Consider the following 249,119-nt stretch of genomic DNA (forward strand, 5'->3'; position numbering starts at 1 on the left):
GCCTCGTTTTCGTTTTCGCTAGAAGCAGAGATGGAGAACCCTGATGCATAGTAAGGAGAAAGCAACACCCCCTTTTCCCTTTTCAAAGGAGACAACAAGCAGCCAGTACTGTGCTGTCCTGGGAATGGGCAGCAGTGTGGTCCCACACCAGTGCTATGCCAAGAAATCAGGCTCTAGGGCATTAGGAACAGCTACCATGGTCACCCTAGATTCCCACAAGAAGCTTTGGTGTAAGCTAAATGTGGGTTCAGGTTAGCTGTCACAAGGCAATGAGGCTTGGGTACTTGTACCGATTCTCCTTGATAGCATTCCCGGGGGCTGAGGAGCACAGGTATCTCTCCTTGTAGCACAGAAGATCTTTCCAAATAGTGGCTAGACTAAGATTTATTTATGTACTTAATATTAACATTTTAAAAGATTTCATTTACTTCAGCAACATGGAAGACAACTGAGTGCACTATTAAAACACCTAAAATCCAGAGATGGTCAGGGCAGGAAATCTTCCAAATAGCGCCTCCATGCCTGATGTGGGATGAAGGATCGGTGCCAAACCTCCAACCTTGGCCAGGCTCTGCCATTAAGCTGAGACAACCCAGAGGTAAGACGGCTTTGGCCTCATCCCCATCAGTGGGGAGGCCTTATCTGCTCACAAATAAGAAAGGGCTAGATTGGTACTGAGGATTTGATTCCCAGTGAGTCATCAAGAATGTTAGTTGGTTCTCTCTTCAGCAGGTGGCTTAGCACCTTTCTGGAGAAGAGAGAGCAGTAGTCTGGGGCCAGGGGGCTGGAGAGTGAGGGCCAACATCCAACAAAGACTTCCTCCCTTTTGGTAACAGGCTGTCCCTTTTTTTTTCAACAGCAAGAGCCTTGAAATCCAGAGGAGTCATTAAAAAAACTTCTGGCTGCAACCTGAAAGTATCTCCCAAGCCAGACTGGGGAAGAGATGGCAAGTCCAACTTCAGTGGGCTTCTTCTTCAATAGGGGAGCAGCCAGAGAAGAAGCTGGTATTGCTGGCCAGAGCTCGTTTCTTTTTCTTCCCTGGAGCTTTATTTTCTTGGGATTCTGCTACATGTTTCGATTCTGGGAGGCCAAGGGAAGAGGCAGCTGGAGTCGTCTTCTTTAATAGCATCTGCTCCACATCACACATCTCTTTGAGGAGCTAGAAAGGACAGAGACAGGTATGACTAGATCCTGGGTAGGGGCAGAGGCTCAGCTCAGCCTCGCCACTACAAATGCTCAGCACACTGTAGTATGAGGTGTCCCCCAAGATCGGTCTGTCAAAAAGAAAAAGAAAGACTGGCCTATGCACAAGTCCCACTTCCCAGCAAGCTGATCGTACCTCTGCCCCCTTTTCTCCCACTGCACCCTGTCTTAGCTAATGCAGGGAGGAATGCTAATAGAGTTGAAAATGCCTGCCTTTAGCCCACCTACCTTGCTGTTGGGAGTGGCACAGACAGGGTTAAAGAAGCTCAATCCTGAGGTAACCTCTGTGGGGTCCTCCAGTTTGAAAGAGCCTTCGGAATCCTGGGTGGGCTCAACAGTGCCCAAACCATCCTGAGAATCAGACAGGCCTATTAGAAATGTGGCTACCAGGGTTACAAAATCAGTCTGCTCCCCTTTAACCAGTGAGGTACCAGCTCTGAGTGCCTCATCTGCCAATCTAAGCAAGTCTCAGGGAGACCCCTGCTTGGGGTTTCTTGCTAGCAGCCTCTGAAGGCAAAGGACTGGGTAGGATATCACAAAGCAAGGTTGAAAACAAGGCCAAGCCTTAGTCATTTCTTTGATTAATCTTCCACCCTCTATAATATGCAGTACCCTTGTTAGCATGTCTATAGGGTGTTGCCTGTATTGGGTCTTCCTTTCAGAGAAGCAACTAAGGCCAAGAGTGAAAAGTTACTTAGGTAACAAGGAGACTCTGTGGTAGAGCTCAGATTAGAATTATAGCCTGTTGTCATGGAAACAGAATTGGATTGAGAGTCAGGAAGCCTGAGGTCTAATTTTAGCTGTCATGACCAGCTGTGCAATATCAGGTGAGTCACTTAAGCTTATCTCTCTCTGGGTCTTAGTTTCCCTCTCTGTATAATGGGAGCATTGGACTAGATCAGTGGTTTTACAACCAAAATTCTTAAGAGGAAGCCCAATACATAAACAAGTAAAGAGCAAGTTGCTTTGATTGACATGAGGTCAAACCGAGCCAGGCCATGGTCCTCGGTTCAAGAAGTACTTCCATGGAGCCACTAGGGTAGACTCCAGAACCCAAATTGAAAAAGCCATGGGAACAGAGATCCCTGCTACTTCTACAATTCTTAGCCTGAACCCCAGCTTGTCACGTTAGTCCTCTAATGACTATCTTCCTTAGAAGTCATTTTTTTTTTAAATTTTTTTTTCAACGTTTTTATTTATTTTTGGGACAGACAGAGACAGAGCATGAGCGGGGGAGGGGCAGAGAGAGAGGGAGACACAGAATCGGAAACAGGCTCCAGGCTCTGAGCCATCAGCCCAGAGCCTGACGCGGGGCTTGAACTCACGGACCGCGAGATCGTGACCTGGCTGAAGTCGGATGCTTAACCGACTGCGCCACCCAGGCGCCCCCCTTAGAAGTCATTTTAACAGAAGAGCCGGCAGAACCGTTCACATGCAGATGTTCAAGAAATGTATGATGAACGAACGATCATTATACCAAGCTTGCTAGAGTTGTTGTACATCACATAGAGAGCTGTAGGAACAGGCTTTTGCCATGAGCACAGGTAGGTGTAAGGCAATATTTGTTTCCCTGAGTTTGCTATTCCTGGGAATATAAGGAGGACAGGTACAATTAACTTGGCCCACAACAGTGACTATTTGAAAGACCAAGTTCCTGTGGGTCTTTCCTAGAGCCATGGAATAACTGGTTCCCATGGAGAGGGTCTAAGCAACTAATTTCTCAAGATGTCAGAAGGATTAATTTCCTTCCTGGAAGCTGCCACGTGGCCCTTATAGTTTCAGCTAAGCCTCTGGGCTAGTTTGGTCCTGCATGTCTATGTGCCTGTAGTTGCCTGCTTTCCTATTCACTGTTTCTGCCTCAGAAACGGCACCACAACTTTACAGCCAAGGCTTGGGGTGGGGAGCTGCATATCTGGAAATCTCCTGGGACAGGCTGTGGTTTCTGAAAGGGGTATGTGAACAGGCTGGCAGCAAGGAAGAAGGACCGAGAAGTGAAATGTCTCTGGTTGCAGAGGGCCAGAGAAGGGGCAGGAGACTCCAGGTTTCACGATGGTGGGAACTGGCGGGATGTCTGAAGGGACGGCCGATCCTACCTTGTCTTGCTGACGGTTCCTACACTTTGTGGGGTCACAGCTGCAGTCCGTGCCGCAGTCCGACTTTTGTCTCCTGCACCCACACTGCTTGTTCCCACACCAGCCCTTGCAGGAACACTGCAAAAATGGGTGTGTAGAAAGAAAGACACATTACCAAAAGAGTTAGAAGACTAATTTAACATGCCTTCCCTTCCTTTGCAAGCCTTTTCAGAAAAAAAAATGGAAAGTACCATTGACTTTACCATGCTTCTATCTCCTCAGTCCCCTCTTCTTTAGTGAAACAATGATCATAAGAACCACGAGAGGTTGTCTAAGAACAAGTCATGGTAGACAGATCCATTTTCTTGTTTTGATACCAGAGGGATACCATGATAACACAGGCTAACTGGCAAAGACGCTCATGACAATTTTATGGTCAAAGTGAAGAACTGCAAGTTGGATGGTAGGAGTGTTAGGTATATTTAAGGACTGAGTATAGTTGCTCAATATCTTTCGATCTACCCAGCTGTACTTGCATCCAACTCACAGTTCTACAGCTTGTTCAGTGTCAGCCTGGGCTACGTCTGCAGCCGTTGAATCAGTCAACGTTTTAATAAATCACCGATGATATGAAATAAAGTCATTTACATTTTATATGGCACTTTACAGTTTTCAGAGTACTTTCATATATATAAATACAGAATCTCATAGCCTGTTGACAAGGTAGGCATGTTTATCGGCTGTAATGACGACACAAAACTAGAAGGGTGATTAATAAGTAAGATATCAGAATCACAATTCAAAAATATTTTGACAGGCTGGAATTATGGGCTGCAAGTAGAAAGAAAAGTTATAACAAGGATAAACATAAGTCTGGCATCTAGGTTCTCTCCACATCAGCCATATAAATATAGATCTGGCTTAAAAGCAGTTGGTGCAAAAAGGGCCTAAGGATGTGAGGTGTCAGGAAGCTCCATGAGTCAACAGTGTGAAATGCCTGTCAAAAAGCAAATGAGTCAGGGGTGCCTGGGTGGTTCAGTTGGTTGACTCTTGATTTTGGCTCAGGCCATGATCCCAGGGTCCTGGTATCGAGCACCTGCATTGGGCTTTGTGCTGACTGTGGAGACAGCTTGATATTCTTTCTCTCTCTCTCTCTCAAATAAAAAAAAAAAGCAAATCAGTCACGTAGAAATTTGGAGTTTGGAAATCATGGGGAACAATTGCTTCACTAGACTCAGTATCAGTCAGATCCCATTTGAAATGATGCATCATCTTATATTGGGCATGATAATTTTTTTCAGGTATATCAAAGCACAGACAATAAAAAAATTCACTCATGTTCTTATTCTTCCCTTAATAACTAATATACAGATATAACTGAAGCCTCCTACCTACCCTTTCTTGATCCCATTCACCTCCCACTCTCCCAGGGGCAAAGTCTCTTGAATTAGGTGTTTATCACTCCCCTACAGGTCTTTGTACCACGTATGAGTTTCCATAAAAAAACAAGGAATTATCTTACGTCTTTTAAACTTCATATAAGTGGAATATTACTAAATGTTGGCATGCATTGCTCCGGTTCCACTCATTTTATTTCTTTTTTTTAATGTTTATTTATTTTTGAGAGACAAAGCATGAGTAAGGGAGAGGCAGAGAGAGAGGGAGACACAGAATCTGAAGTAGGGTTCAGGCTCTGAGCTGTCAGCACAGAGCCCTACGTGGGGGTTGAATTCATGAGCCGTGAGATCACGACCTAAGCCGAAGTTGGACGCTCAACTGACTGAGTTACCAGGCGTCCCCAGTTCCATTCATTTTCATTCTACGAACATACCATGATGTAGTCACACTCTTCATCGTGCCATGAGCACACTTACCAACCAGGCTGCAATAGTAATAGCTGGCATTAATGTATGCCAAGCACTGTAATAAGTGCTTTCTGTGTATTAAACCCATTTAATCAGTAAGTATGTTTCCTTGTGGACATATTCAGGAGTTCCGTGTGGGTATGTGTTTAATAAAGAGGACATTAAGCAAAAAAAGAGGCAGGTGACTAGCATTATAGGAAGCTATGTTATAAGAAATGGTGGAAGGAAGGAAGGAAGGATAGTTTGGCTTGGAAGAGACATAGGTGGCAGAGCTCACAGAATGACAGACTGGAGTCAGAAGAGGCCTCAGCAACCATCTAGAGCCTGATTTGAAGCCCTTCTCTCATGTCCCTGGTCTAATTATCTGAAACTCTATTTATCCTGAGATGAGGATAGTTTCTATGTAACTTCTGACCAGAGGATCCAATTCTGCCATGTGGAATGATAAGGGATCAGTTTAACTCCACTTTCACAGCATTCTTGTTCTTATCCTGAACATAATTTCCACTCCCCAGTCCCCCTCTGTTCAGATCCTCTCAAAGCTAAATGGACCTAGTTTCCTCAATGATTCACCACATGACATTGTTTCCAAGAATCCTCACCACTGTGGCTATATGCCAATTTGTCCAAGTTCATCCTTAATTGTGACATCCAGACATGAGCATAACTTTCTTTTTTTTTTAATTTTCTAATGTTTATTTTATTTTTGGGAGACAGAGCATGAGTGGGGGAGGGGCAGAAAGAGAGGGAGACACAGAATCTGAAGCAGGCTCCAGGCTGTCAGCACAGAGCCCGACGCAGGACTCGAATTCATGAACTGTGAGATCATGACCTGAGCTGAAGTCTGACGCCTAAGTGACTGAGCCACCCCAGTGCCCTGAGCATAACTTTCTAAATGTGGTGTGGCCGTTGTGAGGTAGATTGACACAAACAACTCCCTTAATACGGATCCAACAGTCTTGTTAATGAGGTCTAAAAAAAAAAAATCACAGTAGCTTTCTTTCTTTTGTCAGATCTTTGTGAATCCATACTGAGTTTACAGTTAAATTCAAGTCCTTATGTCTCTTTCATATGACAACCATCACCACTGTTCTGTAGTTGTGAAGGTAAAAGAAACCATTATAATATCTTTTTTCCTGATGATCTTACTATATATCTCTTTATAAAATGTGAAAATCAAAAGCGTGATTTTTGATATTTAATAGCTGTATATAGTATTTTGTCATGTGAAAATGTTGACTTATTTAACCAGCCCCCAATGGTAGACATTAAGATTGTTTTCAAAGAAAGTATTTCCTATTACAAAATCATGTTACCACATATATCCTGCTACATAAACACAATCTAAATCTTCCCACCATTGACAAGGCCCTCCATGATCTGGCCCCTAACTACTCTGGCCTGACCTTGTATTACGCTCTCCCACTTCTCAATACTCTCCAGCTACCCTGGCTTTTTCAGCTGTTCCTTGGTAAACCAAACTCATTCCTGTCTGAGGCTTTTTCCTGCATTTGCTGTTCCCTTTTTTTGAAATGTTTTCCCTCTGATTCTTTTCCCTGACTTATTCCTTCACTTTGTTCAGATCTCTGCTTAAGCATCTTCCTCCTTGGAGAGGTCTCTCCCAAGCACTCTTTTCCTACCCCAGAATTCTCTATGGCTTCACTATATTTCTGTTTCTCTCTTATCATCATCTAAAATTATTTTATTTATTTGTCATGGTGTGTATCTCTTCACACGAATGTCTTTAGTTTTGTAAGGCCAAGGATCTTACCTGTCTTGTTTGTTGTATCCTTAGCACCTAGAAACAGTGTTTGATATATATCTAGGTGCTCACAAAAGATTTGTTGAATGAATAAATCTTTTTATGTACCAGTGACTATTTCCTTAGTATAAATTCCTATGTGTATAATTACTGGGCCAGAGGACAGGAACATTGTTAAGATTAAAAAAAGTTTTTAATGTTTATTTTTGACAGAGAGAGCGAGAGAGAGAAAGAGCATGAGTGGGGGAGGGGCAGAGAGAGAGGGAGACACAGAATCCAAAGCAGGCTCCAGGCTCTGAGCTGTCAGCAGAGCCAGACGTGGGGCTTGAACTCACAGACTGCAAGATCATGACCTGAGCCGAATTCGGACGCTCAACCAACTGAGCCACCCAGGCACCCCTCATTGTTAAGATTTTTGATAAGTATTTTTTAAAAAGATTTTTATTTTTAAGTAATCTCTACACCCAACGTGGGGCTTGAACTTATCAACCCTGAGATCAAGAGTCACATGCTCTACTGACTGAGCCGGCCAGGTGTATTTTTGTATTTTTGATACATATTTTCAAATTGCCTCTCAGACGCACACCAATTTTCATACCTAGTAGCAATAGAGAGGAATGCCCAAATTAGTCGCCCTTGCCAATACCGGACATTATGACGAAAAAATCTTGTTTCTTTGAGTAAGACAGGACAAAAGAGAGTTCTATGACATGTCCTAGAGACAACTCACTAGATGACAGTGATCCACTGATTACTATAGCCTGGGTATGGTCCTCTGACCATTCACAAATTCATCTAAATGCCTCACACTCTATTATCCTGTCAATGTGTCTCTATTTTATCCAAAGGGATAATACAATGAGAGTGGTATCTGAAGGGCTGTCGTGAGGAAGAACAACTAGACGTTTACACAGCCATCTCCTATTGGGATGATTTACAGGTCAGTATATTTTATCTCAACAAGGAACAACTTCCTAACGGTTAGTGGACTATGATGCGCTGCCCTATGAGGCTGTGAGCTTCCCAGTACTAGAAGTTTTCAAGCAGGCGGAGGCTAAACACCTGATAGTGGTATTATGGGAACAGTTATGATACACACATGACAGATGCATTCGCATGAATGCCATTTCACAAGCTATAACTTCACGTTATTCTCTTTCCCACCAGGACCCAGATCAGAACGTACGAGAGGGAACATGACCTTGCCACAGCCATGACTTCAAATATATATGTTTGTGGTACATGGCATGTGTGTGTGTGTATACATGTGTGTGTACTGCAACAGCCAGCAAGCCACCAGCATGTCCCAACACCCCAGGTGAGAACCACTATAATAGAGGGATTCTTTATATAGAGTGGGAAGTAGAGCTGAAAGACCTCTGGGGTTCCTTTAAGCCAGTGATTTGCAACCCTGGCTACATACAAATCTCTGGGGAGCTTTTCAAAAAGACCAGGTCCCACCTCAGACCAATTAAATCAGAATATTTGGGGGTGGGTCCCAGGCTCTTTATGTTGGAAAGCTCCCTTGGGGATTCTAATGTGCAGCCAGGGTTGAGAACTATTGCTTTAGAGTCTCTAATTCTTCTAGCACTGATTTCAGTATTATACTGTATCTCAAAATAAGATCTCGTAAAAACATTAACATAAAGAATACCAGGCTATGACAGGAGACTCAGGCTCTAGTCCTATATTTAATACTTGGTATGACCTTGGACAAGTCACTTCATTCAAGTTTATCTCCATTTTTTCATCACTAAGGTAGAGATTAAGAATACCTGCCCCTTCTTTTCTGCCAAAGGGGACAAATGACTATTTGTAAAAATGCTTATGGTGCTTTAATTTTTTTTAATGTTTATGTATTTTTGAGAGAGAGAGAGGGAGAGAGACAGACCACGAGTGGGGAGGGGCAGAGAGAGAGGAAGACACGGAATCTGAAGGAGGCTCCAGGCTCTGAGCTGTCAGCACAGATCCTGATGCTGGGCTCAAACCCACGAACTGTGAGATCATGACCTGAGCTGAAGTCGGATGCTTAACCAACTGAGCCACCCAGGTGCCCCGCTTATGGTGCTTTACTAATAATACCTGCATGATATTTGATTCTTCACAAGGTGTTTTTGCATATATTCCTTCTTTTAACTTCTCAGATACCATAAAACACCATATAAAGGTAGTATTTCTAAAACTCATTAATTAATTAATTAATTAAAAAAACCATATTTATACAACTTTGTTACTTTGACTCAGGATATTAGTGCTGGAAGGGACCTTATACATCATCTACTGTAGTCTAATCCCTTCATTGCATAGATAAGGAATCTGAAGCCTAGGGAGATTAAGTGACCTGTTTTAGGTCATCCAATTAGCCAGTGGCAAACTAAAGACTAGAACACATGTCTACCTGGCTTTGAACCTATTATTTTTACTATAGCACATGGCCTATCCCTCAGCATCTCCTTAGTACATATAGGAAACATGGCTGAGTGAGGAAGCCTACTTTTTCAGCATTAGCTCTAGATGAGTCCTTAGTTTGGTACCTGCTGCAGTCTCCTTTGAAGCAATCTAGTGCAATAACACCAGGCCATTTCAGCTGGGTAGGAACAATAAATATGACGGCCTTCATGCAAAGCGTCAAGGTCTGTAACTAATGTGTCTACACATCTGATCAGAGAGCAGTCATAGCATCCACGTACTTTGAGGTTGCCAAAAGGGAGAAACTAGATTGTATGCCAACTCCTTCCCCTTAATGCCCAGTTATATTTTCTCAAGTTACAAAATCAGGAGAAAAGCCTAGAAAAGAATAGTCTCTCACTGTTTTAGACATAGAATTTATCACTGATAGCAAACACTGACTTGCAATTTTTACCAGACTTCTATATTTCCCTTTTACGCTTGGAGCCACAGTGCCATAATACATAAACTTGTCTACAGCACAAATATACACACATTTGCTTAACATCTGGAAATGCCTTCCCAGGGGTTTTAGGTCCTCTACCATTTGTTTCTGTGTATACTTCTCAACTCTGCTTCCTATTACTTAGCTGACCCTTGTGTCTACATTCAGCTCATGCTCTCCGCTTCAGTCATAGTAGAGTCCAAAAACGTTTGTTGAATAAGTGAGTGAAAAGTCAGACATATTCTGCCCCGTTTTCTGTAAGTGTCCCAACCCCGTGTCCCTCTATAACTGAGTCTTTCCAATATGCTATTCATTGTGTCAGAAATAGGCTCTCAATTTGCTTCCAAGACTGTGTTTCCCTTTCTGTCTTTTTTTTTTAATTTTTAATGTTTTTATTTATTTTTGAGACAGAGAGAGACAGAGCATGAGTAGGGGAGAGGCAGAGAAAGAGAGGGAGACACAGAATCTGAAGCAGGCTCCAGGCTCTGAGCTGTCAGCACAGAGCCTGACGCGGGGCTTGAACTCATGGAGTGTGAGATCATGACCTGAGCCGAAGTTGGACGCTCAACTGACTGAGCCACCCAGGCGCCCCTCCCTTTCTGTCTTATAATGCAACAATAGTCATCTCTTTCATGGTATCTTCCTAAGTGGTATCTACTTGATTTGGCTTTATAGTCACTCTTAGGGGGTGCCTGGGTGACTTAGTCGGTTAAGCATAGGACTCTTGATATTGGCTCAGGTCATGGTCTCATGGTTCGTGTCAGCTGTCCTGCTAAAAGCATGGAGTCTGCTTGGGATTGGGTTTCCCTCTCTCTCCCTTTCTCTCTTCCCCTCCCCTGCTCACACATGTGCTCTCTCTCAAAATAAATACATAAGCTTTATTTTAAAAAATCCCTCAGTCCATCTCCCTGAGATGAATAGGCTCAGGTTCTATGGTATGCTTCTATTTCTTTGCCTTGTTTTCCCATTAGATTATGAGCTCTCTGAGGCTAAGGATGAGCTCTTAGTCCCACTAAGAGCACATGACATGTTGCATTCTTGATGACTCTTCCCAAATGACTTAATAGATAGTCTATTCCTCATGACTTGCTTCTCTCTGGTGTTGTGGCTTTCTAAGGCTCAGTTCCCTTTGTGGGACTCAATCAGCTGATGAAATCAAGTAACCTTCTAGGAAGCTGGCTAGGGTTAATTTGTGAACTGTTCTCTTTAAGTGGAATGTGGCTACAGGGCACATCTGGGGTAGTGGTGAACTACAGTGCCTGGGAAGTTAATATTTCACAACATGAAACATGTAGGTTTGATAATTATGTAGGACTATCATCGTGGAAGTAAATAAGCATGCCTCAAAGTCAAATTGTTTCTAACTGACCTTAACTTGGTGTGTTTGAGCTTAATTATTAGCCCTTTCTGTAATTCCTATTGGCCCTCAGCCTAGGGAACACAATCACTCTAGTAGGCAAGGAAGATGAAGTTCCTACTTAGCTTCTGGTCTGCAACTGTTACTGGTATGACCATGATATGGTAGAAACCGACTGGATTTGGAGTCGGAATATTTGGTTTCAAATCCTGTCATTTGGTTTTATGACCTTAGGCAAGGTCATTTCACTCCTGTGGGTCTCAAATCTATCTGTAAGATGCAAATAATAAATACCTCACTGGATTTTATTTGTGATGATGAAAAGGGAGAACATATATGAGAATGGCTTCTAAACTGTAAAGTGTTATAAAAATATGAAGGATTATTATGATCCCTCAATCAGCCTCAATGAAATGGTATGGAACACTACTACCCATTCAGACTTAGTGAGAACCTGAAAATACGAAAACAGCCATCTTGTGCACTCAGGCAACCTTCTCTGCCAGCCCCAGGTTCCATATAGAGCTGGCCTGACAAGGACTCCTCACGGAGCCAAATGCCTTCGAACGGGATTCAGGGGCTCAGGGGCAGGGTATGGGGCCAGCACCTTCCCACTGGCAGTAGATACTAATGACTAGGACCCCTGACAGATATGAGAGCTGCCTCCTACCCCTTGGATGTTCTTCTTGGACACCTTAACTAGTTTTGTTGGCTTCCATTCCTCATCATCTCCATCATCATCGTCACCAGCACTGTCCTCAGGCTCATTCATGGAATGCTCTGAATAATATTTTAGATCCTCGATATCCATGCTTTGCTCCAGGAATTTTTCTTTAAAACGAGGTTTGGGCTAAGAAAAAAGGTTTGGAATAATTATTTAATAAAATTTAAAAAGTACATGTAGATCATATCTTCCCAGTAGCCACTGCCAGCTATATTCTCAGAGCTGAGCTTTCAGACTCCCTCAAATATACGCCCTTGGCTTTACCAATCAGAAGAAATTCTGCTTTAGCCTTTGGCCTTGCAGAGTCTTTGAAGGGATAGAAACTGAAGGGATAGAGGCTGAGCAGTCTGAGGGAAGAAAGAGGGACTCATGATGTGATGAGATAAGTATCTCTGGATGGACAGCTGAACACTGCTCTTTTCTCCTGTTTCTCCTCAGTTGTGTTACATAATGCCTGTAAATGGCCCAAAGTCAGCCTTCTGGGGAGGGAGAATGCCTATTTTCCTCGAGATTGTACTGTAGTTTTGTTTGGGACTCCAAGGAAAATTGAGATGCTGGAATTTGGGCTTTTTAACTCTCAACCTCTTCTAAAAGATGAACTTAATTAGCACACTCACCCCCAACCGTGGCCATGTGCAGGTATTACCGGCACTGAGCAGTTTACCTTAGGTGGGATATATTCAAAAGAAGAGTCTGGAGATAGAAGGGTATCTTTAGGAAGATGAGGTTTCTGCCTGCTGGCTACTTGGAGGAGGGTCAGTTTCTGTTGGGAAAGAAAACACATAGTGTATGCTGCAGGGCAGCCACTGGGAATGTTAATGGCTAAAACATAAAGACTCCTAAGATAGCTTAATTTAAACCATAGTAAAGTGAGGCAAGTTAATAGTAAAGTAGGTTGAAGGACTCACTTTAGAAGATCGGCATTAGATTCAGAAAAGAGCAGATTAAAAAATGTGTGTTTATGCCATTTTGAAATGCACATGACTGTATTACATGGAAACTTGACACAGACCTCAAAAATAGAGCCAACTCATCATACTCGGGGCTGCTCCCAAGAGCTGACCTCAATTACAACAGGGTCTCCCAGGGCTTATTAAAGTGGGTGGGAAGCTGTGTTACCTGCTTGATGATTTCATTCTCTCGGAGAAGCTGCTGATTTTGCTCACACACTTCTCGCATCTTCTCAAGTTCTTCATCCTATTTCCAGATAGTGCAGTGATAGGTGGGGTTATTTTGGGCACTACATGTGGGTTACCAAACAACTCACATAGATGAAAACATACTGCTGCCAAGTCGCTGGCAGCAGATGGTTTTTGCACAGCAGGCATTGGCACCCAGAAAAATGCCTGATTCCCACCAGTTCCTAGGTGTCCTGAATGCCACTTCTATTCCAACACTCCCAAGTTGTCCTGACCACACTCACAGGAACCATGTGCTCTGCCCTAAATGCTTTCCTTATTCTTTTCTGTTTTCTAGCCTTGCATCCCTTATTCATTCACATCAGGATGCTGATTAAGAGACCAAAATGGACAGTTAGCTTTGTTTCTTTCAAGTCGACAGATGCTTTTGTTCACCGTTCTAAACACAGGCTAGGCATTTTATTTGCTACTCTCATAAGCCTACTTAAACTTCCTGGCACTTAAGACAACTAGATTCATGATTCATGCATACGACCTTAACTAGTTTGGTTAAGTCTTCGATGGGAGGTGCCAAGGAAACTCTCGAGACTGGTGGTTCAGGGGAAAAAAAAAAAAGATTCTAAGTTGGATAAAATAGTGCTCCAACATGCTACTAAAGGGTGTGGTGTTCCCAGCCTCTGGAAGAGATTCAGACCTCAGGCACTTTACAAACATGTCAGGTCTCAGCTCAAAACAAGCTCAGGAAGAGACAGCTGAATGCCCCTAGGATTCTGTGGGATGATTGAACTTTCTCAACTCTTTTAGGGCTCAGGGCTGAGGCAAGGAACCAGGAGGCCTCAAAGTCTGGTATGGAGTATGTACTGTCATTTCTGTACCGCGAAGGAGGTTATTCTATGTGTGGTTACATTCTAAATACCTCTAAATTGATCAAATAGGGCCAAAAGGCCGCAGAGGTTACTAGTATAAATCTCTTTTCAGTGGTTACTCTCTGCTGAAAGTACAATGGTGTAAATCAGACAGGATTCTCAGCCAGGCTTGTGGATCCTACCTCTGGAGACCTTTGCCTCGTTATCATACCTGACACTTCAGTGTGCTCAGCAGCTGTTGTTCCTTTTCACTGACCGACTCCTCTAGCTGCTTCTCTGCCATTTGGCTTTGCTGCAGTTGGCTGAGCAGGTATAGCACCTAGGGACAAAGGAGTAAGAAAGAGGAAAAAGGAATTCCGGCTTAGTTCAAGCAGGGACCCAGATGACTCCTCTGATTTAGAAGTACGGGTTGCATTTTGTTCTCATGGCCTGAAGTAGTAAGCACAGCCACAATGTTACTCTCAGTCTTAATGCTGGAGGCTAAGAGCCACTGTATGTGTACACTTCGACAAGTAATTTCTCTCAAGTTCCTCGCTTGCAAAACTTGGAAAAGACTACGGGGTCTTTTGAAGGGAACTTCATATCCCCCCTACTATCTTTTTATTAAAAAAATTTTTCTCCCCACTATCTTTTTAAAACTAATAACAAAAAGCAATGACCCTTTGTTTCTCAGTATAGCTTCTTGGCTTGCCAGAGTCTACCTTCTCTTGGTGCTGTTGCTCCACTCTGACCAGCTCTGCCTGTAACTCTGTCTCTATTTCAGCAAAATGATTTCGTTCCTCAAACAGCATCTTCTGCATGTCAGCACAGCTGGCCTTGTTCTGTTTCAGGCTGCTTTCAAGCTTGCTGACCTGTATTTTGGAGGAGACCAGCTGGAAGGGATAAAAGAAGATCAGTTTATTTGGAGAATGGCCACCTTTCCCCATTCATTAGGCAGGAAAATGTCAGCTTTCCTGAAATGGACTGAGAAGAGTTCCTCCATGTCCAAGTCCATTCTTCTTTTTCTATGTCATATGGAATCTCCCACCGAATAGTAACAACGCTACCCAGGCCAAGAGCCCATATTTCTGTTGAGATAGATCTCTTAGAGTTAGAAGCCACTGCTGAGGTCATTTAATCTCTTGCTCTGTCTCCAGGCGAGAATAAACTGAACACAAACAGTATCTGACAACTCCAAGTTCTGATATTTAAGATTTTCTTCCTTTGTCTTAAAGAGTAACCCATAGGACACACCCTTATTGCCAATTATGGCCCATCTCAGAATGTCTGTGTTCACATGTTGGAACTAGTAGACACATTAGCTGGGACTGTTGACCTGGCTCTTCAGGCTAGAGTGATATCCTTTGCTGGCCTAGTTTTATAGTCTCTGCTGGCCCACACTGTGAACATCATAAATACCACTGTTCATAAGACTAAACAGGATTGCCTTTGGTAGGGCAAATATGGTCACCCAATAAAAAAATGTATAAAGGATAACATTGCTCAAACTTCCAGAGTTGGAGTTTGTATGCTTGTCTCAAAGTGAAAATGCCTCAGTCACCAGAGTTGATCAACTTCAGTCCCTCTTGTGGCAATGTAAGATGATACATTATTTTAGGGTCAGTGAGGATGGATTTTCCTTAAGATGGATTCATCTTTACATGTGAAAAGATGATTAGGTTTCCTCTTTTCTAGATTGTATCTTAAACTTTTTGAATATACATGTCATAGGTGTTTCAAAAAGCAGTAAGTATAAGAGCTTATGTTTAATGAGTGGCCTACTATGGCATCCTGATATTTTCCCAATAATAATAGCAGATGTTTAATGAGTACTTTCTACGTGTCAGGCATGACAGGTATCAGTTTGCAAGTCCTATATTTTTCTAAGTGAATGGCTTGTACTTGTCCACACCAGCCTTTACCCATAAAACGATTTCTCTAATGCTAGTGTCATTGCAGTTTCCAGCATGAAAAGTGGCAATAGCACTATGACAGTATTCCAAGATAACATCTTATTTCAACCTACCAAGACAGACCCCTAATTCTTGGTAGGGAAGAGTGATGCTTACCTCTCCAATTAAATATTTCAGGGCACACTTGGCTTCCAGAATGGTAGTGATACTCTCCCAGCGGTGTTTTGGCCTGTCTTCACTTTCTGCATCCAGCAACTTCTGCTGTAGGTCAGCAATCTGAGCACTCCTTCAGGGAAAGAAACAGTGAGACTCATTGCTAGTATCCCTAACACCAAGGAGAGGGGAAGAGCTCTATGGAGAAGCTTCAAATAGTTTTATGGATGGAGGTACCAGTTAAATATCTTTTTTTTCTAATTTTTTAAAATGTTTATTTTTGAGAGAGAGAGAGAGAGAGAGAGAGAGCACAAGTGGGGCAGAGGCAAAGAGAGACAGGGACATAGAATCTGAAGCAGGCTCCAGGCTCTGAGCTGTCAGCACAGAGCCCAATGCGAGGCACGAACCTCAGCTAAAGTCGAGATCATGCATGACCTGAGCTAAAGTCGGACGTTTAGCTGACTGAGCCACCGAGGAGCCCCTCAGTTAAATATCTTTTAAATAATGATTGAGTCATCTGGTTAGGATTTTATACAGTATCTCCATTCTTGATGCAAAGGGAATCCAAGAGACTATCTTGGTTTTATTTCATTAACTACAGGTCGAAATAAATGGGTCATATAGTGGGATTTGGAAATATTTGTATCAGTAGGGCTTTTGTTGTAGTGCACTGACTGTAATGTGACTTTGTCTTGAGGCCATTTAAGTTCAGACTGGGATATAGTGGCTCAACCATGCAAGAGTAAGAGTCATGTTGGAGACCTCAAGGAAAAACAAAATCTCAAAAGAACAAGCAGGTAAATGTTCTTTGCTGGGACCGAATACCAAATTGATACATATGGCTAATGTTGCGAGAGGTTACCTTGAAGTGCCTGGCACAGGACTGAGAAGTTTCTAAGAAGATTGGATACCATTGACCCTGATTATAACTTACAGATACTTTCAGATCAGGTATGGCCTGAGACCAAGATTTACACAATAATGCAGTTTTGTTAATAGCTTCCTTCTCAAATTTGCTATGTGTCTGGTGAGAGGTAGTATACCAGCATATGTGTGACGTGCTGCTCTGTAAGGTACTATAAAAGATGGGTACCAAAATAATCTAAGGTGGCAGTTCTCAAATCTTGGAGTTTCAGGACCCCTCTACACTCTTTTTTTTTTAAGTATTTATTTTTGAGAGAGAGAGAGAGAGAGACAGAGCACGAGCAGGAAAGGGGCACAGAGAGATGGGGACAGAGTCCAAAGCAGGCTCCAGGCTCTGAGCTGTCAGTACACAGCCCGATGTGGAGCTCGAACCCATGAGCTGTGAGATCATGACCTGAGTTGAAGTCAAATGCCCAACTGACTGAACCACCCAGGTGCCCCAGGACCCCTCTACACTCTTAAGAATGACTGAGGACCTCTGAGAAACTCTGTTTATATACATTATACCTATAGGTATTTACAGTATTGAAAGTAAAACTGAGAAAAAATTAAGTATTTATTAATTCACTTAAGATAACAAAAAGCCATTGTAATATGTTTTATGAAAAATACATTTTCTAAAACAAAAAATAATTTGGTGAGAAGAGTGGGATTGTTTTACATTTTTACAAATCTCTGTAATATCTGGCTTCATAGAAGACAGATGGATTCTCACATCTCCCTCTGCAACCAGTCTTTTGTGATGTGTTCTGGTTGAAATTAACATCTTTATTAATTGTCTTTAATCTGGCCTCTCATAGATATGTAGTTGGACAAAGGAGGAGCATTTTAATAGCCTATTCAGGTAATTGTGGATAGATACTCTTCTTTGTGATTATACTAAAACCCTGCAAATGGTAGTTCCCTAAAGTTGAAATGTGGAATTGGAAACCATTACTAGTAAATTTTTCTTACTCCCTTATGTTAAAATCCATCGGTCTATCTTGCAATCTCAATGGTTCTTTTACCCTTACAGGCTTCTGTAACATCATATGGAGAATGTTGAGTGATGCAAAGTCTCCAAATGCGAACACATTTCATGATGTAATATAAAAAAATAAAAAATTGTTAACATCACTACTGGTCTCATCAGAAAAGTTATGAAAAACTGTCAAGCTCAATAGTGGCAGACAAAAATTTTCCGAAGTTCTAAGTTTTGCTTGAAAGCTCAAATTCTAACTTTGGTGATAAACACTGCCAGTTGTTTTCCTTGAAGTGATGGGCTCACTCTGTTCACTTTTCAGCAAAGTGTCTGCCAAGTACTGAAGTCTGAATAACCATAGTTTGTCAGTCATTCTTTCAAAGACAACTAATGTTCCATGGAAAAACAATCGTACAAGTGCTTTTCCTCCAGACAACTCTCAGACTTTAGCACAGAGCACAAGTAGTCTGTGTTCTTCCCGTTCTGTCATGCAGAATACTAAATAGATTTGAACTCAAGGGTTGAGATTTAATGAAATTAACAATTTTTACTGCTTTAACAAAGCCACTCTTTTTTTTTTTTTTTTTACTACTTAAAAAAAATGTGGGGCTTGAACTCATGATCCCGAGATCAAGAGTATCATATTCTACCGATTGAGCCAGCCAGGTGCCCTTATCAAAGCCAGTCTTAAGTAAAACTGACTTAAAAATAAAAGCTGAGAGTGTGTGGTGGTGACCGCTAGTACAGATTGGTGCCACTGCTCTAATTCAAGTTAAGGTCTGAGCAGTTTTGTCCACTGTTGCTTTGCACGGTCATGGCAAATGTCAATATGGTAAAAATGGCAAATGTCATAATATTATTATGAAAATAGTTCTGATTGCTCAGAGACCCCTAGGGGTTTGTGGGCCATGCTTTGAGAACTCTGGTGTAATATATAGTCCTTTCCTTCAACAAGCTTATGATCAATTTATATCAACAAGACTAATAAATGTAAAAAATTAACAAATATAAAGATGACACATCTGTTGTACCATATGATTGGGTACTGTAAGTTCTGAAGGAGTTTAGAGAAGAGGAGGATTAATGGGAGATGAAGAGTCAGGGAAGGCTTCTCGGAAGAGGTGAGCTAGAACACTTCAGAACTGTCAGTTGGTCATATGGCCTTTCCTGTCTCCTCTGATAATTCATGTCCCTTAGGTCTTTTAAAATTTAGTTTATGTCTCATCAACTTTAGGAAAATCCCCTTGGTTAAACTCACCTGTTTCATTACTCTCTACTTGGTACCTGTTTAACATTTAATTTTTTAATTATGCACAGTGGTGTGCAGGTAAATGTTTAACAACCAACACTTAAAAAACCAGACCTGGGGCGCCTGGGTGGCGCAGTCGGTTAAGCGTCCGACTTCAGCCAGGTCACGATCTCGCGCTCCGTGAGTTCGAGCCCCGCGTCGGGCTCTGGGCTGATGGCTCAGAGCCTGGAGCCTGCTTCCGAGTCTGTGTCTCCCTCTCTCTCTGCCCCTCCCCCGTTCATGCTCTGTCTCTCTCTGTCCCAAAAATAAATAAACGTTGAAAAAAAAAAATTTTAAAAAACCAGACCTGATTTGCAGCTTTTGCTAGTTTCTGTAGCATAAATGTGTGGCAAGCTATCAATGGTTTACAACAGTCCTGAAATTTTAACAAATGATTCCAACACACCACTACATCATTATACTATTTCTACTTCAGAGCAAGGAATGCCACCTACTTTCTATATATCCCAACTGCATACATCCAGTGCAACACAAAGCAGACACTCAAATGTTGAGTGATTTATAGATGTATCCAAAGATAAACAGCTAGTGTGTGTTGCTAAAAACAAATTAAATGATCTTTAAGGTCTTCTGGGCAATACAATTCTATTATCGTAAGACATTCTAAAATCTCTGTCAAAGTTTGATTCCTTCTAGATATCATAGATACTTAAAAGATAGTAATAGTGACTAGAGCAGCATAAGTTATGGTATTAGAGCCAGAAAAGGAGAAAAAGAGAACGTTCACTGAGCACTTCTAATATGCCAAGTACTGTGTTATGTACTTTATTTACTAATGTAATTTAATGCTTATGATAACTTTCCTTATATATCTACTTTGCTGATGATCTCTAAACTTCTCTTCGTTCTGTACTGTAGCTCTTTTGGTATCAGTTCTTGACTTCCTCTAAAATTTTGTTTTTAGCCAGTTCTGCATTTCAGAGATACTAAGATGTGGTGCATCATAAAGAGCATGTGTTTTGGAATTAGACCAGGTTTCGAATCCCAACTCTGTATAACCTTTAGCGCATTTCTTAAGATTTCTGAACTTCTGTTTAGATCTTTATTTAAATTTTATTTGAGAGACAGAGAGAGCGCAAGAGAGCACGCAGGTGGGGGCCGTGGGAAAGAGAGAGAATCCCAGGCTCCATTCTCAGCAAGGAGCCCAATGCAGGGCTTGATCCCACAACCCTGGGATCATAACCTGAGCCAAAATCCAGAGTTGGACGTTAACTGACTGAGCCACCCAGGTGCCCCTGTTTAATCTTTAAAGTCAAATGAATAATACCACATAAAATGTAATAATACCTCATAGGGAGGGAATGAGAAAATGTACCCAACATGTCTAGTGAAGTGTGTGGTTCAAAAGAATTGCCATGTTCTCTCATTTGTCTACCATCAGAAAGGCTTTGAAAAACAAGCTTTTGAATCACTGGATTGATAGGTTCTCTTTTGATTCCAGGCATAAATTTTTATAAATTACAATGCCTTAGAGACAGTCCCATTACCTGAGTTCCATTTCAGTCTCTAGGCTTTCAATTTTCTTTGTAATGGAATCCTCGGACTCAGAAACTTGACCACGCAGTTCAGCAAGCGAGAATGTACGCCTCTGTAAAGAACAGTGGGAATGAGGGTGAAGTGCTAAAAGGAAAGTAACCCTCCAAAGCTGTGAGGGTTTCTGGGGAGTGCAGTCTGATTATTGATCATGTATTTCCATAAGGGCACTTACCCGGAGTTTTGGAGGCGGATTCTCCCCAGATTCCTTTTTTTCTTTGAGTTGAGCCACATCCTGAGCCAGGATCTTCCTATCTTCAAGAAGGTCATTTAGATGGCGTTTGGCTTCCTCAGTACTGACCATAACCTCAACTTCATTTCCAAGCCAATTCTAGAAGAGAAATTAGTGATGTTGGGTTAGGAATGAGGAATCACTGGCCCATGGGCTAGATTCAGCTCCAGACTTAAATTTCACTCAGAACAGAGCCCACATAAGTAGAAGTGAGATTTCCATTCATGCCCACACTCACCAAAAATTGTAATAGCTCTCCAAGAGCCTTAAACAGAAATCTCCCAGAAGGTCACAAGAAAGAGGCTTTCTGCAGAAAATCTTTCTCTAGATATCCTAGTATTTTTATACATTGTCTTTGCCTTCTCCATTTTCTCCTTTTGTCCTTAACTAGTCCTGATAAGGAATTGAAGTATATTTTGATCATCTGATAAAGAATTGAAGTATATTTTGATCATCTGTTGATTTTAATAAAGATACCCATTCTTGTTTTAAAATTTTTTTAGTTGACACATAATTTTACATTCGTTTCCTATGTACAACATAGTGATTCAGTATCTTTATATGTTATGCTATGCTCACCACAAGTGTAGCTACCATCTGTCACCATACAACACTATTACAATATCACTGACTATATTGATGCTGTTCCTTTTATTCCCATGACTTCATCCCATAACTGGAAGCCTGTATCTCCCACTCCCCTTCACCCATTCTGCCCATCCCTCCATCCCTCTTCCCTCTGGCAACCTTCAGTTTGTTTTCTGTTTTTATAGATCTGCTTTTTGTTTATTTATTTTGTTTTTTTAGATTCCATATGAGTGAAATCATATGGTAATTGTCATTCTTGATCTGCCTTATTTCACTTAGCATAATACCCTAGAGGTATTAGGTTCATCCATGTTGTTGCAAATGGCAAGATCTCACCCTTTTTATGGCTGTGTAATATTCCTGTGTGTGTGTGTGTGTGTGTGTGTGTGTGTGACATCTTCCTTACCCATTCATCTATCAATGGACACTTGGGTTGCTTCCACATCTTGGCTATTGTAAATAACACTGCCATAAACATGGGGTGCAAATATCTTCAAATCAGTGTTTTCATTTTCTTTGGGTAAATACCCAGTAGCAGAATTACTGGATCATATGGTATTTCTATTTTTAATTTCAGGAACCTCCATACTGTTTTCCACAGTGGCTGTACCAATCTACATTCCCACCAACAATGCATGAGGGTTCCTTTTTCTCCACATCCTCGCAAACACGTGTTATTTTTTGTCTTTCTGGTTTTAGCCATTCTGACAGGTGTAAGGTGATATCTCGTTGTGGCTTTCATACGCATTTCTCTGATGATTAGTGTGATGTTGAGCATCTTTTAGTGTACCTGTTGGCCATCTGTATGTCTTCTTTGGAAAAATGTCTATTCTGGTCTTCTGTCCATTATTTGATCAGATTGTTTGGATTTTTGGTGTTGACTTGTAGAAGTTCTTTATATATTTTTGATATTAATCCCTTATCAGATATATCATTTGCAAATATCTTCTCCCATTCAGTAGGTTGCTCTTTTGTTTTGTTGTGAATTCATTTATCAGTTCTAGCAGTTTTTTGGTGGAGTCTTTAGGGTTCCTATATATAGTATCATGTCATGTGCAAATTGTGACAGTTTTACTTCTTCCTAACTGATTTAGATTCCTTTTATTTCTTTTTGTTGTCTGACTGCTGTGGCTAGGACCTCCAGTACTATTTTGAATAGAAGTGTTGACAGTGAACATCCTTGTCTTGTTCCTGACCTTGGGGAACAGCTCTTGGTTTTTCCCCATTTAGGATGACATTAGCTGTGGGTTTTTCATATATGGCTTTTATCATGTTGAGATATGTACCCTCTAAACCTACTTTGTTGAAGGGTTTTTATAATGAATGGATATTGTACTTGGACAAATGTTTTTCCTACATCTATTGAAATCATCATATGGTTCTTACTCTTTCTCTTATTGATGTGATATATCATGTTGATCGATTTGTTAATATTGAACTACCCTTGCATCCGAGGAATAAATCTCACTTGATCTTGGTGAATGATTCTTAATATATTGTTGGATTCTAGTTGCTGGTATTTTGTTGAGGATCTCTGCATCTATGTTCATCAGAGATACTGGTCTTTAGTTACTCTTTTCTTTGTGATGTCTTTGTCTGGTTTTGTTATCAGGGTAATGTTGGCCTTATAGGATGAATTTGGAAGTTTACCTTTTTCTATTTTTGCAATAGTTTGAGAAGAATAGGTATTAACTCTTCTTTAAATGTTTGGTAGAATTTGCCTCTGAAGCCATCTGGCCCTAGAATTTTGTTTGTTGGGAGTTTTGTTTTTTGTTTTAATATAATTTATTGTCAAGTTGGCTAACATACAGTGTATACAGTGTGCTCTTGGTTTTGGGGGTAGAGTCCTGTGATTTACTGTTTACATACAACACCCAGAGCTCATCTCAACAAGCGCCTGCCTCAATGCCCATCACCCATTTTCCCCTCTCCTCTGCCACCTGCCCCCGCCCCCAGGAGTTTTTGATTGCCAATCCAATTTTTAAAAATTTCTTTAAATGTTTTTATTTTATTTTTGAGAGAGAGAGACACACAGTGAGAGCAGGGGAGGGGAAGAGAGAGATACAGACAGAATCTGAAGCAGGCTCCAGGCTCTGAGATGTCAGCGCAGGGTCTGACATGGAGCTTGAACTCACAGACTGCAAGATCATGACCTAAACCAAAGTCACACATGCCCAACTGACTAAGCCACCAGGCACCCCCCGATCCAATTTCTTTGCTGGTAAGTGGTCTGTTCACATTTTCTATTTCTTCCTGGTACAGTTTTGGCAGTTCATATACTTCTAGGAATTTATCCATTTTTTTTTCTAGGTTGTCCGATTTGTTGCCATGTAGTTTTTCATAATATGCTCTTAGAATGGTTTGTATTTCTGTGTTGCTGGTTATTTCTCCTCACTCATTTGTAATTTCTATTTTAGTCCTTTCTCTCTTTTTCTTGATAAGTCAGTTGAGAGGTTTATCAATTTCATTGATTTTTTTTTTTTTTTGCAAAGAACCAGCTTCTGGTTTCATTGATCTATTCTATTGTTGTTGTTGTTGTTTTACTTTCTATATATCATTCATTTTTGCTCCAATCTTTATTATTCCTTCCTTCTGGTGGTTTTAGGTTTTGTTTGTTGTTCTTTTAGCTCCTTTAGGTATAAGGTTAGGTTGTTTACCTTGGATTTTTCTTGCTTGTTGAGGTAGGCTTATATTGCTATAAGCTTCCCTTTTGGAATCACTTTTGCTGTATTCCAAAGGTTTTGGACATTGTGTTTTCATTTCTATTTGTTTCAATGTACTTTTTAATTTCTTCTTTGATTTCCTGGTTGATGTATTTATTGTTTAGTAGCATGTTATATAACCTCCATGTAGTTGTGGTCTTTCCAGATATTTTCATGTGGTTGACTTCCAGTTTCATAGCATTGTTGGTCAGAAAAGGTTCATGGTATGACTTCCATCTTCTTGAATTTGCTGAGTTGAGGCTTGTTTTGTGGGCTCATATGTAATCTATTCTGGAAAACGTTTCTCTGTGCACTTGAAAAGACTGTATTCTGCTGTTTTAGGATGGAATATTCTGAATATATCTGTTAAATTCACATGTTCCAGTGTGTCATTCAGAGCCATTTTTCCTTGTTTATTTTCTACTTAGATATCTGGCCATTGGTGTTAAGTGGGGTATTAAAGTCCTATACTATTTTTGTGTTATTATTGATTTGTTCCTTCATGTTTACTAACTGTTTTATGCATTTGGGTGCTCCTGTTCTGGGTGCATATTTACACTTGTTATATAGTCTTGTTGGATTGTGCCCTTTATTATTGTATAGTGTCCTTCTTTGTCTCTTGTAACATTCTTTGTTTTTTTAAATTTTTTTTAATGTTTATTTACCTTTTGAGAGAGAGAGCAAGCGAGCACAAGAAGGGGAGGGGGAGAGAGGGAGGGAGACACAGAATCCGTAGCAGGCTCCAGGCTCTGAGCTGTCAGCACAGAACCTGATGTGGGGCTCGAACCCATGAACCATGAGATCATGACCTAAGCCGAAGTTGGACGCTTAACCAACTGAGCCACCCAGGTGCCCCCAACATTCTTTGTTTTAAAGTCTATTTTGTTTTATATTAAGTATTGTTCTTCTGGCTTTTTGCCAGATAGATGTTTCTCCATCCCCTCACTTTCAATCTGTAGGTGTCTTTAGGTCTAAAATAGGTCTCTTTTAAGCAGCATATAGATGGGTCTTTTTAAAAATTATCCATTCAGCCACCCTGTGGCTTTTGATTGGAGCATTTAGTCCATTTACATTGAAAGTCATTATTGATAGATATGAATGCATTACCATTTTATTACTTGTTTTATAGTTGTTACTGAACATTTTCTCTGATCTTTTTTTTGTTCTTCTTGCATGGTTTGCTGGGTTTTTTTTGTGATACATTTGGACTTCTTTCTTTTTATTCCTTGCATATTTATTAGTGGTTTTTGATTTGTGGTTACCATGAGGTTTGTATATAACATCTACTTATAGAATTTTATATTAAGTTGATGGTCCTTTAAGTTTGAACTCATTTTTTACTCCTCTCCCTCCTACATTTTGGATATATGATGTCATATTCTACATCTTTTTGTGAGTTTCTTGACTGATTTTTTACAGAAATATTCACTTTTACTGTGTTTCTGTTTCCTACCTTGATACTGTCATTTTTGATCTTTCCATTTCACACAAAGGGTCCCCTTTAATATTTCTTTCTGGTCTGGTTTAATGGTTATGAACACCTTTAGTTTTTGTTCTTCTGTAAAACTCTTTATCTTTCCTATTCTTAATGATAAGTTTGCTAGATACAGTATTCTTGGCTGCAAATTTCCCCCATTCATCATTTTGAATATATCATGCACTCTTTCAGGCCTGGAAAATTTTTGCTGAAAAATGGGCTGCTAGCCTTATGGGGTTTTCCTTGCATGTTACTGTCTTCTTTGGTCTTGCTGGTTTAAACATTTTTTTCTTTATCACTGTATTTGGCAATTTCATTACAATATGTCTTTGTATGGATATCCTTTTGTTGATTTTGTTGGAGGTTTTCTATACCTCCTGGATCTGGATATCTGTTTCCTTCCCCAGATTAGGGAAGTTTTCAGCTATTTCTTTTTTTTTTTTTAATTTTTTTTTTCAACGTTTATTTATTTTTGGGACAGAGAGAGACAGAGCATGAACGGGGGAGGGGCAGAGAGAGAGGGAGACACAGAATCGGAAACAGGCTCCAGGCTCTGAGCCATCAGCCCAGAGCCCGACGTGGGGCTCGAACTCACGGACCGCGAGATCATGACCTGGCTGAAGTCGGACGCTTAACCGACTGCGCCACCCAGGCGCCCCTCAGCTATTTCTTTAAAAAAATTTTTTTTAATGTTTATTCATTTTTTTTGAAAGAGAGACAGCATGAATGGGGGAAGGGCAGAGAGAGATGGAGACACAGAATCTGAAGCAGGTTCCAGGCTCTGAGTTGTCAGCACAGAGCCTGATGCGGGGCTTGAACTCATCAACAGTGAGATCATGACCTGAGCCGATGTTGGACACTTACCTACTGAGCCACCCAGGCAACTCTCAGCTATTTTTTAAATAAATTTTCTGTCCCCTCTTCTTTGTCTTCTTCTGGGACTCCTATAATATGAAGATTATTGTTTGATGGAGTCATTGAGTTCCCTACTTCTATTCTTGTTTTACATAATTCTTTTTTTCCCTTTTTTGTTCAGCTTGATTACTTTTCATTTCTCTGTCTTCTAGGTCATTAATTCATTTTTCTGCTTCTTCCAGCCTGCTGTTCATTGCATCAGGTGTGTTTCTAATCTTGTTTGTTGCACACTTCATCTCTGATTGGTTCATTTTTATCTCTGTGTTAAGGGTCTCTCTGATAGCTTCCACTCTTTTCCAAAGTCCAGTGAGTATCTCCATGATCATTGCTTTAAATACTCCATCAAGCAAGTTACTTATGTCTGTTTTGCTTAGATCTCCAGCCATGGCCTTGTCCTATTCTGTCATTTGGGACAAATTTATCTGTCTTCTCGTTTTGTCTAAGTCTCTGTGCCTATTTCTCTGTGTTAGAAAAGTCAGCTATATCTCCTGTTCTTGAAGGTAATGGTGTTATGAAGATGTTTTGTTGTCTGTTCCTTGTAGTGTCCCCTTTCTACAGGGCCTGGTGCTTTTGGGAGTGTCTCTAATGTGTACTCTGTGTGCACTGCATCTGTGTCCTGGCTGCTTTATCCTTCAGGCCAGTTGTCTGCAGAGGCTTTCTTTGTTGGGGGCAGTGTTTGGTCTCTGGCCTGAATCTGGCAATTGTTTACTAGGTATGCTCTGGTCTGCTTGTAAAATGGGACCTATTGCCACTGACACCGGAACTGAGGCTCTGCAAAACTCCCAGGTTGGCAGACACAGTGTGAGCTGGGGTTTGGGACAGTCTTCTGGGGGAGGGGGCTTGCCACACTTGGACTGAGGTGAGCAAGACTGAGAAGGGGGGTTTCACCACAGCATGGGTGAGCAGAGCTTCGTGTAAGCAAGTTAGGTAGTAAGTGTCAGTGTTGTGTTCCTGTAGGTGCCTTTGTGTTTATGCTGAGAGATAGCAGAGGGAAATAGTGTCTACCAGTTTCTTTATTCCCAGAGAGGTCTTTCCATGAATGCTGCCTTTCTGGGCAAATGAGCAAATACCGAAATGAGCAAATACCCGCTCCACTGTGTGCTCAGGTGCTCTTCAGATCACCATTTCAATGCTGAATGTCCAGGCATTGTTAGCCTTCCTTCTCTCAAAGAGCAGTACAATGCCTTTCAGGATCTATCTGAGCTAAGCCCATTGACCTTTAAGACCCCAGGCTTTAAGCTCCACTGGTTGTAAGAACTCACAAAATTTGGCCCCTCTCACTTTACAAACCAATTGCTATGGGGATTCATTTCCCCCATGTTGAGCTGCTCTGTGTGCTAGTCTGTCTCTCACCCTTCTCTACACTGCAGCTACCTCCCCACTGCAGTGGCCATGATATTTTTTTCTCCCAAGTCCCATCTTTGCATTTCCTACCTTCTTTGATGTGGCCTCTTCTCTATCTTTAGTTGTGGAGTTTGTTCTGCCAGTCTTCAGGTTGATTTCTGGTCTATTTAGGATGATTTGATAGTTATCTAGTTGTGTTCATGGGATGAGGAGTGTCTAGGATGCTCCTACACTGCCACCATCTTCCCCTTCTCTCCCCTAACTCCATAGCTTTTAACACTTTGATCGTGTGATAGGATCAAGCACAGTCTTCCCTCCTTTTTGTCAGTGTGAACCATGATTTGAGATGTTGTATCATAAATTGGTGAGTGAACCACTGAGTTGCCAGAGGGAAGGGGGTTGGAAGGATAGGCAAAATGGGTGAAGAGCAGTGGGAGATACAGGCTTCCAGTTATGGAATGAATAAGTCATGAGAATAAAAGGCACTAGTGCTGGAATTGGTATTAAGGAAGTGCTTGCTGACTGAAGGAATCATAACTATACAGATCCCTATATCTTATCTAAGAAAATTTTCAACATTCCTATATTCACGCATCTTTAATGAACTTAAACATAATCAAAGGCCTAGTGACTGAAGAGTGTATCAGAGAGAGACCGTAGAATGTATGTAACAAGGTTATATAATGATTATGAGAATATAATTCTAGATCCAGATTACATTGTAGCTCCTTCTATTCTTTTTTTTTCTAAATATAATTTATTGTCAAGTTAGCTAACACACAGTGTATACAGTGTGCTCTTGGTTTCAGGAGTAGATTCCCCCAAGTAGCTCCTTCAATTCTTAGTGATTGGACCTGGAAGCAAGTCCTCTAGTCTCTCTGTGACTCACTTTTCTCATCTGTAAAATGAGGATCATAATCATCCCTATACCTCATAGGGTTGTTTTGAGAATTACATGATTAATATATAAAAAATATTTGACACTTCTTACTACATAATAAGTACTCCATAAATGTTAGCTTTTCTTACCTAAATCAAATAGAGTAATCCAGCATATCTATGGACAAGGCAGTTTGGGAGAAGTCTAGTGATCTCTTTAACTTCAAAATTACTGAAAACAGCTATTTCCTGAGTGCCTGCTAAGAGCTAGGTACTGTGACAGAGTTGGGTAAAATTTAGTATCTGCTGCCTTCAGGAATCTTTCCTTCTTGTTTTGAAAGATTTTCCTGGTGAAAGTCCTTGACATTCTAAGATTTTGGTCACACATGCTAATATGTTAGCATCTGTCATAAGAGTTTCTTGTAAAAGTTTCAGTAGTTCAGCATGTGATTACTCAACAAAGAGTTTTTTCTTCTGCACACAGCTATAGCTACTGGTATATTCCTCAAAGATGTCTGCAGGCTTTCCTAAGGTCTCAATTTCAAGTTCGTTTACCTCAGGCAACCACTGATTTGTTTCTATTCCTAAAATTGTGTCATTTCGAGAATATTCATTAAATGGAATCCTATAGTATGTGAACTTTTGAGATTGGCTTTTTTCACTCAGCATGATGCCCTTATGATCCACCCAAGTGTATCAATAGTTTATTCCTTTTTTTTTTTTTGCTGAGTAGTGTTCCACTGTATGGATATACTAATTTGTTTATACATTCTCCAGTTGAGAGACATTTGGATTGTAGTTTTTAGTGAATACAAATATAGCTGCTTTAAACACTGTCATATAGGTTTTCATGTGAATGCAAGCTTTCATTTCTAGAGGGTAAATGCCCAGGGATGGGATTGTTGGCTCATATATATACATGTCTAATTTTATAAGAAAGTGACTAGCCATTTTCCGGAGTGGCTATACCATTTTATATTCCCACTAACAATGTATGATAATTCTATTTTCCCAATATCCTTGCCAGCACTTGGTATTGTCACTATATTTTATTGTAGCCATGCTAATAGGTGTGTAGTGTATCTTATCTGGGCCTTAATCTGCTTTTCCTTAATGGCTAATGATGTTGAATATATATCTTTTATTATTTTAGAAAGAAAGGGAGAGAAAGAGAGAGCGTGAGCAGGGGAGAAGGTCAGAGGGAGACAGAGAGAGAGAGAGAGAGAGAGAGAGAGAGAGAGAGCGAGCGCATCTTAAGCAGGCTCCATCCTCAGCATGGAGTCTGACACAGGGCTCAATCCCAGGACCCTGGGATCATGACTTGAGCTGAAATCAAGAGTTGGATGCTCAACCAACTGAGCCACCTAGGTGCCCCTGTTGAATATCTTTTCATGTGCTTATTTGCCATCTGCGTATTTTCTTTCATCAAGTATCTGCTCAGGTGTTTTGCCCATTATCTAATTGAGTTATTTGTTTTCTTATTTTTGGGTTTAATAAATCCTTTATGAATTCTGGATATGATTCCCTTGTCAGATATGTAATTTGCAAATATTTTTTTCTAGTCTAAGGTGTATTTACTTATTTATTTATTTAAAGTTTATTTATTTATTTAAAGTTTATTTATTTATTTAAAGTTTATTTATTTATTATGAGAGAGAGAGAGAGCCCACATGAGTGGCAGAGGGACAGAGGGAAACAGAGAGAGACAGAGAGAAAGAGAGAGAGAAAGAGAGAGAGAGGGAGAGAGAGAGAGAGAGAGAGAATCCCAAGTAGGCTCCACACTGCCAATGTGGAGCTCAACACGGGTCACAAACTATGAGATTATGACCTGAGCCGAAGTCAAGAGTTGGAAGCTTAACTGACTGAGCCACTCAGGCATGTCGCTTATTTTTTTGAACATTGTCTCCCTAGGGTCTTTACCAGAGCAGAAGTTCTTAGTTTTGGTGAAGCCTAATATATTCGCTTTTTCTTTATGTATTATGCTTATGATGTCACTGAAATTTTTATCTTATGTTTTCTTGTAGAAGTGTCACAGTTTTAGGTTTTACATGTATGTATGTATGTATGTAGGCTTCATGCCCAGCACAGAGCCCAATGCAGGGCTTGAACTCACGACCCTGAAATCAACACCTGAGCTGAGATTAAGAGTTGGGACACTTAACCAACTGAGCCACTCAGGCACCCTTAGGTTTTACATTTAGATCTATGGTCTACTTTGAGTTCATTTTTGTATAAGGTGCAAGGTTTAGGTTAAAGTGGTTTGTTTGTTTTTGTCTATGGTATCTAATTGCTCCACAACATTTGTTGAAAAATCTCTGCTACTTATTAATTGTGACACCTTGGGAAATCATCTAACCTCTCATGGCCTCACTTTTCTTTCTTCAAAAATGGAGATGATAATAGGACCTAACCTCTAAGGATGAAGTGAGGATTCCAGACTCTATGTGTAAACACCTAGCACACAGTAGATAGTAGTAGCCATTATTATTACTTACGGAGCTTCAAATTTTGGTATCTTACATTATGATTTACAAAATTTGATAACATATAATACACTGTCTCTTTTTAATCCCTTCCATGGATGTTGGAGAACATGGATCAGTGCTAAGATAGATTCTGGCAGATGGGTTCTACTGAGATGATGGCTGAAAGTACTTGTAGTGAGGAAATGACAGCAATTCCCAGTTGGGAGGGGCGCTGAGGCCAAGGCCAGTTCAGTACAAGTCAAAAGTGTGTAGCCAAAAACAGGAAATAAGAAATGAAGTTAGATATTATGGAAATCAGAAAGAATTCAAGAATTTTCTTCTGAATAGGTAAGGGCAAATGCGGTTCTGGACTTTGAGTGTGTATAAAGCAGAATACTGAGATACACTGTTACTGAGTTGTGGCCTCACAGCCTTGTTTAAAGGTCTTGGCCTTGGCTTTTCACTTCAGGATGCTCTTTACTAGCTGTGTGGGGAGTCTTTTGCCTTCTCTTCTCTAAGCGAATTTAGTCCAAGACCGTGTTTTTCTGTGAACTCTCTTACTTTGGTGCCAACAGTGGGGTGATGTGCCGGGTACCCTCTGGGAAGTCTTTCTAAAACATTCTGCTTAGCAGATCTGAAAAGGCTGAAGAACCTTCTCAGGAAGCTGATTGTGCCTGTGGTAGGTCTTGGTCTGGAAACTGTTTAGAAAGCTGGATACCACTGCCACTTTGTTGATTCCCACTATGCTCTCTGGCACTGCATACCTTGTTGGCTCCCCAGGAACTCTCCTTAGTGTCCCTGAGAAAGAGCTGGAAGCTTCAATGTTTTTGTTTGTTTGTTTGTTTGCTTTTTACTTCCTCTTTGATCTGTGTTCTGAGATCCTACATGAATTAATCTTTTGTGATAGGCATGTGTAAGATACCTTGAAAGAAGTATACTGTTATTGGAAAAGTTATAATCACAATCAGTCAGACCAGAGATTCCTACCAGTCTGGTCAAGTGTGAAGGTTTATGGGCTAGGGGTGGTGTCATTGGAAACTGATAGTGTAATTGAAATTACTTCTGAGTTGCAAGATATAGCAAAACAAATATGTTTTATAGCACAGTACTGAGTATCAACTTATTGTGGTGGTTTATGTGTAAGCCTCCAATATAATAATGGCACCTGACTTCAGTCAGTCCTTTGCAAGTTTAGAAATCCTTGTGTTGTTCCCTATTTATTTTTTTTAAAAATTTTTTTTTTCAACATTTATTTATTTTTTGGGACAGAGAGAGACAGAGCATGAATGGGGGAGGGGCAGAGAGAGAGAGACACAGAATCGGAAACAGGCTCCAGGCTCTGAGCCATCAGCCCAGAGCCTGACGCGGGGCTCGAACTCACGGACCGCGAGATTGTGACCTGGCTGAAGTCGGACGCTTAACCGACTGCGCCACCCAGGCGCCCCGAGTTGTTCCCTATTTAAATTGATTCTTACAACAAGGATGAGAGAGGCAGTGCAGGGATTATTATTCATATTTTACAGATATGGAAGCTGTCAGGGACTTGGAGCCGCAGGGGGCTGGGATATCATCCATAGTGATCAAAAGCAGAGGCTCTGAGGCAGATTGCCTACTTCTTTTTTGAATTTCTGTATTCTGGTAAAATATATATAACATCAAATTTGTTATTTTGAACACTTGTAAGTATACAATACAGTGGCATTACATTAAAAATGTATAACCATCACCACTGTTTCTAAATTATTTTCATCACCCCAAACAAAAACTCTGTAGCCATTAAACAACTCCCTATTAGACCTCCCCTCAGCCCCTGGTAACCTCTAATCTACTGTCTGTATGAATTTGCCTATTCTAGATACTTCATATAAGTAGAACAATATAATATTTGTCCTTTTTTGGCTGGGTTATTTCACTTAGCATAATGTTTTCAAGGTTCATTCATTTTGTAGCACGTATCAATCACTATGTCATTTCTTCCTATTGCCAAATACAGAATGTTCGTGGTGTATGTGTGTCTATGTGATATATATATATACCACATATTGTTTATTCATTCATCTGTTGAGAGGCATTTAGGTTGCTTCTACACATTGACTACTATGAATAGTGCTATTATGAACATTTGTGAACGAGTTTTTGTTTGAATACTTGTTTTCATTCTTTTGGTATATACCTAGAGGTAGATTTGCTGGGTCATGTGGTAATTCCATGTTTAGCTTTTTTTAATGTTTATTTTATTTTTTGAGGGGGGGGGAGAGAAAGAAAGAATGAGCACAAGTGAGGGAGGGGCACAGAGAGAGAGGGAGACACAGAATCCGAAGCAGGCTCCAGGCTGTCAGCATAGAACCTCAACTGTGAGAGCTCATAAACTGTGAGATCATGACCTAAGGTGACGTCAGACACTTAACTGAATGAGCCACCCAGGCTCCCCTTATATTTAGCTTTCTGAGGAACTTGCAAACTTTTCTACATCAATGGTACCACTTTACATTCCCACAAGCAATATACAAGGGTTCCAACTTCTCCATATCTTCACCAACACTTGCTACTTATTTTTTTTTTTTTGTTAAAAACCACATCCTAGTAGGTGTGAAGGGGATATATTATTATAGATTTTATTTTCAGTTCTCTAATCACTAAGAATGAGCATCTTTTCATATGTTTATTGGCCATTTCTATATCTTCTTTGGAGAAACGTCTATTCAAGTCTTTTACCCATTTTTAAGTTGAGTTGTTTATCTTTTGTAAAAATGTTTATTTTTGAAAGAGAAAGACAGCATGTGTGTGGAAGCAGTGGAAAGGGCAGAGAGAGAGGGAGAGAGAGAAAACCAAGCAGGCTCCATGCCATCAGTCCAGAGCCTGATGTGGGGCTCGAACCCACAAACCATGAGATCATGACCTAAGCCAAAATCAAGAGTCAGACATTTAACCAAATGAGCCACCCAGTTGCCTCGTTGTTTATCTTTCTGTTGCTGAGCTGTAGGAGTTCTCTATGTTCTGGTTATTCACACTTATCAGATATATGACTTCCAAATATTTTCTCCCATTCTTTTTTTTAAAGTTTATTTATTTATTTTTAGGAAGACAGTGTGAGTAGGGGAGGGGCAGAGAGGGGGAGACAGAGAATCCCAAGCAGGTGCCGTGCTGTCAGCATGGAGCCTGATGCAGGTCTTGAAATCATGAAACTGAGGTAAGACCTGAGCCAAAACCAAGAATCAGACACTTAACTGATCGAGCCACGCAGGGGCCCCCAAATATTTTCTCCCATTCTCTAGGCTATCATTCACTTTCTTGATAATATCCTTTGATGCACAAAAGTTTTTTTCAAAAAAAATTTTTTTAAGTTTATTTATTTTGAGAGACAGAGAGAGCAAAGGAGAGGCAGAGACAGAGAGGGAAAGAGAGAATCCCAGGCAGGCTCCATGCTGTCAGTGCGGAGCTTGATGCGGGGCTTGAACTCCCAAACTGTGAGATCACGACCTGAGCCCAAACCAAGAGACAGACGGTTAACTGACTGAGCCACCCAGGTGCCCCAAAAGTTTTAAATTTTGATGAAATCAAATTTATCTATTTTTCTTTGTTGCTCATGATTTTGCTATATTTAAGAATTCAATGTCAAGTCCAAGGTCATGTTGCTCATGATTTTGTTATAGCTAAGAATTCAATGTCAAGTCCAAGGTCATAAAGATTTACTCCCATGTTTTCCTCTAAGAGTTTTATGCTTTTATCTCTTATTTTAGGTTTTATTCACATAGAGTAAATTTTGGATGAGATGTGATGTAAAGGTCCAAATGCATTATTTTGCCTGTGGAAATACACTTGTCCCAGCCCCATTTGTTGAACAGATTGTTCTTTCTCCATTGAATGGATTTGGCATCTTTGTTAGTTTCTGACTTAAAGTCTATTTTGTGTGTGTGTGTGTGTGTGTGTGTGTGTGTGTGTGTGTGTTTATTCTGTGTGTTAATAGTATATCTACTTCATCTCTCTTTTGGTTACTGTTTGCAAGCAGTCTCTTTTTATGGCTGAATAATATTCCACTGTATTTATACATATACATATACATATACATATACATATACATATACATATACATATACACATACACATACATATACATAGCAATTTACACATTCAACGCAATCCCTATCAAAATAACACCAACACTGGGGCGCCTGGGTGGCTCAGTCGGTTAAGAGTTCAACTCTTGGATTTGGTTCAGGTCATGATCTCATGGTTTGTGGGTTTGAGCCTGGTGTTGGTCTCTGCACTGACAGTGTGGAGCCTGCTTGGGATTCTTTTTCTCTCCCTTTCTCTTTGCCTCTCCCCTACTCGTGCTCTCTCTCTCTCTTTCAAAATAAATAAACTTAAAAAAATTAAAAAAGAATAACACCAGCATTCTTCACAGAGCTAGAACAAACAATCCTAAAATTTGTATGAAACCAGAAAAGACCTCAAGTAGCTAAAGTAGTGCTAAAAAAGAAAATCAAAGCTGGAGGCATCACAATTCCAGACTTTAAGTTGTATTACAAAGCTGTAATCATCAAGACAGTATGGTACTGGCACAAAAAACAGACACATAGATCAATGGAACATAACAGAGAACCCAGAAATGGACCCACAAATGTATGGTCAACTAATCCTTGACAAAGCTGGAAAGAACATCCAGTGGAAAAAAGAGTCTCCTCAGCAAATGGTGCTGGGAAAACTGGACAGTGATATGCAGAAGAATGAAACTGGATCACTTTCTTACACTATACACAAAAAGAAATTCAAAATGGATGAAAGACCTAAATGTGAGACAGGAAACCATCAAAATCCTACAGGAGAACACAGACAGCCACCTCTTTGATCTTGGTCATAGCAAATTCTTATTAGACATGTCTCTGGAGGCAAGGGAAATAAAAGCAAAAATGAACTATTGGGACTTCATTAAGATAAAAAGCTTCTGCACAGTGAAGAAAACAATCAATAAAACTAAAAGAAAACTGATGGAATGGGAGAAGATATTTGCAAATGACATATCGGATAAAGGATTAGTATCAAAAATCTATAAGGAACTTATCAAACTCAACACCCAAAATACAAAGAATCCAGTGAAGAAATGGGCAGAAGACATGAATAGACACTATTCTGAAGAAGACATCCAGATGGCTAACAGACACATGAAAAGATGCTTATCATTACTCATCATCAGGGAAATATAAATCAAATCCATAATGAGATACCACCTCACAGTAGTCAGAATGGCTAAAATTCACAACTCAGGAAACAACAGATGTTGGTGAGGATGCTGAGAAAGGGGAATGCTTTTTCACTGTTGGTTGGAATGCAAACTGGTGCAGCCACTCTGGAAAATAGTATGGAGGTTCCTCACAAAATTAAAAATAGAACTACCCTATGACCCAATAATTACACTACTAGGTATTTATATAAAGGATACAAAAATGCTGATTCAAAGGGGTACATGCACCCCAATGTTTATAGCAGCACTATCAATAATAGCCAAATTATGGAAAGAGCCCGAATATCCATCAACTGATGAATGAATAAAGGAGATATGGTATATATATACAATGGAATACTACTTGGTGATCAAAAGGAATGAACTCTTGCCATTTGCAACAACGTGGATGGAACTAGAGGGTATTATGCTAAGCAAAATAAGTCAGGCAAAAAAAGACAAATATATGATTTTGCTCATATGTGGAATAAAAGAAACACAACAGATGAACATAGGGCAAGGGAAGGAAAAATAAGATAAAAACAGAGAGGGAGGAAAACTATAAGAGACTCTTAAATACAGAGAACAAACTGAGGGTTACTGGAGGGGAGGTGGGTGGTAGGATGGGCTAAATGGTGATGGGCATTAAGGAGGGCACTTGTTGAGATAAGCACTGGGTGTTATATGTAAGTGATGAATCACTGGGTTCTACTCCTGAAACCAATACTATACTGCATGTTAACTAACTTGAATTAAAATAAATTAAAAAAATAACTTGACAAAATTTATATGCTCTGATAATAAAAACTTACAACAAACTAAGAATATATAAGAACTTCCTCAATCTGATAAAGGGTATCTATGAAAAACTTAAGGTAATGTCATGCTTAATGGTGAAAGACTGAATCCTTTCCCCAAGATCAGGAAAAATAGAATGGTTTCTACTATCCACACTCCTATTCAACATCATCCTGAAGGTCCAAGCTGATGTAATAGGGGAAGTAAGAGAAATAAAAGACATACCGATTAGAAAGGAAGAAATAAAACTGTATTTACAGATGGCATGACTGCCCATGTAGAAAATCCCAAAGAACCTACAAAATAGCTACTAAACTAATAAAGTCAGAAGACAGAAGTTAATATACAAAAATTAATTGTATACCAGCAATGAACAACTGGATAAACAACTTGGAAGTTTCTTATAAAGTTAAACACACACTTAACATATGACCTATAGCAATCCTAGGTATTTACCCAAGTGAAATGTTTATCTATGTTTACACAGAAACCTGTATGTAAATGTTTTTATAGTAGCTTTATTCATAATCACCAAAAACTGGAAAAAATTCTGCAAGATATCCTTTAATAGGTGAACAGATAAACTGTGGGTCACCCATACAATGGAATACAAGTTGGCCAAAAAAAGAAAAAAAAAAGGCAGAAACTACTGATATAAGCAATAACATAAATGAGTCTGAAACACGTTATGCTAAGTGAAAGAAGCCATACTGTATGTTTCTATTTATATGACACTGATGCAAAAGGAAAACAATAACAGAATACACATCAGTGTTTGCCAAGTGCTAGGGATGTGGGAGGAGCTGACTACAAAGGGGGTGAGGAATTTGGGAGGATAACAGAATTATTCTATACCTTGACTGTGATGGCGGTTATACAACTGTATGTGTCATCAAAACTCTTGGAACTGTACACTAAAAAAGGTAAATCTTACTGTATGTCAGATATGCCTTAAAAAAGTTGAAAAAAAATCAATGTCACTTGCCATACTAACAAGAATAAAAACAAACAATAAGATCATCTCAATAGGATTCGGAAAAAATTTTTGAATGTATGTTCATGATAAAAACTTTCAGGAAACTTGGGATAGACAGGAACTTCTTCAACCTGATAAAGGACATATACAAAAACCTACAGCTAATATCACACTTACTGGTGAATCTTTCCCTAAGATTGTGAACAAAGCAAGGATATCCCTTTTCACCTACTCTATTCAGTATTTTACTGGGGGTTCTAATTAGTACAATATGACAAGGTCAAGTTAAAAAAAAGAGGCGTACAGAGCAGATAAGTAAATAAAACTGTTCCCATTTGCAGATGACATGATTGTCTATGTAGACTCTATAAGCTATAAAGAATCTAAAAAAGCTATAAGAACCAACAAATATATGCAAACAATTGTAAATTGAAATTAAAAAACACTTCCAATATCATAAAAATATGAAATACTAAGGAATATATTTGACAAAAGATGTACAACACTCGTATACTGAAAATTAAAACACAACGGAGAGAAATTAAAGTTTTAAATAAATGGAGAGATGCACTGAGTTCATAAAACACTTAATATTGGTAAGATGTAAATTCTCCTCAAATTTACGTATAGATTCTGTGCAGTCCTAATCAAACTCCCAGCAGACTTTTTTGTAGAAAATGACAAGCTTATTCTAAAATTTATATGAAAATGCACAGAACCTACTTTTCCCAAAACAATTTTGAAAAAGAATAACAACTTTGGAGAGCTTATACTACCTGATGTCAGAATTTATTATAAAGCTAGTATAATTAAAACATGTTGGTACTGGCATAAAGATAGACATGTACATCAATGGAGTAGAATCTAGAAAATGACTTATGGACAATTGATTTTCACAAAGGTGCCAAGTCAGAATGAATCAATCATAGACTTAAATGTAAAGCTTAAAACTAAATTCTAGAAGATAACTTAGAGGGAAATCTTAGTGACCTTGGGTTTGGCAAAGATTTCTCTCTTTTTTAATTGTTTTTAATATTTATTTATTTTTGAGAGAGAGACCACAAGCAGAGGAGAGAGAGAGAGAGAGAGAGAGAGAGAGAGAGAGAGAGAGGGAGACACAGGATCTGAGGCAGGTTCCAGGCTCTGAGCTGTCAGCACAGAGCCCAATGTGGGGCTTGAACTCACGAACCATGAGATTATGACCTGAGCCAAAGTCAGACGCTTAACTGACTGAGCCACCCAGGTGCCCCTGGTTTGGCAAAGATTTCTTTTTTTTTTTTTTTAATTTTTTTTTTTCAACGTTTATTTATTTTTGGGACAGAGAGAGACAGAGCATGAACGGGGGAGGGGCAGAGAGAGAGGGAGACACAGAATCGGAAACAGGCTCCAGGCTCTGAGCCATCAGCCCAGAGCCCGACGCAGGGCTCGAACCCACGGACCGCGAGATCGTGACCTGGCTGAAGTCGGACGCTTAACCGACTGCGCCACCCAGGCGCCCCGGCAAAGATTTCTTAAACAGGACATGAAACCCATTAAACATAAAAGAAAAAAATGTCAATAAATTGGATGGCATCAAAATTATAAAGGCTTGCTCTTCAAAAGACATTGTTAAAAAAGGGAAAGGCAAAAAAAGGGAAAGGCAAGTCACAGACCAGGAGGAAACTTTTAAAAAACATAAAAGTCCTTTGTTGGATGTATCTAGTATATATAAAGAATTTTAACTGAAAAGTGAGAAAAAAGACAACTCAGTGAAAAAATGGGGATGATCTGAACATATATTTCAGAAAACATACATATGGCAAATAAGCACATAAAAAGATGCTCAACATCATTAGTCATAAGGGAAATGAAAACTAAACCCACAATGAGGTACCACTACCCCTTCACTAGACCACCTAAGGTTTAAAAGACTGACCATACTCAATATTGGTGAGAATGTACAGCAACAAGAACACTCATAAATTGCTAGTAGGAAGTTATACCACTTTGGAAAACAATTTGGCAGTTGCTTAAAAGTTAAAATGTACACCTACCATAGGAGACAACCAGCCAGTCCACTCCTAGGTTATCTCCCCAAAAGAAATAAAACATATATCCACACAAAGACTTGTACACAAATGTTCAGTACACTATTTGTAATAGTGAAAAACTGGAAACAACACAAAATGTCCATCAACAGGTGAATGGATAAACATATTGTGGTATAGCCATACAACAGGAGGCCATTCAGCAATAAAAAAGAAAGAGGTATTGATACACACAGCCACATGGATGAACCTTGAAATACTTACACTGAGTGAAACCCAGAAAAAGAAAATATACTGTATGATTCAATTTTTGTAAAATTCTAGAAAATAAAAAACAAGTCTATAGTGACAGCAGATTAATGATTGCTTGGGGATAGGGAGGTAGAGGGGTGAACTAGGGAGAGGAGAAAGGGTTTACAAAGGGGAACAAAATTAAGTTTTTGTCATGATGGACATTGACATTATCTTGATTGTGGTGAGGATTTCATGAGTGTATATCTGTGTCAAAGCTTACTAAATTGTACATTTTAAATATATACAATTTATTGTGGGCCAATCATACCTCAATGAAAATGTAAAAAAATTAACTGACCTTCAATAGAGGCAGTGATGGAAAGGGTTCTCTACTCTTAATTTTTTTTTACCTTTTATTTTTGAGAGACAGAGAGAGAGCACAAGCAGGGGAGGGACATAGAGAGAAAGGAGACACAGAATCCGAAGCAGGCTCCAGGCTCTGAGTTGTCAGCACAGAGCCTGACACAGGGCTCGAGCTCACAAACTGTGAGATCATGACTTGAGCTGAAGTCCGATACTTAACTGACTGAGCTACCCAGGTGCCCTAGGGTTCTCTACTCTTGGTCTTTCACATTTGTTCAAAGATATTCAAAGGTATCATTAGGAAATCAGGCTTTCAGGTAGAAGAACTTCATATTTTGAAGTGTTTAATTCTAAACAAAAAGGAAGCTATTTTCCATTTTTTCCTATCCCCAATGTAGACAAGAGAAATGACAGTTCAAGCTGTCCATACCTTCACTCGAGCTGCAGTGCCTTCCATTCCACGGCTCTGAGTCTCTTTCCGCTTATCTGCAACCTCCTGTTGTTTTTGGAGAGCATCCTTGAGACGCTTGTTGGCAGCAGCTGCCTAAATAAAAACAGCTCATAGTAATGTTGAATTGAGGGTTAAAAAAAACCATTTTAATTTCCAGCATATTAGTAAAGAAAAATGAAAAAAATCTTTTAAAAATTATTTATTTATTTTGAGAGAGAGTGAGCAAGCACAACCGGGGGAGGGGGGAGGCAGAGAGAGAAGGAGAGACAGAATCCCAAGCAGACAGCGCAGAGCCCAATGCAGGGCTTGAACTAACAAACTGTGAGATCATGACCTGAGTCCTAATGTGTGACCCAAGGTACACATTTCAAAGTACCACAGACTGAAAGTGTCTGGAAATGTCACAAATTACTCTGTATTTCGTTTGGAAAGAAGCAAGCCCAATTGGGGGAAAAATCCTCATCCGAATGGTACCATTTTCTTCAGATTTTTATCTGCACACAGTTTGTGACATATAAACAGGGATTAAGACTTAGGAATTGCTGGTCAAGATTGATATCCCTGGTTTCTCAGGACACTGGCTCATTTAAGGGATATTACTATGTCAGCATTTAAGCCTGAAGGTGACAGTACACCTGACCTAGCAGATTGGGTTTTCTTACCTCCTCAGTTTTACGTCTGAGCACATTAGACTGTTTCTGGAAGTTTCTTTCAAGTTTGAGCAGTTCATATTGCCTCTTACGGTCCTGAGAAGAAAAAAGTCAGACTTTTAATTGCTATTCAGCTAGCTGACATAAAACCTTATAATGTAACTAAAGAGTCTTTCAGTATAACAGTCAGTATGGAAAACAGGGTTTAATTTTCCTCAAAAAATTAAAAATAGAACTACCATACGATCCAGCACAATCTCACTACTGGGTGAGATTTCAAAGGAAATGAAATCAGTATCTTGAAGATATATTTGTATGCTCATATTCATTGCAGCATTATTCATAGTAACCAAGATATGGAAATAACCTAAGTGTTGACAGATGAATGGATAAAGAAAATGTGGTATATGTATACAATGGAATATTATTCAGTCACAAACAAAAAGGAAATCTCACTATTTGCAACAACATGGATGAACCTAAAGGTCATTATGTAATTGAAATAAACCAGACATGAGAAAGATGAATACTGTATGATCTCACTTATATGTGGAATCTAAAAAAAGTCAGACTCATAGAACTAGAGAGTAATGGTGGTTACCAGGAACTGGGGGTGGGGAAAACATGGAAAGGTTGGTCAAAGAGTACAAACTTTTGGTTATAAAATGAGTAAGTTCTGGGGATCTACATATAATAGTGACTATAGTTAATAATACTGTATTGTATAATTGAAATCTGCTAAGGAATGGATCTTAAGTGTTCTCTTTACACTGAAAAAAACAGGTAACTATGTGAGGTGATGGATGTGTTGCCAATGGGAAATGTGACATCTCCAAATTTATTCTTCTGAGATTGTTACAACTATGCTGGGTCACCTCCATTTCAATATGAATTTTAGGATCAGCATGTGAATATTTGCAAATAAGCCAGTTGGAATTTTGATTGAGATTATACTGAATCTGAGATCAATCTGGGGAGCATTCCATCTTAAGTATATTAAATCTTCCCATTCATGAACATGGGTTATATTTCCATTTATTTTGATATTTAATTAATTCAAAGATGTTTTATAGTTTTTAGTGTATAAGTTTTACACTTGTTAAGTTTATTCCTAAGCATTTTATTCTTATTGATGTTACTATAAATGGAATTATTCTCTTCATTTTCAAATTGGTTTCTAGTGTAAAGAAATACAACCGGCTTTTGTACATTGACGAAATGTACAAATGCCTCGAACCTTGCTGAACTCAGTTTTACCAGTTTTTGTAGTAGATCTTCTAGTATTTTATACATACAATATAAGATCATGTCATCTGCTAACAGGTAGATTTTTGCTTCTTCCTTTCCAATCTGGATGCCTTTTATATATTTTTCTTGCTTAAGTGCCCTGGCCAGAACCTCCAGGACAATATGGAATAAAAGCAATGAGAGTGGATATTCTTGTCTTGTTCCTGATCTTAGGGGGAAAGTATCCTGTCTTTCCCCATTAAGTATGATGTTAACTGTGGGATTTTTGTAAATGCCCTTCATCAGGTTGAGAAGTTTCCTTTTACTCCTAGTTTCTTGAGGGTTTTTATTATGAAAGGGTGATGGATTTTGTCAAATATGTTTTCTATGTCTATTGAGATAATCATGTGGTTCTTATTCTTTATTGTACTGATATGGTGTAATACATTAATTGATTTTCAGATCTTAAGGAAGGCTTGCATTTTTTCAGATGAATCTTACTTGGTCATGGTGTATCATTCTTTTTATATGTTGCTGGATTCAGTTTGTTGATTTTGGAGATTTTCACATCTATATTCTACAGTTTTCTTGGGATGTCTTGTTTTGGTGTCAAGGAAATACTCATAGAATGAGCTGGGAAATGTTTCCTTTGCTTCTGTTTTTCGGAATAGTTTCCAAAAATTTGGTATTATTTCTTCTTTAATTTTTTTAATTACAAATTTTTTAATGTTTATTTCTTTTTGAGAGAGAGAGCGAACGAGCAGGGGAGGGACATAGAGAGAGAGAGAGACACAGAATCTGAAGCAGGCTCCAGTCTCTGAGCTGTCAGTAAAGAGCCTAATGCTGAACATTTCTGTTCATCTGCTAGCTTTGGGTTTAGTTTGCTTTTTTTCCCCAGTGTCTTAAAGTGGAAGTCTAGGTTATTGATTTGAGATATTTCTTCATTTTTTAAAAATGTTTACTTATTTTGAGAGTGATAGTGCAAGCAGGGGAGGGGCAGAGGGAGAAGGGGAGAGAGAATCCCAAGCAGGCTCCGCACTGTCAGCACAGGGGCTTGATCTCACAAACCATGAGATCATGACCTGAGCCGAAATTAAGAGACAGACGCTTAACGGACTGAGCCTCCCAGATGCCCCTCACCTTCCCCTTTAGATAAGACATTCTTCTAGGTGAGAGCTCATATAATACTCATCTATTTTCCATGGTATCTAGCAGATAGTACCTTGCATGTAGTAGATGTTTAAGAAATAGCTGCTAAATTCATGAATGTGTCACATTTTTGGAAATAACTAGTTGTTTGAAGAGAGGCTTTAATGCTAGTCAGCCCCGAGAAGGCTTTGTTAGGTAAGCCTTTGAGAAGCTGTAGTTACTTACTCGTTCTTTTAACTGGATTACTTCTTTGTCTTTTTGTTGTTTCCATTGTCTAAACTTCTCAGCATCCTCTTTCATCTGACGCATCAACTGTACCCGCTGGTTTTTCATCACCTGTAAAAACAAAAACCAATACAATTATTAGTCATCTGCACTTATTCTAGGCTGATGTGCGGATGGATAGACTAACTATTAAGAAGAGAGAAAACCCAGAGCTAAGCTGAGAAGGCTGCCAACAGATTTTCTGATTAGGCTTGCAATACCCCTTGCTATGCTTGGGTTTCCAAGTATAGACTACACAGATGAACATGTTGAAGAAATTTTTTAAAAATGTACCGACAGCTAAATTCAGCCCTAAATTCATTGTACATAAATGAAATTTCAGGGAAATATCTACTAAGCCCCAAGGACAAATCTACCTAGCAATCACTGTATTCTAAAGGTTTCCGTATAAGTGGCCTGTTCACTCCACTTTGCAGATGTCAGAAGTTGAACATTCAATATCTGAAAATATTCTCCAGGTGTCTGTCAGTTTGCAACTAGTTTATGAAATCCTTCTACATAATCATGGAAGGTGGTTAGGATATCACCACAAAATACTAAGGTATCTTTCTCCTTTGGTTTCAGGGAATCTAACATTAAACTCTGAATGTTAAAGCAGGGTTTCACTGTTCAGACTCTAGAGGACTACGAGCACAATGTCCTGTAAAAGGGGCATTTGTGGAGATTCACACACTTGCAGATGATGGCCCTGCCTGCTACTTTCTCACCTGACAATGCCTCCGTAGTATAATTCTAAATGGAACACCTATGTTTGTAAGTTTTAATGAAACAAACCCAAGGATGAGCATTTATTACCCGTATCTCCTGGTTCAGTTTGGAAACGGTATGCTCTGTGGATTCTTTCAGCTTCAGAAGTTTGGACTGTTCATTGAGTTTCTTCTTCAGATCAGCTATTTGACCCTCTAGCTCCTGGAGACGTTTACGGCGGCGCTCACTCAACCTAAAAACAGACACTATAGGAATGAAGACTAGCAGCAGCAAAGCCTGACTTCAAAAGACATAGACTCCCAGGTTCACAATCCTGATATATATAAAATAGGTGACCAGTTGCATAGTCATCTTCACATAATGAATACCACCCAAACAACCAAAACTGTCTCAATAATGGGAACTCAATACCAAGAGTAAAACAATAAATTTTTTGAGGATATAACAATGAAATTGCCTCAATACTTCATTCCCTACTACTAGGTTAAAAGGATGGTTCTTTGAAGATATTTCACTTTAGTTTAGCTGTAAAGGAATAATTTTGGTGATTATTACACTAGTCTGAGATAGAAAGTAAACATTCAGCATAATATTTAAGAAGATGAACTTTAGAGGAGCCTGGGTGGCTCAGTCTGTGAAATGTCCGACTTTGGCTGAGGTCATGCTCTCATGGCTCGTGAGTTTGAGCCCCACATAGGGCTCTCTGCTGACAGAGTGGAGCCTGCTTCAGATTCTGTGTCTCCGTCTCTCTTTGCCCCTCCCCTGCTCATGCTCTGTCTCTCCCAATCTCTCTCAAAAATAAACATTAAAATTTTTTTTAAAGAACATGAACTTTAGACTCAAAGGAGATATAATAGAGTCACAGACTAAAACATAAGGTAGAATAGCCAATAAGGCAGAGGTCTAAGGAAAAGCAGAATATTCTGGTTATCTGCCTTAGTTTTATTCTTAACTGAGGGATGGCTAGATTGGTTTTTCATTTACTAGCCTGGACATTAATTCTATTCACAAGCTAATTTACAATCTGTACAGGGACAAAGAAACTGTAGCTGTCTGGTAGTCTGATAATCTTTCAAAATCCAGCTCAAATGCTAACTTCTTATAAGGTCTTCCTTGATCATGCCAGTCTAAACTGATATCCCCTACCTCGGAACTCTTAAAGCAATTACTGCCTAAGAAATTCATTTAGCTACTAATCTACTAATCATATGCTGTTACGGCATTCTTTCACTATCATCATGGGGTATTGTTGAAAATCTCAATTACTTTTCTTTTGTTTAGATCTTTCCACAATTAGGTATAAATCCTGTGGGGGCAGGAAATGGCTCTTTTACTTCTCTATTTCATTTATAACTTCCTCACACACAGTAGGGACTTGAAATAATATTTATTGGATTTATTCTTACTTGGCTTGGTTGACATCCTTCTTTGTTGTCTGAAGTTCAAGAACCAATTCTTCTTTTTCCTTCTGCAGATTGATGACTTCCAACTCTAGATTTTTTATGTTATCCTAGAAATGTTATGGGTCAGAGAGAAAAAAAGCATTAAAAGGCACGAAAGAAAATTTACTTTAAAAAAAAAAAAGAAGGGCCACCTGGGTGGTTCAGTTGGTTAAGTGTCCAACTTCGGCTCAGGTCATGATCTCGTGGTTTGTGAGTTTGAGCCCCACGTGGGGCTCTCTGCTGTCAGTGCAGAGCCAGCTTTGGATCCTCTGTCTCCCTCTCTCTCTGCCCCTCCCCCACTTTCTCTCTCAAAAATAAGCAATTAAAAAAATAATAAATGAAAAAAGAAAATCAACATTCCACATCTTAAGGAACTATGTGTTCAATTTTACCACTTCAATTACAAACTAAAAACATCAGTCTGTACTTGATTTAAGGAGATGAAAGTTACACCTAGTGGAAAAAGTATAAACTTGGAATCCAAAAGTTTGAACATTGAGTCCAGCACTTAATATCTAAATGTCTTAACAAAAGTCATTTCCTCTCTTTTTAGCCTTAGTTTCAACGCATAGGAGAGTTCATATAGCAGGCCTGAGATTGCTGTTCTTAAAAAGTATTGCTTGCAAGATTGGCCCTTGGCTCAGGTGTGTGAACTTGGTAGGGTTCTCACCCTTTTGATAAGAATGGCTCATTATGCCAAGAAACAGACTCCTTTTTTAAAGTTTATTTAATTATTTTGAGAGAGGGAGAGAGAATATCCCAAGCAGGCTCCGTACTGTCAGTGTGGAGCCCAACACAGGGCTTGAACCAACAAACTGTGAGATCATGACCTGAGCTGAAATCAAGAGTCCAACACTTAACCGACTGAGCCACCCAGGTAACCCAACAGACTCTTAACTATAGAGCACAAACTGATGGTTACCAGAGGGGAGGTGGCTGGGGTGAAATGGGTGATGGGGATTAAGGAGTGCCCTTGTGATGAACACTGGGTGATGTACGGAATTGTTGAATCACTATATTGTACACCTGAAACTAATATGACACTGTATGTTAACTAACTGGAATTAAAATAAAAACTTAAAAAAAACACCTGGACTCCTAGACTCCAGGGAGGTTCCCTGATAGACAACATTTCACACATGTCACAAACCATTGCTGGAGGAATTAAATAATAACTTACTCCACTAGGAGAAGACTCTTGGAAGCTTACATCTGGTTCCCTTCAGACTTTGCCCCATGTGCTTTTTCCTTTTGATGATTTTGTTTTGTATCCTTCTACTGTAATAACTCTTAGCTGTATGACTATATGCCAAGTCCTCTGAATCATCCTGGTGAATCATCAAACCTTGGGGTGGTCTTGGGGACCCTCGAGAGTTTCCCTATCTATGTGAACAACTAACAACACCACTTACCTCACAGGGTTGTTGGGAAGATGAAATAAGATAAAGAAGGGAAGACATTCTATAAATAGTAAAGAGCTACACAAACATTCTTATATTCAGAACTTTCAAACATATATATTCAATACCTTTTGCAGTTCTGCATACATTTAGGAAATGAATTCTAGAAACTGAAGTTTAGTAGTTTCCAAGATTGGGAAAACCCAATAGATTCCTTCCTGTTCTCATAACCAAAAAATTAAAGGACACCGGCTGAATGAGCAGTTGGTAGCCAAGAAGATTATGTGGTGGTCTTAGACCAGTATTGAAATGACACAAAGAGGCAGGTTAGGTGGGGCTGTATCAGAGAAGCTTTCTAAACAGGCAAGAGCTGTTTTCCACAAAATATAATGAACCACGCTAATACCCAACGAAAATCAGTCTCATTGCTTTATAGCTACCCTGCATATTTAAACTGGCAATAATGTGTGTATGTGTGTGTACACTTAGAGAAGTAACACATGAAAACATTCTGGTTAAAATATAATCCAGATAGTACATATAAAGGGTGAGTCCCCTCTACTGCTCTACTCTTCCAAAATGCCAGTCCCCTATCCAGAAGTAACCACTGTTAACAGACTGGTCCAGATTTCCAGACATTCTTCCTAGACATTTGCATATTACATATGTGGACATTTACATATTCTAGACATTTAAACATATATGTAAATGCCTTAAAATGCATAACTGATAAATATATAAATATATTGTGGCAAATGTCTAGAGTATTTATTTAAATATATACAAAAATAATATGTGCATATTTGTATGTGTGTCTATTGGAATGTGTTAAAGGTAAGCAGAATTATACTAAAAGTGTGTATTATTCTGTAACTTTTTTTTTAGTCTTTGAGATTTATTTATATCATTGCATAGAGATCTACCTCATTGTTTTGCCATAATGGAATATTCTTGTGCATGCCTTCTGTACACACATGCAAGGTTTTTCTAGGGTAGGAACAAGTGGAATTACAGAGTCATGGGGGTACACACTTTTAATTTAGTTTTTTAAAATTTATTTATTTATTTAGAGAGAGAGAACCAGCGGGGGAGGGGGAGAAAGAGAGGGGAAAAGAGGATCCGAAGTGGGTTCCACACTGACAGCAGAGAGCCTGATGTGGCGGCTCAAACTCACGAACTGCAAGATCATGACCACAGCTGAAGTTGGATGCTTAACCGACTGAGCCATCTAGGCGCCCCCACACTTGTAATTTTAATAGACACTAAGTTGTCCTCTAAAGTGGCAATTCCAATTTCTACTCTTGCTAGCTAGGTAGGAGAGTACTTATTTCCCTGCACCCTTGTCAACATTTGATATTACTACACTTCAAAATTTTTACCAGTTGGATGGGTGAGAAATAGTATCTTTTCATTATATATGCCACATTTAGTCAAAACTGTCTCACTGACTCCACAAAGGGAGTTAATTGAGTCTTGGGTTACTATAACTCATGGCAATCTTCATTAATCAGATGTATACCTCCTCAAATTTTTCTATAGCAATTCTTCAGTGATAGAAAAACTATTTAGAACAAAAAACTACCTTTATTTCTTAGAAAGAGACAGTGATTTACAGGTGATGGAAAGGTACTGTTTACAATAAAAATTTGTTTCCTCTTAACTTTAAGGTTTGGGAGCTCAAGCATATTGGGTTCCAAGGGAAAAAGGGACAAGATATGTTACTACAGCTCTAGCTCATTCCTAGCACCTCCTCATAGAGTTAGAAGTACACTGGGGGATCATATGTTCCCATGTTTCCAGGAGTAAAAGAGTAAGAGAGTAAAAGAGTAAAAGAGAGGAATAATTTCTCAACCTGACCATTAATCCTTTGTTTACCCTGGAAAAGTCAAAATACATTCAACTTTAAAAAGGTGGGGCACCTGGGTAGCTCAGTGGATTAAGTGTCTGATGCTTGGTTTCAGCTCAGGTCATGATCCCACGGTTCGTGAGATTGAGCCTGGCATCGGGCTCCGGGCTGAACAGCATGGAGCCTGCTTGGAATTCTTTCTCCCTCTCTCTCTGCTCCTTCCCTACTCTCTTTCTCTCAAAATAAATAAATAAACTTAAAAAAAAAAAGTAGGAAAGCAACCTAAAAAAGGTTGCATTTTATGTCCTGCTAACCTGGAAGCTTGAGCTGCATATTTAATTTTCTCCCCGTTGAAATCCCACTAAAATGACCCCCCAAAAGGGTATAAGTTAACAAGGATGAAGGAGCAGTCAAGAAATATAAACAAATATTTAGAAGAGGAAAATAGTTGAGTAGTGGTAACTGACTTAGTAGAGTGGAAAAAGCTAAAATATGACTCCTATAGGACAAATGCCAAGAAGAAACAAGCCAATTTGTACCATAAAACCACAGAGAGGAGCACAGGTTTCCTCTCTGGAGAGGCCAAATCTGAGAGGCTGGATTCACAGACAGCACATACAGCAGAAGGCAGGGATAAGGTATCATACTGCTGAGGGAATTAAATAAAAGTCTGTACATGACTGGACGGACTCCTTCAACTCCCTTATTTTCTCTAGGTTGCCAGAAATAAGGCATACCACTACTCTGTCTACACCACTGCAGAGAGACTGACAAATTTCTTTATTGGAAACTGACCACCCAAGATAAACCCATGCATACACAACTTCCTACCAGCTTTTAGTGTCCCACTGTTAAATATGAATGGGTAGCCAAAGATCACTGGAAATTTGAGGAAAGCTTCTTATATGAAAGAAAAGACCAAACACACTAAAGACAGGAATTTGGAGGACCCAGAGGCAAGGCAGGAAGAAAAAGAAAACCTCAAAAAAATGTAATTTCTATTAGAGATGAGCATTGCATCCAAGAAAAAAGAATAGAAGGATATAAAAACTTAGAGGATTAAAAACATCTTAGAAATTAATAGGCAAATAGGTGTGGAGGGAAATCACCCATAGAGTGGAATAAAGAGATAAAAAATAGAAAATAGGAGGGAAGAGATAAGAAAAGCAGAGACTATATCTAGGAGATCTAACATCTGACTATGAGGAGTGCAAGAAAAGAGAAATGGGAAAAACAGAAAGGGGGCATTATTAAAGAAATAATATAAGAAACCTTCCCATTAAAAGAGAATACAAATTTCTAGTTTGAAAGGACCCACCAAGTACAATAAACAAGAAAAGTCCCATACAAAGGCACATCATTGTGAAATTCATTCACACTTGGCAACAAAGAAAAGGTTCCTAAAGTTTCTAGAGCAGGAGTGGTGGTGGCAGTGGAATACAGATCAAATAAAAAGAATCAGGCATTATAATGAACTTCTCAACAGCAATACTGAAAACAGAAGATAGTGAAGAAAAGCCTTTCTGAAGAAAAATGATTTCCATTGTAGAATCTAAACCCAACCAACTAACTAACAACAGCAACAACAACAACAACAACAACAACAACAACAACAACAAAAAGCTATTTTCAGGTATGCAATGGTTTAAAACATTTCTCTTTCATGAACACTGTCTCAGAAAGTTATTGGGGTTGTATTTAACCAACACAAAGGGGTATCCCAAGAATGAGGAAGATACAGAATCTGTTTCAACACAGAGATGAGAAGTGAAGCAGATTCCCAGGATGACAGTCCCAGGTTGCCAGCTGGGCAGCAGGCCTACAGAAAGAAAATCAGGACAGAAGATTCCAGGAGAGTTGTCTTCAAGAAAGAAATGGATTGATAAATTATCTGGTATGTTTGATCATATTAGGAGTTTTATAAGTCTGTAAAGAAGTTTGGAGATAAATTATTGACAGGTACATAGAAGACTAAGTAAATGAAAAAATGAGATTATTAACTCTGGGAAATAGAAAAAGCCAAACAAGAAAGGAAGTGGAATCATATGCTATGTGGCTCAGCTGTAAAACATATTTACATAATCATAAAAATTTAAACACTAAATATTCCTTTAATCAAAACTTGTGAGATTACCATTATGAGAGATAAGAGGTGAGGCGGTATACATGGGTGGTTGTATAAGAGAGCTTTTTCCTATCTTCCATAGTGGGAAATCAATTGATAACATCTAAAATTTTTTTCACAACTGTACTGAACTTATTATTTTTTTATACATAAAGATTAACATTTTAATCATATTAAGTGGACAGTTCAGTGACATTGTGCAACCATCACCACTCTCCATCTCTAGAACTGCCTCATCCTTTTGAGAGGTACTGCCTACCCATTTAATCAGAATTTCTTGAGACCATTTAATCAGAATTTCTGGAAGCACAGGAAGCTATCCACAAAAGATGTTACATTACAAAATTATTGTGGTTTTAATCAAACCCTGAGTTATTCTAAAATGTAATAGTAACCAGCTATTATTTTCTTTTGTACTCTTGATCCCCTTCACCTATTTCACCCATCTGCCCACCCACTTCCCCTCTGGTAACCATGAGTTTGTTCATTATATTTGAGAGTCTGTGTTTTTGTTTGTCTCTTTTTTGCTTTGATTCCTAAATTGTACATATGAGTGAAATCATATGGTATTTGTCTTTCTCTGACTGACTTATTTCACTTAGCATTACACTTTCTAGATCCATCCATGTTGTTACAAATGGCAAGATTTCATTCTTTTTTATGGCTGAATAATATTCCATTTGTATATATACCACATCTTCTTTATCCATTCATCTATCAATGGACACTTGGGCTGTTTCCATAATTTGGCTATTGTAAATAATGCCGCAATAAACATAGGGGTGTTTCAAAACATATATCTTTTTGAATTAGTGTTTTTGTCTTCTTTGGGTAAGTACCCAGTAGTGGAATTACTGGATTATATGGTAATTCTATTTTTAATCTTTTGAGGAATCTTCACACTGTTTTCCACAGTGGTTGTACCAGTTTGCATTCCCACCAACAGTGCGGAATGCCCTTGACAACACTTGTTTCTTGTGTTTTTAATTTTAGCCATTCTGACAGGTATTGAGGTGATATTTCATTATGGCTTTGATCTGCAATGTCTAAAATTTTTAAATTAATGTGTTATACTGCCAACTCTTACCTACAAAAAAATGAATGTAAGTGTCAGATGAAACAGCTTAAAGAATGTAAAGTATAAACCTAGGGAACTGAGCAGAAGGTAGTAGGGCAGGAATGGATTCATTTTTCTGATTATTGTACTGTTTGGCTTTTTAAAATGATACACATGCATTTGCCATAAATATTTATTTTTTTGCATTTGACATAAATAAAAATTAAGTTTTAAAAAAGTTAAGCATGACTGTAAAAATAAAAAAAGGAAATAAAACCTCTAATGGCAACTCAGTTATTATTTTGGAATACCCTGGGGGAATTCTCTATCCTAAGGAAAAAAAGTGATGAAAATTATTTAGGAGAAACACTTTTCTTGTTTTTACTCTGAAAACTTAGGGGAGCTGGGGGTAGAAGCTGCATGATTTCTATAGGGATTTCTTGATATGAAAATAATGACCCGAGGATGGTAGGATGTAGCTTGATGGGGAAACAATCCACCCTTCCCTCTACCAGCCCTGCTAACATCACTTTGTGGATGGGAAACACTGGGCTACAATGGAAAATAAGGTCTGGTTAACCTTGTGGAATAACCTGAAAGCCAAAGACTTGTCTTTCAGTAAAGATCTGATTATTAATTAGCAAGGGCCAGTTAGAACTACCACTAAGTGCCTGGGTGGCTCAGTCGGTTGAGTGTCCAACTTCAGCTCAGGTCATGATCTCGAGGTTTGTGAGTTCAAGTCGCACATCAGTCCCTCTGCTGTCAGTGTGGAGCCTGCTTTGGAACCTCTGTCTCCCTCTCTCTGCCCCTCCTCCTCTGTACATGTGCATCTGTGCTCTCTCCCTCTCTAAATAAACATTAAGAAAAAATTTAAAAACATAGAACTACCACTAAGAAAAACAGTTTAGTCATTTGCCAAGTCAAGTGATATCCATTATTCCCTCTCTTTAAAAAAAAAATTTTTTTTATAGAGAGAAAGAAAGCACACAAGCAGGGGAGGGGCAGAGAGAGAGAGAGAGAGAGATAGAGAATCCCAAGTAGGCTCTGTGCTGTCAGTGCAGAGCCCAATGTGGGGCTCGAACTCACAAACTGTGAGATCATGACCTGAGCTGAAATCAAGAGTCAGACACTTAACCGACTGAGCCACCCAGGTACCCCATAAGCGTCTTCTTAATTCACACTATAGCCAAGACCATCTACTAAGAGATGTACCTTTCTCAGAATCTCAGTATTGGTATTAGAACAAAATTTTCCACAAGTAGAGACCACATTTATTATAACATCATTAAACTATTTATTAAATACCTATTGCATAAGGTAAGGTGTTAGATTAAATGAAACAAAATTGCAGGTTCCCTATCCTGAATGTATCCTTTTTTTGAAACCAACAATACAATTCCAGTTGTACTATGCTCGTTATATTGTCTCAACGTCATCAAAAACAGTGTGCCTGGGGCACCTGGGTGGCTTAGTCATTTAAGGTCATGATCTGGTGGTCCATGAATTTGAGCCCCATGTCAGGCTCTGTGCTGACAGCTCAGAGCCTGGAGCCTCCTTCGGATTCTGTCTCCCTCTCTCTCTGCCCTCCACCCGCCCCTGCTCCACTCACACACACAAGTGGCAGACACAAACAAATGCTGCTCTGGTAAATATTTTACCTGGTACTGGAACTGAATGGGCTGCAGTTGGTTGTCATTCTGAGTCATCTTTCTGGCTAGGGCCTCTTTCAGTGCAAGAGCTTTATTCAACTCAACCAGCTCCTTAGACATCTGAGCTTGACGTAGAGCATGCTGAGTAGTGAAAGCATCAGAAGACCTGCTGGTTTCTGGACTGGTTTCCACTTGCTGGAAAAGATCAAAATGATGACTTGTAAGAGAAACAAGCAATTAGAGATCCTTAGGCCCTACTTCATCAGGTCGGTCTCATAGCCACTTCTGGTATGAAGTGCCAGCCACTACTGGTACCCCTGTTCTTTTAAAAATATGGCTTCTCATACATTTGCTTTAAACATCTGAAATGAGTCGAGCCTAGCCTCTTTCCCTGTTCTCACAGCACCTTGTTTCTTACATCTTTTAACTGACTCTTAGAGTAAACTGAGTTTCTTGCTCTTTCCTTTATTGATCTAGCTAACATTTCTTACTTTCATCTCATTCTAAGGGGTCTTTACAAGAGAAAGAGTTCTGGAAATGGCACTTTAGGAATGGTGGAAATGGAGAAGAGGCTTCATTATCCCTTTATAATCCCGAAAGATTTGGGAACATAATGGTTGCCTTCATAACTGAAAAGGGGGTGTTCACCCATCACTTAAAATAAAAGTAGTTTTAATCCAGAATGAAGGGCACATGCCAGAGGTCACCTGATTTATCTGCCATCTTTCTTTCAGAATACAAAAAATACCGATACATGTTTGTTTTAAGGGCAAAAAGATGTCTCAAGGAAGCCATTGTCTAGCCTTTCATTTTGACTTGGCTCTCTAACCTTTAGCCAACATCTAATACATTTTATCTATTCTTGCAACTTGAACACTCAAAATATTTCCCTTGGTTCTTTTAGCCCCTAACCATCCCATCCACAAGCAAAGTATGATGAGGAAAAAAAGTCTCTTCCATTTCTTCTCTACTACTTTTTTGACTCTGCCATAATTACCTAATTTGTTTTTTTTCCCTCCCTTAACTTGCTAGACAGCTGTTGCAGAATACTAGCATCTAACAAGAAGTCAGCAAACCAGACTGCAAATAAGGAAAATGACATCCTTGAGAAGCCCTGCCATCCATTAGCAGTCATACTATTAGAGATGGAGTCTATCCAACTTCGGGATTTTACAAAACTGGCATTTATACTCAAGATGTCTGGATTTCCAAGGTACTCTATGGAGGATGGTAGCAATCAGGGATTCTCTTCCTCAGCTGAGTGATAAATTAACAGGAAATGGCACAGTTAAAGCTCCTAGTTCTACACAAAGCCAATTACTTACAGCTTCTGGTTCTACTGCAGTATCAATGGTTGCAGCAACAGTTTCATCCTGCAATGACAAATGATATTTCAGTTTAGGAAAAGACCCTGAAGTGAAGCTTACTAGTGGATTTTATATTGGTTACTTAATTTTTTTTTCAAGTATACATAGAGACCATTTAAGGTGCTGGACCCATTTTGTGGCACATAGCTACACCCAAAACCACACATTTCCATTTTCCACCTCTTAAGAGTCTATCCTCGTTATAAGGTTGATGGTGTAGTCTATCTAAAAAGAAAAATAGGGTCATGTGGCAATTAACATATTTATTGCTCCTCTCCTGCTCTGCCAGAGATTATTGAGCCAATGAAGCATTTAGTCATTCTAACAGGCCAAAGTTTAACCCATTTTATAGACTCTATCCTTTATGTTTTTACCACTAAGTCTACTTCTATAATGTACAGGTCTAGCCAGTTCACATGGACATGCCACCTAAAAAACAGACATATGAAATAAAGGCAACGCAGTAGAAAAGTGAATAGAAGCAAGGGTTATTTTGTATTTTTTTTTTTACAGTCCGTCAAGGTAGCAAGAGCCTACTCTAGAAGGAAATAAATTCCATACAGGCTGATAACCCAGAAAAATGTGCTCATGAAGTCAGACAAATCTCCCTCATATATCTAAGAATGAATCAATCTTATGCAGCTACTGCAGGTAGTGGTTACATCAAGGGAAAGGGCAAGCGCTGATTCCCTTCCAGAGAAGGGCAACTCCTTTTTTGGGCACTGGAATGACAACCATCTAAAAGGGAAACCTAAAACCACTTATTAGGACTAATTTGTTTATAGGCTATCATATGAGCAAGCTCTCTTCTCCCCACTGGAATTTAGGCTTTATTTGGTATTGCAACATATGGATTACCACTTCTGTTTAAGTGATTCCGTGAGCCTGGGAAGAAAGGATTTCCAGGAAGTCACATGATTAAAGAGGTCAAAGGTGAAAGAGCTACTGGCTCAACAGCAAGAAAATAATTTAGGGTTAGCACATGGAGTCTCTGCATCAGCCCAGTGAAACCTTACATAGTTGTTGAAACTTGAATCTCATACCTTCAAGGCAAGGAGTGAAGAGGCCCTTAGTAAGTGCTATTTGTAAAGCACTTCCCCTGCCCAGAAATTCCCAATCAGTGAGACTCAAAGAAAATTCAAAGGAAGCTCCAGTGCTCTCACATCCTTTTTCATCATGACTTAGAATACTGGTGATTCTCCAAGGACCAGGCATATGAAATCCTTCTTGAAAAACAGAGCACTTCGATATATTATAGGTTGATGGTTACCCTTTCTTCCCTTCCATGTTTTAAGTTTCAGTAAATGGACTACTTACAGACCTATCCTAGATGAGTAAAGCCTGTAACGCTGGCTTTTGGAGACATTTTCTACTACCTTCCAGGGGGTCAGGATTGAAGTAGATGGGTTAATCTTTGAATAAGACATATTACTGTGGTTTACCTTTTGGCTTTTGGCCCAATACAATTTTATAATGCCAAAGGTTAAGCTTTGGTGACATGTTCTACATGAACTTGGTAGGATTCTGCCTTCATAATCCTGAATATAAATATATAATGATGGGATTTATTTCAACCTAAAAGCCTCTTTAGCTCTCATTCTCAGGCTACGATGGAGAACCTCTTGTAAGGTAAAAATACGTGATTTGCTGAAGGTGGCGGTCAGGGGGACAAGGCTAGGGTACGTTGAGCTACATTAACCAGCAATGCCCTTCAATAGGAAGTTTGGGCTTGTAGGCTGTAGGCAATCCCATTACCAGGCATGCAAAATGGTTTTTATGGAACTGGTCTTAGAGGAGGGGATAAAAACAACAAAATTTGATTTTGTGGGAACTGAAAGGACTGCATGAATTTCCTCACAGGTGACTGCAGCAAGGAGGTTTGTTTGAATTGTATTTTTAAGGAAGAAATGGTACACTTTAGTGCTTAAAGCCCCAGGAGGAATATTTAGGAACAATGGCTGCCTTCATAACTGAAAAAGGGGTGTTCACCTGTCACTTAAAATAAAAATAATTTTAATCCAGAATGAAGGGCACAAGCACTTACATCTGAAACATTTTGCTTTCACTGTAGTGAGTCTTAATAAAAACCACAGGATACATTGTTGTGTATTTCCAAAAAATACCTAGCTGGGAGGGTCTCGAAACAATAGACATGGAAACCTCTGATTCAAGAGTCCAGCAGGAGCCCTTGGGCAAAAGGGTTTACTCTGCCTAACTGTGACAGTGGAGGGAAGCCAGGGACTTTATCAGCTCATGGCAATCTTTAGTACCTTCTGGCTGCATGTGCCAAGTGACTTTCAGTGGCAGACACAGAGATTCTACAGAGTTCCTCCGAGTCAGCCACCACTAGCAATTTCCTCTACAGGCACAGCAGTCACCAGTCATATCACCAGATCCTCACCGCAGATATGCCTTCTCTAACGTTATTAACTTGTTTCCATGGGTTTCCTTCATCTTTCCCATGTGACCCAAAGCCCCAGAAATGAGATGGTGTGAAATCCTCTAAGATTGCTGTGGTGGCCATGAACAACGGTGTCCTGGATCACTCTTTTGTAATCATATAAGCTTCGGTTCCAGTATGGTTCTGCAGCCTAGATTATCTTAATTCTGAGGCAGCTCACACAAGGTTTTCATACATCAGATGTTTCAGCTACATTTAAGTGCAATTATAGATGGTGAAATTTAACCTTGTGATAGCCATTCTCTGGCATGCACTTTATAATTCAGCCACAGCGAGGTCCTTATCACATACTGAACTTTCAACCATTTTTGCTTTGACATGTACCTTTTTCTCTGTATAGACTGTATTTTCCCCATTGTCTGTGTGGCAAACTTCTATTCCTTTTTTAGGGCCCATTGTCTTCTGTACTGACTTCCTGAATTTTCTGGGCAGTTAATCACCCCTTCTTTTGTGTTGTCAGTGCCTTTTGCTCATATTGGTAATGTAAGAGGATTAAAACATAGAGAGAGGGTTCCTAATTTTCCTTGCCTCCTTCCCCCTTCTTTGCCATCTCTCCCACTTATGAACCTTAACCAGCGAACAAACTACAAGGGTTGCAAGAACGACTCTTGAAAACAACTGGAGAGCTAGTAGGATGGATTGCACCAATGTTCTCAATTTAAGCCACAGGCATGAAAACTGGAACAGCCTCAAACCAAAAGTTTCACAGCAATTAACAACAAAACTCCTACATGAGCCAAACCACAAGGACACACACCCCTCCCTTCTCACCTTATAAAACTCCAATTCTGCTTCCACTCAAGGAGTTACCTGGAGTTCAGGTGTTCCCTGAGTGTATCGGCTTTTAACGTCCTTTTTGAGTCACTTAAATTATTTTCTTTTGATATTAATACAGTACTTAGCAAGGTTATACAGCTACTGAGTGGCAGAATTGGCTTCAAACTAGGGTGTGTCTGGCTCTGGGGCCCAGGTTCTCAACTGCTGTGGCCTGTTTGTTGGATAAATGAACTGTTCTGTTGGACTGCTCGTGGCAGTTTTGTATAGCACTACTTGTTCTAAAACACTGCTCTCAAGTCTTTTGGGAATTTACTCACTTAACTTATTGGAACTCATCCTAACCCTTCCTCCCACAATACTGTAGGATATTTTTAAACGGACTCTTTAAGAGTAAAACATAGGTGTAGATGATTTTGTGATACCCTTTTGAAAACTCTAGAAAACACTGGGCAAGACCTGAGATTTTACCACTGTTGTGGTGAAGTTAAAGCCTCTGCCCAAGAGCTAGAAATTACCACCAGTCATTTACAGACATGTCACAGCTTCAGAATGATGAATAAGAGGGTATAGATGGAACAAAACCTACCATAACCCCTTAATCAACCACGGCCCCTTAACATGACTTCAGTTAAAAAAAGAAACGTATATATGCCTAAGGGCTAAGATAGAGAAGGAACACCAAAAATAAAAGAGGTTTTTAGGGTGGTGGGATTGTAAGAATTTTTCTTCCGGCAAAAACAACAAATACCTGCAGCCCAAGCCCACCCACAACTACTGTAACAGTTCTAAAAATAAATAAAAATGGGGACTTACAGAACGATCATTCAAATGAATTTATTACTGGTTATAAAAAAGAACTATGGTATTCCCTGGTTGCTCTAAGCTATCTGTTAGAACCCAGCTTACTTAAGATCAAGGTAAGAGGTACAAGGCCTCTTATTAAGTTAGCCTGCACTGAAAGGACAGCAAATCAATGCCTGCTGCCTGTTTTACCAGGCAATTTTGCACTGCTGTGCTGCTGTTTCCAGTATTGGATTACAGTACTGAAATACTGATGTGCCATTGCATATGTAACCTAGGAGTGTTTTGACTTAACAAATTCAATATTCAGATCATATGCAATGATCCATGACCTCTTTCCTCAAACAGCTCACAATCTAGTTGTTTTGGCCAAAGGCACAAGTTAGATATGTTTATATGCATCAAGAGAAACAAATGAAAGCAATATGTCTATCTACACTGCCCCTACTTGGCTTACCGATAGCTGGGTAATCACTTGCTGCAGGTTACGAATTGTCTCTACATTTTCTTTTAATTCCCGGTCTTCCAAAGCTTCCACTAGCTTTTGAAGATCCACTTTGCAGCTGAAAGTTCAAACAAAGGAACCCGAAGGTTAATCATACTGCAAAGACCAGAACGTCGGTGATCATATATACTAAGGTGGTATAGGAAACATTTGGTATGAAACTTACGCTGCATGCTGCCTCAGTTCCTCTAGCTTGGCATTCATTTTTTCATTCGCTTGTTCTGTCTGCAACAGAGACCCAGGAGATCATCAGTGGCAACGCCTAACAGCCTCACCTAATTATGCCCTCTCTCCTACTCCAATGGATCAAAACCTAGGTAGAAAGGTTGGCTCCTTTGCTATAATAAGAGGATTTAGTGGGCTTTGGTAATTTAGTGAGAAATGTATTTTTTTTTAACAGAGTCATGGAAATTAGCCCTTCAGTCAACATGAGCTACTAAAAACAGCATCTAAGCAGCTGGGTCTTATGCTTGCCATGAAGCTCAGACTATGGTGTGGAGTGTGAAGCCTTAATTCCATACAGAACTTTGCAATTGGGGGAAAAAGCAATACTTCCTGGCATGTTATTCCCTGTTTGCAAAAAACCCACTTACTTTAAAATGCCTCCTACACTATACTGTTTCCTAGCCCCAGCATAAGGGCATTTAAAACATAAAAGGGTCTCACACTGAATATGAGCTGAGCTTTTTTTCCCAAGTTACACTATCTGATATGGTAGGCTAGTTTTAGTAGGAGAAAGCAAGAAAAAGGGTGAGGCACAAGAACGGTGGCAGAGAAGAAATGGCCGAGGGAGCTACAATTTGGGAAGGGTGATTGATATTTTCCATTTTATTTTAATCACAGTATCTGTAACGTGCTAGGTGCTGTGACAGATTTGGGAAGGGCAGGTTATACAGGACAAAAATGTGCTTGTTATGACATTCCAACAGCACATCAAATAAGAAGCTTTCTTGAAGCCATTATGACAGCCTTATAAAGTTCAAATGGGTATGTGGCTAGAGTAACAGGTACTGTCTGTTATGTCAGCCACATTCACATATGTGTGAGACACAGCCTCTAGAGTTACTCCCAAGGCACAGAATACAGCACTGGTGACAGAAAACTGTATATAAAAATCCTCTAGCTCCCATTTTCACCCTTTCCCTAGTAGTAAACAATGGATATAGGGTTTGGCCCCCTTTAAAGAATCTTTAAGCAGCTTACACTTCCTTGACTAGAGAGCACACTGATGCATGAAGGTGCATAAATTACAGATGTTCAAGTACATTTTGGTGGAAACTCATTTTCGCTTTTGACAATCATTGTGCTATTAAAGATTGAGTTGTACTTAGACTAGCAGAAAAACATTAGCTATAGAGGCAGCATGCACTGATCCAGGTTACTATCAGACAGGTAGTAGCATACAGAATTGGTGTAATCAGTTACATAGCGATCCACTATTTAGAAATGAGTCATATGTAAAAGAATTAACATCGGGCGCCTGGGTGGCGCAGTCGGTTAAGTGTCCGACTTCAGCCAGGTCACGATCTTGCGGTCTGTGAGTTCGAGCCCCGCGTCGGGCTCTGGGCTGATGGCTCAGAGCCTGGAGCCTGTTTCCGATTCTGTGTCTCCCTCTCTCTCTGCCCCTCGCCCGTTCATGCTCTGTCTCTCTCTGTCCCAAAAATAAATAAACGTTGAAAAAAAATTAAAAAAAAAAAGAATTAACATTAATTTCCCAGCTGTTCTATCTCACCACGGCAGCTGTTAGGACAGAGTATGAAATGTGATGACATTAGAGGAAGGGAGATAGAGAAGAACTAAAATCTTACTGAGGGGACAGTTACTTGGTATTACGGATAAAGATTAAGTAGGACTTAAGGTGACAGGAGGTCCTGGTTCTTTCCTCTCTGGCATTTTAGAACAAATGTACTTTAAAATACGATTCATGTGGATTCTTTGTGATGGATATACAGGTGCTCACCATACAATTCTTTTAACTTTTCTGTATGTTTCATCATAAGCCCATGTATGTAGAGGGCTTAAGAGGGGCTCCATGGGGGACATAGTAAAATTAATCCATTTATTTCCAGATAACTTGTCTCTCATAATGAGAAGCATGTTAAACATTTCAGAAACTAAAGCTAGTAAATGTCCAGATTGCTAGTAGCTTAGTCTTGGGTCCTCACCAAAATGATCCTCTCCAACATCTGGGCTGTCTGACCAGCTGCCTCGCTTAGACCACGACTTAATTTTTCATTTTCCTCTGCCAGGGACTGATTCTTCTCCATCAGGGACTGTAGATTTTCTGATGGTTTCACACTAAAACAAAGAAAGTAACATATTAGAAAAATACCTGTTGATAACACCTATATCAAAGGTAGATAAAAATATACCCCACAGGCCTTTTAGGTGTGGGGGACTGGTTTAAAATTAACCCCCAAAAATCTGGGAAAAAAGTGTGTCCATTCCAATCTACCCTTCCAGTCAGGCAGTATATTGAATGAATAAGAAACATATGCCTGAGGGGCGCCTGGGTGGCGCAGTCGGTTAAGCGTCCGACTTCAGCCAGGTCACGATCTCGCGGTCCGTGAGTTCGAGCCCCGCATCAGGCTCTGGGCTGATGGCTCGGAGCCTGGAGCCTGTTTCCGATTCTGTGTCTCCCTCTCTCTCTGCCCCTCCCCCGTTCATGCTCTGTCTCTCTCTGTCCCAAAAATAAATAAACGTTGAAAAAAAAAAAAAAGAAACATATGCCTGAAATATGTTGAATTAATGATTTGTGGGACGGTAATAATTCAGAACCAGACATGGTTGCAACAGAAATGACTAACCTTTACCCTTGGCTCTTGGTTTAAGATCTATTTGTGCCATGTAGTTAAGAAGTAAAGGCTAACTGCAGCTAAGATAGGTGTTCTCTTTCTTCTTCCCACCCTCATTCCCTCATTAAAGGTTAGGGAAGCAGGGAAGGAAGAGGTATGGGGGAGGTAGAAGTGACACAGCTCAGGGTGAAATTTAACCCCAAGAAAAGTCAACTGCTTATTTACTGAAGTTTAGGGAAATAGCATTTAGGAAGTCAGAAAGTTGATATAATGACCAGCAGCCACTGAGAGCACATTTCACAACCCTCCATAAATAAGTGTTCCCTTCTAAATGCCTGCCTTACTCAAAACCTCTTGTTCATTTGTCTATCAATTTTAAATTGCTTAGAGTGGGTAGTGACAATTGTGTCCATATCAAATAGGCGTGGGTGGGAGGGAACAAAATAGTTTGAAGGAATACATATAGATAAGAACCTTTGGGACTTATACAGATTACTTGATATCATTTCCAGACTAATGGAAAAGACCAACGAGAGGTACAGTTTTTGTTTTTGTGTTTTTGGTAATCTACTGGGATTAATTGTTTAAAAGACTGGAAAATAGGACTGGTGAAAAAAGATCAGAAGAAATATGAAGATTTGAATCTGAAGGAGACTGAGGGGAAAAATGAATAGTTGTCAAGGCTATAATAAAGAGGCAAAAAAAAAAAGGACAGGGAACATCTGTTCTCAATCTCAATAAAGGATCGAAAAGGATTTCGGAAATAGATGCCCTCTCACCCAGCTTAAGACCTCAAGGAATTCTCACAGAAAATTTTAGCATGCTTTTCATCAAAAGGTTAATAGCAAGGCCAAACCATAAGGTCTTGTGTTATACTACTGGAGAATTTACTAAGACTCTTATGAAAGAATGTTCAATTAAAATGTTGATTATAAAAATAAACTATCGGGGCGCCTGGGTGGCTCAGTTAAACGTCTGATTCTTTTCTTTTTTTTTTTTTAATGTCTGACTCTTGATCTCAGCTCAGGTCTTAATCTCAGGGTTGTGAGTTCAAGCCCCATTCTGGGCTCCACGCTGAGCATGAAACCTACTTAAAAAAAAATAAAAAATGAAAAAATAAATGGGGGTGCCTGGGTGGCTCAGTTGGTTGAGTGTCTGACTCTTGATTTTGGCTCAGGTCATGATCCCAGGGTCGTGGGATTGAGCCCTACATCGGGTTCTGTGCTGAGCGTGGAGCCTACTTGGGATTCTATCTCTCTGTCCCTCTCCCCCACTCATGTGCTCTCTCTAAAATATAAACAAACAAACAAACAAATAAATAAAAACTGTTGGTAAATTTAGTGTCATTTTAGATTGCTCTGATATTTCCTTATAGTTATTAAGCTGAAAACTTCCATGTTTCATTCATGTAAATTGACAAACTCCAAAGTAATGATACTTTTAACTCCATAGTTTTGCCCTCCTAAAAATTTCCAAGATTTCTTTAAATGGGTGAAAATACAATGGAACACCAATGTTTCCTCTTTCACAGGCTATTTAATTGCCTATGCTAGGAATTCAAGTTAGCCAAGCATGTGCAAATTGACAAACACAGAAAATCAATGCAAAAGCTTCCATGATACACATTCAATAAGAAAAGAATATAATCCTAGGACAAAAAGCAAAAAACATTTCATGTATATGAACTGTACATTTTGTGAGATCTTTTATGAAATGTTTCTTAAAATATACACATACATTTTTGAGAAAAGAAGTAGCATCTTTATTTTTCTGTAGAACACTGAACAGGTGAGTTCACTATTTGATTCATCAACTGTTTCTTAGAATCTATTCTATTACTTGTGTAGCTGAGACTATATCCTGTAATATATTCTAGGTGGTTGGAAGTGTGGAATAGTTTTTATTAGCCTTGTGTTCATTAAACTTGTCTTACATAGAACAGGTCTATGCTAAACCGAAAGGAAAGGAAGATGGGTCAATTGCTTCTAAACTGGTTAAACTAGAATAGGTCTTTAAGAGACCCTTTAAGGGAACCCCACTTTCCTTTGTTTCTTTACTCAACATTCTTAAAATATTATCAGGAAACCAAGATTATATTACCCAAAGATGGAAAATTATAAAGGGTGGTAATCTCTGGGTGATAAAATTATGGCAGTTTTAAGATTTATTCTTTATATTTTTCATTTTAAATGTCCTACAAGAAGCAACATATCAATTTTATAATAAGAAAAAAATGATTAAGAGTTATGGAAAATAAGGATATTAAAAGAAAATAAGCTCACACATACATAAGAATAAACTCCAAATGAAAATACAAAATGCAAAAAATATAATCAACATAGGTACTAGAAGAACACAAATTCCTCTTTAACCCTGCTATAGGGAAAGGCATTCTAATTATGAATCAAAATCCAGAAGCATGAGAATATAAACATCATACCCACTTTGGAAAAGTTTGGCAGTTTCTTAAAAAGTTAAACATATGACCCAGCAATCCTACTTCTAGATAGCTACCCAATAATGTCTGTACAAAAACTTGCAGGTAAATGTTCATAACAGCATAATTCATAATAGCCAAAAAGTTGAGGGGCGCCTGGGTGCCTCAGTCGGATAAGCATCTGACTTAGGCTCAGGTCATGATCTTGCGGTTTGTGGGTTTGAGTCCCACATCAGGCTATCTGTTGTCAGCAAAGAGCTTGCTTCGGATCATCTGTACCCCCCTCCTCTGCCCCTCCCCAACTTGTACCCTCTCTCTGTCTCTCTCAAAATAAATAAACTTTAGGAAAAGTTTTTTTTTTTTTTTATAGTGGAAAATAGCAAGTGTTTGACAAGGATGTGAAGAAACTGGAACACTCGTGCACTGCTGGTAGGAATTCAAAACGGTATAGCCACTATGTAAAATAGTATGGCAGTCTAATTTAAAAAATCAAAGAAAAGAGTTACTATATGATCCAGCTATTTAGCTTCTGGGTCTACACCCAAAAAGAATTGAAATCAGGGTCTTAAAGCATTCATGGCAGCATATTCACAACAGCCAAAAGGTGGAAGCAACCTGTGTACAACGAAGGATAAACGGATACACAGCATGTGGTATACATACACAATAGGACATTTTTCAGCCTTTAAAAGAAAGGAAATTCTGACACATGCTACAACATGGATGAAACTTGAAGATATTATGCTAAGTGAAAAAATACAATCAAAAAAGGACAAATATTGTATGATTTCACTCATTCTAGGTGCTTCAGATAATTAAATGAAAGTAGAATGGTGATTGCCAGGACTGAGGGGAGAGGGGAAATTGGGGTGTTATTGTTTAACAGGTACAGAGTTTCAGTTGTGCAAGATGGTGGTGATGGTTGTATAAGATTGTGAATGCACTGAATTCCACTGAACTGTATACTTAAAAATGGTTAAAGTCGTGAATTTTATTTTATGTATCTTTTACCACATTTTTTCAAAAAGGGCCAAAGGATCAAAAAAATCTGATAGAAAATGAGACATATGAATAGACAATTCACTAGAAAAAGAGATAAAAGTGGGCCTGAAACATGAAAAAAAGCTGAGATCCACTGATAAAGAAATAAAAATTAAAATGAGATACTGAGATAGTATTTCTCACCTATTGGATTGGCAAAAAATTGAGAAGTACGACAACACATTCTGCTGGTGAGGATATGGGGAAACAAGCCTTGTCACACCCTGCCACTGGGAATGCATACTGGCGTAACTCTTTTGGAGGGGAATATGGCAACATCTAACAAAATCACACATGCACTTACCTTTTGTCTCGGCAATCCCACTTCTAGAAATCTACCCTGAAGATAAGTCACTAATAATATGAGAACTGAATAACACAAGGTTATTTGCTGCAGTATGTTTGTAATCACAAGATACTGGAAACAAACCTAAGTGTCCATACATAGGAAAGAGGATGAATTAGTATGTACAATAAGAGAAACATGCAGCTGTATAAAAGAATGAGAAAGGCTTTTATGAACTGATAAGAAATGATTTACAGGCAATACTGAAAAGAGCAAAGCCACAAAGACCATCTATGGCATATTACCATTCATATAAGAGGATATGAAAAAAATAAATAGGTATATGCTCATTTGTAGAGGAGAAATATAGGAAAGCTAGACCAGAAACTAAAGACATTGGTTCAATATGGAGGAGGGAGAATAGTGGTAGAAATAAGGGTGCAATGGGAATAGGGTAGCAGGGATGAAGAGGGAATGACATTTCACAAAATATATTGTGGTAAGAAACACATTAACAAAATTTACCATCATAACCATTTTTTAAGTGTACAGTTCAGTAAAGTATAATCACATTATTGTGCAATGGCTCTCCAGAACTTTCTCATCTTGCAAAACTGAAACTCTATAGTCATTAAACAACTCTCTGTTCCCACCACCCCCTCAGTCTATTCTTTTACAGTTTTTTGGCATTGCTTTTATTTCTACACTGTTTTTCACCTTTATCTATAAAGCGCATAGACCTTTGCCTATGTTTTCTTCTAGTTCTGTTGTGGATTTTTCTTTTTCTTTTTTTTAATTGTGGTAAAAACTTATTGTCTTAACCACTGTTAAGTGTACAGTTGAGTGGTTTAAAGTATATTTACATTGTTGTGAAACAGATCTCCAGAACCTTTTTATCTTGTAAAACTGAAATCCTCTGCCCATTAAACAACTCCCCTTTTGCCCCTCCCCACCCCCAGTCCCGAGTCACTACCATTCTACTTTCTGTTTCTATGAATTTGACTAAGTATCTCATATAAGTGGAATCATACAATATCTGTCTTTTTGTGATTGGCTTATTTCACTTAGTATAATGTCCTCAAGTTTCATTCATGCTGTAACATGTAATAGGATTTCCATCCTTTTTAAGGCTGAATAATATTCCATTATATGTATATGCCACATTTGTTATCCATTCATCCACTGATGGGACATTTGTGTTTCTTCCACTTCCTGGCTATTGGGAATAGTGCTGCTATGAACATGGGTGCGCAAATCTCTAAGACCCTGCTTTCAATTCTTTTGGATATATTACCCAGAAGTGGGGTTGCTGGATCATGTGCTATGCTTATTTTTAACTTTTTGAGGAGCCTCCATACTGTTTTCCATGGCAGTTATACCATTTTACAATCCTTCCAACAGTGTACAAAGATTCTAATTTTTTCCACATGCTTGCCAACGTTTGTTATTCAGTATTTTTACTACTAGCCATCCTAATGGGTGTATGGTGATATTTCACTGTGGTTTTGATTTGCATTGCTCTGCTCTGAGTATTTCTTCTTTATATAACTCTGACTCTTAGAGCATGATAATATTTCATATACCCTTTGCATACCTGAAATATAAACTAACAATTAAAACCAACCAAGACGTAGGGGAAACCCAAAATGGAATACAAACAGTAACTGTGGGAAACAGTATCTTGCCTGGATACTCTAAGCCTAAAGACAAAAAGAACTGTACGGAAATGCTGTAATCCAGTTCATAAAAGTGTTTCTCACAGGGGTATGGGCTAGCAATTTTGAAACTACTGTATGTATATACTGGAATTGAACAAATAAGTAAATAGATTGTAGATAATAAGAGTTGGTGTCTTACTGTTGGAAAAAGGAGTTATAAATAGGAGGAGGAAGAAGGCTAAAATGAACCCTGTAGTGTTGGACTGGAATCAGAGGTATTTGGTATAAAATCTGGCTATTAATATATAGAAAGACAGATATAAAAATGTAGATATGAGTATATGTGTGCATTACTAGACATACAGATATTTCCTCTCTACCAGCTGAGAGGGCCTAGAAACAGTGACACCCCAGTAACAACAAGCACACCCAGCACCCAGATTGGGTTTCTAAACACTATTTTCCAATAAAAAAATCAGGGCTCTTTTGAGATATGGTTGATTCTAGAACTGGGGAGAGGAAAATACAAGATGGGTGTGGAACATTCTGTAGAAATGCTTAAAAACTGGAGGGTGGAAAAAAAAACAAACTAGAGGGTGTATTGAAGAACATAAAATCACCCTGAAGGAGAGCCTATTGGACAAAACAGGAACAATCTGAGCAATAAAACAAATAACGATAGCATTGGATGTTAGCCCATAGAATAAAATAAATACCTATGATTCTATATGGATATAAATAAGTAATCAAATACATAAATGGGGGAGAATAAATAGCCACAGTAAAATTCCAATTAATAAGTTTCTGAGGCTAGAACTCATCACATCAGGCTGCCTCAAAGCTAACTAGAACGTTTGGCAAGATCCCTACCTTGATGCCAAATGCTACCAGAAACTTTAGTCTATCAGGGTAAAACAACCATCAGAAGAAATGGCCTCTGTTAGAATATACATTTAAAATTTATCTACGACTCTTTTAAAAAAATTTAAAAAAAAGCAGGGGGGGGGGGACACCTGGGCGTCTCAGTTGGTTAAGCATCTGACTTTGATTCATGATTTCATGGTCTGTGAGTTCAAGCCCCACGCCAGGCTCTGTGCTGACAGCTCAGAGTCTGGGGCCTGCTTCAGATTCTATGCCTCCTTCTCTATCTGTCCCTCCCCCACTCATGCTCTGTGTCTCTCTGCTCTCAAAAATAAATAAACATTAAAAAAATTTAAAAAAATAAAATTAATCTATGGCTCTTACTTTATAGATCCGGGCAGGGTACCTCCATGGGCTTGTAGCAACAAGACCTGTAGCTGTTGTACCTGGGAAAAGCAAAGAAAAATAGTAAGCTAATCACCAGTCAAAAGCTACTTATCCTTTGTCAGCTAAATTACTACAATTAGCCATAGAGTAATTCTACTCAGTGCCTATGAAATCTAAGGCATGTTTAGGCCTTACAGAAATCATCAAGGTTGACGATTCAGTGACAAAAGTCCAAACAGCACTATATGAATAGCTAGTACTTAGAACTTGAGTTGTTCCTTTTACCTAAGCATCTTAATGACTTTTACCAAATGTCTATTTTTAAAACATTTTTCTAAGTTGGGGCACCTGGGTGACTCAGTTGGTTAAGCATCTGACTTCAGCTAAGGTCATGATCTCACAGTTCGTGGGTTCAAGACCCGTGTGGGGCTCTGTGCTGACAGCACAGCCTACTTTGGATTCTGTGTCTCCCTCTCTCTCTCTGCCCCTCCCCCCGCTCATACTCTGTCTCTCTCAAAAATAATCATTAAAAAAAATTTTAAGTTTATTTATTTTTGAAACACAGAGAGAGAGAAAAAGTGAGGGAGGGATAGAGAGAGAGACAGATAGACACAGAATCCAAAGCAGGCTCCAGGCTCTGAACTGTCAGCACAGAGCCTGATGTGGGGCTTGAACCCACAAACTGCGAGATCATGACCTGAGCCCAAGTCGGACACTTAACCGACTAAGCCACTGAAGTGCCCCTTGAGTATCTATTTTTTTTAAAGTCAAACTCAGCTCTAGGCCAGGTAATATGAGGAGGATACGAGAATAAACTCCTGTGTTTTATTCTCAAGTTTATAATCTAGTTGACAAAGACAAGCCTATGGCCTGAAATAGTAAGAGACAAAGAAGACAGAAGATGTGAATTCATAAAATACAGTTAAGTACTTTAGGGCTCTGAGAAGAAGCAAATTAATAAAATTCCGGAACAGTCAAAAGGAGGCTTCTTGGGGCTGGTTCTTAAACCAGAGTGCATGCACATTCATCCTCTCTCATTCCCTCCTACGATGAAAGAGGAGCTGTGCCACCTCTTACGACCAATCTCCTTGCTTGTGATTTGGATCCCAAACTCTTCTTGCCTCCTGATGAATCACACTGTTATCCCCTCTCTCTTCTGTATCTTCCACGTCTCCCTTTCTACAGGATCCTTTCTATCAAGATTAAAACATGTTCAAGTCTCTCCAATCTTAAAACAAAACAAAAGCACCCTTCTCAATCCCACTTCCTATCTTTTGTCCTATTTCTCTCCTTCACAAAGTTTGAGAGCATCGTCTATACCTGTTGCCTCCATTTCCTTTTGTTCACCTCTCTCACCTGCTCAACCTATTCAAATGTGATTTCTGCCTACAGCATTCCACTCACAAAACTCTTGCCAAGGTCACCAATGATCTGCAGGTCACTATATCCTATGGGCATTTTTCAGTCTTCATTTTACTTGACTGTTTGGTAGCAGTTGGCTTACCAGATACCATACTTTCCTGCTTTTCCTTCTATTCTTCTAACTGATCTTCTAAGGCTCTTTCTTGGCTAATCTTCACACCAAGTGTCCTTTAGATGATAAATCCTCAAAACTCATTATCAGTCTTCTTGCTTTATACTTTCTCCTTAAAGTCTCATCTCTGACTATGGTTTCAATTACCATCTATGAACAGGGGACTCCCAAATTTATCTCAAACACAAGTCTTTTTTAATTTAGAGCTTTATATTCAACTATGTACTTAATTAATATTTCCACTTAGTTGTCTGCTATCCCCAAACCTGGTCCTTTTCTAGCGCACTCAAGGTCAGTGAACATGCAGCTTCACATGCCAGAAATTTGGCTGTCGAACCCTCATGCCCTTATCTAAGCCACTGGTCATTTCTTTCCATCACTGTCACCATAACCCTAAGTCTAAGCCACTATTTAGCTCTCTCTTGGACCACTGTAGTAACTTCTTTTTAAAAAAATTTTTAGAGTTTGTTTATTTTGAGAGAGAGACCACGTGTGCAGGGGAGGGGCAGAGAGAGGAGAGGGAGAGAGAATCTCAAGCAGGCTTTGCGCTGCCAGCACAGAGCCAGACACAGGGCTCGAACTCATGAAACTGTGAGATCATGATCTGAGACGAAACCAAGAGCTGGACGCTTAAAAAACTGAGCCACCCAGGCAACCCACACTGTAGTAACTTCTTAAAGTGGTCTCCATGAATCCACTCTTGCTCCACTATAATCCATTTCCACACAGCAGCCAGCTCATCTTTTAAAAACATAAATTATGAATAGTACCACATGACTTAAGATCATTTTTAACACAGTCCATGAGGTCTTGATGAGGTCTCTGCTTCTTCTTTAGTCTCATACTGGAATACTCTTTCCTGGCTCCCTCCACTTTAGCCACACTGGCAGTCTGTCAGTTCTTCAAGGGCACTATATGACTTCCTAAATCAGGACCCTTTCAGACTTGGTATATGCCTGGCACTGTTCTAAGCACTTTCCATGTATTAATTCATCTAACCCTCACAAAAACCCTATGAAGCAGGTATAATTATTCCCATTTTATAGATAGGAAAACTGAGGCACAGAGAACTTGCCCAAGGTACATAGCCAGTGAGTTATAAAGCTAGAATTTGAATGTGGGCAGTCTGACTCCAGTGTCAATGCTCTTAACCACTACACTTTGTTACATATGGTTTTTCTTCTCCCTGGATGCCTCTTCCTTGTTTTCTTTCCTTCTTTTCCTACTCAATCCCTGAGATCTCAGCTCACACATTGCTACCTCAGGGAAGCCTTCTCAGCTTAGATGTATAACAGAAGACCCTGTTCCATACGGTCATACTACCCTACATAGCACACTATCTCATTTTATAATGATATGTTGGTATGAATACGTGTTTGGTGTTTGTCTCTCCCACCAGGCAGTAAGTTTCATGAAGGCAGAGACTGTGTCTCCTTTGCTCAACAATGTATCCCAACACAATACCTGGCACATAATAGTGTACAATACATATTTATTGTTGGAATGAATGAACAAATGAATGACTAGGAAGAAGAGCATTTTTGGCAATAGAAATACACATGAAAGAAAATGGAGGGACAGAACTGAGTATGGTATTTTATAATTGAGATGATACTGTTAACAGGTAAATTACTTGTATTTTGTACAGTGACCCCTGGGAGGAAAGGAGATAGGGGAAGAGAAGGGAAGGGAAGCTTCAGACTAACTGAATAGTAGCTATTATCACCAAGGAGGAAGGCCAGAGATGGAGTGAACACTACACAGTTGGGAAATACTAGATTCCCAGTATAAAGAGTACCCTGGAAGGTAAGAAAACTTGACCCCTGCAAGCCTGGGTTGATCCAACTACTCACCTTCTCATCTCCTCTACCAGAGCTACTGAGCTGTTACACAACCAGTTATATTGATACCACCACAAATGCATGCTCCTAGTCAGCTACCTCTTCCATTTCCATGATTTCAAGCCTCTGTGATCTCTTCAGTCCCTCTACCCTATTATCTGGTTGCTTGCTCTTAGAAGATGACCTTGCTTCCAACTACACTGAGAAGTTAAAGGTCATCAGGCTGAAAATCCCTCAATTTTCCTTCTTTTCCCTCTAAATTATTATCACTGTATTCTTCCTATTCTGACTTTGTTTCTTCTAGTCTTGGTGGCAGGTATCCCCTCCATGGTCAAAAGCAAATCCCTCTTTATTTGTGCTCAGGATCTCAACTACTTAGAGATGGCCTTTTAGCAACTAGTCCCTATTCTCAGTTTCAGTCTCTCCCAACTGGTTCTTTCACTTGCTCAAGTCTCTTCCATTTTTTAAAAAATGTTTATTTTATTTATTTTGAGAGAGAGAGAGAGAGAGAGAGAGAGAGAGAGAATATATCCCAAGCAGGCTCCAAGTTCAGCACAAAGCCTAATGCAGGGCTCGATCCCACAAACCATGAGATCATGACCTGAGCGGAGAACAAGAGTCAGATGCTCAACTGACTGAGCCACCCACGTGCGTCCTGAGCCTCTTTCATGTTTAAAAACAATTTTTTTAATGTTTATTTTTGAGAGAGAGAGAGAATGAATGAATAGCGGAGGGGAAGAGAGAGAGGGAGACACAGAATCCAAAGCAGGCTCCAGGCTCTGAGCTGTCAGCACAGAGCCTGACACGGGGCTTGAACCCACGAACTGCAAGACCATGACCTGAGCCAAAGTCAGATGCTTAACCGCCTGAGCCACCCAGGTGCCCTGCTTCTTCCATATTTTTAAAAACAAACAGACCTATATCCTTTGACCCTTGACTACCTAGCTATTGCCTTCTTTCATTTTGCCTTCTTGAAAGAAGAGCCTACCAACTTCCTCCACTTCCTTATCTAGCATTCACTGTCGATCCCACAACAATCTGAACCTCTTCTTACTGAAGTCACCAATAATCTCCTTGTTGATTAAAAAAACCAATGGACACTTTTCAGTATTTACTTTGCTCTACACTTCTTTATAAATTTGTACTTTTAAAAAAATAACTTTGTACTTTTGATGGTCCTTGAAACTTTCTTCCCTTGTCTTCCATGATATGACTGTTTTTCTTCCTACTTGTTGGCTCCGTCTTAGTCTCTCTTTTTTGTCTTCCCTCTTTTCCCCATTCCTTAAAAACTGCTGTTCCCCCAGTGTTCTGTCTTTGGCTTTCTTCTCTTTGTGGCCATTTACTCATTCAGCAAATATTTAGTGAGTACCTTGAATGTGCCATTTGGTCTCATCCATTCTATAATAATTTCAGATTCCATCTAAATGCTAATGGCTCTTAAATCTGCATCTTCAGTTCAGACCTCTCTACATTAAACCCAAAGGCCAGCTACGTTTGAAAAACTCTACTTACATGTCCCCCAAGTTCTTCGAATTCAAAATGCCCCAAACTGAATTCCATCATTTCCACTGTGTGTCTGGGTTCTTTCACACAACATTATTTTTATGAGATTCACCCATGTTTTTCACTGTGATTACAAATAGTTAATTTTATTAATTTTTAAAAAAATTTTCTCACTTTACCCTGTGTTTCCTCCTGTATTCCCTGACTCAATGATTGGTACTACCATTTTAATCAGTTGTCCAAGCAAGAAACTTGAGAACAACCTTGATTCTCCCTACTTACTGACCCTTCCACATCAAATTTGTTACCAAGCAAGCTCTAGACATTCTACCTCCTTGGGTTATTTTCTTTCTAATTTGTACCCTTCTCTTTATTTCTATGGCTACTATCTTTAGTTCAGGCCATAGTTCTCACCTGGGTTATTATAATAGCCTACAGTAGATCTGTGGGGGATATGTTCCAAGACCCCTGGTGGATGCCTGAACCTGCAGATAGTACTGAACTCTATATATACTATGCTTTTTCCTATACATACATACCTATGATAAAGTTTCATTTATAAATCATGCAAGTAAGAGACTGACAGTAACTAAAATTAAAATAGACCAATTATAATCATATACTATAATAAAAGTTACATGACTATGATCCCCCCTCTCAAAATATCTTATTGTACTGTCCTTACCCTTTTCCTTGTGATGATATGAGATGATAAAATGTCTACGTGATGAGTGTCTAAGTGAGGTGAATGACATAGGCACTGTGATGTAGTGTTAAGCTACTGTTAACCTTCTGACAATATGTGAGAAGGAGAATCACCTGCTTCCAGTCCATGGGTGACCATGAGTAAACTGAAACTGTGGGAAGTGAAATCATGGATAAGGGGGGTACTATTGTAATTTGTTTTCCTACTTCAAGTTATACCTACTTCTAATCTATTTCTGTATACTTGCTAGCGTGATCTCCCTAAAGCACACATATCACCATGTAGCCCACTTACTTTCAGTAGCTTCCCACAGCTTTCTGGTTGAATTTCAAATTCTCTAAGCGGTCATGTAAGAACTTTCGGGATCTGACTCTTGCCTACCTCTCTTGCCTTGTCTCCCACTGCTCACTTTTTTATCAGTGAAATCTCCAATGCCACCCCCAGATCTTAAAGATGACAACAAACATGTTAACAGGAATTACTTTAGAATTTTCCCAAACCAACAGAATGCTTAGCTAACATCTCTAAACTTCTGGTAGAGGAGAAGCTGAGAAACAGAAGCTCTATCATTCCACGCATACACTTAAATTTTTCCCATCAAATTTTAAGTCCCTTTTACCTGTTGCTTCAGATGATTAAGTTCAGCCGTCTGGGGATCGATATTAACAACAGGTTTATTCTTGATTTTTCTTGCTCTGTCAGCATAGCGAAGGGTATTTAATGTTTCTTCTAGATTGGAGTCAGCAGGACTCACACAGGCTATCATAAGTGTATGGCTATTACCTCCTAGAGAATCTGAAAAATAACAATAGGAGGAAATAAAATCAAACAAGCAAGATGCAAGGAAAGCTGTCCATTTAGGTGGGTGCCTTCAAACTCAGAGCTCTAAGAAAAAAATTTTTAATAATCTGCAAATTTCCTGTTAGTAAAAATACTAAGATTTTTTGTTGCATAAATGATATAGTTTAGAATCCTATTCCATGTGTCCCCATTCATAAGACTGTGATTTTGGCAGTTAGTTGGGTTAAAACAACTCAGGCCTAGCACAAGTAAGTTAGGAGCCACTAGTGGAATTAAATATTCTTAGGATGCCCTCTCTAGGTAGGTTTTAATTATTCAGGGAATTCTGCTTATCAAGTATTAATAAACAGTAATCAAGTTCATTTTCAGTTACAAAGTATAAAGTTCAGTTGGCATTCTGTAGATTTCTTGGCTTTCAAACCCATCTATGAAGACACCTTTCCATTATCTTACAAGCCTGCCTACTAATTGGTCTCTTTCCGATTTATCACTTAGATAGCTCTGTATAGGATAGTCCAAAAATCTGTTCACCGATCCCGTCTTTACCTTCTCAGCACTATTACTCTGAGTTACTCTCTTATTTTTAGAGGCACTCTGGGCTTACCTTGAAGCAGTCGAGTCAACTTGGAATCTCTGTATGGCACAAAGCCACCCTTTTTGTCATCTCCAAGAGCACTGATCACATTTCCCAAGCACAGGAGGCCTCGGTTAATATTAATGCCTAGTAGCAGGAAACACAATTTAAATTGCTTGGTAAAGCATCGAACATACACCTACATAAAATAAAAACCCCACAGAAATATTAAATCATCAGTCTTAAGGAGACTTCTTGATCTTCTTCACTTTTCTGAAAACAAAGGTCTAAATGTTGGATATGCACAACTGAATTTGTTGAGACTTCTTGCCCTTTCCCATGGAAACAAAGTAGAAAGACATAACTATCACCATGACAACAACAATTTGTATATTTACTTTTTATATCCATTACCACTTTTAATTCTCAAATTAGTGCTGAGAAATTAGATGAACAGCTATTTTTTATCATGTCACTAAATTATATTTACTGTCATTCTCACTTTACAGATAAGGAAACTAGATCAGAGTTTCTATGACTTGTCTAAGGTCAAACAGCTGGTGAGTGGTAGGCCTGACATTCCAACTTAGGATTTCGGTTAAGTCCTATGCTTTTTCTTTCACACCACAGAGGAATACATTTTCTCTTGTTGCTTTAAAAAGGGTAAAGATTCTTTTCCACTTCTTGAATTCCAAAGTTTGCTTTTTAAACCCTGTAATAATTTCTGAGGTCCTTCTAAAGCCTCTGACCTTCCCATGATTATGTTTACTGTGAAAAGGCTACATAGTATAGTGGTTAAGTGCACAGGCTTTGGTGTCAGATAGACTTAGGTTCTAATCCTGGCTCTATCACTGACTATCTATATGATTTTGGGTTCTGCTCTAAAATGAGGCACATCTATCTACCTCATTGGGTTGTGGTGGAGAATTAAATGATATACAAAGTGGGGTGCCTGGGTGGCTCAGTCAGGTGAGTGTCCGACTTCGACTCAGGTCATGATCTCATGGTTCGGGGGTTCGAGGCCTGCCTTGGGCTCTCTGCTGTCAGCACAGAGCCTACTTCAGATGCTGTCCCCATCTCTCTGCCTTTATCCCATTCACGCTTTCTCTATCTCAAAAATAAAAAAAAGATAATTATACAAAGGTAAATGATAAATAAATGGTATCATTTTTGTTTAATGCTACTCTACCTTTTTATTTACTCAGCCATACTGTGGACTCCCATACAATCAGAAATAACTATATATCTACAAGATCCTGAGCTCCAAAACTCCTCTCTGACTGCATTCTACTAGCTTTTCATTTCTTTCATGGGTCCTGCTCTTCACCCTTATTATAGCCACCAATTTACTGACACTTTCTAATACTCCCAGTAGATCATCCTCCCCTGGGCCTTAAACTACGTATTCTGGACACTATGATCGATCATTTCAGTTAGGCTTTCTCAAGCACTCACTAGACCCATGACCTTCTGCCTTCCCATGATGTCAATTCCCAGTCACACATTAAACTAACTGTGGGTGTGTGTGTGTGTGTGTGTGTGTGTGTGTGTGTGTGTGTGTGTAAGTTACTGTAGGCTGCAATGCTGGAGAAAGTCGCATAACTAAATGGACTAGATCCATTCATTATAAAACACTGCTCTCTGACTTTTGCTGAACACTTCATCAAGCGGCAATCTTTTCTTCCTCATTCCTACTTCACCACAGCAGCTATTCTAAACACTCATCATTTTCAAGACTGTAAATCTACGTTCACTCTATTAGTGGATGATTTCAACAAATACATTGTGGAGATCAAAGTTATCCGCAAGGGAAGGTTTTCCCTCTCCTCACCTCACGGTCTTTTCTTTGCTGTTACTGATTCCTTCATCCTTCTTGTTTCAGAGGAGTAAATAACCACCTTTATTTCCCCTTTAGTGTGCTGGTGTCTCTAGTCCCCCCCCCCATTTTCTCTGGGACCTTGAAACCTTTGATCTTCTCCCTCTCTCTTAGATCTTCAATTTATTTTCCCTTTACTAATTCCTTCTTTTCAGTCTCTATACATGCTCAAATCTCCCAAATCTAAAACAAAACCAATCCCTTCAAGCAACCATTCCTGTCTTTTCCTTTTATTGCCAGCTGAAAGGGATACCATTTTTCAGGGCCATTTATCCTACCCAGGATGTGAAGGAGAGTCTGCTGAGATTTATCAAAGCTGCTCACCAATACCTGTACTAATCCTTGTATTAGTTCATTCCTTTCTTTTCTTTCCCCTTTGAGCCAAACAGAACACAGTTCCATCTCATTGGCTCATATCCCATCTGGGATGTTAAGGAATAGACTGCTGAGGTTTTTCAAACCTGCTGAGCAAAACTTCCATCTATAGTGTCGTACAAGAACAACAATAAAAAAATCTAGATGAACCCTGAGAAGAATCTATGGCAACTTTGATCTAAGCAAGAATCATTCACTTGGGTATAAAGAGGCTGTTTTTTTTTTCTTTTTCAAATGAGAATTGGGGCTTTGGAATAGAAAGAAGCAAGGGAAATGAATGTCTCTCTAGAAAGAACCCATCACGAAACAGGATCTGATTTTCTGTTAAGAGATTTAAAATGATGAGTTCATGACATGGATGGAGTGTACGTCATAAAGACTGGGAAGAACATGTTTGCAGAGGTTTAAATTTCTGATCAATGATGGCTATGGAGAAAAAATGTCCAGATAAAATTATAAAACCAGAAGTTATTCTAAGATTGAGAATAGATCAAGCAAGGAGAGGATCAAGAATACTACTTGACATTTTTGGGTGTTTATTTACTATGGCAACAAACAAATTTTGCTTTTTAGGGGACATCTGGCAATACCTGGAGACATTTTGGTTGTCACAATTTGTGGGGTGGCAGGCAGTGCTACTGGTATCTGGTGGCAAGGATGCCACTATCCTACCAAGAGACTGGACAGTCCCCCCCAAATGATCTGATCCGAAATGTTAATAGTGCCACAGCTGAGAAACCCTACTCTACAGGTGAAGAAAATATCTGCAAGCCTAAGGCAGATAACCAAGTAAAATGGGGTGAAAAATGGAAGTAATATAGTACTGATATGGTCTGCCTAGTCAGAGAGAAAGGGAATGATCTGTTACTGCAATGGATCACAAAACTTATAGGAGTAAGTACTGAGAAGGGACAGAGTAGAAGGGATTTTGATTAGGAGACAGAATCTTCACTCAGACTCTGCCTCTGCCACTTACCAATATGTGTGAGCTTGGATAAGCCACTAAAACTCTCCTTTATTCATAAAATAGGTGTAATACATACCTTACCTCAGGGGACTATGATAAAGATCAAATGTGATCTACAAAGTGCTACCTACATGTTTTTATTAATAGGGTAGACAAACTTGGATTATTTGGATCTCTACTAAATTACATGAGGCTGAAAGTAGACAGCACCTGACAAATTCCTAATCTATTCTGATAACAGTTTCTTCACTCAGAAGATACTGTGAGTGAATAAAGAAATGGCTGCTTTGGCCTTCAAGCTGATACACACGGAAGAACTGATTATAGAAGTAAAATGATGGGAATCTGTTTGCTGGGGACTGAGGGGCACAGTCATACACCAGTATGGTAGATGTTAAGAAAACAGATCCACAAAATTCAGGAAAAAAGACAGCTAACTTTCTGGGAACAGGACGTCTAAAAGAGAAAAAGGATAGAAGGCTTTCACAACATAAAACTGTAATTATCTAGTCACAAATTATTCCAATAAAAAATTCGATATGGCTTCACAGAGATCAATGTAACAAATAAATTCATATACAAAAAGAACACAGAGCATTACAGGAAGTTTGACCACCAGCATTTCTCTCCTCTCCCTCCTTAAAACACCACTAAAAGGAATTTTAAAAGTACTCACCCACAAGATCACAGAACATAGGAGAGAAATATCAGTAGAGAGGAGGTTTCAACATATTTTTAGAGTACACGTAGACAAGCAATAACGGACTTAGCAAGATGGAAGAAGCCTCAATCTAAAGAGCCTTCGGAGGGACAATAATGACGACAGTGACAATAACAGCTAAGTTTATATAGTGTATACCTATTCTAGGTACTTTATACATATTAACTCATTTAATCCTCACAATAGTCCTATGAAGTATGATCATAGTTGTATTGACAGATATGAGAGTTGAGGCACAAAGAGGTTAGGGAAGTTGCCTAAGGTCATGCAGCTAATAAGTGGCAGAGTCAGGACTCAAATAAAGGCAGTCTGGCTCCAAAGTCCATGGTCTTAATCTCTATGCTCTATGAAAATGAGCTGATTTATTCAGAGGCACCAGGTACATTGGAAAGGGGACAGACTTGAGGCTGATAAGAGGGGATATGTAGAAAAAGCATATAAAGAACTCTGGAACTCTCAAGTCTCTGCCCCAGAATCATGCAACTAATGTGTTCCCCATTCTCCATCACTCCCAGGCTACTTAATGGGATGGTTTTTCTAATACCCACCCATTAAATGTTGATATTCTCTTGAAACTGCCTTAAGCTCTTTGCTTACTATATATATTCTCCCTGGGTTTATACAGCCTAGAGTTCCAATAAATACTGATAAGAATGACTCCCTAATCTGCATCTCCAAACCAGACCTCTTTCCTGTTCTCCAGAGCTGTATTTTAGCTGCTTACTGAATAACCTCCAGTGGGCTGTGCCCATGAGGCATTGCATAAAAATACTGGACAAAACAGAATTCATCTTTCAGTGTAAATCTATTTCACTTCTACCACTGTTCCTTCCCATTTTTTCGCCATCTAACCAGTCATCCAACAAACAGCAAACCTGAGACATCCTGGACTCGTCTCTTTTCTCACCCCACACATCTGAGTCCTTTTCATTGAACACTTAGTGAACAGGCACAATGTTCCAGGCACTGTGCTAGGTATTAGAGATACAAAGATGAATAAATCACAATCTCCACTCTCAAGGAGTTCATAATCTACAGGGAGAGATGGATGCACAAACAAAAATAATTACAAATATAACATTAAAGTATACATATAGTCGAAATGGGTTCTCATAAGAGGGAGTGGTAAACTTTACCTGGGAAGGTAACAGACGGCTTCAGAAAAGAATGAAAAATTTGAGCTGAACTGTGAAGGATGACTAGAACAGTGCCAGTGGAGGAGGGAAGAGTAGGAAAGAACAGTGCAAGGGCATTCCAGGCAGAGGAAGTAGCATATGCCAAGGCACATATTTGTGAAGAACTACGGGTAATTCAGTATGAATACAATGCAAGTTATAAGATGGAGAGTGACAAATAATCAGGTTAGAGGGCAGCTCAGGAGAGATCATAAATGCACGACAGATAGGTCGGTTTCAGGTATTTGTATTTCTCACGTAGGGCAGTGGTTTTCAAACTGTGTCCCTCAGAACCTTAGGGATACTTTAGGGAAACACAGAGATTCTTCAGAGTTTCTGCAACGGTCATTTGGGTTTTGTTTTTTTTAAATTTTTTACTGTGGTAAGATAGGGGCGCCTGGGTAGCTCAGTCAGTTAAGCGTCCGACTTCAGGTCAGGTCATGATCTCACAGTTCGTGGGTTCGAGCCCCACATTGGACTCTGTGCTGACAGCTCAGAGCCTGGAGCTTACTATGGCAAGATATATGTAACATAAAATTTACCATTTTAACCATTTTTAAGTGTACAGTTCAGTAGCACTAAGTACATTCACACTGTTGTGTAATCATCACCACTACTTACAGTCATTTTAACTATTTTAAAAACTGCCTTTACACAGCTCACTCCAGTGTGCTGTATTTCAAATCTTAACATGCTGAAGTCTACCAGCACATCTTTTTGTGCAGCAAGGTTAATTAATTTTTCTACAGTCTTTGAAAATACCTCTAATATGTGTGCATGTCTTAATGTTTCGCAAATGTGTATTTTAAGGCTGTGGCTTTGCATAGACTTTTCCCTGGTCACATGCTCGCTCATGGAAAATCGTGCAAGTTATTATACCACTATAGTACAAGTTTGTACCAAAACACCAGGCAGAGGCAATTCTTCAAATTCATGCACTTATCACTGCATCATCGTCAGTTGTATAGTACCAAATGGATATTCACAATCTACATGCCCACTGATAGATGAATGGATACACAGAATTCGGTGTACACACACACATATACATACAAAGGAATATTATTCAGCCACAAAAAAGACGGAAATCCTGCCTTTTGCAACATGGATGAACCTTGAGAACATTATGCTAAGTGAAATAAGTCTGATGGAGAAAGGCAAATACTGTATGTTCTCAATTATACGTGGAATCTAAACAAGCTGAACTCACAGAAAGAGAGTGGAATGGTGGCTGCCAGAGGCTGAGGAGTGAGAGAAATGGGGAGGTGTTGGTCAAAGAATACAAACTTCCAGCTATTAGATGAATAAGTTCTGGGTATCTCATGTAAAGGATGGTGACTATAATTAACATTACTGTATTGTATACTTGATAGTTGTTAAGAGAGTAAATCCTAAATGCTATCACCAGACACACACACACACACACACACACACACACACACACACACGGTAGTTGTGTAAGGGGATAGAGGTGTTAACTAACCTTATTATGGTAATCATTTCACAATATATACATGTATCCAATAATCACACTGTATACCTTAAACTTACATATAGGTCAATAATATCTCAATAAAAGCTAGAAAAAATGATTAAATGAGAAAGTGCATATGAAACACTTAGCCAATGGCACTAAAAAAAGATAGTTTCAGTGCTTCTTATAAACTTTGCAAGTATCCTGTTAAAAGCATTTAAAGTTATTACATAACATAAACTAGAAAAGATATTGCTAGTGATACAACTTTGGATTTAAATGTCCTATCATGTGAAACTCCCAGATCAGGTAAATAATTGAGGAGAATCCTGAGGTTGTAATTTGGACTGTTACAAAGTGTTTAGGGGCATTGGGGTGGCTCAGTTGGTTGAGTGTCCCACTCCTGATTTTGGTTCAGGTCATGATCCCAGGGTTGTGGGACCGAGCTCCATGTAGAGCTCTGCACTGAGTGTGGAGCCACCTTAAGATGATCTCTCTCCCTCTCCCTCTGCCCCTCTCCTCTGCTCATGCGTACTCTCTCTCTTTTCAAATTAAAAAAAAAAGTGTTTATAATTCACAGCTACATATGATGAATCAGGATATTCTTGGTAATGTGTCACCAGAATAAATTATAGGAAAAGTTAGATGCAAAACCTTAAATAAGGTTCTGTCATCTAGAATCCCCATCATGTCATATACTAAGAATGAAGAATGTTCACTAGAGCTTACTTTGTAATGGTGAAAGTCTAGAACCAATCTAAATGTTCATCAGTAAGGGAATGGTATAATAAATACAATGGTCTATCTATACAATATATAGACATAAAAAAAGAATGTGGTAGAGCTCCACATGGAACAACCTCCAACATAGATCCTTCAGTGAAAAAAATAAAGGGTAGACTAGAACAGAGTACATTATACGCCTCTATTTGTATAGAAAGAGAAAATATCTAGAAATGTGGACTAGGGATTTGGGGAAAGAGAAAAAAATGCTTTTTATTATAGTGCATTTAAAAAAATTTTTCTTTTGGGGCGCCTGGGTGGCGCAGTCGGTTAAGCGTCCGACTTCAGCCAGGTCACGATCTCGCGGTCCGGGAGTTCGAGCCCCGCGTCGGGCTCTGGGCTGATGGCTCAGAGCCTGGAGCCTGTTTCTGATTCTGTGTCTCCCTCTCTCTCTGCCCCTCCCCCGTTCATGCTCTGTCTCTCTCTGTCCCAAAAATAAATAAACGTTGAAAAAAAAAATTAAAAAAAAAAGTTTTTCTTTCAAAATAATTATTTAGATTCACAGGAAGTTGCAAAGAAACGTACAGGAAGGTCTTATACATCATTCACCTAGCCTCCCCAGTGGTAACATATTGCACAGCTATAGCACAGTATCAAAACCTGAAAATTAACATTGGCACAATCCCCAGAGCTTATTCAGATTTCAGCAGTTTTTACATGTACTCTGTGTGTGTATGTGTGTGTGTGTGTGTGTGTGTGTGTGTGTGTGTGTAGTTCTATGCAATTTTATCACATGTATAACTTCAAGTAACCAACACCAAAATCAAGATACAGAACTGTCCCATCACCACACAGCTTTCTCGTGCTACCCTTTATATGCACACCTACTCCTTTACTCTCTCCAATCCCTAGCCCTTGTCAACCATTAATCTGTTCTCCTATTTAATTTTGCTATTTCAAGAATGTTTAAATGGCATCACACAGTATGTAACTTTTTGAGACTGGCCTTTTTTTTCCCCACTCAGCATAACAATAATCCATCCAAGGTGTTGTCTGTATCGATAGTCATTCCTTTTTTTTTAATACTTTTTAAAAATGTTTATTCATTTTTGAGAGAGACAGAGACAGAGCACAATCAGGGGAGGGGCAGAGAGAGAGGGGGAGACCCAGAATCTGAAGCAGGTTCTAGGCTCTGAGCTGTCAGCACAGAGCCCAATGCGGGGCTGGAACTCACGAACCACAAGATTGTGACCTGAGCTGAAGTCGGATGCTTAACCGACTGAGCCACCCAGGTACCCCAGTAATCATTCTTTTTTACTACTGAGTAGTATTACACAGCATGGATGAACTACATTTTTGTTTAACCATTCGCCTGCTGATGGACATTTTGAATCATTTCCAGTTTTTGGTTATTACAAATAGAGCAGCTATGAACATTCACGTACGAATTTTTGTGTGAACATACACTTTCTTTGGGATAAATGTCCAATAGTGCAATTGCTATATTGTTTGATAAGAACATATTATTTCCCTGAGTGTACCTTTCTACATTCCCACCAGCAATGTATGAGAGATTCAATTCTTCCCCATTCTTGGCAGCATTTGGTATTGTCACTATTTTTTCTTTTAGCTATTATGAGAGGTGTGCAGTAATACCTCATTGTGGTTTTCATTTGTATTTCCTTAATGACTAAGGATGCTGAACACCTTTTCGTGCAGTTATTGCCATCTGTATGTCCTCTTTGGTGAAACATCTGTTTGTGTTTTTTGCTTACTTTGTACTTGGATTGTTTTTTTTACTTTTGAGTTTCCAGAGTTCTTCTGAAGTCTGATATATTCTAGATACAAGTCCTTATATATATTCTAGATATAAGTCCTTCATTGTACTTCATTTTTTATTACAGAAATATTCTATATTTCTAGATATTCTAGATACAAGTCCTTCGTTGTACTTCATTTTTTATTACAGAAAACTCTATGATATGCCCGTTAACATAAAGAAAGAAATTGTGATCATAATAACTATAATGTTCTTCTTGTTTGAAGATTGACTTATACAGTGTTATACATTTGAACTTATAAAATAAATTTACATGAATTTAAAATCTGTTCTTTAATTTATTTCAACTGTTAGAATTTGTTGTAAGATTTCACTTAAAGAAGAGTTCCTCTGCTTTAAAAGGAAGGCAGATAAAAATATCTGCTGTAGATGATGGAAACAAATGAAAAGTTTTAAAGAGGGGGTATATGTGATCGAATTTGGATTTGGTAAATATTACTTTGGTCGTCAGTTGGGAGGTCAATTTGGGAGTAAAAAACTGGTGTTTTAAGAAACCATTTAGAGGGTGCCTGGGTGGCTCAGTCGGTTAAGCATCTGACTTCAGCTCAGGTCACGACCTCGCAGTCTGTGGGTTTGAGCCCTGTGTCAGGCTCCGTGCTGACATCTCAGAGCCTGGAGCCTGCTTCGGATTCTGTGTCTCCCTCTCTCTCTGCTCCTCCCCACCTCATGCTCTGTCTCTCGCTCTCTCTCTCAAAAGTAAATAAACATTAAAAACAGGAAACCTTTTAGGAAGTTATTTTAATAGTTCAGGTGAGAGATCTCTAATGACTGGAACACCAGAAAAGGAGCCTGGGTGGCTCAGTTGGTTAAGCGTCCGACTTCAGCTCAGGTCATGATCTTGCGGTTCATGAGTTTGAGCCCTGCGTCAGGCTCTGTGCTGACAGCTGAGAGTCTGGAGCCTGAATCAGATTCTGTGTCTCCCTCTCTCTCTGCCCCTCCCCTACTCATGCTCTCTCCGTCTCAAAAATGAATAAACATTAAAAAAATTTTTTTAAAGAAAGGTATCTGAGACAAAAATGACATGACCAAGTAACCTTTTAAATGTGGGAAATGAGAAAGAAAGAGAATGAATACAACATGTGCTCATATTCCGGGGATAAGGCAGATATGCATTCATCCGGCCAACTAACAGTTACTGAACGCCAAATGTGTGCCAGGCACAGTGCTTGGCACAGTTAGTGGGAAAATAAGAACTGGTCTTTACCTCTAAGGAACTCAAAGTCTAGTGGGGAAAACTGACAAATAATTACAATGAAAAGGGAGAATGCAGTGAGATGTGGCAGGGTGACAACTGACTGAGAAGGGAAGTAATCTATATCATGATAAGGTGTTAGGTTATAGGCTTTTAGGTAAATGGATTTGTCAAAACTCAGTATACACTTAAAATTTATGCTTTTTTTTTCAATATATGAAATTTATTGTCAAATTGGTTTCCATACAACACCCAGTGCTCATCCCAAAAGGTGCCCTCCTCAATACCCATCACCCACCCTCCCCTCCCTCCCACCCCCCATCAACCCTCAGTTTGTTCTCAGTTTTTAAGAGTCTCTTATGCTTTGGCTCTCTCCCACTCTAACCTCTTTTTTTTTTCCTTCCCCTCCCCCATGGGTTTCTGTTAAGTTTTTCAGGATCCACATAAGAGTGAAACCATATGGTATCTGTCTTTCTCTGTATGGCTTATTTCACTTAGCATCACACTCTCCAGTTCCATCCACGTGGCTACAAAGGGCCATATTTCGTTCTTTCTCATTGCCATATAGTACTCCATTGTGTATATAAACCACAATTTCTTTCTCCATTCATCAGTTGATGGACATTTAGGCTCTTTCCATAATTTGGCTATTGTTGAGAGTGCTGCTATAAACATTGGGGTACAAGTGCCCCTATGCATCAGTACTCCTGTATCCCTTGGGTAAATTCCTAGCAGTGCTATTGCTGGGTCATAGGGTAGGTCTATTTTTAATTTTCTGAGGAACCTCCACATTGTTTTCCAGAGTGGCTGCACCAGTTTGCATTCCCACCAAGAGTGCAAGAGGGTTCCTGTTTCTCCACATCCTCTCCAGCATCTATAGTCTCCTAATTTGTTCATTTTGGCCACTCTGACTGGCGTGAGGTGATATCTGAGTGTGGTTTTGAAAAAAGACAGTCTCTTTAACAAATGGTGCTGGGAGAACTGGACAGCAACATGCAGAAGGTTGAAACTAGACCACTTTCTCACACCATTCACAAAAGTAAACTCAAAATGGATAAAGGACCTGAAGGTGAGACAGGAAACCATCAAAACCCTAGAGGAGAAAGCAGGAAAAGACCTCTCTGACCTCAGCCGTAGCAATCTCTTACTCGACACATGCCCAAAGGCAAGGGAATTAAAAGCAAAAATGAATTACTGGGACCTTATGAAGATAAAAGCTTCTGCACAGCAAAGGAAACAACCAACAAAACTAAAAGGCAACCAACGGAATGGGAAAAGATATTTGCAAATGACATATCGGACAAAGGGCTAGTATCCAAAATCTATAAAGAGCTCAACAAACTCCACACCCAAAAAACAAATAACCCAGTGAAGAAATGGGCAGAAAACATGAATAGACACTTCTCTAAAGAAGACATCCGGATGGCCAACAGGCACATGAAAAGATGCTCAACGTCGCTCCTTATGCTTTCCATTCTTTCAAATTTTACATTAAAAAATATAAGCAAATATTAAACTCCAGTTAATAACACGTAAGCTTAAGTATTTAGGAGAAAGTGTACTAATGTGTGTGATTTACTTTAAAATGCATTTGAAAAAGAATACTACTTGGCAATGAGAAAGAATGAAATCTGGCCATTTGCAGCAATGTGGATGAAACTGGAGAGTGTCATGCTAAGTGAATTAAGTCAGTCAGAGAAAGATAGATACCATATGTTTTCACTCATGTGGATCTTGAGAAACTTAACAGAAGAACATGGAGGAGGGGAAGGGGGGAAAAGTTACAGAGAGGGAGGGAGGCAAACCATAAAAGACTCTTAAATACTGAGAGCAAACTGAGGGTTGATGAGGGGCGGGGGAGAGGCCAAAGTGGGTGATGGGCATTCAGGAGGGCACTTGTTGGGATGAGCACTGGGTGTTGTATGGAAGCCAATTTGACAATAAATTATATTTAAAAAATAAAAATAAATTTAAAAAAATGAAAAAGAATATGGCTTAATGAGTGGCTAGATATGTCATAAAGCAAATAGACTAAAATGTTAATGGTGGAATCCAGATGCTAGGTTTAGGGCTGTTCTTGTAAAATCTTTTAACTTTGCTGTATCTTTGAAAAATCTCATAATAAAGTGTTAGGAAAAAACACTATGGAGCACCAGCTGATGCTATGCTTCATATTAGAGATTTCGCATTTGGGTGACATCTAAATTGTGAATTGAAATATTAATAAGAATTGCCAGTCAGATCAAAAGGGAGCAAGAAACTCAGGCACTCAGTCAGGACCAACTACGTGTCAGGCACTATGCCAGGCCCTAAGGATTCAAAGATGAATAAGACACCTTTGCCTGGCTTGCTGTCTACTGGGGGAGTCAGTCATTTTAGGAGACGACCGTATGACAGAGTTGGGTTAGTGTTACTATAGGAAAGAGGTGACCACGAGATGGCGGGGGGACTGAAGGTGGTCAAAGAAAGTTTCTTCAAGGGGATGAAATCAGAGTTGAGCATTGAAGGGCAAAAAAAATTAGCCATGTGAAGACAGAAGGAAGGCATTTCCGGCAGAGGGAGCGTGATGTACAAAGAAGCACAGACAAGAGAGAACTTGGCACACTTAGAATGGCTAAGCAGATTGCAAGGAAGGGGTGAGGACAGGGGAAGCCAGCCAGGCAGGCAGGGCTAGAGAACAAAGGTCATGCCAAGCAGTGTAATACAAAGTAAGGAGCCATGAGGAGAGCTCTAAGCAGGGATATCCAGTTTAGGAAAACATCCTGGCTGCTGATTGGTAGAAGGCTTGCAAGGGTGCCTGAAAAAGATAGGGAAACCAGTTGGAAAGCTTGCTATAAGCTAAGAAATGATGAAGGCTTGAACTAAGGTAGTGGTTGTAGGGTTAGAGAAAAGAAAGTGATTTGAGAGATGAGAAAGTAAGACTGGAAGAACTTGGTGAATGATGGGATTGGGAGAAGGAGCCAGAGTGAAGGAAGAGCATGGCTTGATGCCCTGGTTTCTGGCATGGGTGACTAAGGGCATATTGGTATTATATACTGAAGGTGATGGAAGGGCAGCTTTCACACAAGCAGGGAGGGATGAGGAGTTCAGTTTTAGATATGTGGAATGGGAGGTGTCTGTGGGACATCCGTGAGCTGCCCCACAGGCAACTACATTTAGAGGTTGAAATGTAGATGTAAGATATGGGCTGGAGGTAGAGGTCTGGGATGGGCAGCGTGTAGGTAGGAGTTATAAGCACCTAAGTGGGTGAGACCACCTACAGTTGTGTGAAGGTGGCAAGGTGATGGGCTTGAACAGTGGGAAGAAAAAGAAAAAAAAATCCAGGACAGAACCTGAGCTGGTTCAGGTATGGGTGGGTGGAAGAGGAGCCCGAGAGAGTCCTCAGAAAAGAGGAAGCCCAGGAGAGGGCAGTGTCACACATCCAAGCGAGGAAGGAGACTGTCTAGATAAAGGGGCATTGAGGAGGGCACCTGTTGGGATGAGCACTGGGTGTTGTATGGAAACCAATTTGACAATAAATTTCATATTTAAAAAAAAAGGTGGGGGCAGGGTGTCAGGCACTGTGGAGTCACCAAGTAGGAGGAGGACTGAAAACAGCCTAATGGATCCAGTTTTTCAGGTCACTGGGTGACCTCAGCAGGGACAGTTTCAATGGGATGAGGATGGGGGGGCTGGCAAGCAGAGTGAAAGGTAAAGGGAAGAGAACCGTAGTAGGAGGATGAAGGATTTTGTTTTGTTTTAAAATGGGTAAAACACATCAGTATGCTTCTATGTTGGGGGGAAGCCAATAGAAAGGGAGAGGTTAAAAACATAGGAGGAAATGGGCGCTTGATGGAGCCAGATTTGCGAGGCAGTGGAAAGGGGAAAAAAAAAATCTAGCAGAGAACATACAAGTACAACAGCACAGAGATCTGAAACGAAATTACTGTTTGGAAATGATGAGTAGACTGCTATGGTTGGAACCTTGTCATTTGTAGGCAGGTGGTGGGAGATAAAGCTGGAAAGACATAGGGGCCAGAAACTGACAATGTTGTCCCCTGGTACTAGAGAATCTCAAGGAGACAAAAAATACATTAGAAGATGGAATGGTTACAAGGGCAACATCGAAAAATCTAAGACTTAAACTGGACCTTGAAAACATGGCTATGTTGTAGATAGTTTGATGGGGGAGGAGAGCACGACAGCATTTTGGGAGAGAGGAGGAGATGGCTGTGATGAAAGTACACAGAAGCCAGAATTAGCCGGGTATGTTGTGAAGGCTGTGTAGCTGGGGTGGCGAGTGTGGGCAGGGGAAGCTGTGAAAGACAGTTGAGCAGGTAGGCTGGGACCAGGGTACATGGGGTCTGGAAGGCCTGGCTATGGTGTTTAGAGTTCATCCTGGAAGCAGTGATGTGCCACTTAGTTTCTAATCAGGGAAAGTACCATGTACAAAGTAGTATTTTTTTTTTTTTACAAAGTGGTATTTTAAGGAGGTTAATGTAGGTATGGTATTTAGAATGGAATGCCTCTTTGGAGCCTCCTAGGAGGCTCGTCTCCAGGTGTGTAGGGTGAAGGCAGGGATTTTGCAGAGGCAGAAGGAACTGGGTGCATCTCTACAATATTACTAAGGAAGAGCTAACAGCAGGCAGTGGGTACTCATTCCTAATCGAGGAGATCATGCTGGGTGCAATAATTAGCATGACGGAATGGGAAAAAGCAAAAGCAAAAGAGAATGAAAAAGAATAGTTCGAGTTAGAAAAAGAACCAGGAGAATGAAGATTTACAAACCAAGAGAAGTTTCAAGAAGGGTGTGTTCAAATGTCAAAGCCACTAAGAGGTCAGGTAAGATGAACACTGGAAAGAACCAATTTGTTTGGTAATTAAGATATCACTGATGATCTTTTACATAGTGGTTTTAGCAAGGTGGGTAAAGATAGATGACCAAGAGAGGGAATCAGGTTCCTAGATAGACAAAATCAATATTAAAAATAAGTTTTATTTCCATACCAAAAATAAGGTTAGAATATAAAATTTTTAAATATTCTACCTACGCTAGTTACATGAGTTTGTTCAATTTGTGAAAATTCAGCAAGCTATTTGCTTACATGTAATTTCCTGGTTTTATATTATATTTCAATAAAAAAGATTTTATAATATCACTTCTAAACCCACAACTACATGGTCAATCTTCAACAAACAAGAAAGAATATCCAACGGAAAAAGAACAGTCTCTTCAACAAATGGTGTTGGGAAAACTAGACAGCTACATGCAAAAGAATGAAACTGGACCACTTTCTTACTCCATACACAAAAATAAATTCAGAATGGATTAAATGTGAGGGGCACCTGGATGGCTCAGTTGGTGAAGCGTCCAACTCTTTTTTTTTTTAATTTTAATGTTTATTTTTGAGAGAGAGACAGAGAGAGAGAGAGAGAGAGAGAGAGAGCGAGCAGGAGAAGGGCAGAGAGAAAGAGGGAGACACAGAATCCGAAGCAGGCTCCAGGCTCTGAGCTATCAGAACAGAGCCAGACGCGGGGCTCAAACTCACAAACTGTGAGATCATGACCTGAGCCGAAGTTGGACACTCAACCTACTGAGCCACCCAGGTGCCCCTAGCGTCCAACTCTTAATTTCAGCTCAGGTCATGATCTCATGGTTGGTGAGTAATATTAAGCCCTGCATCGAGCTGTGCACTGACAGCATGGAGCCTGCTTGGGATTCTCTCCTCTATTTTCCTCTCTCTCTCTCTCTCTCTCCCCCCTCCCCCCTTCTCATTCTTCTCTCTCTCTCAAAATAAATAAATAAACTTTAAAAAAAGACTTAAGGGGCGCCTGGGTGGCGCAGTCGGTTAAGCGTCCGACTTCAGCCAGGTCACGATCTCGCGGTCAGTGAGTTCGAGCCCCGCGTCGGGCTCTGGGCTGATGGCTCAGAGCCTGGAGCCTGTTTCCGATTCTGTGTCTCCCTCTCTCTCTGCCCCTCCCCCGTTCATGCTCTGTCTCTCTCTGTCCCAAAAATAAATAAACGTTGAAAAAAAAATTTTTTTAAAAAATAAAAAAAAATAAAAAAAAATAAAAAAAGACTTAAATGTGAGACTTGAAACCATAAAAATCCTAGAAGAGAGAACAGGCAGTAACCTCTTTGACATTGGCCATAGCAACTTCTTTCTAGATATGTCTCTGGAGGCAAGGGAAACAAAAGTAAAAATAGACTATTGGGACTTCATCAAAATAAAACGCTTTTACACAGTGAAGGAAACAATCAATACAACTAAAAGGCAACCTATGGAATGGGGGAAGATATTTGCAAATGTCATACCCGATAAAGGGCTACTATCCAAATATATATATATATATATATATATATATATATATTTAAAGCTTATTTATTTATTTAGAGAGAAAATCGCAATTGGGGGAGGGGACAGAGAGAGAGAGAGAATCCCAAGCAGGGTCCGTGTTGTCAGCGTGGAACCCACCACGGGGCCCAATCCTACAACCTTGGGATCACGACCTGAGCCAAAATCAAGAGTTGGAGGCTCAATTGACTGAGCCATCCAGGCACCTTAATATCCAAAATATAGTAAGAACTTATAAAACTCAACATCCATAAAACAATCCAATTAAAAAATGGGCAGAAGACATAAACAGACATTTCTCCAAAGAAGACATATCGATGGCCAACAGACATATGAAATTATGTTCAACATCACTTACCATCAGGGAAATGCAAACCAAAACTACAATGAGATATCACCACACACTTGTCAGAATGGCTAAAATCAACAACATAAGAATACAGGTGTTGGCGAGGATGTGGAGAAAAAGGATCCCTCCTGCACTGTTGGTGGGAATGCAAACTGGTGCAGCCACTCTGGAAAACAGTATGGAGGTCCCTCAAAAAGTTAAAAATAGAACTACTAAGATCCAGCAATTGTACTACTGGGTACTTACCCAAAGAATACAAAAACACTAATTCCACCCCTATGTTTATAGGAGCATTATCTAAAATAACCAAATTATGGAAGCAGCCCAAGTTTCCACTGATTGATGAACGAATAAAGAAGTGGTGTATATATATAATGGAATATTATTCAGTGGTAAAAAAGAATGAAATCTTGCCATTTGCAATGACATGGTTGGAGCTAGAGTATTATGCTAAGCAAATAACACAGAGAAAGACAAATACCATATGATTTCACTCATATGTGGAATTTAAGAAACAAATGAGCAAAGGGAAAAAAAGATAGAGACACACCAGGAAACAGATAATTATAGAGAACACAATAACAGTTACCAGAAGGGAGGGTGGTTGGGGGTCGGGTTAAATAGGTGATGGGGATTAAGGAGTGCACTCTTGATAAGCAGTGGGTGATGTATGGAATTGTTGAATTGCTATATTGTACAACTTGAACTAATGTTAACTAAATTGAATTAAAATAAAAAACTTAAAAAATATCTTCTAATACTGTCAAAATATAAATTACCTATAAATAGAACAACAGATACATGGGGCGCCTAGGTGGCTCAGTTGGTTAGGCGACCACCTTCAACTCAGGTCATGATCTTGTGGTCTGTGAGTTTGAATCACACGTCAGGCTCTGTGCTGACAGCTCGGAGCCTGGAGCCTGCTTAGGATTCTGTGTCTCCCTCTCTGTCCTTCCCCCAATCATGCTCTGTCTCTCTTTCAAAAATAAACATTAAAAAAATTAAATGTTAAAAAAATAACAAGAGATGTATAAGACATCTACAGGGAAAACTATTGCCCAATATTAAAGAAGTCCTAAGCAAATGGGGAGATATACTATGGACATAGATTTGGAAGATTTAATTAGACTTAATGAAATAGACTGCCCAGAAACAGACCAAGACATATTTGGGCCTTAGTATATGACAGAAGTCACACTGCTCAGCAGTGGGGAAGGACAGACTTTTTAATAAATGGTGCTAGGAAAAATGGGTATTTATGTGGAAAAACAAAATTGGATCCTCACACCATACCATGTACAGGAAACAGTTCTAGGTATATTAAAGACTTAAATGCGAAAGGCAAAACTGTGAAGCTTTTATTAAAGAATGTAAAAGAATATTTTCAAGACTGTGCACTACTGAAGGATTTCTTTTTTTTTTTTATTTTTTTTAAATTTTTTTTTCAACGTTTTTATTTATTTTTGGGACAGAGAGAGACAGAGCATGAACGGGCGAGGGGCAGAGAGAGAGGGAGACACAGAATCGGAAACAGGCTCCAGGCTCCGAGCCATCAGCCCAGAGCCTGACGCGGGGCTCGAACTCACGGACCGCGAGATCGTGACCTGGCTGAAGTCGGACGCTTAACCGACTGCGCCACCCAGGCGCCCCTTGAAGGATTTCTTAAACAAGACACAAAATAAAAGGATCATAAGAGAGTGAAAAGACAAGCTAGAGAAGAGGGAGAAGACATTTGCAAAACATGTGAGAGTGGGGAGGTTTGCAATAAATATAACTAAACAGTGGCTAGAATCTACAGCATATAAAAAACTACTTTTTAAAATCAGTAATAAGACAGACATAATAGAAAAACGAGAAAGACTACAACAGGTATTTTATAGAAAAGAAAATATATGTGGCCAAAAAATATAGAAAAAGGTTATCTGGGGTAGGTGGGTGGCCCAGTCAGTTAATCGTCTGAATCTTGATTTTGGCTCAGGTCATGATCTCTCAGTTTGTGAGTTCGAGCCCTGCATCAGGCTCCATGCTGATGGCGCAGAGCCTGCTCGGGATTCTCTCTTTTCCTATGCCCTTCCCTCTCTCTGTCTCCCTCGCAAAAATAAATAAATAAACATTTAAAGAAAAAGGTGGTTAATCCTTTTAATCATTGAGGTAATGAACATTAAAACCACATGCAGAGTGCCTGGGTGGCTCAGTCGGTTGAGTGTCCGACTTCAGCTCAGGTCATGATCTTGCAGTCTGTGGGTTTGAGCCCCACGTAGGGCTCTGTGCTGACAGCTCAGAGCTTGGGGCCTGCTTCTGATTCTGCCTCCCTATCTCTCTGCTCCTCCCCTGTTCACTCTCTGTCTCTCCCTCTCTCTCAAAAATAAATAAACATTAAAAAAAAATAAAAAATAAATAAACCACATGAGATTTCTCACTCCACACTCACTAGATGGGCAAAAATTTTAAACTCTGCCCAAACAGTGTTGGGGAATGTGGAAATACAGGGACGTTCATACACTGAAACACTTTGGAAGACAGTTGAGTATGTACCCTATGATCCAATAATTCTCTTTCTCAGTATATACCCCAGAAAATTCTTATACATCTGCATCAAGGTATATAAACAAGAATGTTCATAAGGGTGTTGTTAATAATACCCCCAAACTGGGAACAAATTTACTATCCATCAACAGTAGAAAGAATAAATAGTGGTACAATCAAACAATGGGGTTCTCTACCAAAATGAAAATAAAGGAACCACAGCTATATGCAACATAGATGAATCTCTCACTCACAATGTTGAATGGAAGATGTAAGACACAAAAGATTACATACAGTATGATTCCAGTTATATAAAGTTAAAAAATAGACAAATCTAAACTCTGCTACTTAAGAGATTTATACACAGGTGGCACTACCATCAAGGAAAGCAAGGGAATCACCGTCATAAAAGTCAGGAGTGGTGACCTCTACATTTTTTTTAATGTTTATTTATTTTTGAGAAGAGAGAGAGAAGGAGAGAGAGACAGACAGAGCATGAGCAGGGGACGGGCAGAGACAGAGAGGGAGACACAGAATTCGAAACAGGCTCCAGGCTCTGAGCTGTTAGCACAGAGCCCAACACGGGGCTCGAGCTCGGGAACAGTGAGATCATGACCTGAGCCGAAGTCGGATGCCCAACCGACTAAGCCACCCAGGCACCCCTGGAGTGGTGACCTCTAGAGGGAAGGGAGGAGGTCATGACCTGAGAGGGGTATACACAGGCACTGGAAATGTTTGGTTTTTCATCCTATGTGATAGTTACATGATTGTTCACTTAATAATTATTAAACTATATACATTATATATGCAATTTTCTTTATGTGTTATATCTCATCAAAAAATGTAACTAAGAGTGAATCACATGTGTTGCTAAGCAGTGTTAACTTTTTTGAGGACTTGGCTCTAAAGGGAAGGAGATAGGGTAGCAGTTACAGGAGGAATCAAGATTGAAGGAGTTTGGGTACATATGTTCACCAAAATATATATACAAGAATATTCATAGCAGCACTATTCATAACAGCCCCAAACTGGAGATTACCCAAATGCTCATCCAGCAGTAGAAAGGATAAATAAACTGTGGCATATTCACCAATGGAATATGTATAGTGATGAAAATGAATGAACTACAACTACATGCAATAATATGGATTAATCTCAAAAGCACAATGTTGAGTCAGGATTACTAGATTTAGCAAAAGAAAAAAAATACAGAACAACCAGTTAAATTTGAATTTCAGATAAACGATGAATCATTTGTAATATAAGTATGTTCCATGAAAAATGATTCATCGTTTATCTGAAATTCAAATTTAACTAGCTATCCTATATTTTCTCTGGCAACCTTACATTGAATGAAATAAGTCAGGCACAAAGGTTACCCTGTAGAGAAGATAGAGACTGGAAGTGGGCATAAGTGGTATGCTTGTAATATTGTTTTTGATCACCACTTATGCATCAAGCTGTATAATTAAGATGTGGGCACTTTTCTGTATGTATATTATACTTCAATTGAATGATCTATGCTATCCATCTGTAATTTATTTATAATCTATCTGGCAGGGATCTGAATATGTTTTATAGAGAAAAAGTTCACAAGAAATGTACAGCACCCACACTGATTAAAGGGAGAGAAACACTTTGAATGGGTGATTTAAACCAGAATATAAATGGCCTATAAATATAAAAGTATGCTTGACTTCACTAATAACTATAGAAATGAAAATGAGATACCATTTTCACTTATCAAATTGGTAATAATACTTAAAGAAGTTAAAAAACTTTAGAAAACTGAATGATCTCATTTCTTCATGGGAATTTGGTAGTATATTTAAAAAATTTAGATGGATTTTGGGCAGATGGTAGGTTAAAGATATCCCAGGATCCCCTCTATTCCCAAGTCTGATCCATCCACTCTGTTCTTGAGCCAAATAGGTACTGTAGTCAGCCAAGAGAATGAGGTCACAGGATGGGCCTGAGACCTGATAGTAAGGGGTGATGCAGAGATTTTCATCTGTGGAAGAGATGAGAACTCTGAGCCAAGGGCTTAGGGTCTGATGTAGTAGAGCCAAAGTACAAGGATGGGAACAGGGCTTTTGGTGAAGGGTCGGCCTTCAGGACTCTTTGAACTCCTAGGGGACAGTTGATATTGTCTATGGGAGTATACCAGGTTTCTCTGGATGTGAAAATGCTGAAAAGAAACTGAAGAGTTAGGCTGGGTGCTTTCCACCTTGAGACAAGGACAGCACCAGGGAACAAGAGTACAGAGAGACTTCTTCCTGATACCTCGCAGTGGTGTGAGCAGCTTACTGACATGACAACATGCCCACTGCTACAGTGCTGGCTCATGGGCAGAAACCACTGTGCCCTTTCCAGTCACACAGCTGCTGGGACCTAAGACACTTGAGTCCCAATGAGCAGACAAAGGAAAGTAACAATCCACATAAGGGGACTCCAAAGCCAAAGAAAGGACAAGCAGAACAGGCCTTTAACAAAACAGGGTTGCTGAAAGAAACAGACAACTTGAGCTTAAAAAAGACCTCTCTAGGGGCACCTGGGTGGCTCAGTCAGCATCCGACTTCAGCTCAGGTCTGATCTCACAGTTCATGAGTTCGAGCCCCGCATCAGGCTCTGTGCTTACAGCTCAGAGCCTGGAACCCATTTTGGATTCTGTGTCTCCCTCTCTCTCTGTCCCTCCCCTGCTTGCACTCTGTCTCTCTCTCTGTCTCTCAAAAATAAGAAATAAAAAAACATTAAAAAAAGATCTCTTTAGGTGATTAAGTACAGCATAAAAAAGACTTTCTTGAACTAAAAGAATTAAATACTATTTACCAAAACCAGTAGCAATTATCATTCCAAATATTAAAATACCAAAACCATTCTAATTTAAATCAGAAACTAGATCCTCCTGAAGAAAGCAACTGTACAAGCCCAGGGTGTATCCTTCAACATCCTTCTTCTTGCTAATAAACAAAAAATAAGAGAATCTTAGGAATAAATATTGGCAAAGCAATCATTTTCTTTTAACTGATATGATTTTACGGTAATAAAACCCAAGACTCTAGTTTAAAAAACTTAGAACAGAGCTCTATGTATCAGGATGAATGAATCTCACAGACATAACAGTGAGTGAAAACAAAAAAACAAAACACCAGGGACAAAAGAACAATACATTATCACTATGTATTGTTAAGGGATCTTAGAATAAGGAAATGAATGGATAAGATAAATACCACATTTAGAACAGTAGTTAAATGCACTCCCCATCCCCACCACACCCGTCAGATACAACCTGCCCTAATTCCATACCACTCAATGACACCACTCTGGCAAAGATCACCAAAAACCTCAATGGACAAATCCATCTGTCTCTTCTCAGTCCTCATCTTATGTAACCACTCTGAAACATCTGACACAGGTGACAATCTCTCTTTTCTAGAAACTCTTACCTTGGCTTTTAAGCTACTACTTCTCCTGCATCTCTTCAACTGCTTTAAGTAGCTCATTTACTCCTGACTCTTTTTTTTTTTTTTTACTTCTCTTAAATATTAGTGCTCCTCACTAATATTTAGTGTTGGCTCTCTTGTTATCTAGTCTTTCTCTACACAACTCTCCCTGGGCAACTTTACCCATGGATTTCAACTATTTATCTCCAGCTCAGATCTTGCTTCTTTTTTTTAAATGTTTTATTTACTTAAGCAATCTCTACACCCAGTGTGGGGATCGAACTTATGACCTGGGGATCAAATTTACCACCCCGAGATCAAAAGTCGCATCCTCTTCTGATTGAGCCAGCCAGGCCCCACCCCCACCCCCAGATGTTGCTTCTAAGCTCTAGTTCTGAATTTCCCATTTCCTCCTGGATTTTTCTAATATGCATTTCAAATCTGACATGTCCAAAATCAAATTTATTATCTTTCTCTTTGTAGTCTGCTCTCTACCTATGTCTTCTTTTCTTGCTAATTTCCCTTCAGCTAATGGCATCTCCCACTTGACCTGAGGCCATGATTTTATCATAAACTTCTTTGCCTCATAAATCAAATCTACTTGAGTACATTGCCTTCCTCCACCCCCAATAATGCAATATGCAACAAAATTCTGATGGGCCGTATCCACCCTCAGAAAATATCCAAGAGGGGCTAGCAACTTTCTTTGCTCTCAATAGGTAGAAAATTATTCCCTCTAATAGTGGGGAGCTTGGCTTTGGGAATGATATTTTATTAACTAAAGAAAACTTAATTCTGCTAGGACAAGTCACACCCTAAAGCTTCTTCCACCCTCAAAATCTACCTCAAATGTTGACAAGCACCCTAGCAAGCTTCTAGGGTCCTTAGTTCAGCTGGGCTTGTCTATAAATATCAGTAGGGCCCCTATACTCCTTATTAACCACCATCCAGAGCAAGTAAAACACAGGAGATGGAATTGATGATTATTAAGAAGCTACTATATACCAGGAATCACACTGCATGTTTTATATATATGAGTTCACTTAATCCTCACATTCCTGTGGGGGTATGTATATATTCGAATCCTATTTTACAAATGAGGAAAGTGAAGCTTTGAAGCTAAAATGGGTAACCCAGAATGTATATGCAAAACTCTAATGCAGTTGAGTGAAATTCCTTTGAGAACCCCTAACAGTCTTTGAAGATGCTGCCAAGTGAGAAGCCACTAACCACCTGTGAGTCTATCACTGGTGGGATCAAGACTGCAAAATTCTTGAGAGATTGAAAGCAGATGTATAAGACTAACAGAAGAAAAAAATACATACAGGAGAGAACTGCTGTGAAAGGTGGCACCAACTCTAGGGGTAGTGCAGACTTGAAGGTAGGGGATTCAGCAAAAACGCTTTGGGACAATAGTCCATGGTAATTGGTTGTGGTACCAGAGTAGGAGCAGACCCCTGGGCTAGCAACCAGCGACACAGCAGGAATAACCAAACACAAACATAAGATATATGTAGGATAAAACCCTCTGTTAAAAGAAAACATTGGGGTGGGGGGTGGGCACCTGGGTGGCTCAGTCGGTTAAGTGTCTGACTTTGGCTCAGGTCATGATCTTGCGGTTATTGAGTTCAAACCCTGCATCGGGCTCCGTGCTGGAGCCTGCTTCGGATTCTGTGTCTCCCGCTCTCTCCGCCTCTTCCCCACTCGTACTCTGTCTCTCAAAAATAAACATTAAAAAAATATATATGTATATAATTGTAATAACATTGTATAGTGACAGATGGTGACTATACTTATGGGCACTGAGTAATGTATAGGATCATCGAATCACTAAGTTGTACACCTGAAACTAATATAACATTGTATGTCAACTACACTTCAATTAAAAAAATAGCTGCAAAAAATGTGTGTATACATATATATAATGCATAAAATGCATATATATACATATATCTAATGTATAAAGAAATACAAGGAGAAACTGACAAATCCTTGGTCATATTGTGACAAAATAACTTATTAAGCAAATAACAAGAAAGAACATGAAGGATCTGAATAATATAATTAGAGAGTTTATCTAATAGGCACATATAGAACTACATACCCAACAGAAAACACACTTTTTTCAAATACACATGGAATATCAAGAAAGACCAAACAAGAATCAGGCCAAATTTCAAAAACCAGAAGTCATACACATTTATTGGTCATAATGCAATGTATCAGAAATAAGCAATAATAGGGTACATAGAAACACCTTCTACATAATTCTTAGGTTAAAGGAAAAATGAAAAAGGCAGTATGGTCATCTAACTTAGAAATTAATAGAGGACTATTTCTCAAAATTATAAGACCATATCCAAGTGGTACTTAGAGGAAAATGTATAGTTTTAAATGTATCTTTTTGGAGAACAATTGAAAACAAGTGAACTATGCTACCAAAAGAGAGATAATCGAATGGTATACATAAAAGGAAAAAAAGAAAAAAATCTATCCTGAATGTCACTTAGGCTCTAGATCTAGCTACCAATTCGTAGGAAATATAAAGGAAAGAGAAACATATTAAAACTACATGGGATGCAATCAGCAGAATTCAGACTATGAGAAATTCTGTAAGACAACCCGATTTCTTCAATAAATATTCCAGGAAATTGAGGGGTAAGGAGAGATGGAGGCGATACTCACAGATTAAAAGAGACTTAAAAAACCTATCAAGTAAGATCAATGTGTGGACTTTGCTTAGATCTTGATCCAAATAAACAGAATTTTTTTTAATGTTTTATTTTATTTTCGAGAGAGACAGAGACAGAGCGCGAGCAGGGGAGGGCAGAGAGAGAGGAAGACATAGAATCGGAAGCAGGCTCCAGACATTGAGCATGTCTGCACAGAGCCCCACGCAGGGCTTGAACCCACGAACTGTGAGATCACGACCTGAGCCAGAGTTGGATGCTTAACCAACTGAGCCACCCAGGTGGCCCCAAATAAACAGAATTAATGAGACTATTGGAAATTTGAACACTGACAAGATATTTAATGATATTAAGGAATTATTATTAATTTTTAGGTGATTATATTCTTAAAAGTTCTTATTTTTTCAGATACAAACTGAAATTAATAAAAAAATATATCTGGGATTTGCTTCAAAATAATATCAGTGGGAGAAAGTAGTCAGGATACAGGTGAAACAAGACTGGTCATAAATTAGCCATTGTTGGAACTGTAGGACAGGTACATGGGGTATTCATTATACCATGCTGACTTCTCTAAAAGCTTAAAAAAAAAAAGAAAAAAAAAGAACTAAGCTTTCAACTCAGGAAGCAATACAAAAAATATAACAAACAAAATAAAACAACTGAAGAAGTCATTAATAGAGAGCAAAAAAAAAAAAACAGAAAAAAGGACAGTTAATTAACAAATTTGTCAAATGTGATAGAAAAAAAGAGAAAATACATAAACAAATGAACTAAAAGGAGAGACATAATTACAGATATAGAGATTAAAACTATAAAGTAAATCCATATGCAAAATTATGCCAATAAATTTGACAATCTAGACGAAGTGAATAGTTTTCTAAGAAAATATAAATTATCAACATTGGCTCCAGATAGAGAAAATCTAATTATTCAAGAAAACTTCAAAGATAATTCCCATGTTATTTAAACTGTACCAGACCACAGAAAAAAAATCAAAAGTTTCCCAACTAATTTTATACAGTTGGCAAAACCTTCAAACCAAAACTGAACAAAAGGAGCACACATATAAAAAAAAGTTACAGGCTACTCTCTCATAGGAACATATATGTAAATGCCCTAAATTGAAAATTAGTACATGAAACCCAGCAATGTACAGGAAGAATAACTTATCATGTTCAAATGGGGACGATTCACTGATAGAAAAGTTATTTTTACAATTCATTCTAACAATAGGTTAAAAGAAGAAAAACTACACGATCATTAATTCCCAATGATAAACTCAATACTCATTTCTTATTTTAAAAATATGTAATTCTTAGCAAACTAGGAACGAAAAGTCACTTCCTTAACTTGACAAAGGATAGCTGCTAGAGCTGTACTGATAATTAAAGGTGAAACACTGGCAATATCCCAGCTAGAGTAAAAAAAATAAAAAAATTAGAATGGCTACGATCACTAGTACTATTCAATTTTGTACTGAAATAAGAAATAAAGTACGTTAGGAAGAGGCCAAAGTGTCTACTTGAAAATAATATGAATACCTACCCAGGAACCCAAGAAACGCAACTGCCAAATAATGAGAAACTAAGAAAGCAATTCAGCAATGTCGTAAGATACAGAATCAAAATTTGAAAATTAATACTTTTCCTAGACAGGATTAAAAAATAAAATAGAAGGGATATTCAAAATAGCAACACAAACTATAATACTCCAGAATATGTCTACCAAGGTAGGTGGTGTAAGAATTATATTAAGAAAACTATAAAAGCTCACTGAAAGACATAAAAGAAGACTTGAATAAAAATGCAGAGATCATGCTGCTGGAGGAGTAGGCACAATTCTCCTCAAGTTAATCTATAAATTGAATTCAGAATTTATGAAATTTGTGAATTTTTCATAGAACTTGGCAGCCTGATTCTAAAACTCATCTGGAAGAGAAAATAATCAAACTGGTTCTGAAAAAAGAACAGTAAGGAGAAACTTGCCCTCCCAGAGATTAAAATACACTATAAACTATATCTATTAAAGGGCTTAAGAATAAACAGATATACTAATAGGGCAGAATGGAGTCCAGAAATACACCTACACACATATTTTCAACCCAACATATCAAGATACCAAGTCAAATCAGTGGGTAAAGGGACTTCTTTTTAATAAATGATGCTAGAACAACCAGATATCCATGTGGGGTCAGGGGAATGATCAACCCCTATCTCACTTTATAACCAAAAACTAATTAAAGATAGATTACAAAACTAATGTAAAAGTTAAAACTATAAAGCTTCAAGTAGAAAACATGGGAGATTATCTTCATGACTCTGGGCAGGCAAAGATTTCATGGACAGGACACAAGCTTTTGTGCTAAAAGCTTTTAGAGCTTTTCTAAGCATTAATGAAAAGAAATGAGAAACCGCACTTCACAAAAATTAAAATTTCTGCTCAAAGATATCATTAAAAAGACAGACAAGCCACAGATTATAAAAGAATATTTGTAACATACACTATCTGACATTTGAATCCAAAATATATAAAGAACTCTCACAAATCATCAATAAAACGATGAATAACTCAATTTGTTAAAATGGGTAAAAGACTTGAAGGACACTTCAAAAGATAAGATACATAAATAGACAGTAAGTACATGAAAAGAGGCTCAAAATTGTCATCTTTGAAATGCAAATTAGAACCATGATGAGATGCCAGTTGACACTCACGCTAATGTTTCTAAGACTGTGATGAACTGGAACTCTCATACGTTGCTGAAATGATACAAACTGTTAGAAATGGTACAAACTATGTTAGAGAACCATTAGGCATTTTCTTATACCGTTAAGCATACATCTACCTCTTCCACTCCTAGGTATTTACCCAAGAGAAATGAAAATATATATTAACAAAAAGACCTGCACATGAATGCTCAAGGCAGCCTTATTCATAATAGCTAACAACTGGGAATGACCCAAATTTCCATCTAAAGGAGAATGGAAAGACAAATAGTGGTATAATTATATAATGGAATACTACTCAGCAACACAGAGGAACACATCATTAATCAAAGCAAGAACATGGACGAATCTCCAAAAAAACCCACAACTAACCACATTATGGTAAATAAAAGCAGCCAGGCAAATAAAAATGATATGATTCCATTAATATGAAGTCTAAGAACATGTAAAATTAATCTATGGTGACAGAAGTCCGAAAGAAAGTGGTTGCTTAAGGTGGAAAATGGGTAGGGTGGGTTGACTGGGAAAGGGTACAAGGGAATGATAGTTACACAAGTGCATACACAACTATCAAAACTCAACAAACTGAACATTTAAAATATGTGCATTTTATTGTATATAAATTTTACCTCAAGAAAAAATTAGGAAAACAAAATTGGGAAACATGAATGAAAAGATTACAAAGTTAAAAAATGAGACCGAGAAAAATATATGTAATATATATGCAACAAGTCATTAATATCTGGAATATATAAACAACTTCTAAAGTCAACAAGAGAAATATAACCTGAAAGAAGAAAAGTAATCAAAGGGTATGAACAGGTAATTCACAGAAATGGAAAGAGAAATGGCCAATAACATGAAAAAAATGTTCAATTTCACAAGTCATTGGGGGAAATACAAATTTTTAAAAATAACATGCAATGTTCAAGATGGACAAAAATAAAAAGATCAATGATATGAATACTGTCAACAGTACAGGGAAACATTCTCATATAGTATAGATAGCATGTATACTGGGACAGATATTTTGGAGAACAATATTTAGCAGTATTGAAAATCTCAAATGTGTATGTCCTTCACCCTAGCAATTCCTCTTCCCAGTATATAATCTAGAGAATACTCTCAAGTATATATCATATACATTGCTATCGACTGAGTATCAGTCGATAGCTAGAAACTGGACAACCTAAATGTCATTCAAAACAGGAATAGTTAAATAAACATGGTAGACTTTGAACACTGTAGAATTCTATATAGCAGTTCTAAAAATGAGGCAGATTTATATAGTGATACAAAGAGATTTCAAAGATATCTTAAGAGACAAAAGGAAGTTGAAAAATAATATATGCAGTATGATAGCATTTGTCTTTAAAAACAACAGGGAAACAACACCAATTAAAAAACCAGGCAGGTGAAAGTGGTTATTCCTAGATTAGGATTGGGAGGTAGATCAAGGGGGGCTTTTCTCTTCATCTGCGTTGCTTGTGTTTTTATACTAGGAATTTATCCATACATTACTTGTGTAATTCAAACAAAATTAACTTAGCAATACTAAAACCTGTAAAGGCATATAACAAATATATTACTACATGTATATGCACACTTATGTACAGAAAAATATCTGGTGACAATACACACCAAACTTAATAGCCACAGTTTTAAATAAGAGCCTGCTTGAAAACTTAAAAGGAAGATCTGGGGAATGAAGTGTCCACAGGGGGCTTTAAAAAGCTAGGATATATTTCTGGAGATCTAGAAAGCTATGTGCATGCTCAGGAAAGACCTAAAAATGGCAGGAAATACCTAAAAAGCCCTTATCTTGTACCCCTGGCTGACTTTGAGGCCCAGTTCAAGAAGTGACTAAGATAGAGTTGTAACAAGTCTGAGTGTTAGGGACAAGCCCCAACACCTAATACAGAGCCCTAGGCAAATGCTGGAAAAGTTCTAGTTCAAGGCATTTAAGGAAATCTGAGACCAATCATTGACTAACCACTAACTTTCTGTGACTGTATACTACTGTGAATTACAGAATTAGTCCAAGAAAGTCACTAAATATACTAAAGCAACAAGTTAGGTTTATTCTAGGAAAACAAGATTGGTTTAACATCCAAAAATCATTTAATGCAATAAACCATATCAACAGAATAATGAACAAAATAATATGATCATGCCAATAGATGATGAAAAATCATTTGACAAACTCATGATAAAAACACTCAACAAACTAGATATAGACAGAAATTCCTCATCCAGGTAGGGGCATCTATGAAAAACCCACAGCTGGGGTGCCTGGGTGGCTCAGTCAGTTAAGCATCCGACTTCAGCTCAGGTTATGATCTTGTGGCTCATGGGTTCAAGCCCTACTCCAGGCTCTGTGCTGACAGCTCAGAGCATGGAGCCTGTTTCCGATTCTGTGTCTCCCTCTCTCTCTCTGCCTCTCCCCTGCTCGCGCATGTGCTCGCTCTCTCTCTCTCTCTCAAAAATAAATAAACATTAAAAAAATTATAAAGAGAAAAGAAAAACCCACAGCTAACGTCATACTTAGTAGTAAAAGACTGAGTGCTTTTCCCCTAAAATCAGGAACAAGACAACAATATCCATTCTCACCACTTCTATCCAACATTGTCCTAGAGGTTCTAGCCAGGACAATGAGGCAAGAAAAGGAAATAAAGGCATCCAGACCAGCAAGGAAGAAGTAAAATTATCTCTGTTCACAGATGACATGAACTTGTATATAGAAATCCTAAAGAATCCATTAAAAACCTATTAGAACTAACAAATTCAGCAAGGTTGCAGATACAAGATCACTATACAAAGCTCAATAAACAATTTGAAAATGAAATTCCATTTACAACAGCATTGAAAAGAACAAAATATTTAGGAATAAGTTTAACAAGTGTAAAACTTATACTCTGAAAGTTAAAAAAAGTATTGAAGGATATTTAAGAAGATCTAAATGAATGGAAAGCCATTTGAGGTTTGTGAATTGAAAGACTTAATATTAAGATGGCAATACTTCCTAAATTGATCTACAGATTCAACACAATCCCTATGAAAATCCCAGCTGCCTTCTTTTCAGAAAATGACAAGCTGATCCTAACATTCATATGGAAATGCAAGGGACCCAGAATAGCCAAAACAATCTTGAAAAAGAACAAAGTTGAAGCACTCACACTTCCTGATTTCAAAACTGTTGGTGGGAATGCAAATTGGTGCAGCCGCTCTGGAAAGCAGTGTGGAGGTTCCTCAGAAAATTAAAAATAGACCTACCCTATGACCCAGCAATAGCACTGCTAGGAATCTACCCAAGGGATACAGGAGTACTGATGCATAGGGGCACTTGTACCCCAATGTTCATAGCAGCACTCTCAACAATAGCCAAATTATGGAAAGAGCCTAAATGTCCATCAACTGATGAATGGATAAAGAAATTGTGGTTTATATACACAATGGAATACTACGTGGCAATGAGAAAAAATGAAATATGGCCTTTTGTAGCAACGTGGATGGAACTGGAGAGTGTGATGCTAAGTGAAATAAGCCATACAGAGAAAGACAGATACCATATGGTTTCACTCTTATGTGGATCCTGAGAAACTTAACAGGAACCCATGGGGGAGGGGAAGGAAAAAAAAAAAAAGGACGTTAGAGTGGGAGAGAGCCAAAGCATAAGAGACTGTTAAAAACTGAGAACAAACTGAGGGTTGATGGGGGGTGGGAGGGAGGGGCGGGTGGGTGATGGGTATTGAGGAGGGCACCTTTTGGGATGAGCACTGGGTGTTGTATGGAAACCAATTTGTCAATAAACTTCATATAAAAAAAAAAAAAAAAAACTTACTACAAAGTTACAGTAATCAAGATAGTATAGTACTGGCATAAGGATAGACATACAGATCAATGGAATAGAATTGAGATGCCAGTTGTTCTTGACAATGATGCCAAGACAGTTCCATGGGAAAGAATAGTCTTTTCAACAAATGATGCAGGGATAATTGAATATCTACATGCAAAAAGACTGAAGTTTGGACTGCCACTTCACACCATATACAAAAATTAACTCAAAATGGATCAAAGACTTAAATACAGCATCTAAAACCATAAAACTCCTAGAAGAAAACAAGCATAAATCTTTGTGACCTTGGATTAGGCATTTTTTTAAAGATATGACACCAAACACACAACAAGAGAAAAAGTAGATGAATGGATGTCATCAAGTTTTTTTAAATTGTGTGCTTCAAAGGATACCATCAGTAAGTGAAAACATAACCCAGAGAATGGGAGAAAACATTTGCAAAGCATGTATCTGATAAGGGGTTAGTATCCAGAGCATTCATAAACTGATAAGGCCTTAGTATAAAGAACACACATAACTCAACCATAAAGAGATAAATAACCCAATTAAAAAATGGGCTAAGAATCTGAAAGAACATTGTTCTAAAAAGATATATAAATTGCTGATAAGCACATGAAACAATGCTCAACATCATTAGCCATTGAGGAAATGCAAACCAAAACCACAATGAGTTATCACTTCACACGCACTAGGATGGCTACAATTAAAGAAATAATAGGGGCTCCTGTATGGCTTAGGCATTTAAGCATCCAACTTCAGCTGAGGTCATGATCTCACAGTTGGTGAGCTTGAGCCCCATGTCTGGTGAGCCCCGCTTCTCTCTCTCTCCCTCTCTCTTCCCCTCCTGGGATTCTGTCTCTCTCCCTCTCTGTTCCTTGATCACTTGCATCCTCTCTCTCTCAAAAATAAAAAATTAAAAAGAATGGGGGGAGAAGTATAAATAAAATAAAAAACAAAAAAATAATAAAAGTAAGAATATGAAAGAATTAGAATCCTATTTTTAGAACTAGAATTAGATTTCTAAAAATAACAATCCTAAGAAAGTTAAAGTGGTATAGTTCCTGTGAAAACCAGTCTGGCAGTTCTTCAAAAAGTTAAACACAGAGTTATCATATGATCCAGCAATTCCACTCTTAGGTATAGACCCAAGAGAAATGAAAACATACACCCACTTGAGAACTTGTACATCAATGCTCATCGCAGCATTATTCATAAAAAACAAAAGTGGAAACAACCCAAATGTCCATCAGTGGATAAATATATATATGAATATGTATTAATAATTAATAATAGTATTAATATACTCATGTAATAGAATATTGTTCGGCAATAAAAAGCAATGAAGTAGTGATACATGTTACACAACATGGATGAGCCTTGAAAACATTGTTAAGTGAAAGAAGCCAGTCACAAAGACCATATATTGTATGATCATATGTGTATGAAATGTCCTGAATAGGCAAATCTGTAGAGACAGAAAGAAGATTAATCATAGACAGGCAGGGTGGGAGTGGGGGGAGGTTGGGAAAAAATAGGAAATGACTGCTAATGCGTGTGGGTTTTCTTTTTGGGGTGATGAAAATGTTCTAAAACTTACTGTGGTGATGGTTACACAACTTTGTGAATATATAAAAATTACTGAATTGTACAGTTTAAAGGGGTGAATTTTATGGTATATTAATTACATTTTAATTAAAAAAATAAATTTAAAAAGTTACCATACAACCCAGCTGTTACACACTTTGGTATATACCTAAACAGAAATTAAAACATTTGTCTACACTGGGGCGCCTGGGTAGTTTGGTCAGTTGGATGTCTGACTCTTGATTTTGGCTTGGGTCATGATCCCAGGGTCATGGGATCAAGTCCCATGTTGGGCTCCATGCTGGCATGGAACCTGCTTGGGATTCTCCCTTTCTCTCCCCCTCTCCCGCTCTCCCCCACTCGTGCTCTCTCACTCTCTCTCTAAAAAATTTTAAAAAACAAAAACAAAAACAAAACAAAAAAACCCATTTGTCTACACAAAAACTTATACACAGATGCTCAGAGAGCAATATTCAAAATAGCCAAATTGGATGCAACTGATACAAACAAAATGTTGTATATCCATACACCAGAATATGATTCTGCAATCAAAGTGAATGAAGTATGGATGATCCTTAAAAATCTTATGTTAAGTGAAGCAAGCCACTCCCAAAAGACCACATATTCTATGACTATATTTATACGAAATACAGGTTATGGTTGCCTAGGGCTAGAGAAGGGGGTGGGAATGGGGAGTGACTGCTAATTGGTATGGAGTCTCTTTTTGAGGTTGATAATAATGTTCTAAAATTAGATTGTGGTGATGGTTGCACAACTCTGTGAATATACTAAAATCCACCGAAATGTACAGTTTACATGAGTGATTTTTATGGTATGTGAATTAGATCTCAATAAAGCTGTTAAAAAAACTCAGAACTGTAAACCTAAAAAAAGACAGGCAGAAGAACCTTTAAAAATAGTATTAAGAAGGCTAAATCTCACAGTGCAAACACAGAACAAAAAGGGCACTTTCAAATACATTCAGAACAAAAAGCTGAGTGAGGAAGAAATAGGTCTCTGCCCTGTGCCAGCAGTATAATAATGATGTATGACAGAGGTAAAATTCCTCAATTACTATTTTTGCTTCTGCATTCTCAGTTCCCCAGAGGGAACTGAAGCCCAATATGAGTAAAGGGGTAGTAAGTGAGAACTGAACTACTTTAACAGGAGTTCAAATATCTTGGGCCAGAGGAATTATTACCAAGAAAAATGAGAGTAATTTCAAATAAGAATGCTGAAGCTATGTCAATGATCTTTGAGGAAGCACAGAGAAAGACATTCCAGAAGACTGGACAGATGCAATTTCAATTTTCAAAAAAAAAAAAAAAGAGGTATAAGTTAATTCTATAAATTACAGACCAGGAAGTTTGATGTAAGTCTTCTAGATTATTATGGGACAGAATATTACAGGGATGGCTTGCAAGAACCTAGGAACGGAAGAATAAACGCTAGAAGCCAGCTTGAATTCACGAAGTCAATTTAGGCTAATCCTTATTTCTTTTTTTTTTTTTGAAAATTTTTTAGAGAGCACGTGTGAGTGTGGGGAGAGGGACAGAGGAAAAGAGAGAGAATCCCAAGTTAAGTGTAGAGTCCAACACAGGGCTCAATATCACAACCCTGAGATCATGACCTGAGCCAAAACCAAGAGTCAGATGCTCAACTGACTGAGCCATCCGGGCACCCCTATTTTTTTTTGTACTGTTACTGAACTGGTAGCTATGAGAAATATGGCAGACATAGTATACCTGAACTGTGGCAAGGCATTTGGCAAAATCTTTTATGAGATCCTTAGGTACAACATTGAGAAATAGGAGCTGGTTGTTAATTTTTGTTAACTAGATTAATTTTTGTTACCTAGAATAATCATTTGAAAGATCATTCCCAAAGCATGCAGATTACCAGGCCACTATCATGCTAGACAAATGTGTCTAATAGCATACACCACGGGGTTCTTTCAGCCTTAGGAGCTTCATTGTGTATATCCAACAACTTAAATGAACATCTGGAAACCATGCTGGTGAGGTTTATAAGTGACAGTGTCTGAGAAGGACAGTGAATGCTTCAGATGACAGAATCAGGCTACTGATTTTAATCATAAGTAGCTGGGGGGTAAAACAGAACAAAAACTAAAACTTGCCTGGATCAGATGAAATCAAACCCAGGGCCAGATCCAAATCTCATCCCTACATTAGAAAATGAGTGTAAGGGAAAGAAACAATGTTTCACTATTTCTGAAATCAGCCTCAAACTTGAATTGCAGCTACCTTTAGAATACGACCTGAAATACTTCAGTCAAGGCAGCAACAACACAGTAAGAGTACTGCAAATTTTCATCTACAACTGTGGCCTTAATTTCTCTCACCCTCTTTTAGACGGTCCCCTTCAGCCTTGGTTTTCTTCTGTCTTTCTGATCCGGCAAGGTCTACAAGATGCAATTTGGAGCGAAAACTGCTATTCCTGTGATGACAAGAAGACACCAGTGAGAACAGTACGTGAGCTTGAAGGCAGCTGAGTGTCAAAGCTGACCTGCTGGCTCTCATGTTCTTCCAAGTCAGCCCAAATGGCTCCACTGGTTACCAGTACTCAGAGTACTGATCTTCGAGGAATTGTCAATCAGCCAAAGAAGCAACTTAATACTCAACTTCAGTTGAACTAAGTTAAAAATGTTGACTCTTGAAGCTGTAACTGTAACTTACTTGTCGCTTTTCTTTCTTTGTTCGATGGAGATTGTAAAGATGGCATGAGATCGGGATGACTGGGAGTTCATAGCTGTGGAGGCCACAGTCCTACAGTTGTTACCCTGTTCCAAACAGGAAACGGTATCCAGAGCAACTAAAACAGTCTTCTCGGTGAGTCCCACAATCTAATTCAGAGAAAGAAAAAAATTTCCTTAAGATTCAACTTTATTTACTTATTTTAGATTCTACTTTAAATACTTCATCAGAGATATAGGGATTGGTAGTTTAAAAAAATAATGCTTTCATGTTCCAATAGAACCTCAATAAATAGAACAGTTGTGGTAATAATGAGGACTGTTTGACTAGCAACTCTGTGATCACTGCAAACCAAGGTCTCTAATCTCCCCTAGGGACTTCCAAAACAAGGGTACCAGACAATACTGGAGCTAGAAGAGATCTCTAGATTTTAGGATAAAGCAATGAATAGGTGCCTTCTGGAGAACCCCCAAGTGAAGGTAAGCTTTGGCCCCAAGAATGGCAACACAAATAGTTATGGTATTTCTCTTTACTACTTTCTCCATGTGACCCTATGATCCTTCGTATACCTCTGACCTGTTTTATACTTCATTTTCACTAGGGGAAATAGCAGGAAAACAGAGTCCTAGGCTTGGTACATATCCACCCAAGAGAATTTGTACAAGTTAAAATCTCTTGGAGTCTCTGAAGATCGCCCTAGATGATTATAATGTCCCTTCTAGCCCAAATATGCTATTATTTTATTACTCCATGGCTCCCAAATCTACATCTGTGGTCCTAATTTCTAGTCTTTCATTTCAAATTGCCTGCCTCTTACACTTTGAAAACAGTGAATTATAAACCAAACTCATCTTCCTTCCACCAACACTGATTCTCTCCACTACTTCTCCACTTCTATCAGTATCTCTGTTCTCAAAACCTCAGATTCACCTTCAATTCTTTGCCTCCCATTTCTCCCTGTCTCATCTATCACCAGCTCCTAGTCATTTTTCTTTTGCATCCATCACTTCCTTTTCCTTTCCACATCTACTTGCCTAGTCCAGGCGAATCTTACTTCATGCGTGAAGAATAAGGCAAAGTTTCTCCAAATGGCCTTCCTCATCTGTCTTCCTAGTCTGTCTCCTTTTCAGTCTACTTCTGTTCAGTCTCCCTAAAATCCTGCTTCCTAAAATGTCACCAAATTACTAAGTTCTGCGCTAAATAATGAGGATCCAAGGAGATTTTTCTTTGAAGTGTATGTATTTATTTTGAGAGAGAGGGAGAAAGAGAGAGCACATGCGCATACATGAGTGGTATAGGGGCAGAGAGAGAGGGAGAGAGAGAATCCCAAGCAGGCTCCGCACTGACAGCAAACCACAAGATCATGACCTGAGCCGAGATCAAGAGTCTGCTGCCCTACCGAGCCACCCAGGTGCTCCCAAGGAGATTTTTAAGACACTCTTAAACTTCAGGAGCTAACATAGCTGGAGAGATACACACATAAGACAAAATCTTGGTAAAAGTGGCCATAGCAATCTCATTTATAAACTGTTCACAGGGATGGAACACATGATGCTTTAGCCTGGCTTCATAATCTGGTCCTAACACATCTATTAATTCTCAACTCAAATTCTCTAATCCAGACAGACCGGTGTAGTCTTATTATCCCCAAGAGTATATTTCCTGTTTTCCTGCTTAAGCTACTCCTTGCTACAAGAATACCCTTACTTCTTTTCTCTACTTATATTCCATCCATCCCATTTGAAGAGTGTTTACAAACTTGTTCTTACCCACTCTAATTTAAGTCAGATAACTCACACTTCTTTGTACTGAGAATTTTACCTCAAATAATGCTTGGGATTTAATTCCTGCCTTGGCATGCATATAAAAGATCTTGGAAATGGGCCAAAACCTGGCTCAGTACCAATATTCTTTCTGGCAATAGCACACATTTTGCCCAGGTTTTGTATCCCCACTATCCAAATTGTCTCCCTATATTCCAAATTTTTCAGGCTTTCAAATAAGTCTGACCTTTCAAGCCTTGCTTTAATACCTGGCTAATGACCAGAAGAAAAAAAATCATAAGCACAGCTGCTCCTCATGTACCTGTATCCTAAACCTTCAACTTTCCATGCAGGGAAGAGAGGAAGGAAAAGGAGATGGGTAAGATACTATTTTACTAATTTTTCCTAAGTTATATAGACTCATCTACTTCCAGCCTTGGATTCTCCACCCCTGAATACTCAAGCTGGAGCTAGATCCAAGCTGTGCATGTTTTTGATTCTAGCTTCTGGATTTGGTCCACTCCCGCATACTAAACTCCCAACCTTGCCTTGAATTTTCTGTTCAGCTCCTCATCCCACAACTAAACCATATGACAGAAGCCTCTCATGTAAGTGATCTCGTCTTCCTTTGGTACTTATGGATTTTAAATTTTTTATATCATTCACCCTTTTTCCTTTTTAAATATCATCCCACTGCCTAGCACAATGTCTGTTACAGTGCTGTCCCAACAAATTTTCTGTGACCATGGTTATGTTTTATATCTGTGCTGTCCTACAGTAGCCACCAGCCACATATAGCTAGTGGGCACTTGATATGTGGCTGGTGTGATGAAGGGACTCAATTTTAAATTTCATTATATTTTAGTTCATTTAAGTTTAAATAGCTATTTGTGGCTAGTGGTTACTGTACTAAATAAATAGCCTGGTCTTAGAACTCTGTAAATAATAAATATTTAATTGACTGATATTAACATTCCTTCAAGAGGTAACAGGAAGATAACCCTCAGTTTGTTCTCTGTATTTAAGAGTATCTTATGGTTTGCCTCCCTCCCTGTTTTTATCTTATTTTATTAGGGGAGTGGGATGGGGGGATTGGGCTAAATGAGTGACAGGTATTAAGGAGGGCACTGGGTGTTATATGTAAATGATGAATCACAAAATTCTATTCCTGAAACCAGTACTGCACAATATATTAAAGAATTTAAATAAAAATGAGAAATAGGTAACAGGAAGATGATAAAACTTCCTTCCCCACAAGAGCTCCCATTTAGGAATTCTAGATTAACAAAGGGAATTAAGATCACACAAAACCCGAAAGACTGAGATGTCAGTAGTCATTTAAAACCACAGTGGCAAATAAAAGAGATGTAAATGTTAGTGGTGGCCAACATTTTTCAGTAACATTAAATGAGAGACAAACACACCTTTATGCCTTCCTTAGGATCTTCCCGTATATTTATTTGAGAGGCTTTCTCACGAGACGGGCATAGAAGATCCAAGATTTCTTCATTGTAAATCTGGTATTGTTAAAAATAAAATGGCAAACACAAGATGTTAATAGTGGTAATCTTGGGTGACTTTTAAAATTCTTTGCGACTTCCTGTATTAAAAATATTTTACAACATTTTATTCTTATAATAAAGAAAAGGACTTTAATTCTACATGTAACCATTTGATACTTACAAGAATGAATTCACATATTAGTTGTAACAAAATTGAGACTGCTGTTAAGACACTTTCTTGGGAATACTGGACACAATGAAAAGTTACATGGGTGCCCAAATCCAGTTCTTTGATGGTGGCATGACAGTATCACCTTCCTGATTGTTAAAATGTAAGTAAAGGGTCCTTATTGGAGGGGGGAAATGAAAAGCAAACAGGAGAAGTGGCAACCAATATTTCAACAACCAGAACTCTAAGAACTTAGAACAGTGTTTAGCGGATATAAGCACCATATTTGTTTGCTATTATGGCTGTTGCTACTATTTAACATACGAAGTTCTTAAGTAATTTTTACATTTGATTACCTTGACCACAACTGGGTTAATCAAGATATCCAAGAAGGCTAATCTTAATGATGTTTAACTCCCCATCTTCCAACTCCACACCTCCTATACATATTAAGATTCAACTCCAGGGTGAAGTATTCACATACAATATATAATTGCATGCTTAAATTATGTAAGTTTAATTATTGCTTATTAAAGATATCACTACTAAGGAACTAACCAACTAGTTTCCCAGAAGCCACAAATTTCTTAAACATAGATATAACTGGCCCATCTACTTGTATAGTGATATTCACTAGAATGAAAACCCCACAAGGGTAGGGATTTTAATGTTTTGTTCATTGATATATCCTAAGTAGCTAGAACAGGTCCTGTAACGCAGTAGGTATTTAATAACTATCTGTTGAATAAACACATTCTATTCTCACACACACAGCTCAATACTTCACCCACTTTTTATAACATTCTTCCTGAAACTAGAAGCATTATCACTTAGGCTTCAAAATAATAAAGGGAAATCGGATATTCTTCTGCATACTCTACAGGGAATCAGCAGTGGAAGCCAAATTGGAATTAAAGAATTCCTATTATCTTTTTATACGGCAATGCCAACTCCTCTAACAATCAGATTAAACAGACTCTTCTGACAAGAAAAGAACTGGGTGGGAGCCAGATCCAACTGAGCCAGTAAATTTTCTCTATCAATTTATTAAAATGTAATTTACTAAAAATGCAATTTACTAATTTGAGTCATGCCGGGAAGAACATGATTTGGATTTATTTTTTCCACCCAAGTTACATTTGAATTCTGTATAATTAAAGATAAATCATTTACCTCCAAGTATGATACTTTCAGAGTAAATTCGATGTCACTCTTTTTATCAATTTCTTTGAAGAGCAATTGTATTACCCTAGGAATAACCCCAACTGTTGGTTCATTCTCTTGCTCTGCAGTGTATGCACCTCCCATTGAATAGGTTTTTCCAGAGCCAGTTTGCCCATAGGCCAGGACGGTTGCATTGTATCCTGGCAAAACAGAAGTCACATACATAGTGGTGTTTAAATATTTTCAACCAATCAATATACTCAACTTCTTTCAGCAATTATTTGCAACAAAATTGAGACTGCTCTCTTAAGACAAGGGTCTCTTAGGACTAGCAGACATACAGAAAACTTAGATGGGTGCCATGATTTTGCATTAGTCCAAATAAGCAAAGAAAAAAAATACCAACTCCAGAATATGTGCCCCTCTTTGTGGCCCTTAAAAGCTAGGAAGTAAAACATTTATTTAGTTAGTTATTTAAATGTTATTTTTGAGAGAGAGAGTGAGAGCAAGCGAGCAGGGGAGGGGCAGAGAAAGAGGGGGACAGAATCTGAAGCAGGCTCCAGGCTCTTAGCTGTCAGCACAGAGCCTGATGTGGGGCTTGAACTGATGAACCATGAGATCATGACCTGAACCGAAGTTGGACGCTTAACCGACTGAGCCACCCAAGTACCCCAAAGAAGTAAAACATTTAAAGATATGAATGAGGTAATAAAGGTGGCCCAGTCACTGTCAAAAAGCCATTCAGAGCTTTATAATTCTACTTCTAGCAATTCTAAATTATGGGAATTAAATGAAAGTCCTAGAAGTTGCATAAATAGAAGGAATTCCAACATATATGTTTTTTTTTTACCAGTCTTCATCTGAAAAGGCAACAAAGTAGATTTTTTATAACCAATGAAAGCATCCACTCCCTATTTAAACTCTCAGTCCATCTGGACCATATTATCAGGCTTCTTATAGACATGTCATCATTTAAGTATGATTTAATGTGATATATGTTCTTGGCCTTTTTTTTTCTTTTTAAAAGAACTTGTATGTCTAAATGAAGACCTTGATATTCTGAAAGATCATAAGATGTTAAATCAAGATTTCCACTGTAATAAATAGCTAGTGTCAACTGGCACAACTACAGGGCAAAAACATAACATTCCATAATCATCTACAATACCACAGATATGTGTATATAGTAGTAACTGGGGAAACCAAGTTTCAGTACTTTTTCCAAAATATTCAGGGCTCTCTGGTATTGGGAATTCAGAGTAGGAGAGGATGTCACTGAGCTGAGTGAAAAAATATTGGCTTTGCCTTTGCAACTGAGAGCAATGTTAATCAAATATATACATATTAGAATCGCTACCTACTTTATATTGCCTCTAAAGACTATAATTTGATTCTTATAGTTTCCCAAGTTAAGATAAAAGTAGAACTATAGGGCTCTTACTAAACCGTGAAGGTACATTCTGAGGAAGATGACCAGATGATGAAGGGCCTGGGAACCATATTGTTTCTGGAATAACTAAAGGAAAGGAGGGATGGTTAATTAGAAGACTTAGATAGAATCATATAATTGTCTTCCAAATGTGTAAATAGGAAAAAGTTTAACTTTATAGTGGAGAAGCCTCGCAGACAACACTGTAATCAAATGATCAAAATGAACATCAGCAGTAACGAAATAAGTCATCATGTGCTGCTTGATAAGATTCAAAGGAAAGAATACAGCACCACTTCTGTGATATTCCTACTGAAGATATGCAACCTGAATCTAATCATAACATTAGACACACCAAAACTGATAAACAGTTTACAAAATTACTGGCTTGTGATCTTCAAAAAAGACTGGAAAAACTTTAAAATGAAACAGACTATACGGAGGCAGTACAACTATATACAATAAGTGCTTTTAAATGAGATCCTTTTACTCTAGAGGACATTATTGGGACAATTGGTGAAACTTGAAAGAAGTCTGAGGGCTAGATGGTAGTAATACAGCAATGCTTATTTCATGATTTTGATCTTTATATTGTAGTTATGTAGGAGGAAGCCCTTGATTGTAGTCAATATACATACACATTCAGGGTGCATCAGGTCAACAATTCATCTCAAATGATAGAGGAAAAAAAGTTCTTTATGCTGTTTTTGCAACATTTCTATAAGTTTGAGATTATTGCTTTAATATTTTAAAAAAAATTTTTAAGTTTATTAATTTATTTTGAGAGAGACAGAGAGACAGAGAGAGAGAGAGAGAGAGCGAGCGTGCAGGGGAGGGGCAGAGAGGGAGGGAGACAGAGAATCCCAAGCAGGCTCTGCACTGACAGTGCAGAGCCCAACTCAGGTCTTGAACCCACAAGCCACAAGGTCATGACCTGAGCTGAAATCAAAAGTCCAATGCTTAGCCAACTAAGCCACTCAGGTGCCCCTGATTTAATATTGAAAAAATGTAAAATAGTGTTCAATGTGTCCTGAGCCATAACATCATTTAAAAAAGCGGGGAAAAAAAACACGTAAATAGCTGTTGCCTGTAAGAAGGCTTCTATTTACCTAGAGGGATGAACTAACATCACTGGAAATTATAGGGAAGCAAATTTCATCTCAATATAATCTAACCCAATTAGAGTTGTCCAAAATCCAACCAATAGGACCCCCTATTGCAAGTTAGTGAGTTCCCTATCCCTATTTAAAAGAATTTTAAATAGATGGTGTAAGTTCACTTAGAGATATTGCTGGAAAGTATTTTTCTTTGGATACAAAGTAAGACTAGGTGATGTACAAACATGCCTTTCATCTTTAAGGGACTGGTGTGCCATGCTTCTACTTCTATGTAGCTCTCTGCTTTGAATCCTGAATAACCTCTGTACTAAAATAACAATAATTAGGGGTGCCTGGGTGGCTCGGCCGGTTGAGTGTCCTTTTGGCTCAGGTCATGATCTCACCGTTCTTGAGTTTGAGCCCCATAATGGGATTGCTGCTGTCAGCACAGAGCCCACTTCGGATCCTCCATCCCTCTCTCTCTCTGCCTCTCCCCTACTCACTCTCTCTCTCTCAAAAATAAACATTAAAAAAAGAATAACAATAATTAGACACCTCTCAGACATTGTTCCCTTCTTTAGAACCCTGCTATGGTCTTCAACAACACTAAAGCCTTAGCTTCTTTAATAAAGATTATTAACTGGTCAGAGTATTTGGGGGCTTTAGAAAATATCCTTCTTCACCTAAGGATTCTACTCATCATTCAAGACCTATCTCAAAGATTCCCTGTGTTGTGAAATTCACCCCTAATCCCCCGGCAATATTAGTGCCATCCTTTAGGTTATCATACCACTTTGAATACAGTGCTACTTCTATAGCAGGATTGAGTCTATCGTGCATTTTTAACTTTTAAAATGTCTTTTCTTAGGAGTGCCTGGGTGGCTCACTCAGTTAAGCGTCCGGCTTCCACTCAGGTCATGATCTCACAGTTGGTGAGTTCAAGCCCCACATCAGGCTCTGTGCTGACAGCTCAGAGCCTGGAGCCTGCTTTGGATTCTGTGTGTGTGTGTCTCTCTCTGCCCCTCCCCGACTTGTGCTCTCTCAAAATTCAAATGTAAATAAATATTAAAATAAAATAAAGTGTCTTTTCTTAAAGGTAAGTGCAAAAAGGTTAAAATTTTTTATGTATTTAAAATTATGTATGTAGTCATCCACTTCCACTCCTACTCCTGGACTTTGAACTCCTCCAGGGCCTGGAAGCTATACGATCTTTCTCTGAATCCCTCAACAGGCTTTGCAGTACCTGGGCCTTAAGTAGGTTGGCATACCGATCATCTTCAGCACCCATAAAAGAACTTAGAATCTAATGGAGTTCCAGGACAAACAAACAAAAAATGTATATACAAGGCAAAGATGAGCAGAACCACCTACAACAAATACAGTATCAAACTACTTTCAAGCATACAGACTTTCACAAATGACACTGGGTTAGTTCCTAGGCTGTGGGCTTTTGAAGGCAGGGCTCATGTTTCATTTGTTCCTACATTTGCAGCACCGAGGCACAGTGCCTGACACAATACACGCTCGAGGAGTAGAAGAATTACATAGCCTCACCTTTAAATACGCCTTTTATGAGTGGTGCTACTGCTGTATTGAAGACTTCTTCCTGTTCAGTAGAGGGGTCAAACACAAAATCGTAGGTAAAGGATTTGTCAGTACCAACCACCACCTAGAGAAGGCAAAGAACAAGGAGTAAGAAAAAAAAAAATGAAAGGCAAGACCACGCCCCTCACTGCCATTTGGCCCCAGCTGTTCAGAGGCCAGCCCAGGACTCGCCTACGCACCTGTGGCTCCCCGGGTACGAAGGAAAGGCACATCTGGCAGCCCTCACTAATCTCTTTGGGGACCAGAGGGCGACATCGCAATGCCACTCTTACTGGAATTCCCTTCACCTCTTCCTTCATGATCCTACCGCAGCACCGTCTCTGAGGGGAGAAAAGAAGACACTTGCTGATGAATTTTGGTAGGTCAGGAGGGGTGGGAGTTCCAGTCCTCCTCGGAGGGTGGGATGGATTGGTTACGGAACTCAGCAGAAGCGGCGGCAGCCTCCCCATCCCAGGGGGGATTGCTGCCTCAGGAAAGTCACTGTCCCTCAGACAGGGCAGCCCGTCAGCCCGACACTCTGAAGAGAGCGAAGTGGAGTCTGAAATGAAAAGGAAAGCCCCCGGCGGAGATGACGACAAAGAACCAAAGCCCCACGGTACCAGGAAAGGCAGATCCTGAGCTAAGGTGTGCCCCCTTCACTCACCAAACTAAACGTCCCTTCCCCGATCTCCCGCCGCCCTATCTCAGCCGGAGCTTTAACCGCCAAGTTTCAAATCGGTCCCTGAGACGCCAGCCAATCGAAGCACAGACAGCTTGCGGGCACAGCGCACACGTCGGCGCGCGCAGAAAGACGCGTTGGGAAGGGGCGGGCCTGCGCGCCGCACCCTGATCCCGCCCTTTCCGACCCATCTGAGCATCCGCTTCCGGCTTCCAGAGTGAATTGGCGGCGAGCGGAGGCTGAAGTTCTGGAGGCCTGCGGGTGGGTGAGGTGGTACGGCATTTGCGCGTCGTGTGCATGAGACTCAGGCAGGATGCGGGGCGGGGACCTGGAAGGTGGCTGGTGGTGAAGGAAGGCTCGATCTGGGGACCCCCACCATTACTGATCACATGTAGGGAATGTGGGGGCGGTGCCCTGCCCCGAGCCCCTGTGGACAGTTGGAGTCAGCCCTCCCTTGGACTCCGAGAATAGACAGATCTTTTTAGATGCTCCCGATTTCCTGTTCTCTAGAATGAAGATGGTAACATTTATTTGCAGTATTGTTGTGAGATCATCTCTATGGATTACCTAACCAGTTGCTTGGCATCCAGATCTTAAGCAAAGTTAAAAGTTTTCTTCCATCTTTTTTCTTCCTTCTCTCTCTCAATCTTTATCACCTAGAAGTGGGCTGAGTTCATAGACCAACAGCCTTGGGACGGATTGGGGTTGTTTTCTGGAGCTTGCTGGTCTGCTTTTTGAAGCTTTTTTTTTTTAATGTTTATTCGTTTCTGAGAACGAGAGAGAGCACAAGCGGGGGAGGAGCAGAGACAGAGAGGGAGACACAGAATCCGAAGCAGGCTCCAGGCTCTGAGCTGTCAGCACAGAGCCCAACGCGGGGCTCGAACTCAAACCATGAGGTCGTGATCTGAGCCAAAGTGGGAAGCTTAATTGACTGAGACACCCAAGTGCCCCTGCTTTTTGAACCGTTTTTATCAGCTTTGAGTCACCCTTCCTTCCATTCAGGGCTTTGCTGGAGATGGACAGCCGGATTCCTTATGATGACTACCCGGTGGTTTTCCTGCCTGCTTATGAGAATCCCCCGGCATGGATTCCTCCTCATGAGGTGGGAATGCTTGAGTAGGGGGTTTATCCCTTTGGGCATGAGATGATATATGAAAGGTAGGATGCTGGGGTTAGAAAAAAGCTCAGTGGAGAGTGAATTCTAGCCTTTGTTGTAGCCAGGGGACCCAGAAGTTGGATTCTGAGCAACTGGGTCCATTGGGGACTTCTTATGTTATTGTCCTGTCACAGTTCATTCACACCAGAGAATTCTGGAAATTCAGAGCCTTAGTTTCTATCTTGTCAAGGTAAAGAGATGGGGAGCTACTGGGCTGTTGACATTTCCCCGTGCTATCCATCTACCCATTTAGACAGTGTTATCTGTTTTACTTAAAACTGAGTCCACGACCACACCTTTTCCTGACTTCAGGGTGATACATTTATATTCAAGATGAAGGTGAGTGTAAAATCTAAGGCTGGTAGTAAGATTTCTGTGGTTGCTATGTCTTGCAGAGGGTATACCACCCAGACTACAACAATGAGTTGACCCAGTTTCTTCCCCGAATCGTCACACTGAAGAAGCCCCCTGGAGCTCAGGTGAGCTTATGGAACAGTTGAGTCTTATTCCAGGCTAGCTCTGTCTGTACCAGGCCCAGAAGTTGACAGTGGTTGAGGAGATGGATGGTAAATCTGGTAGGGAGGTAAGGAAACTTTCTAATGGGCAGAAAATCTGAGATACCACTTCCACAACTTCGACTTCTCTCTGAGGAAGGAACACGTAAGCCAAGCTATCATGTATAGTTACGCTATTAGATGTTTTTGTGTTTGTGGTCTATATTGAGTCACCTCCCCTTTTTGTGCCCTTACAGTTGGGATTTAATATCCGAGGAGGAAAGGCCTCCCAGCTAGGCATCTTTATCTCCAAGGTATGTGTGCCTGGTAAGCGACCATATTGCTACTTCCCTTTGTTAAAGTTATCAGAATGCAGAATCCTGATGTCCTAAAGCCTGGGAGAAGGATGATTCAGTAGACTTACAGAAGGTGCATAATGGGGACACCCTTTCCCATTTAAAACTTCTCACCCAGCAAACCCTGTTTCCCTACACTGTCACACACACAAAAACAATAGCACCTTACATTTGAAGAGCACTTAATTTTAATTACAGCCTTTGAAATGATGTCACCTCAATCTTACATATTCTCTCCTTACCAACAAACAGGTAATTCCTGACTCTGATGCACATCGAGCAGGACTTCAGGAAGGGGACCAAGTCCTAGCTGTGAATGATGTGGATTTCCAAGATATTGAGCACAGCAAGGTGAGCACAGCATTTGTGCTGTGGTGAGGCAAGAAGCCATCCCCGGTAGGAAGGTTGGACAGGATTAGACTGATCTGTAACTTGATCAGAAGGAAGCTCTGCTGGGGTGCCTGGGTGGCTCAGTCGGTTAAGCATCCGACTTCGGCATGGGTCATGATATTGCGGTTTGTGAGTTTGAGCCCTGTGTTGGGTTCTGTGCGGACAGTGTGGAGCCTGCTTGGGATTCTTTTCTCTCTCTCTCTTTCTCTCTCTCTCTCTCTCTCTCTTTCTACCCATCTCCTACTCACGCTTTCTCTCTCTTAAAATAAATAAACTTTTAAAAAAGGAAGGAATCTCTGCTGATGAAGTATACTAGGAAGAAGCAGCTATTAGTGACCCAGAAGGTTGGAGTGGCCAACTTTCTCCTGTTATGATACTGTCCTGGGTCATATCTCTTCATTTGTACAAGCTGCTGTGTTCCTTCCAGGCTGTTGAGATCCTGAAGACAGCCCGTGAAATCAGCATGCGTGTCCGCTTCTTTCCTTACAGTAAGTGCCACTCTCTTTTTTACTTAACTGGCAGGGCCCTGGGTAGGAACTCTTCAAATACTGATTACTAAAGGCCCCACAAGTTGGGGAAGGGGACTTGGGAGCTCAGGCCTATAAATAACCTACTCGTTCCTTCCTTTCCTTTCTTCTTTTCCTCAGATTATCATCGCCAAAAAGAGAGGACTGTGCACTAGAGAGTTGCAGCCCATAGCCCTCCACATTGAATCTTCTAGGATAAGTTGACTAGGCCTCAGGGAAGCCTCTTGGGAAACTCTAGTCTTGGCCCCACCCTGGCAGAGCAGAGTGGGGAGGATGGGGACACAATGACGCCCTGCCCCAAACCAGCTAGCCATCTGCATTACCCAAACTGTACTGCAGTTTTTGTTCCCTAGTGTTCCAGATAAGCTTCATTCCCTGAAAGAACGATGATGGTACCTAGGTATAGCCTGTGGAGAATCCCGCTAGAAAAGGCAACTGACGTTTATTGAATACCATGTGCGAGACAATTATGCATAAGTCATATCGTTTTCATTAGCATATAGAAACCAAAAGAAAAAAGAATCTCGGGGGCCTTCCACTTCATCTACCTGGCCATCTCATCCCATCCTTGCACTACCAGTCTCATACACTCTGGAGACTCCCTGGGACTGTTCCCCCTGCCCCATCCTCTGCCAAAAAAAGTAAAAGGCAATGCTGAGGAAATGCTGGTTTGACTTTTGGATGATACTGACTGGGTTTGCAATGCTATTGAGTCCAAAACAAAAGTTCTTCCAAAGAGAGGAAAACCAATGCAAGTAACAGCAACACTATACCTACTTCACAACCATCTCTATCTGGCCAGTCCATTAGGGAGGCCCGGAAACCTTACCTTCAGTGTAACTGAGGAATGGTATAGGGTTAGGGGTACTGGAGGAAGCAGCGCCCCTTCCCTCATGAGCTTTGGACGTTTCTCTGCTGAGGATGGTATTAATGTCATTATCTTCTCCTTCCCCAGATTCTTGGATCTGGTACACAAATGAAGGGGGAGGTTTGGATGCATTGCTTTCAGGGACAGCAGTAAGAAATTGGTTCCCAATTTCCACCTTGTAGGTTGAATGGTACTGTTGACCTCCTTGTCTTCTTTACTCCAGCCTCCAAATAACCTTCCATGTTCTTTGTTGCCAGTCCGTTGTTAGAGATTCCAGGCCACACCTTATGCCGTTTCCGTTGGCATGTTTAAAATACCCATTCAGAACAAAGTTTTCTAATGAGATATGGGGTGAAGTACTCCATAATGAAAGTCCCAAATTTGCCTTGAAAGAAGCCTGGGAAGCTTAATTATGTATTTCCAGGCCCTTCCCTTGGGAGTGATTTTGTTGATCTGAGGTGGAACTTGGAAATCTGAACTTTTAAATCTTCAAATATGGGAAACAGTCCTAAATAGTATATCTCTATGAGGAGTTTCTGGCTTGTTCTATAAATCCCATCTCAGCTTTACTATGCGCTATTGTCAAGTAGCAACATTCTAATGAGTAGAACTGAAGGTAGAATTATTAGCTGTCTGCTTCTTCCGAAATCCCACTCCTATTCTATGCTCCTATTTGCTGTGCTGCCCCCCAGTGGCCATCTGAAAAACTGGAGGCTCAGATACTTGTACAAAGGCATATTGGCTGAGTGAGTCTACTGAATGTTGAGGTCCAAGACTCTCCCTGACTCTCCCTGTGGTGAATGGGTTTTTTTTTTACCGTTTATTTATTTTTGAGAGAAAGAGAGCATGAGTGGGAGAGGGGCAGAGAGAGAAGGAGACACAGAATTGGAAGCAGGCTCCAGGCTCTGAGCTGTCAGCGCAGAGCCCAACATGGGGCTCAAACTCACCAGCGGTGAGAAAATGACCTGAGCTGAAGTCGGACGCTTAACCAACTGAGCCACCCAGGTGCCTCTGTGGTGAACAGGTTTTAAGACAACTCATCTAAGAAGTGTGGTAAACGTGGTAAAAAGTCCCAGCAAGGTGCCATGAGCCTAAGAGGCAAAAAGCCTTCTGCCCTAAATTGGTTCTCACTTTGAATACTTGGAATGGTTCTTTGTTGGTACACTAGCATGATGTAGTTGCATTGTAAAGGTACAGGTATAGTGTGGAGAAGACATGAGCAATAACAGGCTGAGGCAAAAAGACCAGTCATTTATTGAGGGTGTAGATAAGAAAACAGTGGGGAATGAACTGTATTGGCCTTTGAGGTATCCCAGCTGTTGTAGACCTGCATCCCCTATAGATACCTTTGAGCAGTAAGAGAAAGTAAGGTGGGGTTCCTGGGCCCTGCAAGAACTTTCCACCCCATAGCTGCAAGAAGCAGTCAAGAAAGAATGATAGCATTTTCAGGGGTTTTGTTTTGTTTTGTTTTGTTTTGTTTTAATTTTATTTTAGAGAAAGAGCATGAGCGGGGGAAATGGGAGAGAGGAAGAAAGAGAGAATCTCAAGCAGGCTTCATGCTCAGTGTGGAGCCTGATGTGGGGCTTGATCCCATAACACTGGGATCATGACCGTAGCTAAAATCAAGAGTAGGACGCTCAACCGACTGAGCCACCAAGGCACCATTCAGGGTTTGTTGTGCTCCTAAGTTCAGGAATTGTATGAAAGCTTAGTAAGTATCCAGGTATTTAAACTGTAAGTTTGAGGGGCGGGGATGGATTACTGGGAAGCCCAAATGAATAAATTAATCAAATTAGGCAGAGACTAAGTTATGAAAAGGAGCAATAGATTTTGATGCCTGACTCCATGGAGGGCTCCAGTTGGATTTCAACCACTGAGGTGTGTGTTAAGGTAAGAGTAATGTGACTGGGGTCAAATCTCAACTATTCCCAGGGAAGCTGCTAGGAGACCCAGAAGAGGAATTCTGATCTTACGTCTGTTGCTTGAAGGCAAACCAGGGAGCTACTTTTGGTTAGTCCCATTTTCCCTTAAATAGGCCTGGCCATCAATTCAGCAAAGGGTTTGCCTTCTCTGCTTTATACTCCCTGTCCCAGCAAAGCTGGGAGAAAGGATACTCCTCTTCCTTCAGTGGAAATGAATTCTAGATAGAAGGGCAGAAGCCATGTGCTAGAATAGCTGTGTGTGTGTATGTGAAAGTCCAGGTTCAGAGACAATCCCAGGCCTTTGTACTGCATGATGGGAAAATGACCCTTATACCAACCCCAGGATAGGACAAGCCAAGGTTATCCAAAAGAGTAAGCAGTGGGGGGGGGGAGGGGGGGTTAGCTAGAGCTAAGAGTGCAACAGAAGTATTATAAAGGGAAATGGGTATTACATATTTTACGTTGTTACCAGTGTTGGCACTGGTGTCAAACATCCCATTGAGGTCTCTGGATTTTTCCTTCCCATTGTCTGCAGAGATTTGTCTGCACAAATGAGAACTGATGTAAGGGACCAGATAGCAGTAAGTGGTAACTCAAAGTGGATACAGATAGATCCTTCTGAGGTATAATGATGCCTCCCCAGGACAGGAACCATAGAAGCCTTCAACCCATCATCTTTCTGGTCCCTGAAACTGGTAACTCCTTCCATGTCAATACAGCACAGTAGACCCTCCCCATAGAGATGGAACCCTAGGTGTGCCAGAAGTTGTAGTTATACCTTACCTTTTGTTGTTCAGATCAATGTTACCCACTAACACGATGATGATGTCATCATCTCTTTCTGTGCATACATCTTGTACCCACTTATGTGTCTCCTTTAAAGCATTGATGTCTACAAGACTGTTGTGGAGAGTTGAAACATTTAGTAAAGGTTTAGAGAGAATAATGTTCTTGCACTTCCACTCTGCTAGTCTTACCAACCTTCCTATTGTTTCCCTCAATCCCTTTTTCAAATAAAACATGCCATAACAGTCGTGATGTCCTAGACAGCCACAGCCATAGTCGAACCATGTATGTAGCTAGGAATTTAGGCTTCAAGAGCACTCCTGGCCAGCTGTGTCCCATAGCAGCAGCTGAACCTGCATAAGAAAATGTCTAGAAAGGAAAGACACTTGCTTTTTAAAGGCTAGAACTTAATAAAGGAAAAATAAAAAGAACCAAGGGAACAAGGTCCCTTAAAGGTGGCTGCTATGGCCACAAACCAAGTGGCCTACCATCCTTGCACAGGTCTAATCTCAATATACTGTTTTGATTAAGGAAGACCCTATAGAGCAGCAGATTTAAGGATTCAAAGCCTCTTGGATTTTGTTATAGGTGGAGATTAGATGAAGGCAGAGAAAACAAAGCAGGGTTTGGTAATTTGGGGAAGCTTCATATTTTTCTTCCCCTTAATTTTTTTAAGTTTATTTTTTAAGAGAGATACAGAGCGCATGAGTGGGAGAGGGGCAGAGAGAATCCCAAGCAGGCTTTGAGCTGTCAGTGCAGAGCTGGACGTGGGCCTCCAACCCATGAAACGAGATCATGACCTGAGCCAAAGTCAAGAGCAGGATGCTTAATGAACTAAGCCACACAGATGCCCCTTGTCTTCCCCTTCTTTATCCACAGATAATCTAGGCTGGTGCTACTCTACTGTTATGAATAGGCCTAAGAGGTTGAGGTTAGTGATATGAGAGTAAACATTCACTATTTGTCCTCCCAAGTACTTGATCTTAGACAGGAAATCAATTCCAATGATTGCCTGCAAATGAGAATCAGATACTCAACCCCTCTACTTCCAATACCAGGTAGTCTCAGAACCAGAAGTGGAGAATGGCCCTTGAGAAGGTTGTCCTGGCTCAGCTTCTCAGTGCTTACAATAGATAACTGAGAAGATTCCCTAGGTCAACTGGCTGAGGAGTGGGCAAAAATGTATTGTGTGAGGGGCACCTGGGTGGCTCAGTCGGTTAGGCTTCCGACTTCAGCTCAGGTCAGAATCTCACAGTTGGAGCCCCACATCCGGCTCTGTACTGACAGCTCAGACCCTGGAGCCTGCTTGAGACTTTTGTCTCCCTCTCTCCGTCCCAACCCCGCTTGCGCTCTCTCTCTGTCTCTAGAAATAAATAAACATTTAAAAATTATTGAGTGATGCCTTGGTGGTGAGCTCACCTGGCAGGCGCAGTTGAAGCTGTATGTAGTACGTGCCCCGAGTGGGGAGGATGAGCGGTATCCTCCCCACTGTGTGGTAGGTAAGTAGGCCAACCATCACCCTGAGCGAGGAGGAGGAAATTGGTTTCCCTGACTCTCCCCCACGTTCCATACTGTACAGTACCGTCACACCTCCCGATCTCCAAAGCCCAACCAGATATCCCCCTCCCTTCTCTGCTCCCCCAGATTTGTGCAGAGACTGTCTCAGTGGTTTCCAGGAGAAGCCTCTGGCTTCCCTGTGGGCCTCGCCTGTGAGAGTGGTGAGAGACATCACACAGAGCTCTCAGTCCAACCGCTGCTCTTCGCCTTAGGCGCTGCCTAGGGCCTGGGAGCATGGCCACGCCCACAGCTCTTGCGGCTCGGCTCGGGGAGGAGAGATCGGTGATCACCAGAGTGAGGTAGTAGGGTGCTGCAGTGGTAGCGCTGGGGTAGGGATGGCCAGGGCCCTGAGGGAGAGTTGAAGGACCCACGGAGGTGGGTAGCCCTGGCAGAGGAAAGTCGGGGGTCTTTTAGGGGAAAAGCACACGCTACAGAGTAACCTACTCACTGACAGGGGCAGAAAGTGCTGTTCTCTAGTGCCGTTACCCTCCCGGAGAAGGAAATACCAAAGATATCGCCAGGTATGTCTTGGACAAGCTGATTTATTAGAGCGTTACAGTAGGGCTCCCACACAGAGGCACCAGAGCTTGGTGCTTAGCTTCCCTCATCCCCCTCCGCCGCCAAAGCCTCCTGGCTCTCCTCCCCACGGTGCTCCTGACGAGCGAACTCCTCGATGACTATGTCCTCAGAGCTTGCAAAGCAGAAGAATGGAATGGAGGGTTAGGAACAACTTGCTGGGCATCGTCCACGTTCACTCCCTTTTCGTGATCCCTTCCCTGCTTCCCAGCTCAGATCCTCAGCCCGCTCTCCATAGCTAACCACTCTGGCTTGTTTCCCTAAGTTCCCTCCCCAACCTTCCAAACACAAAAGTCCCTCCCCACCCACCCTCTAGAGCGCTGGAGGGGAAATAAAAATGGAGGGTCAGAAGAAAGGAAGGGGTCGAAGAAGTAAGGGCGAGGGGGTGGGGGAGGAAAAAGAAAAAAGGAAAGGATGAGGGGGGAAGGACGATTCTGAGAAGAGCAAGGGGTGGAGGGCGTATGAAAAGCACTGAACTATGACACGAAGCTAGACCATATGTTTCCACTGAACAGTATTGAAAGCAACACTCCAGGGAAGCTTTTTAACATTTCCATCGTCATAAAATGGAGGGTGGCAATGGGGTAAGGGGGATGGGGCATCCAGGCCTCACATTACCTTACCTAGCACCCTCTGTAGCAAGCATGGAGTGGGGAGAGGAAAATGGAGTTGAAGCTGATGTGGGGCTCTTCAGTAGAGTGAAGAAGTGTTTCTCTTCCCCCTCCTTTTTTAACCCTCTCCTCTCTACACCCCCCCCAACACACACACACACCCTGAAAACCTAGGAACCCAACCTGCCTATTGCTATATAGTCTCTACCCAAACTGCCAGTCCTTGATTCAAGAGATCAGAACTGCTTGGTCCCCAACACTCAGGACCACCGCTCCTATGAGTCCCACCCGTCACTCACCATGTGATGGCTTTGGATGCATCAGGATCAGGGGCAGCTCCACACCAACATCGCTGGGAGGATTCCAAGGGAGAGTTATGGATCTCCCCCAAGGCAACTCCCTGAACCTCCCTCCCTCAGTTTTCTGGTCCTGGGATGTCCTCAGACACTCCCTTGGCACTCTTTTAGTCTCCCATTCTTGCCCCCAGGCCCCTCTCCCCATGGCTTCCCCATAGCATGTCTTACCTGGTGATCAGGTCGCCTAGGATGCTGAGGGTAGAATGACACCCTAAAATTAGCAGCTGGAAATGAAAGTGGCAACCTAGGTTTACCGGGGGATAAGGGATCAGAAGGCCGACCCAGCCGCATAATGGGCTTCCAGAAGGAAAGGTGGCTTGCTCACTGAGCTCACAGGTTTGGGAAACTGGTCTGGGGAACAGCTTGATTGGGTCAGTCCACCTGGGAGGAAAACAAAAGTGGCTCCCCAGCCCCTGCCTAGACAGACCCTGACCCCTCACTCACCCTCCACCAGATACCATCAAGTTGACTCTCACTTTGTAGGACACCAGGATCCCCAGCAGCTCCTTGTTCATTCCAGGTTGAAGACTGGAATGAAGACCGGTGGTAGTATTCGTTTTTGTGTGTTTGTTAAGCAGGGGGGGTGGTAATTTATTCAGTCCCTCAGTCCCTTCCTGTGCACCTTTTCTAACAGGCTTCCCATGCTCTAATCTCTCCTACTCATGGAAATCACATTTCTGCTCCTTACATCCAGTTTTACCATGTCACCCTCTGCTCAAGAACCAACATCTCTGAATATAACTACTTTCTGCTTGGCTTTCACGACCCTTAACAAACTGGCCCCACTCAGCCTTTTTAACCTTTTCTGCCCTAACTCCCTAACACCTGGGATACAACCTGAGCAGACCCAACCTCTCTCCATACTCAGAACATGCCATGCAGATTCCCACCTTTCTGGCCTTTGCCCATGCTGTGTTCCCAATCTGGAATGCTCTTTCCTTCCTCTGTTGCTATCTAGATCCTGCTCATGCCTTAATATCTAGCTCATTTAGTCTTCTCCGGGAAGCCCACTCCAGCTATGGTGTCTTCTTTTAACTTCTGTTGAATTTCTAATCTGAACCATGTGTGCTATCATTTAACCTTTCGATTGCTTTTGCATTCCTCTTTGTTCCCCACCTAGGCCATAAATTGACTGAAGGCAGAGCATATCTAAAACTTCTTTATATCCTCCCATATTACCTAGCATAGGAATGAGCATGTAACAGGTACTCAGTGAAACCTCACTGACTGGAAAGTAAGACACAGAAAACTGTATGATATTGGGAAAGTCTCTTCATGGCTCTGGAATACTGATCCTTTATCTATAAAATAATGCTGTTTGGATGATTTCTAAGGGTTGGTCTAGCAATGACAATCTATAGTTATAAGATTGATAAGGCATGGAGAGGGGCAGGGGATGATGAGCACTTGTCAGATGGTGGCAGATGGCTTTTGGTGGAAGACACATCTAACACTAGGGCTTCTAAAGGTATAGGGCCAAATGAATAATTGAATAGAATTCTATCAATTCCTATTATATCATTCTCCTTTGGCCCTTTTCCTCCTTCATTTCTCAGCTCCTAGCCTTTTCACTCCATTTCTGTCTTCACTAGAGAGTAGCCATTCTAGAGATCATGGCGCTACAGCCAGATGACACATAGTAGAATCCTTTCCACCTCTGCCACTTATTAGCTGTGCAAGTTTGGACAAGTCCTTTCGTCTCTCTGAGCCTCAGGGTCCTTAAGTATAAAATAGAATAAGAACACATATCCAGCCTACTTTAATGGGATTCTTATAAAGATATAGTATATATATAAGACTTTGTGAGCTGTGAAATATTAGACAACGCAAAGAATTTTCCTCTCTTTCCTTTCTTGCTGTCTGTGACCTAAGCCTGGCATTGGTCCCGTGGACATTATTTAGCTTATTCTTGGCCCTCAGGCCTGCAGGGATCTCTGAACACTGGCCTAGAACCACTTAAAAAGAAATAGGTAGACTTCATTGCAGGTGAAACCTCAGAACTGTATACATGGCATGCAGAATGGGTCACAGATAGAAAATGGAGGCTGGTAATTACATTTGAGCTTACATTGTGCTAGAGGCCAGATTAGTATCACCATGCTTGAGTTTGCCATCCAGTGCCAGGCCCTGTTTCTGGCAGTTGGCAGCCAGGAGTGGGGTTACTGCGAAGCTCTTAGAGAAGTTGGAGTTAGCAGCTATAGTCTCCCTTTAAAAGGAGAAGAAGAAAAGAACTTAGACTAGGCTTGCCAATTACATGTACTTTCATTCCCAAGAGTATCTTGCACAATTCCACAAACCTACTGGAGTATCCAGGAGAGCTGGCATGCCTGACTGTGCAGAGGGGGAACAATTTGCTCTGGTGGGAAATCCTTATGCCCTTGACCTCTCTCAGCATTTTGATGGTCCTGTTATGGGTATCCTCCCTCTAGTTCTCCTGGGAATCCCTCCCTTTCTCTACATCAGCCCTCACGTTGACCTTCCTCAGTCCTGGGCTCTTACCCTCTTCCTTCTTTCCTGAACCCCCTTCTTTGCCTCCAGTCCCTGCCCCTTTTCCCACCAACCCACCCCTTGGCTCTCTGACCCCAGCCCCAGTGCCAGCTCACGTGAACTCCTGAATGAACACGGTCTTGGTGTACTTGTCTAGGGAATACAGGACAACGTCTGTGATCTGGTCGACTGAACAGCCAGGAAAAGCACATGACTATAATCAGTTAGTCATCCTCAAGGTCCCAACTCACCACCCTCAGATGTGACCTTATTCATGGCTACACTATGCATGATGTACTAAGATATGCTTATGGACAAAGATATGTATTTTGATAAGCCTTCATTAAAGGGAAAGTCTAGATAAATGCAGCCTGGATAGGTGAGGCAGGATTTTGGAAAAAGATGTGTGGATTAGGGACCAGGTGCAGAGGGATAGGAAAAGAAACTCACCTGAAATCTTGATTTTTTTGATGACCTTGTTGGTGCAGTTGTTGATAGAAACATTGACAGAGATGGGTTTGCCATGGTAGTGAACCTGGAGCAGGAGGAGAGGCTCATCATGAGGTTGGAGGGAGAACACCCAGATCAAGACCTAGAATTCTGTTTCCTTAGCACTATTGCCACCCTGGCTTCCATCCCTGTCTACCCAAGTAGGAAATCAGTGAAGAATCAGGGTTTCAGAGGGCTTGCAGGGTAGGGGGTAGGAAGTGGGGGGGTCACAAACCTCCCTGTCCATCCAGGCCTGGAGTTGTAGGGGCTGAGATGACAAAAGGAAGTGGCGGACGGTCTGGGCACAGGGACCAGGGCCTGGTTCCAGGGGTGCAAACTGTACTTTTCGAACCACCAGCCGCACAGAGTCTCTGAAGAGAGGCCAAGAGGTCAGCCAGAACATCTCTGGGACTCACAGAGCTCCATGCCAACCCCATGGCCCAGTCCTGGCTTGGGGTTGGGGTGGAGGTGAGGTAAAACCTCCCTCAGAGAATTCCAGTAGACCCTCAGTGTAGACATCTAGACCGTGGGTCAGCAGACTATGGCTCACTGGCCAAATCTGGCCTGTTTTTGTATGGCCCAAGGCTGAGAACGGTGATTACATTTTTAAATGGTTGAAAAAAAATCAAAAGAACGATAATATTTCATGGCATGTGGAAATCATATAAAATTCAAATTTTAGTGTCTATAAATAAAGTATCAGAAGACAGCCCGGCTCATTCATTTACATACTATCTATGGCTGCCTTTCACACTCCAATGGCAGAGTTGAGTAGTTGTAACAGAAACAGAAACCATAGGGCTCAAAAAGCCTAAGCGTTTATTTTTTGGCCCTTTACAGAAAAGTCAGTTTACTGCCCTGGAGCAAAGAAGAGAAGTCAGAGGGGGATCGGAGCTGGACATCTGAGTTGGTGGCGATGGTACTATGGAGGTTAGAAGCTGGGCTGTTTCTGTCCTGAGATCAAGATCTGTTTCCTGGCACAGGCAGGGACTCTGGAGAGGACCAAAGACTACCTCTTGGAGATTTTCTCCTCCAGGTTTTCAGCACAGAAGCTCTTCACTTCAAAGTCAATCCCACAGGCCTGCAAAGGTGAAGGGGCCAAGAGAACTCACTTCTAACACTGCCTATCCTTTCCTCTTGGGTCTATAAGGAAATGCCTGACCCCATCCCTTAGCTGTCCATTTTGCCAGTCTTTTTCATTTGTCCCTCTGTCCTTCATCCTAGCAGTGACTATCCCTCTTTCTCAGAACCCAGACCTCACCTTTCCCGCATCTTCGGGACCTGGCTGCAGTGTCACCGAACAGGGCAGGTTAACAACCATCTAGGGGATCAGAAGGAGGTCAGCAAACAGAAGAAATAGGGATCCCCCCCACTTTGTTTTCCTTCTGTAGCTTCCTCTCTTAACATTCCCTGGAAACCTTGCCCAGGATTTGGGGGCCAGTACCTGCAGGGTAAAGGGGTAGGCATTGTCCCCCAACTTTTGCAGCAGTCGCTCCTGTAGGACTGTGAGGGGCCCCTGGGTGCTGGTGGGCTCAGGTGGGAACACTTGCTGCACCTGTACATACAGATCTTTGCGGAATGTCAGACCGATCACGTCCAAGTCATCATGGCCATAGCGAAAGGCACATGTCAACATGACAAACACTGCAGGCAAAGGAGGAAAAGAGAGTGAACTGTCATGCCCGAGGGAGAAAGGAAGTTCTTAAATGGCTCATAGGAAGACATGGAGAGACAATGTAGTATGATTGAAACCATATGGCCATGAAGAAAAGGATAAATACATTTGACTACAGTAAATTTTCAAACTTCTTTCCATTAAGAGTCTTTATAAACACTGAAACAAGCAAAAGCCTGGGAGAAAATATTTGCAACATATATAACAAACAAAAGTTTAGCATTCCTAACCTGAAACTAATGTAACACTGTGTGTCAACTATACTTCAATAAAAAAGCTTCACATTTGTGATACATAAAGAACTCCCACAAATCAATAATTGAAAAATACCAATATAGGAGTGTGCAAAGAATATGAATAAGCTCTTTGCAGAAGCACAAAATAGAATGGCCGATAAGACAGGAAAACATGTCCAGTCTCATCAGTAATCAGATAAATGCAAACTAAAACCACAATAAGATAACATTTCACACACATCAGACTGTGAAAAAATTTGAAAGTCTGCCAATACGAAGTGTTGGTGAACAAGTGGAGCAACAGGAGTTCATTGCACACTCCTGGTCTGAGTATATATTAGTACAACAACTTTGGAAAACTGGCACTATCCAGTAAAATTCAATCTGCTTGTATATTATGACCTAAGAAGAATTTAGAGGAACTCTTGCTCATATTTATGAGGAGATACATATGAGAATGTATTTGCATCAGTATTTGCCATAGCGTAAAATTGGAAATAATTTCAATATCTATCAATCAGTCAATGAAAGAATGGGTAATACAGTTATGGTATGTTCCTATAATAGAATGCTAAGCTGAGCTTAAAATAAGTGAACTAGCACTCCATGTATTAACGTGGGTAAGTCTCAAAAACTATTGAGTATAAAAAAAAAAAGCTAGTTTCAGAATGATATGCATAATCTGATATTGTGTATATAAAGTTTAAAAGCATGTAGAGCAATCGAGCAATACCAGAGCTTCTCACAGATACATAACTATTAAGTAGAAGTATAGGAACATCAAAGGAATAATAAACACCAAATGCGAGATAGTGATTCCCGGGGAGGAGGAGAGGAGGACGGAGGAGAGGAGGAAGGGGAATGGGATTAAGGAAGGACACATGGGAGACCAGCTTGTTTCTGTAGTTCTTTTTTAAAGCTAGGTGGTGGGTACAGAGTATTTATTACATAATTCTAGGGTCAGACTATCTGGGCTTGAATATGACTTGTACAAATCCCTCGAGTTCTCTGAGCCTCAGTTATTTCACCTGTCAATAACAGGATTGCACTACAAGCTCTCCATATGTTCTTTAGCCTTCACAACAATCCTCTGAGGTATTATTATCTCTGCTTTACAGGTAGAGACAATGAGCTCAGAGCCGTTAAGTGACAGCCCAGGATTTCAACCCAGGCCTTTTGACTCCAATGCTCACGCTTGTGCATGCCCAATCTAACTCATAGGAATTAATGTGAGGAGTTGACATATGAGAAATCACTTTGGAAATTGTAATTATAGATTTGAATGACGATGATGATCATGGGAATATTGGCAGAAATTGAACAGTTATAAGTGAACTCATGCTTTGCAGCTGATGCCTAAAATTAGGGGAAAATAGCTGCTTCAATGAACTATGAAGGCTTCAATGAAGAGTGGGATGGGGTACAGAGGGCTACCTGTCCAAGGACAGAGTGATAGAGATTGAGGGAAGAAAAGATGTAAAACGGGTTTGGAATCTTACTTCTATCAGGAGCCCTGACCCAAAGGAAAGAAAACTACCAACAGCCACACACTAGTAGAAAGCAACTTATTTCAGTATTTTTAAGAGATCAAAATATCTACTGAACAGCCGGATTATCTGCTTCTAAAATTAAGCACAAGGAAAAGGAATCTATATTCAAAAGATACAATGAGGACTGAGAGTAATGATAATGGTAGCGTTTATAAGGACTGGGGCAATGGGCAGTCTCATGTACTGCAGGAGGGAGAGTCAGTTGATAATTGATTTTGTAAGGCAGTTTGGCAATAGAAATCTTTAAAAATGTCTGAATGCCCTTCGGCCATTGTTTTCTTCTCTAGGCATTTAGTCTAAAGAAATGATTGGACCAATACAAAGGACATATATATGTTTGTGTACACACACACACACACACACACACACACACGAAGTATATATTTTACAGGGTTATTTATAATAGCAAAAAATGTCCAATGATTGAAAGTTGGCTAAATATATTATGGTACCCCCCATGCAATACATTGACATAGGTGAAAAAAAAGATTAGAAAATATTTATAATATAGTCTATTAAATAAAAATATAGCTATTTTTGCACGGAAACTATGAATGAATAGGAGCTAAAATATTATTAGTGATTATCTTTGAGTGACAGGATTGCAGTCTCTTTTTACTTCATCTGTACTTTTTAATTTTTCTACAATGGAGACATACTTAACAATTTTCAAAAGATATGACAAATTCCCCCCTTGGTTGTCAATTACAGCCAATTAAAGAGGGACAGAAAGTGGGGCACCTGAGTGGCTCAGTTAAGCGTCTGAGTTCAGCTCAGGTCACGATCTTGCGATTTGTGGGTTCGAGCTCTGCATCAGGCTCTGTGTTGACAGCTCAGAGCCTGGAGCCTGCTTCGGATTCTGTGTCTCCCCCCTCTCTGCTCCTCTCCACCTTGCACTCTGTCTCGCGCTCTCTCTCTCTCTCAAAAGTAAATAAACATTAAAAAAAAATTTTAAAAAGAGGGAGAGAAAGAAAAGGAAAAGGAAAGAAGGAAAAAAGGAAAGGAAAAGACAGAGAAGATGAGAAGGAGAGGAAAAGAGGTGGCCGGAAGGAAGCATGGGGAGGGAGGAAATGAAGATGAGGAATAAGACAGAAGAAGATCAGGAGGGGTGAGGCAGAAGGTATGTATGTAATAGCCCGAGGTGAGGGCGGTAAGCAGGTGAATTGTTATTGGCACATCCCCCTGTTTGCAAGTGGGGAGGGCATCACCCCCCTCATCCTTCCTGGTTCTTCAACAGTTTAGGATCATCCTTTTTTCGTGCTAGAAAATAGCTTGTTTTCATTTTTACAAATTCAACATCTATTCTAAAGTTACTTATGTTTGGGTTTATTTTACAAATAATACATATTAATTGTGTGAAAATCAGAAACTACAAACAAAAAAATCAAAGCTCTGCCATCATACATTATATTCCAGAGATAACTGCTGTTAATATCTCTTGCACTTGTGGGGTGCCTGGGTGGCTCAGTCAGTAGTGTCTGACTTCTGCTCAGGTCATGATCTCATGGTTTGTGGGTTCAAGCCCCATGTCAGACTCTGCACTGACAGCTCAGAGCCTGGAGCCTGTTTGGATTCTGTGTCTCCTCTATCTGCCCCTCCCCCACTCTTACTCTGCCTGTCTCTCTCTCAAAAATAAAAAAATTAAAAAAATTCTTGTACTTGGTTCCCAAATTTGTTTCTATAATTAAACATAAGGGTACCTTAGATATTTATGACTTCTTCCTCATTGCCTTTTTGAAATTGAAGTTTTTACCTGAGATCATTGTAGATTCACATGCAGTTGTAAGAAATAATACAGAGAGATCCCACATAGATTTTTGATAAACAACATATCTTTCACACAAGCACATATACTGCCCTACCACTGGCCTTTATCACTCAGTAGTACAGTGTAAACATGTTTTACATCAACAAATGGAACTTGATAGAAAAAAATGTCAGAAAATGTGATGCAAATATGGGGCACCTGGGTGGCTCAGTCGGTTAAGCATCCGACTCTTGATTTCGGCTCAGGTGATGATCTCACAGTTTCGTGGGTTTGAGCCCCATGTCGGGCTCTGTGCTGATTCTGCAGAACCTGCTTGGGATTCTCTCTCTCTATATCTATCTCTCTGGCCCTCCCCAGCTCGTGCTCTGTCTCTCTCAAAATGAATACATAAACTTAAATTATTAAAAAAAAATATGATGCAGATAAAATTATCTTCAAAAAAGTAGAAAAAACCATAAAATAGCTAAGGAACAAACTTAAGAAATATACACAACTTCGGGCGCCTGGGTGGCTCAGTCAGTTGGGTTGTGGACTTAGGCTCAGGTCACAATCTCACGGTTTTAGAGTTTGAGCCCTGGTTCAGGCTCTGTGCTGAAAGCTCAGAGCTGGGAGCCTGCTTCGGATTCTGTGTCTCCCTCTCTCTCTGCTCCTCTCCTGCTTGTGCTCTCTCTCTCTCTCAGAAATGAATAAACATTAAAAAAGAGAAATATACACAGCTTAAATGAATAATAATGTAAAACTCTACTAAGGGACATAAAAATGATGCAAATAAAAGGAAAAACACATCTTATTTCTAGATCAACATGTGTTTTTTAAACTAAACATTTCTTCCTGTAGGTTATTCTGAAGATGTGCTAGGAATGTGAAAAATGATTTAGGTTTTAGAAATACAGAGTAATTGAGAGTCTTACACAAGTTGGTTAATTTACTGGTTATTCCCCAGAATTCCTCTGATATTTAAAACTGGCTGAACTGCTTATCCACACTGTTTGTTTATTATGTTTGTTTATTTTTCAGAGAGAGAAGGAGTGAGGGAGAGGCAGAGAGACAGAGAATCCCTAGCAGCTTTGTCCACACTGTCAGCATTGAGCCCAATGCAGGGGCCAGTGCACACAAACCATGAAATCATGACCTGAGCTGTGCTTACCTGACTGAGCCACCTAGGTGCCCCTATCTCATAATATCTTAAAGGTTATGTTTGAACTAGTATTCATCAATTTGTTCTGAGCCTTTTTCAAGTCAAACCCAATTTTCAATCTAATTGGATCAAAGAGTAAAAATTATTTTAAAAAGAAATGAGAAAATATTTCAATGGAATCTTGATCTATAGTACTGTGGCCATAGTAATGTCTCTTGTTACTTGCTAGAGTTATTGTTTTCTCTGTTTCTTGGGATTTTTTTTAACAGAAAAGATAGGGGGTTTCCTTCCACAGAAGAGGTGGGAAGATAATACCAGAGGTTGCAAAATGGCAATATGAGGGTCATATCCAGCCTAAGAAAAAATAACATTTTTTTATCTATCCAGGCCTTTAAAATCTTTTACTTAGTTGCCAACATTTGAAAATCAGGAAATTTGCATAAAAATATGGATTTCTGGAATACTGGATATTTCCATAGCCAGTGTATGCCCATGTTCATTTTAACAATGAAGCAATAGCACTGCTGACAATAATAAAGAAAATCAGAAATTTTAGAAAGAAACTATTTTAAGTCCAGCACACATGTCAATTCTGTGTAATTTTGAAAAATAAGATTTTATTTCTGGTTTAGAAATCTATTTCTATTTCTATTTTGAATATTACTTGGGGAAGAGGTACCATCATCTGTTTAGGATTTGGGCCTCTGAAGGTCTTATTCTGAGCTTTATTTCCAGTTCTTTTCCAACAATCAGAAAATTTGGCCACACTGGGCAAAAATCCCCAGTTGTTAGCCTCCACCAGATGAGGCATCCACAGTTCCAACCACTTTTTGGTTTTCTTATACCCCTCTAGTCTACTTGCCCAGTCTACTCACTCAGGTTACTTGTCTGGTGTGTGTGTGACATTTCAGTTGGGGGTCCCTGGCACATACAAAGGCCAAAAGAATTTTTACTTACTCTTTCGACCTTTTAAGTAATCAGGATCAACCAGGACTACACCATCTGCGTAGAGAAGGAAAAACAGCACCCTGGTCAGGAAAAATCCTTAGACTATGAAACAGAATCAATCTCTGAAATACTTCCTCCCATTTTTCCCTTTAATTGGCCTCATCTTCTGCACGCCCCTCTTTTTGTCTTTCTTTTAGTCCCTGGCTCCCATTCCCCTTCTCCCAAGGATCGTTCCCTTTTTGGACTCACTGACCAATGGGATCCACCATGTCCACATGATCCACGAAGTCCCGTTTCCCCAGGTAGATGGCAAGCTGTTGTGGAACAACTTTGCATGTTATTCTCTTAGTCATCTTTTTTGTTTGTTTGTTTGTTTTATTTTATTTTTGAGAGACAGAATGCAAGTTGGGGAGGGGCAGAGAGAGAGGGGGACAGAGGATCTGAAGTGAGTGAGCTCTGTGAGCCCGATGCAGAGCCCAAACTCATGAGCTGTGAGATCATGACCTGAGCCAAAGTCAGATGCTCAACCAACTGAGCCACCCAGGCGCCTCCCATAATCATCTTTGAGTGGATTTCCCCCTGAGACCTTGAAGGATGTACCCAACTATCCCTTTTGCCCCCTCATTTCCCCAGCTAGGCCAGGTTCTCTCACCTTCCCATTGGAGCAGGTCTTCTTATACACCCTATAAAAAGAAAATCAGGAAGACAATAGGGATGGTCATTGGGAGAGAAGGGAAGAGAAGAAGGGAGAGAAAAGAAAGGGAAGTGGGGGAGAAAAAGGGAAATATTCCTAGGATTAGAAGAGGCCCAAGGAACATGAAATGGTGCAAAGGTGGAGGTAATTGGAGTAGAATTCAAGCTATAAGTTGGGGAAAAGTTGGAGACTCCACTACCCCAAAGGCAAATACTTGGATTTGGGTAGGGGACAAGTCACAGAATCAGAGAATTAGAAGGAGTTCTTACTTACCTTGACATGTTGGCCATAGAGTTGATGTTGAGCCTTTTCTGAGAAGAGGGAAAGAGGAGGAAGGCTCATTCATTTGGTCCCTATTCTTGCCCCACTCTGGGATACCATCCAGACACACCTAGTGTGGTGTAACCTTTCCTCCTTAAATACATGCCTCACCACCATCAAGTGCCCTATATTCTCCCTCCTGCCAAGGTTATTTATTCAGTCATACTCTCACCCATCCCAGACACTGGGGGAAAAAAACTATTTTTACAAATTGTTGACTAACCATATTGCCTATTCTCCAGAAGGAGCAAGGCTTCCTGGGATAGCTGGAGCACTCTTGAGCACCTTCATTGAGAAGAAACTTGACTGGAAGGGGGCTCAAGAGAGGCCTCCATCCAGACAAGTATGAGGAAAATTGGACTGGATGAGGCTGGACATCACCTAACACACAGTAGGTGTCAAGATATGTTTGTTAGATACATGAATAAATGAATGAATGAATGAATGAAGAAAAATGGATTCTGTCTGCTTTTGCTCCTGCAGTGGATTCTAAGCCTGAGTTCACCTCATGGTGGCCTTAACTCTCAGCTAAGAGAGGAGAAAGGTGTGGGAGAGAAGGGGTTGGTGTCCTCATGCTCTTGGCAGAAACTTCCATGGAGGTTGAAAGCCTTCCTTGAATCTGTTCATCACTCTCTTCACCTTTCCCTAATTTTCCCAGTCTTATCCCCATCCACGTCCCCAGGTGCTAGGCCTTGGAGTAGGGACCCTGAGAGAGAGGGAGATGTCTGTCTAGTGCTTCTCTTTGATGCATATTAGGTATGGCCTGAGGGGTGAGCTTAAGGGAGATTCCAGAGGTCTCTCACAGGGTTTTCAGCCCAAGTGCCTGCTAGCTGTGTCAAGAAAGGTGCTCCTCAAGTGCTCCTTGATATATTAATGGGGATGCTAAAGGCAAGGGATATGGGACCTAGTACAGGCTAGAAATAGAGGACTTTGGACTGTTACCTTGGGAGAGAGATGAAGCTCACATCCGTCTCCAGGTCTGGTTGCTATGCTCGCCTCCTCAGCCTCTTATACTTAAGGTCCTTTGAGTTTAGATTGGTGGGGGTCAGCGAAGAAGAATAGAGTTATGGGAGGGGGGCATAAAATACTTCTTTATAAATAGCTCAGGTGCCAAGAATTTGGAAAGCAGATTAAAGACTAAAAGATTAGTGGCTAAAGATTAGCAAGTTCTTGCTGCTGGGACAAGGTGGGGGTAGGTGTTGAATCTGATGGTGTTAAAGTTAGGGGAACTTGCGAAGAAGAATTACAGAGTTTTGGCTTTATGAGGCATTGAACCTGAGGACTGGGATCAAAGGGGAGTCAGAGACATTAAAGGAAAAGCATGGTGAGGGATAGAAATAGGAGGACTCAAAGTATAGGCCTTTGTGATTCTGAAAGGAGAGTGTTGTGTCACACACTAGTGTTTCTGTATCTCTTGATCAGGTATTATAGGCCACACAAAAGCCAAAAGTTTGGGAAAGAGTGCCCTTTCCCAGCCCCACACCACGTGGGACTTAGGACTCTTGAAGCATACTGTTCAGAAGCCTTGATTATCCCAGCTTATGTGCACAGCAGGAGTCAATCTCCTGTAAGTGGGGGTGGTGATTGGGGAGGGGAGGTTGAGTGTATTGAGCTGTGTGTGCACATGTTTGTGAGCCTTGAACTTTTCTTGTTGGAGAGGAAGGTATCAAACGATTCTTGGCCCAGGAGCAGGTTCTCCGGAAAGGATGTTGCATGTGGAGGGAATAGGCAATTGACATTTGTATCACCCCCACCTAACGTAAACCTTCCCCCTCAGTTTTTGAGTCTCCCCAATCCAACTAAGTCTGTGTTATACGCTCTAAGCAGCTTCACTTGCCTCGTATGACCACTCGTGGAATTAGAGATATTTCTGTCCTACAGCTGCCAGGACCCCCATAGTGGCAGCAGCAATAGTAATCTTCTTTTCTTGGCTGTCCTTCTCATAGGGGCCAGGTCCAGGCTTTGTGGACATAGAGAATGTAGAGACAGAACCTCCAAACTCTGGGGATACAGGACCCTACCCTGCCTCCACCTCCCCATAGAGTTGGCTGGTCTTCAGTATCTATCCATAGGTGCCAGCCCTCAACCCTCATTCCTCAGGGGATGGCTATGGCTGTGGCTCAGAGGGCTGGGCCTTCCCTACCTCCTTCTCCTTACTGTGGCTGCTGACAGCTGACAGCTGTCCCATATTCCTTTTGTACAGCTAACTATGTTAGCCTTTGCCATTTCTTGCCAGTATATGACCCAGGGGCTTGTATTTTAGTTGCTGTTACTCTGCCCTTCTCAGGGATTTTCAGTTAGAGGCAGAAGCCCAGACTCTGCAGGGACCATAGTGGGACTGAAACTAATGCTGGACATACAGGAGAGTTATGTACTTGCCAAAGTTGGTGTCTGTGGGGAAGGCAAAACTTCAGAATGAATGTACTTTTGGACTAGCCTTCAGCTTATTTTTGTCTCCAGACCCACACTTGAAGCTTTTCCCCTCTTTCAGCTCAGATCCATGGTCCTCTCAGCAGGAAGAGAATAGATCTGGTAGGTCTTTAATTCATTACTATGATTGAACTTAAATCATTATCTCTTTTCTAGGAGTATGTGCATTGCTTGACTGAGGTATAATTTACAAATAGAAAATTACACAAATCTTAATGGCACAGCTTGATATATTTGTATTTACTGTGGTAGGCTAAATTATGGACCCCAAAGGTATACAGTCCTAATCCCTGGAACCTATGAATGTTACCTTATGTGGCAAAAGGGACTTTGCAGGCATGATTAAATTAAGGGTCTTGAGATGATTATTCTGCATCATCTAGGTGGGCCCTAAATTTAACCACTAGTATTTTTAAAGAGGGAAAACTCTGTTTCCGTCTATAGCTTCTCTGTAGCTAGAAGGAGATTGGGCTACCTAAACAAGGCAATATGAGAACTGAAGCAAGATGCTATGTTATTGGCTTTGAAAATGGAGGAAGGGGCCACAGTCAAGGAATGCAGCTCTCGAGGGACAAGGGCATGGATTCAAACCCATAGTCTCTTATGGTCACAAGGTGGCTGTTGCTGTACAGGTGTAGCCTGGCTGACAACTTGATTTTGGCCCAATGAAACTGATTTTGGATTTCTTACCTCCAGAACTGTAAGAGAGTAAGTACTTTTTTAAGCCACCAAGTCTATGGTAAATTGTTCTACAGCATCAATAGGAAACTAATATACCTGTGTGTACATGCATGTAACCATTACCTGGATCAAGATATATAAAACATTTCCATCTCCCCCCAAAATTCCCTTGTGTCTCTTTACAGTTTGTAGTCTCCAAAAGAATTATCACCAGCTTCATTTTGATCAAGACTATTTGCATTTTCTAGTAGGATTTATTCCTGGGCTTCCAAGGTGGTTCAATATTTGCAAATCAACCAACATGATACACCACATTAAGAAAAGAAAGGATAAGAACCATACGATCCTTTCAATAGATTCAGAAAAAGCATTGGACAAAGTACAACATCCATTCATATTAAAAAAAAAAAACCCTCAACAAACTAGGGTTAAAGGAAACATATCTCAATATAATAAAGGCTATATATGAAAAACCCACAGCTAATATCATCCTCAAAGGGGAAAAACTGAGAGCTTGTCCTCTATGGTTAGGAACAAGACAGGAATGTTCACTCTCACCACTGTTATTTAACATAGTACTGGAATTTCTAGCCACAATCGAAAACACAAAGAAATAAAAAGTATCCAAATTGGCAAGGAAGAAGTCAAACTTTCACTATTTGCAGATGACATGATACTCTATATAGAAAATCCAAAAATTCCACCAAAAAATTACTAGAACTGATACACAAATTCAGTAAAGTTGCGGAATACACAATCAATGTACAGAAATCTCTTGCATTTCTTTACACCAATAATGAAGCAGCAGAAAGAGAAATCAAGAAATCAATCCCATTTACAATTGCACCAAAAACCATGAGATGCCTAGGAATAAATCTAACCAAAGAGATAGAAGATCTGTCCTCTGAAAACTATGAAAGAAATTGATGAAAGAAATTGATGACACAAAGAAATAGAAAAACATCTCATGCTCATGGATTGGAAGAACAAATATTGCTAAACTGTCTATACTACCCAAAGCAATCTACACATTTAATGCAATCCCTATCAAAATACCACCAGCATATTTCACGGAGCTAGAACAAACAATCCTAAAATTTGTATGGAATCACAGAAGACCCCAAGTAGCCAAAGCAGTCTTGGAAAAGAAAAGCAAAGGTGGAGGCATCATAATTTCAGACTTCAAGTTATATTTCAGAGCTGTAGGAATCAAAACACCATGGTACTGGCATAAAAATAGACACATAGATCAATGGAACAGAATAGAAAACACAGAAATGAACCCACAACTATATGGTCAATTAATCTTCAACAAAGCAGGAATGAATATCCAAAGGGAAAAAGATAGTCTCTTCAACAAATGGTGTTGGGAAAACTGGACAGCAACGTGCAAAAGAATGAAACTGGACCACTTCTTACACCATACACAAAAATAAATTCAAAATGGATGAAAGATTTAAATATGAGGCAGGAAACCATTAAAATCCTAGATGAGAACACAGGCAGTAACCTGTTTGACATTGGTGATAGCAGCTTCTTACTAGATACATCTCCTGAGGCAAGAGAAACAAAAGCAAACATGAACTCTTGTGACTTCATTAAGATAAAAGCTTCCACACAATGAAGGAAACAATCAACAAAACTAAAAGGCAACCTGCTAAATGGGAGAAGATGTTTGCAAATGACATATCTGCTAAGAGCTAGTATCCAAAATCTATAAAGAACTTCTTCTAAAACTCAACACCCGAAAACCAAACAATCCAGTTAAAAAATGGCCAGAAGACATGAATAGACATTTTTCCAAAGAAGACATTTAGATGGCCAACAAACACATAAAAGATCCTCAACAGAGGATTCTGGGAAGATGGCGGCGTAGGAGGACGCTGGGCTCACCGCGCGTCCTGCTGATCACTTAGATTCCACCTACACCTGCCTAAATAACCCAGAAAACCGCCAGAGGACTAGCAGAACAGAGTCACCGGACCCAAGTGCAGACGAGAGGCCCACGGAAGAGGGTAGGAAGGGCGGCGAGGCGGTGCGCGCTCCATGGACTGGCGGGAGGGAGCCGGGGCGGAGGGGCGGCTCGCCAGCCAAGCAGAGCCCCCAAGTCCGGCTTGCAAAAGCGGAGGGGCCTGACGGACTGTGTTCCGACAGCAAGCGCGACTTAGCGTCTGGGAGGTCATAAGTTAACAGCTCTGCTCGGAAAGCGGGAAGGCTGGAGGACAAAGGGAGGGTGAGCTGCGGAGCCCCCGGACGACAGAGCTCAGTTTGGCGGGGAACAAAGGCGCTAGCCAGCGCCATCTCCCCCGCCCATCCCCCAGCCAAAATCCCAAAGGGAACCGGTTCCGGCCAGGGAAATTGCTCGCTCCGCGCGAACACCCAACCCTGTGCTTCTGCGGAGCCAAACCTCCGGCAGCGGATCTGACTCCCTCCGGCTGCCACAGGGCCCCTCCTGAAGTGGATCACCTAAGGAGAAGCGAGCTAAGCCTGCCCCCCCTGCCGCCGTGCACCTTGCCTTCCCACCCCAGCTAATACGCCAGATCCCCAGCATCACAAGCCTGGCAGTGTGCAAGTAGCCCAGACGGGCCACGCCACCCCACAGTGAATCCCGCCCCTAGGAGAGGGGAAGAGAAGGCACACACCAGTCTGACTGTGGCCCCAGCGGTGGGCTGGGGGCAGACATCAGGTCGGACTGCGGCCCCGCCCACCAACTCCAGTTATACACCACAGCACAGGGGAAGTGCCCTGCAGGCCCTCACCACACCAGGGACTATCCAAAATGACCAAGCGGAAGAATTCCCCTCAGAAGAATCTCCAGGAAATAACAACAGCTAATGAGCTGATCAAAAAGGATTTAAATAATATAACAGAAAGTGAATTTAGAATAATAGTCATAAAATTAATCGCTGGGCTGGAAAACAGCATACAGGACAGCAGAGAATCTCTTGCTACAGACATCAGGGGACTAAGGAACAGTCACGAGGAGCTGAAAAACGCTTTAAAGGAAATGGAAAACAAAATGCAAACCACCACGGCTCGGATGGAAGAGGCAGAGGAGAGAATAGGTGAACTAGAAGATAAAGTTATGGAAAAAGAGGAAGCTGAGAAAAAGAGAGATAAAAAAATCCAGGAGTATGAGGGGAAAATTAGAGAACTAAGTGATACACTAAAAAGAAATAATATACGCATAATTGGTATCCCAGAGGAGGAAGAGAGAGGGAAAGGTGCTGAAGGGGTACTTGAAGAAATCATAGCTGAGAACTTCCCTGAACTGGGGAAGGAAAAAGGCATTGAAATCCAAGAGGCACAGAGAACTCCCTTCAGACGTAACTTGAATCGATCTTCTGCACGACATATCATAGTGAAACTGGCAAAATACAAGGATAAAGAGAAAATTCTGAAAGCAGCAAGGGGTAAACGTGCCCTCACATATAAAGGGAGACCTATAAGACTCGTGACTGATCTCTCTTTTGAAACTTGGCAGGCCAGAAAGAATTGGCACGAGATTTTCAGGGTGCTAGACAGCAAAAATATGCAGCCAAGAATCCTTTATCCAGCAAGTCTGTCATTTAGAATAGAAGGAGAGATAAAGGTCTTCCCAAACAAACAAAAACTGAAGGAATTTGTCACCACTAAACCAGCCCTACAAGAGATCCTAAGGGGGACCCTGTGAGACAAAGTACCAGAGACATCACTACAAGCATAAAACATACAGACATCACAATGACTCTAAACCCGTATCTTTCTATAATAACACTGAATGTAAATGGATTAAATGCGCCAACCAAAAGACATAGGGTATCAGAATGGATAAAAAAACAAGACCCATCTATTTGCTGTCTACAAGAGACTCATTTTAGACCTGAGGACACCTTTAGATTCAGAGTGAGGGGATGGAGAACTATTTATCATGCTACTGGAAGCCAGAAGAAAGCTGGAGTAGCCATACTTATATCAGACAAACTAGACTTTAAATTAAAGGCTGTAACAAGAGATGAAGAAGGACATTATATAATAGTTACAGGGTCTATCCATCAGGAAGAGCTAACAATTATAAATGTCTATGCGCCGAATACCGGAGCCCCCAAATATATAAAACAATTACTCATAAACAGAAGCAACCTTATTGATAAGAATGTGGTAATTGCTGGGGACTTTAACACCCCACTTACAGAAATGGATAGATCATCTAGACACACGGTCAATAAAGAAACAAGGGCCCTGAATGAGACACTGGATCAGATGGACTTGACAGATATATTTAGAACTCTGCATCCCAAAGCAACAGAATATACTTTCTCCTCGAGTGCACATGGAACATTCTCCAAGATAGATCATGTACTGGGTCACAAAACAGCCCTTCATAAGTTTACAAGAATTGAAATTATACCATGCATACTTTCAGACCACAATGCTATGAAGCTTGAAATCAACCACAGGAAAAAGTCTGGAAAACCTCCAAAAGCGTGGAGGTTAAAGAACACCCTACTAACGAATGAGTGGGTCAACCAGGCAATTAGAGAAGAAATCAAAAAATATATGGAAACAAACGAAAATGAAAATACAACAATCCAAACGCTTTGGGACGCAGCGAAGGCAGTCCTGAGAGGAAAATACATTGCAATCCAGGCCTATCTCAAGAAACAAGAAAAATCCCAAATACAAAATCTAACAGCACACCTAAAGGAACTAGAAGCAGAACAGCAAAGGCAGCCTAAACCCAGCAGAAGAAGAGAAATAATAAAGATCAGAGCAGAAATAAACAATATAGAATCTAAAAAAACTGTAGAGCAGATCAACGAAACCAAGAGTTGGTTTTTTGAAAAAATAAACAAAATTGACAAACCTCTAGCCAGGCTTCTCAAAAAGAAAAGGGAGATGACCCAAATAGATAAAATCATGAATGAAAATGGAATTATTACAACCAATCCCTCAGAGATACAAACAATTATCAGGGAATACTATGAAAAATTATATGCCAACAAATTGGACAACCTGGAAGAAATGGACAAATTCCTGAACACCCACACTCTTCCAAAACTCAATCAGGAGGAAATAGAAAGCTTGAACAGAACCATAACCAGCGAAGAAATTGAATCGGTTATCAAAAATCTCCCAACAAATAAGAGTCCAGGACCAGATGGCTTCCCAGGGGAGTTCTACCAGACGTTTAAAGCAGAGATAATACCTATCCTTCTCAAGCTATTCCAAGAAATAGAAAGGGAAGGAAAACTTCCAGACTCATTCTATGAAGCCAGTATTACTTTGATTCCTAAACCAGACAGAGACCCAGTAAAAAAAGAGAACTACAGGCCAATATCCCTGATGAATATGGATGCCAAAATTCTCAATAAGATACTAGCAAATCGAATTCAACAGCATATAAAAAGAATTATTCACCATGATCAAGTGGGATTCATTCCTGGGATGCAGGGCTGGTTCAACATTCGCAAATCAATCAACGTGATACATCACATTAACAAAAAAAAAGAGAAGAACCATATGATCCTGTCAATCGATGCAGAAAAGGCCTTTGACAAAATCCAGCACCCTTTCTTAATAAAAACCCTTGAGAAAGTCGGGATAGAAGGAACATACTTAAAGATCATAAAAGCCATTTATGAAAAGCCCACAGCTAACATCATCCTCAACGGGGAAAAACTGAGAGCTTTTTCCCTGAGATCAGGAACACGACAGGGATGCCCACTCTCACCGTTGTTGTTTAACATAGTGCTGGAAGTTCTAGCATCAGCAATCAGACAACAAAAGGAAATCAAAGGCATCAAAATTGGCAAAGATGAAGTCAAGCTTTCGCTTTTTGCAGATGACATGATATTATACATGGAAAATCCGATAGACTCCACCAAAAGTCTGCTAGAACTGATACATGAATTCAGCAAAGTTGCAGGATACAAAATCAATGTACAGAAATCAGTTGCATTCTTATACACTAACAATGAAGCAACAGAAAGACAAATAAAGAAACTGATCCCATTCACAATTGCACCAAGAAGCATAAAATACCTAGGAATAAATCTAACCAAAGATGTAAAGGATCTGTATGCTGAAAACTATAGAAAGCTTATGAAGGTAATTGAAGAAGATTTAAAGAAATGGAAAGACATTCCCTGCTCATGGATTGGAAAAATAAATATTGTCAAAATGTCAATACTACCCAAAGCTATCTACACATTCAATGCAATCCCAATCAAAATTGCACCAGCATTCTTCTCGAAACTAGAACAAGCAATCCTAAAATTCATATGGAACCACAAAAGGCCCCGAATAGCCAAAGGAATTTTGAAGAAGAAGACCAAAGCAGGAGGCATCACAATCCCAGACTTCAGCCTCTACTACAAAGCTGTCATCATCAAGACAGCATGGTATTGGCACAAAAACAGACACACAGACCAATGGAATAGAATAGAAACCCCAGAACTAGACCCACAAACATATGGCCAACTCATCTTTGACAAAGCAGGAAAGAACATCCAATGGAAAAAAGACAGCCTCTTTAACAAATGGTGCTGGGAGAACTGGACAGCAACATGCAGAAGGTTGAAACTAGACCACTTTCTCACACCATTTACAAAAATAAACTCAAAATGGATAAAGGACCTAAATGTGAGACAGGAAACCATCAGAACCTTAGAGGAGAAAGCAGGAAAAGACCTCTCTGACCTCAGCCGTAGCAATCTCTTACTCGACACATCCCCAAAGGCAAGGGAATTAAAAGCAAAAGTGAATTACTGGGATCTTATGAAGATAAAAAGCTTCTGCACAGCAAAGGAAACAACCAACAAAACTAAAAGGCAACCAACGGAATGGGAAAAGATATTTGCAAATGACATATCGGACAAAGGGCTAGTATCTAAAATCTATAAAGAGCTCACCAAACTCCACACCCGAAAAACAAATAACCCAGTGAAGAAATGGGCAGAAAACATGAATAGACACTTCTCTAAAGAAGACATCCAGATGGCCAACAGGCACATGAAAAGATGTTCAGCGTCGCTCCTTATCAGGGAAATACAAATCAAAACCACACTCAGGTATCACCTCACGCCAGTCAGAGTGGCCAAAATGAACAAATCAGGAGACTATAGATGCTGGAGAGGATGTGGAGAAACGGGAACCCTCTTGCACTGTTGGTGGGAATGCAAATTGGTGCAGCCGCTCTGGAAAGCAGTGTGGAGGTTCCTCAGAAAATTAAAAATAGACCTACCCTATGACCCAGCAATAGCACTGCTAGGAATCTACCCAAGGGATACAGGAGTACTGATGCATAGGGGCACTTGTACCCCAATGTTCATAGCAGCACTCTCAACAATAGCCAAATTATGGAAAGAGCCTAAATGTCCATCAACTGATGAATGGATAAAGAAATTGTGGTTTATATACACAATGGAATACTACGTGGCAATGAGAAAAAATGAAATATGGCCTTTTGTAGCAACGTGGATGGAACTGGAGAGTGTGATGCTAAGTGAAATAAGCCATACAGAGAAAGACAGATACCATATGGTTTCACTCTTATGTGGATCCTGAGAAACTTAACAGGAACCCATGGGGGAGGGGAAGGAAAAAAAAAAAAAAAGGACGTTAGAGTGGGAGAGAGCCAAAGCATAAGAGACTGTTAAAAACTGAGAACAAACTGAGGGTTGATGGGGGGTGGGAGGGAGGGGCGGGTGGGTGATGGGTATTGAGGAGGGCACCTTTTGGGATGAGCACTGGGTGTTGTATGGAAACCAAGTTGTCAATAAACTTCATATAAAAAAAAAAAAGATCCTCAACATTACTCACCATCAGGGGAATACAAATCAAAATTACAATGATACCTCACACCTGTCAGAATGGCTAAAATTAACACAGGAAACAACAGGTGTTGGCGAGGATGCAGAGAAAGGGGAACCCTCTTAGACTGTTGGTAGGAATGCAAACTGGTGCAGCCACTCTGGAAGACAGTATGGAGATTTCTTAAAAAGTTACAGATAGAACTGCCCTAAGATCCAGCAATTGCACAACTTGGCATTTACCCAAAGGATACAAAAACACTAATTTGAAGGGATGTGTGCATACTGATGTTTATAGCAGTATTATCTATAATAGCCAAATTATGGAAAGAGCTGAAATGTCCATCGATTGATAAATGGATAAAGAAATGATGGTATGTATATATGTGTGTATATGTGTGTGTGTGTATGAATATTACTCAGCCATATAAAAGAATGAAATCTTGCCATTTGCAAAGATATGGATGGAGCTAGAGAGTATAATGCTAAGCAAAATAAGTCAGAGAAAATAAACGTTGAAAAAAAAAAAAAGGGCGCCTGGGTGGCGCAGTCGGTTAAGCGTCCGACTTCAGCCAGGTCACGATCTCGCGGTCCGTGAGTTCGAGCCCCGCGTCAGGCTCTGGGCTGATGGCTCAGAGCCTGGAGCTTGCTTCCGATTCTGTGTCTCCCTCTCTCTCTGCCCCTCGCCCGTTCATGCTCTGTCTCTCTCTGTCCCAAAAATAAATAAACGTTGAAAAAAAATATAAGTCAGAGAAAGACAAATACCATATGATTTCACTCATATGTGGAATTTAAGAATCAAAACAAATGAACATGGGAGAAAAAAAAGAAAACCAAGAAACTGACTCTTAACTATAGAGAAAAACTTATGGTTACCATAGGGGAGGTGAGTGGGAGGATGGCTGAAATAAGTGATGGGGATTAAGGAAGGGGTGCACTTGTGATGAGCACTGGGTGTTGTATGTAAGTCTTGAGTCATCATATTGTACACCTGAAACTAATATTACACTGTATGATAACTGGAATTTAAATAAAAATTTGGAAAAAAAAGAGTATTTACATTTTCTGAGGAGGCCAGAGTAAGAAGGCAAAGGAATGCATCTTTGATTATGGAATTTCTGGCCCCTATGATAGATTGACGGGAGAGTTTTTTCAGGTCCTAACCCACCTCACTTGCACACCCCAATGATTTTCCCAACCAGGCCTTCCAATTAGGAAGTGATGATAAGATCTCTGAATGAGAAAGGGATGGTTATTCAGTAAGGGGTTGTAGCAGACAGAATTGTTTGTTGACTCAATAGCCACCTCCCCCTTCTTTCTTGTGGCCAGAATCTCCATTTTCTATGCCAATCATGGTCATTTCATCCCTCCTGCTAGTGACTGGTTTAGTTATAGGCATGATGTAATTCAGGCCACTGAGATGTGAAAGGAAGTGTGCTAGGGAAGTTCTGAGAAAGGTTTCCTGAGTAATAGCGGTAAACACACAGGAAGAGAGGCCTTCCTCTCCTACCATTGAACATTACCATGTTTGGATACAATGCCTGAAGTGTAACAGCCATCTGGTGACCATGAGAGTTGCTAAACAAACATGCTGAGGGGTTGTAGATCAGAAAGATGGAAAGAATCAGTATTTTTTTTAATGCTTATTTAGTTTTTGAGAGAGAGAGAGAGAGACAGAACATGAGGGGGGAGGGGCAGAGAGAGAGACACACACAGAATCCGAAACAGGCTCCAGGTTCTGAGCTGTCAACACAGAGCCCAATGCGGGGCTTGAACTCACAAACTGTGAGATCATGACCTGAGCTGAAGTCAGATGCTTAATCCACTGAGCCACCTAGTCGCCCCTAGAGTCAGGATTTTTTTATGACATTGTTGAGCTGTTGAATTAGGCAACTCCAAAGCTGCCCACTCCTGGATTTAGATGCAAGATAATAAATTTCCTCCTTTTAAAGTCAGCTGAGTTGGAATTTTCTGTTCTTTCAATTGAAAGTATATACCAGCAGACTTAAATGGGATCCGCACAATGGCAGTGACATTGGGAGAGGATAGAAAGGAAACAGATGAATCAAATGGTAGGAACAGAGACTTCCTGTGCTGTCTTAGGTGCTGGACACAGCGGTACTAGCCTCTACTCTAAAGATTTGTTTAAAAAAATGTTTATTCGGGGTGCCTGGGTGGCTTAGTCGGTTAAGCATCCGACTTCGGCTCAGGTCATGATCTCACGGCTCATTAGTTCAAGCCCTGCATTGGGCTCTGTGCCAACAGCTTAGAGCCTGGAGCCTGCTTTGGATTCTGTGTCCCTCTCTCGCTCTGCCCCTCCCCTGCTCATGCTCTGTCTGTCTCTCCCTTTCTCTCAAGAATAGATAAACATTAAAAAAATTTTTAAAAAGTTTATTCATTTATTTTGGGAGAGAGAGAGCATGCAAGCAGGAGAGAGGCAGAGAGAAAGGGAGAAAGAGAATCCCAAGCAAGCTCTGTGCTGTCAGCACAGAGTCTGATGTGGGGCTCAATCTCACAAACCTGTGAGACCATGACCTGAGCTAAAACCAAGAGTCTGACACTTAACCAGCTGAACCACCCAGGCACCTCTCTTCTCTAAAGCTTTTAATAGCCTTGCTGGAGGTAAAGAACAGACATTTAGAAAGACTAAAAGGGCATACTACAGAAAAGACACCTGGACAAGGCTAACTTGGGCACAATTATATGGAGCCAGTCATTTTCCCATGATTTTATTAATAAGTTTGGATTATTCAGGGTTTCAGATTACAGTTCCTTTCCATCAAGGTTGAGTGACTGTCTTGTCCCACTCCACACTGCACCTTATTCTCATTAGGTGACCTCATTATTTCACTTCATAAAGAAAACCCAGGCAACTGGGGTGAACTTTCCAATCGCTAACACCCTCCAAATTCACCTATGTTTTAATTCCTAATGATAAAGAGGATGATAATTGCCAGACGCTGTCTCATTTTCTTCACACAACCAGATAGGTGCTCATAACTTCATTCTACATATGAGGAAATGGAGGTTCAGGAAAACTTACCTACAGTCATATAGCTAGTGGGTGATGGAGCCAGAGTTAAACTCTAGGTCTGACTCCAAAACCTGCATTTTCTTCTGTATTTCACTTACTTTTTCTCCTTCATTTCTTTCCTTCTGTCATTATTTCCTTCCTCTGTTCCTTCTCCCTCCATCTCCTTCCTTCTTCCTCCCCCACCCTACCCCTACTCAGATGAAAAGATTAGAAACCGTACTTTTCCCTCGTTTCCCTCTTTAGGCCCTAAGGCAACAGGAGCAGAGAAGAGCATTGCAGAGCAGAAGAATTGAAGAGCAGAAGCATTGCAGAGAAACTGTCATCAAGGCATGAATATTAGATGTGAGGGGCCAAGAGGAGGAGGACTGGAAAAGACTGGAGGAATAGGGGAACAGAAGGATATCAGTGGGAAAGAATAAACTTTGCCTGACATACTAAATTCTAGATTATCAATTAGGTACCCAAGTGGGTATGTCCTAGAGCAAACAATATATACAGGGCTTAGATTATAGCTGTGGGAACCATTCAGTTCAACAAAGTATAACTGAATCATTCATTCAATAAACATTTATTGCACACCTACTGTGTGGAAGGTATCTGTTTCCTTAACTCTGAATTGGAAGGCAGTTTTATAGACAAGATGTATAATTTGGAAAAAAAAATGCCTGGAACATATGGGGTTTTTTTAAGTTTATTTATTTATTTTGAGATTTTGAGAAGTCGGGGGAGGCAGAGAGAGAATCCCAAGCAGGCTCTGCGCTGTCAGCATGGAGTACAACTTGGGGCTCAAGCCCATGAACCGTGAGATCAAGAGTTGGATGCTTAACTGACTGAGCCACCCAGGCACCCCTGGAACATACGTTATTATAACTTTACTGGGAAGGCTGCGGGAAAGACAGGTAAAACCAGGAGCTTTTCCTCAAGGAGCTCTGGGTCTGATGTGAGGGTGGGAGAATGAGGAGATGGACAAAAATAGAAATGAGTATAATTCTATGCAGTTTGTGGTATGTGCCATAATCTCAGTAGAAATCAAATGTGGTATGAGTGTGAGAGAGACATAAATTTTGATTAGAGATCTGCATGCTGTAGTCTTATTGGTAATTATTAATTATTATGCTTTTTTTTGAGAGAGGGAGGGCACAAGTGAGTGAAGGGCAGAGAGAGTGAGAGAGAGAGAGAGAGAGAAACGGAGCTCATCTAAAACGGGGCTTCAGCTCACCCGATATGGGACTCGAGCTCACGAACTGTGAGATCATGACCTGAGCGGAAGTCATATGCTTAACCGACTGAGCCACCCAGGTGCCCCAATTATTCATAAGTTCTAAGTTAAATCATGAGAGTGGATGTTGAGAGAAAGAGGGAGAGAGAAATGGTAGAGTGAGGAGAGAAAGGAGAAGAGAAAGAGGGAGAGGAGAAGAGAGAAAAAAGCTGTAGGAAGAGAGAAAAAGCTGTAGGGGAAGGGTCACATATGGAGGAAGGAGGGGAAAAAAAGAGCCAGGGAAGAAGTCAGAATGGACATCCAGAGGACTTAGGAGAATCAGAGTAATGCAAAGTCACAGAAACAAAAGTGAGAGGGAGTGTCAGAAGACTGCAGGTGTAGCCTGCAGCATTTCATAAGGCACAAATCATTCCTTTTGGCCCAGGTGATGTTGGGGGAGGTCTTTTCCTGAAGTAGCCACTGGGCGGCAGCTGTGTCTAGGGACTAGCAGAAACCTAGCTGAGCTAAACCAGCTTGAAGCAGGAAAAGCAGCAAGCTGGCTCAGGTTGGGGCTTCTCTAGTGTAGAGGACGCTGGAGTGACCCCCTGGGTGTATGCCAAGCCTCAAATCACACTTATTCTCCTCTGAAGAGATCAGCTTCATTCCTAGGAGCAAAGTAATAATACAAAATACTGTATGATGAGAAACATTTCATGCTTTATGAAGTGTTTTCACACCTATTGACCCATTCGATATTCAGGAAACCATAATAAGTTGGTGGCATTATCCCCATTTCACTGGTGAGAAAACTAAGTTACAAAGAGGTGTCCAGCATCACACAACTATTACGTGGAGAAACAAGGATTTGAATTCATGTCAGTCTGGCTCCAAACACCTGGGCCTTTTTTGCAATATCATAGCAGTCAGCTGTCCAGGACTCAAGCTATGACTGCTTGTTCCTCCATGCCTCCCTTTTATCTACCCCCACCCTGCCACAGGGCAAAGATCTCCAAGTTTCCCCTATCCAGATTTCTGGGCCTCCAGGAGATCTAGATCCTAGATTCTAGAGCCTCCCTTGCAGGCCTGCCTCCTCCTCTCACTCCCAGAATCCAGCTCGGCAACATTCTCAGGACCTGAAGATCAGGTTCAAAGTCCACATTGCTTCCAGTTCCCTTCAGAGTGGATTCTGCTCCAGACTGCACCCCCCTCCCCAAGAGCACTCACTACTCACCTCATCTTCTGAGTCCACCAGCCCCAAAGCTTGCCCCTGTGCCTAAGAACCCCATAATCCTGGAACCTTAGTTAGCCCCAGGGGTCCCAGATCCAGAGCTCCTGACAAGTTGGCATTCTCAGGCACTTAACCTTCAGACAACTAGGCTTGGTTTCTGTACTTTCTCTGTTGTATTCAGACCAGGGTCTCCTGGAGTGATAGAGATGAGAGGTGATGTGTAGGAAGGGGTAGAGCCTGTGAGGGAGGCCTGTCGGCTAGCATCCTTGGAGAGAAGTGAACTGCCTCCTTTCCACCTCCTCTTATGTGTGCAATAGGTGTCTTGAAATTGACAGGCTGAAAAATGAACCCCCAGTCTTTCCCCAAACCTGCTTCTCTCATAGCTTTTCCCATCTCTGTCTACAGTAACTCCATTCCTCCAGTTGCTCAGGTCAGAAATCTTGGAGTCATTCTTGACTCCTCTCTTTCTCTCACACCCCACATCAGTAAATCTTGTCTCTACTTTCAAAATCTAGTCAGAGGGTGCCTGGGTGGCTCAGTCGGTTCACCTGATTTTGGCTCAAGTCATGGTTTCACGGTTTGTGAGTTTGAGCCCCGCATAGGGCTCTGTGCTTACAGAGGAGCCTGTTTGGGATTCTTTCTCTCCTTCTCTCTCTGTCCCTCCCCTGCTTGCATGTGCACACATGCTCTCTGTCTCTCAAAATAAATAAATAAACTTAAAAAAATTCTATATAAATCAGACCCCAACACTTATCTCTTCTAAACCTTCAAATGGCTTCCCATTCACTGAAAGTAAAAGCCCAGTAGCCCTCACAATGGTTTGCAAGAACCTTCATGATCTGGTCCCTGCCACACTCTCCGACCTCATCTCTACATGTCCCCTTCCTCACAACCACCTGGTCTTTATCCAAAGTAGCCCTAATATTTAAAGCAGCAACCTTCTCTATTCCCCATGTCTTTTCTTCTCTATTCCCCTTCCTGCCTTTATTTTTCTCTATAGCAATGATTACAATCTATATATTTTACTTGTTAATTTTATTTTCTTTTCCCTCCCACTAGTATGGGAGTTCCATTACAGGCAGAGTCTTTCTCTGTTTTATTCACTACTAGTGAACTGCCAGTACCTAGATCTGGACCAAGCACACAGTAGGGTCTCGGTAAACATTTGTTTATCACTTTGCTGGATTATGGGCACTGGCTTTAGAGAGGCAACTAAGCATAGCAATTAAATACCAGGATGCTAGAGCCTGGTTCAAATCATGACTCTCCCCCTAAGTAGCAGAATACATTCTCCTTGCCTTAGTCTCCTCATCAGCACAATAATAGTACCTCTTTTATAGAGAACTTGTTGGGCCATCAATAAGTGTAAAGCACTTAGAATAGTGTCTTGCACATGGTAAGTGCTATAGAAGCAGTGTTTATAATTGTATGCACCTGGAGTTGAGATTTATATCAGTAGTATAGATTTTCCCAAATCTTTTCGTGTGTTATCTTGCATTTGCCCATGTTAACATTCATTCATTTCCCATGTTTCTCCTCACTTACACAGATTGATATGATTTCCCTGTAGTTGTAGTCATCTCCTGTGGCCTGGCTCTTCATCTATAAACTTGGATGTTTCTTTGTGTACTCCCTCTTATAGTGATTTAGAAACTGTTAAATAGTAATCTTGCTGGGCCCCAGTTTCCCAATCTGTACAGTGAGTGGGTTGGACTAGATAATCTTGATGGGCCTTTCTAGCTCTGACAATCTCCCGGGGACAGGAAGGACAGTCTCCACCCCCAAACCCGCCCTCTTGGATATGCCCTCTGGCTGCCAAGGGGAAAGGTGACAGAATCAGCTGGGCTCAGCTTCAAGGGGACCAGGTAGGAAACATGCCAAGTTTCTTGGGTGAGGGTGGCGATGGGGTACCTGGGCTGGACCAGGCTGGGGGAAGGTGTCAGAAGTAACTGTTGTGTGGAGACACTGGGAGCAGGGTGAGGGGAAAGGTCATGGCACCATGGGGAGAAATGTTGTAATGGGCTAGGACACAACTTGGGTCTGGGCATCTTCCCACATTGGACAGTCCTGCTAGCCCTCCACCCCTTCAGCTAGCCAAGATCTGGAGGACAGAGTCAGCTGCAGAATGAGAACAACCCAAGCTCACTGCCTCCCTACGAGGCCCAGCACTGCCTGCTGCCCACCACTCCAGGCTGGACCAAGGGGGTTTGGGCAGAGGCCAGGCTAGCCTGGGTGCACCCAGATGTACTCCTCTTGCTACCCCTAATGCTTCAATCATGGCCCTTCTCGTTCTCTGCTTTTCGGCCTCAGGGCAGAGCTGGGAGGCCAGGAAATCCAGCCACCCTCACTTCTTCCCTTTCTACCTCTAGGGGGACCATGGCCAGTGCAGAGTCCCCTCTGCTCACAACCCTAGTCCCCAGCCCGGATCCTGGTGACAGTGAGGTAGAGCTGAACTGCTGGTTTGATGAGGAGTTCAAGTTCGTCCTGCTGCCTGTGAGCTACACAGTTGTCTTTGTGTTGGGCCTAGGTCTCAATGCCCCAGCCCTCTGGCTCTTCCTCTTTCGCCTCCGACCATGGGATGCAACGGTCACCTACATGTTCCACTTGGCCTTATCAGACACTTTGTATGTGCTGTCACTACCCACCCTCGTCTACTATTATGCAGCCCACAACCACTGGCCCTTTGGTACTGGGCTCTGCAAGTTCATCCGCTTTCTCTTCTATTGGAATCTCTACTGCAGTGTCCTTTTCCTCACCTGCATCAGTGTGCACCGCTACCTGGGCATCTGCCACCCACTGCGGGCACTCCGCTGGGGCCAGCCTCACTTCGCAGGCCTTCTCTGCCTGGCAGTTTGGTTGGTTGTAGCCGGCTGCCTTGTGCCCAACCTGTTGTTTGTCACAACCAGCCCCAAGGGGGACACCATCCTGTGTCATGACACCACTCGGCCTGAGGAGTTTGACCACTATGTGCACTTCAGTTCAGCAATCATGGGGCTTCTCTTTGGTGTGCCCTGCCTGGTCACTCTTGTCTGCTATGGGCTCATGGCCAGGCACCTGTATCGGCCCTTGCCAGGGACTGCCCAGTCATCTTCTCATCTGCGCTCTCTCCGCACCATCACTGTGGTGCTGACCGTCTTTGCTGTCTGCTTTGTACCTTTCCACATCACCCGCACTATTTATTACATGTAAAGGCTGTTGGAAGCTGACTGCCGCGTGCTGAACATTGTCAATGTGGTCTACAAAGTGACTCGGCCTCTGGCCAGTGCCAACAGCTGCCTGGATCCTGTGCTCTACCTGCTCACTGGGGACAAGTATCGCCATCAACTCCAGCACCTCTGCAGTAGTGGTGGGCCCCAGCCCCGCATGCCTGCCTCCTCCCTGGCACTGGTGTCCCTGCCTGAGGATAACAGCTGCAGGTGGACATCCACCCACTGGGACAGTGGCTTCCCTACCTCTGGGGCAAATAGACTGTAACACTGGGAGCCAGAAAGTAAGAGGAAAAAGGATGAGTGCAGGGCAGAGGTGAGGGAACTCAATAGTTACACCCAATATGGCTGCTTCTTCCTCTTTTCCAGGTTCTGGAGAGGCCAACACCCTGAGGATTGAGAGGAACCGGGGAAATCATGTGTGACTCCATCTCTCATAAACCCTTTAGTCGCCCTCTCCTTTTTAGCCAAAGACAATAACAGCCACTCTTCTTTCTCTTTGTTTCTGTCTCCTTCCTGTGTCCATTGGTCCCATCTCTTGATCTTACAAGGCTTCCTAAAAATCTCACCCAGTCCTCTTGCCTCCTCCCTTTTCCCACATATATTTGTATAGCATGTGTTCCTTCAACCAGACCAGAGCATTAGACTAAAGAGGTGGAGAAGTGGGATAACCTCAGGATTGGTCTGATTTATTTGATGGTGATAGCCAGAATCAGGAGGTGGGGGCGCCAGCATATCACAGATGCCAAGGATGTGACATATGTTGTGCCCACACCCACTTCCTGGTTTCCTCTGAAAGACAGCATAGTCTTGCCTACTGAAGTGCTGAGATAGGGCTCAATCTCAGGCAACCTGCATGTCGGGGTCCCCACATGCAGCTGGAGGCATGGCACTGTTGAACTGGTATATAGCCACGAGGCAGAGAGGGAGCCCTGAGTTTTACCATGGGGTGGGTATCTTGCCTCAAGGGGCAGGGCCCAAGTCGATGACAGCCTTTGGAACAGGACCTCCTTTGTGATGTTTGCTGAGAGCATATTTGACTGTTATCCTGTACTTAATGAAAAGTACAGAGGATGGCTTAGAAAGAGATGGGGAAGCTCTCATATTTGTGACTGTAACTTCCAGCATGAAGAGGTAGAGCAGGTTTGTGCAGAGTTTGGGGTGGTGGCAGGATTGACGCCCAGAGCTGGCTCTTCACTGGTTTCTCCCCTTTCTCTAGCTCCTGCCCTAGGTGAATAATAAATCTGTCACCAACTCTTTCATACTTTTAAGGCTTCACTGCCAGGGCAGAGCATGGGGACTAGGACAGCTCCCTTCAGAGTCTCCCATCCAGTTATTCCCCCCTAGCACCATCTTGGTGCTTATGGGCTTACAGGAGTCGGGGGGTGGGTACAGAACTTGGGCAGCTAACCCCCAAACCTCAGGAAGTAAGAGTGGCTAGGCAGCCATTCATAAGAAAGGAGGGCTCACACTTCTAGGCACCCCCACTCTGAAATTGCCTTCTAGCCCACTGGTCCTCTGAGTCTCCAGCCTGACTTTTCTTTTGCCCCACTATTGCTGACCTGTATCGGATCTCTTACTTGTCTAAGGGGTCTCTATGGAGAGTAAGGCTGAGGCTAGTCTTCAGAAAAAAATGACTTCAATGCCCCTGAGTCTCCCTTTGCATCCTTCCACGTGCTCCCTCTTTCTGCCTGCTACCCATGACTCTTTCCATTAGGAGTAAATGGACTGGCCTTTTCTTTACTAGTTTTGCTGTCTCATGGCCGCTGCCTAGACTGTTACATGTCTCGTTTTTCATTTGTACTCTTTCTTTTATTCCTATGACCATACCCTCCTTGCCCATCACCTCTCCTATCCACTGACTCCACCAAGTAAAGCTGCTTTCTCTATCACAACTGCCCAGTCTCCTCCATTTCTCCAGTCCATTTAATTCCCATATGTTTTATCAAGACTAACTGCCCAGACTTTGTGGTCTGCTACTTTCAGGCTGTCTTCCCTTATACTCTAGTTAAACACATTTTCACCTTGGGTCACTTTTCTCCTCTCTCCTATACTGGAGGAGATTGCAGATGAAGCCAGTGGCTGTTTTGACCCACTGAAACTTTATGTCTTGGAACTTCATCTAAACCCCCATTTTTGTTAGCCTGCTGAATTCCTAGTGAAAATTCCAGAGCAAGTGTTTCTTGTATTTTCCACCTTCTCAAGGCTCCAATTTCGTCCTACCCTATGACCTTCTAAGAGTTACCTTGCTTCTAATGAAACTGAGAAGATCTAATACCTTAACTTCTTTCTGCTTCATTCATGATAACTCTACTTTTATATCCATCTTGTCTTTCTTCCTTTCTTCCCTGTAGACCCCACATAAGAGGTGGCTCTCTTACTTTTTCTTTTGTTTATCTCTTTTCATCACTTTTAGTCTTTCCATAACTGATTTCATCCCATCTTTTAAAAAGCACACACACAACAGGGGCACCTGTGTAGCTCAGTCGGTTGAGCGTCCAACTCTTGGTTTCAGCTCAAGTCATGATCTTGCAATTCAGGAGATCAAGGCCCACATCAGGCTTTGTGCTGACAGTGTGGAGCCTGCTTGGGATTCTCTCTCTCTCTCTAATTAAATACACATTTTTTAAAGACCACACATGACAAAACCCAACCAAACAACAATAAAGCATTATCACCCATACCCTGACCATGCTGTTTCTTGTAACTAACATTCTACTCATCTTATTCATTTCACTGTCAGATTTCTAGAAAGAGTACTGTACATATCATTATAAAGTCACCCCTTAACTCTCTGAACCTGGTTTCCTTCTGTACCTGGAAGAACACAAATTACTTCATAATCAAGATCTTTAATGATCTCTCCTCTATATTCCTCTTTGACTATCTCTACTTCACTTTATCCTCTTGCATATCCTGTTTAAAAGCTTAATGAGGGGCGCCTGGGTGGCGCAGTCGGTTAAGCGTCCGACTTCAGCCAGGTCACGATCTCGCGGTCTGTGAGTTCGAGCCCCGCGTCAGGCTCTGGGCTGATGGCTCGGAGCCTGGAGCCTGTTTCCAATGCTGTGTCCCCCTCTCTCTCTGCCCCTCCCCCGTTCATGCTCTGTTTCTCTCTGTCCCAAAAAAAATAAATAAAAAAACGTTGAAAAAAAAAAATTAAAAAAAAAAAAAAGCTTAATGAAAACAATTAAAAAATTCCACTATGACAACATTAAAGAAAATTTTGAAAGAAAATATTCATCTATACTTCCAAACCCTAGACAATTATTTTCATTTATCTATGTTCCATGCTTTTTCAGTTTGCATAATATATACTTATATTTTATATAAATGTAAGCATAGTGTGCATATATTTTAAAATTTTGCTTTAAAATTTTTTATTTTAAATACTGTCCTTGTACTACAGTCTTTCATGTTTATCATTTTAATAGCCACATAAAATTACATCCATTAGTAGATTGTATTTTATTTGACTATTCCCCTATTATCAGACATTTAGGCGACTCCCAATTTTTCTGTGCTTTGAACATCTTAATGGATATAGCTTTTTTCTTCTTTGCAAGAAGAAAACTTGTAGTGTTTCTAGGACAAGTTCTCAGGAGTGGGCTTACCAGATCAAAGACCATGAATATTTTTATGGATCTTGATTTTCATTCCAATTTTAGTATATGTGCTGCCAAGGCGAGCACTGGATCTTGATTTTCAAAAAGACTGCACAAATTTTCAATGTCACAATGGCATGTGAGTGTTCCGTCTCCCTTGCAGCTGTAGCATTGGACTTTATAAGAAATCTTTTTGGATGGCTTAAACATTAAATTGTTAACTTCACCTTTTTTTATTACTCATGGGATAGAACACTTTACATATGTTTACTATTTGCATTTCCTCTTGTGTGAACTCTCTGTTCATATCCTTAACCAATTGGCATTAATGGTCTTATACACACTGATGATCTTATATATCTAAATGCATTCTTTAACATACATGTTAGGGGTGCCTGGGTGGCTCAGTCAGTTAAGTTTCAGATTTCGGTTCAGGTCATGATCTTGCTGTTCCGAGTTCGAGCCCCCATTCAGGCTCTCTGCTGACAGCTCAGAGCTTGGAGCCTGTTTCAGATTCTCATTCTCTCTCTCCCCTTCTCCCACTCATGCTCTCGCTCTCTCTCTCTCTCTCTCTCAAAAATAAACATTAAAAAAACTTGAAAAAACATACATGTTAACCTTTTGTCACATTTGATATAAACATTTCTTCCATTTATTATAATTTTTACCTTTAATTTTAGTTCCTTATTTTATCATGTTGCTTTAAATTTCTCTCCTCCCATTTTTACTCATCTTACTACTTCCTCTCCCTTTGCTGGCTTCTCCTCTTTTACTCCCTAAGTAAACAGAGTTTCAAGATCTGTTATAGTCATAGCATTTGGGGACTATTTAATCCATTCCCCCTCCTACCATCTTGACCCTTGATTTTCTGTTGGAGAGAATATATGCACACATGAATACAAGTCAGTTGACTTAGAGTCCTTGAGAATACTTTGGAAATATTCTAGGGCCTAGGTAACCTGTCACCTTACAAAGCAGGGAACAGGCCCAAAGATATGACTTGCCTATTACTTAGTAAATTAGTGGCAGAGCAGGAACTAGGCCTAGCCCCCAAGACCCATGACTCCCAGATCTCCTTCCATTACACCATGCCAACTCAGGTCTAAACTGTCCTTCCTCCCAAGTTCCACCTCTATATATTTAATTGCCTCCTGGACAGTTTCACTCGGATCTTCCATTGTTACTTCCAACCCAAGATGTCAAAAACTAAACTCTCTTGGGTGCCTGGGTGGCTCAGTCGGTTGAGTGTCTGACTTTGGCTCAGGTCATAATCTCTGTGAGTTCGAGACCGACGTTGGGCTCTGTGCTGACAGCTAGGAGCCTGGAGCCTGCTTCGGATTCTATGTCTCCCTCTCTCCTCTGCCCCTAACCCACTCTCATTCTGTCTTTGTCTCTCTCAAAAATAAACATTAAAAAACAAACAAAAACTAATCTCTCTAAACCAGTTTCCTTATCTGTCTTCACTTCTTTTCATGGCATCATTTTTCCTAAGTCACCTAGGCTCAAAAATGCTCAGGTAACTTCAATTCTTCTCTTTTTATTTCATGAGATTCTGGCATTTCTTTAGTTATCATGTCAATTGGCCTTCCTTTATGATCCCAGTACTACCATTCGAATACTGACTCTTGTCACCTTATCCCTAACTGACTGATACAGCCTCCAAACTGGTCTTTCTTACCTCCAGTGTCTTCTCACACAAATGCATCCTATATAATGCATACTGCCAGATTAATCAGCCCTAACACTGCTTTCACAGTTTCACTCTCTTACTTAAAACTCTCTTGTTGTTCCCTATTGTCTACAAGACAAATTTAAATCCTTTAGTCAGAAATGAAAGAGAGCTTTTTCAGTCTTATTTTCCATTCCTCCCCAATACAAATCTTTCTTCTCCAGCTAATTTGAGCTCCCTATTCTTTCTCCAAATTAGACTTGCACTTTCTCAGCTCTGCACCTTTAGTCTTCCTTTCCCCTGCCCCAGAATGCCCTCCCTTTCTTCTCTCACTGTCCTTTTCTTACCTAGTTTCCAAAGCCAGGATCAAGCTCCACTTCCTCTTTTAGGCTTTCTCTGGTGACTCTTGCCCATAGTGACCTTCCTGGTCACTCCTGCAATAATTACTGTTTATATCAGTCACCTGGCACTTTTATTGTCTTTTGAAATTATACTATTATTGCTACTTGACTCTTTGTTTGTTTTGCATTCCCTCCTATAAATTCCTTGAGTTGCTGTGATAGAAAGGAAAGAGTATAGGACCGAAAATCAGAAGAGCCAAGTCTGAGCCCTAGTTATGAACGTAGGGCTTATGTGTGTCACTTGGGTGAGTCATTCAGACTCTTTGAGCCATAATTTCATCACTTGTAAAATGAGGATCATAATCTCAGCTTTAAGTACTTCAGATTGTGGTAAGTCTCTGCAAATCTAGAGAGCTAAACAGATATGAATGGTTTTTATTATATCATCTCATTTGTTTAATAAATGATGCTTCATAAATATTTGCTGAATAGTTACATGTAAGTAATTCAGTTTAATGTTTCTGTTCCTGGGCATATTTCTGTGTTAAGAGGCCACAGGAAACCCAAGAAACCTAAAGACCCGAGGGCACTTTTTAGGAACAGTGAAGACAGGGAGGGCATTGGAAAGATATTATAAAGGAAAGTGGGTCTGTCCAGCATCTTCCACATTCTACTAAACTGGCTACTCATTATTTGGACTGCCTATAAGACGGATCTGAATGTGGAGATGGGGAGAAGATGACACATCAGAGCTTTCACTTTCCTCACATTTTCTACTACATCCCATAATGCCCAACCAGTTAACCTAATGTTTTTCCTAGGATGCACCTAGGACTCTTTTCTCCTTCACTGATGTGATGAAAGCCAACATTTTGTTGAAGAAGGTAATGAGAAGTAGTAGAGAGAACAAGCAATTTACTCAACTAGAGGTGGCTTTAAATCTTCAATATGCTACTCACTAGTTGCATGATGTCAGACAAGTTGCTTAATCTCTCTGAGCTTCTGTTTCGTCATTGGTAAATTGGGGATAGGAATTACTCATTTAGTAGGGCTGTTGTGAAGTGTCAATGGAGTAATAGATGAAAAAACATCATTTACAGTTCCTGTGGGTAGGAATTCCTTTTCAACAGTTCGCAACTTTAGTGTGGCTGGATGAGGAGCCAAACTTCTAAATATGGATTTGGAGCTGCTTAGAAGTGATAGTTAAGATCATGACAAAGACTGAACCCATGAATGTGAGAAGCAGGAGGCTGAAAACTGATCAGTGAGAGATGACCGTAGCTATGAACTGGGAGGAAACAGACTGAAACGTTGGCATTGCATCAAGGGAGAAGAGAGTTTCAAAAAGAGGGACTTATAAAAGTTATTCTTAAAAAAACTTTTGAATGAAAGAAAAAAAGAAAAATTAAGGAAGTAAGCAACAGTGAATGCATAAGAGAATTCAGAGAAGATGAGACACTCAGAAAGATAATAAAGAAATACTTGATTCCTTGCCAACTTGTGTACAAGAGATATTAGCCAATGACATTATCTAAAGAGGCCAATCTCAAATAGCTTTTGTAATCAAGATCTGTTTACATGTATTTATACTCCTCCTTCCCTTTTAGTTCCTACATGCCTCTGCCTCTTTCCAAAGATTTCAGAATAACCCACTGAATGAGTTACTTGCCATAACCTACAGAACTTATATTTCTAGTATGAGCTGGGATGGGATTTGTCACCAAAAGGGAATACAGAAATACTTGAGCACAACAAAAGAGTGAGTCTGTCTATGAGGGCACCTTGGTGTATGTTTGATTGGCAGAGCTTATGCATTTAGGTCATAAAGTGGGAAGAAGACAAATTATCTCTCCTTGAGTCAAAGGGTAAATTATTAAAATGTGAGAACTCTTCAAGACAAGATGAAATCCTTTTTGGGGCTTCCTGGTTATTACAATAAATTTTGTACCACAGTTTGAGGCGTTAGTCATGCTGCTGGATCTACTGATGGGAAGAAGAAACCAGATGTACTTGGAAAACTCAAGAGAAAAATCAACTAATGCTTTCATTATGATGCTGGCACCTGCTCAATTGGTTTACTTCTCACTGATATTTAACTTACTGCTCATTGTAAACCCCATCCTTTTTACTATACCAACAGCTATTTATCTCCAATGTGAATAAAACATTTATTTTTACATGCTCTGATCTTGCTGGATTTCTTTCAGAGGGTAGTCATTGCTCTGGGTCTTTGAAGACTTAAGCTAGCTTGATTTTATATGTTTCAGTCTTTATTCATGTCTCTAATGCAGTTTCCCAAAGCACATATTCTGGGGGCAGTAATACATGTTACTAAGATTTAAGGGGTGGGGTTAGAAGGGAAGGTCCAACATAGTGACATGGGCAGACCTTGAACTCACCTCCTGCCATGGACACAGCAAATCTACACCTACATATAGAGTAATTCCTCCTGAAGAAAAACTGAGAGCTGATTGAATTGCTTTGGCACAACAAAGGATAGAGGGACTACAAAGAGAACAGCAGGAGAGATTGGGACACAGTAACAATGTGACCCTCTCTCCCAATGCTGCAAACTGCAGTGAGGAAGGATAGCACTGAGGAATCTGTGCACAGGTTTGCCCACCCTCAGGCACAGAAAAAAAAAGCCATGGTTTAAAGGGAAACTAAACTGTAAGTGAACTAATACTAGAGCATCCCCTAAATGGCAGGGGAACTGCTGGAACACTATCCAGGGTTGGAAGTGCTGGTGAGCACCATTTTTTATATCCCACCCTCTACCGTGACCCTGCAGATGGGAACGGGGTCTGGACACTCTAGCCAGCCTGCCACCTCAGTGAGCACAGAGCCCCTAGTCCACACCAGCTCCAGTCATTCCCCCAACGTGGCCTCCCCTACTCATGACCACCTGAGCTCCAGTTGTCCCACCCACCTGGCCTCAGTGCAGTGTACACCAATACACCCCTGTACTCCAGCCATCTCACCTAGGTGGCATGGGTATAAAACTCTCCAGGACACACCAGGTCTGTGCTCACTTCAGCTGCAGCCAACTTGCCAGAGCAGGCCCTTCCTGAAGCACCTTGGGAAAACCTCTCCCACCTGTGTCCACTTCACCTCTGCCTGTCCCACCAGGGTTCCTCCAGTGCAGAGTGCCCCACAGTTCCCAGTCTGTGCCTATTAACCTGGGGAAAGAAACAGATATCCAGGTCCAGGAAGCAAAGAGAGCCCCAAACAAGATGAACTCAAACAGGTAAACACCAAAACATATAATAATTAAAATGTCAAAGATTAGGGGCGCCTGGGTGGCTCAGTTGGTTGAGCGTCCGACTTCGGCTCAGGTCATGATCTCACGGTCTGTGAGTTCGAGCCCCGCGTCGGGCTCTGTGCTGATGGCTCGGAGCCTGGAGCCTGCTTCCGATTCTGTGTCTCCCTCTCTCTCTGACCCTCCCCTGTTCATGCTCTGTCTCTCTGTGTCTCAGAAATAAATAAACATTAAAAAAATTTAATAAAAAAATGTCAAAGATTAAAGATAAAGAGAGAATCTTAAAAACAGCAAGAGGAAAGCAACAAGTTACATACAAGGAAAACCACATGAGGCTATCAGATTATTTTTTCATCAGAAATCTTGCAGGCCAGAAAAGAGTGGCATGATATATTCAAAGTGCTGAAAAAAAAAAAAAAAACACCTACAACCAAGAATACTTTACCTGGCAAGGTTATCATCCAGAATTAGAGGAGAGATAAAGAGTTTCCCAGACAAACAAAATTTAAAGGAGTTCATCACCACTAAACCAGCCTTAAGAGAAGTGTTGAGACTTCTTTAAGTGGGAAAAAAGGTCATAAGTAAAAGTAAGACATTTATAAAAGGAAATAATTTCACTAGTAAAAGCAATCATATAATAAAGGCAATAAATCAATCACTTATAAAGCTAGTATGAAGGTTAAAAGACAAAAGTAGTAAAATCAATTATATCTAAAAAGTAAAGAGATTCATAAAAGATATAAATTATGGCAGAATATACATAAAAGGTGAAAGAGGAGAATACAAATGTAGGGCTATTAGTTTGTGTTCAAACCTAAGTGACCATTTACTTAATATCAAAAGTTATATACTTAATATGATATATATGAACCTCATCATAACCACAAATTAAAACCTATAATAGATACACAAAAAATAAAGAGAAAAGAATCCAAACGTAACAGTGAAGAAAGACATCAATCATAAAGGAAGAGAGCAAGAGAAGAAATGAATAGAGATCCACAAAAACAACCAGAAAACAATGAAAAAAATGGCAATAAATACATATCTATCATTAATTACTTTATTTTTAAATAAATGTTTATTTTTGAGAGAGAGCACGAGCGGGATAGGGGTAGAGAGAGAGGGGGACAGAGGATCCAATGCATGCTCCACACTGACAGAAGCAAGCCCACTGTGGGTCTTGAATTCATGTACCTCAAGATTATGACCTGAGCTGAAATCAGATCTTTGAGCCACCCAGGTGCCCCTGGACAAAATGACTTTAAAACAAAGACTGCAGTGAGAACAAAGAAGGGCATGGCACAGCGGTAAAGGAATCAGTCCAACAAGAGGATATAACAACTATACATATCTATGCATCTAACATAGGAGCACCTAAAAATATAAAGCAAATATTAACAGACATAAGGAGAGAAATAGCCAGTAATACAATAATAGGGGACTATAACACCACACTTACATCAATGGATAGATCATTCAGAAAGAAAACCAGTGAAGAAACAATGTCTCTGAATGACGCATTAGACTAGATGGACTTAACGGATACATAGAGAACATTCTGTTGATAAATAGCAGAATATACATTCTTTTCAAGTGTACATGGAACATTCTCCAGGATAGATCACATATTAGGCTACAACACAAGTCTTAATAAATTTAAGAGACTGAAATCATATCAAGCATCTTTTCCAAACACAATGGTATGAAACAAGAAATCAACCACAAGAAAAAAAACTTCACGAAACACAAACACATGGAGGCTAAACAACATGGAACCAAACAACCAATGGATCAATGAATAAATCCAAGAGGAAATTAAAAAGTTCTTGGAGACAAATGAAATTGGAAACACATAGTTTAAAATTTAGGGGACGCAGGGGTGCCCAAGTGGCTCAGTCGGTTAAGTATCTAACTTTGGCTCAGGTCATGATCTCGTGTTTCTTGAGTTCAAGCCCCAAGTCAGGCTCTGTGCTGACAGCTCAGAGCCTGGAGCCTGCTTCGAATTCAGTGCCTCCCTCTTTCTCTATCTCTCTCCCTCTCTCTCTCTCTGCCCCTCCCCCACTCATGCTCTGTCTGTCTCTCTCAAAAATAAACACTAAAAAAAATTTAAAAAAATAAAATTGGGGGATGCAGCAAAAGCAGTTCTAACATGGAAATTTATTTATTTATTTTTCTAAGATAGAAGTTTATGGTGATACAGGCCTACCTCAAGAAACAAGAAAAATCTCAAAATAAACAACCTAAACTTACACTTAAAGGAACTAGGAAAAAAAGAACAAACTCTAAAGTTAGCAGAAGGAAAGAAATTATAAATATTAGAGTAAAAGTAGATAAAATAGACTTAAAAATACAATAACAAAACTAGGAGGTGGTTCTTTGAAAGGATAAAGAAAATCAATATACATTTAGCCACATTCATCAAGAAAAAAAATGACTCAAATAAAATCAGAAATAAAAGAGAAGTACTATTTGTAACGACATGGATGGAGCTAGAGTGTATAATACTAAGTGAAATAACTCGGTCAGAGAAAGACAAATACTATAAGATTTCATTCATATGTGGAATTTAAGAAACAAAACAGATGAACAAAGGGGAGAGAAAGAGAGGGACAAACCAAGAAACAGACCCTTTTTTAAAATGCTTATTTATGAGATCAAGAGAGAGAAAGAAAGAAAGAACACAAGCAGGGGAGGGGCAGAGAGAAAGAAACACAGAATCTAAAGCAGGCTTCAGGCTCTGAGCTGTCAGCGCAGAACCCAAGGTAGGGCTTGAACCCACAAACTGTGAGATCATGACCTGAGCTGAAGTCAGATGCTTAACTGACTGAGCCACCCAGGTGCCCCAAAACAAACTTTTAACTATAGAGAACAAACTGATGGATACCAGAGGGGAGGTGAGTGTGAGGATGGGTTAAATAGGTGATGGGAGTTAAGGAGTGCACTTGCTATGATGTGCACGGGGTGATATGTGGAATTGTTGAATCACTATATTGTACACCTGAAACTAATATAATGTTGTAAGTGAACTAACTGGAGTTAAAATTTAAAAATTAAAAAAAAGAAATAAAAGAGAAGTAACAACTGACACCATAGAAATACAAGGATTATAAGAGACTACTATGAAAAATTATATGCCAACAAATTGGACAACCTAGAAGAAATGGAAAAATTTCTAGAAACATACAGTCTTCTAAGAGTGAATCAGGAAGAAATAGAAAATCTGAATAGACTGTTAACTAGTAATGAAATTGAATTGTAATAAAAAAAATTCCCAACTAATAAAATTCCAGGACCAAATGGCTTCACAGGTAAATTCTACCAAAAATTTATGAAAGAGTTAATACCTATCATTCTCAAACTATTCCAAAAAATAAAGAGGAAGGAAAACTTCAAAATTCATCCTATGAGGACAGCATTACCCTCATACCCAAACCAGACAATGACACTACACACAAACATACAGAAAAGCCACTAAAAGCCAATAATCCTCATGAACATAGATACAAAACTCTTCAACAAATATTAGCAAACTGAATTCAAAAACATATGAAAAAGATCATTCACCATGATCAAGTGATCTTTATTCCAGTGATGGTTGAATATCCACAAATCAGACAGCATGAAACACCACATTAACAAAATGAACAATAAAAACCATATGATTATATCAGTAGATGCAAAAAAATCATGTGACAAAATTCAATATTCATTCATCATAAAAACTCTCAAAAAAGTGGATTTAGAGGGAACATACTTCAAGATAATAAAGGCCACATATGAAAAACCCACAGCTAACATCATACTCAATGGTAAAATACTGAAAACGTTTCCTCTAAGTTCAGGAACAAGATAAAGATGTCCACTTATTCCACTTTTATTCAATATAGTACTGCAAGTCCTAGCCACAGTAAACGGAGAAAGAAAAGAAATAAAAGGCATCCAAATCAGAAAGGAAGAAGTAAAACTGTCACTATTTGCAGATTACATGGTACCATATATAGAAAATCCAAGACTCCACCAAAAAACTATTAGTACTAAAAAATGAATTCAGCAAAGTTGCAGGATACAAAATGAATATGCAAAAATCACTTGCATTTCTATATACTAATAATGAAGTAACATGAAGAGAAATTAAAACAACCCCATTTACAATTGCACCAAAGAGAATAAAATACCTAGGAACAAATTTAGCCAAGTAGGTGAAAGACCTGCACTCTGAAAACTATACGACACTGATGAAATAAATTGAAGATGACATAAATGGAAAGATGTGTCATGCACGTGGTTGGAAAAATTAATATTGTTCAAATGTCCATACTAGCCAAAGCAATCTACAGGTTCAATGCAATCCCTATCAAAATACCAATAGCATTTTTCCCACAACTAAAACAAATACTCCTAAAATTTGTATGGAACCACAAAAGATCCTGAATAGCCAAAGCAATTTTGAGAAAAAAGAACAAAGCTGGAGGTGTCACAATCCCAGATTTCAAAAAATATTACAAATCTGTAGTAATCAAAACAGTATGTTACTGGCAGAAAAATAAACACATAGATCAAAGGAACAGGATAGAGAGCCCAGAAATAAACCCAAACTTATATGATCAATTAATCTATGACATAGGTGAAAAGACAGTTTCTTCAATAAATGGGAAATTGACAGCTGCATGGAAAAGAATGAAACTGGACCACTTTCTTACACCATACACAAAATAAACACAAAATGGATTAAAGAACTAAATATAAGACCTGAAAGCACAAAACTCCTAGAAGAAACATAGGCAGTGATCTGTTGGACAATGGCCTTAGCAACATTTTTCTGTGTCTTCGGAGGCAAGGGAAACAAAAGCAAAAATAAACAAATGGGACTACATCACACTAAAAAGCTTCTGCACAGTGAAGGAAACTATCAACAAAATGAAAAGGCAACCAAGTGATTGGGAGGAGATATTTGCAAGTTATATAGCCAATAAGGGACTAATATCAAAATATATAAAGAACTTGTAAAACTCAACACCCAAAACAAACAATCCAATTAAAAAATGGACAGAAGACATGAATAAACACTTTTCCAAAGAAGACATTCTGATGGCTAACAGACACATGAAAAGATGCTCAACATCACTCATCATCAGGGAAATGCAAATCAAAACCATAATGAGATATCATCTCACACTTGTCAGAATGGCTAGTATCAAAAAGACAGGAAATGTACACCTGAAACTAATGTAACATTGTATATCAACTATACTCAAAGCTGGGAGAAAAAGGACAAGAAATAACAAGTGTTGGCCAGGATGTGGGGAAAAGGGAAACTTTGTGCACAGTTGGTGGGAATATCAATTGATGCAGCCACTACGGAAAACAGTATGATGGTTCCTCAAAGAATTAAAAATAGAAATATTATTTGACCCAGTAATTCCACTAGTGGGTATTTACCCAAAGAAAACAAAAACATTAATTAGAAAAGATATATGCACCCTTATGTTTATCGCATTATTTACAATAGCCCAGATATGGAAGCAACCTAAGTGTCCATTGACAGATGAATGAAGATGTGGTCGATATATACAATGGAATATTACTCAGCCGTAAACAAGAGTGAAATCTTGCCATTTGTGACAACATGGATGGACCTAGAGTATATTATGTTAAGTGAAATAACTCAGAATAAGACAAATACCGTACTATTTTACTATATATAGAGTCTAAAAAAAAAAGAAGAAATTAGCAAATACAGAGCACAAACTGGTGATTGCCAGGAAGGAAGGGGATGGGGAATAGGTGAAACAGATGAAGGGGATTAAGAGGTACAAATTTCCAGTTATAAAATAAACACATTACAGGGATGAGAAGCACAGCATAAGGAATGTAGCCAATAATTTTGTATAGTGACAGATGGTAACTATACCTATTGTGGTGAGCATCGTGTAATGTGTGGAATTATTGAATCACTATGTTGTATACCTGAAACTAATATAATATTGTATATCAACTATACTTCAATTAAAAAATAGCTTATTAAGGGGTTGAGTCAAACAATGTTAAGGCAATTTGTTTACTACAGGATTTATTCAGAGCTTTTAACATGATAATGCCTACTGTGAATTTCTAAGAGGAAGGGGTTCTACATTCAATATCCATCAAGCTTGTTGACCAAGAAGTTTTTTTTCGTTTCTTTTTTCTTGACGTACATCTCAAGAACCTATTATGTCATGACACATTTTAGGAGACACTGCTCTAGTAAACAAAATCTAAGATCTTGATCCCATTTCATCAGAGGGCAGGAGTTCACCTGTGTTTCCTGCTTTCCTAGATATCTTGCTCTCCACCATGGGCAGATACAGAACAAGACAAGAAAAGTACTTTTCTTTTTGCAGGAAATCCCATTGCTTTTCAAATCAGAAGACTTTTCCTCATTCTCCTAATAAAAGTTAAAATACTTTCCTTGCAAACCTTTTCCTTTTGAGGTAGAGTGTATCAGTTAGGACTGCATTTGACTGCATGCAACAGAAAGGCTTTTGTGGTGGTTAAACAAAATAGGTTTTTTTTTTTAACAACAAAAAATCCAAAGTAGGCAGCCCAAGTGTGGGTCCAGTTGCTCAAGATAATGCTTAAGGCTTTGTGCTTCACAATCTTTGTAGTGTGTGTTTTATGCCTTTATGGTTGTAAAATGGTTGCTCAGTTTCTAAGCACTTTGTGTTCTACACAGGAAGAAAGGAGTAAAAGCATAAGGCAAAGCCTAAAGGATCTAATAAACTAAATTATTTTTCTTTATTAGGAAAACAATGGCCCTTTTAGACTCCCCCTGCCCTCTGTAGATTTCTGCTTAAATCTCATTGTCTAGAGCTATGTCATATGGCCACTCTGAGCTATGTATTTGGGAAGTTGGGTTTATTGCTGCCCCAAATAAAATTGGGGTTCTCTGAGTAAGGAAGATTGAGATAATGGGTATTGGGTAAGATACTGTCAGTCTGTTACATATTGTTTGGCTTACTTCTGATTTAAAAGCTTGTTTTCCCCTAGTAAAAATTTTTAAATATTTTTATTTATTTTGAAAGAGATAGAGCATGAGCAGGGGAGAGGCAGAGAGAGAGGGAGAGAGAATCCCAAGCAGCCTCTGTGCTGCCAGCACAGAACTCAACTTGGGGTTTGATCTCAGGAACCATGAGATCATGACCTGATCTGAAATCAAGAGTCAGATGAGCCACCCAGGTGCCTCTCCCCTAGTAAACTTTTGTAACAAATTAAACTCCTTTCTAAAAAAGCTCAGTTACAAAACTGATGGGCAGTTGATTTCTTTCCATATTTTGGCTATTGCTGATAATGCTGCTATAAACATCTGGGTGCATGTATCCCTTCGAATCTGTATTTTTGTATCCTTTGGGTAAATACCTAGTAGTGCAATTATTGGATCATAGGATAGTTCTATTTTTAACTTTTTGAGAAACCTTCATCCTGTTTTCCAGAGTAGCTGCACCAGTTAGCATTCCCACTAACAGTGTAAGAGGGTTACCTTTTCTCCACATCCTTGCCAACATCTGTTGTTTCCTGTGTTGTTAATTTTAGCCATTCTGACTGGTATGGGTGATATCTCACTGTAGTTTTGATTTGTATTTCCCTGATGATGAGTGATGTTGAACATCTTTTCATATGTCTGTTAGCCATCTGTAAAAACTCATTTTGTATTAGTGCAAAAGCACCACATTTGGATCAGAAGATATGGACAAAGAGATCCCCATGGGATACGAAAAGTTTTCTTAGGATTCAGAAAACAACAACCATACAAAAATTTGATAAATTAGACTTCATAAATTTTTTTAATTGCTAGAGACAAATCTCTAGTACAGAAGAATTCCAAATAATTTATTTAGGTTCTCCACCCTCAAGGAAAGGAAGCATAACTCCCCACTCCTTAAGTGTGGGCTGTGTGTGCATAGACTTCTTTCCAAAGAGTGTGGAATGGAAAGAGAGAACAAAGAGTAACTTTATAGTAGTACAGAATGGCAGCTTTATTTATAATTGCCCCAAAATGGAAATAGTTCAGGCACCCATTGACAGAAGAATGGATAAACAGACTGAGGTCCACTTAAACTAGATAGTGATAACAATGAATGAACCACAGATACATACAACAGTATAGATGGATCTCAAAAACATTATGCTATATGAAAAAGCCAGACACAAAGAATTTATACAGTATGATTCCATTTATATGAAAGTCTAGGACAGGAAAAACTAATATATAGGGTGAAAAGTTGCCTGGGCGGTGGGTTAGGGCAAGTATTGATAGGGATGAAGCATGAAGGAACTTTTTGCGTAATGGTAATGTTCTATGTTTTGATAGAGGTTTAGATTATGTACATGTATGTGTTTGTCAAAACCCATAATATGGGGCGCCTGGGTGGCGCAGTCGGTTAAGCGTCCGACTTCAGCCAGGTCACGATCTCGCGGTCCTTGAGTTCGAGCCCCGCGTCAGGCTCTGGGCTGATGGCTCAGAGCCTGGAGCCTGTTTCCGATTCTGTGTCTCCCTCTCTCTCTGCCCCTCCCCCGTTCATGCTCTGTCTCTCTCTGTCCCAAAAATAAATAAATGTTGAAAAAAAAATTAAAAAAAAAACCCATAATATGGCACACTTATAATTTGTGTATTAACTGTATGTAAACTTTACCTAAAAAAATAAGACTGTAAACAAATATTAACTCTACCTAATGATATGCATGCTGAAGTATTTTTGGGCAAGGTATACTGCTGTCTGCTACTTTGAAGTGCCTAAAAACAAGATGGATTGATGGATAGATGTGATAAAGAGACTATAGTAAAATATCATTGTATTCATCTTTTATCTTGTCTACACCCTTGATGGGGTTAGCCATTGAGTAAAGACTGACAAAATTGAGTTCTGTTGTAGAGCCAACAAAAGGCTATGGAAGAATGGAGAAAGGGGTTATTAATTGTGCCTGGTGAAGGCTTCACTGAGAAGATGATATTTGATGTGGGCTTAAAAGATGAATATATATGTTCACCTCCTGTGAAGTTACTGGCAACCAGAGTGAGGAGCAAAAGTTTAGAGTATTAGAGTATCTCAAAAATATTCAGGGAGGGAGAAGGAGAGATAGGGAGAAAAAGAGATTGCATTGTGGGGTGGAGGCTGAAGGTGAGAAGAAAATATATGGGAGGACTGAAATTTTAAGAAGCAAGTGGCTGATGCTAATAAGAAAGCAAAGGCTTAAACTTGAATCTCTGTGTTTTGTTTGTTTGTTTACTTTTTTAAGGTATAGCCTCACTCTCATGTGTGCCCTTGAGACTCTTTTCTGGAAAAATTCTGCTGTAGTTTGCTCTTCCTGGACAACCCAAACAGATGAGAACCATTCAAATCCAATTCCTCCTTTTATTCAGTTACCTATGGGTCACCCCTTATGAGGTTTTGACCCATCTGGTTAGCCCTAATGGCTCCTACCAAGGCTTCTCCCAATCTGATAGACTCCGAAATCAAATCAGCCACTTTATATTACCAGCAGCCTTCTCTGCCATGCCAAGGTGTCTGAACTTTATCTTGTAGACCAACATTTGCAAGATTGTATTTAGAGAAGCCCTAAATGTTCCATGAGATGGTAATAGTATTATTTGAAACAAGTGTTCCATTGTTTGGGAATGTTAGATACTCCCTCTTGGATAGTCACAATGCCCATTAGTGTAGTGAAGATTCTGAAAATATTTCAGTAAATACATCTAACTCTGTTTAATCTAGCATCTCCCACAGTTATTTAACCACCTAATAATTTTTTCTGTGCAATATTAATTAACTTTGATGGGACATTAATTGTACCCAGAACATAATTCAGGATATGCTGGGAGAAGCACTGTATGAACAAAAAAGGCTTTTAAGCAGAGGACTAACAAGTCAGTGTTACACATTAGTAAGAGCACTCTGGCACCAGTGTGATGAATGGATTGATTAGAGAGGACTTTAGTAGAAGGAATGGAATTGTCTAGGAATGTTGGTGAGGGCTTTGACTAGGTTGTGACAGTGGAGAAGAGAAGAGAGCATGTTGGATTAATATTAAGGTGGTAAAATTAATAGGACTTGGCAATAAAATGTGAGAATAGGAAGGGGAAGGTGTTTCACCTGCCATTGGGTATGTTGATGTTAAAATGTTTGTTAAAGACTGTTAAGTTGGATATATTGGTTTTGAGGGAAATAACTTATGAGTGAAACTGGGTTAGAAATAGATATTTCAGACTGAAGAGAATTGGTTGGGACCCCACCAAAACTGAATATTTAAGGATTAAGGAAAGGAAAAAAAGCCTGATCTAAAATTTCCCCTTTTTTTCACTTTATTGGTATATAACTGACATTGTGTAAGTTTAAGGTGTACAACATTTGATACACATATATATTGCAACATGATAACAATAAGGTTAGTTAACACATCCATCACCTCACATAATCATAATTTTTTTTTTGCTGAGAACATTTAAGATCTACTTTCTTAACAATTTTCCAGTATATAATACATCATTATTAATTATAATCACCATGCTGTACATTAGGTTTCCAGAACTTATTCATCTTATAACTGGAAGTTTGTATTCATTCACCACTATCTCCCCATTTTCCCCATTCTTCAGCCCCTGGAAATCACCATTCAATACACTGTTTTTATGAGTTTGGCTTTTTTTCCCCTACATATAAGTGAGATCATACTGCTTTTGTCTTTTTCTGTTTGACTTACTCCACTTAGTATAATGCTTTCAGGGTCCATGCATGTTGTTGCAAATGGCAGGATTTCCTTCTTTTTTTGATGAATAATATTCCATTATATTCCACATCTTATTTATCCATTCATCTCTCAATGGACACTTAGGCTGTTTCCATGTCTTGGCTATTGTGAATAATGATGCACAGAATATGGGGGTGCAGATATCTCTTCAAGATAATTATTTCACTTCCTATGTATACCCAGATGTAGGATTCCTGAATCACAAGATAGCTCTACTTTTAATTTTTTGAGGACCCTCCATACAATTTTCCACAGTGGCTGCACCAATTTACATTCCCATCAATAGTGCAAGAAGATTCATTTTTCTCCAAATCCTTGCCAACACTTATCTTTTTTCTTTTTGATAGTAGTCATTCTAACAGGTATGAAGTAATATCTCATTGTGGTTTTTATTTGCATTTCCTTGATGATTAGTGATGTTGAGCATCTTTTTATGTACCTGTTGGCCATTTGGATGTCTCTTCTTTGTAAAAATGTCTATTTAAGTCCATTGCCCACTTTAAAATCATATTATTTGATTTTTTGATATTAAGTTGTATGGGTTTCCAAATGGTCTTTTAACTTTTGTTCCTTTGATATGTTTTTTTTTTTAGTATAGTCGATACTATAATAGAATACTATAATACTATGTTAGTTTCAGATGTGTACCTTTGTTGTGTTTTTAAGTGTGTCTTTTGTTGGTTGCCTTGTGAAGGAAAAGACAACTGTATTTTTATTTACTCTTTCAAAATTCTCAGAATACAGCTTAAAAAAACATTTAAACAGAACTTAGTAAGACTTTAAAATATAAAGTGGATTCCCCAGAGTATACTCTTAGGATGGTAGCAAATACCTTGGGATTATCATGTTAGAGGACCAACATGAGGACAAGGTGACCTATGTGAAATGCCTCTGCCAAATGAAAAGTAATCCTGAGTAAGTTGCTTTTGATCTATCTGAAAGGCATGCTTGTTAGCTTATTGGTGTGGAGATAAGGTAAGCCTTTATATTTGGAGATAGCCGATTACCACACAAAAACCTGTACATGAATGTTTATAGCAGTGTTATCCATAGTAGGCAAAAAGTGGAAACAGCCCAAAACTCCATCAACTGGTGAATGAATAAAAACTGCTGTGTATATGTGCGATGAAATATTATTCAGCTCTAAATAGAGTGAAGTACTGATACATGCTACAACATGGGAGAATCTTAGAAACATGCTAAGAGAAAGAAACCAGTCCTAAAAACCCACATAGTCTATTATTCTCTTTATATGAAACGTCCAGAAATAGCAAATTGGTAGAGATGGAAAGTAGATTAGTGGTTGTCAGGGGCTGGGGGAGATAGGGGAATGGGGAGTAACTGCTAATGTGTACCGGGTTTCTTATTTGGGGTGCTGAAAAAATGTTCTAAAATTAGTAGTAGTGGTTGCACAACTCTGTGAATATACTAAATACCACTGAATTTTACATTTTAAACAGGTTAAATTTATGGTATGCAAAAATTCCCAATGAGAAAATGCATTATGACAAAATAACAACAACAACAAGAGAGGTGGCTACTCAGGTTGTTTGGCTTTCATTTCAGTCCTTCAGGACCTGGGGGGCTGGGCTCAGGGAGGAAAGCCAGTATGGGGAGAAGTAGGAAGATTGCCTGTGCCTGTGGCTGGACCTGAGGGGCCTCAGGATGCCTCCTTTTGCAGAAATACTAAGTGAAGCTCCTCAGGACAGCAACTATAAGGGCTTTGGGGCAAGGAAGGAATACCTAATGTCCTCCCCTACCACACATTGCCTTCCCTTATCTCCTTTTCTCCCCCTTTTGGTTAGTAGCAAATGAGTCTCTTCTCCAAGGCACATGCTCTTGACCATGCAGTCCATTCAGTCACAGGAAAAGCAGCTTTTGGTCCTCTGAACAGCCATACTGGGTCTTATGCTGGTCAAACAGTTTGCACAGGGCATCTATATAGAGTGTGTGGTATTTTTCCACCATTTCCTGGCTTGGTTTTTCTATTTTGGGCAGTGGCAGAGGCTCCCCAACTGCCAAGATAGATGGGAAAAGAGAAGGGGCAAGTGTTAGAATCTTCTCTTTCTTTAACCTCCTTCTCCTTCCCTGGGCAGGATCCTCTCACATGCCAACTTAGCTCCCAGATTCTCCCTCTTTGCTGCCCTTTTCTTTGGTGGGGGGTGGGGTGGGGAGGGCTGAAGCTGAAGTCAAGAAAGAGCTGAGGTGGCCTTGGGGTTGAGAGCAGCACTCACCCACAGTGACGATAGGCAGCGAGTATGGCAGGAGCCCGGTGGAGCCTTGGCAGAAGCCTCGTCCATAGAAGACACAAAAATAGAAACCAAAGATACTGCGGAAGCAGCTCTGGAACTTGTGCATCCAGCTGTCCTTATGGAATAGCACCTGATCATATACCTCAGTTTCTCCAAAAGTGAATGTGGGGACCAGATGAGCCCTGAAGGAAAACCTCAATTTATTTCTCAAACACAGGCTAGGGTGAGAACTGCCCAGGAAGAACATTTGCTCCTGGCCAGACTCCAATCTATATAAAATCCCTGTGACATAAAGCATTTCTTTTTAAATTTTTTTTTCAACGTTTATTTATTTTTGGGACAGAGAGAGACAGAGCATGAACGGGGGAGGGGCAGAGAGAGAGGGAGACACAGAATCGGAAACAGGCTCCAGGCTCTGAGCCATCAGCCCAGAGCCCGACGCGGGGCTCGAACTCACGGACCGCGAGATCGTGACCTGGCTGAAGTCGGACGCTTAACCGACTGCGCCACCCAGGCGCCCCCATAAAGCATTTCTTCTTGCACTAAACAAGACTCCCATATTTATTTATCTCTTGTCTTGAAATTTTCAAGGCCAGTGAGAATGCTATCTCTGGGCCAGGATCACAAGGGCAAGATATGCGGGTGTAGGGAAGGATGAGGGGTTTGGGCAGAGATCCCCAGAAACCCACATCATGTAAAGAAAAGCTTCCAAGAGGTCTCCTGTAGGGAAATATCTGACTCTGTTTCTACTGGTAGGAAGCATAGAGAAGATGATGATGATATTGAACAAATGCATATATATATGATATGCCCCTCACCCACAGGGACTATTCATAAGGTATTCTGCCCTTGAGATTAGAGCAGAGAAAAGTTGTTTTCCTCTCAAGCCATCCAAATCCACCTTGACAGTGCTCTAGATACAGAATCAGGCTCCTTAGTCTTCCTGTGAGAGAAGAGTAAAGAGAGCACGGTCTGTCTTATACAAATCTTTGTGAGTTATTAGTAACAATCTCTCAGCACTCTGATGTATGTTACCTTACTGGCCCCTCACAGCAGAGAATGTGCAGGGCACAGTAGGGGGCTTATTTTCTTTACCTTACAGATCCAGAAGCCCAGGTTCTGAAGGGGAAAGGGCACTCAGGCAGTGAGTGAGTGTCAGGACTTGGACTAGAACCCAGGATTCTTTCCTTCCAGCTTAGAACTCTCTCCCCTACATTATGCTCCAAATTGATGAACAGGCCACTCAGGCAAGGTCCCTAGAAGAACTACTTCCCTTTTCCCTGAGTCTGCAATAGGGCAATTGTCCTTGTGTCCAGTGGGCTGGCCCCTTGACCTGATGGTACACCCCACAGCTCCAGCTTTGGGCACCTGTTCTTTATCTCCTCTCTTTATCCTTAAGTCAGAGTGGCTAATAATTATCCACCACTTACTGTGTGCCAGACACATGTAGGTGTTTTAGGTGGATGACACCCCACAATAACCCTATGGAGTAGGTACAATTATTAGTAGCCACATTATGAAAATTAAAACACCAAGATTCAGAATGGTTAAGTAACCTGTCTCAGACTGCACAGTAAGTTTTGGAGCCAGGATTTCAAATCAGGCCCCCTGACTTCAGATATTATGCACGTACTCACCATAGTGCTCTGCCCCCTGCACTCACCAATAACAAACAGATGTAGGTATCGATATCGATAGAGATGATGTGGGCATTAGCTGTATTCTAGGGGAGTCCTAGCCAAGCCCCCTGATAATGAATCTGGGTTTCTGATTTGGTTTCCTGAGAATTGGTCCAGCTAGGTCAGAAGAGGGGATGATGTAAACCTTTTTAAAATTCTATGCCTGTCTCCCCTATGCACTAGTAAGTTCCATGAGGGCAAGACTTAGATCTGATTCATCTTGGCATCACCGAACAGGTCATGCTGCTCAGAGAAAGCCACCCCCACTGCCCTGGGAGAAACACCTACCCATGCTGGAGGGCTGTGCGCACAAATCCCTTGCGCTTCCGGAGGATGAGGGTGGTGGTGTTGGGCACACTTTGTAGGGCCTCTCCCACCCCTCCTACTACGATGCCCACGAGGTTGCCAGTGCCATGGCTTAGCAGGTAGTCAATGGCTGGCTGACTCACAGAGCATACACCTAAAGAGAATCAAGGAGCAGAGAGAGGAGCAAAATAAGGAGAGGGGAAAATGGCTGAGACGGAACATCCTCTGCTTTACTCCTCATTGTGATTGCCCACTGTTCCTATGAGTCCTACGAGGAGACTCAATGAGATGGGACAAAGGGTGTGGAGAAATGAAGGCTGTGGGAAAACCCAACATGTTTCACTTTGAGGCAATATTTCCACTTCGTAGGAGGCACTGGGTCAAAACTATAGTAGGAAGGTTTCCAGAGGGATAACCAGAAGGACTTTCTGAATCCCAAATGTAATCTTACTCTTTTCTTGCCCTTTATTGCCACTAAATAGCAAAAGTTATTCTTTACTGACCATATACTCTTGTGGCAGGCACTATATTGAAAGCTTTACTTGTATTATCTCATATAACATCACACCACATCTGAGGTTGGATTATTATCATCAATATCACCTTACAGATGAGGAAACGGAGACCAATAGGGGTACAGTAGCTTACCCAAGACCACACAGTTGGTGGCAAAGCCAGGATTCAAACACAGACAGTTTAGCTCCTGGACACGCTTTTAACTACTATGCTATGATGGGAGTGGGTGAGATGTGGTTGAGAGGTGGGGGTGGGGCTTAAAAAGGTACATCTCTCAGCAAAGAAATGGACCAGAAGCTCCAGTAAGTATGGTCAGAAGTACCTTTGGCCATGAGGTACTCCCTAACAAATGGGATCTTGAAGAACCAAGACAGTGTGGCTAAGTGGGGAGTGATGCCTGGGAAGATCTTCGAGAAGCCTGTGGCCTCAGTGCAGAAATTGCAGAAGGCTCCAAAGGTCAAAAGGCCATGGGGGTGAACTCCCATGAGGTAGTTGTGCTCAGGTGACAGATCTTTTGTCTTCTGGATCTGCAGCCATGGAAAGAAGTGAAATGAGATCACATGAAGAAGCAAGAGTGAAGACACTTCAGGGATCAGGACACTCTCTAAATCAGAGCTTTTCAACATATAGGTAGGCCATGAGTGGGTTTCAGGGGCCAAGATATTGGTCTCCTCAGCCCCTGGAAACCAAGCACGATCTATGGCAGCTAGAACTGCTGAGCCTCTTGCCTACAGCTGCAAGTACCTTCGGCCATTTATCTCAGTGCACTTCATGCATGGTATCATTTTGTCTGAGTGCTGCTATGTGAAAAAGTCAGAAAGCTCTGCTCTAAAAATTGAGGCAGTGTTTGTTGTCTACTCCAAAGAATGCTCAGAGGATCAGCATAGCAGTACATTTCTAGAACCTCTTCCTGATATTTTCTCTTCCCAGCCCCCTTCCAGTTTCTGCCCAAGTAACTTCTATTGAACTTTGAAAACCCTGCTTGAATATCACCATGTCTGTGAAGCTTTTTCTTACCCCTCATCTGAACTACTTGTGTACCTTGTACCAAACCATAAATACATGTCTGTCCTCATTAGATGTGAGCACCTTGATGGCAGGTTGTATCCTACTCACTTCTCTGTACTCTAGGCATGTGGTACAGAGTAGGCTTTCAATCAATATTTGTAAAACTGAACTGTTTTTGCATTTCTGCCTGTGCTATCTGGTAGGTCATGCCAAGGGTGTCCAAAGTATGCTAGGGGAGTAGCAAGTACCCAGTAGCAATGTTGAGTCCTGAAGAATGTCTAGCCTGCATGGAAATTTCTCTGGTATGCTTATTTTCCTTATGGACAACCCTGGTTATTTGGCATAAATGCCCAGTATTTTGGGAACTGTGGGGATGCTTCAGAAAAGACACTTACCGTAATGGGGAAATAGTCCTTGATATGGGTCCAAGCACACCAGTTCCTTACCCAAGCTGAACGCCTTCCACCTGAGAGAGAAATATCAGTAGGGGATGGTGTCTGTCTTGCTAACCCCATCCCTCCTGCTCACCCAGGGCTTTCCTAACAGCATGGAGAGACCATGGCTCTGCTAGACAGGCGGAAAAGGAAGAGACCCCAAGATGGTCCTGGCTGGCCCAGTTCCTGTGGCTCTGAGAACTTGGATAAGAGGCCTGTGGCATGTTGAGTGGGACTCCCTGGTAACAGGTTAGGGTGGAACATTCATAGGCCCTGTGCTTTCTAGGTCCATGAGTCTTACCTTGCTCTGGGGTCTTCCAGTCCAGGAAAAACCAGACAAAGTAAAGCACTGGTAGTGGCCACAAGGATGTAAATAGCAGGTAAATGAAAAATGGCTGCAAGATCCAAACTGATGAGGAAGCAGGTCAGACCAAATTTGTGCTGCTGGCAGAACTTGACCACATGCATCCCCATTAAGAACCCTCCAAACTACCCAAGCCCCTGGTCCTGGCCTTCTGCACAGTCCAACTCCTGGCCATCCGGTATCCATGTCTACTTGTTCTTCAGACATTTCCTTTATCATGTACCAAACACCAGCCCTATTTGTCTACTTCCCTATCATCCCTGTCCACTTGCTTCCTTGCCCACTTACCATTCCTCTACTCCTGCTCCTTGCCTGCCACCTGCTTCCCCCCCTTCCTGCGCCCATTTCATCCACCATCTTTTCCTTCTTGTCTCCTGTCTCCTTTGCTATCCATTATCCCTGAACCCTTGTTAAACCATCATCCTTCCTTGCCCATATACTACCCAGATCTCCCCACACCCTGCCCACTCAGCATCTGCATCCCTCTACTGTTTCCCATTCATCATTCCTGTCCTCTTTCCCATTCACCATTCCTTCCATTATCATCATCTCTCCACACGCTACCACTCCCACTCCCAAGAATGGAAAACTCTATGGTTTAAACACAGGCTATATTCCTCCAAGTCTGTAATTCTAATGCTTTCTCTGTCCCACTACCCATGCTTCCTTATGATCATGGACACATCATATGCCTATTCGTGGGCCTTATTTCCCTTCTCCAGATAGGGTTAAGAAGTGGCTAAAATTAGCTGTGTCTACTCATATCCATCATGATCCTGTTCTACCCCTCTGCCTGTTCTGTCTCCTGTGGCTCTATGTCTTCCTTCTCCAGGGCACTCGTGGAACTCAAGACTCCTTGGCTTTACTCTTTGGTACCATCTGAGATGATCACAGGTTAGAGGTGAGACTTCCCATGAACATGAAATTCACCCCAGACCTGGCCCTGGCCTCTCACTCTGGCTTCTTGCCGTGAAGTCTTGGATCAGTACTCACACATGGCAAGGTAGCTCAAGGGCCATTGCAGAAGCATCAGACTCTGGAGGTGCTTAGGCTGTTTGAAATAAGGCATGATGCTCAGGAGCCTGAGGAAGACAAAGATCCCAGAACACTCTTCCAGCCAATGGTGCCACCAGCCTCTGGAAGCTCGCTCAATAGGGAATGCATATGACCAGAAGGATTTCTACCTGCCTTCTCCCTTCCTTATCCTGCCCCACACCTACGACCCACTGCAGGGGGCAGGCTTTGGAGTATCAAGGCCTGCCCTATCAGGTTTGAGCCCTGGGCCCTGGCCATTTGCCCTTTGACTCGTTCCTGAGATTATTAAGACATCAGGATGAAGAAAGATAAGAAGGACTGTCATCTAGTCCTAGTGACTCAGAGATCCAGAGAGGGGAAAAACCTTTCACAGGCCACTCGAAGATTATAGAGGTTGTGGTCTCAGAGAGATGGCTGGTGGGAATGGAGCTCTGGGGGGTTGTGGGGTGAGGAGCACCTGGGATTAGGTTTTTGTTGAGATAGACTATTGCCCTGAGGCAGCCTGGCTGGGGATGTCCTCCTTTTTTAACTTCCTATTACAAAAATTTCCAAATATACACAAAACCAGAGAATGCAACAAATTGTTATCTTTGTGTTCATGTTTTTTTTTCATCTTCAAGAACTATGAACATTTTGCCATACTTGTTTCATCTATTGCCCCATTCTTTTTTTGCCTTGGGGTATCTTAAAGCAATTCTAAGATATCATGTCATTTCACCCCTAAATACTTCACTATGCATACAAAAATATGAATGTTTTCTTTCAGAGAGATGCCGCTATCACCTTTAACAAATTTCATAAATCTTGAATAATACCTAATATCCAGTCCACATTCAAATATCTTTACAGTTGTTTAATTTGAATCAGAATCCAAACAATATTTACTGATTATATTTGAATGTTATGTCTCTTAAGTCTCTCTCTCTCTCTTTAATTTTTCATTGTAAAATAAAAGTTAGATACAGAAAACTACCTTAAAAAATGTATGGCTTAATAAATTATTATAAGACAAATACCTTGCAGTCACCACTACATCAAAAAACTAAACCCCAGAAGCCTCTCATGTGCCCCATTTCAATCACAACCCTCTTCCTCCTCCCCAAATAACCATTATTCTGGCATTTAGCGTGATCTTTTCTTTGCATTTCTATGGTTTTATTACCCAAACATACTTCCTTAAAGATTATGGCTTCATCTGGCCTATTAAAAAATTGATATGTTCCTTAAATTTTTCTTTTTTAAAAATTTTATTTTGGAAAGTTTTAGATTTATGGGAGAGTTGCAAAGATAGTATGGAGAGTCCCCTATACCCTCCACCCAGCTTCTTTTTATGTTAACATCTTATGTAACCATGGTATCGATATCACAGCTAAGAAATCAATACTGGTACATTACTATTAACTCCAGAATTTATTAGAATTGTGCTAATTTTTTCTACTCATGTCCATTTTCTGTTCCAGGATTCCATTAGGACTCACATTGCATTTAGTGATCATGTCTCCTTAGACTCCTCCAATCTGTGATAGTTTCTTGGTCTTTCCTTTTATGACCTTAGCATTTTTGAAGAGTTTAAGTCTGTTTTCATATACAGTTTCCCCCTCCATCCCTTTCTTTTCCTGACATTATTTACCTCTTCAAGAACCCACATATGACCTAGAGAATTTTCCGCAGCCTGGACTTTGTTTCCTGCACGCTCATGGTGTTCCTCTGTATTTCCTGCAGATTGACATCTGGATTCAAGGACTGGATCAGACATCCAGTTTGAGCCCTTTGGCAAGATCTAAATTTGCTTTTAATGCAGAACAATCCTCCTTCCACCCTCTTTTTTCCCCATGCCATTGGACTGTTGAAGACTGTTCTTCCTTACAGTTAGCTAGTCTTCCAAGCCTCAGCACCAGCTCCCCTAAGCAGGGGTGATGGTGTGGAGCCTTGTCCCTAGGTGAGTCCCAAATACAGGCTAAAATGGGAAGGGGGAAGTGAAGCCTTCATTCCTCTCTCTGACTTCTGTCTCTTACTTTTTTGTAACTTCATGCCCAATGAAGCAAATTGAGTTGTAGATTTGTTTTTATTTTTGTCTGTTTGTTTTTCACACCTGAAGTCTCTATGCTTCTAAAGGGGTAGGGACTATATCTAATTTGTCATCGCCTCTGCCCCTAAGGCCCTTAGTGTTGAATATTCATTCAAATAAGATCAAATAAGATCAGTATCTTATTTGTGATCAGGATCATTTTTTATGGATAATGAAATCACAGAAGTCCTGTGGAGTAGTATAACCTGGAGACTTGAGTGGGGGCCAAGAAGCTGTGCAGAAACAGAAGACAAGGGACACATTACAAAAAGGGAGAGGAAGAATGAGAGAAAGGAAAGACAGTTGCTGACCTTTGCGTCAGTTTGGCAAAAGACGTGGAGGGCCTGCCCCACTCCAAGTCTTCCTGCTAATTGGATAGCAGCCTGGCCCTTGAGCAAATGATAGCATTCAGGTATTACAGCATCTCACCCTACACAGGTGTTGACATCCTTATGATTGAGGGTGAGGACTAGCCTCTGGCAATATAGGGGAGATTAGCATTCTGTCTTTCCATAATAGAATTTTCTGAGCCTACAACAACTCCCTCTCCATATTCTCTCATCTTTCTGAATTGTCTTCTCCTGGATTAACTTTTAATAATTTGTGCATTTCCCCTCCATTTCCTCTCATGGCTTCTGAGAAAAAGGAGGTAAGCTGTTGAGAAGACACTCAGGCTACAGAGCTGATCCATACATATATTTTTCCTTTTTAAAAAAAAATTTTAACGTTTATTTATTATTGAGAAACAGAGCATGAACATGGGAGGGGAGGACAGATAGAGACACATAGAATCTGAAGCAGGCTCTGAGCTGTCAGCACAGAGCCCGATGCAGAGCTCAAACTCACAAACTCTGAGATCATGACCTGAGCTGAAGTCGGATGCACCCAGGCGCCTTCATATATTTTTCCTTTTAGCAGCAAATCCCATCCCTTGCTTTAGTGTTTAAAATTTATGGACTTCCACATGATAATAGTTGTATTTTTTATATTCATTGATTGAGAGATATGTAATAAACTCAAGCACTATGGGTATACATCATGATAGTATACAATATGACATTTGAAAAAAAATATGCAAACATATTTATTCATTCTATTTTTATAAATGTTTATTTTAATTTATTTTTGAGAGAGAGAGAGAGAGAGGCAGAGAGAGGGAGACAGATAATCCCTAGCAGGCTCGTCAATGCAGAGTCTGATGTGGGGCTTGAACTCATGAACTGCGAGATCAAAAACTGAGCTGAAAACCAGAGTCAGAAACTTAACTGACTGAACCATCCAGATACCCCTTATTTATTCATTCTAGACAATGGTTGGATCATGTGGGAATTTCCAGAACCCTTGTGATAGTTTACTCCCTCCACTCCCCAGAAGTTTGCCACTTACAAGTTGGAAACAGTTGGTATTCGCTTTTTTCAAACTGGAGATTTATTGTTTTTCTTGATTATAAACATAATCCACGTAAATCACAAATGTTTCAGACTACTCAGGAAAGCATAAAGGGAACAAAAGTCACTCACAATCTCATAACCCAGAAATAACCAGTTAATGTTAACATCTTGGTATTTCTGTTTCTTGACTTTTTTTTCTGTAGAAATATAGACATAGTATCACTGTAAAATTTGGGCTTTTTTTTAATTAAAAAAAATTTTTTTGAGAGAGAGAGAGAGAGCATGAGCAGGGAAGGGGCAGAGAGAGAGGGAGATACAGAATCCGAAGCAGGCTCCAGGCTCTGAGCTGTCAGCCCAGAGCCTGACGTGGGGCTCGAACTCATGACCCATGAGATCATGACCTGAGCTGAAGTTGGATGCTTAACTGACTGAGCCACCCAGGCGCCCCAAATTTGGGCTTTTTTTTTCAATATACGAAATTTATTGTCAAATTGGTTTCCATACAACACCCAGTGCTCATCCCAAAAGGTACCCTCCTCAATACCCATCATCCACCCTCCCCTCCTTCCCACCCCCCCCATCAACCCTCAGTTTGTTCTCAGTTTTTAACAGTCTCTTATGCTTTGGCTCTCTCCCACTCTAACGTCCTTTTTTTTTTTTTTACCTTCCCCTCCCCCATGGGTTTCTGTTCAGTTTCTCAGGATCCACATAAGAGTGAAAACATATGGTATCTGTCTTTCTCTGTATGACTTATTTCACTTAGCATAACACTCTCCAGTTCCATCCATGTTGCTACAAAGGGCCATATTTCATTCTTTCTCATTGCCATGTAGTACTCCGTTGTGTATATAAACCACAATTTCTTTATCCATTCATCAGTTGATGGACATTTAGGCTCTTTCCATAACTTGGCTATTGCTGAGAGTGCTGCTATAAACATTGGGGTACAAGTGCCCCTATGCATCAGTCCTCCTGTATCCCTTGGGTAAATTCCTAGCAGTGCTACTGCTGGGTCATAGGGTAGGTCTATTTTTAATTTTTTGAGGAACGTCCACACTGTTTTCCAGAGTGGCTGCACCAGTTTGCATTCCCACCAAGAGTGCAAGAGGGTTCCCGTTTCTCCACATCCTCTCCAGCATCTATAGTCTCCTGATTTGTTCATTTTGGCCACTCTGACTGGCATGAGGTGATATCTGAGTGTGGTTTTGATTTGTATTTCCCTGATGAGGAGCGACGTTGAGCATCTTTTCATGTGTCTGTTGGCCATCCGGATGTCTTCTTTAGAGAATTGTCTATTCATGTTTTCTGCAAATTTGGGCTCTTGAGTCCAACATATCTATGTCTGTATTTCAGCTCTGTCATTCAAGTGAACTATGGCAAATTACTTACCTTTTTCCTGCCTAGTTTCCTTATCTGTAAAAACGTAATACCTGCTACCTACACCATAGGGTGGTTATGAGGATAAAATCATTAATGTCAAGCACTTTGCTCAGCGCCTTGTTCATATATATATGGTTATATTTAAAGTTCGGTAAGTGTTAGTTATTATATATAATTTATTAACCAAACTGGAATCATATTATATATAGTGTGTTGTAACCTGCTTGTTCACCAAGCCATATATCGCGGACATTTTTCATGTCAATTTTCTTCTCTAACATCATACACAGCATTTCATTGTATGGATACGGCATGATTCATTCAAGTAATCTCCTATTATAGAGGAAGCACAAGTCTTCAGACATGCCTTTTCCATTATCTGGTTAGACTTCTAGGTCCTCTAATAATGAAAGGTCACTGATCAGACACCTTCATGTATCTGCAGCTTTTTCAGTGGCACTGCTCATTTTCCTTTCTTCCAATAGTTTTTAGGATTTACTAGTACAGAAAGCGGGATGCTTTCTAGAGCCTCTGTCAACCTGGGAGGTGTCCAGGTAGCCTGGTCAGCAGAATCAGCCTCTCTCTCCAAGGAGATGACTGGGTCTGAAGAGAGGGCTTGACCCTTTTCTTCAAACAACTCAGGAAACAGGGTTTCATGAAGGCCCCTCCCAAATCCTACTAGACCCAGTGGAGCTGCCACTCAGATTTACCTCAGCTCAAGGTCAGGGTATATTTAAATGTAAGCCAAGTCCAGGGCTGTGATCATGTGTGGGGAAATGGAACTTGTAAGCTGGGGATCACTGAAATCAGCCTGTACCCAGGAAAAATGAGGGTAAGAAATCTGTTTTATCAATACCTTGGTTTCTATGCTTTCATACTATTTTCTTTTATTTTTAAGAAAAGAATTAATATAGTCTCACCTGAACTAAGGATGAGAGTGACCGCAGTTTCCTAGGCCAACGACTTTCTTGGTATGTGGGTAGTCCTGGTCACCCTGAATTATATTGAAGAAAATGGAGTGATGGCCAAAAGAAATTAGGAAACCTGGGAATGTGAGAACTGGTTGTTAGTAAGCATACTGATCCTCCCTTTTCTTTCTCTTTTTTGTTATTATGACCTCACAGAATTACTCATGATCCTTGGCTAATGACACACTCTTATTGTTTTATTATGTCCCTCTTCTCTATCTGTCTATATTTATTGATTCATGTTTTTCTAGTAGGGATTTCCCTCTTGGGCACTGCACGTGAGAAGTACTGTCTTGTCTCTGGGTCACAACTCAGCAGCTAATTTGTCTGGTCTTGGCCTTCACTTCCTTTTCAGAGGCCTGAAGATACCTTTTTGATGCCAGAGCTTTGATAATAGAGTTCTTCTTTCCCTTTTCTTCAGTCCCTGGCCTGGTAAGGACTTATCAGAGCAGTATCAAATCCTTGAGTTCTGCAACCATAGGATGTTGACAGCAAATAGCCAAAGTAGGTCATGGAGAAGGATGGGCAGGCATCAATATTCCCACAAACTAATTCCTGTTCATGTGGGGATCTAGGTATCAGAAACAAGCTGAAGTTCTAAAATCTGGGACATCAACTACACGTGGAGGTCAAGGCAAGAATAAACCAAAAGGCAAGACCATTCCAAAAAGTAACATGGCCAGTAGAAACCATTCAATTCTAGTCCTAGGTCAAAGGTGAGTGGGGATCAGAAGAACAAGTGATCTTGACCTCCCTGTCCAGGTGATGAGAACAATAAGACAGGGATCTTGCCATTTCCCTGACTTCTTTGGCATGCTGATCCAGCTTGTCATGCAGTATCACTAGCCAACCTCAGCTTATTCCCCAAGTGACATTGGCTGCCTCTGGATATCTGCCTATTCCTTCTAATCCTGTTTTGCATTCTAAACAATTGCATGAATTCATGCTATATGGTGTGTGCAGAAATAGCTGAGCTGGGGGTGGCAGGGATCAAGGATTTGTTTAGTACAGTGTGATAGCTGCAGGAATGAAAACCAGAGTTTGCAAAGAAAGAAACTGTCATATTACAGAACATGGCAGGACAAATGCTAACTGGGAAGCTGCTTCAGTTTTTCTAATGTAATTGGTCTCTGAGCAACTAAATCCATCAGTCTGAAGAGAAATGGTTTATTGACCACAAACTTTCTGGTGTCTATTCACCCTCAAGGGATTCTTTCTAATTCACAAGTCCAGGCACAGGTAACAGCCATTTATCTCAGACATTATATACCCGATACAGTAGTTTACTCCCACTGGCCCCTTGATGTTGCTCAAAGATCTTACTTTCCCACCCTTTTCACCTTTGGTGTCAGAGAGACTACAGGAGGCATAAAGAATCATAAAATTCTTCATCTTATCTTCTGGGAGAAGCTAGCTGGTGTGGCTTGCTTGTTTCAAGGCCCCACCTGTATCTTACAATGTATAGTACAGTTGCCAAATTTACTGTAGCTGCTGGATGTGGGTACTGTGGTTACTGTAGCTGATGGAGGGTCTCCTCCACTGCAGGGTAGTGGTGAATTACAGCAGTTTGTATTGTCCTGAACCTGTTATAAAAAACAAAACTTCAGGTATGGTTTATTCAGCTTAAGGAAATGAGAGAAACGCCTGTCATGTCCCAACACTATGACCTGCTTACATTTAGGAAGCAGGGCGATCTAGGAGGGGCCAAGATCTACAAGCTGAACCACAAATTACAAACTCCAATGTCACTAGGGAACAGAGGTACTAGAAATGAGGGAACAGGGGCGCCTGGGTGGTTCAGAGTTAAACATCCGACTTTGGCTCAGATCATGATCTCATAGTCCGTGGGCTCGAGCCCCGCGTCAGGCTCTGTGCTGACAGCTCAGAGCCTGGAGCCTGCTTTGGATTCTGTGTCTCCCTCTCTCTCTGTCCCTCCCCCACTCACTCTCTCTCTCTCTCTCAAAAATAAATAAACATTTAAAAAATAAAGAACTTCAGAATTGGTTTGTCCAACTTTTTTTGGTAAAAAAATTCAAACAAACGAAAGTTGAAAGAATAGAATAATACACAGCTGTATATCATCTACCTCTTCAATTCAACAATTGTCAATACTTTGCATATGTATTTTACCTTTCTATGTTTGAATGTATGTGCATATGTGTGTGTATGTGTGTGTTTTCTTTTTCTGACCCATTTTAAAATTCAAAAACAATAACCACTGTACTGTCTAAACAAAACACTACTTCAAACAGATTTGGCACAAAGGCTGCTAATTTGTCACCACTGGGGAAGAACTGGTATGAAGGGCACACATCAAGTGTGGCGTGCCAGGAGGCAGTCCCAGCAGTTCAGTCGACATCAAGAAATCTGACATGAAACAAAGGGTGGACCAGCAGAAAGAAGCGTGGGCTTCCAGCTTAATGCTTTTCAGATTTTTTTCTTTGTATTATTGTGAAATATATCACATGTATAAAAGAGTTGAAAGAATAAGCATGAGAATGCATGTGTATATACCACCCAGCTAAAGAAATAGTATGCTGTCAGTAGTGTCGAAGGCCCTCACATGCTTCTGCCTAATATTCCCCTCATCTCCTCCCCCCACCATGAAAAACCATTATACTGATGAGTTTGTCTATTATTCTCTTGCTTTTATTGGTAGTTGTGTCATATATGTATGTATGTGTCCCTAAACAATAAAACATTTAGTTTTGCATGTATATGTATATATTTGCATATATACATATGTGTGTATGTGTGTGTGTATAAAATATGATATTCTGCTGTGGCTTGATTGTTTTCACTGAACACTAAGGTTTTGAGATTAATCTTTGTTGATATATGTAGTTCTGGTTTTTTAAAAAAAATTTTTTAACGTTTATTTATTTTTGAGACAGAGAGAGACAGAGCATGAATGGGGGAGGGTCAGAGAGAGGGAGACACAGAATCTGAAACAGGCTCCAGGCTCTGAGCTGTCAGCACAGAGCCCGATGCAGGGCTCGAACTCATGGACCACGAGATCGTGACCTGAGCCGAAGTCGGCCGCTTAACCGACTAAGCCACCCAGGCGCCCCTGTAGTTCTGTTTTTTATATTCTATTGTATGAATATGGATGGATATGCCATGATTTGTTCATCCATGCTCTTATTGATGGACATTTGGGTTGTTTCCAGCTTGTTTTTGTTATTAACCATGCTTCCAGAACATTCTTTTTAAAATTTTTTAATGCTTATTTATTTTTTAAAGAGAGAGACAGAGAGCAAGAGGGGGAGAGGCAGAGAGAAAAGGAGACACAGAATCTGAAGCAGGCTCCAGGCTCTGAGCTGTCAGCACAGAGCCTGATGCGGGGCTCAAACGCATGAACTGTGAGATCATGACCTGAGCCAAAGTTGGACATTTAACCGACTGAGCCACTCAGGCGCCCCAACTTCCAGAATATTCTTATACATGCCTTCTGGTGCTCATGTGTAAAAGTTTCTCTAGGATATATGCCTAGGAGTGGAACTGCTGAATCATAGGTTCTGTGCATATTCAGTTTTACTTGAACTCACTTTTTAATTTTTGCCAATCAGTTTAGTGTTAAATGCTACCTGGTTGTGGTTTTAACTTGTATTTTCCAATTACTAAAGAGGTTGAACATCAGTTAATATATTTATGGACCATCTTTCTTCTGGAAAATACCTGCTATGTCTCTCACTCATTTTTCTGATGCTTGTTTTTCTTTTACTGCTTTGTAGGAGCTCTTTGACACAGTCCATATACTAATCCTTTGTCAGGTGCTGTGAATGCTAATATACCAGACTGCCTGGGTTCAAATCCCAGCTCCACTCTTCATTAACTGTGATCTCAGGCAATTACTTCTCTGTGCCTGTGTCCTTAACCTCTTTTAGCTTCATTTTTCTCATCTGTGGAATACCTAACTCATAGACTTGTGCCAATTACAAGAGTTAATATATGTAAGATATTTGCAATGTACTTAGTCTGTAGTAATTAACATATAGATATAAATATAGATATATAGAATGCTCCTCAAGGGTAGGGATTTTTTGTTTGTTTTGATTTGTTCATTGATTTATCCTAAGGACCATTAACGGTACCTGGCACATAGTAGGTGCTCAATAATATTTGTTGAATGAATGATTTTTCTCTTAGTTTGTAGATTGTCTTTTCCCTTTCTTTAGAATTTTTCAAAGTTATTAATTTTAATGTGGTTGAATTTATCAATCCTTTCCTTTAAGGTTTGTCCTTTTTGTGTGTTGCTTAATAAATTCTTCCCCACTTTGTGGTTATGAAGATATTTTTCTATATATTTTTCTAAAAATTTAAAAGTTTATTGTTCTTAAAATTTTCATAACTTTGGGGGAAAAGACAGGGATGCAAAACTAGCAGGTTTAGTTACAGAAAACTTACTCTACATGGGGCACCTGGGTGGCTCAGTCGGTTAAGCATCTGACTTCAGATCAGGTCATGATCTCACGGCTCAGTTTGTGAGTTCAAGCCCTGCATCAGGCTCTGTGCTGACAGCTCAGAGCCTGGAGCTTGCTTTGGATTCTGTGTCTCCTTTTCCCTCTGGCCCTCCCCCGCTCACATTCTGTCTCTCTGTCTCAAAAATAAACATTAAAAAATTAAAAAAAAAAAAAACAAGAAGAAAAGTTACTCCACAGTTTATCTGAATGCATTTCAGTCTGTAAATTGGACTGGGCTAAGCCTCTTAGCTCCTCTTCAATCTCCTTCCCTTATGTTTTTAGTCTCTGAGTCTTCCATCTTAGCCCTCCCCTCCTTACTTTGGTTGTCTCTTGGTTTCTCCATTCCTTGAAGTAAAATATTAGTAGAAATACTTAAGAGAAGTCTATTTTATATATCATTCATTCATTCAAAAAATATTTATTATGTGCCATCTGTATTTTAATGCAATGTTCTAAGTACTGGGGTTATAGCAGCAGTGAGCTAGACAAAGTCCCTGTCCTCATGATGCTTATACTCTAGGGAGGGGAGACGACAACAGCAGCAGCAACAAAATATATAGCCAAGTGGTGATACATTCTGTGAAGTACCATAAATCAGAGTAAGGGGGATGGGAAATGGGCTCCCATTTTAGGTAGATTGGTCAGGGAAGGCATGTGGCCCTCTAGGGGAAGAGTCATTCCAGACAGAGCATACAACAACTACAAAATCCCTGGGGCATGAGCATACTTGTTCAAGAAATTTATCCAAGAAACAGCAAGCACATCAGTGCGGCTGGAGTGGAGTTAGCAACAAGTAAAAAAAAAAAAATATATATATATATATATAGTAGGAAGTAGAGTCAGAGAGGTGGTGGCAGTATTCACCATGGTAAGTCTTTGAGGAAATAAATAATTTTGGCTCATCAATGACTGCCTGTTGGGTAGAATCAAGGCCTGAAGTGGATTCTTATTATGGTCTCCTAGTCTCTAGTTTATCTTCCCTTCTATAGTACTATCCATTTAATCTTCTGAAAATTCCTTTTGTACTTCTCACTTTCAGGTGCTCTCTGTTGCTTGTAAGATAAAGGCCAAATTACACAGTCTCTACAACCTCACCCATGCTGTTACCTCCACCTTGAACACCCTCCTACTTCTTCTTTGTTCATGACCAATGACATGACAGCAAGCTTCTTTGTGACATGACCAATACAGTCAAGACAAGAAGCCAGTTGTTGTGACTCCCAGTGGTAATAATCAGAGCTTGTTAGAACCAGAATGATTTGTATTAGTTAGAATGTGGTTCAGTGCATGTGACAGAGATCCAAACTAAAATGTAGGCTAAATAAGGTAAATATGTATGTATTTACCTCTCTCTTTTGGACACCATGACATGTCTGAACTGCTCTGCAGGTCTACTCAGGGAAGCTGTCAAGGGCCCAGGCCCCTCCCTCCCTCATCTGAGTTGTCTTCATTTACATCATTAAAAATGGCTCATCTCCCTGGACTATTGTAGCAGCCTTTTCATGATCTCCATGCTTTGGTATTTGCCATTTTCAATTCTATTTTTTCACAAGGCAGCAATAGGAAGTCTTCTAAACTGCAAACCAGATTTTGCCATTCCCCTGTTCAAAACCAATGATGAAGATCTTCCAGTGATGGAGATCTGGAGACACAGATATGGAGTGATTTCCAGGATATATTTAAGTGAAAAAAGAAAGATACAGAAAAGGGGTGCCTGAGTGGCTCAGTTGGTTGAGCAACCAACTTCGGCTCAGGTCATGATCTTGAAGTCCATGAGTTCAAGCCCTGTGTCAGGCTCGGTGCTGACAGCTCAGAGCCTGGAGCCTGCTTTGGGCTCTGTGTCTCCCTCTCTCTCTGCCCCTCTTCTGTTTGTGCTGTCTCTCTGTCTCAAAAATAAATAAACATTAAAAAATTAAAAAAGAAATATACAGAATAGCATATACTGTAATGTAACCTTTTGTCAAGAAGGAAGGGATACAAATATATCCATATATACAAATATATACATACAAATGTTTCTAATTGTAAGAAGACCGCTAGAAAAAAACCCTCAAAATATCAAAAATACTTGCTTGTAGGGAGAGAGAAGGAGTAGGTCAGAGGGGGGTTGGAGTTGGAAGTGAGATTTATCAATATACTTCATTATGTGAGCTAATAAATGTGGATGGAATGATAGAAATAGAAAAACATTATTGTACAACCTCTGATGAAATAAATGTGTCCTGAAATGACCGTCATTGACTGCTAAAATCACGGTGTGAAAGGTTGATGTGGAATGTTATGATGAAAAGATTAGGTCATCAGCACACATATTTTGGGTCAATCTTAGAAGCACTATAAGGAAGATAACTGCAATGTGCAGCCTTACACCTACCTTTAGAGTATTCTCCCTTCCAAAGGTGAACCTGAATCTAAAGAAACCTCTGGCTAGCTTCTAGTTTACAGGAAATAGGAGAAATAAAGGAACAAGTTAAAAGACACTATGAGGAGGCTAACAGACTAATCCAGAATATGGGACCTTATATAGGAAAGTTATCTAAGTTTTTTAATTTTTTAATGTTTATTTATCTTTGAGAGAGAGAGCATGAGTGGTAGAGGGACAGAGAAAGAAAGGGAGACACAGAATCCAAAGCAGGCTCCAGGCTCTGAGCTGTCAGCATAAAGCCCAACATGGGGCTTGAACTCACAGACTGTGAGATCATGACCTGAGCCGAAGCTGGATGCTTAACTGAGCCATCCAGGTGTCCCAGTGACCTAGTTTCTTTAAAAAATCAATGGCATAAAAAAAGGGGGGGAGTGGAGAGGCAGTGTTGCTCTAGATTAAAATAATTTATTTAAAATAATTTAAAGTCAGGCCCAAATGTCAACTGACTAATGAATGGATAAAGAAGATGTGAGATGTACACACACACACACACACACACACACACACACACATACACACAATGAAATATTACTCAGCCATCAACAAGAATGAAATCTTGCCATTTGCAATGATGATGGGGGAAGGAGCTAAGTGAAGTAAGTCAGTCAGAGAAAGACAAATACCATATGATTTCATTCATATGTGGAATGTAAAAAACAAAACAGATGAACATATGGGAAGGGGAAAAAAAAGAAGAGAAAGGAAATAAACCACAAGACACTCTTAACAATAGGGAACAAACTGAGGGTTGCTGGAGGGAGGTGGGTGAGGGATGGGCTAGACGGGGGATGGGTATTAAGGAGGGCAGTTGTTATGATGAGCACCAGCTGTTGTATGTAAGTGATGAACCATTGAATTCTGTTCCTGAAACCAATATTGTACTGTATGTTAACTTACTAAAATTTAAATTAAAAAAGGACTATAGAAAAAACACAATAAATAGGAATTATAAATAAACAAAGAAAATAACTGAGAATATATTTACATCATAAACCAACAGTTAAAAACATTTTGAGGGGCGTCTGGGTGGTTTAGTCAGATCATGATCTCACAATTTCAAACCCATGTGTCAGCCTCCGTGCTGACAGTGCAGAGCCTGCTTGGGATTCTCTCTCTCTCTCTTTCTCTGCCCCTCCTCCACTTGTGCCTTCTCTCTCAAATAAATAAACTTAAAAATTAAAAAAAATATTTTGAAAGCAATGAGAGAAATTTGACTATGAAGCAAGTATTAGATGGTACTAGGGAATTATAGTTAATTCTTTAGGTGTGATAATAACTTTATTGTTACCTAAGAAAATGGTCATTATTTTAGATGTGACCCACATAAAGGTGAAATTTACTTTACAACATTTCAACTAAAAAAAACCCTTTGGAATAGATGAAGCAAGCAGCAGTATCTTTTTTTAAATTGATTAACTTATTTGAAATAATCTCTCCACCCCACGTGGGGCTCAAATTTACCAGCCCAAGAGCCAGAGTTGCAAGCTCCACCAACTGAGCCAGCCAGGAAGTGGCAGTGTCATGACAACTGTTGAATCTAGGTGATAGTTTATAGGTTCACTATTCTTCCCTTCTTTCCCTGTTCATTCCACTCCATCCAGTTACCAGGAAATCTTGCTGTTCTCTGAACCTGCCAACTAGATTTCCTCTCAGGCTTTTGTCCTTACTGGTCCCTCTGCTGGGACTGGTTTTCCTCCAACGTTAACAAGACTGGCTGCCTCTGCTTAGTCAGATCTCTATCCAAATAATACCTTTCCAAGGAAGACCTCCTTTACCAGCCTAGGTGAAGTAGGACCCCCTGTCACACACTGATCCCTTATTGGCCTTACTTTTCTTCATGGCACATATCACTATCTGATGGTGTTGCTTGCTTGCTTGTTTTTCTGTCTCCTACAATTAAGATGTAGTCTCTGAGAAGGCAGGGTCTGTTCTATTCAGTGCTACAATGCCAGCATCTAGAACAGTGCCTGTCACATAGTAAGAAATCCATAACCAGTTGTTAAAATATTTACAGAATATTGTTATGATAGCTTGAAAGCACTAGCGATGTGGGACAAATAACAATTTAGGCTGACACATTTGCTGAATTGTTAATCCTCTAGGAACAACCTGTGCCATAATGACCTGTATATGTCATATGGTGTGAGAGATCCTGGGGATAAAAAGTGAGGCATCTCCCAGACTCTGCTTGTCTTCTGGGAGGACTTGTTTGCACAGATGCTTTTGGGCTGTGTCACCTGGCTTACCTCCAGGCGGTTGGGTTTGTCAAGGGGGTGGAGTCCCCCTCCAGCTATTCCTATAAGCTCTCTGTTTTCTGACTCACCCATTTCTTGTCTTAGGCCATCTCTAAGCTGAGTTTTCTTCCAGTTAATGGGGAAGAGAGAAAAGCTGGTTATTAAGATAAAGCTCCACCAGGTCCTGAGATCCAGAGATTAGGCTCTAAAAATATCTTAGTTTTTCCTCAGACATTATGTCTTGAGGCTGTGGTGATTTCTGTTGTGGAGGTCCAAAAATGATGGGTTTCCTACTGTAGTCTTGGACCTGGGGGCAGCAGTGAGTCTGAAGGTCTTTTTCCTCCCCCCCAGCAAGGAACGTTCTCCATCTATTTTCCCTCCAACCCCTCTCCATTGTCCCTCCTGATACTTTCATTATGCAGCCACCAGACATTCGTGAGCCTGGGTCTGTGACATGGGAGGGAAGCCTGTTCCGGGATGCCTGTGCAGAGACCCCAATCAACTCTAAAGCTCAACAAATTTTGACAGACCTTGACTTTGCTGCACACTCAGACAATAGTGTTGTGCCATTGGATTGGGGTCTTTCTTTGTCCTAGAAAGCACCAGGGCCAAGCAAAAATCTTTTAGCCCTCTTATTTGAGTAGCTTCCTGTTGCATCCTAGCTAATACCAGTACTATTCTATTTTAATATTTGAATATTTATAATGTTTTTTAACATCAAGTTGTGCTAATTTCTCCACATTACACTTAGTTTTCAAAAATTGCCTTGTTACTTTTTGACTGTTTATTCATTTGGATGAATTTTAGAATAGGTTTCTTTTTTTAATATTTTTGAGAGAGAGAGAGAGGGAGAGAGAGCGAGTGGGAGAGGGGCAGAGAGGGAGGGACACAGAGAGTCTGAAGCAGTCTCCGGACCCGGGGCTCCATCTCACTGTGAAATCTTGACCTGAGCTGAAGTGGATGCTCAAGTGACTGAGCCTCCCATGTGCCCCTAGAATAGCTTTCTTTGTTAAGTTTATTTATTTATTTTAGAGAGAGAGAGCATGAGTGGGGGAGAGGCAGAGACAGAAGGGTAGAGAGAATCCCAAGCAGACTCCATGCTGTGAGCAAGGAGCCTGATGTGGGCCTGAACCTATGACTGGTGAGATCATGACCTGAGGCAAAACTGAGTTGGATGCTTAACTGACTGAGCCACCTAGAATAGCTTTCTTAAGTGCTAAACAAAACTATTAGGATTTTAATTGGAAGTGCATTAAACATTCAACCGAATTTGGAAATTTTTTTTGAAATAATGAATAATTAATATCTTCACAATATTGAGTTTTCTCATCCAGGAACATGGTTTGTCTCTCCATTTATTTACACATTCCTTCATATATCTCAATAAGTTTTTGTACATCTTTTTCCTATTATATTTACTAATTGGTTATTATTAGTATACAAGAAAAATTGATTTTGCATTTATTATTTTGTATTTAGCTACTTGACTGAACTCTCTTACCAATTCTAACAATTTATCAGTTTATTCTCTTGAGTTTTAAAAGTAAATAATCATATTGTTTGCAAATAACTTGTAACCAGTTGGTTCCTGGACCAAGTTCAGGCATTAAACTATCATAAAGTAAACTCATATCTTACTGGTGCAATATAATATGTTGTAATTTGTTTCTGAAAATTCATCTCGCTCTGTAAAAATACCAAAATTGGTAATGAAAATAAAAAGAAAATCCAAATATATGTTTTTTTAAAAATCTTACTAATTATGTAAAACAAAACACTATTAACTATATAAAACAAAACACTAAATAGAAATGCTGCATTATAAATGTTTCTTTTGAGGTGTAATTATTCCTCATGGGCTGGCCTAAGCTGTCCATTGTGACTATATGAAAACCACTGAATTGTACACTTAAAAGGGTAAATTATAGGTATGTGAATTATATTCCATTATTTTCAAAAATAAAAATATAAGTCCTTGAAGTTCAGAATGAAGATGTCATATTTTTCTGCTGAATATTCCTTAAGTAAACATCAGCATTCTTTATTTCTCTCAGGACCTTCCAAGTACATTTTAAAATAGGGTCATCTTTCTGGAATGTTTTTGTTGTCAGTGAGATGTGTATTGATGCATGACAAATATTTGGAGCAGGATAATTTCTGGAGCATCTCTAACAGTCACCCTTTGCTCTCCTATTTCAATGAAATCTTTATGGCTGAGTTCCTTTGAGAATCTAACAGTTCAATCTCCTCTGATTTATAGCTAAGCCTTGATTTGTATTTCTTGGCATTGTAGATTTGTGACAGCATAAGATTACCAAAAAACCCTGTTTTGTTGATATTAAACACCTGTTTGGAAATAGTAGCCTTCCTCTTCAATGATTTCAGTTAACTTTGCCAGGAATTTCATTAACGCTTCTACAGATAACCCCGCCCCCAATTCTGATCTTACAACAAACAGTTCTCTTCCTGTAGCTATTAAACCAGAGGTATACTCTGTTCAGGATAAAATGGTTTCCTTTAATATCTCACTCTGCCGATTTTTATGTGTTATTGAGACAATATTTTTGTCAAAATTGTTGCTCAGCTTATTTTGTGTAATGGAGTCAAAAGTCAAAATATCATATTTTAGTTTTAAGTTATAGCTTTTCTTGATTTTTTGAATTGATTTGGCATTTCTTTTCTCATATATTACAGAAAGTGAAAACATAGTTGTTTTAAGCCACGATAATGTAATTTGTTACAGTTGTAACACTAAACTGATACAATTCATAAAAGAAAAATTTGGTAAATTCAACCTCACTAAAAGTAAAAATATTTTCTCTGTAAAAAACCCTGTTAGGGTAAAAAGACAAGATACAGTCTGGGAAAAAGCATCTGCAAACCATATATCCAACAAAGAACTAGCATCTAGAATATATAAAGAACTCTCAACAGTAAAATTCTGAAATGGACAAAAGACATGCAGAGACATTTCACTGAAGAGGATATATAGACAGCAAATAAGTACATGAAAATATGTTTAACATGATTAGCCATTAGGACAATTGTAGTGTAAGTGCCTGACCATTAGCTTTTGATTACCAAGACCTCCGTATCAAAGACCTTCATCTCTGGGAGCCTGGGTGGCTCAGGTTAAGCGCCCGACTTCAGCTCAGGTCATTATCTCACAGCTCTTGAGTTAGTGCCCCGCATCGGGCTCTGTGCTGGCAGCTCAGAGCCCAGAGCCTGGAGCCTGCTTCAGAATCTATCTCCCTCTCTCTCTGCCCCTCCCCCAAGTAGTGCTCTGTCGGTCTCTCTCTCTCTCTCAAAAATAAATAAACATTAAAAAAAAAAAACCACAGAGACCTTCATCTCAAACACATTACCAGCTACACAATGAGATAAAGGGCCAGGCTGCCCCAACCATGAGGCTCCCCTTTTAGAAAGCCCTGGGTGACATAAATGAGCGACCCTGTTTTTCCCTTCCCAAGTTTTAATTCCCACTCTTATGTCTTAAATTCAATTAAGAATGAACTTGTAATGCCCTAGGCACCCCACCTTTGACCCCAGTAAAGGCAGAACTCCAGGTCTGCATGTTGTCTTTACCTATGACCTTACTGTGTGGCAACTCATGTGCTGTGGACTCTCCAGAACCTGAGAAATAAACCTTGTTTTTTTCAAAGTTCCCTGATGGTTGCTGCTGAGGTATGTCTTGCAATCATAATAAAAACCACAAAAGCTGGGACGGCCACAACATTGGATCCAGGGGGAAATGTCTTTGTGGGATCGCTGCAAGTAGTCTGGGCCCAGGTGAGTGTCCCCAGGCATTTCTAGCTAGCAGAGACAGATCCAAAGCAAAAATGCAAATTAAAACTACCACGAGGGGGGCGCCTGGGTGGCTCAGTCAGTTAAGCTTCCGACTTCGGCTCAGGTCATGATCTCATGGTCCATGGGGTCGAGTCCCGTGTCAGGCTCTGTGCTGACGCATGGGCTCGAGCCCTGCCTCAGGCTCCATGCTGACAGCAAGGAGACTGCTTGGGATTCTTTCTCTTGCTATCTCTCTCTGTCCCTCCCATACTCATACACTCTCTGTCTCAAAATAAATAAATACACCTAAAAAAAAACAGTGACAATACTAAATACTGGCTAAGATGCCTCATATATTGCTCATGGCAACTCAAAGTGGTACAGCCACCCTAGAAAATAGTGTGAGAGTTTCCTATAAAACTAAATGTGCAATTACCATATATCCCAGCAATTGCACTCCTAGGCATTTATCCCAGAGAAATCAAACATCCTATTTATACAAAAATTTGTACATGGATGTTAATAGCGGCTTTACTTGTAATTGCCAAAAGCTGGTAACAATCCAGATGTCCTTCAATGGGTGAATGCTTAAAGAAACTCTGGTGCATCCAGACCATGGAATTTTACTCTGCAATAAAAAGGAATGAACTATTGATACATGACAATTTGGATGGATCTTTAAAATTTTTTTTTCAACGTTTATTTATTTTTGGGACAGAGAGAGACAGAGCATGAACGGGGGAGGGGCAGAGAGAGAGGGAGACACAGAATCGGAAACAGGCTCCAGGCTCCGAGCCATCAGCCCAGAGCCTGACGTGGGGCTCGAACTCACGGACCGCAAGATCGTGATCTGGCTGAAGTCGGACGCTTAACCGACTGCGCCACCCAGGCGCCCCTGGATGGATCTTAATTAAGGGCATTATGCTTAGTGAAAAAAAAAAACAATCTCAAAACATTACATACTGTATGATTCCATTTATATAATATTCTTGAAATGATAAAGCTAAAGAGATGGAGAATAGATCAGTGATTGCCAGGGCACAGGAATGAAGGCAGAGGTGTGTAATTATATAGGCGAGATATGCGGTAGTTACTTTATGGTGATGAAACAGTTCTATGTCATGATGGCCATGGGGGTCATACAAATCTATATTTTTTAATATTTATTTTGAGCAAGAAGGAGAGAGAGAGACAGAGTGCATGTGTGAGCAGGGGAGGGGCAGAGAGAGAGAGGGAGAGACAGAAACCCAAGCAGGCTATATGCTGACACCCAATAGGGGGGCTTGATCCCATCAACTGTGAGATCATGACCTGAGCTGAAATCAAGAGTTGGATGGTCAACCAACTGAGCCACCTAGGCACCCCAGTCATACAAATCTATATATGAGATCAAATTGCATGTATACACGCACACATACACACGCACAAATAAGTGTGCATAAAAATGGTGAAATTGAGTAAGACCTATAGTCTAATCAGCAGTATTGTACTGGTGTCAATTCATGGTTTTGATTTTGTACTCAATTATAGAAGATGTCACCATCGTGGGAAGCTGGGTAAAGGGTCCAATGGACTACTTTTGCAACTTCCTGTGAACTGGCAACCATTTCAAAATAAAAAGTATTAAAAGAATTATTGTGTTTTTTAAACTCTGATACAACTATTGTTTTTGTTTTTTTTTTTTTTTTTTTTTTATTTTTGGGACAGAGAGAGACAGAGCATGAACGGGGGAGGGGCAGAGAGAGAGGGAGACACAGAATCGGAAACAGGCTCCAGGCTCTGAGCCATCAGCCCAGAGCCCGACGCGGGGCTCGAACTCACGGACCGCGAGATCGTGACCTGGCTGAAGTCGGATGCTCAACCGACTGCGCCACCCAGGCGCCCCCAACTATTGTTTTTTTTTAGAGAAAGAAAGAATGGGGCAGAGGGGCAGAAGGAGAGAGAGAGAATCCCAGGCAAGCTCCAAGCTCAGTGCAGAGCCCAACGTGGGGCTCAATCCTATGACCCTGGGATCATGACCTGAACTGAAATCAAGAGTTGGTCGCTCAACTGAGTGAGCCACCCAGGCACCCTGAAACATTTATACAACTTTTCATAGAACCCACACGTTTTTCCTTAAATTGAAAGGCTGATTTTTCATAAACATTACTTTTTCAAGATACAGTTGACCTACTATAAAATTTGCCAGTTTAAGGTGTACAATATGGTGGGTTTTAATGATTCACAAGGTTGCACAGTCATTGTCACTAATTACACATTTTCATGATCCCTGAAACTCCATACCCATTAGTAGTCACTCCTATTTCCCCTTTCCCCCAGTCCCTGATAACCATTAATCTACTTTATGTCTCTGTCTCTTTATCTCCATTGTTGCATATTTTGGATAGTTCATAGAAATGGAATTATGTAATATACAACCTGGGTTTCTGGCTTTTTTAAATTAGCATTATGTTTGCAAGTTCATCAATGTTGTGGTGTATATCAGTACTTCATTCCTTTCATGGTTGAATAATATTTCATGGTATAACTATACCACATTTTGTTTATACATCAATTGATGGGCTTTGTGTTGTTTTCATTTTTTGTGCTATGATCATCCATGTACAAATTTTTGTAGAATCACGTATTTTCAAAATTGGGAGTATATATGTAGGAGTGGGACTTGTGGGTCATATGATGACTCTCTGTGTAACTTTTTGAGGAACTGCCAACCTGTATTCCAAAGGGGCTGCACCACTTTATATTCCTATCAGCAATGCCTGAGGGTTCTAATTTATCCATATCGTCACTAATATTTGGTATTGTCTGTCTTTTTTGTTATAGTTATCCTAGTGAGTGTGAAATGGTATCTCATTGTGTTTTATATTTGCATTTCCCTAATGATTAATAATATTGAGAACCTTTTCATTTGTATGTCTTATTTGGAGGAATGTCTTTCAAATCCTTTGCTCATTTTGAATTGGGTTGTCTTTTTGTCATTGAGTTGTAAGAGTTCTTTATATGTTATAGATACTAGACTCTTATAGACACATGATTTGCAAATTTCTCCTGTGGGTTGTCTTTTCACTTTCTTGATAGTGTTCTTTGAAGCACAAAAGTGTTTAATTTTAATGAAGTCCAACTTAGCTATTTTTTCATTTGTTGTTTGTGCTTTTGGTGTCATATCTAAGAATCCATTGCCAAATCCAAGGCCAGCAAACTTTACTCTTATGTTTTTTTCCAATAGTTTTATACTTTTAGCTCTCACTTTAGGTCTTTGATCCATTTTGAATTAATTTTTGTATATGGTTTGAGGCAGAGTTCCAACTTCATTCTTTTCCATATGAATATCCAGTTGTCCCTGCATCATATATTGAAAAGACTATTCTTTTTTTAATATATGAAATTTATTGTCAAATTAGTTTCCATACAACACCCAATGCTCATCCCAAAAGATGCCCTCTTCAATGCCCATCACCTACCCTCCCTTCCCTCCCACCCCCCATCAACCTTCAGTTTGTTCTCAGTTTTTAAGAGTCTCTTATGCTTTGGCTCTCTCCCACTCTAACCTCTTTTTTTTTCCCTCCCCTCCCCCATGGGTTTCTGTTAAGTTTCTCAGGATCCACATAAGAGTGAAAACATATGGTATCTGTGAAAAGACTATTCTTTACCCCTGTTGAATTGTCTTGGCACCGTTGGCAAAAATCAACACCATACATGTATGGGTTTATTTCTGGATTCTCACTTCCAATCTGTTGATACAAAAAGTTTTTTTTTAATTAATAAACTACTTTCCCTGAGGCCTAACCTGGATCCACTCTGAGTAGAATCCATGTCATTTTTGCCCACACTTATAAACCACTTCAAGAGGGGTGCCATGAACTACTTTAAATTTTCCTTCTTTAGGAAAATGAAGCTGATTAATAGGTTTCCAGGAAGCGAGGAATAGGATGTGTGATGGTATTAGAAAGAACTTTGGATTAGAATTAGCAAAGCCTAGGTTTGAATGCTCGTTCTATCCAAAGCTGTGTGGCTTTGGGCAATTTACTTAACTTCTATGAGTTTTAGCTACTGTGAAATGGAGGTGATGGAATCTCACAGGGTTGGCGTTAGCATTAAGAGACAAAGACTGTGAAAATAATGGCATAATCCATGTTACACAGTAGGAAGTTGACATAAAGTAGACTCACAGTCTGTGCATGGTCTTGTGGCTCCCTTCCTTCTGACTCTGGATGGCTATGTGGGGGTCAGGAGAGATGGGCTATTCAGTGGGTACCTATGCCAGTTCTCATGATTTTGCCTCTGTATCCTACACTGTGTAGCAGTTCTGGTTCCTCTCCATCACCTCTTCTGTCAGAGGAAGTATAAAGGGTGGATGAAGAGGAGGAAAATGGCTTTCCACAGACCAGCTTTCTGGCCAGGTTTGAGGGAAGGCCAGTAGTGAACCACAGTAATTAGAAAATAGTCATAGCCTCTTCTATACATCTAGACTTTTATTTTTAACTTTTTAAAAGTTTATTTATTCATTTTGAGAGAAACAGAGCATGAACAGGGGAGGGGCAGAGAGAGAGGGAGAGAAATAGAGAATCCAAAGCAGGTTCCACAGGATCAGCACAGAGCCCAACGTGGGGCTTGAACTCACAAACTGTGAAATCATGACCTGAGCTGAAATCAACACTCAGACACTTAAGCAACTGAGCCACCCAGGTGCCCATAGACCTTTATTTTTATAGAAGAAACAGCATAACTGCGTGTGGCAAGCTTTTGCAGTGTAGAATTGTGTCACAACTGAGGGAATCCTTTCTGTTTGGATCAGCAGCTACAGTTCAGGTCCCTGGTTTACCTGGTTGTGGGTCCCAAATTGTAAGGAGGAGAAGGAAACAAACTATTCCTGTTCTCAACAAGGCTTCTAAGCCTAAATCTAAAGAGTGATGGTGTCACTAAGGTTTGGTAAGGGGGAACGGTGGTGGTTTTTGGCTTCTCATTCCTTTGGTCAGAGGGTTGGCTGGAATCAGGGGGCAAAAAAAAAAAAGAGCTTTGGATTCACAAGACTCTGCTTTCTACAGTGGGTTGTTGCCTACTCTTCTGCTCCTTTGGTTTCTTCTGCAAAACCCCATTCATTAAGTACTTTCTGGCTTGGTTGGCCTCCTCCCTCATGCCTGAGATTCTCCTCTCTCCCTAAGTTCTTCCTTCTGGGTTACCCTATTTGGATCCATCAATGCTTTAGGACTTTAGTGATGGGGGAATCTAGTTCCTGTTATATGATTGTCAGCTCCTGGGCCTCAGGAAAGCCATACTGAACTTTGTGCTGGTCAAACAGCTTGCGCAGGGCACTGATGTAGAGTGCATGGTACTTGTCCACTGTCTTCTTGTTTGGCTTCTTAATCCTAGGGATTGGCAGGGGCTCCCCAACTATGGAGAAGGAGAAGAGACAAGCATCTGAGCCTCCCTTCCTCAACTCAAATTACCCATCCCTCAGAGGGATCCACATACTGAAACTCAGTATCTGTGTCTCCTCCCTTTCCTCTGTTCTTTCCCTCTGCTCTAGCCCCATCCCATCCCATATTCTCCAAATACCTAATCTCATGCATGCTGAAGAGAATGAGAGTAAGCTCAGAAGAGTGTTGAAGGAATGCATGTGAATAATAATGCTCTCTTGGCAGCTACGGAATGGCAACAACTCTTATTTGTTTAGTTGTCCTGCCCACCCTGCCCTCAACCATACCTACTGGAATTCCCAGTGCCCATCCCAGCTGTGTGCTGGGTCTCCTGGACTTGATGGATGACCTGGGTGGTGGGAATCAACGACCAGAGTGGTCCAGAGGTATTGGAAAGCTTACCAACAGTGGTAATGGGCAGATTGAAAGGAAGGAAGCCCCAGGATTCTCGAGTGAAGCCCCGGCCATGGAAGGTACAGAAATTTAGTCCCAGGATTTTTTTGAATGTGTCCTGGAAGGTTTTTTGGAAGAACCTTATCCATGTGCCCTCAGGGAAGGTCTCTTGATTGTGAACCTCATTCTCTCCAAAGGAATAGGAAGGGACAAGGTACGCTCTGCAAAGAAAGGAGCATAATTATTAACTCTCCCAGGTAGCTTCCCCCCAGCAAAACCCTCTCCAAGGTGGGAAGACTTTCCAAACATCCCATTGTAGGACAAGAACCCAATCACCCAAACATCTTCATGTCTCATTCTTGCCATGCTCCACCCTTCTAAATGAACCCTTTGTGGGGAGCTGCTGCACCTTGTCCCCTGATAGGAAGAAACAAATTTTAGACACTGTAACTGCCTTCACTGCACCCAGCATCCAGAGTGATCTTCCTAAACTGCATATCTGGACATGTCATTTCTCTCTTTAAAACTCTTCCAGAGATCCTCACTTTGTATCATGCTGCTTACCATGGCTTTTGTGCTCTAGCCCTGCCTACCTGGCAAGCTTCCTCTCTCCCCACCACTTCCTTGCAATCTGCTTAGCCATTCTAAATGTGCCAAGTTGCTGCTTGTCTATGCTGCTTCGTACATTCTGCTCCCTCTGCCAGAAATGCTTCCTATGTCTTCACATAATTCTACTGTGCCCTTCAATGCTCAGCTCCAATTTCAATCTCTTAAAGAAACCTTTTTTGACTACCTCCAGTTCCCTCCTCCATAGTGTAGATTAGGTACCCTTCATCTACTGCTTCTCTTTCTCCACACTAACACTATTCTAACTCAGTTATTCCAGTCATCTCCTTACCTGTCTTCCTCCCTAGTTGTCTGTCGAGCTGATCAAAGGTGGGAACTGTGTCATTCATCTTTGAATCTCTAGGGCCTCACAGAGTGCTTGATACATTGTAGGTCAACTGAGTTCTTTCTCCCATTTTGTCTGATTGGCAACTCCTACTATTTTAGCTCACAATTCAGATGTCACCCACTTATGAAACTTCTACATTGGGAGTGAAAATTTTTTCATCAATTATTGCTACCATAGCACTTTGTATATATCTCCATTATAGCACATCTACTGAGTTTTTTCTATGTGTCAGCACTGTTTTGAGCCCTAGGGACACATCAGTGAATAAAATGGATAAAAACAATTTTTGTCAGCAAAAATGAACTACTGGGACCTTATGAAGATAAAAAGCTTCTGCACAGCAAAGGAAACACCCAACAAAACTAAAAGGCAACCAACGGAATGGGAAAAGATATTTGCAAATGACATATCAAAGGGCTAGTATCCAACATCTATAAAGAGCTCACCAAACTCCACACCCGGAAAACAACCCAGTGAAGAAATGGGCAGAAAACATGAATAGACACTTCTCTAAAGAAGACATCCACATGGCCAACAGGCACATGAAAAGATGCTCAACGTCGCTCCTCATCAGGGAAATACAAATCAAAACCACACTCAGATATCACCTCACGCCAGTCAGAGTGGCCAAAACGAACAAATCAGGAGACTATAGATGCTGGAGAGGATGTGGAGAAACGGGAACCCTCTTGCACTCTTGGTGGGAATGCAAACTGGTGCAGCCACTCTGGAAAACAGTGTGGAGGTTCCTCAAAAAATTAAAAATAGACCTACCCTATGACCCAGCAATAGCACTGCTAGGAATTTACCCAAGGGATACAGGAGTACTGATGCATAGGGGCACTTGTACCCCAATGTTTATAGCAGCACTCTCAGCAATAGCCAAATTATGGAAAGAGCCTAAATGTCCATCAACTGATGAATGGATAAAGATATTGTGGTTTATATACACTATGGAGTACTACGTGGCAATGAGAAAGAATGAAATATGGCCCTTTGTAGCAACGTGGATGGAACTGGAGAGTGTGATGCTGAGATAAGCCATACAGAAAAGGACAGATACCATATGTTTTCACTCTTATGTGGATCCTGAGAAACTTAACAGAAACCCATGGGGGAGGGGAAGGGAAAAAAAAAAGAGGTTAGAGTGGGAGAGAGCCAAAGCATAAGAGACTCTTAAAAACTGAGAACAAACTGAAGGTTGATGGGGGGGTGGGAGGGAGGGGAGGGTGGGTGATGTGTATTGAGGAGGGCACCTTTTGGGATGAGCACTGGGTGTTGTATGGAAATCAATTTGACAATAAATTTCATATATTGAAGAAAAAAAATTAAAAAAATAAAATCAGAAAAAAAAAAGAATTCCCCTGGGGGGGGAATAAAATAAAATAAAAACAATTTTGTCCTCATGGAGCTTACATTTTTTTCTTGAGGGAAGACAGACAGTAAACAATGATAACAACAAATAAACAAAAAACAGATATATAAATAAATAAAATCAGTGATATATAAGAGGATGATAAACACAACCAGAAAAAGTAGAGCAAGATGGTCAAGATAGACCTTATTGAGAAGCAACATTTGAGCAAATACCTGGAGGAGGTAAAGCAATCAATTATTTGGAGGAATAATGTTCCAGGCAGAGGGGACAGCTAGAGCAAAGGTCATAAGGCAGGAGCATGTAGCTTGTTTGAAGTATAGCAAGGAGCCCAATGTAGCTCTAACAGAGTAAGCAAGGGTGAGACCAGGAGGTGATGGGGACTGGCTAAGGACCAGATTATTTAGAGTTCTGCAGGCCCTTGTAAAGATTTTGGCTTTTGCTCAGAGTGAAATGGGAGCCATTGGAACATTTGGAGTAGTGACATAATCTCACATTTAATGTAATCAGCTACAGTTGAGAATATTCTCTTGGATGTAGGGGAGAGAGGGAAAGAAGCAGGTAGAGCAGTTAGGAGACTATGTAATAATCTAGGGCAGAGATGATGCTAGTTTAAACCAGGGAGGGGGTTGTAGTTGAGATGATAAGTGGTTGGCTCCTGTATAGTTATATGTGTGCATGTCTGTTGTTCCCACTGGACTGTCAGTTTCTTAAAGGCAAGAACAAGGTCTTATTTATTTTTATACCCTCAATGCCTAGTACTATGCCTGACACACAGTAAGCATTAAGTGACTGCTGAAGGAATGCATCCTATTCCTGAAACCAAATTATATGCTGTTTGGGGGCAACAACCATATCTTCTGTATTTTTGCAACCCCCACAACACCAAGCCTAGTGCCTTCCTTGCCCTGGGTAGGTTCTCTGGGCCTCTCAGTTAATGGGTTGATATAGAGTGAAGCTCCACTTCCCCAGACCTACAGCCAACTAGGCTAATGGGAAGGAGGTAAAGGTCTTTTCCTACTGTTCTTTCTCCAACTTCAAGTAAAAGAAATGCCTACAAATGTATCTGGAGGCCCAAACACCATTAAGACACAGTGTGAAGGAGCAGAGGGAAGCAGAGTAAAGAGGGAGCCCCCTTTAACAGGTTTCCAAGGGAGGGAACCATTCTGGAGAGGTGCTACAGAGTACCTATGGCACCCTGACAATAGGGTACAGAACCTGGGGACCCACCCTGTCTTCAGTGCCAACTTCACAAAACCTTTACGTTCTTTAAGGTAGATGGTAGAGGCTCCTGGTTGGCACAAGAGGGCTTCAGCAGCTCCACCAACCACAATAACCACAGCATTTCCTGAGCCTTTTTGGGTCAGCAAATACTTCAAGGCCAACTCACTCACTGGGCACACACCTGTGAAAGCAAAGAATCAAGTAGCATAACAAACTTGGTGCCTGAGATTGGGGTGGGGGGTTCCTCTGGGCTCTTCCTGCTGGAGACAGTTCTGTTTCCTGAATATTGTTTCCACTTTTTTGTCTTTGACCTCCACATCCTGGGTTAGCCGTAGCCTGAGGTTAGTCCTTAGGGTCAGCTTCTGGCATTGGAGGTTCTGTACTACTACAGTTGGGGATACCTTGAGTTCCTCTGCCTGCTTCCTCTTAGCTCAATAGTATTTAAGCCCATCACTTCCCTTTCTACCCATAAACCATAGCCATCTTTGACTCTCCCCAGTCTTACAGGTCTGGAGACTCTCCAGAGTTTTCTCCCTCAGGGGTGATCAGGACTAGCCACCAGAAACCTGCTTTCTCCCTAGAGCAACCTGCCAACTGGGCACCATTGGCTTGGGTTTCTGTAGAGTATGCAGATCCAGGAGCTTGTACAAACCAAATTGAAATGTAGACAAACTATGGAATGAGGGTAACACCTTGCTGTTCCACAACAGTCATGGAGTCTTTCCTCACTTCTGCTTTTCATCTTTACTCTGGGATTACTTTTTATTCTCTCTTGAGATGGCAGAAGTTGCCCCCAAGCCTTAATCATTTGGTTCATGCCAAACTCAGAGGGGAGCAGAACCATCCTCTGGGACTCAGTGGTCCCACCTAACCTCTCCAGATAAATGTATCTTTTTAATGTTTGGTTTCAGTTGTTTTCTGGTGTCCAGAAGTGGAATATTCATCCAGAGAGAAGGACATTTGTCACAGTACCCTGGCTTAAAGCCTGGCATGGGGAAGTTGTCTTGGATTCTGATGTATGCCTATCCTTTATTCCTTGACATCTTATGCAAGTTTGAAGGGGTTCCCAGGAAATGAAGATCATGGGCAAGGAGGGTACAAGCTAGTATGAGAGACTTTAAAATGTCTTTAAGAGATTTTGAAAGCTGCTATACAAATGGCCAAAATAAGCCAAGTGACATCCCAGAAAGAATCTAGCAAAGTTCATCTGAGCTGCCCCATTCATGTCTGATTTTTCCTACATTTGGGTTTCATATTTGGCTTTTGCCTTTTGCTTTCCACTTTTGCTTTAATCCTGAGATCCAGTCTTCTGCTTCCTCCTCTGAAAGGATTCCTGGCAACTCTTATAAATGCCTGTAACTTATCCTACTGCCTAACTAAACCCTGCCTCCCAGATCTTGGACAGAACCTGATGTTTAGCCACATATTCCTTTTACTGGCTGTGTTCTGGACTCATTTTCTACTAAGTTCTCTTCTAGCAGGATGTGAGATGTGGACTGTTAGGGCTTACTGGGGCTGGAGCCCTGAGGTAGGTCAGAGGATGGAATGATTTCTTATACTCACCCATTGACATCACATATTCTCGCACAATTGGGATCCAGAAGATCCCTTCCAAGGTCCCTACTGAAGGAGTGATGCCTGGGAAAATCCGAGAAAAGCCAGTGGCCTCAGTAGCAAAGTTGATGAACACACCATAAGAGACAATGCCATGGGGGTGATTGGCAATGATATAGTTATGTTCCGGAGAGATGTCATGAGTCTTCACCAGCTGTTAGAGGGAGATTAACTCAGAGAAGTGGATAAGAAGAAGGAAGAGAGGACATGTGGACCCATATACTAGCACATAGCCTATTTTCCTTGGGGAGCCTCAAATCCCTGTTCATTGGGATGTAATCATTTTCATAGGATTGCCAGGGGTTATGATGCTCAGAGGATTTGCCACTGTGAAGAAAGGCTGCTTTCTATCCATCTTCCCACCTGCCCATCCATCTTGGGGGCCTACTCTGCATTATGCCCTCTGGGCCTTGACCTTCACTGCTGGCCACTAAAGCCTTTGAAAACATGGAGCTAAGTGGGAAAGGTGAGTCCAGGCAACATAAACCAAGGGCACTCAGAGGAAGGGTGGTTACCTTTATTGGGAAATAATTTTGAAAATACTTCCAGAGGGTCCAATTTCGTACCCAAGCTGAACGCCTACCACCTGTGGATACAGAAGGGAAGGAAAGAGCAGGTGAGATATTGCCAATCCCTCTACCTATCCCAGAGGTGGAGGGTTCTTTCTACAGTCCTCAGGTCACAGAGGAGTTCCCATTTTCATAATTCCATATTTCTAGAACACAGAGCTGTAGGTACTGTCCCTGAATCCAACCCCCAAGAAGATATAGGAGGTTCATGCTCTCCAGGAGCCAGCCAAGAAGGTGATGGGAAGATATCCCAAGGCTGGGGGCACATTCCCTGAAACCTATTAATTCTTCTTAGGAAGCCTGGGAGAGATCTCTGTTCTTTGCTCAGATTTGCTCCCCTCTCTTCCTCTCCTTCCCTCTACCCGTATTTGCTTCTTTTAATTTTTCCTGCTGTCCACCTTCCTATCTCATTTCCTTTCCCTTTCCCCATCTTTCTTCTTTGCACCCCTTCTCCCTATGCCTCTTCCACTCTCTCCATCCATTTCCTTCTCCCTGTGGTTCCATCCTTGGCACAGACAGGTACCACCATTCTTCCCATCTCTTACCTTGACTGTGAGTATTCCAATCATAGGCGAGCCAGGTTAAGGCGAGCACAGACAAGATCCAGAATTTAGTGAACATCAGAAAGTAGGGTATAAGAATAATAGGAATTGCTCCTGAGGGGACACAAAGGGTTTATGCCCTTCAGGTTCCTTCAAGTTTAATATAATTCTAACTACCATCTCTGCTCTCTACTGAAGGAGCAGGTCAAGGCTGGTGTGAGACCCTTCTTTCCCACTTCCCTCACAAACCCTCCCCACTCTGCTGTAGTCCAGGCTGACCTCTGAGTCCTTGGATCTGGGTACTTTTGATGGCTGAGATCTTAACTGAGGAAACTGCATAACCATGACATTCTCAGAGCAGGCCTTCAGCTGGGGTCAAAGGACAGCAGCCCTCCTTGGCAAGTGGCTTCCCAAGAGCAGCACTTGCACCAGTGGCTGAAATCCCCATTCTGGGACTTCAGGAATTCCTTTCTAAAAGCTCAACCCTCCTTTCTTTGTGGGACTGCTAAACCAGCACATACCAGCGGAGAAGGGCTGTCTGCAGTACACAGGCTGTTTGATGCTGAGAAGAAAACATGTATTAGAAACTGCTTTACTAGGTTCAATTTTGTCTCATTCAAAATGTTTCAAAAGTTCAGAAGGGGAAATATTATCTCTGTTAGCAAAGGGCCACAAAAGGCTATGAAATGTAAACATGATGCATCTCACAGCAGTGGGAATTCCCATTTTAAAATCTGCAGTCATGAGAAAGAGGGGCCAAGTACACATATTGTTAATGAAAAAAGACCCAGCTAAGGGAATGACTTCTTTGACCAGGTAACCACATCACGAGAGATAAAATTTCCAGAGAATGGAAAGAAACTCAAAAATTACTTAGAAGTGGGTTTGTCTCTTGAATTTTGGACATAGATGAAAATAATAGGAAAAAAGATAGAACAGGCCTTTCTTTAAAGATCATGTTATGGAGTAGAAGAAATCTTAGTGATAGGCTGAATCCTCTTTGCAAGAGCTGGCTGAGATAGTTTTTATAAGCATGCCAATTAAATAGAAAATAGTGGTGGGAGAAATTTTATAGGAAGCTTGCCATCTATAAATGTCCTACTACCCCTGATCCTCATAAAAGATGAGAGTAAATTTGCTAGGTAAGCTCTAGAGGAAAACTCAGCAAAAATCATTAATTAAAGGTAGTCTGAGTGTATAATTTCTCTTATATCTTGCTTCAAATAGATTTAGTTTGCATCACCAGTATTTAGAACAGTGCCCTGCACACAGTAGGTGTTTAACAAATATCTATAGACTGGCTAGAAGATAAAATAAGTGTTTTCTCTTTTCAATAATAGGTAAACTTAAATGTTAGTGTTTTGCCAGATTTGTGCTATTTAAATGTGATGTTATTTAAAAAGTATGGATGGATTGTGTACCTTATATCTGATCTCTTTCAGTTATTCACAAGTCCTAATGGTAGTCTAACCAACAGCCATACCTTGATAAACACCATCCTCCTTGTGGAATCTATTTGAACTGCAGGTGTGGCACCTCAGGAGACCATAAACGTCCTTTGAGGAGAAGCCTGCCAGACCTGGTCTGTTCGAATGTCATTGGCATCACTCACAGTGACAGAAGTGGGATTTAAAGACATAAGAGAAACAGAGGCCAAACATGGAAGAGATAAAGTTCATGGACCAAGGAGTTCTGTGACAGAAAGCAAAGGTATCTGAGGCAAGAATGATGGAGAACAACCATTTGTGTGTATGTGTACGTGACCCTCCCTTACATATTATGGCCTTGACACCAGGAGATGCTTCCAATATCTCGTCTGTGTTGAAGGGAGAAGTCGTAGTGTGGATTATCACGGAAGAGGTTCACATAAGGTAGGCTCTTAATTTAGTTTATATTGAAGATGGCCAAGCCATTCTAATAGATGTGTAGTGTGGTATCTCATCATAATTCTAATTTGCATTTCCCAAATACTTAATGATGCTTCCATCTGCCTTCTGTATATCCTCTTCGGTGAGGTGTCTGTTCATTTCACTTTAGTCCATTTTTCAATTGAGTTTTTTTGTTTTGTTTTGTTTTGTTTTGTTTTTAGTGGTGAGTTTTAAGAAGAGTCCTTTATATATTCTGGATACAAGTTCTTTGTTGGATATGTGATTTGCAAACATTTTCTCCCGGTCTGCTTTATCTTTTCATTGTCTAAACAGGCTCTTTCTTAGGGCAAAAGCTTTTAATTTTGATGAAGTCAAATGTATCATTTCCCCCCTTTCCAGATTGTGCTTTTGATGTAAAATCTAAGAACTTTTTACCTCACCTCATGTCATGAAGGTTTTCTTTTTCTTATTTTTAATGAAGGCTTCTTTATAAGTTTTTTACTAAACGTTTTACAGTTTTGTGTTTTACATTTATGTCTCTGATCCACTTTGAGTTATTTTTTTTAGTAAGATGTGAGGTTTAAAATTTTTTTTAATATTTATTCATTTCTGAGAGAGAGAGAGAGAGAGAGAGAGAGTGCGAGCGGGGTAGGGACAGAGAGAGAGGGAGACACAGAATCTGAGGCAAGCTCCAGGCTCTGAGTTGTCAGCAGAGAGCCCAATGAGAGAGGCTTGAACCCACGAATCGCAAGATCATGACCTGAGCTGAAGTTGGACACTTAACTGAGCCACTGAAGTGCCCCTAAGATGCGAGATTTTGATCAAGGTTCATTTACTACATATGGATATCCAATTGTTCCAGCATCATTTGTTTAAAACACTACCCTTCTTCCACTGAATTGCTTTTGCGTCTTTGTTAAAGATCAACTGGCCACAGGAGGGTTCAACAGAGATCTTGAACTCACCTTCTCCCACGAACACAGTATCTCTACAGCTACAGAAGAAACAATTCCCTCTGAAAAGGGCTTGAAGCCTAGCTGAACAGAGACTCCATGACAAAGAATAAAAGGGCCACATTGAGATAGGTAGGAGAGGTGGAGACACAGTCTAGCAAGAAATCCCTACCTCAGGAACAGTGAGCCACAATTGGAAGGGGTGTCAAAATCTGGAGCTCATCCCTAAGGACTGAGGGGTTTGTGCCCCATTTCAGGCCTCCCAACCCTTGGGAACTGCACCAGAGAGATGAGACCGCACAGCATCTGGTGTTAAAAATCAATGGGGTTTACTTTCAGGAGAACCATAGGGCCATAGGAAATGGAGGATTCATTCACTCTTGAAAGGGCTTATGTACAGACCCTCTTGCCCTGGGATCCAGCACAAAAGCAACAGTTTGAAAGGAGCCTGGATCATATTTTGAGGACACTCATTTGTTTTTGTTTTTGTTTTTATGATTTAACTTTTTTTATTTTTTAAGATTTACATCCAAATTAGTATATAGTGAAGCAATGATTTCGGAGTAAATTCTTTAATGCCCCTTACCCATTTAGCCCATCCCCCCTCCCACAACCCCTCCAGTAACCCTCAGTTTGTTCTCCATATTTATGAGTCTCTTCTGTTTTGTCCCCTTCCCTGTTTTTATATTATTTTTATTTCCCTTCCCTTACGTTCATCTGTTTTGTCTCTTAAAGTCCTCATATGAGTGAATTCATATGATTTTTGTCTTTCTCTGATTGACTAATTTCACTTAGCATAATACCCTCCAGTTCCATCCACGTAGTTGCAAATGGCAAGATTTCATTCTTTCTGATTGCCGAGTAATACTCCATTATATATGTATACCACATCTTCTTTATCCATTCATCCATCGATGGACATTTGGGCTCTTTCCATACTTTGGCTATTGATAGTGCTGCTATAAACATGGGGGTGCATGTGTCCCTTCGAAATAGCACACCTGTATCCCTTGGATAAATGCCTAATAGTGCAATTGCTGGGTTGTAGGGTAGTTCTCTTTTTAGTTTTTTGAGAAACCTCTATACTGTTTTCCAGAGTGGCTGCACCAGCTTGCATTCCCACCAACAATGCAAAAGAGATCCTCTTTCTCTGCATCCTTGGCAACATCTGTTGTTGCCTGAGTTGTTAATGTTAGCCATTCTGACAAGTGTAAGGTGGTATCTCATTGTGGTTTTGATTTGTATTTCCCTGATGATGAGTGATGTTGAGCATTTTTTAATGTGTCGGTTGGCCATCTGGATGTCTTCTTTGGAGAAGTGTCTATTCATGTCTTTTGCCCATTTCTTCACTGGATTATTTGTTTTTTGGGTGTTGAGTTTGATAAGTTCTTTGTAGATTTTGGATACTAACCCTTTATCTGATAAGGACACTCATTTGTTAATCTTAAATTATCTGCTGAAGAAGCAGAAACTTGTTGGAATGCTTTCCAAGGATGGAGGCACTGGTGGGTGTCATTTTTGAGTTCTTCTGCTTTATTGGTTGGCACTAGCAGGTGACTTTTACAAACCCTACCTCTAGCCTGCTAGCTCCACTGGGAGTGCCACCCATGAACTGCAGGTGTAGCCTACCCCACTGCAGCTGGGCTGGCCAAGTGCCCCACCCTCATGTTCACAGTTGTGGCCCACTGAGTCAGCAAGCACATGCAGCCCACACAAAGGACACCCCCTGAGCACCTGGCGTGGGTGGCCAGGGGGAATTGCATTTCTGGGCCCCATGAGTCCAAAATAATTGGAGAGATAGTCTTTGGCAGGCTACCACCCACAGGGCACTGCACAAACAACAGACTGAAACAAATCCCCCAGTCTTCATGTGAAAAAGTTTTATTTTCTTGTCCTCAAGTTTCAGCCTGAGGGGCAGGTTCAGGTTTGCCTCACATCCAGAGGCACTCCCAGGGAACATGGGCAGGGAGACACCACTGTTGGGGGTAGAGTTTACTTTATTTTTTTATTATTTTTTTTTAATTTTTTTTTCAACGTTTATTTATTTTTGGGACAGAGAGAGACAGAGCATGAATGGGGGAGGGGCAGAGAGAGAGGGAGACACAGAATCGGAAGCAGGCTCCAGGCTCTGAGCCATCAGCCCAGAGCCTGACGCGGGGCTCGAACCCACGGACCGCGAGATCGTGACCTGGCTGAAGTCGGACGTTTAACCGACTGCGCCACCCAGGCGCCCCTAGAGTTTACTTTAAAAAAAAGAACACGGGGGGAGTAAAAATACAATTTTTAGGATTGTTCAAGACAAAATGAAAAAAGAAAACTGCAAAGCAGAAACATACCCATAAATATAGAGAACAAACTGATGGCTATGAAGGGGGATGGGCAAAATGTGAAGGGTAATGGGAAGCACAGGCTTTAAATCATGGAATGAGTAAGTCATGAGAATGAAAGGTACAGCATAGGGAATATAGTAAATGGTATTGTAATAGTGTGTATGGTGACAGATGGTAGATACACTTGTGGTGAATATAGCATAACTATAGAGTTGCTGAATAACTATGTTGCACACCTGAAACTAATGTAACATTGTATGTCAATTGTACTTTAATAAACATAAAATAAAATGTCAAAAAAGAACCCTCAAAACAAAGACTGCAAACAAAGACAAAGAAGGACATTACTTAATGATAAAGGGGTCAATCTAACAAGAGGATATAATATTTGTAAATATTTACACACCCAACGTAGAAGCACATAAATATGTAAAACAAATATTAACAGACCTAAAGGGAGAAATTGACAGCAAGCAATAAAGTAATAGTAGGGGAGTTTAATACCTCACTTACATCATGGATAGACTATCCAGACAGAAAAGCAATAAGGAAACATCAGCCTTAATGACACATGAGACAAGATGGACTTAATAGACATATACTGAATATTTCTTCCCCAAGTAGCATAATACACTTTCTTTTCAAGTGCACATGAAACATTCTCCAGGATAGATCATATTAGGCCACAAAACAAGTCTCAGTAAATTTAAAAAGATTGAGATATCAAGCATTTTCCTCCAATCACAATACTATGAAACTAGAAATCAACTACAAGAAGAAAACTGGAAGCATCCCAGTATGTAGAAGCTAAACAACATGCTACTGAACAACCAATGGGTCAATGAAGAAATCAAAGGAGAAAATTAAAAACACCTGGAGACAAATGAAAATAGAAATACAGTAGTCCAAAAATTGTGGGAAGAAGCAAAAGCAGTTTTTTTTTAAAGTTTTATTTTTGAGACAGAGAGAGACAGAGCATGAATGGGGGAGGCGCAGAGAGAGAGGGAGACACAGAATCGGAAGCAGGCTCCAGGCTCTGAGCCATCAGCCCAGAGCCCGACGCGGGGCTCGAACTCACAGACCGCGAGATCGTGACCTGGCTGAAGTCGGACGCTTAACCGACTGAGCCACCCAGGTGCCCCGCAAAAGCAGTTTTAAGAGGGAACTTTATAGCAATACACTGTTACCTCAAGTAACAAGAAAAATGTCAAACAACCTAATGCTACATCTACTGGATCTAGAAAAAGAACAAATAAAGCTCAAAGTGAATAGAAGGAAGGAAACAGTAAATATCAGAGCAGAAATAAATGAAACAAAGAGTAAAAAGACAACAGAAAAGATCAATAAAACTAAGAGCTTGTTCTTGTTTTTTAAATGTTTATTTATTTTTGACAGAGAGAGAGAGAGACAGCACGAGCAAGGGAGGGGCAGAGAGAGAGGAAGACACAGAATCCGAACCAGGCTCTGAGTTGTTAGCAGGCTCCAGGCTGTCAGCACAGAGCCCAATGTGGGGCTTGAACTCATGAGCTGTGAGGTCATAACCTAAGCCAAAGTCAGCCGCTTAACCAACTGAGCTACCCCGGCACCCCAGACTAAGACCTTGTTATTTGAAGAGATAAGCAAAATTGACAAATCTTTAGCCAGACTCATCAAGAAAAAAGAGAGGGCTCAAATAAATAAAAATAGAAATGCAAGAGGAGCACTTTAACTGATATCATAGAGATACAAAAGATCACAAGAGACTATTAACAATTATTATGCCACAGGGGCACCTGGGTGGCTCAGTTGGTTGAGCATCTGACTTCGGCTCAGGTCATGATCTCACAGTTCGTGGGTTCAAGCCCTGCGTCAGGCTCTGTGCTGACAGCTTGGAGCCTGGAGCCTGCTTCACATTCTCTGTGTCCCTCTTTCTCTGCCCCTCCCCCACTTATGCTCTGTCTCTTTCTCTCTCAAAAATATATAAACATTAAAAAAATTAAAAAAAAACAATTATTATGCCAACAAATTGGAAACCTAGAAGAAGTGGATAAATTCCTAGAAGCATACAATCTTCTAAGATTGAATCGTGAAGAACTAGACTGACTGGTAATTAAAAATCTCTCAACAAACAAAAGTCCAGGATCAGATGGCTTCACTGGTAAATTCTACCAAACATTCACAAAAGATTTAATACCTACTCTTCTCAAACTCTTCCAAAAAACTGAAAAGGAGGGAACACTTCCAAACTCATTTCATGAGGCCAGAAGTAACCTGATACCCAAACCAGACAAGAACAACAACACACACACACACACACACACGAAAAAAGAAAAAAAGAAAAAGGGAAAAAATTATAGGCCAATATCCCTAGTGAACAAAACACAAAAATCCTCAATAAAATATTAGTAAATTGAATTCAGTAACACATTTAAAAGGATCATATACTATGATCAAGTGGGATTTATTTCAGAGATGCAAGGATGGTTCAGCATCCACTAGTCAAACAACATGATACACCACATTAATAAAAATGAAGGATAGAAATAACATGATTATCTCAATAGATGCAGAAAAAGCACCTGACAAAATTCAACATCCATTTATGATAAAAACTCATGAGGGAATGTACCTCAATATAATAAAGACCATATATGACAAACCCACAGCTAACATACTCATCAGTGAAAAGCTGAAGGTTTTTCTGCTAAGATTAGGAACAAGACAAAGATGCCCATTCTCACCACTTTTATTCAACATATTGGAAGTCCTAATCACAGCAATTAGACCAAAAAAAAAAAAAAAAAAGAAAGAAAGAAAAGGGATACAAATCAGAAAGGAAGAAGTAAAATACTCACTATTTGTAGATCACATGATACTATATAGAGAAAATCCTAAAGACTACAAAAAAAAACTGTTAGAACTAATAAATGAATTCAGTAAAGTTGCAGGAAATAAAATCAATATACAGAAATCTGCTGCATTTTTATACACTAACAACAAACCATCACAAAGAGAGTGTAAGAAAACAATCCCATTTACAACTGCATAAAAAAAATACCTGGGAATAAATTTACCCAAGGAGGTGAAAGACCTGTACACTGAAAACTACAAGACATTGATAAAGGAAATTGAAGAAGACACAAATATATGGAAAGATGGTCTGTGCTCATGGATTGGAAGAATTAACATTGTTAAAATGTCCATACCACCTTAAGGAATCTACAAATTCAATGCAATCTCTATCAAAATCCCAATGACATTTTTCACAGAATTAGAATAATTCTAAAATTTGTGTGGAACTTCCAAAAATCTTGAATAGCCAAAACAATCTTGAGAAAGTAGAATAAAGCTGGAGGTATCATACTCCTGATTTCAGACTATACTACAAAGCTATAGTAATCAAGACAGTATTGTACTGGCATAAAAACACATAGATCAGGGGCACCTGGGTGGCTCAGTAGGTTGAGTGTCCAACTTCAGCTCATATCACGATCTTGTTGTTGGGGGGTTTGAGCCCCATGTCAGGCTCTGGGCTGACAGCTCAGATCCTGGAGCCTGCTTCAGATTCTGTGTCTCCTTCTCTCTCTACCCCTCCCCTGCTCACACTCTGTCTCTCTCTCTCTCTCTCTCAAAAACAAATAAACATTAAAAAAAACATAGATCAATGGAATAGGATAGAGAGCCCAGAAATAAACCCACACATATATGATCAATTAACTTATGGCAAAAGAGTCAATAATATACAATGGGAAAAAGACAGTTTCTTCACCAAATGGCGTAAATATAAGAACATTGGGGAGCAAATGGTAATTTAATAATTCAACATCTAACATGGCTTCCTATGACTCTTAGGGTGAAGTCCAGTCTTGTAATCTGGGTTTCAAAGGCACTCTGTGGTGGAGCCCCGGGCCACCCCCTTGTCCTCTGCACTCCACCATACTGTTCCGTCAGTTCCTTCAATTCATTCTGCTCTCTAGCCTCTGGGCCTCTGTGCATTTTGTCCCTTTTACCTGGAAGAACCTTTCCTCAGCTCTTTCCTGGCTAGTTCATATTTATCTTTTAGGCCTCAAGATAAACGTCACAGTTTCAATGTTTTGGCACTATCTTCGACTTCTTTCTCTTTCCCATTCATTCTCCTGCCTGTATCTCCATTGCTACTGCTATGGTTGAAGGCTTGAACTCCTCGGGTTTGGACTGCAATCTTGAGTCTGTTCTTTTTGCCTGCGTGTCCCTTCCCCTCTGGTCCATTTTCCATGTTATTGCCAGATTGCTTTCTAAAGCACAGTCATAATGTTGTTTGCCTCTGAAACCTTCAATATTTTCCCACTGCAACAGAAAAAAAGTGTAAACATGTAGTCCCTCCGTGGACTAGCCCCAAACACCTTCCTCACCTCATCTCTCACTACCTGCACTCATACTGCTTATGCTCTAGCCCAGTATTTCTCAAAGCATTGTCCTTATATCACTGTAGGTACACTAGATGATCTGAGGTGGTGTATGGATGGTAAATCATTTTAATATATAGTGAATAAAAAGTGAATTTATGGTAGTGATCTAAAATATCTGTTATAATACACTAATTTAGGTAACAGCAATGAGTCAATTTGGAAAAAAATGTTAAGTCATAATAGCATAGGTGGTACTCAACTGTAGAAAATCCAGAAGGTGGGATGTGAATGGCTGAAACATGGGAAACAGGGGCCCAACCACCTTAGTGTACTCCCCATTCCCAACTCTATACCTTTGGTGGTGCTGTTCCTTTATTCTGACTACCCTCTCTTCAACTTTCTGCCTATCAAAGTTCTTTCAGCCTTCAAGGATTTGCTCAAATGATACCCCCTTGATGATACTTTTGGTGATTCTCTGCTCAGAATGAAGGGTTCCCTCCTCCACACAACCACAGCACATTACTTATGCTTCTGTTTGACCCTGTTTCATTCTGGTGCTTATGTAGTTAGTACCTCACAAGTCTAGCCCTCTCCCTATTAGACACTAAGCTTCTTTTGTTTTATAAATTTTTAAGTTTATTTATTTATTTATTTATTTAGAGATAGAGACAGAGAGATCAGGGGAGGGATAGAGAGAGAGAGAGGGAGAGAGACAATCCCAAGGAGGCCCCATGCTGTCAGCACAGAGCCCAATGTGGGGCTCAAACTCATGAACTGTGAGATCATGACCTGAGCTGAAATCAAGAGTCAGATGCTTAACTGAGCCACTGAGGCACCCTCAGCACTTATTATTAATAAGCACTCGTTCAGGACTTAATGTACATTATCTCATTTAATTCTCTCATAACCCTGACAAATAGATAATTTTATTATCCCCATTTTATATATGAACAAATGTGATGCTCGGAGTGGTCAAACTTTGGGGGAATAAAAAGTTCCAAGCTTTAGGAAAAAAGTAGGTAGCATTTGTGGAGTCTTTACTACGTGTCAAGAGCTATTTTAGACACTTTGTGTGTGTTACCTCATATTAATACCTGTAGGAAAGAAAGTTCATGCCTTCCAGGAACTGACAGTCTAGTGGAGAAAATTGATACCATAAACAGTGGATAGATTCCAGAGGGTAAGACTATATAGTCAAATGTTATTTTATGTGAACCCAAGCAGAAGACCATTCCTTACTGCTGGGGAACCTGGAAAGGCTTCTTGTGGAGGGTAAGATTTAAGTTGAATTTTGGAGAAAGAGTAGGATTCTGACAGAGAGATTAGTGGAGGAAGGGCTTTCCATGCATGAGGAAGAACTTGAACAAAGATCTGTAGATGGAGGAGCCCAAGGCCCATAACACCATAACCTGAAAAAGTACAGGGAGACGGGGAAGACATGGAATAGGAGATGGAACTGAGAAGGAAGCTGGGGAGATTAGGCTTCATGCTAGAGGAAATATGAAGCCAGTGAAGGTTATCAAGCAGAGGAACAGCATGATCATATCTGTGTATCAGGAAGATAATTGTAGTAGCAAGAGAAACTGTAGGCACTAATTAAGAGATGCAGTAATATATTTTTAAAGTGTTTATTTATATTTGAGAGAGAGAGAGAGAGCAGGAAAGGGGCAGAGAGAGGGAGAGAGAGAATCCGAAGCAGGCTCTGTGCTGTCAGCACAGAGCCCAGTGTGGGACTCAATCCCATGAACTGAGATCATGACCTGAGCCGAAATCAAGAGTTAGACACTCAACTGACTGAGCCACTCAGGTGCCCCAAGATGCAGTAGTTTAGATGAGAGACAATGGGAACACGAAGTAGGTTACTATTTCTCAAACCAATTTGAAAGATACTATGGAGGTAGAATTTTCAGAGTTTGGCAGTTGATCAGATGTAGGGGGTGAATGAATAATGCCTTGAAGGATCTGGGAATGCTAGGAAAGTATTAAAGTCTCTATTTGCCTAATTTTCTAGGATATAGTTACTCATTATTCTTCCTGAAGGTGCAATGAAATCAGAATGTAGGGTGCTTGTCTCAGAAGTGGTTGGCTTTCCTCTGTTGATTAAATGGCAAGGTTGGCAGTGTCTTATGAGTTGGAGTGGTTGGGCTTGAAGTAATGTCAATTTCTATAACAGAAAGAAAGAAAATGAACATCTATTGAGGATTTTTTTTGGCTCTTTGATCTTCAGAATGGTATTTAGAGGAAGATACTATACTCTGTTTCTACAATGGTGGAGGGTGAATGGCTTACTTGTGAAGATCACATAAAAATAGTATTGATGGAGGCACCTGGGTGGCTCAGTCAATTAAGTGTCCAACTCTTGATTTTGGCTCAGGTCATCATCTCACAGCTTGTGAAGTCAAACCCTGCATCAGGTTCTGCACTGAGAGTGCAGAGCCTGCTTAGCATTCTCTCTCTCCCTCTCTTTCTGCCCCTCCCCCTCTCAAAATCAGATAGATAAACTTTAAGAAGAAATAACATTGACTTACTTGCACAAGGTCCAGTAGCAACAGGTGGCAGACCTGGCCTATCTGATTACTAAGACTATGTTCTATTTTATGTAGTATCAGAAACCAGAGAAAGAAGGCAGACCTAAAAAAAGTGGGGGGTGATCAGAGGTGATCAGGTGAAAGAGAGGAAAAAGAAAAAGAGATGGACTTAATGGTCTCTACTGAGGGAGAATTTAGAATTTAGTGTCAATTTAGTGTCAGGCCTGGTCTTGTGAGAAATATAACTATGACAAGATATGGCTCCTATTCTCATGGGGCTTATTGAGTAGAGGGGGCAAAGGATACAAGGGCTGCTACCTAACCTATTTTTACAAAGTGCTTTGGACTTTCAGAGGTGATACGGTCTTGGGTTGGCTAGAAAATGTTGCAGAGAAGATGTGAATTGAGCAATATTTCAAAGGACAGGTTGTCCATGATTATTAGTCCAGGGAGAGGGATCAGAACATCTTTCCAGTGGAGGGAATAGTCAGAGCATAGGTGAAGGAGTGGGAGAGTACCCTTTATGTTTGTTCTATGAATAGACTGCTTGGAACACAAGCTTCTTATAGGGGAAGAGTGGGGGGATGAGCTGGTTAAAGGTTAGAGCCAGAGAGTGGAGGAGGGCCTTGAATGCCCAGGCTAACATATTTGTACATCACTGAGTAGGCAGTGGGAAATCACTGACTATTTTTGAGCAGGAGAGGACTGTAATTAAAGATGTTTTCAAAAGACTCTACTGGGAGCAAGCAGTGGAATAGATTGGAGAGGGTGAAGACTAGAGGGTAGAGAGCCAGGAAAGCAGATATTGCAACAGTTTAGGTAGATGGTGACACATGCCCAGAAAAGAAGAGACAGAGAGCCATCCTCCAATGGAAGCTGGCCCTCAGAGGGCCTCTCAGGGCCATTGCCTAATTCTAAGGGTCACGAATATTTGTATTTTACACCTCCCCCAAACTGTCTTTTCATTCCTCTCTTCTCCCTTCTTCCCTCCTTCTTGTTCCTCTCCTTTTTCTCCTCTTTCCCCCTATTTCCTCTCCCATTACTTTCAGGGATGCTCAGTAATCAGCCATGATTCTAAACGTCATTCAGGAAAGTGGAGAGGTGCTGAGGGAGGCTCTGAGCAAGAAAGAGGAATGAAGGAAAGCAGGTGCATGAAAAAATTAAGAAGGAAATCGAGGAAGGAAGGAATTTAGGAAGGAAGGAAGGAAGAAAGGAAGGGAGGATGGAAGCTATTCTATATGGAGCATTTACTGTATACCAAGCTAAGAGGATGGGGATACTGAGGCTTAGAGGGGTCCAAATACTTGTTGGAAGTCACACAGCTAATTGTTATCCAAGTTTGACAAACTCGAGAACCCTGGTCCTGTTCATCATGTTTCACTGTTTCTATTTCCTGCTTTTCCTGATCCCCTTAACTTGGTGTGATAATTTTTCCCTGAAACCCTAATATCACTTTGTTGTGACTATTTCTTTCACTTACTACAGTCTGTCTTACATCGTAGTGACTTCTGTGTGTGTCCAGCACTGATGCATAAACTGTGTACAGTGGTGGAACTAATGATTGCTTTATCTTTTTTTTTTAATTTTTTTTCAACGTTTATTTATTTTTGGGACAGAGAGAGACAGAGCATGAACGGGGGAGGGGCAGAGAGAGAGGGAGACACAGAATTGGAAACAGGCTCCAGGCTCCGAGCGATGGCTGCTCCGAGCGCCCAGAGCCTGACGCGGGGCTCGAACTCCCAGACCGCGAGATCGTGACCTGGCTGAAGTCGGACGCTTAACCGACTGCGCCACCCAGGCGCCCCTGATTGCTTTATCTTTGTTGCTAGATAGTAAGGAGTTTGTACTTGATCCATGGTAGTTTCGACAAGGACCGTCACCACCTTGTAATTAGTATTTGCTCTACAACTATTGAACAGATTTGAATGTCTTAGGCACTTCTGGGGACATCTTACACTGTTACAGATGCTCCAAGACCCAGGATTCATGTTGTATTTCTAGCACAATCACTAAAATGATAGAAACAGGATGTATAACATCTAACCTAGTAGAGGAAGGCAAATGGAATGATAAAAATAATCAATGAAAAACAAGACAAGATAGGGGCACCTGGGTGGCTCGGTCGGCTAAGCTTCTGACCCTTGGTTTCCATTCAGGTCATGATCTCACACTTTGTAGGACCGGGCCCGGTGTCGGGCTCCGTGCTGGCGGCGCTGAGCCTGCTTGAGATTCTCTCTCTACCCCTCCCTGCTCGTGCTTGCTCTCTTTCTCTCTCAAAATGAATAAACATTTTTTAAAAAGAAAAAAAAATAAGTCAAGACAAATGGCCAACAAGCATATGAAAAGATGCTTAACATCACTAATTGTTAGGGAAATGCAATCAAAATCCCACAATGAGATATCACCTCACATTCATTAAGATGGCTCCTATTGGGGCACCTGGGTGGCGCAGTCGGTTAAGCGTCCGACTTCAGCCAGGTCACGATCTCGCGGTCTGTGAGTTCGAGCCCCGCGTCAGGCTCTGGGCTGATGGCTCAGAGCCTGGAGCCTGTTTCCGATTCTGTGTCTCCCTCTCTCTCTGCCCCTCCCCCGTTCATGCTCTGTCTCTCTCTGTCCCAAAAAATAAATAAACGTTGAAAAAAAAAAAGATGGCTCCTATTAAAAACCCCCAGAAAATAAAGAAGTGTTGGAGAGAATGTGGAGAAATTGGAACTTGTGCACTGTTGGTGGGAATGTAAAATGGGTGCAGGTGCTGTGGAAAACAGTGTAGCTGTTCCTCAAAAAATTTAAAATGGAATTTCCATGTGATCCAGCAATTCCACTTCTGGGAATATATCCAAAAGAATTGCAAACAGGATCACAGAGATATATTTGAACACTCATGTTCACAGAAGCATTATTTACAATATTCACACAATAGAATATTATTCAGCCTTAACAAGGAAGGAAATGTTGTCATGTGATACAGTGTGGGTGAAACATGAAGATATTATGTTAAGTGAAATAAGCCAGTCGCAACAGGACAAATAGTGTATGATTCCACTTATATGAAGTACCCAGAGGAGTCAAATTCACAGAGACAGAAAGTAGAAGAGTAGTTGCCAGAGGCTGGGGGGAGGGGACAATGGTGAGTTCTTGTTGAATGGGTACAGACTTCAGGAAGAGAGCTCTGGAGGTGGATGGTGGTGACAGTTGCACAACACTGAATGTACTTAATGCTGCTCTAATGTACACTGAAAAATAGTTAAAATGGTTGGTTTGATATTATATGTATTTTACCACAATTAAAAAAAACTTTTAAAAATGCAGGTGAAAGAAAACATTCACACTTATTATTAGTGTTTTCACTTTAGACACGTAGGTGCCATCATTTGTCCATAACATCCCCACCCCACACCTCCAGCTCTTCCAGAAGAAGTGGAAGCTGGTAAGATGGCGGGGGGCGGGGGGCTGGGAGTGGGCATTACTAGGAGGCTAACCCTCACCTATGGGCCCTTACATATTCAGTGTTGGATGTGCCTTGTACCCTATCCCTGTCCACAGTGTCCTTTGAAAGGGGGAAAGGAAGAGAGAAGAAAATACTTAAAAACAAATCATTTTCTGGGAGAAAAATGAAAACATTTTATTGAGGAGTGCTCCCTAGAAGAGTCAGAATAATCTGGGCACTTGTGTTCGAAGACCACACAAAGGGTTTCTGGGTCAGTACAGACTCCACACCTAAAGGGAAGAACTTACACACCTCTTCCTCTCTCTTTTATTAAAAAATTTTTTAATGTTTATCTTTGTAGGGGGGGCAGAGAAAGGGAGACAAAGAATCCAAAGCAGCTCCAGGCTCTGAGCTGTCAGCACAGAGCCAGACTTAGGGCTCAAACTCACAGAGTTGTGAGATCATGACCTGAGCCAAAGTTGGACGCTTAACTGAGCCACCTGGGCGCCCCTCTTCCTCTCTTGACCTCTTTTCCCTGCTCTCTAGTCCCCAGACTTGCCCACTCTTTCTAGGATCCAGACTTGAAATGGTGGCTGCCACCGCAATACCAAGACTTTTAGGACATTCCTGTGCCCCCCTCACTTTCCTGAGGGCTGCAACTTGTCAAAAGGGTCTGTTTGAGGAGTTAAGACAAACATAAAGGAAAACAGAAAATATGAAAGACTAGAAGCAAGTTTACAAAAAAATTGCTTTTTCCCCCCTTAATACAGCTAGAGTCAGGCCATTGATGAACTAAGTGCTCAGCATGATTTGATTTCAATAAGGCTCAATAAGTCATCATCTTTGGCAGTCACAGATGCCTTTGGCAGTCTGGTGAAGCCTATGGACCCCTTCTCTGAATAATATTATAAATGCACAAAATAAAATATATAGACTTACAAAGGAAATGCAAAATATTAAAACACAGTTCTCAAAACATCACCAAAAATGTGTCATAGTAACATGGGCTTCTTGGTTTATGCATCAAATAACAGACCTAATGGCAGTTCCAATAACCACTGGCATTTTGAAGTAGTCGTGAGCATAAATGACATTTCGAGATGCCTGCAACAACTGGCAAATGAAACGCAAATCTGTGATGTCTATTACTGACAAATTCACTGGTGCTGTTAATGTTTCTGTGGCTTGTTGCCTACATTCATTATTTCAATTCGAAGCTAGTGAAAATAAAGGTAAATTTTGCTATATGAATTCAAAGTTGTCCACCCCTACCCCCAATTCTAGGTCCATAGGCCTTTGGTTAAGGCCCTCTGCTCTAAGGGATCATATAGTCTCCCATAGATTGGAATTGGCTGCCTTCAGGGTGACATTTCTCCCCATCCAGTTTCCAAGCTTTGGCCCTGGAATTGGTTGCCCATGAAGTCCTAGATTCCGGTTGGGAAAAGCTTAGCACTCTCAACCCATTTGCCCAGCACTGATAATTGCCATGCTCTGAGTCCACTGAGCAACTTGCCTTTTATTAAAGTTCTGTCTGGGGTGCCTGGGTGGCTCGGTTGGTTAAGCATCCAACTTTGGCTCAGGTCATGAACTCACGGCTTGTGGGTTCGAGCCCCACATTGGACTCTCTGCTGACAGCTTGGAGCCTAGAGCCTGCTTCAGATTCTATGTCTCCTTCTCTCCCTGCCCCATCCCCACTTGCACTCTCTCTCTGTCTCTCTCTCTCTCTCAAAAATAAATAAATGTTTTAAAAACTTTTAAAAAATGTTTGTTTAATGAGTCACTAGGGCAGCTCCCAGATTTTCCAGAATTTTCTCCCCATAGTTTTAGACTAGAGAATCACCTTATGCCTACCTAGCAATACCAACTCTGCAAGCCACCATCACCTTTGCCCCCAACCCTGAATAGGACTCTTTTTGGCAAGTTCAGAGGGAGTGAGCAGGGGGATGCATAAAATGGGTGATGGGCATTAAGGAGAGCACTTGTTGGGGTGAGCACTGAGTGCTGTATGTGATGAATCACTACATTCTACTCCTGAAAGTGATACTACACTATATGTTAACTAACTGTAATTTAAATAAAATGTTGAAATTAACAAAAAAAAAAAAAAAACAACAACAAAACAGGGGGCAGTCCTGGGAAGGCTGCGGTGATCTTTAAACCAGAACAACCAAAGGCTCACTCATGGCCTTCATGCCCTCAGTTGGAAAGAGGGAAATCTGATGATTTCATTAGAAACCTAATGATTTCATTCTTGCTCAACAGCATCCATCTTTCTGGGTGAGAAGCAATAGTCCTTCCCAAAGAGGGTGGGTGGGGTGTGGCGGGGGGGGGGGAACCAGCCAAATGATCTCTTTGGAGCCTTCCTCATCTGGGATTCTTGCCCTCGTTCTTGGCCTGTTCTCCTGTGCTCTCCAACCCCTGGTGTTCACTTACCTAAAAATACGTAGACGGGGAGCCACTGCAAAACAGACAGGGTTTGGAGGCATTCGTGAAGACCCAGTCGGGAAAGGAAGGCCATGGCTGTTGTGGCAAGAAGCCCAAACAGAAGGCCAGCACTTCTAAAGCTGTGCTGATTACAGGTGCTTTGCTTTCATCTCTTATCACTGAGTCCCTTTAGCTGCTGAAGGTTTTAGGCTTGACCTAACCTTTCCTCCAGTCTTCCTTGTTCTCTGTCCCGCCCTGGCTTCCTACACACACATGAGGTTTCAGATCATGCTATCTAATCTCCCTAATATATATCCCTTCTCCTTGTGTGCTTCATTGCAATAAGGGAGATATCGCTTAGGGGTGGTTCTTGCTGTGTGTGGGGAGGTCCCTGATAGATGAGTGCAGGAAAAGAGAATGGCTTAGACTCCAAATAAGACCTCTGAAAAGCAACCTACTTCCCTGCTTAAGAAAGGAGACCTGGTAACTCCACTTGTTTCTGCCCTAGTGGCTGCTCTTGGCTCCTCCTGTCTTCTGCTGAGAGCCACCTCGTCAACTTGGGCCTTTTTCTGCACAGATATCTTAACTTCTCAGATCCCTCCTTGTGCCTCTATTTCACAGGGGCTCGGTATCAGCGGCCAGATACCACATGGTAGAGTGGGAGAGGCACTGTACAGAGAACATATCTTGGGTTCCAGTCCAAAGTCCACCATGTTATTCCCGTGACACCTTTGCCAATTGCTCCATCTCTCTAGATCTCAGCTTGAGCATTCGTTGTTGGAAGGCAGTGTAGTGGTTAGGAGCACAGATTTTAGAGCCAGATAGCTGGGGTTCAAATATCAGCTCTGCCACTTACAAGTTGGTGAACTCCTGTGCCTCGGTTTCCCCATCTGTAAAACAGGGATGATAGTAGTACCTACTTCATAGGGCTTTTCTGAGGATGGGATGAGTGAATGAGTGTAAAGTGCTTAGCATAGTGCCTGGCACATAGTAAGCATTGTGTGTTCCCTGTTATTATTTGTTGACTTCAGTTCATGTCTATTGAATATCTACTATGTTTCAGGCTAAGAGGCTTACTTGTACACACTGGCCTTTACAAAATTAAAGATTGTTCCCAGGTCCCAGAACTCTGGATTTATAATTTTTTTCTGCAACTATCTATGGAGTGACTACTGTTTGCCAGGCACTGCTGTAGATGCTGAAAATTCAGTGGGGAAGAACATGGACATGATTTCTGCCTTCATTGACCTTACAGTCCAGTGGGGGAGACAGACATTAAGCAAAAGAAAATCATAAAAGTGTCTATGCACTTGAATTTGTGGTAAGTGTCTTAAACAAAAAGGCCAGTATTGTTAGCATAAGGCCTTGGATATAGAAGGTGCTCAAAAAACATTTTGAATGTAATCAAAAAGGCTGCTAGGAAAATCAAATACAAAAATGGTATCAAGTATCCTACAAGTGCAAGGAAATAGATTCCTTAGGCTTTTCCATGCAGATTAGCAGAATTCTGTCTTCCTCCCTAAACTCCACTCTGGTTTTCACCTGCCTGATTAGACTGACTAAGATTTTGCAGAGTTAAGCTTAGGGAACATTTTTGGTATGTTGTGGGGGTGGTGTGATTTCATTCCCCAATGTACTCTAGATGGTCACCAAGCATGTCACCCCATTTTGTCTAATTCCTCTTTCTTTTCTTCCCCTGGCTTCCTGGGGTTCTCAATCTGCTTATTGGGGCTACTTGGCCACATACAGGGTGAGATGTATTGGAGCATGTCCACTCAGAATTTTCACAAGAGGAGGGAGAGAGTTAAGTTAGGTGGGCCTCGGTCTTCTAGGGGAAAGCGCAGATGTAGAAGGCTGGAGTATCCAGAATGGACAAGATTCACAATGTTGAGAGCTCCATGTCCCCTTATAGATCAGGTCTCTACCCTCCTTCACCTTCAGATGGGTAAATGGAAGAGGCCTAGAAAGGACTCAAGGTCACACAGGGTGTCCAAGGCAGGGCAAGGACAGATCAATTTCCATTTCTCTCTCCCTAATGTCCAGCTCAGGGCCTGGTACAGAGTAGATACTCAAGTAAATGTTTGTGGAACAAATGAAGGAGATCTGGTCTTCTGGTTCATCAAGCAAGGTGGACAGGCAGGGATGGGTCAAGCCCCTGATTGGTCACCCTTTTCTCCCCAAAGCAGAAATCATGCTTTGGAGCTGGAGCTTTCTATAGCCAAGTGGACAAGTGTAACATAAATACCAGGGAATGCAGAAAAGGCAGGACAAAGTGAAGTAGGCCAGCAGACAAACCCTGAACAGTCAGCACTCATGATTTCCCAATTACAGTTCATTCAACCAACAAACAAAAGCTTAGCTGTCTCAGAGTAAGCAGTACCAAAATAAAGGTGGCCAAGAAGCACAAAGGTCTGCCAATTTCATTCACAAACATTTAAGGCTGACATGATTCTACCCCTCAAGAAAGTCACAGTCCAGGATGTGAGGTAGACATAATCACCAACACATCTGGGGTACTATGAGGTGCGCAGAAGAGAGAAGCGCCTACTAGCCTGAGAAGATAAGGGAGGACTTTATGGAAGAGGAGGTGCTGCAGTGAAGGGAAATGGACTAGGCACAAAAGGCATGAACGACAGTCCAGGAAAGACTGCAATTAGTTTCTCAAACCAACAGGAATGGGGTTCTGGGATAAGCTGGCAAGCTAAGGAGTGTCTAAGGAGCAACAGAAAAACAAAGACAGGAGAAAAATGGAAGGAAGAGAAGGTCAAGGGGACTGGGGGCTTCAAAAGGAATGGTGGAAGTGAGGGAAGCTCTGAGAAAGAAGCAGTCCCAGGATTCTTCTTCCTGGATTCAAAGGTCCACCCTCAGCCTTCAGAATGACTCGTTTCCAGAAAGCTTTGGATAGCTGAGGTTTTACCATAGTGCTCTATCCTCTGATCTTTCCCCTTCTGCCATACTTTTTTCCTAAGTTTATTTTTTGAGAGAAAGAGAGAAAGAGAGAAGGGGGAGGGGAAGAAACAGAGGGAGAAAGAGAATCCCAAGCAGCCTCCATGCTGTCAGCACAGAGCCTGACAGGGGGCTCAAGCTCACGAACCATAAGATCATGACCTGAGCCGAAATCAAGAGTCGGATGCTCAACCAACTGAGCCACCCAGGCGCCCCCTTCCCCCGCCTTCTGCCATATTCTTATTGGGTTAGGTGTTGCAATTTCAGTTCAATTAAAAGTACTTATGGAGAACCTATTTAATGGCAAGCACCAGACTAGGTACTATAGAAGGTACACACATAGTCCTTCATTCACCAAATTTTTATTGAGGTCTGGTTATAAGCCTGGTATTGTTCTAGGCTGACAACTGTGCATGTGTGGTGTGTCAGGGAAGAGAGGCAGAGAGTAAAAGAAGTGCATAGGTCATCAATACAAGGATTAGGGCCATCGGAAAATTACAAAGACAGAGGGAAAGGCTAGTGACCTTGGACAAGAAGATACTTCTCCAAGTCTCAGTTTCCTAATCTGGTAAAAAAAAAGGACTAATCATATTTATTCGCTGTGACGATTAGTGATAATGTTTGAAAAGCTCCTTGGGCAGTGTCTGACACCCAGGAACTGCTTGATAGGACTGGTATTCAGCTGTAGGGAGGTGGTGTTTGCAGTGGGCTCCAACAGGCAGAGAAGTAGGGAATATGATCCTTCCTGTGGTGCCCAGTAGACACAAAAGTCTGGAGGGTTTTTCTTTGGCACAGGGACTGGTTTAATTTGACTGGAGTCTCAGGTTTGTGGAAGGAAGAGGACAGAAGGCTGGAAATCATATGTGGGATGTTTTTCTTACAAATCTCTTCACGTCTGGAGGTCAGGGGGTCTAGAATCTAGTGAAAGTAGATCCTGGAGAGGTGGTTCCATGGAAGGGCCTGCAAAGGTGGAGGGTAGGGCAGAATAGGGTGGGTATTTCAAAATCTCATGAATGTCAGTGGATCACTTCTCAGGGCAGGCAGGCCTTGGAGTACAGTGGCATCTGGTACCTTGTTCAGGCTAAGGTGACCAGCCATGTCTGTTTGCCAGGCACTGAGGATGTGGGATTTTCAATGCTAAACCCAGGATGGTTTTGGGCAAACCAGGCAGTTGGTCCCCTAGTTCAAGTGATTGTCACTGTCTCCTGGACTTTAGCTTCCGCAGGTCTCCCATCCTTTTCAGTCTCCATGCTGCTGCTAGAGGATGTCTGTCAAATACAGTTCTTTGCATCTGTCCTGTTTCAAACCCTCCAAGGTCTCCCATGGTCTTCGGGATCAAGTTGGAACCCTAGAGCCTGGCATCCAGAGCCCTTTCTACACTGGTCTCTGCCTTCCTTGAGAGTCTCATTTCCCATCACTTTCACAACCCATTAAATACAGCCTCCTTCCCCAAACAGGAAGTGCCCTCTCCTCTTCTGGGCCTTACCAGCTTGACTAACTCCTACCCCTTGCTATCTCTACCCTGCTCTCCCCTCTGGATTCCTAGGGTACATTACACCTATTTTGGGGAGAGTATATATCAGGGAGTTAGTCTGGGATTGTGGACCCTACCTCCACACCCAGCTTCTAGTACAATGCTTGGTAGGCTTTTGGTGTATATATTTTGAATAGTTACTATATTCATGTGATTCAAAATTCAAAAGGGACTATAAGGAATTCAGTGAAAAATCTCCTTCCCACTCCTGGCCTCTAAGCACCCAACACTGTTTTCCCCTCCAGGGATATTTCATGAGCACAAGGCAAATAAGGTAATTTACTTTGTTAAATGAATACAGGAGCAAACCAGTAAAACCCAGAAATAATTCAAATGCTCACGATCTGGAGCTGGCTAAGTAAGCTATTATATAGCAACATTACAGACAAACCTGCAATCATTAAAAGTCACTAAAATTACTGTAAGACAGACTCTGTAGTATGCGATATGTTATGCTGTAAAAGCAGAATATAAAGCAGACCTCTTTGTTGAATGCACTTTGTACAAATGTGGTCTCTTCAGTGATAGGATGAAAGGATATCTGAGAGAGAAAAATGAACCCTGCTGTAAGGTGAAGAGATTCTGGGTTGTCTTTTATGTCAAGTTGTTTGAATATGAAAAGAGAGAGGCTGGATTATTATGAATCTGACTGATGAAGAAGTGTGATTCATGATGGGACTCATTCACTCAGTAATTCATTCCACAAACACTGACGGCTTGCTTTGTCAGGAGGAAAGAGCGTGAAACAATGTGGAGCTTCTTGGGATGAGCACTAAGTAGTCTGTGGGCACCTAAGAAGCTCTGATGGAGTGAGAGGGGTGGGAATGTGATGATTTCATTTCAAGACTGTTGAATCTGAGTTGTGTTTGTTTGTCAAGAGAAGCTGTGTAGTAGATGGTAGGATCTAGCTCTGGGAGCTCAGCAGAAAGGTTGTGGCTAGCGCTAGCCATCAGGGTACCTGTGGTCAGGGAAGCTGGAGGTGGGTGGAGCTCACCCAGGGAGAAGGTAGACAGGTAAGGAGAAGACAGGTTACATAAAGCTGGTGATAGGTCATTCTGCAAACCTCTCAATGTGTCTGAGCCAGAGCCAAGGGCACCAGGATAGAAGAGGTGGTATCTGTTGCTGAGTGTTCAAAGGCCCAGAGTCCAGGAAAGAAATCCTTCCTGCCAGCACCTGGCCTCTAAGCCTCTTGCACTTATGGCCTGGGTCTTGTTTCAATTGTTTAGGAAGGCCTTGGACCAAGGGGGGCTTTGACAGGCTTAAAAATATGTAGAAGTCCCTAAGCCAGAGGCTAGGGTAGAGGGTTTAAATTTTTTTAATGCTTATTTATTTTTGAGAGAGAGAGTGAGACAGAGAGAGAGACAGAGACAGAGCATGACTGGGGGAGGGGCAGAGAGAGAGGGAGACACAGAATCTGAAGCCGGCTCCAGGCTCTGAGCTTTCAGCACAGGGCCCAATGTGAGGCTCAAACCCATGAAACATGAGATGGCGACCTGAACTGAAGTCAGATGCTTAACCAACTGAGCCACCCAGGTGCCCCTGGGGTAGAGGGTTTAAAAGATTAAAGATCAGCTAGGACTGGAAGGGGAGAGCAGATGGGCCTGGCATTGGGAGTGTTCCCTCCCCCAACAGACTGCGGGATGTGGGGGCCCCAGGAAGGGGAGGTTTCTAGGAGGGGGGTGTTTCCCCCACTGAGCAGGTCTCAGATGTGCCCTGGAGTGCCTGTCAGGCAAAACTGATAGAATTGTTGCCCAAAACTTAGAGAAAGGGAAAGGGTTACTCCCAGAGCAGTGTGCCACCAGGGTGTTATTGCCCACCTGCATAGGTCCCCTGTGCTTTGTGCTTTCTAGGGAGGCACTGAGGCTGACTAGAAGGGTGTGGCCTTTGGAGTCAGGCCAACCTGGAATCCAGGCCTACCTGTACCACTTAGGGCTGAGTGATCTTTGGGAAATCACTTCTCTGAGCCTCAATCTCCTCATTTCTTTTTTTTTTTTTAATGTTTATTTATTTACTTTGAGAGACAGAGTCAGCAAGCAGGAGAGGTGCAGAGAGAAGGAGAAAAGAGAATCCCAAGCAGACTCCAAGCTGTCAGCACAGAGCCTGATGGCGGCGCTCGAACCCATGAACTGTGAGATCATGACCTGAGCTGAAACCAAGAGTTTCTTAACTTCCCGAGTCATCCAGGCGCCCTTCAGTCTCCTCACTTCTAAATTGAGGTTATAATATCTTATTTGGGCTGTTGTTTGTGAGGATTAGAAATAATGTAAATCTCCTGGTATATAGTATAGTATAGCATAGCATAGCAACTATTATTTTTATTGGTGTTACCACACGGGAGTAGGCTAGCCTAAGTTATTGCTGAGTCATCCTGTCTGTGAGGGATTTATTGCCAGTTGTGAAAAGGAACTGAAATCTAAGACTTTGTTCACCATCCTACACATACATCTGTCAAAGGTAGCCTGGTGAACAGATGTGTTAAAACTGGTTCTCAGGTTCCACTGCACATAACCGTGCTCTCTTGGGCTGGTCATTTCAGCCCACAAAGCAGAGCATTTCACAAACCCTTTTGCTGGTGGTGATATATAGACAACAGATTGAGAAAGCATTAGAGGGGCAGGGGTTACAATAAAGTTGTGAAAGACTGAATAAAAAAAATGCATCCCCTCCTCTGTCCCCCTAGCTTACCAGCAGCCTACCACTCTTATTCCTCACTCTTGTGCCATACTTTGTCACTGAAGTGTGCTCACATATTTGATTTCATTTCCCCCTCACATCTGCCTGTGAGGTAAGTAGGGCAGATGTTGTCTGCATCTGGATGGGGCTAAGGCAATGACACAGATGGGATTAGAACCCACGTCTCCTTGTTGTGGAACATGAGTTAAGCTGTACCTTCAATGAATGGGTTAAAAACAAACTGTGAGGAAATGATGCGCAGGTGTTGTAGGGCTGTTTGGGCAAGGAGATAATGGTAACAATACTATCTTGCTGTAGGGCATCCAACAGAAATGGGTGGCAAGGTGTCTGTGGTGCTGATAAGCAAACTGCAAGGCCCAGAGTAAGCAGAGGAGGACTGTGGTGTTTAGGTGATACAGAGAAGTGGATTTAGTTCCAAAAGTTCCCCCACCCTTTGCAAGTTGTTTTAAATGACAGAAGGGACCTGAGTGACCAGGGTGGCCTGGGGTGATTCTGCTAGGGAGTGGCAGATTAAGACCCTAGCTCAGTACTCTTAACACCAACCTCTTGGTCTTGAAATCAGCTCATTCAGTCCTCTGCCCCATCTTTCTCACAGGCACATCCAGAGGAACAAGAGTGGAAGGGACAGATCACTGCAGAATGGCATGAAAAGACAGTGCTCAGCACTCATCTTTTATTTTTTTAAGCTTATTTATTGAGAGAGAGAGAGAGAGAGAGAGAGAAAGAGAGAGAGAGAGCACGAGAATGTGAGTAAGGGAAGAGCAGAGAGAAAGGAAGAGGGAGGATCCCAAGCAGGCTGTCAGAGAAGAGGGAAGAGGGTGAGGCTGGGCTCCATCCCATGAACCGTGAGATCAAGAGTCTCACGCTTAACTGAGTGAACCACGCAGGTGCCCCTCAGCATTCACCTTTTAAAAATCCCATTGGCCTCCAGGCACCTGGGTGGCTCAGTCAGTTAAGGGTTGGACTCTTGATTTTGGTTCAGGTCATGATCTCTCAGTTCATGAGTTGGAGCTCCCCATTGGGCTGTGACAGTGTGGAGCTTGCTGGGGATTCTCTCTCTCTGCCCCTCCTCTACTCACTCCCTCTCAAAATAAATAAATAAACTTAAAAAATAATCTGGCCTCCATGTGAGAGCTACTGAGGGCAAACATTTTGGCTACACTGATAGGTTTGCACTTTCTACTTATTAGCTGTGTGACTGAGCCGTTTTTCCTGAACCCGTTTCCTTCTTTGTAAAACAAAGATATCATCTCCTTCCTGACACGTTGTTAGAATGAAATAAGCAGTCTGTGTGAAAGCATTTGGTAAACCATGATGCAGTATTACTATCTGGTGAACTCACCTCTGGGAGTACATCAAACCCAGCTCTCTCTAGGACCCTGAAAGGGCCAGCTGTGGTGGGAGTAGAGAAGGTGGTTCTTTTTTGGGGCTGACTGTGGCGAGGAGGAAAATGGAGGAAGCTGGGCTTGCTCACCGCCTCTGTCTTCATATCCCCCAGCTGGGGGGGAAATGGCAGGGGAGCTGACATAACCTTTTCCTTGGTGAGTCAGCTAAGAAGGAATTTCTAGAGCTCCAATAATGTCTAAGTGGTGGTTTGGGGTTGGGTTTTTAAAGCTGCTCCCTCTTTTTAAGCAGCTTTAAGACACAAAAAAGCACAAGCAACTGGGAAGCTTACGGAAAATGACAGAAGCACAGCTTAATAGTGTGAACTTGGGGAAATCAGTATTCTGGAGCCAGTGCTACCTATTTTGCAGCGCCATTGTATTAATAGTATGTGAAAGCGCTGGGTTCAGTGCCCAATACTTGTCTGTCTCCTTTCCCTTCCTAGTGAACAGACTATAATCATGGAGCTCAGACGAACAGAAAGCATTTACTCTTCAGCTGCTCGAGTGTATTATAATGGCTGCCGCTATTGAACATCCCCATGATACAGCTCATGTCTAGACATCGAAGAAACAGGAGCAGTTCAGAGAAATTTTATCACCCGAGATCACATAGCTTGCGATTTGTAAAGCCAGGATTCAAACTCACCTCGTCTAATTTACCTCTTAGGTATCAGAATGTGTGAAGGGGTTAATCAAGCTGGATCTTCTAGGAGGCCCATCTTTAGATAGACTCAGAACAACCTGGTCCATTTTGAGAATGAACTCTGGGTGGAGTTTCAAGAGCAGGAAATGAGCCATTACTACAGGAAACTGGGTAGTAATTGGAAGAGAGCTAAAAACAAATGTTTGCAGGGCACCTGGGTGGCTCAGTTGGTTGAGTGCCTGACTTCAGCTCAGGTCATGATCTCACTGTTGGTTTGTGAGTTTGAGCCCCATATCAGACTCTGCTGTCTAGACGAAGCCTGCTTCCCATCCTCTGT

General features: G+C 40.7%; 6 protein-coding genes across 6 annotated transcripts; 2 read left to right on the forward strand and 4 right to left on the reverse strand.

Annotated features, from left to right (window-relative positions):
• Positions 1-376: 376 nt before the first annotated feature.
• On the reverse strand, positions 377-122,811 carry KIF4A (kinesin family member 4A). The gene is made up of 30 exons (XM_047092524.1): positions 122,676-122,811; positions 122,446-122,560; positions 118,375-118,565; positions 116,955-117,047; positions 113,750-113,916; positions 113,416-113,510; positions 77,229-77,345; positions 76,443-76,618; positions 70,237-70,298; positions 62,940-63,072; positions 60,941-60,999; positions 60,727-60,832; positions 56,189-56,236; positions 54,873-55,058; positions 46,751-46,854; positions 45,432-45,576; positions 44,577-44,687; positions 41,988-42,071; positions 41,305-41,418; positions 20,829-20,984; positions 20,608-20,708; positions 15,930-16,059; positions 14,583-14,753; positions 14,093-14,200; positions 12,996-13,073; positions 12,541-12,639; positions 11,823-12,002; positions 3,297-3,413; positions 1,432-1,554; positions 377-1,159 (listed from the first exon to the last, which is right to left on the reverse strand). Exons 1-30 carry the CDS (start codon positions 122,793-122,795, stop codon positions 959-961), a joined length of 3,690 nt encoding a protein of 1,229 aa, XP_046948480.1. The 5' UTR covers positions 122,796-122,811; the 3' UTR covers positions 377-958.
• On the forward strand, positions 122,753-126,740 carry PDZD11 (PDZ domain containing 11). Its single transcript, XM_047092525.1, has 8 exons — positions 122,753-122,854; positions 122,988-123,120; positions 124,157-124,256; positions 124,706-124,789; positions 125,062-125,118; positions 125,413-125,511; positions 125,978-126,038; positions 126,198-126,740. The coding sequence occupies exons 2-8, from the start codon at positions 123,065-123,067 to the stop codon at positions 126,230-126,232; spliced, it is 492 nt and encodes a 163-aa protein (XP_046948481.1). The 5' UTR covers positions 122,753-122,854; positions 122,988-123,064; the 3' UTR covers positions 126,233-126,740.
• A 5,064-nt stretch (positions 126,741-131,804) lies between these two features.
• Positions 131,805-138,843, reverse strand: ARR3 (arrestin 3). The gene is made up of 13 exons (XM_047092485.1): positions 138,834-138,843; positions 137,174-137,373; positions 136,991-137,050; positions 136,743-136,810; positions 135,965-136,100; positions 135,691-135,775; positions 135,357-135,429; positions 134,822-134,959; positions 133,198-133,293; positions 132,922-132,945; positions 132,697-132,749; positions 132,410-132,419; positions 131,805-131,901 (listed from the first exon to the last, which is right to left on the reverse strand). Exons 1-13 carry the CDS (start codon positions 138,841-138,843, stop codon positions 131,805-131,807), a joined length of 1,050 nt encoding a protein of 349 aa, XP_046948441.1.
• A 23,941-nt stretch (positions 138,844-162,784) lies between these two features.
• On the forward strand, positions 162,785-163,897 carry P2RY4 (pyrimidinergic receptor P2Y4). The gene is given in 1 exon segment (XM_047092473.1): positions 162,785-163,897. A coding segment is annotated over 1 exon segment (1,098 nt). The 5' UTR covers positions 162,785-162,799.
• Positions 163,898-185,145: 21,248 nt separating this feature from the next.
• AWAT1 (acyl-CoA wax alcohol acyltransferase 1) lies at positions 185,146-190,913 on the reverse strand. The gene is made up of 7 exons (XM_047092491.1): positions 190,838-190,913; positions 189,782-189,889; positions 189,442-189,512; positions 188,361-188,565; positions 187,505-187,676; positions 185,520-185,719; positions 185,146-185,300 (listed from the first exon to the last, which is right to left on the reverse strand). The coding sequence occupies exons 1-7, from the start codon at positions 190,911-190,913 to the stop codon at positions 185,146-185,148; spliced, it is 987 nt and encodes a 328-aa protein (XP_046948447.1).
• A 23,419-nt stretch (positions 190,914-214,332) lies between these two features.
• DGAT2L6 (diacylglycerol O-acyltransferase 2 like 6) lies at positions 214,333-239,674 on the reverse strand. Its single transcript, XM_047092596.1, has 7 exons — positions 239,590-239,674; positions 221,687-221,797; positions 221,088-221,158; positions 220,522-220,726; positions 218,965-219,139; positions 215,414-215,625; positions 214,333-214,985 (listed from the first exon to the last, which is right to left on the reverse strand). Exons 1-7 carry the CDS (start codon positions 239,672-239,674, stop codon positions 214,831-214,833), a joined length of 1,014 nt encoding a protein of 337 aa, XP_046948552.1. The 3' UTR covers positions 214,333-214,830.
• Between the last annotated feature and the right edge of the window lie 9,445 nt (positions 239,675-249,119).

The sequence above is a fragment of the Lynx rufus genome, unplaced genomic scaffold (assembly GCF_022079265.1).
Source record: "Lynx rufus isolate CCGP_SWC_20201006 ecotype Redwood Valley unplaced genomic scaffold, mLynRuf1.p SCAF_30, whole genome shotgun sequence".
Lineage (NCBI taxonomy): Eukaryota > Metazoa > Chordata > Mammalia > Carnivora > Felidae > Lynx > Lynx rufus.

What these genes read in the sequence shown, in the direction of transcription:
- KIF4A (XM_047092524.1), bottom strand. Translation starts at nt 122,795, where the DNA reads ATGAAGGAAGAGGTGAAGGGAATTCCAGTAAGAGTGGCATTGCGATGT. An exon ending in ATCCTAAGGAAGGCATAAAG is followed by an intron (nt 113,917 to 116,954) that starts GTGTGTTTGTCT and finishes TCTCTGAATTAG; the next exon opens with ATTGTGGGACTCACCGAGAA. An exon ending in CAAAGAAAGAAAAGCGACAA is followed by an intron (nt 113,511 to 113,749) that starts GTAAGTTACAGT and finishes TTGTCATCACAG; the next exon opens with GAATAGCAGTTTTCGCTCCA.
- PDZD11 (XM_047092525.1), top strand. Translation starts at nt 123,065, where the DNA reads ATGACGACAAAGAACCAAAGCCCCACGGTACCAGGAAAGGCAGATCCT. An exon ending in AAGGCAGATCCTGAGCTAAG is followed by an intron (nt 123,121 to 124,156) that starts GTGTGCCCCCTT and finishes CCTTCCATTCAG; the next exon opens with GGCTTTGCTGGAGATGGACA. An exon ending in AGAAGCCCCCTGGAGCTCAG is followed by an intron (nt 124,790 to 125,061) that starts GTGAGCTTATGG and finishes GTGCCCTTACAG; the next exon opens with TTGGGATTTAATATCCGAGG.
- ARR3 (XM_047092485.1), bottom strand. An exon ending in GTCCCGAAGATGCGGGAAAG is followed by an intron (nt 136,811 to 136,990) that starts GTGAGGTCTGGG and finishes TCACCTTTGCAG; the next exon opens with GCCTGTGGGATTGACTTTGA. An exon ending in GAGGAGAAAATCTCCAAGAG is followed by an intron (nt 136,101 to 136,742) that starts GTAGTCTTTGGT and finishes GCCTCTCTTCAG; the next exon opens with AGACTCTGTGCGGCTGGTGG.
- AWAT1 (XM_047092491.1), bottom strand. Translation starts at nt 190,913, where the DNA reads ATGCCTTATTTCAAACAGCCTAAGCACCTCCAGAGTCTGATGCTTCTG. An exon ending in CTTGAGCTACCTTGCCATGT is followed by an intron (nt 189,890 to 190,837) that starts GTGAGTACTGAT and finishes CTTCCTCATCAG; the next exon opens with TTTGGATCTTGCAGCCATTT. An exon ending in GGAGTACCTCATGGCCAAAG is followed by an intron (nt 187,677 to 188,360) that starts GTACTTCTGACC and finishes GATTCTCTTTAG; the next exon opens with GTGTATGCTCTGTGAGTCAG.
- DGAT2L6 (XM_047092596.1), bottom strand. Translation starts at nt 239,674, where the DNA reads ATGGCCTTCCTTTCCCGACTGGGTCTTCACGAATGCCTCCAAACCCTG. An exon ending in CCCCGTCTACGTATTTTTAG is followed by an intron (nt 221,798 to 239,589) that starts GTAAGTGAACAC and finishes GTGTCCCCTCAG; the next exon opens with GAGCAATTCCTATTATTCTT. An exon ending in AAGTTGGCACTGAAGACAGG is followed by an intron (nt 215,626 to 218,964) that starts GTGGGTCCCCAG and finishes CTTTCTTTGCAG; the next exon opens with AGCGTACCTTGTCCCTTCCT.